Source organism: Zootoca vivipara, chromosome Z1 (genome assembly GCF_965207765.1).
Source record: "Zootoca vivipara chromosome Z1, rZooViv2.hap1.1, whole genome shotgun sequence".
Taxonomy (NCBI): Eukaryota; Metazoa; Chordata; class Lepidosauria; order Squamata; family Lacertidae; genus Zootoca; species Zootoca vivipara.
The window spans coordinates 1,137,886-1,415,015 of record NC_142583.1 but is presented as its reverse complement, the minus strand read 5'-3'; the positions used below and the strand labels follow the sequence as shown (position 1 = coordinate 1,415,015).

Below are 277,130 nucleotides of genomic sequence, written 5' to 3'. Positions count from 1 at the left end.
CACAGGGAGGGACAGCTGATGCTTCTCTTCGCCGCTGCTGCTGCCGCTGCTTCATCCATCTCTAGGGCTGATTGCCCCTCGTGCAGGAAGCGTGGCAGGAATGGTGGCTGGGGGACGGAGATTACGCTCAAGAGCGACAGCCATTTGACTTTGGGACCTGTGGCAGCAGCAATGGTGGCATGAAGTAGAAAGGGGAGGGTTCAGTGGGTTACCATGGGGAAAACAGGGGTGGGCGAGTGCTTCAAGCAGTGGGGCAGTCTCTAATCTACCTACCCATGTTTGTAATGTGATCAGAGGGGTCAGAAGGAAAGGAAATGCAAAGACACATAGTGGCAATTATATTATAGCTAGAAGAATGAGTGCAAAATAAGTACAGTGTCTCTTACAAAAGCAGTAACCGCCCAAAGCTGTGGAGGAAACTCGCTGAATTAAAAATTGACCAGCGCTTACTGATTCTGATACAAAATCTATACTCTTTCAATACCTGTCAAGTCAAACTTAACACCAAAGGTCACCTTTCATCAGATATTCCAAACTCGAAAGGGGTGAAACAAGGATGTATTGCCCCCTTTCTGTTTAACTTATTTTTATCAGACTTGCCAGATCACCTCCAAAAATAGAATCACATGCCCCCAAACTTAATCAGAAACCAGTTCCTCTCTTATTATATGCAGATGATGCTGTCTTACTATCATTAACGAGCTTGGGTCTGAAACATCTTATATCTTCTCTGATCCTGTACTGCGAATCTCAGGCCGGGCTCTAGGGATAGTCTCAGTGGCACGCTGCGCCTGCCCACCAGGGCGGGGGCACCGGAGCAATCTCTGCGCCAGGGCGCCCGACCTGCTTGAGACGGCCCTGGCGAATCTAACAAACTATAAATTATGAGAAGACAAAAATTTTGGTCTTCTCGAATGTTTGGAAATTAGAGAAATGGAAAATAAAGAGGGCAAGAAATCCAACAAGTGAAAATCTATAGCAGGCATCCCCAGACTTTGGCCCTCCAGATGTTTTGGACTACAGTCCCCATCTTCCTCGACCACTGGTCCTGTTAGCTAAGGATCATAGGAGTTGTAGGCCAAAACATCTGGAGGGCCGCAGTTTGGGGAAGCCTGATCTATAGGTATCTGGGAATTTTATTCCAGAGCAATTTAGGGTGGGCAAATCATCGTACAAATGCCATAAAACAGGCAAAGTGCACCTCGTCAGCAGTTGCCCGTTTTTATTATCAGAAAGGTAATCAATTTATTCCTGCGGCCAACCAGATATTTCAAACAAAAGTGCTATCCCAGATATTCTATGGAATCCTGCTATGGGTCCAAGCATATAACAGTGATTTTAAAAAGATTCACTCCAGCTTTCTGAGATGTATTATTGGACTCCCAATTGTTATCAAATATGAAACAATGTGTGCAGAAATAGGCATACACACAATGGAATATATGGGTTTGGTCCACCTCAATAAAATACTGGTTATGCTGCCATTTTCGCTGCTCCCCATCAAGTCTGCTCGCTGATTTGCTCAAAGACTCCTATAAATCAAGATGGTATCAGCACCTCGAAAAAAAGATTGACTCTATAGGCATCGAGTTGGAGCCCCTGTACAATTCTAGCAAGCAATGCATTTTCCATAATATCCTAACTAGACTAAAGGATGTCGAGAGACAAAAGATTGTGGCAGCTGTAAACAAAATTTGCTCCCCTATATTCTATGATTTAAATATCCTAGATAGCAGAGCCAATTACGTCACTAAATTAATAATCCCAGCCCAACGTAGGGCTTTTATGTTGGCCCGTCTGAATGTTTTTCCCTCAGCATTTGTCAGGGGGAAGATATCAAAACATTCCTAGAAACAAGAGATTCTGCAGATGTTCTATGAATGTCCCGGACACTGTAGTAGAGCATGTTCTCTTTCATTGCCCATTGTAAAGTACGCTCCGTCAACATGTGCTGTCCCCTCTTTTGGGTGGTCTGGAACCCAAGCAAGGTGAAAGTGTGGGATTCTGCCTATCTGACATTGACCAAAGGGTAACGGCGGGGGTGGCCGAGTTTTTGGTAGCAGTCCTCCAAGGAGCAGGTTAACAGGGAAAACCCCAGATTCTAAGAACACACACACACATATATATATATATACGCGCGCACACACACATACATACATACAATCAGTCTAATACATACAATCAGTCTATGTAGCCAACTGCTGCCATACATATATATATATATATATATATGTATATATATATATATATGGATCTTTTACTGTATGTGATTTTCTCTTTTATGGTTTTATTTGTAAAATGCCTAATAAAGGTTTGATAAGTAAGTAAGAGAAGGCGATTGGGCCTTAGGTTGCCTACCCCTGATTTAGCATGTCACTGAACATCTGTTCCGTAAAGGCACATACCACTCTGACATGACTAGTTTGCAGACCAGAAATATCTCTTCTAGGTATTAGGAAGTCAATTGCTCCCATGATGTAGAAGAGGCATTGAGATCCAGAACTGCTTTAGCCTTCAAAGTGCAGGCAATGGTTTCCCTAAAAACAGTCTTATCACATACAATTTCTTTCTTCATTCAAAACCATCACCCTCCAACTGATCCATCTAAGGCAGGCATCCCCAAACTGCGGCCCTCCAGATGTTTTGGCCTACAACTCCCATGATTCCTAGCTAACAGGACCAGTGGTGGGGAAGATGGGAATTGTAGTCCAAAACATCTGGAGGGCCGAAGTTTGGGGATGCCTGATTAAGGCTATAGGTAAAGGGACCCCTGACCATTAGGTCCAGTCATGACTGACTCTGCGGTTGCGGCGCTCATCTCGCTCTATTGGCCGAGGGAGCCAGCGTACAGCTTCCAGGTCATGTGGCCAGCATGACTAAGCCGCTTCTGGCGAACCAGAGCAACACATGGAAACGCCGTTTACTTTCCCGCTGGTGCGGTACCTATTTATCTACTTGCATTTTGACGTGCTTTTGAACTGCTAGGTTGGCAGGAGCTGGGACCGAACAACGGAGCTCACCCAGTCACGGGGATTCGAACCGCCGACCTTCTGATCGGCAAGCCCTGGGCTCTGTGGTTTAACCCACAGCGCCACCCACATCCTATACTGAGCTACAAAGGCTGCCCTGATGCTGAAGGGACAGGCTGCCCAAGATGGGACACATTGGAAAACATTAACCACATTGTAATCGACTGGAGAATCAGCTCTCTGCCTTTGTGAGGCTGACTCCTCTATCTGCTGGTTATTAACAGGAAAAGCTTGGAACCCAGTGAAGATGAAATTGCCTCCCCCCACACACACTGCATGCCTGTCAAACTGCTTAAGCAGTTTGGAACTGACGAATTTTGAGGCAAAAAAGGTGAGGCTCTGAACTGCATTGGGTACCAGGCGCGTAGCAAGGGAGGGGTGTAGGGGGCAGGCTGCCCCTAGATCCACACTAGCTCCACTCTGATGGGGGCAGCGCGCGGGGGCAGTGCCCCTGGCCCGCCCCTCGCCTCCTCCACCTGAGCAGAGAGCACTATGGAGCGCCGGCACCAGCAAACCACTCTGTAGCATACTCTGCTTCAGAGTGCGCTGGCCGAGAGCAGCAGCGCCAACCCGGACAGACTGCACATGTGCGGACATGCGCAGATCGTCCTGGCATGTGCATCCGTGATGACGCATGCACGCTGCAGAACGACGCCCTGCCCCCAGGGTGTGCCGCCCCGGGCAGCCAAGCGGCACTGTTTGCCACCGTCAGGTACTGCAGACATTACTGCTGGTTCCTGCCAAAATCACTTGTTCCCTTGTGCCTGGCATTTCTTTCTCCACCCTGAATGCAAACAACAGCAGGCAAAGTAGGTGCAGGGATCTCGATCAAATTTTTATTAAGTTTCTCCATAAATGCCTCCCGTCATGTGAGTGCTGAATTGGGAAAATGCACAGCTTGGTCCTTGATCCCCACCCAGAGTAAAGAGTACCCACATACACAAGTCTGCTCTGTGTCATGACAGGAAGCAGACGGGTCAGGAGACAGTGTGGCACAGTGGTAAGAGCTGAACTAAGACCTGGGAGACCAGCATTTGAATCCCCTCAGCCATGAAGCTCATCACCAACTCTCAGCCTAGCGTATCTCGCAGGATTGTCAAGTGTGGATTAAATGAACCATGTATGAACCATGAACTATGAACCATGTATGCCACCTTGGAGACAATGGTGGACTCTAAATGCAGTAAATAAACACAACAATACAGTATAAATAAAAGAGAGGGTGGTGGAGGAAAATAATGGACAAAGGTGTGTGTTGTGCAAATCTCTCAGTTTTAGTCATTAACTGAACCCTTCCAGTAGCCTGCTTACACAGTGCTGAAGTGCTGCTTGATTTTATTTTAAAGAATCTTTTCCTCCCTCTCTGAGTATTTACTATGTATTTTGAAATGTTTGTTTGTGAAACATTAAGTCGCCTCTTAAGATGTCATCACTAAATTCTGTTTCATGCTTCTTGATATCAAGGAGCAGCAGGTTTGGTGGATACAATTGGACACCATTTTCAATCAAGAGGGCTGACTGAACCTTTCTGAACTGCGCTGCTTTTAACCAATTTTTGCATGAAGGTTCCCGAGATGCAGGAGCAGGTCTTGGTCTATCCCAGTGATGGCGAACCTATGACACGCGTGTCAGACGTGACACGCAAAGCCCTCACTGCTGGCACGCGCCCCATCGGCCCATTCACACTGTTGTTGTTGTTGTTGTTGTTGTTGTTGTTGTTGTTGTTGTTGTTGTTCCCCCCATTTGTTCTCCCGCTCCTCCTCATGCTACAGCTTGTCTCCGCTGTTAATACCTGGATCCTTTTGTTGTTGCTGCTGCTGGTAGCCAGAGTTTTTTAACCCGTTCTGTGCTGGGTTTTTTGGCGCTTTGGCAGACTATGTCTGTGCTGCGTGTTAGTTCCAGTGAAGGTATTATTCGTCATTTATTTCTGTTCTCTCCCCCCCCCAAAAGCGCAGCAGCTTTGCGGCATCCCCCCCAAAAGCAAATCAACTTTTGCACCCCCCAAAAAACCTCCAAAACAGCAGCTCCCTGCAAAAAGCTCAACAACTCTGGGCACTTTGTGATAAATAAGGGTTTTTTGGTTTGGTTTGGTTAAATAATTAGTTTTTGGTATATCAAATACAGTTATATATTATAATTATACATTTTTGTTATTTATATTATAAATATTGCGAAATTATGGTTTTTTTCTCAAAGTGACACACCACCTGAGTTATCCTCGGTTTTTTGGCGAATTTTGACACACCAAGCTCAAAAGGTTGCCCATCACTGGTCTATCCATTGGGATACAGCTGGGTGCCAGATGATGTGGGGAACATTTCAAAATGGATTAAAAAAACCCTAGGATTTTGTAGTTTTGCTTTTTAGCGTTCCCGTGCAATGCAGGCAATTCGTTCCCCTATTCCAATTAGGAATTAGTTCCAAAGGAGGGTCTACCGTATACCGAAAAACCTATGTATGTATCTGAAAGGGAACGTGGGGTATGCGCTGTTTCACCGTTTCTCACGAGACGTTTATTTGCCGCGTTTAAACGGCGCCCTTGCTTTGCGACGGTTTAGGCGCGCCTTCGTTCCCGTGAGCGGCTTCCAGGCCCTTCCCTCCCGGCGGGGAGCGGGGCGAGGGAGGGAGGAGCCCGGAGGCTGGAGCGCGCGGCGCGGAAGGAGGAGCCCCTCGCTCGGCAGCCGGGAGAGAGAGAGAGAGAGAGAGAGAGAGTCATGCGGGCGCCTCGGCTGGCTCCGCTGGCCCGGCTGCTGCTGCTGCTACTGCTGCTGGGCTTGGTCCTGGGCGTCGCGGCCGAGAGGCAGCAGCACTACGGCAGCGGCGGCGAGCACCGCCCGGACTACGACCGCGAGGCGCTGCTGGGAGGCCAGGTGGGTCGCCGCCGAGGGGAGGCCGCAGGGAGGGAGGGAGGGAGGAGGGCAGGCCGGCCAGGCCAGGCTGGGGTCCGGTCTCAGGCAGGCAGGGGCCTCCCTCGCCGCCGCAGAGAGGGCGAGGAGGAGGAGGAGGAGGAGGGAGGGAGGGGAGGCGCGCTGGCTCCGGGACCGGCCATTCCGCCACCTCTGCCATCTAGCAGCCCAGGCAGGGGAAGCTGCTCTCTCTCTCTCGCTCCTGGTTCGCAGCAGCAGAAATCGAAAGGGCCATACAGCACAGTATAAGCATTTCTAGAGAAACCTCGCCTCCTCTCGGGCGCCCGCGGAGAATCAGCCAAGCAAGCGCGCAGCCACAATTCATCAGAGCATCACTTCAGTTGCGATGGGAGCAAGGCCTGCCGAATGCGCTGCCACTTACTAAGAAATAGATTGCCATGCGTGGTCTTACGTTTTGGACTGAGCGAAGTAGGCAAACAAAGGAGTGCATTCTTAGTTTTCGTCAGCATGCGTTTGCATCATCTAGAGGTCCCGTTGTGTTAAATTTTTGTGGCAAGCCACCTCCCCTCTACACCCAAAGAAAACACCCAGGCCTGTGGCATAAAGACTATTGACGGTGGCGGGAAGGGTTTGTGGACCCGAGAGCCTTGCTTTCTCATACTGTCTCGCCAGAGTGGTGCATGCTCTGGTTATCTCCTGCTTGGACTACTGCAATGCGCTCTACGTGGGGCTACCTTTGAAGGTGACCCGGAAACTGCAATTAATCCAGAATGCTGTACTGTTTCTAATATTCGGTTGGAAGCTACCCAGAGTGGCTGGGGAAACCCAGCCAAATGGGCGGGGTATAAATAATAAATTATTATTATTATTATCAGGTGCACTAGCATCCGTGTGCACTACAGAATTGTGCATTCCTGCACAATGTCACAAAAGTCCCTCTGAATTCAGTGGGCTTTCTACGGTAGGTGAGTGGGAATGTGACCCCACATACAAAGATGATGCACCAACCCTCCCACCCCCAAAAATTCAGAACAAGGCACTCACAAAAGGCAAAAATGAGGACAGTGACCCCCCCTCCCTTTGGGATAGGTAACACAAAGAATTGGGACATAGTTGTATATGCTGTGGAAAAAGAAACAACCCAGGTACTGGCTGGGGCTTCAAGTTGCTTTTGGATCTCAGCAACAGGATGCAATGTGTTTTCTGTGTGAAGAAATGGATGTTTAGAACTGCTTAAATGAATGCTAGTTATAAACCAGTCTTTCTAGATTAATTAATAAGAAGTCAATAATGTGAATTATGATAATACTATATAGCACGTCTAAAGTGTTCAAAGTGCTCTTCTTGACTTATGTTTGCATCAACCTTATAAGGAAGGTGAACATTGTGCTCTTGCACAGTTCCTATTCGTGACAATGGAGCTTGTTCCAGAAAACTTTCTCTTGGGTTGTGTACTTTGGGATCAGATTTCCCCACCAGATTTGCCTACCTGAGGTTGCTCCTGCATCTTGCCTTGGGGTGGATCTGCCTCTGCATAAAGATCACTGCACAAATAAATGTAAGTTTCCACCAAATATCCTGTAAGCCACAAGTGAGGCACCTATCACACTCCAGATGTTGCTAGATTACATCTCTGTTACCTCCAAGGATGTGGACAGGCTGCTAGGATGAGTGAAACAAACCACCTGTCTCCTTGATCCTTGCCCATCCTGGCTAATAAAAGCAACCTCAGATATGCAGATGACACAACCTTGATGGCAGAAAGTGAGGAGGAATTAAAGAACATTTTAATGAGGGTGAAAGAGGAGAGCGCAAAATGTGGTCTGAAGCTCAACATCAAAAAAACCAAGATCATGGCCACTGGTCCCATCACCTCCTGGCAAATAGAAGGGGAAGAAATGGAGGCAGTGAGAGATTTTACTTTCCTGGGCTCCTTGATCACTGCAGATGGTGACAGCAGTCATGAAATTAAAAGACGCCTGCTTCTTGAGAGAAAAGCAATGACAAACCTAGACAGCATCTTAAAAAGGTCTGTATAGTTAAAGCTATGGTTTTCCCAGTAGTGATGTATGGAAGTGAGAGCTGGACCATAAAGAAGGCTGATCGCCAAAGAATTGATGCTTTTGAATTATGGTGCTGGAGGAGACTCTTGAGAGTCCCATGGACTGCAATAAGATCAAACCTATCCATTCTTAAGGAAATCAGCCCTGAGTGCTTACTGGAAGGACAGATCCTGAAGCTGAGGCTCCAATACTTTGGCCACCTCATGAGAAGAGAAGACTCCCTGGAAAAGACCCTGATGTTGGGAAAGATTGAGGACACTAGGAGAAGGGGACGACAGAGGACGAGATGGTTGGACATTGTTCTCGAAGCTACGAACATGAGTTTTACCAAACTGCAGGAGGCAGTGGAAGACAGGAGTGCCTGGCGTGCTATGGTCCTTGGGCTCACGAAGAGTCGGACACAACTAAACAACTAAACAACAACAATTTTAATGTATTTTAATGTGTGTTGGAAGCACCTAGAGTGGCGGGGGGGGGGAGACCCGGCCAGATGGGCGGGGTATAAATAATAAATTATCATCATCATCATCATCATCATCTCTGCCCATTACCCATGCTGGCGGGGGCTGATGGGAATGGGAGTCCTGCAATATCTGGAGGTTCACAGATTCTCCACCCTTGTGGAGCAACTCCTCCCCCCGGGACACACAAACTCCTCATTCAAGTTCACAAATGCATATCAGTTACCTCGGTTGCCATTCAAAATCAGGATGGCAGGGCAATCAAAATACTGCTTTCCCCACACTGCACTGTTTCAGTGTATGGTTTTATGCAAAGAAGGATTTCTGGTGTGTGATGTGCAGGATCAAGGCATTGACAATTGCCTATTAATTTGGAATATCCTTGAAATATCCTCTTTCCTTTCCATACTGTACATGCTCTTTTGGTGATGCTCTTGTTCCAAGCCTTAGTGTCTGCTAGATCCTTAAGCCCAAAAGAGATTGGTAGTGCCCAGGTGGCAGTTGCCATTGCTGGAGAGCACTAGGTGCCAAAGACTTTTGGACTGCCCCTTATCTGGCTCCTCAAAATAGGACCTTCAGATGATGATGATAAAAGAGGGCATGTTTGTGTAACTGTAACTGGTAAGATTTCAGATGGTGAAACAGTTATTTAAACTATTTCTAACCAGTTTGTTGCCTACTTGGTAGAATCTCTCATCTCCTCCCTGTGCAATTATTAGGCTGGATTCTGAGTCTTACAGCAGCTAAAATTTTAGATGAACCAGCTGGAATAAAGTGATTTATACCATAGCTTTACTCATGTTTACTGAGAACAGACTCCCACGAGAGGTGGTGGACTCTCCTTCCTTGGAGGTTTGTAAGCAGAGGTTGAATGGCCAGCTGTCATGGATGCTTCAGCTGAGATTCCTGCATTGCAGGGGGTTGGATTAGATGACCCTTGGGCCCCCTCCAACTCCAAAGTCTCACTGAGAGCACGGGAGTAGCCAAGCTCCCCATCAAGTAAAACAATAGAAATACTTAGCTGACCAATCATGGTGGTTCTGCCCCCCCCCCACAAAAGTCCTGTCCTTCCTAACAAACATCATGGCTATGCCCGTGGCTGAGAGTCCTTCTTACTCCCAAGCACAGGGTTGAAGCCTTAGCAGTCAGGCAACAGTAGCTGGTCATTTGATGGTAGGAGTAGAGCAGGCATGTCAAACATGCGGCCCTGCAGATGTTTTGGACTACAATTCCCATCTTCCCTAACCACTGGTCCTGCTAGCTAGGGATCATGGGAGTTGTAGGCCAAAACATCTGGAGGGCCGCATGTTTGACATGCCTGGAGTAGAGGATCCAAAAATCTAAGATGTTTTGTCTGCTGAAAATACCTGTTTGACAGCACGCCAAAAGTGATAAACCCACCCAGATTATGTGCTAATTTTAATGATTTCTTGTTCCCTCCAAAGGAAGAAGTGGAAGAGTTTGCCAGACTGAGTCCAGATGAGCAGCAGAAAAGACTGAAGGGTATTATTAAAAAAATTGATGTGGATGCTGATGGCTTTCTCACAGAAGGTATGATGTTATGAAAAGAGTATTTACCAATAATTCATGAGAAAATATTGACATTGTACTATATATAAAGATCTTTACGTTAGCTTGCAGAAGATATGAATCATTACCAAACCACATAATTTGGGCTTCTTTGTGGGCCTGCAGTCTGAGTGCAACTGGCAGGTAGACCACTTCACTCTGGCCAGTTAGAATATTTCCTGAACTTCCAACAACTGTTCAGCAAATGGCTGAAGGAAGAGAAGGGAGAGGACAAGCTGGCAGGTGACCAGTCCAATACAGGTGCCTCTGTATGAATGCACTACATAAGTTTGAGTTGGTCCAAATAATATATATGGGGTGGAGGTTTCAAGATGGCCCTGACCTCTGAGTCTAACACACTCACACTAACTGCAACTCACCAGATGAGAAAATCCAGTTGAGAAACCATTGAGAAAACTGCTGGGATATGAGAAGTGCTGGAATGAGAGAAACACTGGGTGAGTCAGTGTTTTACCAATAAGGTGAGGAAGAAAAGAAACGAAAGAATTAACTCCCCTCCATTTCATTGGATGTAACTCTTTGTGGGACGCTGCACAAGATTAAGACTTAAGGCTTTGCTCCATTCTCTCCCTGAGTGGTTGACCAATATGGTGTACACAAGGAAGGCATGTAAAGTCCTGGGAATTACACCAAACTTTACAAGTAGCTCTCATGAACCTCAGAGAAGACAAAGTAAAATCACAGTTTTTCCTTCAGGAGTGTAAAAAAGAGTTGAGCAAGCTGATACAAGATGAAGTATCCCTTATACTTCCTACGTTGGACTGGTCAATAAATCTTAAAGGGGACATGCAGGAACCTAGGAACATAAGTCCCTCAATAAATTTGGCCCTAGAATTGGCCTTGGCAGAGGACATAAACAAGGCCAATTTGAGAAATAAATTGGGGCTAACCGACGAACTTATACAGAGGCATTCTTTTGAACTAAGCAAAAGCCCACGCAGACGACAAGCCATTTCTAAATGCACACAAGCAGAGAATCATAGAGTTGGAAGAGACCACAAGGGCCATCCAGTCCAACCCCCTGCCAAGCGAGAAGAGAGACACTGACCTCCAGGATCAGCTTCATATTATTATTATTTATTATCTATACCCCGCCTATCTGGCTGGGTTTCCCCCGCCACTCTGGGCGGCTTCCAACAAATACCAAAATACATTAAAATATCACAGATTTAAAACTTCCCTAAACAGGGCTGCCTTTAGGTGTTTTCTAAATGTCAGGTAGTTGTTTATCTCCTTGACCGATGGGAGAGCGTTTCGCAGGGCGGGTGCCACTACCGAGAAGGCCCTCGGCCTGGTTCCCTGCAGCTTTGCTTCTCGCAGTGAGGGAACCATCAGAAGGCCCTCGGCGCTGGATCTCAGTGTCTGGGCTGAACAATGGGGGTGGAGACGCTCCTTCAGGTATACAGGACCGAGGCTGTTTAGGGCTTTAAAGGTCAGCACCAACACTTTGAATTGTGCTCGGAAACGTACTGGGAGCCAATGTAGATCTCTCAGGACCGGTGTTATGTGGTCCCGGCGGCCGCTCCCAGTCACCAGTCTGGCTGCTGCATTCTGGACTAATTGCAGTTTCTGAGTCACCTTCAAAGGTAGCCCCACGTAGAGCGCATTGCAGTAGTCCAAGCGGGAGATAACCAGAGCATGCACTACTCTGGTGAGACAGTCAGCGGGCAGGTAGTGTCTCAGCCTGCATACCAGATGGAGCTGGTAGACAGCCACCCTGGACACAGAATTAACCTGTGCCTCCATGGACAGCTGCGAGTCCAAAATGACTCCCAGGCTGCGCACCTGGTCCTTCAGGGGCACACTTATCCCATTCAGGACCAGGGAGTCCCCCAAACCCACCCTCCCGCTGTCCCCCAGAAACAGTACTTCAGTCTTGTCAGGATTCAACCTCAATCTGTTAACCGCCATCCATCCTCCAACCGCCTCCAGGCACTCACACAGGACATTCACTGCCCTCACTGGTTCTGATTTAAAAGAGAGGCTGGATCTCAGTGTCTGGGCTGAACAATTGGGGTGTAGATGCTCCTTCAGGTATACAGGACCGAGGCCGTTTAGGGCTTTAAAGGTCAGCACCAACACTTTGAATTGTGCTCGGAAACGTACTGGGAGCCCATGTAGGTCTCTTAGGTGTTATGTGGTCTCGGCGACCGCTCCCACTCACCAGTCTAGCTTCCCAATTCTCCTTCAGCTAACAGCCTTCACCCAAGTGATACATACTGAGGACTGCTACCAACCCTTCCTAATGCCAGCAGGAAGAACTTACTGTCGACCCAAGTGGACCCCTCATCTAAACCAAATGGTAACTGAACTACTGGCCTCAGATTGCCTACAGTGCCTTTGGTCTCCTGATGCACTCTTGGAGAACTGTAACACCCTTATGCAAGAGCTCCACCAGCACCTAGCCTGGAATAATAGCGCACCCTTGAGACAGCAACAGCACCACTCCAAGCCATGCTTTGACAAGGACTGTGGTAATGCCAAAAAAGTTCTTGCTGCCACTTACAAGGCTTATGTATCCAAGACCAAACCAACAGCTGCAATGGTCCTCCTCCAGCAGAAGAGATACTACAAGCATCTGCTGGTACGAAAGAAAAGGGTTGCCATGAAGAACACTTGGACACGACTTATCCAGGCAGCCAAATCCAGTGATTCAGCCACATTTTGGCATATTACATCCAGCCCACAAAGCAGTGGCCCAAACATGGTGGGCTGTCACATCCCCCCAGGGACCTGGGAGGCTCACTTTCAGGAACTCTACTTGGACACCTCTGCTAAAAGTGGAGGCTCTAGTCAAACAATAGAGAATCTGCCTATGTGGGCACCAGTGACGGTGACAAGAGATTAAGAACCTGGTAGCTCAGCTAAGACTGGGGAAGGCCCCAGGGGAAGACCTAATTCATCCAGAGGCCATTAAAAACAATATGGACTTCTGGGCCCCTGTTCTGGCCTCACTCTTCACCTGCATTGACACCCATAGCCGAGCCCCCAAGGACTAGGGGCTTGCAATCATTGCCCCTGTATATAAAAAGGGGGAAAGGATGATCCTGCAAACTACAGACCAATTAGTTGTCTTAACGTAATTAGCAAACTTTATACGCAAGACACCTACAATGGAAATTCCACGACTGATTGGAACAAGAAAATATACTTGCAGAGGAGCAAGCTGGCTTTAGGGAAGGCCAACCCACTTGATTGACCAGTGCCTGGTACTCCATCATCTCATTGAGAAGTACTCCTCCTGCAACACAATCTCCCTCTATGCTGCTTCTATAGATTTCAAAGCAGCATTTGATTCCATACCCAGAGCTAAACTGGAAAAAAATGAGGCCATCTCAATAGATCCATGTCTACTCCATTTAATTTGTATGTTGCATGAAGGTACCTCAAAAAGTAAGATGTAACCCCTGGGGCCGTCTCACCAATGCCGTTGAAACTGAGCAAGGGGTCAAGCAAGGCTGCATACTGGCCCCACTCTTGTTTAATTTCTACATCAACTTTATGGTGGCCAAAGCTCAAATTTTCACTCCCCAAAACTTGCTGCCTGTTCTTCTCTATACAGACAATCCAGCAATGCTTTCAAGAACACCTATTGGCCTCAAAAGAGCACTGAGAGCACTAACACAGTATTGCAAGGAGGACCAGCTAGAACTTAACTATCAGAAAACTAAAATAATGGCATTTGCCAAAAGACCAATGAGCCGCTCTTGGAGCATAGATGGCCACAAGATTGAGCAGGCCTCCTGTTTCAAATACCTGGGGGTAGTTTTTCATTCTGCTGGCAGTAGGAAAGTCCAGGGGGATTGTGTTGCTGAAATCGCTCAGAGGAACTCATCTGCAATTCTTAATTTTTTTTTAAATGAGGTGGCCACTATATACCAGCAGCACTCAAAGTATTTGAAGCCAAGCCAATAGCACAACTTCTCTATGGTGCCCAGCTGGGCCTCTTCTCCAATTTTGCACCACTAGAATTTGTACAATCCAAATTTCTAAGATCAGCCCTTCAAGTCCCAAAATGTGTCTCTAATGCCAATCTCAGACTAGAGACAGGCTTCACAAAAGTGGAGGCTAGAGTGTGGGTGACCATACTCAACTATTGGCTCAGACTATCTTTATTTCCCCTTGGCCTTGCCCTGCTAACTATGAATGATGATTTTTAATCCACATGGAAACACGCAGTGGCAACTAAAATCTCATCCCTGGGCTTCTCTCCAGGTCTTCTACTCAGCATGGGATGTGATCAGGCCAAAGCACTCATTAAACAACATGTAGCAGACACAGAGCGCCAATTGGATCTAGCCAGGACTCCAACTTTTATTGCCAATGAATCCATCAGGTACTCTGCCCCCCCTCTAACTAAAGTCCCTAAGCATCGGAGGACTTTTACCCTGGCATGATGTCACGCCCGCCCCCGCCCCCCAGCTGTCATTGAAGGTCGATATAGGAGGATTGCTTACTTGGAGAGACAGGGCCCCTGTGATTCTGGACAATTAGAAACAATAGAGCATGTGCTTCTCCATTATAGAGACTATTAGCCTCCTCTCCCCACTACTCCATAAGTACTCAGGACGCACAGGGCAATTCTATACCTCCCTGCTGCTTTCAGATACCAACCCTGCTACAACATACAATGTTTCCAGGTTCCAGGTTCTGTATAGCAGTGCTCAAAATTTGTTGTGCCACAAACTAGATTTAATGAACACTCACATCAGAGTGCTCTGTAAATTGATAGCCATAGCCTATTCTATACTAACCATTTATGCTCTTCCGCATCCATTTAATGCTCCCAACCCTTCTTTTAGATTCTTTCAGCCTCTTACGGTATTTTATATATACCTTCTGTTTTAATAATTTTAGTTTTCCAAAACGTTTTACAGATTTTAAATAATTGTTCCCCACCCTACGTATGCTGCTCTATGACTGTAATAAAGATTTGATTGATATATATGGGGTGAAATAGTCTTACAACATTTAATCAGCAAACTCTGTGCGTGCGATATCTTTTTTCAGTCCAAGGGCTCATCTGCACTATATATTTAGAGCACTGTTATCACTTCAAACAAGGTTTGTTAAGGGTATTGAGAGTTGTAAGGGTGCCCCTATTCCCGTCACAGAACCACAGTTCACATCTCGGATGAGGAATTGATTGTAGAGCCACACTGGGAATTGTAGCTTTGTGAGGGGAATAGGGGCACCCTAACAACTGTCAGCACACTTGACAAACCGCAACTCCCCAGGATTTCTTCAGGGAGGCCATAGCAGTTGATTCCCTGCCTATTGAGAGCAAGCAGGTGCCTTTCCCATACTCTCTTCGGCACCTGCTATAACCATTCTTGTTTAGACAAGCCTACCAAAATGCTTGAGGGACGCGGATGGCGCTGTGGTCTAAACCACTGAGCCTAGGGCTTGCTGATCAGAAGGTTGGCAGTTTGAATCCCCGCGACGGGGTGAGCTCCCGTTGCTCGGTCCCTGATCCTGCCCACCTAGCAGTTTGAAAGCATGTCAAGTGCAAGTAGATAAATAGGTACCGCTCCAGCAGGAAGGTAAACGGCATTTCCGTGTGCTGCTCCGGTTCGCCAGAAGTGGCTTAAGTCATGCTGGCCACATGACCTGGAAGCTGTACGCCGGCTCCCAAGACCAGTAAAGTGAGATGAGTGCCGCAACCCCAGAGTCGTCTGCGACTGGACCTAACGGTCAGGGGTACCTTTACCTTTACCAAAATCGTTAGAAAGTTGAGGCAATTTGAATCTGTTTGTACATTTTAAAGTATGGTTGTGGTTTTTTCTTGATTTCTGTTTTACCTTTTTAAAACTGCTTTGAGGGTTTCCCCTACAATCAAGCAGTGTATAAATTTTATTTTGCCCAATAGTTTTTATTAGTTTTCCAAATTTTTGGTGTATAAATCTTATGAAATTAAAATGAAACATGCTATAATAGTATTTTAAATGTTTAGTGCAGGTGGGGCACCATTTGTTATGGAGGTGGCATGAGGGTTGCATGTGTGCTTAAAGCAGTCTAGAAAATGCTGGCTTCCTCTTAATATTTATGGCAGGGAGGGGAGGAATCCGTTTACCTCCTTATGTTATGGGGAATCTCCACAGGTGAGCTAAGTTCATGGATCCAGCAATCTTTTAAGCATTATGTTGTAGAAGAAGCGAAGCAACAGTTTGGTGAATATGACAAAGACGGAGATGGATACGTATCCTGGGAAGAATACAATATTCAGATGTATGATCGTGTAATAGACTTTGATGATGATACGACTTTGGAAGATGCCGAAGAAGAATCTTTCCGGCAGGTGAGATGCCATGTACTCTCCTGTGGCTCCAGCCTGAAACATATTTTCTTTGCTTTCTGTTGCCTGCCTTGGTCAAGGCCAGCCCTGTGGATGAGAATGCCACAAGTTCAGAGTATGAGAGATCCTCTCTAAATTTTCTAACCATTGCACTAATTCCCCCTTCCTTGCCAGTCGGCTTGACACGAGGAAAAAACTTATTATAACTTGCATGGAAACATTCAGGTAGTTTAGTTAATTTTAAAAAGATGGTCATTGGTTAATCAAGAGACCTTTTGATTCAGGCAGCATTTAACACATTTATTTCCATTTATTTGAAATAGAAACATGCAGATGGCAAGTGCCATCTTAGAAGAAATATTTTGTCCTTTGTGTAAAAGTACCTTGTGGGTTAAACCACAGAGCCTAGGGCTTGCTGACCAGAAGGTCGGCGGTTCAAATCCAAAACAGGGTGAGCTCCCATTGTTGGGTCCCTGCTCCTGCCAACCTAGTAGTTCGAAAGCATGTCAAAGTGCAAGTAGATAAATAGGTACCAGTACAGCGGAAAGGTAAATGGTGTTTCCGTGTGCTGCTCTGGTTCACCAGAAGCGGCTTAGTCATGCTGGCCACATGGCCTGGAAGCTGTACGCCGGCTCCCTCAGCCAATAACGCGAGATGAGCGCCGCAACCCCAGGAGTCTGTCACAACTGGACCTGATGGTCAGGGGTCCCTTTACCTTTTTATCTATTCTGAAATGTATGCATCATCGAAAAGCATATTTTCTTTAGGATTGTTGTTGTTCTTTAACAAATGTATGCAGATATAATCAAGTTTACAGTTCTTCAGTCAGTTGCAAACCCAGTTTACAGCTGATATATGGCCAAAGGGTCAGGCATCACAACTTACCTTAAAAATGTGGCTAAGGTGGAATATTTAGATATGTGATCAAATTGACATGGTATCTCCTTACAGTATTTTAAATCAACCAGGGTAGTGGCACCCACCCTGTGGAATGCCCTCCCACTAGAGGTCAAAGAGAACAATTACCAGACCTTTAGAAGGCATCTCAAGGCAGCCCTGTTTAGGGAAGCTTTTAATGTTTGATGGATTTCTGTATTTTAGAATTTCTGTTTTTTTTGGGAAGCCGCCCAGAGTGGCTGGGGGAACCCGTCCAGATGGGCGGGGTATAAATAATAAATTATTATTATTATTATTATTATTAAAACTTCAGTTCACCAAGAGGTGGCGTATGCAGTCTGTTCTTTGAGTCATACAGTCCCATAAACAAGTTGCATTTGTAGCAATTCATAAAGGATAGCAGCAACTTGTGTTTTTAAATACTTTACTTTTTTCAAGAGTAAGTCACCCATTGTTGGGGATTATTTCTTTCTGAAGCTTAGCAACTATGCCCTTAAATTTTTAATGTATTATGCAGGAATACATATAGTTGATATTTGAACTTCTTTTTGAAATAATCTTGGGATCCAGGAAAGTACAGCTGATGTCGGCCAACACAAGAGTTTTCTGACTTGCTTCATTCTCAGCTGCTCACTTCAATTAATTCCTAGCATGCTTTTTCAAATCCTAATTTGACATGAAAACTGGCTACTTTTGCAGCCATCTAGATAAGTCGTTAATATGTACAGTACTGCAAGCGGTGGCAAAAATGTCTTTATTCCTAGCTTTCAAAAAAGTAATCATCATCTGAAATTTGGATTGCTGCTCTCCTGATAGAAGGTTATTTTTCCTTTTCTATCTTCCAAACTGTTGCCTAAATACATTCACAGCATGTCTGGTTTTAACACATCTTATAATGTAGACTACCTGGATCCTACCTTTATCACCTGAGGCTCTCCTCAGTGTGCATCCACAGCCTGACCCACTTATTGTGGGTGGCAGCTGAGAGTGGGCAGGCACCTTTTTATATATATAAAAAAATTATTGAATTTTCCACTTTAGCCATCCAATCATATCACATTAAATATTCCAAATTATACAAATACATATCAATTAATTCAAATATTCTACCAAATTATATATTTTTTTACTTCTCATGCTTCAAGTTCGGAGGGTCTGATCATCTCTTAATTTACTGCATTTCATAATCATATAATTATAATCATTTCCAATAGTTCTGATGTTATCCTTCATTCTTTCACAGCCTCTTGAGTCGTTCCCACAAGCAAGTTAAACCAAAACTGTATATTTCTGTGTGGCTTTTATGCCTATGATTCCTTTTCATAAGTTCACAATATCTTCTCACATTGGTATTTCAGCCGAATCAATCCAAAAATCTTTTCGCTGCTGTCAGCCGCCATCTTCACAAAGTTCCAATAAATCAAATCCAAAGGTCTATTCAGTAATTTCTCAAAACCGGTTACTTCAAACAGTCTTTCCAGGGGAGATTTGCCACAACAAAGCTGGAAGTCCAAATCTAATGAGATATTACTTACTTATCAAACCTTTATTAGGCATTATGCAAATAAAACCAGAAAAGAGAAAACAACATATAAAAGCCTAGAAATATATATAAAAAGGCAGCAGTTGGCTACATACATACATATATATATATACATACAGAATCAGTGGTTTTCCTTGTTAACCTGCTCCTTGGAGGACTGCTACCAAAAACTCGGCCACCCCCGCCGTTACCCTTTGGTCAACGTCAGATAGGCAGAATCCCACACTTTCACCTTGCTGGGGTTCCAGACCACCCAAAAGAGGGGAGAGCACGCGTTGACGGAGCGTATTGTACAATGGGCAATGAAAGAGAATATGCTCTACAGTGTCCGGGACATTCATAGAATATCTGCAGAATCTCTTGTTTCTAGGAATGTTTTGGTATCTTCCCCTGACAAATGCCGAGGGAAAAACATTCAAACGGGCCAGCATAAAAGCCCTACGTTGGGCTGGGCTTATTAACTTAGTGACGTAATTGGCTCTGCTATCTAAGATACTTAAATCATAGAATATGGGGGAGCAAATTTTGTTTACAGCTGCCATAATATTTTGTCTCTCGACATCCTTTAGTCTAGTTAGGATATTATGGAAAATGTATATCCTATAGTTAGGATATTATGGAAAATGTAATGAGATATTTAAGGCCCACCTCCCCCTGTGACTATTTACAGTGGTACCTCTACTTACGAATTTAATGCGTTCCGAACGCACATTCGTTAGTCAAAAAAATGTGTAAGTCGAATCCCATAGGAATGCATTGGGAGAAAAAATTCGTAAGTAGAAGCAACCCTATCTAAAAATTCGTAAGTAGAAAAAATCCTATCTGAACCGCATCCAAGATGGCGGACAGAGCTCCATTCGTAAGTAGAGTTATTCGTAAGTAGAGGTACCACTGTATCTGTAACCCGGACTTTCTTGAACATGGCGGATTTCCCAATTAAAACTGCATCACATCCCACAACCTTTCAAGGAGACCATCCAAGATTTTTGCAAGGTTCCAGCGGTAATAAGATCTGCTTCTATTTGATGTCAACAGATTAAAGTCTTTTATCATTTTGCAAGCAAATCAATTAAAAGCTTTAATTATATATATATATTCATTTCCACACAGTTATACTTTTAAAAACCATATTATATCAATGAATTCCAAACTTTCCAATCTTGTAAACGGTTCTTCGGGGGGGGGGGGGTTTAAGTAAAATGATATAAAAAGTCCCCCCCCTTTTTTTACGTTCCGTTCCCACATACCAACTGTCTCTGATGTAATCCTTCTTCAGTTCAGTTTTTTCATTTCAGTGGCTGGGTTGTATTGCAGAGTAATTCCTCCCTCCTCGCCTGAAGGATGTCCAAAACTTAAATCCAATTTTTCATCTTAAGTAATGGAACTTGCAGGGATAGTGTCCAGGAGAGCCAGACTCTCTCGGGGGCTTTCCATCCAGTGCCCCCAGCCCCTCCTTCCTTCCGAATTTGGGGCTGGGTTGTTGGGCATCTGCGGATGAGGCTGCATATTCCCTTCCCTGGGAAGATTTTTGGAGGCTGCTTACTCCTATCACAGCCTCTAATAATTACCCCGTGAGAGTCAGAGAGATGGAATGTTCGGCCATCTCCTATGGTGCCCCAAGTGGAAGTGAGAGTGGGCATTCCCACTCTTGAGGCCTGGTGTTGTCTGGCATCGGCTGTGAGAGCAGCTTGTGATCCAGCAGATCCTGGGATGGCTCAACCCTGCCTTTGGAAAACCCCATTGGGGGCTTATCTGCCTGGTGTGTGGAACACGGCTGGGCTGCCCATTGAAACATCTGGCAGGCAAGATGGAGAGTTCTAATATGACAAGGGTTCCATAAAAGTTTTTGCCATAATAAATCTGTTAGCCTTTAAAGTGCTTCAGGATCTTTTGGTGCAACAGACTTAACATATTTACTCTGGGGAAACAGTTTTTTTTGAAAAGTTACTCATCTGTGTGAAGCTTTAAAAAAATTAAGCACTATGTATACTAATATGGCACATTGCACTTCATAGGTTTCCATGACAGATGTGGCATTTTCTTACATAATTTTGTAGTTTCTGCATTTGCTCATTTTACATCACTAATCACACTCTGACTAGAGCCTTTATCAATCCTCTTTTAGCTAGATATAAATTATGATGAACTTCTAACTCTTCTCAGTGTATATAAGATTGATCTTGTAATGTGTATTTAAAGGAAAAGGAAAAGCAGGTTAGGTTTATGAAGCTTGAAACTAATGAATACAATATGACTTCCATTCATGTAACTGTTATTCCCCAAACTGTTTTCTAAGCTCCATTTAAAGGACAAGAAGAGGTTTGAAAAGGCTAATAGGGATGGAAGTTCTGGTCTGAATCTGGATGAATTCATTGCATTTGAACACCCTGAGGAAGCAGAATACATGAAGGCAAGTTTTGAGAGAAAGTGGCTACCACGGGGAATGCTGTTTGTTCATTCTTCAGATCCTCAGGGAAGCATTTTTGTACATCTCTATAGGGATGTACAACATACTAATTTTTCTGAGTGTAAAACAAGCTTCTCCATAGCATTGAAAATCCATCACTGGGCTTTTACATACCGGTGGTGGCTATGATGTTTCTTAAGACTGCAACCCAGTGCTCAGCCACTGGAGGCGGGATTTCCACTGAAGCCAGTGAGACTTCTCTCTCTACACAGGCTGGTGCTGTGCAATGCTATGTAACAGCTGAGGGCAAACAATCCTGCGTTTACCACATTGAAGTGAATGGGAGAAATGAAAGAACCCTCATTTCAATATTTATTTCTGATGCTGTCAAATTATAAACCCTTACAGCTGCTTCACGTCAAAAAGTGTGTGTTCTTGAATGGCCCTTCCTTTCCCCTCCCCTCAACAAATTTTAGCATGGGAAATTATTCAGTATCTTCTACACCATTTGTGCACCTTTTAGTTCTATCTCCCGTGCTCCCACACTTCCTTAGGACAAGTTATGCCTACAATGGTTGGACTTCACTAACAAAATTATTTACCTGAGTACACAAGTTCAAACTGTTGTCTTAGTGCAACTTGCTCACTTATTTGGATGATGATGAAACACGTCCTAAGGAAAATGCAAATACCAGAATGAGCATTCACTGTGTTGGTGAGAATTTGACCAGCTACACAGTGCGTTCATTTTACTTGGAACTTAGTGCCCCTCATCTAAATTAAGAATCCTGTGAATTTCTGCAGGCGCTTTTGTCTGTTAAACACTCTTAGTTAACTGACCAAAGTTACCCAACCTTTTCTCTCGCCACTAGGAGTTTGTAATTCAGGAAGCTTTGGATGAACATGACAAGAATGGCGATGGATTTGTGAGCCTTGAAGAGTTCCTTGGTGACTACAGAAGAGATCCAAGTGAGTGGGCAGGGAATGAAATTAGAAGTGTCATAAATTATTTGCATTGCATTTGCAAAGTACATCTGTCAAGGCCCTTAATTTTACACAGGTTTTCTCCATACACTTTCCACTCATCTTCCCTTTGGCAACTGGTTGTTTTCTGAATAGCAGTGACCTTGTGTGCCTTGTAAATGTGGGAAGGAGAAAGGAGATTTAGCTTCTGCAGTTCTATGACTATTGCTGTTCAGTTTGTAAGCATTTAAATAGGAATCTGTCCATCTCCTTTTCTATGGCAGTAATGCTCTTTGGCCCTGAATCTTTGGAGTAATGTGGGGAGTTAATAAAAGCTGTCTGGTTTTTTGATATAGCAATACCAAATGGTAGCCTTTTTGGCAGATCCAACATTTAGAACATATAGTCAAACCTCCGTTTACGACCACAATCCATTCCGGGTAGCCGGTCGCTCCCCAAGTTCGTCGTAAATGGAGGCGTTCTTCTGCGCGTGTGCGAAGCGCCAATAGAGCACTTCTGTGTGCGCGCTGCGCAGATCGCTTCTGCGCATCCGCACTCGCGGAACCCAGATGTAAACATTTCCGGGTCAGCGGCAGTCACGCCCTAAGTTCGTCGTAAACGGAGGCGGTCGCAAACCGAGGTTTGACTGTAGTTTTCATTTTGTTAATAATTGCTGGGACAGCATTTTTAAAGTTTCTTCTGATACTGTTTCAGAAAGCATGGTTGCTTTTCCAGTTCCTTTATTTTAACTGATGGTATACAAAAGAAGGAGACTTAATCCATGTAAAAAATTGTGTTTAGCTGCCAGTGAAGACCCGGAATGGATACTCGTAGAGAAGGATCGATTTGCAAATGATTACGACAAGGATAAGGATGGGAAACTCAACCCTAAAGAGTTATTAAGCTGGGTAGTACCTAATAATGAAGGTATTGCTCAGGAAGAGGTAAGAGTTTTGAAGAACTTTATGAACTTGATAGCCAAACTTCTTCTTTTTTTCAAATAATTTTTATTCATTTTCCAGATACAAAATCACAAAAAAAACCTCAAAAACAAAAAACAAAACAAAAAGAAAACATAGAAAAGAAAAACATCTCAGATCTTATATTGTTTACTTAACATTGTTGACTTCCTCAATTCCCCCCTCCTCACTGGGTCCATTTTAAAATTCCAATTAAGCAGTTTTCATCTTATGTCTTAAATTATTCTAACACATTTAATCATTAACACTCAAATATTCTATTCTAGAATCACCATCTATTCTCCACCAATAATTAATCAGTTTATCCAAATCAAAAATTATTTTCCCTTCCTTCTATCTTCTATTTCTCCCCTTAGCCTAAAAATTTTACCAAGAACTTTCCATAAATTTAAATATTAATTCTTCTAGCATACTAACATTTAAACACATTAAAACAAATTTAGCCCCCCTTCCCCTGAACTCAGGGTCTCCCAGATTCTTCAGCGAGTTCCATATGTCATTCCAGTTTCGGACCATCTAAATCAATCAAGAAAGTTACATCCATTATTACCCCTCACCCCATTCCCACCCTGTCCCAGCCTACCCAGCATTCTTCCTCAATCATCCCCTGATGCCTCCCCAATTCTTTAAATACTGTAGTACAAAACTATCCAGCAATAATTCCATTTTCCAGCCCTTTCTCAGTTTTTATTCCCTTTAGGTCCTGACCCCAGTATGGATCCTGTCCTCTCTCTCTCAATGGGAGGACATTACTCCATGCTGGTTCTTCTTTGGGGACTCCTTGGATCAAACATATGTTCTGTCCCCCCCCCTCACTGGGGAAACAATGTTCCATGTATCTTCCTCCTCTTTTTTAAATTCAGTTACATTGTCCAAGACTGATGATTGTTCCTCTTGCTTGACTTCATTCTCTGTTAGAGTTAATCCTTTTTCTCTGTCCAGACAATTCTGGTTCCTTTCACGCCATTCACACAAGTGTATATTACTTTCACATAACAATATATTATTTTGCCGCAATTCATCCCTCAAGTCCAAAAGCAATTCCAAAAGTTCCTTCTGAAAGTCCAGGCCATCAGGTGATGTTGTGGCTACAGGCATCCTGTTAATCTCTGGTTTCATGGGAACAGAACAGAGCAGGAAGTGGAACAGATTGTATTTCCAAAAACATCAAAGACCGAGTTTATATCCAAACTGGTTATAGTCTTATTTTTTAATTCTTCTTCATATCCTAAAATTCTTGTGTCCATTTATGAAAAGAACAATTGTCAAACTTCTTATGTACACAGCCTTATATTTTACACTCTCTTCACAATTGACAGTTCTCTGTCTCAAAGAGATAAACAAATTCCTTTCTATTGTGATGTCATAATGGCGGCTTGCTGATTCCTCCCGGGACCCGACTTCAGCTTCCAGAGGGATTTTCTCCTGTCCAAATTTAATAAAAAAAATTGCAGGGATTTTAATAAAGTTATTATTAAATAAATTTCTCCCCTTTGCCCTGCCTCTGGAGCAAGGTGTTAAGCCCAATCCTTGGTAATTAATAGATTCAATTTTCCAGCTATAGGCAAATTACCTGCAGCTTCGTGCCTCCAAGATAGCTATGCTCCTCTGCACCGCATTAGCTCAAAACCCCCTGCTCTCTCGCCGCCCGAAAATAGGCTAGCCGAGGGAGGGGGGAGCTCGCTTCTGGCGTCTGCTGGATCCATGTCCCCAAAACGCTTGATTCGGGGTTACTTCTGGGGGCCCGATGCGCTGAAGCAGTCCCCCCCCCTTGTCTCGGGAGCACCATGTTCTCCTCAGCTGAGGAGAACAGCATCCGCCATTGCTGTGCGATCGGCCGGAAGTGATAGCCAAACTTCAATCACAAAGTCACACAAGTTCTGAGTCCTCCCTGGAATCCATTACACTTGAACACACCTAATTGTCACTCAGCATTGTAATAGCCTACTCTAGCAGTAGTGTGGAAGGCCTCCCCCATTTGGCCTGCAAGGCCATTTTGGACAGCCTGTGCCCATCTGGTGTGGAGCAGTATACCTGAAGGTGCGTCTCTACCCCCATCGTTCAGCCTGGACACTGAGGTCCAGTGCCGAGGGCCTTCTGGCGGTTTCCTCACTGTGAGAAGCCAAGTTACAGGGAACCAGGCAGAGGGCCTTCTTGGTAGTGGCACCTGCCCTGTGGAATGCACTCCCATCAGATGTCAAGGAAATGAACAACTATCTGACTTTTAGAAGACACCTGAAGGCAGCCCTGTTTAGGGAAGTTTTTAATGTTTGATGTTTTATCATGTTTTTAATACAGTCAAACCACGGATCCCAAACACCTCCGTTTTGGAACGTTTTGGCTCCTGAACGCCCAAAACATGGAAGTAAATGCTCCAGTTTTTGAATGTTTTTTGGAAGCTGAACATCCAACGTGGCTTCCGCTTGAGTGCAAGAAGCTCCTGTAGCCAATTGGAAGCTGTGCCTCAGTTGTCGAACATTTCGGAAGCTGAATGGGCTTCCAGAACAGATTATGTTCGACAACCAAGGTTTGACTGTATTCTGTTGGGAGCCACCTAGAGTGGCTGGGGGAACCCAGCCAGGTGGGTGGGGTATAAATAATAAAATTATTATTATTATTATTATTATTATTATTAAGCAGGTGAAGATGTAGTTTCGTGCCGAAAGTGGGTTTATCTGATCCTTGGCCCACTGCACAGGCAACCATCAAATTGCAGCCCCCGTGTCTGCAAAACCTTGTGTCATAGCTTGAGTGATGGCAAACCACATAGGCAACAGAAAACGCCTCACCTGACAACAGGTGATTGATGGGTAGGCAGCCGTATCCGCCTGTTAAGATGGCCTGAAGAGATTGGGGGAACCTAAGCATCCGGGTCTCCAGCAAAAAAAAACTTCCCCAGCTCGGCACTATAGATTTCTTTACTCCCCGCTGCAATATCTGAGCAGAATAGAAAGACTTTTGGAGGGTGAGACTTTAATCTGGCAATCCAACCCCTACCCTTGGCAACAAGCCAGTGTTATATGGACAGCCAAAAGAATGCAGAAACTTCTTGGACGCCTCCTTTCCATCACATGCATTTGCAGTTAAATGTTTTTATCATATTTACACAGCAGATGATATATTATTTCTATGAAACCCTTTACTGGTACTGTACAGTTTTTTCAAATATGAAAGACAGACAGAGAAGAGATGAATTTGTGAACTACTTTAATGCTTGCTAATTTTATTCTCTAGGCTGTCCACCTCATTGAAGAAATGGACTTGGATGGTAACGGAAGGCTGGCAGTGGCAGAGATTCTTGAGAATCCAGATCTGTTTCTCAACAGTGAAGCCACAGATTATGGCAGGCAGCTGCATGATGAAAGCTTTTACCATGAAGAACTCTAGTTTCCAAGAGACTATTCTTTGTTCCAGAGTCGGATTTTTAAAAAATGCGTTTAGCTTTGAAGACAGCAACACAAATTGCGTGTGGCAGTAATATACTGGTGTCTGCAGCAGTTTTTGCATCCCTGGGTTTAGATGTTTTAGCCTCCATAATTTCGGTACTACAAACCTATTGTGCTTTTAAAGGGAGCAGAAACCTTCTCCAGCATTTCATGTTTTAGTACTGCTTTTTGAAACATACTTGAAAAAATGCAAAGATGTGACTGTGTGATAGGATAGAGAATACCACTAGTTTGTATTAGATTTTGGGAAAGAGGAAAAACTATTACAGTGTTTGTTTCATCTTTGTAAGAATCTTTCTGTATGAATATCCAGAAGGACTAAAGCCTTACATATTTGTAAGGTTTCTGTGTATATTAACTTCTGTAGATGGTGTTTATAATCTGAGAATCTTATTTTTGCAGCTAGATAGCAATTATTTTTACTGTAATGATAATCACTTTAGAAAGTGTATTGTATTTAAGTAAGAAACAAACTTGAAACACTAAAGATTAAAAACTCAAAATGTCCTCATTATTTCTTGTCATTCTTGCTATGACTCCCTTAACTAGGGCTAAATGAATACATTAGACCCACTATTCTCCCAAAAGCACACAACATGGTTTACATGAAATAAATATAATGCAGGGAAAGATACAGATACAAGCTTTAAAAGCCAACATCAGTTTGAAACAGCAAATCAAAATTCTTTAAAGTCCTATTAACTACATGCCTCTGAAACCCTTGTTTTCTCCAGCTGCCTAAAAGAAAGTGGGGAAGGGACCAGATGAATCCCTTAGGAGCCTGTTCCATGTCCACAGTAGCACACTTCACTGCTGCTATGTACTCCATGTCATTTGTTGGGATCCTAAATGCTTAACTTGAAAGTATATTTGTATCAAGTCAGGATTGCATTTCCCAGTGATTTATGCTAGATGTATGTGCATTTTAGAAAACCCCACCTGCTAAATACCAGGCAGGTGCAATACCTCTCTTTCCAACACCTGTCTAAGATCTTCCCTTTTCCATCAAGCCTTTTAAGTGGCGGTTTTTATCCCAGTTTGTATGTGTACTGGATTTGAAATTGTTTTTATTGTTAAAATTGCTTTGGGTTGCTCTGTGAGAAACAATAAATGAAATAAATAACTTCAAAAAGAAAACATGAATCAACATGGAAGTGCTGTGGAAGTCTGGTGGGCACCATTCACATAGTGGCTGCTGTGGGGGACATGGCATAACACAAGCTGGCTGCTGCGGGGACATGGCTACCACAACAACATCAGGCTTACCCTGGGAAGGAAGCCCTGTCCTGCCGGTCCTGATTGTGGAGGTATTGGTTCTGTTGCTGTACAGGAAAGAGTGTACTCTTATGCACCCAAAGACCACAGACACGCATGTCTTTCTCACCCATACATTTATCTCTGCCCAAGAGCACAGACCAAGCAGGGAGATAGATGTGTTTTCTTTCTCACCCAACCACCTGCACCCTATCACCCACTAGAAGTCTGCACTAATTTCTTACCAAAAAATGAGAGAAGTGGCATCCTCAATTTGCCTTGTATCTCAGGTTATAAAAAACTTTAGAAATTTAACTTTTTCCAGTGGAATCTGGAGATTATGGTTGTTACTGGGGGCATCAGATAAGGTCTCAGTGGTCCCCAACAGTGGAAGGGAAGGGAAAATACATATAGTACAGATCCAAGTACTTAGAGAGCTGTTGATAGAAATATTTAACACATTTGCACAAATTCCTTCAGTAGCACCTTAAAGACCAACTAAGTTTTTATTTTGGTATGAGCTTTCGTGTGCATGCACACGAAAGCTCATACCAAAATAAAAACTTAGTTGGTCTTTAAGGTGCTACTGAAGGAATTTTTTTATTTTACTTCGATCCAGACCAACACGGCTACCTACCTGTAACATTTGCACAAATAACCCTCAAATAACCCCATGTCAAGCACCCTGACATGGAAGTAAGGTCCATTAAATAACTGGAATGGCTGCGGAATAAACCTGCATAGGTTTGTGTTGTAAAAGAGCTTTGCTTCTGCAGTGAGAATTAGAGCTGATCGCTTCTATCTTTGGCCAGCCTGAAGGGGAAGGGAGTGCAAGAGAGGAGGGCTCAAAAGCCAATGCTAGAAATTGGGGCAGGGGGCAGTCTGTTCAGGGTTATGATGGTAATAAGACCCGTAGTAGAGAAGAAGGCATCAGCTTGTTTTTTTCTTGTCTCAACTGTTGGGAACTTCAGAAAACACCAAAGGCAAATTTAGCATTTTAGAGTAAATGTGAAAACACTTGTAGATTTGTGGTATAAAACCTCGCAAACAGCTTATTATACCTTTCACCCTCTTCTACATAGAGGACGCATGCTGATAATTTACCTCCGGTATATGGGTCATATGCAACTATAGTGGTATCTCGCAAGACAAAATTAATTCGTTCCATGAGTCGTTTTGCGTTGCAATAATTTCGTCTTGCGAAGTGTGGTTTCCCATAGGAATGCATTGAAATTTAATCAATGCGTTCCTATGGGGGGGGTGCAAAAAAAGGTGCCGACCCGCCCGCCAGGTTTTTAAGGCTCTGGGGAGGGGGAAGCAGGAGGAGGGCCAGGGAGAGGCTCCTGATGGGATTTCACCATTGGGAGGTCCAGCCGGCAGCTCCCTCTTCGTCTCAGTCCCGGTGATTCCCATGGAACACGAACACGACTCAGGGTCTCAGCAACCTGAGCACGCAATCAGCAGAGATGCCCACGCAGTTTCAGCGGTTGCAGCGGAGATGATAAGGCAGCAGCAGAGAGGCATTTTAAAGTGGTTTATTTACAGCTATATTACAGCATGAAGAGAGAGCGAATGATGCTTTCTCTCTTCCATCAGATCAAACAGTTCAGAACAGAACTCAGAACAGAACTGAAAGTAAGAGTCCATAAAAGGATATACCTAGACATGTGACATATATCAGCAGCAACATGCCTAAGTCTTAAGGTGGAACTGAATCTCCTGACATCACTCCCCCATTCTGTGAAACCTTAAGCTCAGCAGTTCCAAACTGTAGCTTTTGCATATAACTGTGCAACTGTTCTTTATTTACAACCTTGGACAACATATCAGCCGGAATTTCATTACCTGGCATGTATGATATTTGGACCAGTCCTTTCTTTATGCATTCCCTGGCACGATGTAATTTTATCTGCAAATATTTGGTCCTCTGCTTGCAACTCTCAGATGCTAGCAAAGCTAAACAGGACTGATTGTCTTGATATACCTGAATAGGACAAGACACATTAACTCCAATATCCTTGAACAGTTGCAACAACCATTCACAATCCATTAAGGAGAGTGAGAGAGCGTTGAGCTCTGCTTCACAGGAACTCTGACAAACGGTTGTCTGTTTCCTGCACATCCAATCAAAAAGACAATGGTTGTATACATAACAAACACCTGAAGTGCTTTTGCTATCTGTGACATCACTACCAAAACTTGCATCTGCGAAGATTTCCAGACCTCCAGTCTTTTGACTTGTGAAACGCAATCTGTAGTGCATGGTTCCTTTTAAGTACCTACAAATGCGTTTCAAAGCACGCCAATCCTGAACAGTAGGATTGTTGGCACGTCTGCTCAGCAAATTACAGCTAACAGCAATGTCAGGTCTTGAAACTCTTGCAATGAAGTTTAACTTACCTAACACACATCTATACAGTGTAGTGTCGGTAAATGGTTCTGCATCATCATCAACTTTATAACCTTGTACCATAGGTGTGTCAACAGGATTTGCGTCAATTAAATTCAATTTGTTCAGCACATCAGTAATCTTTTGAGTTTGGTGTACCAGAAAAGTACCTTCTTTGTTTCTCTCAACCTGTAGAGAAAGATAATTGGAAACCTCACCTAGGTCTTTCATATTGAAGTGTTCCTTCAACTGAGCAAGTGTACTCTGGTACAACTCTTTGTTCTTCCAGAAGAACAGCAAATCATCAACAAAACAAATACAATATAGTTTTTGCTCCCCCTCTTGTTTGACAAATACACACGGATCAGCGATACCTTGCTTAAATCCTAAGGAAAGCAATGTTTCTGTAAGTTTGGTGTTCCAACACCTGGCACTCTGTTTGAGCCCATACAGTGATTTCTTTAGTTTGCATACCATTCCCTTTGGTACATCCACACCAGCAGGGGGCAGTAAAAATATATCTTCTTGTAAAACCCCGTATAAAAAAGCTGTATCGATATCATGATGGGCGACCTGAAACTTTTGTTCAGACGCAAATTTAAGCATGAGTCTCACCGTCTCGTATTTCACGGTAGGAGCAAAGACTTGGTGAAAGTCCTCCCCCGGTACCTGCGAAAATCCTCTGGCGACCAACCTTGCTTTGTGTCTCATAATCTTTCCATTCTGGTTAGTCTTGGCTTTAAACACCCACTTGCTGTCAACAAGCCTCATTCCCGGGACAACTGGAACTAGCTCCCAGGTTTGATTTCTATCTAAGGAGTCAATTTCAGCCTTCATGGCTTCCAGCCATGGCTGAGCCTGCTTTGGGTTCAATTCCTGAACCTCTTGGAAACTAGCAGGTTCAAAGATTTTTTCAGAGGTACCAAGAACAGCAACAGCTGTCTTTGCATATTCATCAGCATATCTCTTGGGCGGTTTCCCCTTTGTGGCCCTCTCGGACCTTCGAACAGTCCGTTCTTCATCTTTACTTAACTCCTCCTTTTTAGGAGAAAAGCGACCAATGGTGAACAGAGGTTCTTCTGGTTCAGTGTCAGACGCATCTGATGGTCTGATTGAGGCTTTTGCACTTAAATAATCTGCAGTGTCACTATCAGATGCTGATAGTGCACCTGCGCCTCTTACTGAATCAGAATCAGAACCAGAATCCTGCTCATCATCATCCTCAGCTTGTGCTTCTTCTTCTTCATCATCAACAGGATGAATCTGAAAAATCCCCACATTTCCCCCCCATTTGGGATTGCACTGGACACTCTTGGTGATTCTTACAGTTTGAGTGTTTTTCATCAACACTCTGTACGCTCCATTTTCGTATCCCAAGAATATACCAGGTTCACCTCGTGTCCCCAGCTTACCACTTTGTGGGGTGTTTACCCACATGTCAGATCCAAAGATCCTCATGTGTTTGATGTAAGGCTGTTTGCCAAACATCTTTTCATAAGGGGTACACTCAATCGCTGAATGCCACCTGCGATTAAGAGTGTATACAAAATTTGATAGTGCTTCGGCCCAATACTGTTCTGGCAAATTGGCATCATGCAGCAAGGTTTTAAGTCCCTGTTGTAAGGTTTGTCCTGCCCTTTCACACAGACCATTTTCCCAAGGACTTCTGGGGCATGCCAGATCGTGTTGAATTCCCTTCTCAGACAGAAAAGCTTTAAATTCATGAGAAGTGAACTCCCCTCCATTATCACTGAATAGGCACTTTATCTTTTGGCCCCTGGCATTTTCAAGCCATGCACAGAAACCCTTGAACTTTAAAAAGGCATCTGATTTCTGTTTTAGCACAAACACGTGGACATATCTGGTGTAGGAGTCTATTAGGATCATAAAATACCTAGATCCACTCACAGATGGTGAAAGTGGACCTACCAGGTCTGCATGGACCACCTGATAAGGCTGGGTTGCCTTCCTCCCAGACACTTTCCCTTTGGGTGCAACTTTCACCTTATGTTGTGCACAGGAAACACACTTCATATGATACTTGCAGGGTTTAAGCTTCAGGCCCTGCACAACCTTGGGCATCTTGGACACTGCTTGCCAGCCTAAGTGTCCAAAAATGCGATGGTATTCGTGAATACAACCTGCATGAAGAGGCCTATTAGTTGTGTTAGCAACATAAGCAACATTTTCATCAGGTTCACCCTCAGACACTTTTACATCATCAAAAGTCATCAAAAACAGTTCATCAACCTTTTCAGCACGTACGTATTCTTCATTGTTCTTAGTGATAATGGCAATGCCATTCCTGAAAGAGATGTGAAAACCCTTTCTGTCCAGCTGTGGAACTGAAAGTAAATTATCCTTTGCTTTTGGCACATAAAGCACATCAGCAATCTCTAGGTTTAGAGATTCTAACACAATTGTCCCAGATGTCCAAAGATGATCCACCTGCCTGTAAAATCTTCCCCTTAAAGGCTTGAAATGAAACAAAAAGATGTCGGTCTCGGCAGATGTGGTTTGTGGCACCAGAATCGACAACAAAGAAGTTATTAGCCTTTGAAGTTGCTGTTATCTTAGCCAGCATAGCTTTACGCTGTCCACTTGGCTGCTTTCCACCGCTGCCACCCCCCTTTCCTTGTTTGCCTTTGAAATTTGCAGCAGCTGTCGGTCTTTGCTTATCTTGCTTCTTTCTGCAGTTTTGCTTTACGTGACCCAAACCTCCGCAACCATAGCACCTGATCGTGAAGGCTCTAGCGTTATCAGCTTGAGATTGGCACGTAGCAGCTGGCTCCTGTGATTTGCAACTGGCGCCCTCAGCTCTCCTCCGATCCCACTCATTTTGCAATACAGCAATTACTCTAGCTGCTGTTAAATCTCTTGTGGGGAGGGCTGCTAACTGGCTAGCAATGGCATCAAAGCTGTGGTCTAAAGAGTCCAGAATCAACACTGCAAACACAGCTTCTGGCAAAACAAATTCACGATTCACCAGTTCCTCCCTCAGCCGCTGCATTTCAAGAATGTGGGCACGTAAATCACCTCCCGGCTGGAGTTTCATGTTGTGCAGAGTCCGAAAAAACAATAGAACTGACCCTGCCTGTTTGCGTTCATGGGCTTCACGTAGTCCCTCCCACATTAATTTCGCAGACGCTTTTCCAGCAAGGGTAATTAATTCTGTAGCTGAGACACATCCAATATCAAACCGCGAGCTTGTGAATCACATTGAGCCCAAGCATTCGTCATTGGCACGGGGGGGGGGGGTTCTCATCAATCACATGCCAGAGCTTTGCAAGTCTTAACTTGCCTTCTACATATATTTTCCATGTATGATAATTAGTCCCATCCAGAAGAATTATCTGGTTAGAGCTTCCAAGCATATTCTCCATTTTTCCAGCCACCCGTTACAGGCAATCACTTTGGAAAAATGCCTCCGCTCCAGCTCTATCTCACAGTCAATTAATCACTGGGACAGGTTTACGACTGTCTGTTTCAAAGCTTTCTCCGGCAGCAGCCAGCAGCTTGCTGAATAAACATTTTGCTGCCTATCGCTCTCCACACATACCTCTCAATTGCTCCGATGTTTTCAGCACTGATCAAAGCCGCATTCGGAACACACTGCCTGCTCCTGGATCCATAACTGGCTGGTCCAGAGACCACCAACCATCTCCTCTGGGCTTGACGACCCTTGTACTTCTGGGCCCATAACCCTTTTGATGGGATTTCACCATTGGGAGGTCCAGCCGGCAGCTCCCTCTTCGTCTCAGTCCCGGTGATTCCCATGGAACACGAACACGACTCAGGGTCTCAGCAACCTGAGCACGCAATCAGCAGAGATGCCCACGCAGTTTCAGTGGTTGCAGCGGAGATGATAAGGCAGCAGCAGAGAGGCATTTTAAAGTGGTTTATTTACAGCTATATTACAGCATGAAGAGAGAGCGAATGATGCTTTCTCTCTTCCATCAGATCAAACAGTTCAGAACAGAACTCAGAACAGAACTGAAAGTAAGAGTCCATAAAAGGATATACCTAGACATGTGACATATATCAGCAGCAACATGCCTAAGTCTTAAGGTGGAACTGAATCTCCTGACAGCTCCCTCCCTCGTTCCCCAGCAGCCGCTCGCGCCCAACCAGGCAGCCAGTGGGATGGGACGGGGGTGGATGGAGTGCTTTGGCAGCCCGCGCTCTACTCAATGATGGCCACTCTCCTGTTCACGCGCCTCCGTGCAGCCAGTGGGACTGGACAGGACGGGAGCGGATGGAGCGAGCCCAAGGGTGAGAAGTAAGCGCGTGGCAGCGGTGCTGAGGGGGTGATCCCGGGCCAGCCTGAAGGTGAGGAGAAAGCGCATGCCGGCGGCGCTGAGGGGGCCGGTTCTGGGCCAGCAATGGCAGTGGATCCCCGAGGGTGAGCATGGTACGGCAGCGAGGGCAAGGGACTTTACTGTAATGCGTCCCTATTCATCCTGCGAAGCACGGCCATACAGTGGTACCTCGGTTTATGAACACAATTGGTTCCGGAAGTCTGTTCATAAACTGAAGCGTTCATAAACTGAAGCAAACTTTCCCATTGAAAGTAATGGAAAATGAATTAATCCGTTCCAGATAGGTCCGCGGCGTTCATAAACCGAAAATTCATAAACCGATGTGTTCATAAACCGAGGTTCCACTGTATAAAACTTTGTTTTGCGAGACGCCTCGCGCAACGCAAAACGCTGTCTTGCAAGTTTTTCCTTGCACGAGGCATTTGTCTTGCGGGGTACCACTGTACTTTCTACTCAGAGGAAGTCCATGGCAAATAATGGATCTAAGTTAGCTATGCATTCATCTCAGTGTGTCTACTGTGAGCATGGCTACCTTTGGATTTAACCCTCTATGCCAAGTGTGAGGAACATTTGGCCCTCCAGATGTGGTTCAACTACAACTCCCATCATCCCTGGCTATTTGCCATGCTTGCTTGGGTTGATTGGAGTTGTAGTGTTCAGCAACATCTGGAGGAGCAATGATTCCTGGCTGCTACTTTATATGACTCTGAGAGGAGGCTTTATTTTGGCTGGCTCAGTTTAGTGTGGTAAAGGGTCTTCTGCAGAGGAAATCTAACCCTAGAAGAAGTCTGGTTCTCCAGAGTCCAAGCAGGCCCAGCACAATTCTGGTAAGACCTGAATTAGACATGCACCTTCCCTTTATACTGGTATGTACAGCGGTGTTGGGCATCGCTAAACAGCAGGGGACTTTAGCCCCCTCAATAGTTTGAGGCAGAGGGCCCAGCACCCCCCAATATTCAGGGAGCCGACATCCCCAGCCACCACCAGGCTCCCTCCGTATACCCCTGCCCCTGTCTGGGACCTCAGGAGCCGGGAGGGGGCTGGGACAAGTGGAGCTGTGGCTGGGGGTGAGGAAGATGCTTCAGCAGCTCACTTGCACCCCAGAGCCAGGCTCTGATGGGAGCCTGTTGTGGGGCACCTAGTCACACCCCCTCCAGAAGATGCACCCAGTCCCCAGTCTAGCTGGTGCAGGCTCTTCCTACCTTGTTGCCTTCACTTAGCTGCCATCCTGCACCCACTTACCGTAAAAACTCAGGGAACAGGCAAAGCAGGTGTGGTCTCTTTGGGTCATGGTAAGCACCTGTGATGTGGCTGCTTCTAGGCTAGAGAGAGCAGGGGGCAGCAGCAAGAGGATCCTCAGCAGGGAGTTCTGGTGCTCAGCCTGGGCTCTCCGCAGGTGCCCAACCACACCTGCGGTGGAATATTCATGGAAAGGAGAAGGGAGAGGCAGCAGCTGCTGTTTTATGTGGATTAGCAAATTCTGCTTGCTACATTTTCTTACAGCTGTAACATGGGAAGAAACAACCCAGTTCCTTATTTCAGGAGTTGCCAGTAGAGAAGGCTTGCAGGCACTGCTGAATAGACTCATTGATTTCATTGGAGTGACACTGGAGGAAGTGGGTTTGCATGACTGGCTGCTAGAGGAATAAGCTCTCCTCGCTAAACAGCCTCCACCCTTCCATTTGCAGGTGAAGCTACAGACCTTTCAGGCTGGTCTGGAATGGAAAAATATTTGCTACGCCCTAGACCAGCCTTTGCCAGTCCGCTGTTCTGGACTAGGACTCCCATCAGTCCAAGCCAGCGCAGGAACTGCAGGCCAGAACATCTCTGGAGGGTGCAAGGTTGGCAGAGGTTCCCCCAGGCCAAAGCAGCCCAGATCCCCCCTGGCTTTTCCTACTTAGGGAACAGGATGGACAATAGGACAGAGTGAGATTAGAAGAATATATACTCACAGATGAGATTGGCTTCTTGAAGCCAGCATCTCTCCGTCCAAGGCACAACTTTTCCTGCTGCTTCTCCCACTGAATTGGCACAAGCAATTTGGGAAATGGGATGTGCTGTGGAAAAGGAGGGTGGTCAGACTTCAAGTTTGTGGAATCGACTTTGTTTTCAGGGTGCAAAGCAGTGGTGTGGAGGAAATTCCTTATTGTACCCCATGACTGATACTCAGTTCATGCCAGGGTAGTCAATGCAGGGCACTCCAGATACTGTCAGATTAGAACAGGCATAGGCAAACTTGGACCTCCAGATGTTTGGGGACCACAACTCCCATCATCCCTAGCTAACAGGACCAGTGGTCAGGGATGATGGGAGTTGTAGTCCCAAAACATCTGGAGGGCTGAGTTTGCCTATGCCTGGATTAGAATTTCAACCATAGCTGCCAAGTTTTCCCTTTTCTCGCGAGGAAGCCTATTCAGCATAAGGGAAAATCCCTTTTAAAAAGGGATAACTTGGCAGCTATGATTCCACCCCCCCCCCCTTTGCTGACCGAGGCTGATAGAAATTGTGGTCCAGCCACCTCTGGAGGGCACCCCTGAGTCAATCCAGCCTCCACTAGTGAAACTGAGCACTTCGATTTAGAGCAATTTATATGCATATAATGTGCTTACATTATAAGCACATTATATGCATATAATACTTTGGCCACCTCATGAGAAGAGAAGAATCCTTGGAAAAGACCCTGATGTTGGGAAAGATTGAGGGCACTAGGAGAAGGGGACGTCAGAGGACGAGATGGTTGGACAGTGTTCTCGAAGCTACCAACATGAGTTTGACCAAACTGCGGGAGGCAGTGCAAGACAGGAGTGCCTGGCGTGCTATGGTCCATGGGGTCACGAAGAGTCGGACACGACTAAACGACTAAACAACAATGTGCTTACAAATGGGAAGGTGGTCTTGTTAAAGTTAATGAGAGGCAGGGAATATTACAACTGATGAGGCAGGTTTATGTTCTGCTTGGATTCTTGCCCCCAGTCTTGGGGTGCCACGTAGTGCACAGAGATTTCCGGCATCTGTGATAGTGCTGGGGGGCTCAGCAGTCACTGTGGTGGGTGAGCATCATCACCGGATTTCTGTATTTTACTGTTTTGTGGGAAGCCGCCCAGAGTGGCTGGGGGAACCCGGCCAGATGGGCGGGGTATAAATAATAAATTATTATTATTATTATTATTATTATTATTATTATTATTATTATTATTCCTGCTCAGTGAGGGATTCTGGGGTGCAACTTGCAGAGCATGTGATGCACCCACTTCTAGTCACTCTGAAGCACAGGGTTTCCCCCCCAGCATAACCCAAAATGAGTTTTAAGCACGACACCAAGCCATATCATGGAGCAGGGCCAAAACTAGGATGAAGCATGTGGAGCATCCCTTATTGCCTGCTTGCATTTTCGCCAAAATTTGTGCTCCTTTCTGTTCTCCTCAGTTGGATAAGGCTTCCATTTTCTAGGAAGCCTCCTTGCATCTGATAGCATTTTTTACTCTGCTAATTAACCATGCAGGCATCCTCATGGACCGAGCAGTCCCTTTCTTGATCTAAGGTATACATTAAAATAAATATTTAAATAATGTATTCTTGTTGTTTGTCATTTTATTACAACTGCTGTTAATTTTTTACATGGCAAAATGCAGGCTTGGCTTAGGGGCATGTTTCATGTTGTTTGTCCCAAGGGAAAAAAATCTCTAGTTCTGGCCCTGATTCTCTGATGGAGGCCACTATAGCTATTTTGACATATGCAGGCACTACTGGCTTTTCAGAGCGTCTGATTTTGTTCCTTCTCAAGCTGTTCTGGTTTCTAGTGCATTTCTGAGCCCAGTTCAAAGCACTGGTTGTTATATTGAAAGCTCACCATTAACTACTTCAAGAGCTGCTTCCTAATGGGCATGTATTTTGTACATTGAATTAAATTTCCCTTTAAAGATGCTTTGGAAGTTTCTTTGTTCTGCTGAACAGCTAACTATCTTCTGCTCTTTGTTTCCAGCTTAGGAGCAATGAAAATGTTTGCCATTTCACTTGAAGAAAGTGCTCACCAACTAAATAAGCCAGGCAACAAGCAACCTCTGCTACGTTTTATCTGCAAATGGCATAACAGAGGAAATGATGGTTTTCGGGTCCATTTGCAAATGGCAATGGAAATGTCACATTGTGAAACTTCTCGCCCAGTGATATTGATGGGAGAAGGCTCTCTATTAGTATTCCAGGGGCATTCCTTGTGTGCTACCACTTCATTCATATTCACAGTTGCAATGAATGAACACAGCACATCCAAAAGCTACATATTGATCCAAATAGGCTAAGCCGAAGCAAGTGCCATCTACCCATTTCCTTAATTTTTAAGAGAATTAGAAAATACTTGTTATTGCAGCAATTGCTGAGCCTGCAATGTCACAGATCTGCTTCCTGTGGGTATGATTTGAGCCCAGCACAAAAGATTACCAAAAAAAACACGCAAACTGCCTTGCCTCGAGAAATGCAGCCTCCGTGGTCAACAGAATGGGCCTGCTCTCGGTTTTCTTCCCAGAGTTTGTAGCTTTGTCCATTGATCAGACAACACTTTTGCTTTCTGGGGTGTAGGTAATATTGTCAGTAAACACTCCCCCCCCCCAGAAAACCTGCCTCATTTGCACACAGATGATAGGATGGTTGTTGTTTTTTTGCTTCCTCATTTCAATACTCACCATTTGCCAGAACTGAAGTGAGGTTGATAGCAGAGCATAGGGGTGGGGCAAGAGGAGGGAAAGAGGAAGGGGAGACCTGTGAGGTTTGGGGTGTGCTTTCTCCTTCAGAGTAGCAAGTCATTTCACACTCAGCTTCCTTCAACCGCCCAGAGCTGTTTTGCAAGCTGCAAAAGAGAGCATTCCTCTTTTGGCTTCCGTGTGCTTGGCAGCCAGAGCCAACTGGGCTCGTCTCCGTCAAAGTTTTGGTGCTGTGGGGCAAGCCTGCCCAAAGGGGACCTTTCCAGGAGCTCCTCATGACACACCTGCAGTTCAAAGATGCCTTCTGGGTAAGTGCCAACAACTTTATTTTCACCTTCATGGAGATAAAGGAGCAACACTGGCTGGCTGCGTGGTCTGAATTAACCTGGTGCCGCACTGTCACGATTTTGCCTGCAAGTTTGGTTCAGTGCATTAGGAATGTTTTCGGGGCACGTATGCAAACTGGTTACCACAGGAAACTGCGGAAGGGGCTTGTTTAGGACACCTGAATCCACACAATGAAAAGGTAAGGGACTCCTAGGCTAAGCAAGGAAGAGGGTCTACTTATACTACGTACTGTATAGTTAAAAGAGCCACTTATTTCAAATTTTTAATTGCTAAAAAAAGAGAAGGAAATGAACTCTTAATTTTTTAAAAAAATTAAAATTTTGAACGACTAAATTCTTTCTTGGGGATGCTGGCAGAACATGGGTCTAATTTTCATTGCAGTCGACAGCTCATGTTTCTATCTTATGTGGTACTTTTTATGTTAGATATACAACTTTGCTAGTGCAGCTTTTATCCGGGTGGCTAAAAGCTCATGGCACCACACAGAGAGTGTCTTATGCAAAACTCGAATGCTATTATGCAAAGGTTGCCCCACCCTGGTGCTCAGGTGTCACCCTTGAATATCTTGACCATTCCCGGTTGGTGGTTGTTGTTTCTAAAAATAAGGGCATGAAGCACCCTCCTCCATCAGACCAAAGGTCCATCAGATGCAGCCCCCTGTGATGTCCAGTGGTCCAGCCAGATGCCTTAGGAAACCAGCAAATGTGTCATGGAGGAAACAGCCCTCTGCTCCTGTTGCTCGCCAGTACTGGCATTCAGTGATATACTACCTCTGAATCTGAAGGGTAAATCCAGCCCATGGTTCTTCAAGCTTGTGTCCCCAGATGTTGTTGGACTACAACTCCTATTATCCTTCTTCTTCTTCTTTGGCAATCACTTGTAGCTGAGTAAGATTGTCTTCCATAAACACAGTTTTAACAATGCGTCCATAAGTGACTGTGGAGGCCAATTCTGGATCCACATGTCCTTCCACAGTGGGGACATTGGTTTCCAGGCAGGAGTTGATCACAGTGTGGATTTGCCAAGCATGCCTTCCTCTTAGCACGTTTCTCCCTTGCATCCTGAGATCGAGTTTATTCAAAGCCCATAACACCTTTGGTAAAGGCTGTTCTCCAGCTGGAGCACTCACAGGTCAGTGTTTCCCAGTTGTCTGTGTTTATACTACATTTTTAAAGATTTGCCTTGAGACAGTCTTTAAATCTCTTTTGTTGACCACCAGCATTACACTTTCCATTTTTAAGTTTGGAATAGAGTACTGTAGTTGCTTTGGAAGACGATCATCAGGCATCCGCACAACATGACCAGTCCAACGAAGTTGATGTTGAAGAATCATTGCTTCAACACTGGTGATCTTTGCTTCTTCCAGTACACTGATATTAGTTCACCTCTCTTCCCAAGTGATGTGTAAAATTTTTCGGAGACACTGTTGATGGAATCTTTCGAGGAGAAAGCAGATGGTCCTTAAGAGTCGTTTGGAAGCAATCCTGCTTAATGGGATCTTGAAGGGCTTGAGTGTTCATTTTGTGCCTTGGTTTCCTTCCTTGAAGCCTGCGTTGAGGTATAATCTTGATAGCAATCGTGGAGCATATTAGTCGGTGATCTGTCCAGCAGCCACCAGCGTTCGTCATAGCTCTGGTAAGGAGCACATCACGGCGATCTTTAGCACGGACAATAACATAGTCTAAGAGGTGCCAGTGGTTTGACTGAGGATGCCTCCATGAAGTTTAAAATTTATTTTTCAGTCGAAAGAGTGTGTTGGTAATAACAAGGTTGTGTGCTGCACATATCGTCAAAAGTAAGATTCCGTTCTGGTTGCTGTTGCCAACTCCTTTCCCAATAGTGCAGGCCACAGATCAAAATCTCACCCAACTCTTGCATTAAAATCACCCAGGAGGATAATTTTATCTTCCTTAGGTGTCTCTGATAGGACGGTGTCCAGCTGAGAGTAAAACTTTTCTGTCTTCATCGGCATCCAGTGTTGGTGCATAAGCGCTTATAATAGTAGCCCTATTATCCATAACCATTTGGCTAAGCTGGCTGGGGATGATGGGAGCTGTAGTCTGAGAACATCTGGAGACCCAAGTTTGAGAAACACTGATCTAGCCAACATGATGAATGGCCTCTTGTTTCTGGATGTAGGGGGCTTCAGGCTATGTTTCTATTTCATTTTGCCTATGGATTGGCCATCACAGGAGAAGACTTTTGGTTTGCGGGTGTCCCAGAAGCAGGGACATTTTTCAGAATTCTCATTCTGTGCTATCGTGTACAATTAGGAGCTACAGGTCATGCTGTGTGGACGTACCCTGGCAATTTCCCCATCACAGGACTGCCCCAAGACATGTTGTTGTGTCAGAACACCAAGTGGCAAGGCCCTTGCTGCCTTGATAGCACATACAGTAGGGTCCCAAGTGTGGTCATGTCGGGAAATCTCACAATAACTTCTTTCTCTCCCGCACTCTGTTGCAGTAAAAATGCAACATTTGTCACTATTTGCTGCCTTTCCTTTAGATACAACAATGGCTGCCTGAGGCCAACGTGATGTGGTTATTAAAAGTGTCAGACCAGGACCTGGGAGACCAGGGTTCGAATTCTTACCCAGCCATGAAACTCACATGGGTGACCTTGGCTCAGCCACCACCTCTCTGCCTAATTTACACCACAAGGGTTTTTTTCTGGGTTAAAATGTGGTGGTGTGGAGAGATCCATGAACACTGCTATGAGCTCCATGAAAGAAAAGTGGGACATATATGCATTGTTTGTGGGGTCCCACAACTTCCACCAGTACAGAATTCAGCATCCTCTCTAGTCACACCAATGGCTTCTGCCAGGGGGCCTTCTTACCGGGAGCCTCCACCCCTCTTGCTGACCAGCACTTCGCCCAGTGAGAGCAGCAGCAGGGGGTCAGGTGAGGGGAATCAGGAAGTGAGCGGGACGGAGGTGTCAGGGCTCAGCGATGTTGGAGAGCCCCTGCGCTGCCAGGACCAAGAGGTGGAGGGGAGCAGGCAGCCCTTTCCAGCGCCCGAATTAAGGTGTGCCACCAAACGTAAGGTCGGGAGGAGGCGTTTTGGGGTGCCCAAACTCTTGTGCTGGTCTCGTAGCCGGAAACGTCCACTCCCGGATTCTGTGAGTGACTGAGAGGTCATGTTTTCTGCTATCTCTGCATTGTAAATACTATGCACAATAAAACTCTTAAAGACAGAGCGGACTTGGGCGTCTTTACTCAAGAGTAGCCGCAACAACACCCTTACAGCTTCTTACGAAAAAGGCAAATGTGAGATGCTTGGGGAGACTGAGAAAGCAACACCTAGCAGACTGAGAAAAAGCTGGATATTAATGCAGCTAGGTGGTATCCTGGTATACTTTGAATATTTTGCATATTGCATATTGTCATATACATAATCATCAGCAGAGAGAATCAGAAGATCCTCCTTTTCTTTTCTTTTCTTTTCTTTTCTTTCTCTTATTTAGTTTTTTGTTTTTCTTTAATTCTTTTTCTCTCTCAGTTAAGTCTATATCTAAGCTTCATTTTTTGAAGTTTCCTATCTTGGATTGATGAAGATGCTTCTAGGAAGGTGATGGATGATAGAGAGGATCTCCCAGGGTGGGAGGCTGGGGGAAGAGGGGGAAGCTCCCAGGTGAGAGCGGGGAATAAGGGTTAAGATATAATTGTAATAGTGGACCTGGCTTTTATTTTATTTTATTTATTTTAAGTTTTCTTCTTCTCTTCTTTTTATTTTCTTCTTTTGCTTATTCTTGCTTCTGCCCTATGTATCTTCTTTAGATTAGTTTGGCTTTCATTGTATTGTATGTTGAAACCTCTTAATAGAATAATTCTCTTAATAGAATTTTTAAAAAACCAATTAGGTACCGTCCTTTGTATTATAGGATGGTGATCCAGACTGCATTTCTACCCTGCTCAGCTGCCTCACACCTGGGTGAAGACGTCAAACATTCAATCCCCCACATTTACTAACTCTAGAAATTATGGGGGGTGGGATCTGGCACCCAGGAATTATAGGGGAATCTCCCCCCCCCAATTCATAACAGGGACTTTAACCATCATAACTGAAATGAAAATCTGTACTGGCCTGCCTTTCTTGTGCTGCAAATTTGGCTTTGAAAAAAGCTTCTACTAAAAGCAACAGAAACTCCCCCCCCAACAAAACCCAGCTGCTTTACTGTGGTCTTTCTAAAATGCAGGTGCCTGTAATTAAATAAATAAAAACAGGCTTGCCATGTGCAAGAGACACCCTGGACATTCTGTGCACTGCTTCTTATGCTTGGTTGTTTCTGTGCCTGCCCAGCCCCAAGTCAGGTGACTTACGTAGCAAGTGAAAGCATTTGGTAAGAAGGAAATGCCTTTTTTTAAAAAAAAGGCTGCTAAACAGGAAAGCTAAATTTCCACCTTTATGATGATCTATTTTCCGTGCTGTATTCTTTGAACTAGGAAAGTAATCTTTCTGTTTTGGCTGTGGTGGTCTCAGTCTGACTTCTCTGACATCCAGCTGGCAGGGGAAGGGCCTTGGTTCAGAGGTAGAGGATTTATTTTGGAGACAGAAGGTCCCAGATTCATTCCCTGGCATCTCCAGGTAGCTCTGGGAGAGACCCTGAAACCCTAGATGACCACTGCCAGGTCAGTGGAGACCGTGCTATGTTATGTGAACTAGCAGGTCTGTCTTGGTATAGGTGCCTTTCTGTGTTCCTGTATTATGTGGGCCTGTGATGCTACCAAGTCCTTTCAATACCTGCACTGGCTATGGCTCCTGGAGATCACATGATTGATATCCTGTGGAACTCGCTCCCACAGGAGGCAGGATGGCCACCAACATGAATGGACATGTTCATGGAGAAGAGGACTATTAATGGCTACTCAGACAGCAATGCTTCTGAATGCCAGTTGCTGGAAACCACAGGAAGGGAGGGGGCTCCTGGGCTTAAGTCCTGCTTGTGGGTTTCCACGGGGGCATCCGGTTGACCACAGTGAGAACAGGATGCTGAACTAGATGCCCTCCCCCTTCTGGGCCTGATCCAGAAGGCTCTTCTCATGTTCTTATGGGTTAAGGCAGGCATAGGCAAATTCGGCCCTCCAGATGTTTTGAGACTACAATTCCCATCATCCCTGACCACTGGTCCTGTTAGCTAGGGGTGATGGGAGTTGTAGTCCCAAAACATCTGGAGGGCCAAGTTTGTCTAGTCCAGTCAAAGGCAACTATGGGGTGTGGCGCTCATCTCGCTTCAGGCTGAGGAAACCAGGGTTTGTCCACAGACAGCTTTTCCGGGTTATGTGGCCAGCAGGACTAAACCACTTCTGGCACAATGGGACACCTGATGAGCGCCAGAGCGCACAGAAACGTGTTTACCTTCCTGTCCCAGTGCTACCTATTCATCTACTTGCACTTGACATGCTTTCAAACTGCTAGGTTGGCAGGAGCTGGGACAGAGCAATGGGAGCTCGCCACTGTCATGGGAATTCGAACTGCCAACCTTCTGATCGGCAAGCCCAAGTGGCTCAGTGGTTTAGACCACAACACCACCCACTTCCTATATGTTCATATGACCCTGGGCTAATTAGCCCTTTATCTGACTGGTTGCAATGCAGTTTTTCATCTTCCTGTATTCTAAAATCCAGTGTACTGTAATTTCCCTGGGGGGGGGGGAACCTGACAGTGGCTGAGCCCTGTCTTGAATCTGATGATTCAAAGGCAGCCTCAGAAGGGGATGGGCGACGTGGCTGTGACCGTTTGGCACACCAGGGCCAGCAGCACCAGCAGCGGCTCCCTCCAGCAGCCTGTTCCAGAAGCTCAGAGCCCTCGAGGCAGGACACTCCAGGGATGGCGAACACAACTGTAGGTTTGCTTATTCAGTTATTTTTTGGGGGGGGGGGTTGAAAAAAAGATGCTCTGAAAGGCATTTTATGCCATGGTGCAATCCATTTTCTTTTTAAATGTTGGCTGGGAAATATCCACGGTGCTACTCTACCAGTGTGTTGTCATTGTATCTACAGCACAAAACCTGGAAACAGCAGCACAATTCCTACGTATGTTTATTCTGAAGCAGGTCCTATGAATTCCCTGGCGCTTCCTCTCAGGGAAGTGTGCTTAGTACAGGATGGTGGCTGCTGGAGACACAGCCTTGCCTTTGGTGCCCCCTCTGTAGGGATCTTTTCCACAGGGAGACTTGGAGGTGCCCCCCCCCAGATCATTTTTGGAGACAAGTTAGGATGTGTTCCATTTTTTAAAAGAAAGCCTTAAAGGAAGAGTTGCATATGCCTTAGGCAGCTGTTCCCTTCCCCCCCACCCCCCACCAGTTGCTGCTGGACATGTGTGGCATGTCAGACTAGGCTTAGGGAGACCCAGGTTCATATCTCCACTCATCCACACGACATAGGGCCAAACGAGAAGCGACATTAGAAGTGATAGGACATTTAATGGGCATTTTTTTAAAATGTATTTTTATTAAAGATTTTATTGCTTTACAAAAGTATGTGCAATTTTTTTCAAGTAACATTTTTTACAGATTAGTTTCATTTCTTGAGACATTAGTGTTACATTAGGAAGACTAGAGGGGAAGAGGTAGAGGGGGGAATGGTGAGTGGGGGTGGGGTCGGGTGGCAATGTTTCTATTTTACTTAATGTATGTGTGGGGTTTTGTGTCAACGTTGCTTGTGCAGGTTCTCTGCTATTCACTTGAGTTCCTTTGGTGGTGAGAGAGGTTGGCTTTGGCCTAGCGTGTGGTTGTTCATTTGTGATTGGCTGTGGTGAGCTTTGTCTTCATGTGGAGTGGGGTGGGTGGGTGTTTTGGATCAGGTTAGCCATATTGATTCATATGCTGTTGATGGATTCTTGTTGTCTTGTTGGGCTGTGTATGTGATAAAGGGGAGCCATACTGGGGTGAAGGCGTCTTCTTCTATTTGTCCCTGTGTCAGTTTGTTAATTTTTCTAGTAAGGCTGTTTCTCATATGGCTGTTGTCCAGAAGAGTTAGAGTTTGGGGCATTCCCACCACATGTGGAGGTATGTGCCTGTGGAGGTGCACCATCTCCAGCATTTTGGTGAGGTTCCTGGGCATATTAGCGCTAATTTTCTTCTTGTTAGGTACCACCTGTAGATGAGTTTCAGAGTGAGTTCTTTCGTTTTTGTTGATATGGATTTAAAGGGGAGTTTAGACCATATTCTGGTCCACTGAGTGGAGTTAATCTCATAGCCTATGTCATCCTCCCATTGTTTTTTATTGCATCTATGGGGTTCGTGGGATTTTGGAGTAGTATTTTGTATATTTTGTATATTACGGATACCATCCCTTTGCTGTGTCCCTTTGTTGTTAGGAGGAGGTTTTCGAAGGTTGTCAGGGGCGTAGTTGCTGCTGATTTTACTGCTGGATTATTTAAGAGGGTGTGTAATTGGTGGTGTGTTAACCAGGGCATTTGGGTGTCTTCTAGTTTGTCCTGTATTTCTTGCGTTGACAAAGGTTTGTTATTTTTATAGAAGTCTATTAGGCGATAAAAGATTTTTATCTGGAGGTTCTGTGCTGCGTGGTGGTATAATGGGTGGTGCGCCAGGGGAATTAGTGGGGGTGGGGTTGGGGATAGTTTGCCTATTTCTGCTTTCCATGCTTTGAGCATGGTCTGTGTGTACCTGTTAAGCGTTGTGGGAATTTTCCTTAGTTTGTTTGGGAGGAGTGGGCATGCTGTGGTGCAGGTATTTTCATTTGTGTCTCTCTCTAGGTGTGTCCATTGTTTTGTCTCTTTAATTGGCATTTTTTAAAAAAGGAAATAGGCACCATGGGAGGCCCAAGCAAGATTAGGTGGGCAAAGAGGAAGAGTTTCACCTCTTTCCCCACAGTGATCCCAATAAACCCCTTCCTTGCTGCTTTTTGCAAATGGAGGGAATCTCCTGCTGGGGGCAGTGGAAAGGGTTGATCTCCTGCTCCTTTTCAACCATACATCCCATCCCATCCCATCCCATGTTTGTTTGTGTCTTGCAGCAGCTGTTTCTGTATTTTAGACCTGCAAGGTCATGTAAGATTGTCTGGGGAAATTTCCACCCCTGGAAGTGATTATTTGCTTTTGAATCACCCCAGGAACAGGCGTCTTTGCCCCCAACCCCTTCACCTGCAAATGGTGGTTCATGGCGGATGGTGGCTGTGGACGCTCAGGCTTAGTGACCTGGGTCTGCCCTCTCAAGATGGTCTCTGGCCTCTTCAGCAGCCTTAGCTTTTGCAGCTAGAGTCAGCCAGCCACCTCTAAGTCTGGAAAAGGAGACATAATTCCTAAAGACTGACTAATCTAGTTGTTTATGTGGTGAGAATGGTTTTACCTACTGGTAACTGGAATTCAAAATTTCCATTTCCTAGTGTAAAGAATTCACTGTCCATGCTGGGTACGATGCACTTTTACAGCGACTGCTGGATGGGAGGAAGATGTGCAAGGATGTGGAGGACCTCATCAAACAAAGGTAACTGAAAAGGGTAATTAAGGAGGAGCACTGGCTGCCCTGTTGGGGCCCTGGGCGCACCATGGACTAAGATGGAGCAAGCCAATGGACAACCCAACCCAATAGGTTCAAATTGTAAGGAAGGAGATTCCAACTAAACATTAGGAAGAACTTCCCGGTGGTAACCTTCATTCAATGGTGGGATGGACACCCTCAGAAGGGGGTGGACTCTCCTCCACTGCATTGCAGGGGGTGGACTAGATGACCCTTGGATATCTTCCAGCTGTATGGTTGGTAGTAGTGGGCCACTCTGTCCCTCCTGCAGCAGCTCACTTGGTTTCTGGGCTGGCTGCAGAGAGACCTCTTCCTTCCTGGCCAGCTCAGAAGCAGAGCAAATTGCTGGAGGAGGGACAGACTAAGAAGTTCCTCCTCCACTTGCTGTTCCTGGCTGAATAGGGAGTGGGGGGGGGGGGGAGGAAAAATTGCAAACAAGCAAAGACACTGAGCTGGAAAGATCTAGTGTGGGGTAGAGATTAAAAGTGCCAGACTAGGACCTGGGAGGCCAGAGTTCAAATCCCCACTTAGCCAGCAAGAAAACATGCAATATGATCCAGCTCCCCATTAGGTTTTGGGATGAATTCAAGGTGCTAGTCCTGCTGGTGCAAATCTATGGGTGCACCACCTTCTCTGGCAGAGGGCCACAGAGGAACCTCCCTCACAGGGAAGGGAAGAAGGGAAAGAAAATGGGGAAGCGGGGAACCACATATGCTGCCTTGCACTCCTCTGAGTGGGGATGAAATTTGATACCTGTGCTTGCTGAAACAATGCCATCCTTCAAAATGTGCACTTCTTTGAATTTTATAGCACAGTTCTTGGCTGAAGTAGTAAGTCCAGGGGCTACGTGACTGTTATTCAAAAGGAATGTGCAAACATGCATTGTATTAGGTGAGAGGTGCTTGGGGAAAATGTGGCTATTAGGCAAAATTGCAGAGAAATATAAGTATGCATTAGAAAAAATTCACACTAAGATGCTGATTAATTTTCATGAGGACTTGAAAACCCACAACCAGGATTGGAGCACAAGAGCCCTGTCTCCCCTCCTGCGGTTTCCAGCATTGCTGCCTCTACTGTGGAGTCAGAGCAGAGCCATCCTGGCTAGCAGCCGTTGATCGCCTTCTCCTCCATGAACTTGTCCAATCCTCTCTAAAGCCATCCAAGCTGGTGGGCCTCCCTGCCTCCTGGGGAGGGAGTATCAGAGTTTAACTATGTGCTGCATGAAGAAGTCTTTCAGCTGCGCTGAGGTTTCCAACCTTCAGCTTCAGGAAAGCAGTGTGATCTCCCCAGCCAGTGCTCCCTTCCGTCCCACCCACCACCATCTTGTGGCCCCCGTAGGAGCACAGCCCCCGAGAGTAAAATGTACTCTCCCAGTGTCCTGCTACTGAATCATTATACACTCACAAGTGACACAGACCCCTGTCATCTCTCCAGAGCTATTTTAAAACATGTGAGCAAAGTTTTCTTCCTCCTGATGGAAACAGTGGCTTCGCATAGGCGCCAGAGTGGTTAACCTGCTGTGGGTGGAGGCAGAGTGAGAAGCGCAGGTGGGTTTGAATGGCTCTGGGCCCCTGGAACAAATTTGGGGGGTGGCTTACGTGGGTTGTTTAAGGGATGCCTTCCCCATCGTCATTCTAGTTTCTCCCGCCTGGAGCTGTTGGGAGCTGTAATCTAAAATATATGGGAGGCATTAGGTTTGGGGACGTGTTTTTTTTTTGGGGGGGGGTGACCTCCAGGACATGAAGCTGGTCAAATGAGGTGACGCTGTGGGATGGTGAAGGGGTGAGATCAGCCTTCTTAACCTGGTGACCTCCATGTTTTGGACCACAGTTCCCATCAGCCCCAGACAGAATGGCCAATGGCAAGGGATGATGAGAATTGTAGTCCACTGTACAACATCTGGATGGTGCCAGGTTGGAGAAGGTGAGTAGGGATGGGTCATTTTCAGTTTCTCTCAATTTCTCATTTTCGCAGTTAAATTTGATTCAGATTCTACATTATGTCGCCATAGACCTGAAAAAGCATAACAACCACAACCATACAAGTGAAATAAGCAAACCGGTTTAGCTGGCTTGCTCCTCCCCAAGCAGTTACAATTGTGCAGACACTCTCCTCTGACTGCCATGGCATGCAAAACATACACTGATTTTTTGGGTTTCCAAGTTCTAAGTCCAGAGGTAAAAAAAAGAGAGCTGTCACCAGGCAAAGGGGGACATGACAATTACCGTATGTGATGTGGTCTTCAGTGCTGTTTGGGTTTTGCAATTCCTGCTAGCCCTAACAGACACACACACACAACGGACAGTGCAGTTGCTTTTGCTGTTCTGGGCACAAGAAAATAAACAAACAAACAAACAAACAAACAAATGTCAAGTTCTCCCTTTTTTAAAGGGAAATTCCCTTATGCTGAATAGGCTTCCTCGCGAGAAAAGGGAAAACTTGACAGCTATGCTCCCTTGTGGCAGATTTTGTTCCTCCAATAGTTCTAACAAGAAACTGCAATTGTCAGAGAAAAGCAACTCGATCACCATCTAGCACAATCAGTGACTATGGTGTGTCACTTTGCCGTGCAACTGTTGCACAGTGCTCACGTCACAATGCTCATGTCCGCTGCATGTCTTTAACTCTGCAAAGGTGAGCCTTTTGCAGCTGTGCAGCGCAGGTGCCCATGTGGCCTTTTTGGAAAATTCCACCTACTCCTCCCTCCCAGCAGCAGTTCTTAATCACTGCAAGAATCCCATTCTGTTTTGTTTTCATTTATGGGGTGTGCACCTGCCCCTTTCCAATACTGGCTTGCGCCATCTCCCTTTTCTTACTTTGAGGGGCTTGTTTTCAAATGTACCCAAATAGTGACCAGTACAAGGCCTGTCAGGGCAGGAGACCCCAAAATATATGGGAGTTGGTATTCCTTTAGCTTCAAATAATGAAGTTTTTTCTTCTCTTTTTGCAGGGCACAAGCAGAAGAGCGGTACGGGAAGGAGCTGGTTCAAATTGCTCGGAAGGCAGGAGGCCAAACAGAAATCAAGTAAGTCATTTTGAATGTAACATGATAGCAATGACTACAAAGTACCTCTGCTTTAAATTAATAGTGGGTGCCACCTACAATCAGTGGTTACACAAACAAGGTGCAAATTTTGGACAATTATGTGACTTTTTATGCGCCCTCTCAGATTGCATGGAGCCCGGACAGCCCCGTGGTTTTCCCCGGCGCTGAGGGTGATGAAACAGTCATTGAGACGGCTAGAGCGCCGGTGGCGGAAAACTCATTTTGAATCAGACCGGACACGGGCTAGAGCTCAACTTCGAGCCTACCAAGTGGCAATGGTGACGGCGAAGAGGACCTTCTTCACCGTCTCCATCGCATCTGCAGAAAACAGCAGCAGGAGACTCTTCCAGGTGGTTCGCAATTTAGCGGAACCACCTGCTCCATCCGGGCCCAGTATGGGCCACATGATCTCCTGCAATGATTTTGCAAAGTTTTTTGCAGATAAAGTCGCTCAGATTCGGGAAGAGGTAGACTCCACCGTGGGAGCAGGGCCGGGGCGGGGGAGTGCTAGAGTCCTGTCTAGTCAAGCTTTGTGGGATCAATTTCAATCTGTTACCTCCGAGGATGTGGACAGGCTGCTTGGACGAGTGAAACCAACCACCTGTCTCCTTGATCCTTGCCCATCCTGGCTTATAAAAGCTAGCCGGGAAGGGCTGGGCGATGGGCTTCGCGGGTTGGTAAATGCTTCTCTCCATGAGGGAGCCTTCCCAGACCCGCTGAAAGAGGCGGTTATTAAACCGCTTCTTAAAAAACCATCTTTAGATCCGGCCAATATGGCCAACTATCGCCCAGTCTCAAATCTTCCATTCTTGGGCAAGGTGATTGAGCGAGTGGTTGCTGAACAACTCCAGGCACGCCTGGAAGAAGCGGACCATTTGGATCCCTTCCAGTCAGGATTCAGGCCTCATCATGGGACTGAAACTGCCTTGGTCACACTGGTCGATGATCTCCGGCGGGCTAGGGACAAAGGTAAGAGCTGTTTCCTTGTTCTGCTGGATCTCTCAGCGGCTTTTGACACCATCGACCATAACATCCTTCTGGACCGTCTAGAGGGCTTGGGAGCTGGGGGCACTGTTATGCAGTGGTTCCGCTCCTTCCTCCTGGGCCGTGTTCAGAAAGTGGTGGTGGGGGATGAGTGTTCAGACCCCTGGGCTCTCACTTGTGGGGTGCCTCAGGGTTCTGTCCTCTCCCCCATGCTTTTTAACATCTATATGCAGCCGCTGGGAGAGATCATCAGGGGGTTTGGGCTGGGTGTCCATCAGTATGCTGATGATACCCAGCTCTACCTCTCTTTCAAATCAGAACCAGTGAAGGCGGTGAAGGTCCTGTGTGAGTGCTTGGAGGCGGTTGGAGGATGGATGGCGGCTAACAGATTGAGATTGAATCCTGACAAGACAGAAGTATTGTTTGTGGGGGACAGGAGGCGGGCGGGTGTGGAGGACTCCCTGGTCCTGAATGGGGTAACTGTGCCCCTGAAAGACCAGGTGCGCAGCCTGGGAGTCATTTTAGACTCACAGCTGTCCATGGAGGCACAGGTCAACTCTGTGTCCAAGGCAGCTGTTTATCAGCTCCACCTGGTACGCAGGCTGAGTCCCTACCTGCCCACTGACTGTCTCTCCAGAGTGGTGCATGCTCTAGTTATCTCCCGCTTGGACTACTGCAATGCGCTCTACGTGGGGCTACCTTTGAAGGTGACCCGGAAACTACAACTAATCCAGAATGCGGCAGCTAGACTGGTGACTGGGAGCGGCCGCCGAGACCACATAACACCGGTCCTGAAAGACCTACATTGGCTCCCAGTACGTTTCCGAGCACAATTCAAAGTGTTGGTGTTGACCTTTAAAGCCCTAAACGGCCTCGGTCCGGTATACCTGAAGGAGCGTCTCCACCCCCATCGTTCTGCCCGGACACTGAGGTCCAGCTCCGAGGGCCTTCTGGCGGTTCCCTCACTACGAGAAGCCAAGTTACAGGGAACCAGGCAGAGGGCCTTTTCGGTAGTGGCTCCCACCCTGTGGAATGCCCTCCCACTAGAGGTCAAAGAGAACAACAATTACCAGACCTTTAGAAGGCATCTCAAGGCAGCCCTGTTTAGGGAAGCTTTTAATGTTTGATGGATCTCTGTATTTTAATGTTTGATGGATTTCTGTATTTTAGAATTTCTGTTTTGTTGGAAGCCGCCCAGAGTGGCTGGGGGAACCCGGCCAGATGGGCGGGGTATAAATAATAAATTATTATTATTATTATTATTATTATTATTATTTTTCACACCAATGTACAGTCGAACCTCTACTTACGGTTTGCTGCCGTTTGCGCATGCTCAGGAGCAGTGATTGCCGTTTGTACATGCACAGAAGCAGACAATCGCCATTTGCACATGCACAGAAGCAGGCAATTGCCGCCCGTGCCTGTGCACAACGGCGCCTCTCCCAGCAACCCGTTTTGACCTCTGGATGGACCTCCCGAATGGATTATGGTCACAAATAGAGGTTCCACTGTATTGTCATAGATTTGGGAGGGGGATCTCCTCCCTAAACCCTATAAATTAATAAATGGTAGGATTTGGATCATTTGGGATGTAAAGGGAGAAATAACAGCTGCAGAGGAATTCCTGGGCTAGCCTCTGCCAAACGGCCTGGCCAAGCAAGGGCCAATAAGAAACAATAGAGGGCCACGGAGGGCCATTGGTAATGCAAAAGAACTGTCCTCCCTTCTTGCTCTGAGGTGTGAACAGAGACTGGGAGTTTGGAAGGTTGCCAGGGTAACTGGGTGTGAGACGACAGGGAAAGAGTTTTTAGTAGGGTGTTCAGGGAAGAAGAATGGGAGAAGAAAGACTGGGATCCATCTTGGGCAGGCTGGCTGCAGGCTGGCTGGGAGAGATGCCTTGGACTGCAGGGCCGCACTGCTAAGGGGAAAAGCCCCTCTTGAAATGACTGTAAGATCTGCACTTCCTCCATGCAGACTGAAGGTGTAAATAGGTGAATAAGCCCTATTTCTTAAAGCTACAACAATCTCCGCTGTGTCTCAATTCTCCAAAGAAACACAGACTCTGCAGGATTGCCTGGAACCATCTTGCTATTGCTCGGCAGAGTGTGGGCAGCACATGATTTTTGTAACAGTATTTTTTCTCTTTGTTTTCTTGATTCAGAACATTTTATATATGCTACTTCCAGTGCAGTTTAGGTGGGTTTGTTTTAAATGGTGGCCTTCATCCCTTCACAAGGACCCAGGTGGTGCTGTGGGTTAAACCACAGAGTCTAGGGCTTGCTGATCAGAAGGTTGGTGATTCAAATCTCTGCAATGGGGTGAGCTCCCGTTGCTTGGTCCCAGCTCCTACCCACCTAGCATTTCGAAAGCACATCAAAGTGCAAGTAGATAAATAGGGACTGCTCCAGCGGGAAGGTAAGTGCCGTTTCCGTGCGCTGCTCTTGTTCGCCAGAAGCAGCTTTGTCATGCTGGCCACATGACCCGGAAGCTGTCTGCGGACAAACGCCGGCTCCCTCGGCCTAGAGAGCGAGATGAGCGCCGCAACCCCAGAGTCAGACACGACTGGACCTGATGGTCAGGGGCCCCTTTACCTTTACCTTTTCATCCCTTCACATTACAAAAGGGCTGGGGCAGAAATAAATAAGCAAAATCCCAGCAGAAAGTTCCCAGAGGGAAGGAGCCAAAGGGCAGTTAGTTCAAGCTGTTCAAGCAGTTTCCAAAAATCATCCATACTTTCTCAAAATCTCTTAATTCTATATCATATCTTATATCTTACACATTAATTCTTAAACATTTATCATCACAAGAATCCTTCTCACTTAAATTCAATCTATTACTAAATTATACTCCTTTTGCTTCTAAACTCTAATTTTAATAACACCATGGTATCCTGATTCTCTTAACTTTTATTCTACTCCAAAGCCTCTATTCCCTACCCAAAAATATCCATACATCAATTTCTATATCTTCTTTTCCCCCGGATTTCAAAGCAGCTCCTCTCCCTCCCTCCTGGCCAGGGAGGCTCCACTTGGCTTCCCCCCCCCCCCCTGCGAGCAAGCAGCCAGCCACCGCCTGGTAAAATGCCTCGCTTGGCAGCTGGCTGCTCGCTCATTTGCCGAGTGCTGCCAGAAGTCACATCTGCGCATGCCCAGGCATGTGCAGAACCGATTTCTGGTGCGCGCAGAAGCAATTTCCAGTACCCAGACATGCGGACACAGGCAGCCCGGCACTGGAAGTTGCTTCTGCGCATGTCTGAACATGCGCAGGACCGTTTTCCGGTGCCCCGGACATGGGCAGAGCTGGCACCGGAAGTCGCCATTTCCGGTGCCCCGCCATTGGGTGAGGCTGCTGATCCCTTATTTTCCAATCCGTAAGTTGACAGCTACGCTTCTGCCCCATTGAAGCAAAGGTGCCTTGGCTCAAACTCACACTGTCAATACAGTGGTACCTTGGTTTATGAACTTAATCTGTTCCGGAAGTCCATTCTTAAACCAAAGCGTTCTTAAACCAAGGCGAGCTTTCCCATAGCAGTGGGGGACTCAATTTACAAATGGAACACACTCAACAGGAAGCAAAACATGTTCTGCTTCCAAGGCAAAGTTCACAAACCAAAACACCTCCTTACAGGTTTCCAGTATTTTTAATCCAAGTTGTTCATAAACTAAGCTGTTCTTAAACCAAGGTACCACTGTAATTTGTAATTACACTTTGTCACAACACGTGTTCATGAATTCCCATGTACAAAATCAGAAAAGGTAGCCAAGCCTTATATCAGCCTTTTTGGGTGTCACAACTGTGCCAAAGTCCTTAAGAAATGCAATCAGAATGCAAAACCCAGTACAGTACATGTTAGAAGTTCTGACTCATGTTAGCAGGAAAAATAGTATGCTTTGTAGAGACTTCCTGTGTTAGGCTTTATATAGAATCATACTTGCAGATGGAGGAGCAAAAATGTACTCTTGAGCCAGCTAGTGCATTTCCTGTTTGTTGCAAAGAAATCCTGGGGAGAAATAGATTCAGTTTGCACTCAAAGGTGAAGTTACCAAATGTGTACTTTCTGGAATAAGAGAAGTGCTGAAACACAGCCATCCCTCGGAATTAGCACACCTCTGAATTTTGCAGTGCAGTTCTCTAGCCAAGGAGTGTGAATGATAATGATAGTGATTTTACTTGTACCCCACCCATCTGATTGGGTTGTCCCTGCCCTTCTGGATGACTTCCAACAAGTATAAAAGCATTATATGTGTGTATAAAATGCACATATTAGAGAAAATGATATACCAAAATGCATTATGTTAGGCAAAATTGCATACAAAAAAGTGTACATTAGGAAAAAATTGCGCTAAAATGTTGGTGAATTTTCAGGGTGACTCTTTTTTTAAAGTTGCAAACTGGTCTGGAGAACTGAACTTAAATACAGGAAAAAAGAAAGTGAAATTGGCAGATTTGACCATCCCTGGTTGCACAACTGATCCCTGCAATGTCTGGATTAACAATGGTTTATCCACTTATCCACGGGAAGCCACAACTAAGTGTGCCTGTGTTGAGCTTGTTTACTATTCCTGCAGATGAGCATATAAGGTGGGGTGCTCTCACAACACAAGGTGATTTGAATGCAATGCTAAGCCAAAACATAGAAGCAAAGAATTGTAGTGTTGGGAGGGGCATAAAGGGTCATCTGCTCCTACCCCATGCAATGCAGGAATCACAGCTAATTTGGCTTAATGTGAATATGCAGAGTGTACAGGTTTCTGGAGATGAGCTTCTGGCTTTTCCTGCTCCAGATTCTTCCTTTCCAGATATTGGTAGAATCCGGTGCATTTAGAATTTGGCACCTTTTGCCCTTTTGCCCTGCAGCAACAGAAAATAGAGCCAAATTCAAAATGCACTCACTTACAGTTGGAAAGGAAGAATCGAGAGTTGCAGACGCATCTTGAAGTAGAGCCACACCTTCAAAGGAAGAAAGGAAGACTCACCCGACATCATATGACATAAGGCAATTGACAAATGGGCATTCTGAAAGCCCTTGAGAAGTTGAGATAGCTTTATTGCCATTGTTTTCTGGAGACAAGGCAAAACATATATACCAGGACTTAATCTTGTTTTTGTGGCTGATTGTATAGAAATTGTGCAATACAGGAGATATTATACAGTGAGTTTCAGGGCTGGTGGAACAGTGTTGGGGCTTTGGCTATACAGAAAAGGTGACTTAGCATATTAGACTGGATAGAGAAGATCTAGGAAGTCTTTTGCTGTTAGCTGGTACCCTTCCATGTCATATCTAACTCAACAGGAGGGCTCTCACTGTGATCTGCCATAGTTCCTAACCAATTTTGGCCTTCAGCTTGATTCTCCTGTGGTTTCCCTTTTATTCTCCTGGTCACTTAGGAGGGACCTCATGGCCCCCTCTCTCTGGCCTCTCCTGCCTGAATCGGCAGGCAAAGCTAGCCCCAATTTCAGAAAAGCCAGAGTCAATTCCTGTTAAGAGGATGGGTCTTTAGAGAGAAGTTGATGATATTTCCCTAGACAACTGGAAAACAAACAGTCCCCAAAGAGTGAGTGACGTTGTTCAACATCTTCAATGTTCACTTCCTGTCTTTCAAATAGGGAGGTTTCAGTATGTATCTTCCCCGCAATTGCACTCTGCAAAAGTAAGAAGATTCAGTCTTGCAAGGAGAAATGGCACGGAGAATGCAAAAAGGGCAAGGGTCACAGGGCTTGTGCAATCAGCCTGTGGCCTGGGACACCAAGTCTCCTGCAGCTTCTGCTCTGACTCCAAAACAGAAGTCCAGAACGTACAGATCTTTATCTTGTTTTTAAAAAGCACCTTCCCCTCCTCTTCACACTGGTTTTGGTAGCTATAGTTCCTTTAACGTGGTAGGATAATCTCACATCTATTTCGTTTGCACACATCTACTGCACTAGCACACTCCTGTTTGTGCTACATCACATGTAGCAAAAGGAGATTCTTGCAAAACCATTACAGATGAAAGAAATTAGGAATGTCATTCATAAAACAAGCACTAAGAAAGTGCTGGGGACCAGATTTCTTTTCTGCAGAATGGTATGAGACACATCCAGATCTTTTTACCTCTAAGCTTTTCTGTGTTTGGATTAGGCACTTTGTCCCTTTCAATGTCTGGTGCTTATAGTCCTACTAAATCTAAGCCTGGCCAAGACCACACCAACTGTGTAAATTATAACAAAATGAAAAAAAAATCATTCCAGTAGCACCTTAGAGACCAACTAAGTTTGTTATTGGTATGAGCTTTCATGTGCGTGCACATTTCTTCAGATACCAAGTGTGCATGCACACAAAAGCTCATATCAATAACAAACTTAGTTGGTCTCGAAGGTGCTACTGGAAGGAATTTTTAAATATTGTTTCAACTATGGCAGACCAACACGGCTACCTACCTGTAACTAGAACTGTGTAAATTATAGATATTGAAATACAGTGGTACCTCGGGTTGCAAACATTTTGGGTTACAAACTCCACTAACCCAGAAGTTGTACCTCGGGTTACAAACTTTGCCCCAGGATGAGAACAGAAATCACGCACAGGCAGCAGCGGGAGGCCCCATTAGCGAAAGCGCACCTCAGGTTAAGAACGGTTTCGGGTTAAGAATGGACCTCTGGAACGAATTAAGTTTGTAACCCAATGTACTATCCGTGATTTTGGCTAGTAGAGCTCAGGCAGTTACGCACAGGGATCAAGTGGGTTTTATTTAGCATAGTCAGGCGCTGATCACCTAACCCTGGTAACTGATCTGGTGGCCTTAAACCAGGGCTAGGCAACTTAAGGCCCGTGGGACGGATGCGGCCCAATCGCCTTCTCAATCTGGCCCACGGAGGGTCTGGTAATCAGCATGTTTTCACATGAGTAGAATGTGTCCTTTTATTTAAAATGCATCTCTGGGTTATTTGTGGGGCCTGCCTGGTGTTTTCACATAAGTAGAATGTGTCCTTTTATTTAAAATCCATCTCTGGGTAATTTGTGGGGCATAGGGATTCGTTCATACCCCCCCCCCAATATAGTCTGGCCCACCACATGGTCTGAGGGACAGTAGACCGGCCCATGGCTGAAAAAGGTTGCTGACCCTTGCCTTAAACAATAACAGAATGGATCCAGCTGCACCTATTTCCTTAGATGTTGAATTTTTTTTTTTGACAAAGTATATTAGGAGGTTATGTTTATTACTTTGGGGAAAGGTGGATTTCCTCAAGAATTTATGAATTTGCCACGGACTGGATGGATGGAGGGAGGAACGAGCTGGGGAACCCCCGAGGGAGAAAGGCTCAGAGCCTGGGGGGGATGACAATGAGAGGAAGAAGACTGGGGGGGGAGGTGTCAGAAGCTGAAAATGTATCAGGGCTTAATGAGCAGGGGGAGTCTGGGGCAGAGAGAAGTCCAGACAGAGGCAGAAGCTGAAGCAGGAGAGGAGGGAGGCCACAAAGCAGAGATGAGTCTGGCTGGGGAAAGGGCATGTGACAAACTCCCCCCCCCCTCAGTCTCCCAGAACCAGGAAAGGCATGAAGAGGGCAGAGGAGAAGTTAGTTTCACACAGGCACAATTTCAGAATGCTTGGGGAGAAGTCCCTTGGAGAGGAGGGGACTTGGGCATCTGTCTCAGCAACTGTTTCATGGGGACAAGACCTGCTGGAGATCTAGGCCTGACACTCCTGTGTAGATCCTGTTTCTGTTAATAAGGAATTAACTTCAACATGCTTGGTGTGATTTATGGCTGACTCGATCCTGTCAGATTATAATTGTGTACCTCTATCCTAAATAGCAAATTAGGACAAATGGGATTCTTTGGTATCTCTTTGGTCTGGAGAGAAATACAAGATGGGGCTGCTCTCTGTCTCCATTAATGTTTGGAGCCATTGCCATGTGGAGTCAGACAGAATAGGGAGATGAGAAATTAGAATTTAAAATTAGCTTTGTATGTGGATTTATTATTATTATTATTATTATTATTATTATTATTATTATTATTTATTAATAGACTTGGAACATCCATATCGGAATTAATCAAAATATTTAATCATGTTGATAGAATTTCAGGGTATACAATTAATTTGTCAAAATCTAAATTAATGCCAGTGGGCAATTTTAGATCACCTGTGTTGTACACTAACTGGCCATTTGTTGGTGACCAGATGTTGTAACATATCTAGGCATTTTAGTTCCGATAGATATTTCTCAAATGATTAAAATGACTTTGAACCAGATGTTTAAGGAGATTACTAGTGATTTGGAAATATGTGCACTACTTAAATTTACTATTTGGGATAAGGTTAAAACACTGGACTTCAGTTCCCAGCGGCTCCTCCTTGGGGCCTTTCCCCTCAGAAGTGGTGGGAGACTTTCCTTCCTTCCTCTTCCTCTTCCTCTAATCCCCTCTGCCTCCTGGCCACCTTTGCTCAGCAGACAAAGAGTTGCTGGTGCTGCCATTGTTCCAACTCGAAGGCTGTTGGAGAAGCACTGGTTGGAGAAGCACTGATCCAGAGGACTTAGGGAACCTTAAGCCAAAGGTGGAATGATGCCACAAGAGGGCAGCCAAGAAACATCGTCATGGACTCTATTATGGGCTACCTGTTTTCGTTTGAAGGTACTGTAGCCGGAGAAGCGAAGGAAAATTAAGATATAGGAGTTCAATGACCAGTAATTGGCTAGGGTTTCTTTTCAGGCACTAAAAAAGGCAGATCAATTATCACAGTTGCTTTTGTAACATTCCAGCACACTGATACGGATCAGAAAATTGCTATGCGCACACACAAATCCCAGTAAAAATGATAAGAAATGTAGCTGTTTGATGATAACAGTAAGGAAGGTTGGATTGATAAGAAAGGCACATAAAGCTCAATCTTTAGCTAACTGCTCCACTAGGCATATAATTGCTTTCACCAACTCCCTCTTTCTCTCTCTCTATAAATGCTAGTGATTTATACTGAATACAGTTTTACTTTTAGGTTAGGACAGTTAGCAGAGAGGTAGAATATTTGTTCCTGGAGTTATAAGATATTCTGAGGTCGATTTCACACATCTTTTCTACAGTATCTGTCTGACTTGTGGTTGCTGCGTGTATAGAAATTAAGAGGCTTGATTAGGTTGTGGAATCATGGAATTATAGAGTTGGAAGGGATTCCAAGGGTCATCTAGTCCAAGCCCCTGCAATGCTGGAATCTCAGCTAAAGGTCTCACAAAAGATATGCCTATCAATGGCTAAAGGTAAAGGGACCCCTGACAGTTAAGACCAGTCACGGATGACTCTGGGGTTGCACGCTCATCTCGCTTTACAGGCTGAGGGAGCCGACGTTTGTCCGCAGACAATTTTTCCGGGTCATGTGGCCAGCATGAGTAAGCCACTTCTGGCGAACCAGAGCAGTGCACAGAAATGGCCTTTCACCTTCCCGCTGGAGCGATACCTATTTATCTACTTGCACTTTGACGTGCTTTCGAACTGCTAAGTTGGCAGGAGCTGGGACAGAGCAATGGGAACTCACCCCGTCGCGGGGATTCGAACCACCAACCTTCTGATTGGCAAGCCCTAGGCTCAGTGGGTTAGACCACAGCGCCACCTGCGTCATGGCTACTAGCCATGAAAAGGATGTTCTACCTCCACTGCTAGAGACAGCAGGCTTCTGAATACCCCCTGGAGGCTGGCCAAAGTCACTCTGTCTCCAAACAGCCCTCACCTGCCTGGCCTTGCAGAACTTGACAGGAAGGAGGAGAGGGCAAAACTAGAGTTAGTTGGCTCTGCTTGCCATAGGCTCTGGCGCCACCTTCTGTTGGGGTCCCAGCTTGCTGCCCTACCAGTCTCAGAGGACACCAGCCACCATTGTGAGCTCCAGTTGCTGGGAATCGCAAGTGTCTATTGCGCTCAGGTTCTCCATTGTGTTCAAGAGGCTGCTGGGCTGGATGGGCCTCGGGACTGATCCAGCAGCCAGGCTCCTCCTGTGTTCCTCAGCTCTGATTGTGGTGTTGGCAGCAAGTGGCTTTGGACTCTTCTGTTTTGATATTTCTATCTGTAAGAAAAATAACTGCCCTTTTATCTCTTCCTTCTCAGCACTCTGAAAGCTTCATTTGAAATCCTAAAGCAACGTAAGTATAGTAGGAAGCTCCTCTCGCTGCCCTTTCCCACTTGGAGAGTAATTTGTGGAAGGGCAGAACATCTCAGGCTTACTCGGGGGAAGAGGCCAGCCAGTCTGGGGATTAACAGAGCAGGTTTTACACACCAGAAAGAAGTTTACTTTCTCTGCACATGGGTGTTTTTATCCCTTTAAGTGCAGCATTAGAGTGTCTTAACTGTTTTTATTGCAGCTCATATGATAATTGATTGTTATGAGTTTGTGGGGGGGGCAGTCTGGATGGGGCCCTGGGGGCCCTCCCAAACCTGGGATCCTGTATCTGAGAAAGCAGCAGCTTGCCAAACCAGTTCATTTGTTAAGGCGATGACTTGGGCTGGTTAAAGTTCACAATTTAGTATATCCTAATAAGTCACGCTATGTCTTTCCCCCAGGCCCCTACCTTGGCATAATTGGGGGGGGGGACACAGAGAGGCATGTCTTGCTTCATGCTGAGCCTGTGCTGGACTTTGGGGGTCCCCTGGAACCCTATTGAGGAAGGAAGATTTTTCAGGGTGTTAACGCTGCAAGCCCCTCCATCCTACGCCCAGGTGGTATATGTGTTTAAACAAAACCATATAGCCGAAAGACACTGCAGTGTCCCTTGACCGTTGACCCTCTTTCTAAGGAACCTGAACCCTGAAAAAGAGCTTAGAATGCCTAGAGTCTCTCACCACTCGGAGTGTAACAACACACACTACAGTTCTCTGAGTAGTGAGAAGCACTTTCCTAGGCTTGGTTTCTCCTGAAGGAAATGCATGGGGTGTTCCCTGGTGCTTTGTATGTGCTTAGTTACAAATACTTGTGCTTCCAGCTGACCTGTTTACTGAACATCCATCCTGATTCATTTGTGGGGTGATAGGAGGACGATGCCAGCTTTTAAATGAGCATTCGCCCTGATTTGTCTGTGGGGAGGTTAGATAGCGCTGTTGAAGGAAGTATTATTTCACTCTTTCATGTAGTTCCTCATCACTTTCGATACTGCAAAAAACCGAATCTGTTTTGGGGAAGTGGGTTTGTTGCGCAAGACCTCTCAATCCACACTAATTGCCCAACCTGAATTTTCCAAGATGTGATAGTGGCAGGTTGAAAGTGCCCCATCAGGCACCAGTTTTGAAGTGTGTTTGTGCAGCAGCTTGCTTATTTTAAAAAACTTTACTCACTGGGAATAAAGAATGCTGTCAGTTTGTACGCAAAGACCAGCAATGCTGAGTAGACACACCAACAGTGACCATCCTCATGCTTGTTAAGGATACTTGCACTGTGACTGTGAAGGTCACCTGCAAAGGTGAGATTGCTCAGCTCCTGTCTAGAAGATTCATCCGGACAAACTCTGCGTTCTGATTTTCTGCAGAAATTGAAAGTATTGGGAACTCTCACATCCAGCTGGCTATAATGATGAAGGAGGAACTGAAGGGCCTGGAAGAATTCAGAGAAAGGCAGAAGGAGCAGAGGAAAAAGGTGAGGCAGAAAATAAATGGTCACACCAGGAGGAGTGAACAGTTGGGTCCCCAACTAGATAGCAAAGGCTTAAAGCAGCCGCAAAGACATTTATGTATTATACTAGCTGGCCCGGCCACGCGTTGCTGTGGCTTAGTCTATTAAATGGGCCCTCAGAGTCCCCCTTCAGACTCCTCCACCCCACGCCCGGCTCATACTTGTGATTGGCCCCAACCTGTCCCGACCCATGACCTCCCACAGATTGGGTGGGGGGGGAAAGTATGCATTCAGCTTCCTCGCTTGTCTGCTTATCATTTCTGCAAAAAGCCTTCCACGGCATCTTGCGTGGAAGAAGGCACCACAGACACAAAAGCACGGGAAAGTGAGGCAACAGGTCTGGCGCCTCGTAAGGCGCAGCTGCTTGAACAAAGCGTGTGTGTGTGTGCGTCCCCAACGCAGTGCATGGCTCTGGCTTTCCGGCTGGGAAAGGGGGGGCGCCGGCGGGATCTCTGAACCACGGCGCTGGATAGGCTTAAGACAGCCCTGTGGCCTAGTCTGCAAACCTCTACTCGGCCTAGTCTGAAAAGCTGAGCTGAGCTGCTGTGGAGAGGGAAAGTTTCCTACTTGCAGTACCAACTAGAGGCTGCTGTTGTGCAAGGTCTCCTGATTCTGGCTTCTATGTACTTTAGGGTGAGTTGTGAGTTCCTGAACATGGGGTTTTGGGGGTTTAACATGGCCCAGGTGTGACATTTGTCTTAGGAAACTTTATAAGATCCTTCGGACATTCGCATGAAACATTGTGTCCGAATTTGAACGCAATCGGTCAAGTGGTTTTGGAGAAAAGTGGAGACCCATCCACATGCCCTTTTTACATTTATATATATATATATTATTGATTATGAAGATATTTATATCACCATCGTTAATAATAAAAATGAATATTAATTATAAATAATATGAATGGTGATGATAATGACCATAACCCAATTAAAGAAGGGTTAGTTGATTAACTGCATTTCAGTTGATTAAGTCTGCATCATTCTTCAAGTGGGAAAAGCACAATAGTTCTAAAGAGAGAGAATTTTTCTTTGTTTTCAGAGGATGCATCCATGCATCACAGGCAGACATTGCCTTTAAAGAAGCCTTCCCTGTTCCCTTCTCTCCAGAATCATTAGTCTCAGAGAACAGAAACTGGAATCAATTGTGGAGCAAGAGAGTTAGCAGGCCCAGCTGGGTGGGGTGGCCTTATTTTTCTCCAAGCAAAAGAGACAGGAACACTTTTCTTGCCCAGCCAGCATGGCCAGAGGTGCAACGAGGTTTGAAAGGGCAGGTTCCCTATTCCTGCCTGGGATTCATTCTGAGGACCCAGGATGATAGTGGCGGTGCAGAGAGGAAGATGCTGGAGGCCCTTTTGGAGTCAACTTACAGAATCTCAAATCCGCTTGGGAAATAGTAAAGGGTCTCTTTCTCCTCTGACTACTCTGTTTTCCACTGCTATCTCAATTAACTTTAAAATATATGTGAGACGTAAGGGACAGATGCATAATTGAAAGGGACAAATGCACTAGAAATCTCATTTGTTCCTCTTGCTCATCTATTTTATACGCATCTGTGTATTATTTAAAAGGCTAAACCAGCCAAGGCAATGTAGAAATATATATATATTTAAAACAAAACAAGAACGCTGCAGGGCCTGATGCACCTGAAATTGTTGCCGCTTAATCCCAGTGAAAGCAGTTTGTCTCTTGTGCTTTCAGTCAGACTGAGAGCCAAACTTCACATGACAGGCACTGCTGTGGTTCTTGGAAGGGCAGATCCACCCCATACATTTGAATCATAGAATCATAGAGTTGGAAGAGACCACAAGGGCCATCCAGTCGAACCCCCTGCCAAGCAGGAAACACCATCAAAGCATTCCTGACATATGCCTGTCAAGCCTCCACTTAAAGACCTCCAAAGAAGGAGACTCCACCACACTCCTTGGCAGCAAATTCCACTTTCGAATAGCTCTTACTGTCAGGAAGTTCTTCCTAATGTTTGGGTGGAATCTTCTTTCTTGTAGTTTGAATCCATTGCTCAGTGTTCGCTTCTCTGGAGCAGCAGAAAACAACCTTTCTCCCTCCTCTATATGACATCCTTTTATATATTTGAACATGGCTATCATATCACCCCTTAACCTTCTCTTCTCCAGGCTAAACATACCCAGCTCCCTAAGCTGTTCCTCATAAGGCATCATTTCCAGGCCTTTGACCGTTTTGGTTGCCCTCTTCTGGACACGTTCCAGCTTGTCAGTATCCTTCTTGAACTGTGGTGCCCAGAACTGGACACAGTACTCCAGGTGAGGTCTGACCAGAGCAGAATACAGTGGTACTATTACTTCCCTTGATGTAGACGCTATACTCCTATTGATGCAGCCCAGAATTGCATTGGCTTTTTTAGCTGCTGCATCACACTGTTGACTCATGTCAAGTTTGTGGTCTACCAAGACTCCTAGATCCTTTTCACATGTACTGCTCTCAAGCCAGGTGTCTCCCATCCTGTATTTGTGCCTTTCATTTTTTTGCCCAAGTGTAGTACTTTACATTTCTCCCTGTTAAAATTCATCTTGTTTGCTTTGGCCCAGTTGTCTAATCTGTTAAGGTCGTTTTGACGTGTGATCCTGTCCTCTGGGGTATTAGTCACCCCTTCCAATTTGGTGTCATCTGCAAACTTGCTCAGGATGCCCTCAAGCCCATCATCCAAGTCATTGATAAAGATGTTGAATAAGACTGGGCCCAAGACAGAACCCTGTGGCACCCCACTAGTCACTACTCTCCAGGATGAGGAGGAGCCATTGATGAGCACCCTTTGGGTTCGGTCAGTAAGCCAGTTACAAATCCACTGAATGGTAGCATTGTCTAGCCCACATTTTACTAGCTTCTTTACAAGAATATCATGGGGCACCTTGTCAAAGGCTTGGAAACAATGCCTTATGAGGAACGGCTTTGGGAAGACATTCATCATTTACATTTAAAGCATGTGACTTCACCCAAAGAATCCTGGGATCTGTAGTTTAAGGATGCTGGGAATTGTAGCTCTTTCTTCCAAATGAAAAAGCGAAAGGAGGCTGTAATCAGAAGTAGAGAAAACAGGCAGAACAACTTGACCTTCCCCCTTCCTGTTTCCCTTTGGCTGCTTACATTCCTCTCTTTTCTCATTCAGAAGGAATCGATATGGAGTCCTCCCCATCTCATTTATTCCTGCAGGTGGAAAAACAGTGATTTGGGACTGGGTGGGGAAATTTTGGGGGGACTGCAGGAAGGGAAATGGTTTAACAATCCCCTCCCCCAACAGTCTGTGCCTTCCAATTCCAGCTTTCCTTGGCTATTTTTCATTTTAAAAGAAAACTTTAGGGTGAAGAAAGAAAGAAAGAAAGAAAGAAAGAAAGAAAGAAAGAAAGAAAGAAAGAAAGAAAGAAAGAAAGAAAGAAAGAAAGAAAGAAAGAAAGAAACTGTCCATCATGTGCACTTTGACCTTCCATGAAGCCTAACTTGCATCAGATATTGAGGGGCTTCTTTTCAAAGACTTGCTGCTATTTCTCCAGTTTGTGAATTCTGAACCAGATCCCTCCAGGCTGCAGAATAGAGTATGAAAGGACTTAACTTCGACCAATGACTTAGGGACAGCATCCCTATCTGCCAAAAGAAGTAGGGATGTAAATGGTTCTCTGAATTATTGATGTTTGAGAGACATTAATATATTGGATGTGATTGACAGACAGGCTGTATCCTAACTCTCTGCTTTTCCTGAATGGAGGTGATAAGTGCCGCTGGATTTACCGTAACTCCCCTGTGGAGGAGGGCTTTCTTTCTTTCTTTTTTAAACTTTGTTTGTTTGTTTGTTGTTTTCTTGGTTTACAAAGATATGTGCAATGTCTCTCATAACATTTTTACAAATCAGTTTCAATTGTTGAGACATTGGGAAGAAAGGGGAAAAGAGGCAGATGGGGGGGTGGGTGGGTGGGGTGGGGTGACAATGTTTCTATTTTGCTTAATGTATGTGGTGGGGTTTTGTCAGCGTCACTTGTGTAGGTTCTCTGTTGTTCGCTTGTTTTCCTTTGGTGGTGAGAGAGGTTGGGGTTGACCTATGGCATGGTTGTTCCTTTGTGGTTGGCTGTGGTGGTCTTTGTTTTGTGTGTGAGTGTTTTGGATCAGGTTAGCCATATTGGTTTGTATGCTGTTGGTGGATTTTTTGAGGGCTTTCTTTCTGAGGATGTTTCAGTCTTGGCTCTACTGACAAATAGGCAGCCAGAGCATAAGGAGAAGCGCTGTGTCGGGTCAGATCCCCAAAGGGAGACAAGACACCTTCAAGGCTTCCTCCCAAATGTTTACTTTTTAAGCTTTGGTTTTTTACTTGTTTGGTGGTGGTCACAGGTGCTGCGTGCTTTTTTTACCCCTCTTCTGTTTTGAGGTGTGCATAGGTGTTTTGTGCTGTTTTAGGTTTTGTTCCAAGGTTCACCAGTCATCTGGAATTGTGTGAATGCAGCAAGATAGCATCTGATGTGCGTTTAACTTGCACTATTTCAGCTCTGCACGGTTGAAGGCAGGCTTGTTGAAATTACACAAATTTAATCCAAGCAAGACAGAAAGCTTAAAATTGGGTTGCCCAATTTCAAAAAGTGAAAATCCAAAGTTTTTTATTATTATTGGGGGAGCAGACAAAGTTGTTGAGCTATTTTTAAGGAAATTTGCCAAAATATAGACTTCCAACATGGGTTGCCTATGTCTGGATTTTCCCGGACATTTCAGCAATTTCTGCCCCCAATCCCAGTTCTATCCAGGAAATTCCAGACGTAGGGCAGCCCTAGCTTAAAAGCTCTTGTGCTGGAAGGTTAGCAGGGGGAAAAGAGTTGTAAATCTTCTGTGTTTCCTGCAGTATGAAACTATAATGGAGCGAGTGCACAAGAACAAGCTCTCGATGTACAAGAAGACCATGGAGGTAAGAAATAAGTTTAAAGAGCGCATGTATTTCACCGCAGCCTAAATAATTGCTTTTATCAGGCTGAGGATGGGGCCATGTTACCATGGAGCTCACCTAGGCATGCGTGACTGAAGTCCCTTCTTGCCAGTGGGTCTCCTCTGAGTGAGAGAGTTGCCCTCCAAACATGGGATTGTGGGCACTTGGTTGGCCACCATGGGAAAGAGGAGGCTGAATTAAATAGGCCCTTGGCAGTGGCAGACTTTAAAATTCCAGTGGTGCCCTGAGTGAGCCCAAAATTTAGCACCCCCGGCCTCCCTCCTTCCATTCTGAAGGCTTAGTCAATACATGCTCAAACTAAGAAAACTCTGAACATAAGAAATTGAATATGTAAATGTATCAAAGCTGCATGAGAGAACCTTTCGAAATAAGAACTTGAGCATTGTGGCCTAAGCCAAGATAAGTGGTTTCATACCCCTTGAAAGAAGTCTAGCTTCTCGCAAAGAATTCTGGGAGCTGTAGTTTGTTCAGTGTGCTAAGCATTCTTCGGAGATCCCTATTCCCCTTCCAGGGCTTCCCTTCCCAGAGTTCCCTGTGGGATTGACTGCACTATGAATTATAGCTCTGTGAGGGCAATAGGGGTCTCCCTACAACTATTAGCTCTCTTAACAAACTACACTTCTCATAATCCTTTGTGGGGGAAGCCCAGGGGCGGAGGAAGGGGGCGGACCGCCCCGGGTGTCTTTGCTGAGGGGGGTGACATTTGGCAGTCACAGGCGAGCGGTGCGCCGAATGTCCGCCATTGGTGACTTGCTCCGCCCCTGGCCGCAGGGCGCACGTGCCATTCTGTGTACCTGAGCGGCTATCCTGTGCCTGGGAGGGCACCCTCCACGCCCTGCCCCCCTTGGGAGTGCACCCGCCCTGGGAAGCGCAGGCATATGCTCCGCCACTGGGGAAGCCATGACTCTAAAGCGGTATCATAGTGAATCCTAGAATCGTAGAGTTGGAAGGGATGCCAAGGGTCATCTAGTCCAACCCCCCACAAGGCAGGCTTTTAATGTATGGTGTGAATGTCCATAGGAATTAATGAGCCCAATTAAGTTCGTCAGTGAGTTCATTCTGAGTAGGACTAGCCTAGGACACCATCCTAAGAATAGCCTTCAGCTTCTGGGGATTCCCTGCTGTCGTGCCGCCAGCTCCCTCCCTCTCTCGCTCTCCTCCAATCTCATTTACTTATTTTTTATTCATTTTATTTATTAAATTTATACTGGCCTATACCCATTGATCTCGAGGTGGCTCACAGCATATTGATGGTATTTATATCTTTGCCTTCAGTCAAAGAAGTCTTATGAGCAGAAGTGCAAAGACACCGATGAGGCTGAACAGACCTTGGAGAGGATAAGTGCCGTGGGCAACCCTAAGCAAACAGAGAAGGTATCCGAAAATCTCAGTGGTCTTTCAAGGGAGCAGCTGGGAGTTGGGCCTCCGGCAAATGCCTGCTTTTCGCTGTGGTGGTCTCCCTGTTCCCTGGTTCCTGGGTTGTCCCATTTGACTCAGCTGATGAAATATTCCTACCAGTACACAGTGAGGAAACTAGGGTGTCATTTCTCCCTTAGCTGGAGGTGGAGGAGAAATTTGGTTTGGTCTGTATTTTAATGCAAACTGAATCACAGCTATCCTCCAAAATGCACAGTTCCCAAGGAATGCTTTGTTAGAGAAACTTGTGTGCGTGGTCAACAGGGAAATGACCCTTTTGTATTTATCTGGTACCCTTTTACTGAATTCACTAACACAGAAAATAATAATAGGTCTGTTCCTGTTCAGTGCAGATTGGGGAGGCTATTTTAGTCGGTTGGTTTGTATGTTAAAGATGGTATGATATATTTATTCCTTGTATGGGCTGGCTTTTGATAGTGTTGTATATTGTGCTCATGGGAAGAATTCTGGTAACTACTGAGGGTGGCTGGGTGGGGTTTGGAGGTGATTTGAGCTGTAACTCTGATATATGCATTCTGTATGTGTCACGTGTTGTTATAGATTGGGGGGGGGACCCCTCCAAACCCTAGAAATTAATGAATGGCAGGATTTGGATTATTTGGGATGTGAAGGGAGAAATGCCAGCTGCAGAGGAATTCCTGGGCCAGCCTTGGCCAAATGGGCAGGGATGCCCAGCAACCTAGATGGAGGCGCTCAGTGGCCAGGAGCCAGGAGGGCTCTGCTCTGTCTCCACAGCTGGAGGCTGCAATGCGTCTGAATACTAGTTTCTGGAAACTGCAGGAGGGGAGGGGACTGCTCTTGGTTTGAGTCCTGCTTGCGGGTTTTCCATCTACGGTAGGTGTTTGGTTGGACATTGTGAGAACAGGACTAGAGAGGCCATTTTGGCTTGATCCCAGTGGCTCCTCTTGTGTTGGGAAGGGTATCCAGTATTTGCAATAATGAGCATCCCTTCTTTTTCTTTCTTTTTCTTTTTACATTTTAAAAAACAAGTTTATTGATCAATTTAAAACTTTACATAAAACAAAAACACATAAGGTAAAGGTACACCTCAAATACTTCGAATCTTACAAGTCATAACCGTTTCCTATATCTCTGTATATAAAAACCCCCTTCCCCCCTCCCACCCTCCCTGCTCCCACCCCTCTCCACCCTTTCTTTCCTACCCTTTTCCTTGACGTCTTCTCTCCCTCCCCCCTGTGACCCTTGATCCTTTATTCATATTGTACATTACATATGTCAACTCTAGAGCCTGGAAAAAGAATTCAAAAAAAGTCATTAACATTAAAAATATTGGAAAAGAAGACAAAAACAAAGGGTTGGTGTGTGTTTCTTTCCTTTTCCTTTCGTATTCGCCTTCCTGCCAATCCCTGATGTATTTGTTAAACTCATGCGAACGTACTAAACCTAGTATATTTCTCTATTATACACATCTAATACGTCCATTTTTCTTCATGCATCAAAACCTTATGTATACATTTACTTTTTTCCTTCCCCCCCCCTTCTTCTTTTTTTTTTCAATCAATTATTACCAAATCCAGTGCACCTTTAGTATATTTTTGAATATATAGTTTATATTTTGACCAATTTTCCGAGAAGTTTTTTTGTGATTTGCCCTTCAGGTTATTAGTTAGTAAGGCCATTTCTGCCAATTCCTGTAATTTATTTTGCCATTCTATCAAAGTAGGGGCTTCAGCCTCCTTCCATTTTTTCGCAATTAATAGCCTTGCAGCAGCAGTAGCATATAGAAAAAGTTCTTTCATGACGGCTGGAATCTCACTTCCAATCATACTTAATAAAAATGCTTCCGGCTTCTTTGCAAAGGTTGTTCCTAACATTTTCTTAATTTCTTCATAGACTTGGTTCCAGAATATTTTGATTTTTTGGCAACTCCACCACATATGAAAAAGATCGCCCTTATTTACCCCACACCTCCAACAAGCACTTGAAGCATTTTTATATATTTTTGATAATCTGTGAGGGGTTAAGTACCACCGATGCTGGACTTTATACATATTTTCTCTGATGACATAACTCGCCGTGAAGTTCATATTAACCTTCCATAGTTGTTCCCAACTTGCAAACATTATAGTTCGCCCAATATCTTGCGCCCATTTTATCGTATAATTTTTCACGGCCTCGTCCATTACATGATATTCAAGGAGTAATTTATACATTTTTGATAAAGTTTTGTTATTGTTATTTATTAAATTTATTTCTAATTTTGATGGGTCTTTCTCAAATCCTAATTTCTTATCTTTTATAAACATAACATAAATTTGATGATATTCTAACCATGTTGTAAAGTATTTTCTAACCTCTTCGTATTTCTTGATTGTTGTTTGTCCATCTTTTTCTATTAATATGTTATTATATGTTGTCCAGCATCTGTTCATGTTCCTTTTCTTCACGGTTGTTGCTTCTATTGGGGATATCCATTTTGGAGTTTTTGGCTCCAGATATTTTCTATATTTCCCCCATGTTTTTAATAACGGATATCTTATTATGTGATTATTGAATGCTGTGTGGGCCTTAAGTTTCTCGTAATTCAAGTAGGCATGCCACCCGAATCGGGTGTCATGCCCTTCTAGGTCTAAGAGTTCTGGATTGCTTAATGTGAACCATTCTTTTAACCATACAAAGCAAGCCGCCTCAAAATATATTTTTAGATCGGGGAGACCAAACCCCCCTTTTTCTTTAATGTCAATTAAAACTTTATGTTTTACTCTGGGCCTTTTCCCTGACCAGATAAATTTTGATAATTCTTTTTGCCAATTATCTAAAAATTCTAATTTTCATATGATTGGAATTGTTTGAAATAAAAATAGTAATCTTGGTAATACGTTTAGTTTAATTGCTGAAATACGCCCCAGGAAGGATAGGTGGAGTCTGTTCCACAGTTCTAAGTCCTTTTTTATTTCCCCCCAGATTTTTTGATAATTATTCTCAAATAAATTTAGGTTTTTTGGAGTAATCCAGATCCCGAGATATTTTATTTTCGTATGTATTTTTAACTTCGTTGCTTTTTCTATATTCAATTGTTCTTCTTTTGATAAATTTTTAACTAATAGCTTTGTTTTTTCTAAATTTAATTTAAATCCCGAGACTTTCCCATATTCTTTCATTACTTCTAATACCTTGTTCAAGCTTTCTTTTGGCTGTTCCGTAGTGATTATAATGTCGTCTGCGAACGATTTTATTTTATATTTATTCTTTCCTAGTTGTACTCCTTTGACTTCTCCTTCATTTCTTATTTTTTGACATAGTACTTCCAGAACTAGTATAAAGATTAGTGGGGATAATGGGCACCCCTGCCTCACTCCTTTATTAATTTCGCATTTTTGTGTCACCCTTCCATTTAATATAATTTTAGCTGTTTGCTTTGTATATATTGCTTTGATGTTATTGTTATATTGTTCTCCAAAATCCATATAATACATTAATTCTTTTATAAATTTCCAGGAGACCCCGTCAAAAGCTTTTTCAGCGTCGACAGCCATTAAGGCTGCCGGTTTCTCTATTCGCAAATCTAAATATTCCAGTATATTGATTATATGTCTTGTATTATTGTGGATATGCCTCCCTGGTAAAAAACCTGATTGGTCTCTATGTATTATTTCGTTGAGGACCTTTTTGGTCCTCTCTGCTAATATGTTTGTATACAGCTTATAGTCGTTATTTAAGAGAGCTATGGGTCTATAATTTGAAGTTTCTAAAGAATCTTTTCCTTGTTTGGGTAAGATTGTAATATAGCTTTATTTCCAGGAGTCTGGCATTTTCCCATGTTGTTGTGTATTATTCATTACAGTTTTCAGAGGCTCTACCAGTACCTCCTCTAGCTTTTTGTAATAGAGTGCTGACAAGCCGTCTGGGCCTGGAGATTTTCCTACTTTTGTATTCTTTATTGCCATTTGGATTTCTCGTATAGTAATTGGGGCATTTAAAATTTCTCTCTGTTCTTTTCTAAGTTTAGGGAGTCCATTTTTTTCTAGATAGTGTCTTATCTCGTCTAGGGTTTCATTTTCTTCCTTGTACAGTTCATTATAGAGTTCGCCAAAACATTTTTCAATTTCTTTAAGGTCATTTGTAATTTCCCCCTTAATTTTTAGTTTATTTATTACTCTCTCATCTTCTTTTTTTTTAAGTTGCCACGCCAGGATCTTACCAGGCTTATTGGCTCCTTCAAAATATCTTTGTTTCATTAATTTTAGTTTCCATTCGATTTCCTCGCTTAGCAGCATTGAATATTGAGATTGTAATAATTTGATATTCCTCTTTATCTCCGCATTCTCTGGTTTATTATATAACTCCTTTTCATTTTTTCTAATTTGTTCTATCACCTCTTGTTTCTTTTTTTCTTTCTCCTTTCTTTGAATTATGTTTTGCTGTATAAAGTAGCCCCTTAATACAGCCTTGCTGGCGTCCCAAACTGTTTTTATGTCTACTTCTTCTGACATATTAAATTTAAAATATTCTTTTAATATTTCTTTTGCTTTTTCTACAATACTTTCATTTTTTAGGAGAAATTCATTTAGCCTCCATCTTGTTGGAGTTTTCCTATTATCTTTTAACCAGACCATAACTGCATTATGGTCTGAAAGCGTTTTTGGTTGAATTTCCGCTTTAAAGATTTTTAAAGTCATTTCCTTTGTCACCCAGATGGTATCTATTCTTCCTGCCGAATTTTTTGGATATGAAAAGAAGGTGTATTCTCTTTGAAATGGGTTTTCATTTCTCCATGCATCTTCTAGGCCAAAAGTTTCTGTTAGCTTGAAAAAGGTATTTGGTAATTTCATTTGTTTTTTTCCCCCGGTCTTAACTGATCGATCCAATTCCGGTACTGTTACCCCATTTTGATCACCTAATAAAATTATTTTCTCTCCTACGTTCTCTATTAACTTGGTTTCTAAACTTTGATAGAATTCACTTCTCCTTTCATTTGGGGCGTATATTCCAATTACGATTATTTTTTCTCCTTGAACTGTCACTTCTATTGCTACTACCCTACCTTGTGTGTCTTTATAAATCAATTTGGGTTCTAATTTTGACTTGGCATATATTACTACTCCTCTTTTTTTACTCTTGTCTGAGGAGACAAAGTCCCTTCCTTCCTTTTTATTAGACAGAATTCTTACATGGTTTTCTGCAATGTGCGTTTCCTGAAGGCATATTAGATCAAGTTTTTGTTTTAGGAGCACATGCTCCACCTTATTTCTTTTAGTTTTTTCATTTAAACCATTAACGTTCCAGGTGAGTACTTTTAAATCCATTATTACTTTATTAGTCGGGTATTTGCAGAGTCTTTAAAAAACAAAAACAAAAAAGAGCATATACTTTATTACAGATAGAATGCACGGTAGTTGCTTTTAACTTTTAATCTTTCCGTATATCTTACTCTATTCTTCCTCTTTCTCTGAGTGAGTATTCTCCTCCACCACCCTTTCGCCCAGTTGTTTTTTCCCCCCAAGTTGGTCTTTGTATGTTCGCCAAAACTTATCAGCTTCGGCCCATGTGTTAAAGTTTCTTCTTTTCCCTTTATAAAAAAAGGAAATTCCCTCAGGAAATCTCCACCTGTGGACTATTGATTTTTCTCCTAATGCTTCCACCAGTGGCTTTATATTTTTCTCTTTTTTTCAACAACCTGACTGGGATAATTTTGTGGATTATAATGTCTACTCCCTGAATCTTTAATTTTTTCTTGCTACAAGTTTGTAGCACTAAGTCTCTGGTTTCCATGTTTCTGAATGTTACCAGGCAATCCCCTGGCCATTTATTTACTCTGGCAAGGGCTGATTTTGATCTGTAGACTCTTTCTATGTTTTGTGACAATTCTTGCTGATCTATTTCTAACCATTTTGCTAATTCTGAGGTTATTTTCTGATATATCTGCTCGTCCTGTTCTTCTGGAATTGATCTAAACCTTAACTCCTTCTCCCTTCTATGCATTTCTATCATTGCAATAGCATCCAGGATGGCTTCGTGTGTACCTTTCATTTCTGTTAGTTCTTTTCTAACCTTGTCTGATTCCCCCTTTCGCTCTCTACTTTCTTTCTGAATTTTTCTTACTCCTTCTAAGTTTGTCGTCTTACCCTTTAAATCTTGTACCGCTTGTGTTACCTCCATATTTTTCTCCTTTAGGTCATTTACATTTACCGTTAAATCCGCCACCCTCTTAACATTTTCCTCAATTTTTATACCCATATTGTCCAGTTTTTGATCTGTGCTCTCCGCCTTTTGACTCAATTCTTCTATTTTCTTTCCCATCATGTCCAATTTTTGGTCGGTAGACTTAGCATTGTCATTCAGCTCTTTTCTCATTTCTGATAAGTCTTTTTTCAAACCTAAAATGAGTTCTTTCATATCTATATTCATTTCGGACTCCTGTGTTGAATTTCTTCTGGTGTTACTTGAGCTAGTTGTTACCACAGTAGGGTTTGTTGATTTCTTGTTGATATTGGGCATATCAAGCCCTAGTCTTTTGTTTTAAGATAAAGTCCTTAAAAAATGTTGATTTTGACTTCTCCTGTAGGTGGCGGTATTGTCTTGCAGTTCCTTCTTTCACCTTGCCTTTTCTAGAACAATCTCTTTATCTGGGGCTTTATATTCAATGTCTGTAGTTGTTAAAATTTCTTAAAGTCACAGAAGTCTAGTTTCAATGAGTCAGCAAGATTTCCAGTCTTTAAATCCTTTTTTAATTAGGGGATTGTCACCAACTTGTTACTTTTACTCAATTTTTACCACATGGAAATTCAATTTTTCCACATTCAGTAGTTTGGAACATATTTCTTCTTCCCACCATTAGAAAGCATTAGTTGTCGTTGTCTTTCCCCTTCTTTATTTGGTACAGGCCAAATTTATCTTCTTTGGGGCTTAGGGTGGTGGTGAGTTTATTTGCAATTTCACATGGCTTTCGCTCCTTTTTCCTTTTTGACTCTTACCCTCCTTTTACACCCCTCACTTATTTTAATATTCAGTTCAGCAATCAATTAAAATATCCAAATTTCAACTTCAGCTCATTAGTCAATAGTCATTAGTCAATATTGCTCTTAATTATTCTTTTATTCACAGCACTTTTGGTTCTTGTTTTCTTAAAACTGGGAGTTTGATGCAACTATCTGGATACATCAGCGTTGGCCCCTTCTTTGTATATATATCTTGTGTTCCCCCGCTTTTTATACTTTCTTTCTAGGTTGGCCTCTCTTCTGCTCCTCCCCAATCTGTAGAGCACTTTTCTTTCCCTCTTTTTTCCTCTTACATTAGCGTTTCTTAGCCCTATATTTCGCTGTGTTTCTTTAAGCGCCTTTGAGCGCCTTTAAGCGCCTTTCCGCTTTTCACAAAATACAAAGTCTCTCGCAGTTTGTTACAAGGTCTCTTTCAAGAGGATTGCAGAAAAGTTGCACCAACCTTTACTGGACGCAGGGTTTTTTTTTTCTTTCCCTTTGTCGGAGGTTTAGCCGCTTGTACGCCTCAGGAGTCAGGCTTTCTCAATGCGCAGCCTCTCTTGGGGCAGGGAGTCCCCCCTGTTCCGCCACGGGGGTTTTGAAGCCTCAAAAAACCCCGTTTCTCTCCGCAATGAGTAGCGCTTCCCCGGAGCTTTCTCAGGGAGCGTCTGACGCGGTCTGCGGCTACCCTGAAGTATCCCTTCTTTTTCTTCTGCACAGCCGTGACAGTCTCCTCTTTTTATATTTCAGAGTCAGACCAAAGCAAAGCAGTGCAAAGAGGCAGCAAATGAAGCAGGTACTGGTTTAAATATCCAGAAAACATACAGTAGGTCACATGTGCCCCACGCGGCTGGGGCAGGCACAGATCCTATTTTGTCCTAGAGAATTCCTAATCATGGGATGGGGCTACACAAACAGGGACTTGTACCTCATTGGTGAACCCCTTTCCTTTGTTTTTCTGCTGCTGCAGAAAGAGTGTACAAGCAGAATATAGAATTGTTGGATCAGGCTCGGACTGCCTGGGAGCAGGAGCATATCAGCACTTGCGAGGTAAGAGGTTGGCATTTGGAAAGCACTTGATATCCATGGGTCAATGTAACCCGCAGCTTTCATGATCCACTGACGCCTAATCATTCTCAGTGCTGACATGTGGGACTTTTGCATGCCATGTTGGAATGGGGAGCAGGGTTGGGTCCGGGTTTTGCAAAGCCCTTCTGTGAGTCTGCATCACCTTGCTGCAGAAGGTCCAGGGGGCCCTTAGCTGCCCTCCTGAGTGTGGCCCCTTGCCAAATGCCCAAGCTGCCACCCTTTGACGGCAGCCCTGACGCAGAACACCATGGAGCCAATGGAACCCTCCTTTGTCCTTCATGGATCTAGGCCTTCCAGCTCCAGGAATGCGACCGAATCACCATTCTCCGGAATTCCCTGTGGGTCCATTGCAACCAGCTCTCCATGCAGTGCGTGAAGGACGATGAGGTAAGGGACATGCATGCCAGCAGTGGTGTAGTGGTTAGAATGTCGGCCTAGGACCTGGGTTCAAATCCCGCCTTTGCCATGAAGCTCTCACTGGATGGCAGGATTTGGATCCAGCCTGGGGAAGCCATGTCGCCTCTTGGGCCAGCCACTTGGGCCAGCTCTCAGCTTAACTTACCTTACAGGGTTGTCGATGTGAAGATACAATGGTGGGGGAGGAGGGCTATCTACCACCCCCTTGAGCTCCTTGGAGGGAAGAAGGTGGGATAGAAATGAAATAAATAAAACTGAGGCTAAAGTGGAAGGGAATCCCAGAAGCTCAGAAGAGATCCAAGGGATTCCCAGTAACCATTAAACAACAAAATGGCCCAGAGCGCAACACTTTCAACCGCAGCTTAAGTCCTAAAAAAACATGTTTTTGTTCAGTTTATTTATGAAGCATCTGAAGGTGCTCAGCAACCTCACCAGAATTAAGGCTGCAACAGGCTCTGCCCACAGTCTTAGAATCTTAGCCTCCGAAAAATCCATTTTCAAGGAAGCAGCTAAGATGACTGGTGTCAAAAGAAGCAAAAGTTTTTGGTTCATAAAATGTGCTGATCGCGAGACAACCCACTTCTTCCTTTTCTCGGTCTCCCAGCTGTATGAAGAGGTCCGAGTGAGCCTGGAGAACTGCATCATAGACTCGGATATGAATCACTTCATTCAGAATAAGATGACTGGGATGGAGCCACCAGGTAACCCGGCTGAGGGAACTTTTTTATTTAGCGTTTTTGGTGTCTAATTGTCACCTCTGAACTCCAGAAAGGAGGGGTGGAAATAAGGACGACTGCAAGGCCTTTCTGAGGCAGCTAGTCCACCCCCTGGCTGCTGCTACAGGAGACTTGCTGCAGAGCATTGCTTGTGGGTGGTGACCATCCAGCCTCTGCTTATCAGCAGCGTTCAAAATCCACCAGGCGCACGTTTCACCTGGCTATCATCCACTTGCGACCAAATGAAGAAGTCCGGGTGCTAGAATGGCTCCTGTCGCCTCCACCACCTGGAGGTGAATGCCTAGGAATTTTGGATCTAGACTTCTTTCACACACCAATACCACAACCTGTAAAATTATATCCATTATAATTTATCTACACAATCAGAATGAATTTCAAGAACCAAAAAGGTGTATTGAAAAATATGACTTTCTACCCGTCGGGGGAATGGCAACTAGGCGTTCCGTTTTGGTGACTGTAACCTTGGTTTGAGGAGCCATTTGATACCGAGCTTATAATTCTGAATTTCTAACACCGCTTACAGGTGAAACTTGAAAATTTAGAATATCGGTGAAAAGTGCATTTATTTCAGTAATGCAACTTATTCTTTTTTATTTTTCTTTTAATTTTTACAAATGCTTTCTTTTGGAAATTCCACAGTAATAAAACAAATAGTTACAATAATACAAAAATAAACAAAAATAAACATCACTATTACATTCCATTTATAATTGACCCGCCTAACGACAAATAATTACAATTACAACAAATAAAGGCTTGACATATCTTGCTTTGTACTTTTCGACAATATTCTAGTTTTCTGAGTTCCACCTGTATAAGCCTGTAAGAAAGGAGAGCCCCCCATCTTTCCTAAGGAGCCTCTTCCACTCTTGAATGGCCCCCACACTGCCAGGAAGGTCACATACTTAGCTGAGATCCCTTTTTGTGGAATGTGAACGTGTTTTGTTTGGATTCCACATTCTGCTGCAGCAGGAATGGGGAACTTGCTATCTGGCCCTTGGGACTTTTCCAAGCCGCCCCCCCCCCGGACCCACCTTGTGCCCCCTTCGCAGGGGAATGTCCGGAAGATCCTTTGCTTCACATTCCACTCTCAAACCCCCACCTGTAGGATTGCCCTGCCAGACCATGAGAAACCTGCCGTTCTTAACATATTGTGAAAGGTTTTAAATGTGAGCTTCAGAGGAGACCTTGGCAATGACCATGTGGGGGGGGGAGAGAGAGAGAGATGCTGCAACAATGCTGAGCTGGTTTTTCCCATGTCTTCCACCCCTTCCCCAATACAGCTGCCATTGGCTACGAAAACTATTATGACAGAGTCGTGACGGCTAACAGCCCAGTCCCGACATGCGGGATGATGAAGAGGTAAAGCAGGCCCATTGGGGCAACTTGAATATGGGGGACTATCCAAAGAGACTTTGGAAAGCTTTCTCTGCACAGGTGTAGAGAGCCATGTATTTGGGGGGGGGTGTCTTGGGGAATATGCAGTCACCAGGCTCCCCTCTGTGACTTAGGACATCTCTGCTGTCTTTAAAAAATAAAATGAAATAGAATAATAAAATAATGTGAGATCGAAACACGGAGCTTTTGTTAAAGTCAAAATAAAAATAAAAAGTCAGGAGGGAATAAAACAGATACGATTATTATTAAAATTGGGTATGAAAACACAGCAGTTTAAGAGACAGAAGACAGGGAGAAAGGTCTTGTCTGTTTACAGAAGCTGCCAAATAAAATCATATTTATTTTGGTAAATCACCCTGAGGTTCTTCTGCAACCATTAATAAATAAATAATAAAGGGAGGAGTTGGGAAGGAGTTTGCCCCCCATGCGACTGTGGGATCAGCATCAACCCCCCCCCCAGCTGCAGGGAAAGTTGCAGCTCCGTTCCTCTGCAATACCAATGAACATAACTCTTGAACCAGGGATCTCGGGTGTCCCATGAAATGTCTCTCCAGATCTGAGCGATGACACTGTGCCATCTTGATGACTGGCCAAGCACTTTCCTTCCGTCTCTGGGCCCAATCCACCCAGCAGGAAAGGGCAAGGGGACTGGCTTTGGCCACTGCTTGCACACTTGGGGAGGTCAGGTGTCCAGGCAGCAAGGGTGAGGTGGGGGCAAGAGTTAGCCTGTGGGATTCATTGCCCCTTCAAGCACTGCATTCTGGCTTTGAGAAGCGTTGGTGTATTTCATGGAGGATGGGGCTGCCCATTGATACTAACCAGGATGGCAACATGAAGCCACCATGCTCAGGGGCAGTCTACCTCATGCACAGCAGTTGCAGCAGGAGAGGCTTGTTGCCCTTTTGTCCTGCTTCTGGGCTTCCCAGAGGCACCTGGTGAAGCAGGCAGGCCTTGGGTCTGATCTAGGAGGGCTCCTCTCATGTTCCTAAGAGGGGGAGCATGGCCAGGAGGCTATGGAAGTCCGCTGTAGGGGCCCTGATGAGGTCTGGGCGCTGGCAGGTGTCCACTGAGGGTGACCCTCAACGCTGGCCATTGACAGGGGGTTAGCAATCCTCTTGCTCTGCAACTCATCCTGGCTTCTTATGGCTCCACAGATTCTCTGGATTGCTCCATGGAAACAATCGAAACACCTCTGACAGTATTATTCCCACAGCTCCACCAGCTGGTATGTTTGTTCAACTGATGTTCTTTTTAGGAAGTGAGCCCACATTTTTAAAGGGCCATTGGGACCTTCTCAGGATCAAACACAAATCCACCCCCTTCACTCTTTTGGGCATCGCTGTGTTAATCTGTTTAAAGGGATTCTAAGCTTGCATCCGGTGGGTGTTTTTTCCCATTCCGCCAAGAGCACTTGATGGAGAAAGGGGGAGCCCTGCAGGGGAAGGGGGGGGTCTGCTGTTCGCCTCTTGTCATGCTCTGCTTGCCTCTGTGTAAGATTGGGGGGGGGGCAGGGGAGAGGGAGAGGAACAGTGGAGCCAGGAAATCAGGTTTTGCCCGAGCAATCAATGGCATTAGCAAAAGCACCACACAGAGCTCGGCTGGTGGTTGGGGCTTGGGCGCTTTGTGCACGGAGACCAGCTGATTATTGCCCCTGGCAAAACCTGGTGCCCCTTTGCAGCTGTGCCTGCAAAGGACCTAGGGTTCCCCTGCGTGGGGCAGGGGGTGTGGCTTGCGGGCCACATGGTGCACAGAGTGCAGCTATTGCAGCAATGCTGTCAAGACTCTGTCTTGCAAAGGAAGTGAAACCTCAAGTCATACCAGCCCTGGAGGAAGCAGGAGCAGGCAGAAGGATCTCGGAGATGCAAAGATTACCTGAGTTTGGTTTTGCCACAGAAGAGGTGTTGCAGAAAGCTGCCTGCCTGCCTCCTCCTCCTGCTGCTCACTGCAGTGTGATGATTATGATGATAAATAAACTTTGTATTTAGTTAGTTCATAAGATTTATACACCACTTGAATGTTTTAAAAAAACCCTCAAAGATAAAAAATTACAACATATCAAAGTTAACATGCACATTAAAATTACCTCAACTTTATAAGCATCTGTGTGGGCTTGTCTAAGCAAGAATGTTTTTAGCAGGTGCCAAAATGAATGAGTCTAGTGAAGGCGCCGGCTTGATTTCAATAGGCAGGGAGTTCCAAAGTTTAGGTGCTGCCACATTTAGGGCCTCCCCTTCGAAGGCATCCTTACAGCCCTCCATGCTCTGAGACCAGAGGACCGCCCCCAATATCAGCTGTTGAGAATATTGATATTGATGGAGGGGTGTCTTTCTTGCCCATGTATGGAGGAATTTTAAAACACTTCTGTTCACACAGGTTTTTGATGGCTGAAATATAGTTATTGGCGACCGTGAAAAAAGTAGCTGTGAGATCCAATTGTTTTTGTTTTACAATTTTTGTATTGTGTTTGCTGCCCTTTGGGAGGATAGAAATCAAATAAATGATCTCTAATAGTTATCCACCCCAGAGAATTAATCTGATTTGGTGTTGCTAGTTTGTTCTGTATAATTTTATGATGTTTTAATGATTTTATTGTACACTGCCATGATAGTTTTAATGAGCTGGCGGTTAATAAATACTCAAGATAAACAATACCCACCCACCCATCCTCCTTTTTTTAATCCCAATCTTTGAGGTACAGTACTTGAAAACAATTGCTGAGGCCAAAATATTTCCTTTGTGCTATGAATGCATCATGGCATTAATGTGGTTATTAAGGCTAAATCTAGACAGACGGGTCCAATTGCACCTGCTGAGCCGACTGCCTTGGAATTTACTCAGGGTCTCAGGGTCCCGTCTTCAGGGTTGGGGAGGTGATGGCGACCTAGGAATGAGGTTGGCAATAAAAATCCTACTTTCTGAGCACTTGCACAGGATCCTTTGCCTCTCAAAGCAGTTAACCCCTTTGTTCCCACAGCTGAGAAAGCAGATGGCGTTTATGCAGCAATTCACGTGGCCCAAGAAGAAGAGTTTTCTACATCTGAGGACTACAAAGTCCTTTATGATTACACAGCCCAGGTAAGCACCAAATCCCTCTAGGTGCATAGTCTGCTTAAACAAAATCAATATCATCAATCCAAACACAAACTCCAGGAGGTAAATGTGGGATTATTTTTATTGGCTGATTGATTGATTGGATTGCCTTGAAGTGGAGGCCATGCACAGCTGACGTGCTCCCTCGCAGGCCACTTTCGTGATAAAAACAAGGATAAAAACCCTTAAGCACAAAGCCACAAAGCAGTTCCAATTAAACAATCCCAAGAAATGGGAGCTGCACAGAGAGCTCTTCCCCTATCTCTCTGCATGTAGTAGAATCATAGAATCATAGAATCATAGAGTTGGAAGCATAGCTGCCAAGTTATCCCTTTTTTAAAGGGATTTTCCCTTATGCTGAATAGGCTTTCTCGCAAGAAAAGGGAAAACTTGGCAGCTATGGTTGGAAGAGACCACAAGGGCCATCCAGTCCAACCCCCTGCCAAGCAGGAAACACCATCAAAGCATTCTTGACATATGCCTGTCAAGCCTCTGCTTAAAGACCTCCAAAGAAGGAGACTCCACCACACTCCTTGGTAGCAAATTCCACTGCTAGTAGTAGTGGTAATTTTATTATTTATACCCTACCCATATGGCTAGGTTTTCCTAGCCACTCTGGGCGGCTTACAGCACATAAAAATTCGTAAAACATTAGACATTAACAATTTCCTGAGAGGGCTGTTCTCTTTGACATCTGGTGGGAGGGTGTTCCACAGGACAGGGCGGGTGCCACTACTGAGACGGCCCTCTGCCTGGTTCCCTGTAACTTTGCTTCTTGCAGTGAGGGAACCGCCAGGAGGCCCTCAGAGCTGGACCTCGGTGTCCGGGCAGAACGATGGGGGTGGAGACGTTCCTTCTGGGCAGAGGCCGTTGAGGGCTTTCAAGGTCAGCACCAACACTTTGAATTGTGCTCGGAAACATACCGGGAGCCAATGTAGGCCTTGAAGAAAAATCGGCTTTTGGTCCACGTGGGAACCAATGACACTGCAAGCCATAGCCTACAGAAGATCAAAAGTGATTATGAGGCTCTGGGCAGGAAGTTGAAGCAATTAAATGCACAAATTGTCATCTCATCTGTCCTCCCAGTTGAACGACATGGCCCAGGGAGAGAGGGAAAAATAGGGGAAGTGAACAACTGGCTTCGCAAATGGTGCAAACAGGAGCGGTTTGGATTCTTAGATCACGGTCTGCAGTTTCTTGAAGATGGACTTCTGGCAAGTGATGGGCTGCACCTCACAAAAATTGGAATGTTTTTGCCATGAAACTCAAAAACCTCATCAGGAGGGCTTTAAACTGACTTATGTGGGGGAGGGAGACAGTGGTCCTGAAGGTAGGAGTCTATCAAGTTCTGAAGATGATCATCCAAATGTCAAGGACCAAATGGAGCAAACAGCATGCAGACCTAGTGGTGGGAGGAACATATCCTTAAATAAGAGATACGAGGGAATGATCAATGGTCTTCAATGTCTGTATACTAATGCACAGAGCATGGGAAATAAACAATATGAACTTGAGCTCTTGGTACAGCAAACTAAATATGACATAATAGGCATCACTGAAACCTGGTGGGATGAGTCTCACGATTGGAATGTAGTAATAGAGGGATACAATCTATTTCAGAGAAATAGACCAAACAGGAAAGGAGGAGGAGTGGTGTTATACGTCAGGGATGTGTATACCTGTGAAGAGATCCAGGATTTAAAACTTCAAAGCCATATAGAGAGTATCTGGGTCAAGATTAAGGGAGAGAAAAATAACAGTGATCTCATTGTATGAGTTTACTATAGATCCCCAAGCCAAACTGAGGACACAGATGATGCCTTCCTGGAACAGATGGCCAACCATTCAAAAGGAAATGAGATAGTAGTAATGGGGGATTTCAACTATCCTGATATTTGTTGGATGTCAAAACTCAGTCAAGAGCATAAGGTCGAACAGATTCCTCATTGGCCTTGCAGAAGTGGCAGGATCATTAGGTGGGACTCATCATGCTCTTCTGGAGTTTATTATTCAGCGGAAAGGAGCAACCAAGCATACTAAGACTCAAATCCTAGACTTTAAGAAAGCCGAATTCAGAAAACTTAAGGAAACGCTGGGTGAGATACCATGGACAGAAATACTAAAAGGGAAGGGAGTTCATGATGGTTGGGAGTTTGTTAAAAGGGAGATATTAAAAGCACAACTTCAGGCAACACCAATGAGACAGAAACATGGAAGAAAGAAAGAAGCCAGGGGGGCTATCTTAAGAACTGAGTTACGATTTAAAAGGGATATGTACAAAAAATGGAAAAGGGGGGAAATCACCAGAGAGGAATTCAAACATATAGCCAGCACGTGTAGAGACAAAGTCAGAAAAGCTAAAGCACAGAATGAACTCAGGCTCGCCAGAGAGGTTAAAAGCAACAAAAAGGGCTTTTATGGGTATGTCCATAGCAAAAGGAAGAACAAGGAAACAGTGGGGTCACTTAGAGGAGAAGATGGTGAAATGCAAACAGGGGGCAGAGAAAGGGCAGAACTCCTCAATGCCTTCTTTGCTTCAGTCTTCTCCAAAAAAGAAAACAATGCCCAACCAGAAGAATATGGAGCAGATCATTCAGCAGGGGAAACACAGCCCAGAATAAGTTAGGAGGTAGTATGAGAATACTTGGCTAGTTTAGATGTATTCAAGTCTCCAGGGCCAGATGAAGTACATCCAAGAGTATTAAAAGAACTGGCAGAGGTGATTTCAAAACCACTGGCAATAATCTTTGAAAATTCCTGGAGAACAGGCAAAGTTCCACCCTTTGGGTTCGGTCAGTCAGTCAGTTACAAATCCACTGAATGGTAGCATTGTCTAGCCCACATTTTACCAGCTTCTTTACAAGAATATCATGGGGCACCTTGTCAAAGGCCTTGCTGAAATCAAGATAGGCTATATCCATAGCATTCCCTTCATCTACCAGGCTTGTAATTCTGTCAAAAAATGAGATCAGGTTAGTCTGACATGACTTATTTTTCAGAAATCCATGCTGACTTTTAGTGATCACAGCGTTTCTTTCTATATAGCATCTAGATAAGGGAAGTAATAGTACCACTGTATTCTGCTCTGGTCAGACCTCACCTGGAGTACTGTGTCCAGTTCTGAGCACCACAGTTCAAGAAGGATACTGACAAGCTGGAACGTGTCCAGAGGAGGGCAACCAAAATGGTCAAAGGCCTGGAAACGATGCCTTATGAGGAACAGTTTAGGGAGCTGGGTATGTTTAGCCTGGAGAAGAGAAGGTTAAGGGGTGATATGATAGCCATGTTCAAATATATAAAAAGATGTCATATGGAAGAGGGTGAAAGGTTGTTTTCTGCTGCTCCAGAGAAGTGGACATGGAGCAATGGATTCAAGCTACAAGAAAGAAGATTCCACCTAAACATTAGGAAGAACTTCCTGACAGTAAGAGCTGTTCGGGAGTGGGATTTGCTGCCAAGAAGTGTGGTGCATTCTCCTTCTTTGGAGGTCTTTAAGCAGAGGCTTAACAGGCATATGTCAAGAATGCTTTGATGGTGTTTCCTGCTTGGCAGGGGGTTGGACTGGATGGCCCTTGTGGTCTCTTCCAACTCTATGATTCTATGGCTGGGAGCAGGGCTGTTGGGTCCTGCTGCTGCTCCTGTTGTTCCACAATACTGCAGGTGGCCTTCATGTTGGGAAGTTGAATGGCAGCTCCATCAGCTGCTAGAGCTCCAGGGTAAGAAAACTCTTTGTGGGCACCAAAGTCACAAGTCAGCGATGTGCTCTGTCTGGATGCCTGGTATCCATAGCAGCTGAGCATGTTCACAATTTGATTTGGGTCATGATAACCAGATTATTGAGTTTAGCATACATTAACAAAATGAAGGCCATCACCTGATTAAAAAAATGTGTTGATCAATCAACTAAGCTATAATTAATTGGTCAGTCAGTCACTTAATTTTGCTGAAGGTTTTGCTTGTTACTAAAATTAACATTCTGAAAAAGGGGGAAAGAGGCTGAAGGGGCTCCTTGGCCCTTTATTGTATGTGGGCCTGGGGGTGGGGGTGGGCTTCAAGGCTACAGGCTGATTGTGGCCCTCCAGGTCTCTTTACCTGGCCCTCCAAACTCTTCCCAGGCAACACTCCACTTCCTAGCCACTAGCTCTGCTCCAAACCTGGAATGTTTTTGCCTGGCATGAATGTGTCCTTGATATCTGATAATCTCCCTTGCTTGTCTGGAGGGTGTTTGTGTGTGTTTGTGTGTGCAGAAGCCTGCCTAATGTGCAAAGGGAAACTTTAGTCTTGTTACTCCACCCACTTTTGCCTCTGGTTCCCCACCCATCAGAGCACCTGTAGCAGCGCCTGGGTGGGACCGGGCAGCTCCACTCCCAACTATAGGTGTGGGAAAAGCATGTACCAACAGCAGCCAAAGGCTGTCTCCACCTGGATAACTAGGGAGTTGGGCAGAAGGGATTTGGCCTAGCCTTCTACCTGGGATGGTGGAAAAGCCTGGGACCTTCCAGCTTCTGCTGGAGCAAACCTCTCCAGTCCTCCATTTGTTCTCTTTTTCTAGAATGAGGATGAGCTGGATATGCAAGCAGGTGATGTCATCTCCATCATCGAAGTTGGTGATGATGGCTGGTGGACTGCAGAACAGAACGGAAAGCAAGGATTTGTGCCTGGGTCTTACCTGGAAAAACTTTGATGAGAGGAGCAACCTGGAGTGTTTTGATTTTCCCTTCTCTGAATTTCCCCTAGAAATGCCTTTAAAAATCCATCTTTGTGAATGTCATTAAATGAAGAGCTATGGGTCTACACTTAAATTTAACAGAGATTGCTGCCTGGTGTCCCATGTTGCTAAAAACAAAACAGCACAACTACAAGATACATCCTTATCTATTTTAGCACCACCCTCTGAATATACTTAAGGGTCTGGCTCTTCTGTTTCAGTGTATCTTTGTGTGCATGCACACAAAAGCTCATACAAAAATAAAAACTTAGTTGGTCTTTAAGGTGCTACTGAAGGAATTTTTTTTATTTTAGCAGGGTTTGGTAACTTGTAGTCTTCCTGCTGTTGCTCAACCGCAACTCTTTGTCATCCCTGACCATTGGTGGGGTCTGATGGGAGTTGGGAGCGGTGCAGGTTAGCAACCCCAGGTTTATGATTTCTAAGATGATGGCCTCATAAGGCATCCAGAGGAAGAGGACCTCTCTAAAAGACCCAGCTGGGCAGCAACACAGCCGTTTCAAGTGCCACTCTGGAGGTATGTCTTGGTGCTGGTGTCTTTCTTCTCTCCAATTGATGGAACCCAAAGCACATAGATCAAACCAGCCCTTTCCTGGCTCTGCAGCTGCCCCCTGGAAATGAAGGTGGGGGAGCTGTCATTGGAGCTGCACTTAGCAATCATTCAAATTCTCAGCTGCCCGGGATCAAAAGCTCCTTTGGAGGGGGATGAAATGCACTTGCAGTTGTTCCACTGGGGTGCCAACACTGGCTTCCGCCGCAACTAGAGTTTAGGGTTCCAGCAGCTGAGAATTTGAATACAGTGGTACCTTGGTTTTCAAACGTAATCCGTTCTTGGAGACCGTTCGAGTTCTGAAACATTCGAAAACACAACAGCTGACAGCTAGTGCTCAGGATCTTGCACTCAGCGGAAGCCGTGTGGCATGTTTGAATTCCGAGGCGTGTTCAAAAACCATGCATCTACTTCTGAGTTTACAGCATTTGAAAACCAAAATGTTCGTCAACGGAGATGTTCGAAAACCAAGGTACCACTGTACAAGTGGCAAGCAGCAAGTGGAAGGCCTGAGACCTGTGACCTGTTCTGGGGACCCCTCTTGCAATGACATGCCAGACCATTTCTTTCATTAGAAAGAAACCCATCCTGTAAATTCTTTCAACTTGCTGATCCCTGCAGGCCTCCTAAGGCTACTGACGTACCCATCTCCCAATGGAAGCCAAATGAAACTAGAGGCAGCAACTATGTATGAGCACCCTGGAGTCTCATGCCCTTTGCTCACGGGTTGGATAGACTGAGCAAGGGCCTTTTTGAGCCCCTTCTGAGCCATCTACACCCAACTATGCCAGCATTTATTTGCTGCCCACTTGCATCGCATGTAGGAGCTACACGAGGAGAGAGCACAGAAACAAGTCACCTGGGACTCAATCCAGCTTTGCTCTGGAGGTAGAGTCTGCTTGCTTTAGGAGGGAGGCGGGGAGCATCTCCTGCGCTTTTGGGGTTGACGCTAAAGGTATAGAAAAGAAGCAGGTGCCTTTAATAAATGAAAAAGGAAGGAGACAAGAATGGTCTTGTTCCCTGACAGGGTTGTGTGAGACGGCAAATGATGTGAATACTAAAGAGTTATTTAATATATGATTTAAACAAAAAAGTCATTGAATTTTCCTTGTTTCACTGATGAAAGTTATGTTACAAGTAAAACATTAACAATTCATCAGCGATGTTATATTTTTTAAAAATGTACGTAGTCTAAAGTATATAATTGCAGACATATCATTTAACAGCATATCCAGAAGTTTAAAAATAATAAAAAATAGATCGCAATGAGCAGAATAGTTTAATTTTCTGTTAAACTCTCTTAGCTTGTCATTTTACAGACTGAGAGTTTGGACTAGTCTTTTTGCTGTTCCAAGACCACCTAATACTACTATAACTGCCTAATTTCCATTGCTAAATTACCACACCACTACATCCAATTCATGCCAAAATAAAAACTTAGTTGGTCTTTAAGGTGCTGCTGGAAGGAATTTTTTTATTTTGTTTCAACTACATCAGACCAACACGGCTACCTACCTAGCTACATTTATCTCTTGTCCATCCAAAGATAGCTGCACAATGCCAAGTGCTCAAATCAGAGGAACAGAAATGTTAGGAGTAACAGGGGCTTCCTTCTCCCTAACAGAGTCTTCAGATTAATCTGTGGAGCAGCACCTTAACAGTGGCAGGCCCCACAGCTGAAACCATAACCCTCTGGCCAGAGAAAACACACTTTTGTGGGCAACTTTAAGCCTAGACAAGTTTATCACGTCATATTCTGAACTGGGCGGTATATAAATTCAAATAATAATAATAATAATAATAATAATAATAAGATGATGATGATGGAAGTGGCTAATCTTCAAGATGCCACAAGGCTGTTGCTTTTGCTACAACAGACTAACACAGCTCCCTCTCTGAAAACCTTAGTCCCAGGACTAGACAAGCGATCATTTATTGAATGATGTTCTTCCCCCCCATTCCTTGTCCAGATCACTTCATAACTGCTGGCATTATACAATAGTGGAAGAACACCCCCCAAGCACTTTTTTGTAGGGATGTTTTGCAGGAAATTCCAATAGACTACATTTCTTCCTCCTCCTGCAGAACTCCATTAGCAGGCATTATAGAGAACCTTATTAAAATGTTAAGAGTCAGTCTTTCTCCGATTTTCTTCTTCCTCGGGTGAGTCTGCCACTGTCTTCACTTGCAGTTATGGGTAAATCTTTTAAAATACATGCACTTCAACTACTGCTCTTTCAATAGAAAAGGACATGACAATAGGCTTATTTCCTTTGAAATAACATGGGTGTTTATTAGCTGATGAGCTTGGGAAATAAGGCCTGTCACTGGTGCAGCTTAATCCCTACTTCAGTCAAAACAAAAGCCTCTGGTGAAGGTTCCTTTGCAGCTGGACCCAGAGGAAAGCTGGTTCATTTGGCACCCTTGTCAGGATTTGTAATCTGATTTGGCGGATGGTGTGCAGGGGAGGGGCTGTATGACAAAAGGCTTCTGCTCAGGGTGACTTCAACCAGTGGCATTCAGAAAGGGAGGGTTTGGCTGCAGGGAGCAGAGGCCAGTGGAGGAGCTGCTTGGGAAAGTGGTGATCTTTCACCCTTCTCCCAGTCAGAAGTGGGATCAGACAATGGGGCTGGGAGATGTGAGAAAAGTGTTGCCTTTGAATGGAAAATGGCAGGTGCCCCCAATCTCGGCCACTGTGGGCTTATGATATTCAATACTAAGCTGAGCAAGGAGGCAGCGGAGTTTGGCAAAGTGTGGGACCCAAGCGGCACTCAAGAAAGGAGAAAGGACCTCTGATCTATACTTGCTCAGAGCCGGCTTCTCCTTGAAACTCATTGCTGTTAGGAGTTCCACATTCCAGATGCTGGGATGTATTTCTTAATCTATTAATTTGAATGTGTAAACCCACCAATTGCTACAGGCTCAGGGAAGACAGATTAACCCCAAGTGTTTTGGAAAAATAAAATAAAGCAATTAAGTCATTATCAATGTGTGCCAGCAATACCCTGCTGCTGTTTATATATAATCAGTTGCAGGGGAATAAACGGACACAAAATAGACATTAAAAATGTTAACACTCAAAATAGTGGGAGCATTTCGGTCTTGTTGGACATTCAGTAACAGAATTGGAAGTTGCCATGCTTTCACTGAAAAGTATCAAAAGTGGGACTCCAGAAAGAAGCTGCTGAATTAGAATTCTTATGAAGACACCATCATTATCTGTTCTGGCGCTAAATGGAGTCTGGTAGGGACTGGAACAGTTCTTTTTTTTGCCTATTCATTTAAGAGCTGCAGTCTCCTGCCCTTTTCAGTTGACTCTGTTTACTTGCCTGTAGCTCCTGGCCTCACTTTGCTCTACAGCTGTCTAAAAAGAGAGAGGCACCTGCCAATCGGAGGTAACACTTCAGGCTGAAGTAGACTCTGGCCTACAAAAACTTATGCTACCATAATATTTGGACTGAAAAAATGTGGAAAGGTGAAGGATTGCTAGACCACACAGCAAATAAGTTTGCTGCAGCCAGATAGACCGTTGTGTCGAACACCCCAAAAAGCACCACCAGTCCGTTACAAATGCTTAATTATGGTTATACATCAGAGATGGAGAGTTTCTTTCTGTCTATCCACAGCCGCGTTCCCTCGGGAGAACCTGTCCAGGGCCACACACTGGCTGAGGGAAGAAGCACTGGGTGGGTGGACCAGAGCACAAAGCAGAGCAGCCCACCCCTCTTCTCCAGAGGCTGTAGGGGGAGGTTTGAACTGGCAGGATACGGGGGGCTTTTGATATTATCCCAACAGGTACAAGTTGCCCCATCTTTTACATAAACAAAAAGCGTAAATATCTTAAGAGCACTGATCAAAAAAATAGTTTGGTTTGGAGAGAGAGGGATGTACAGACAATTTATTTAATCAGGTTTCCTATTTACATTTCACTTTCACATACTATTTTGCTACTCTATGATAACAATTCACTCAACACATCAACAGCCTTTTCATAGAAAAAAAATGAAATATTCATTATAGAACAGTAGTGCATACATTATACTCCTTAAAAGCCAGCCTATACTTTAACACACTAAAAGTTTGGAAGATTTGTTCATTTCAATTTAAGGTCAAGAGATGCACTCGGGTGATTCTAAAATTTTGGTTAGTAGTCATGTTGTAGTGTTCTGGACTTGACGTAATGCTCAACAAACACTGGTGACAGGCAAGCAGCAAAAGGGGGGGTTGGGTAGGAAAGAAGGGGAAAAGTAGGTGTTGCAAAATTAAGGTACCAGACTTCCCTCATATAAACTTTGGCCAATTGTTCAGTGAAGGTCAGAAGGACTCCACATGCAAGAATCAAATCAGTACAACTTCTAGCAGTAACTTACAAAGTTTACCTTTAGCTTTTGTGCCAAGCTGCTCTCTTCCCCTAGTAAAGGGTCTCAAAATAGTGTTTACATGGTTACTATGATGTCTAGATATGTGGAAAGCTGGCTAAGGTAGTAGGGGGTCACAGTTTGCCCATCACCAGTGAATGTGCCTGCTGTCCCAGTTTATGAAAAATGGACTTTCACCCAGTCAAAAGCCAGCAAAGGAACTGCCACAGCTGACTTAGGCAAGCCACCTTCCGAAGTGGAGAAAATGGAGTTCAAGCTTAGGTTTGCAGCTTCTTCTATGCGTAGGTTCCTCCTGTGATGAGCAACTCGTAAGCAGGGTCCCGACTCCTCCTGCAGAGCACAATGCAGGCACATAGCATACCCAGCAGCTGCAGAGAAGATGAGAAGGAAACTGAGAACACAGGAGCATTATTTTTACCAGGTATTGGCTTTCTGAAAGCTGCCCAGACACCACACAAATGCAATTCAAGCCATTCTGTTTCAGGAGGGTATTGCCAGAGCTCTCCCTTCAAGCTACTCTCCATTGTGCAATCCCTCATTCATTCTGTGTTTCATTCAGAATCAGAAGTGCTTGTTATTTGCAACTCCCTTTAGCACCAGAGGTTTTAGGAATCAACCCACCATGGGGGCTGCCATGAGTTGAAGAGGCAGGGTGGGTGCCACCTGGCACATATAGGAACCTGCACGCATATCTGGTTCTGGTACTCAGCAGGAACAGTTCAAATCTGTGGCTGAGACATATGCAGAACTTGGCACAATGCACACTAGGCATGTTTATCAATCACACAAGTGCCCTGACTTAGAACAGGAGAAATGATATTCAGTGAGGCCTCATGGGGGAAAACGCTGCCATTGGTTGCCATGTATTTTCTGTAGGGAAAGTTCAAGTATAATAATAATAATAATAATAATAATAATAATAATAATAATACCACCACCTTTATTGTCAATGTACAACCTGTGTACAATGAAAGTAACTGAGCCTCCCTCCCTCTACACTCAAACACTCAATCTCATTGCACTCTGTGTGCTTGTCATACAACACACCAACCCCGAAAGTCAGTTGCACCATATAAATTTTCCATCCAGCAGCCTAACAGCCCACGGATAGAAACTGTTTTTTAGCCTGTTGGTACGACTGATTATACTTCTATATCTCCTGCCCGTTGTGCTGGCCAGTGACCGTAATCAGGATTACTACTACTCTCCTTCCCAAGGGTAGAGGGTTAAATAGGTGCTGGCCCCAAGAATTTTTCTCGCTCTCCTAAGGCAAAGATCCCTTGCAATGTCATCTAGCGGGCTCAGGGGACAGCCCATGATATCATGCGCTGTGTTCACCACCCTCTGTAAAGACTTTCTGTCCATGGCTGTCAAGCCAACGTACCACACTGTGATACAATATGAGAGGACACTTTCTATTGTAGAAAGTAGAAGGAGGTTGTTTAACATTGTTCTTTCGCAAGACCCTCAGGAAATGGAGTCTCTGTTGGGCCTTCCTAACCACCTGAGTTAATTGTTTTTCCAAGCGAGGTCTTCACTAAGGTAACCTCCCAGGAATTTATAAAGGAAGAGACTCTCTCCACACAACCCCCTCCCCCCGATGTACAACGTGGCTAGTTCCCCCCTCTTCCTCCGAAAGTCCAACACCATTTCCTTTGTCTTGCTAATATTTAGGTGCAAGTTATTCTCTAAGCACCAGGGAGATACTTTTTGAACCTCCCCCCTGTACGCTGATTCATCTCCACCTGTAATTAAACCCATTATGGTAGTATCATCTGCAAACTTAATAATTGCAGTAGATGGGTCAGATGAAATAGTCATATGTATAAAACGAGTACAGGTATGGACTCAGCACACATCCCTGTGGGGTGCCTGTGCTGAGCTTCAGGGAGGTAGATGAAACAGGCCAAATCCTCACTGTTTGTGTCAGATCCCTCAGAAAGTCTTTAATCCAGTCACAGATGGTAGAATAAATGTCTAGTTCCATCAGCTTTTTGATAAGAATGTCTGGAAGGATGGTATTAAAAGCTGAGCTATAATCAATAAACAACGTTCTAACATAATTCCCCGGTCTCTCCAGGTGACTCACTGCAAGGTGAAAGGCTGTAGCTATGGCATCATCTGTTGACCCATTTCTCCTATAGGCGAACTGATGTTTATCAAAATCTGGTGGAAAACATGTCCTAAGGTGTTGAAGGACCAATCTCTCAAAGCATTTCATCACTACAGGTGTTAATGCAGTAGGTCTGTAGTCATTTAGGCAGTTAGTTGCTGTTTTCTTTGGGACTGGGGCAATGGTGGCTGCTTTCAAACATGATGGAACACAAGCCGTTTGCAGAGAGATGTTACAAATCCTTGTCAGGACCCCTGCTAGTTGATCAGCACAGTTTTTTTACCACTATCCCCAGCACCCCATCTGGACCAGCAGCTTTACTGGGATTCACTGCCCTCAATGCAGCTTTCACTTGATGGTCATATAGAATAAGTGGCTGAGAGTTTGTAGGCCGGCAGGCAGGAGCTATGATACCTGATCTTTTTACCTCATAGCGGGCGAAGAAGATGTTCAGCTCCTCTGCCAACAAATCACCAGCCTTAACCGTGTTCCTCGTATTGCCCTTGAAGTTGGTTAGATGCTGCAGTCCCTGCTACACTTGTTTTGTGTTGTTATAGGCTAGGCAATTCTCCACCTTAAGCTTATATTGTTGTTTTGCCGCCTTAATGCCTTTCCTGAGCTTTGTTCTTGCCCCTCTGTATATATCTATGTTCCCTGCCTTGAAGGCAATATCCCGAGCTTTCAGGAGTGACCTTACTTCAGCAGTCATCCAGGATTTGCAGTTCCCATAGACTCTAATGGACCTCTGTTGTTACATTATCGGTGCACACTTTAATATAAGAAAGTACAGCATCTGTGTATCTGTGCAGATCTACAGCTTTTATAAAATCTGAGAATTTCACTGGAGATCAGTTTCCTTTCAAACATAACATGCTAAAATGGTACATCTAAAACACTTGGGGAGCTAAAATTATCGCAAAGAGGGTAAAGGTTCAAACAACTGCTGATTTGTGTTGATGCCTTTTCAGCATGAACCACCACCAGGTAAATTTGACTCAAGAAAAGTGCTTATCTGGTTGATAAGCCAGATTCAAAATTCTCCCTCTGGGTCATTTGAACATGTGGGCGGAGCTGCTCACTTGTCAATTACCTGTCAGGTAACTCTTCCTTTGCAACCCAGCTTGAATTGAAGCAGAGGCTGCAAAGAAAAATCTTTGAAAGAATCTCTCTTGCAAAGGAAACATGAAGACTCGGCAATGTACTTGGTGTAGTCCTGATTCTCCCTGTTCCTACACCTGGTGTCAGATGGATGTGGTTTGATGAAAACCAGACCACACACAGGCCACATAGGAAGAAGGCCTGGTGGGAGGAGAATCCACTGCAAACACCCTTTCCCTGGCTAGCTTCTTGGAGCAGCTTGTGATGGACAATGACATGGGTGAGAGAATAATCCTTCTTCTGGCATCTTGCTCCCCCCACCCAGCAGGGATGGGAATGTGCCAACAGGCAAAGCCTCTTTGCTTGCTGGCATTCCTCAATCTGTTCTGGACCTGAATGTTTATCCAGCCAGTTTTAGGAAGGGCACATTGCACAGTCCCATGTGTAATATCACTTATGTCAATACTTCAGGACCAGTTGCTCTGTGCAGATGTTTGTGTGCTTAGTTCAACACACCCTTTAACCAGTTTTTGAAGAAACAGTGTGTTGGCAATTCTAGAAATGCCCATATTGAGATGAGGCCATTTAAGAACAGTCATGTAGGGATAATGATATTTGAGGGGTTTTTTTGCCCGGTAAACCTGGTCAAAACAATACAGAGAAAATGGGAAAGCTTTGTAAAACTCTCTGTAGGTGATGGAGAACACACACATTAAAAGTTATATATTTTAAGTCTTACCTGAATGGCAGCAAATGCCAGAGCTGCCCAGATAACATACATCATGATCTCTTGTAGTTTCTTTACAACCAAAGCTTCACATCCCTTAAGAAAAAAGAACAAGCCAGTGGTGCTGTTAACGGTAGTATTTCTCTTCTAAAATGCTTATGCTACGTTCTGGGACTCCCCTCTCTTCAATCCAAACCCTTTGCTGTCTGTTAGATTTATGGAGCTTAGAAAACTGCAGATTCCTGCCCTCCAGTGTCCTCTGTACTCTTGCCAGGCAAAAGGGAACCCTTGGCTGTTCTAAGCATTAACCAGGAAGGCAAGAAACGAACAGCTGTCCTCAAGCACTTGCTTACAGTGGCAGCCTTAGAAGAGGGCTGAGAGATGCACTGCCTGCAACAGCAAGGCTTGGCGCTTGCGCTTCTCCGCGGAACCCTTTCAAGGATGGTGCTGCTGGTGATGGTGATAACCTGGGTTTTATAGCATTTTGTTTTAGCATATGAGGACTTATATACAAAGCACTTGGGTGAAAACACAGTGCAAAACCCTTACAGAAGTGTCATCATATACCTGAATTCTCCAAGAGAAAAGAAAAAGATGCATATGGGGGGTGGTTCATAGGTTCTAATGGAATTATATGTCCCAGTTAAGGTATCTGCTAGCCAATATGTAATAGTCAGCAGGGTATGGCAGACAAAATACCAGACCAGGGAACCATTTAGGTTCAGAGCCACCTGTGCCTTGCTGGCTGGGTGGCCTTGCATCAGGTCCGCCCGTGCCCCCCCCCCCAGTCTGGGCTAACTCACAGAGTGGCTCCCTTTCCTTGCAAATTTTGCAGCTTAAGCAAAAGAGCTAGTCACCTCGGCATAAAGGTCTGTGGGGTGAGCCAAACTTCCTGTGCAATTGCTGCTGGTGGCTTTACAGCAGCTGAGAGGGACACTGTTGTTTTTTGTTTCTTTGAACCAGTTTGTGGTCTCCCAGTCACTGTAGTTGTGGATCCCACAGCAGCGCAGCTAGAGAGAAGGAGAGAAAGGGTGAATCAAATTGTGCTCACTAAAAAGGGATACATATTTAGCAAAGCATAAAGGTCTGTGGGGCAAGGCGGCAGGTCCCAGGATTCCTTTGCCTACTTTAGAAAGAGACTTCTTCCTGTCTTGGGTATCTTCCAACTAACGTACTCCAGCACATAAAGCACATGTGAAGAACACATGTGCACCCTTCTACGTGAGCAACATCATACACAGAATCCCTCCAGCTGCTTCCAGGCCAGAGACTGAGGCCAGTTCTCACTGAGGAGGTAGGCCTGGGCTTCCCCAAATCAGGCTTCAGGCTACAGGCAGGAGCTTGTGATGAAATGCTGCTCCACACTCAAAATTTCCTTCTGCACAGAAAGCAAAATGCCTGCAAGAACGAATAAAGAGAAGACCCCTTCTGACAGTATCCTTCTTAGCATTGTTGGCAAGGGAAAAGAGGAATACTATCTTATAGAACGCAACAAGCCAGGAGCTGTAAATGTGGACTTCTTCCCTTTCCAGTAAGCAGCACAGTGCTTGTCTTGACAGTGTTTACATTGGCTCTCACCTGCCTCTGCACATAATCGATGGCACGGCTCGCAGCATCCGGGTTGGTTCCATTATATGTGTCATACACCTTCTTAATACTGTGATTGACTTCAGCCTCCACCTATTAAAACAAACAAGTGCAAGTTCTTTTCTAAAGTTATCCTGTTTAGAGGCCTGCTGAGCCCCCATTGCCTCTATGAGTCTACTGATCAGCGTGTACAGTTAATAGTTCCCTGATGTATCGCTTAGGGGTGCCTCACCTTCTGAGGAAAGGCAGGTGGTGACTTTGGGCTTTTCTCACTCACAAGACGGCTATTGCCATAGGGAGAGCGCAAGCAAGGCTGCTGTACCTTGAATGCAAGACCCAAGCTGGAAGCAACTGCATTTGCTTGTATTGCTCCGGCTCACCATTTAGATAGAAGTGGTGGCCTCTACCAGCCTAGCCTAACCTGGGTATGATCAGATGCTTTGCACTACAACTCTGACCACCCTGGTCCATTGAGCAGGGTGTGGGTGCAAATGGAATTCAAAACAGCTGGAGGGCAAGGGCTTCAAGCTGATTGGCTGGCTGGTTCTCACTACTTGGTCAAAGCCTGATATAAGTAGGGGCCCCAAATGGGGCAAAGTTGGGTTGAAGACTAATGGATGGGGTGAAGGCAAACAGCAGCCTTCTAGTGCGGAAGCTGTTATGTCTGCAACCCTCATGTATTTTCTGGTCTCCTTCGCTTCTACCCCCCCTCAGTCAAGGGGAAAGCTTTGGGAAATTTATTTAACTGAAATCTATGTATTAACTGAGGTGGTCCCTTTCAACTGAACAATTCCATGATTTAATGATTTACTTAAAAGCATTTATAAACACTTAATATTGAAAAAATATCTAAGTGGTGTAGAATAACAAACAATACCAGCAAACAAAAATGCAACTGAAAACTCAAACCACAGTACACAAACATATTAAAACAGTAAGCATCTGACCATAAAAAACTGGAGAGATCAGTAAGAGTTTGAGGCCCCGCAACAAGCAACAAATGATGTATGATGTTAAAAAACACATTTTAATACTGTACATTTGTTAAAAATCCAGCTCAGGTTAGAGCTTGGGGCTGATAACGCCAGGTTTGCAGGTTCGATCCCCGCATGGGACAGCTGCATCCTCAGGGTCCCTTCCAGCTTTATATTTTTTTGATTCTGTTAGCTACAGTCATCCAACTTCCTATTTTTCTATAGCTCTTTATCTCTTTGAAATTTTAAAATACTTTTCTTAGCATGTGCCCACTTTATTTTTACATCTATAATTCCATTCCAATAGCCTCCAGCAATTTTATTTATCAGATATACAATGCTACAGAATCCTAAACACATTTAACCACAACACTTAGCACTTAAGAAGAGAAAACTACCTTTGCTCTGTAGATATAGCCCAGAACAACCACCACAACTTCAGTGATAAAAACCAACAGAAGGATGATCACAAACTGCAAGAAAAAACATGCTATGTTGGCAACTTACAGTTTTGTGAAGATATAACTATTCTATTTATAGGTTACACCAAGATAATCTATTAGATAATCTATTAAGTCCTTCGGTAATGGTGAATGCATTCAATACCCATTGTGTTAAGAGTTTCAACTCTACCGGTAATTTGAGGAACCAAATGCACCATTTCAAAAAGATCAAAACAGTTGTCAAATTCAGCATACAGCTTCTTTAGACAAGGAACACTAAGCTTAGGAAGTTGACTCAGCATTCTAAATGGTGCATTTCAAGAAGCAATTATTTTATAATAAAGACAGGTAGCATTTACAGCAACTATGAGGCTCTGAAACACACTGGCAGTTCTGAGGAAATGCTTGCCAGTGTGTCAAACAGAAAACCCTTTCCAAACATCAGACTTACTGTAGCGAGTCCACAGCGGCTTTCCCGGATCGTGGCACAACAGCCAATCAAACCAATGATAAAGAGAAGTGTCCCCACTGCTATGATAACCACTGCAGGGATGAGTGTATAAACATCTTCAAAGAAGTGATCGTAGTCATCGTATGTGATGAAGACATAGGCTCCCACATAGCACAAGATGCCAGCTGCAGCCTGCAAAAACAAAGGGAGGGAAATGGTAAGATCAGAATTCCGTTTAGCCTACCTTTTAGCCTAACACACAGGTTTTCAGGCTTCTGCTCAACAAATATACAAATATTTTATGGGGTGATTTCTTTATAGTAAGTTCAGAAATGGTAAGATCAGAATTCCTTTTAGCCCAACACACAGGATTTCAGGCTTCTGCTCAACAAATACAGTGGCACCTCGACAACCAAACGACTCAACTTCCAAAGGTTTCGACTTCTGAAGTCGACAACCCCAGAAGTCTTTATGCCGTGCGTGCAGTCAGCGCATGCACAGAAGCGCGGAATTGCACTTTGCGCATGCACAGAACAGCCGCTTCAAGAACCGAAGACTTCGACTTACGAAGACGGCCGCGGAGTGGATCGTCTTCGTAAGTTGAGGTACCACTGCATATGAATATTTTATGGGGTGATTTCTTTATAGGTTATGCTGTAGTTGAGTAATACCAAACTAAATGCAGCATTATGCAAATCTATGGTTGCAATCATAACCACTTAGTACAAGCTACTGGTTAAGCATGAACCACAGCAAACTTCAGCATGAGATGCTATTAACTGCCTCACACACAAGGCTTCTACTAAGGATTGAGGTGCTAAGCATTTCATCCCTGACAATGAACGACCTACTTTCTAGCAGATGGGAAATGTACCAACTCTTTCCCCTCTCAACTTGAGGAACTGATATTCCTCAATCCCAGGAACCAGAAATGCTACATTATATGTCGTATTTTACAGACCATAACATGCACCAGACAATAACACACACCTAGTTTTTAGAGCAGGAAAACAAGATAAAAATATTCTGAATCAAATGTACTAAACCAGGCATGTCCAACAGGTACTAATAGATTGTGATCTACTGGTAGACCATTGGATGTCTGTGGTAGATCACTGGTAGATCACTGGCTGCCCCCAAAGAACTCAGCAACTTTGGCGGCCCCTAAAAAAAGCTCTACATCTTTGCCCTGATGGGAGTTGTAGTCCCTAAACATCTGGAGGGCGAGTTTGGGGATGCATGTAACTCTGAAAGATTGAGGAGTCCATTTTAGTTACATTAAAGAATGAATATAATGTCAGAAGGGGACACATCTAGATACATCGTGAATTATGAGCTCAAGGAACACAAGGTTTTAAACATAACAAAACATAATACACAAGAAATACAATCCCAAAAGATTTTATATTGAAGATTCCATTTGGTTTTATTTTAGTTCATTTTATTTATGAGTCTTTTATAACGGAGAGGAGCTGGCGTCGAAACTTTGAGAATCTGTGAAAGTGTTGAATTTTTATTAATTTTTAAAGTGATCGTAGGGTGCAACCTCTGGCTGACAAGCTATCGAGGTCTGCCCATTGTGATGTAATCGGTCTGGAATTTACACCCTTTTGTGTTATCTTATATCCCCTAGTTACAGGTAGGTAGCCATAGAAACAAAATAAAAAAAAATTCCTTCAGTAGCACCTTAAAGTCCAACTAAGTTTTTATTTTGGTATGAGCTCATACCAAAATAAAAACTTAGTTGGTCTTTAAGGTGCTACTGAAGGAATTTTTTAAATCTTATATCTCCTGTCAGCGGCTGTTGCAGCTTAGCTCCTGGTTTTTGAAATGCAAAAGGCAAAAGTGTTCACTTTGACAAAATTTACTGTTCACTTTCCCTTTGACAAGTTTTACTGTTTGAAGTGTATTTGACCACACAAGGCTGTTATCCCAAGGTAGTGAGAGAGGAACTGCAGTTTAATAATGGGAGACTCGGGTTTTATTCCAGCAATGAGAACAGGGTAAAATACCATCTTTCTGCAGCCCTCTCTGACCCTGGGGTCACTCTTCCCACCCCTGCCCCTCCAATGCTGGCAGGGGTGGGCGGAGAAGTCCGATTTCGGGCTTCTCCTCCCTCCCCGCCCCTCCGATGCTGGTGGGGGTGGCGGTGGGCAGAGCAGTCCGAAATTGTCACTTCCCCGCAGCTGGGAGCCATGGCTCCGGCAGCAGAGGCATCCCTCCGCTTGAGGGATCCCGCTGCTGTCCAGTGCATTTGCTCCATAACACACACAGACTTTCCCCCTTCGTTTTTAGGAGGGGGAAAGTGCGTGTTATAATCCGAAAAATACGGTATTACTCATTGCGACTGCACCAAAAGTCATTGCCAACTTAAGCCCCATTGCCCAAATCCAGCAAACTTCCAATTCAAGCTGCTGATTGTGCTAATAGTGCAAAATTATTTCCACTTCCAACTGTGGGAATGTTCAGGGTGGCAGGAGAGGATATATTGTTTATTAATATCTTTCCTAACTTGCATTAGCAAGTTCCTTTACACAGCAGAAAACTTGTTGCAAACTTGTGGAGTTTCTTAAGACAACACGCAATTCAATCTGCCTTGTCCAGATTGAAATGTGTTCTAATATTTTCCTGGTAAGACCCCTTGAATCCCTCCTAAAAGAATAAAGACATCACAGTCTTATTCATAATTAACAAAAAGAAAGTTTACTCACAATCAGGTAGAGCACAGTGTGATCCCTGAAGGCAGGCTTAAAGTTTCAAATATATACAAACTGTTTTACCCCACAAGGGAGATTTACCTAGTGACTGCAGTTAGCAGTCCAGCAGTTCACAGGACGAAAGGAAGATGGAAAAGAGAGAGAGGCAGCATACCTTGGCCTTTTACCAGGTCTGGAAAGGTCACGCCCACCCACTAGTCACATGCAAGGAAGGATGCTCCAGGCCAGGAGGAACAGGAAGTTGCGACTGGCAGGACCAAACATTTCCTTGCATGTCCACTCTAGCAAAACAAGGAATGTTGTACTTGACTACTCCCGGTGGATTACATCCCACACCAACACCAGCAGCATTAATGCTGGCTAATGTTTTTCTAGCTTCCATATGCATAAAGAGGTGCTCTCACATAGCCTCAGGTAGAGTGGGTTAAGTTCCACAAACCAATCACAGGATCACACCATAGGTCCCAAGTCTGATCCTACACGGGATATTCATCAAGCAGTTATAATTCTTCAGAACACGTGCTAGAAAAACTCAGTTATATCTGCTGCTTTCAATTTATGTACAGCACTAGAGCCGTCAGGCACAACCTTTTGGCCAGAACCACCTGCAACGTCTGGCTTCAATGTAAGCAACTTTGCCGGATGTCTCCAAATCTATGTTCTTGAGGACAACTAGGATTGACTACCTGAAAGGAGTGTTAGAAACTGGGATAGAACAGCTATTTGCCACATGGCTCCTGGAACCTAGGCTACGGCCACAAAAAACCTAAGTGGCTAGTCGCCTTTTCTTCACAGTTCAGCAACACTTTATATTTGTTTGTTTTTTAAAATCCATGAACTAATTCACAGCTTTTTTAAATCCATGAACTAATTCACAATTCACATCAGTGACACACTTTTAATATCACATGTTTCAAAGCAATTCTTAATTGGACACCACAAACGTAAATGGGGCTCAGCCCCTGTAAGAACGGCCAAAACCATGTCATTTGAATAATTAAATATTACAAATACCAACATATGTGTGTGTGTAGATAAATATTTAGATAATTAATATGTGCCCTTTTACCCTAGCCTTAATAACCTCAATCTCTCTCTCTCACTCATACACACACACGGCTTTAGCCATTGAGGTCCCCATCCACGCACACTTTACTTGGGAGGAAACTCCACTGAACTGTAGGGATTTACTTTCAAGTAGAAGACAGTCTCCAGATTAGGATTGGAAATAACCCTTTTCTTTTTCCAAATGGTACCCAAATTGCTTCTTTTGTTTCTTATAAATTGTATTTTATTGTATTACAGTTTGAATTTCATAAAATTATACTGCTCTTCCCCTCCCTTCTTTTTTGTCTTGGGTTCCTTGGTCCATTAGCATCTGTGCCTGGTTTTGTGAAGATTTTTGGAGTGTTTTTATTTTCACTTGATTGGGACTTTAGACTTCTGGGAGTGTGACTTATTTCCTCTCCCTCAGGAAAAGCAAGGGGAGAAGTAAGAGGCAGACACCCACCCATTTTGGAGCCTCCCTTAAGATGGGAGAGAAATGCAAAACCAAACAGGCAGTGCTGCTATACGCTACTGCTCTTTTTCTCTTCCTTACACACAAAAACACACACACCAAGCAAGCAGACACACAGTTGCTGCTCAGGGTCCAATTTCTCCTCCTCCTCTTCCCCTCCCCCTTTCAGGGGGGTCCCTACAGAATCTGCTGCAGCAGCAGACAAGCCCATTACTCTGGCAGCTTCAAGGAAGGAGTTTCACAAGGAAAGAGTGAGCCTTGCAAGCCTGGAGTCTCTCCACAGGCAAGGTCTACCCATTTTAGTGGATGGAAGTGAGAGGAGACAGAGCCAAAGGGAGAGCCCCGTGTGGAAGCCCCCTCAGGGCCGGAGCTGTGAGTTGCTCTTCCCCACCATCTTGTCTTGCCTGGGCCAAGTTAATAATAAGAATAAATAATAAACACTGCAGCACCTCTCTGCTTCCACCAAGCAGCCACCCCATCCGGCCAGCCACGCGGCTTGGGGAGGGGGAGGCACCTCAGCTTGAAGGTTCACACCCGCCCCCTTCATGACGCCCAAGCAGTCTTTCTGAAGGAAGCAGGGTGGAGTTCAGGTGGCACTGCGGCCAGAAAAGAAAGAAGTTTCTCCGCATCTCACAGACTGGCTGGAGAAGTCAGGCACAAATAAAGCGACCAGAAATCTTGGCTGAGTCTCATCCCAGACACCCTGGTTAATTTCAAACACTGCCTGAAAGCAGGAATTGTGAAGAAGGCAGATTACCAAAAACTTTTTTTTTACTTGGTCCAAACTTTAAATCTGATTGATATTTGGAAAGCAAAACATTTGTTTGATAAACAGTTCACTTTTTATCCCCATGTCCATGACAGCAGTTCGAGGACAGATGCCTTATGGATTTCCAAAGAGTTGGAGCCCAAAGTAAAAAAAAAGAAAGAAAAAATAATCCCAGAACACTCTCAGATCACAATTCCATGATAATGGAAATTCAAAAAGAAAGTCAAACTTAATTTAGATGAAACACTCTGGGCAGCTTTCAACAGAAAAATAAAATAAAATAATCAATTAAACATTAAAAGCCTCCCTAAACAGGGCTGTCTTCAGATGTCTTCTAAAAATCTGGTAGCTGTTTTTCTTTTTGACATCTGCTGTGAGGGCGTTCCACAGGGCGGGTGCCACTACCGAGAAGGCCTTCTGCCTGGTTCCCTGCAACTTGGCTTCTCGCAACGAGGGAACCGCCAGAAGGCCCTCGGTACTGGACCTCAGTGTCCGGGCAGAACGATGGGGGTGGGGACGCTCCTTCAGGTATACTGGACTGAGGCCATTTAGGGCTTTAAAGGTCAGCACCAACACTTTGAACTGTGCTCGGAAACGTACTGGGAGCCAATGTAGATCTTTCAAGACCGGTGTTATGTGGTCTTGGTGGCCACTTCCAGTCACCAGTCTAGCTGCCGCATTCTGGATTAGTTGTAGTTTCTGGGTCACCTTCAAAGATAGCCCCACGTAGAGCACATTGCAGTAGTCCAAGCGAGAATTAACTAGAGTATGCACCACTCTGGCAAGACAGTCTGCAGGCAGGTAGGGTCTCAGCCTGCGTACCAGATGGAGCTGATAAGACAGCTGCCCTGGACACAGAATTGACCTGTGCCTCAATGGATAGCTGTGAGTCCAAAATGACTCCCAGGCTGCGCACCTGGTCCTTCAGGAGCACAGTTACCCCATTCAGGACCAGGGAGTCCTCCACACCTGCCCGCCTCCTGTCCACCACAAACACTACTTCTGTCTTGTCAGGATTCAACCTCAATCTGTTAGCCGCCATCCATCCTCCAACCGCCTCCAGGCACTCACACAGGACCTTCACCGCCTTCACTGGTTCTGATTTAAAAGAGAGGTAGAGCTGGGTATCATCTGCATACTGATGGACACCCAGCCCAACCCCCCCCCCCCGATGATCTCTCCCAGCGGCTGCATGTAGATGTTAAAAAGCATGGGGGAGAGGACAGAACCCTGAGGCACCCCACAAGTGAGAGCCCAAGGGTCCAAACACTCATCCCCCACCACCACTTTGTGAACATGGCCCAGGAGGAAGGAGCGGAACCTCTGTATGACAGTTTCCCCCAGCTCCCAACCCCTCTAGACGGTCCAGAAGGTTGTTATGGTCGATGGTGTCAAAACCCACTGAGAGATCCAGCAGAACTAGGAAACAGCTCTCACCTTTGTCCCTAGCCCACCGGAGATCATCAACCAGTGCGACCAGGGCAGTTTCAGTCCCATGATGAGGCCTGAATCCCAACTGGAAGGGATCCAAACGGTCCGCTTCTTCCAGGCGTGCCTGGAGTTGTTCAGCAACCACTCGCTCAATCACCTTGCCCAAGAATGGAAGATTTGAGACTGGGCGATAGTTGGCCATATTGGCCGCATCTAAAGATGGTCTTTTAAGAAGCGGTTTAATAACCGCCTCTTTCAGCGGGTCTGGGAAGGCTCCCTCACAGAGAGCAGCATTCACCAACCCGCGAAGCCCATCGCCCAGCTGTTACCGGCTAGCTTTTATAAGCCAGGATGGGCAAGGATCAAGGAGACAGGTGGTTGGTTTCACTCGTCCAAGCAGCCTGTCCACATCCTCGGAGGTAACAGATTGAAATTGATCCCACGCAACTGGACTAGACAGGACTCTAGCACTCTCCCACCCCATTAATGAGTGTGTGGGAAAGGCACAAGGATTTAATAGAACAAAAAATACCTTGGTGGCTGACACCAATAGAAGCTTCTTTACTCAAACCGCTTGGCAAAAAGGGAAAGTGGCCTACATATAGAGATTTATTGGAAGATCAAGAAGAAAAATGGAAATTAAAAGACTATGAATAAATTTTCAGAGTTGGTTGCATTACACACAATAAAATGAGATGTTTAAGGAGGTTTAGCTATACAATTTCTAGATTTCAAAAGGAGGTGATAGAAGACGTGAAACTACTGAAGAAAGCATATAGCATTCTGCTAGAATGGTACTTTATAAAAGAAGGTACTTTATATCATATGTGGTGGGAATGTAGAGAAGTCAAGAAATTTTGGAAGATGATATAAAATGAATTGAAAAAGATGTTCAAAATGACATTTGTGAAAAAACCAGAAGCATTTTTGTTAGGGATTCTAGGACAAGAACTGCCAAGGAAAACAAAGAACCTATTTATGTATGCTACAACAGCGGCAAGAGTCTTGTTAGCACAAAGATGGAAGAATGAGGAAATCCCAACGAAAGAACCATGGCAAGAAAAACTGATGAGCTACGCGGAGTTGGCAAAGCTGACATATAAACTACGTGAGAAGGACAACCGTGACTTCAAAGAAGAATGGGAACTTTTTACAAACTATTTAAAAAGACAACAAAAGGATTTGGACTCCTTGGCAGGTTTTGAATAAACATGAACAATTTATTAATAGAACACGTGATAGATAAAGCAATGATATGTACAATTTTATAACATGCAGAGAACAATATATACAAACAAACCAGAGAGGGGAGCTGAGGGAAGTCCTTAGAGCAGGCACCCCCAAACTTCGGCCCTCCAGATGTTTGGGACTACAATTCCCATCATCCCTGACCACTGGTCCTGTTAGCTAGGGATCATGGGAGTTGTAGGCCCAAACGTCTGGAGGGCTGCAGTTTGGGGATGCCTGCATAGCTGCCAAGTTTTCCCTTTTCTCGCGAGGAAGCCTATTCAGCATAATGGAAAATCCCTTAAAAAAGGGATAACTTGGCAGCTATGGATGCTGCCAAGGTGGGAGAGGGAGGGATGGGAGGGGAAAATGGGGGGAAATGTAATTGGTTATGCTATTGGTAATTTGTATTGTTTAAAAGTTTTGTTTCAATAAAAAATATTTTTTTAAAAAAAGAAAAACAACATTGGCATTCCCAAAAAAGAAAAAGGGAAATTGTGGAGACGGGCCTGTCCCGGATTATAAACCACCAGCTCACCATTAACTATCAATACAAAGATCAATTGTGGGCAGTGTTAGAAATTACCCTGGCACCAGGCGTGTTTTTTGTGACTGGCGCAGGGCCAATTGCAACAATGTGGAGATCTAGAGATGCCAGGCTGGAGAAAACAAAATGTCACTTACAGGAGGATCTGAAATATTTCTCTTGAAGTTTGAATTTCTTTTATTCTGGATTGTTTTATTTGATGTTTTAATGTGTTGCAAACCACTTTGAGATTTGTTCTTTAAAATATAAAGCGGAATAATAATAATAATAAGAATAAGAACAACAACAACAACAACAATAATTCCACTGCAAAAAGGGTGCCTAAACATTCTGTGGTGGCAACTGTAATCTAGGGCTAAAGGTCCTAACAATGAGTGTGGGGAATTCTAAGCAAAAGTGCAAGATGAAGACAGGCTGACCCCAAATATGGAGAATGGATATTCCGAACTGGAGCCCATTTGCAAGGGAGATTGTAAGTTCTTGGGACACACATCTGTATCACCATTCCTTTTGATTATTAGCAATCACAGGCTAACTATGGCTTGAGCAAAGGTATCTACTTTCTCCCATTCACAGAAACCTCAATGTCCCTGAACTACCAGGAGAGAACTTGATCTCTGCACTCATCGCCCAGAAACACTCACCCATCCATCAAACCTGATCATAGTTATTAATGGTTCTTCAAGGGTAACAATGTTAAGCGTGTTTGCATGAGGAAATCCCAAGCGAGTGCTTAGCTGCACCTTCATTAAACATGCAGGGATTCAGTTGGCAGTACAAATACTAGTGTCCATGGAGATTCCCTTACGTATCTGAAAGAGAGGCCTGCTTCTAGATTGACTGCGCAGAAGGAAAAGAAGGGAAGCTCACCAGGAGATCACTGAACTATTTGTAAGACAGCTGCAAAACTTGCAGCGCACATGGGGTCCATCCCAGCACAGCATTTCTGCTCTTCAGAAAAAATGCATGCACAGCATCACTGAAACACAGTTGCATTAGAGAGAACACAAGGATACTGTCATGCTTTTTAATTTTAAATTCATGAATCAAGTAGGTAATGAAGGTGGCTGCAGTCTACAAATGTTTGCTTATTTATGCCACTGTAGCACAAGTCTGACATCTTGTTTTTTATTGTGATGAATCTCTAATAATGGGGTCCCATTAGCTGCATTTCAGAAGGAAACACTCTTGAGTGGACATGGCCCCCATGAAGGGGGAGGACGGTGCTAACATTAATCTTTCAATGTTTTAAGAGATCCTCAAATTGTGGATATTAAAAGGAAGGCCTGCAAAATGCATTGACATTTACATAGTTATTTTGCCACGGTAATTGTGGCATCTCAGGTATGCCCAACCTTTCATAGAATCACAGAGTTGGAAGAGACCACAAGGGCCATCCAGTCCAACCCCCTGCCAAGCAGGAAACATCATCAAAGCATTCTTGACATATGGCTGTCAAGCCTCTGCTTAAAGACCTCCAAAGAAGGAGACTCCACCACACTCCTTGGCAGCAAATTCCACTGCCGAACAGCTCTTACTGTCAGGAAGTTCTTCCTAATGTTTAGGTGGAATCTTCTTTCTTGAAGTTTGAATCCACTGCTCCGTGTCCGCTTCTCTGGAGCAGCAGAAAACAATCTTTCTCCCTTCTCCATATGACATCCTTTCATATATTTGAACATGGCTATCATATCACCCCTTAACCTTCTCTTCTCCAGGCTAAACATACCCAAGCTCCCTAAGCCGTTCCTCATAAGGCATCGTTTCCAGGCCTTTGACCATTTTGGTTGCCCTCTTCTGGACACGTTCCAGCTTGTCAGTATCCTTCTTGAACTGTGGTGCCCAGAACTGGACACAGTACTCCAGGTGAGGTCTGACCAGAGCAGAATACAGTGGTACTATTACTTCCCTTGATCTAGATGCTACACGCCTATTGATGCAGCCCAGAATTGCATTGGCTTTTTAAGCTGCTGCATCACACTGTTGACTCATGTCAAGTTTGTGGTCTACCAAGACTCCTAGATCCTTTTCACATGTACTGCTCTCAAGCCAGGTGTCACCCATCCTGTATTTGTGCCTTTCATTTTTTTTTGCCCAAGTGTAGTACTTTACATTTCTCCTTGTTAAAATTCATCTTGTTTGCTTTGGCCCAGTTGTCTAATCTGTTAAGGTCATTTTGAAGTGTGATCCTGTCCTCTGGGGTATTAGCCACCCCTCCCAATTTGGTGTCGTCTGCAAACTGGCTCAGGATGCCCTCAAGCCCATCATCCAAGTCATTTATAAAGATGTTGAATAAGACTGGGCCCAAGACAGAACCCTGTGGCACCCCACTAGTCACTACTCTTCAGGATGAGGAGGAGCCATTGATGAGCACCCTTTGGGTTCGGTCAGTAAGCCAGTTACAAATCCACTGAATGGTAGCATTGTCTAGCCCACATTTTACCAGCTTCTTTACAAGAATATCATGGGGCACCTTGTCAAAGGCCTTGCTGAAATCCACAGCATTCCCTTCATCTACCAGGCTTGTAATTCTGTCAAAAAATGAGATCAGATTAGTCTGACATGACTTATTTTTCAGAAACCCATGCTGACTTTTAGTGATCACAGCGTTCCTTTCTAGGTGCTCACAGACGGTTTGCTTAATGATCTGCTCTAGAATCTTTCCTGGTATTGATGTCAGGCTGACTGGGCAGTAATTGTTTGGGTCCTCTCTTTCCCCCTTTTTGAAAATAGGGACAACATTTGCCCTCCTCCAGTCTGCTGGAACTTCGCCTGTTCTCCAGGAATTATCAAAGACTACATGCCTTTCATGTAGCAGGATTTTGAAGACTCATCTGTACAGGCAGTCCTGCAAATAAATGGTATCTTGCGAAAAGGAGTGTTCATAAGCATGTTGCTGGAGAGGTATTATTCAAAAATAATGAATTAGGTTGCAATCTCAATCCCATATGCCTGAGAGTAAGCCCTTTTGATTTCAGTAGGATTTATTTCTGTGTAGAAATGGTTAGGATTGTGCTGTTAAGCCTGTTCTTCCAAAAACTTTGATATAATAGACATTTAACTGTGGCTGCTGTACTTGCTGAAAACGAAACATAACAAATTTGGCAGAGAGAGAGATTGAGATTGTGTGTGTGTGTTTGTCTACACCCACACACCCCAGTATTTACAAATACTTATGGTTGGCCACTATTGCTGAAGCTGAACCCCATTTATTTTTGTGGCGTCCAATTAACAATTGCTACTAAATTATTATTACTGTACATATGTGGTATTACAAATGTGTCACTGTGTATTAGTTCACATGTTTTTTTTAAAAAGAGATTACTGTAATTGGTTAAATGTGTAAATGAATTGTAAAATATATTAATGTCAGGCGCCTCTTCGCCACCGCCGCAGCGCTCAGGGCGCTTGTCCCCAGTCGCCCACGCAGATCCCGGGCTTCACCTGCAGCCGCTCCCGTGCAGCCGCCACGCAGCCCCACGCAGATCCCGGGCTTCACCTGCAGCCGCTGCAGCTGCTTCCTGCTCCGCCGACGCGTTTGGATCCTTGGATCACGGCGTTTCTTCTGCTCCCCAGCAGCACGCAAATGGGAGGGCCGGAACCCCGCTGAGCTCCGCAGCTCCGCAGTATTACGGTATTATTGTGCTTTGTTACAAGGGCAGCCTTGCCATTTTTTTCTGCTCCCCGGCTCTCAACGGGTCCTGCGCGGTGCGCTGCTGCCGGCTCTCAACGGGTCGGGGCTCGGCGCAGCATGCTGTTGCCAGCTCCCGCTCGAAAAAATAAGACATCCTCCGAAAATAAGCTGTGGTGTGTTTTTTTGGAGGAAAAATAAATATAAGACGTGTCTTATTTTAGGAGAAACACGGTAGCACCGCTGACCACTGATGGTCCATGGAAAGCAGTTTGGAAATGCCTGTTGTAGGCATTGCAACCACTGATGCAGCTTGGGCTTCAAATTATGTCCATGCATGTTCACTGAATAAGTTTCTCATCAAACATATAAAGGTTGTCAATACTGAGAGACAACCCCCATTCCCATCTCTTGACTGAAATGCAGTTCAAAACTATAGCAGTTGTTGTTTTGTAAAAGGCATCACAAAACAGAGAAATAGCCCTGCTGGAACATGGTCCAGCATGCCATTTCCACTAATAAGTCAACCAGATGTCATAGGCAGGATATAAAGGCAAAAGCCCTCTTCTGCTATTATGTCCCAAGAACTGGTATTCAGAGTCATACAGTCTCTGACCCAAGATTGCCAGAACCAGATGGAACAGGTATCATTTGCAAATGCATTTTGCCCTCTAAAGAACTGCTTTCTCCACAGAGAAGCTGCAGAAAAAATGTAGCTGGTCAAAGGAGCCAGGAACTCAAAAAGGCTGAAAACCTCTGGCTTAGTATTGAAAAATCTCCCAATGTGTAGCAACGGGAAATTGGGGGGGGGGGAGAGAATGGGAAAGAAAGGTATGCAGGACAACAATGGCCTCATTCTCTTCTGTTCACTTTGTAACCTGAGCTGGCTCTTCAGCACTACCAGCTTCCTTGATCTGTGTAAGAACAATGAAAGTGGGCAAGCAAGCTTCTTCCAAGATGAAGTTACATGCAATTCAAGGCTGCCGTGAAAGAAAAAGTGCCCAGAGAGATCCCAAGAGAAACAGTATGCTCCAGGTCAACAGAAACTGATGCACATCTAAGCAACTCTGAGCCACTTGTTCTGCCTTAGGAACTCACTGCTCTCAAAAGGTGTTCACATTACACTTGTTCAGTTTTGAAGAGGAGGAGAGAACATTACCTGCAGTTCTAAGTTTCAATCTTAGTAATAATTCATAGGCTCAGGTACTAATCAATCTTATTTGGTGCACCTATGCAGCACTAAGCTGAACCCAGACAGGAGCCAAGCTAAACAAGTACACATGCAACAGCTATTAAGGAATGTGCTGCAATTGTTCTGTACAACACAACACCTTTGAGAGCTGTATGATAGAAAAGCCACCAAGAAAACAATTTTTAAAAAATCTGCAGAGAACCTCCAGCTCTCTGTTCTGTAATGCTCTGGTGTGTTTTTACATTTCTGTTAAACAGCTACACACATTAAACCATTGGTGAGACAGATATAAAACATCTAATGATGCCCTGGCTGACCAAGTGTTAGGGGAGTAAATATATCCCTATTCTGTACTAAATGTGCTCCATGTGAAAATTGAATAAGAACATAAAAAGCAGGGTATCTAGCTTGATCAGACCAGAAGTCCAACGTCCTTTTTGTGAGAGAGGCCAACCACAAACTGGGCATGAAGGAGATTGCCCTTTCTTACTTTTGTCCACCCCTCCTCTGGCAAACTGTATCCTGCACATCTGCCTCTAAACAAGGGGCTCCATTTGCCTCCAGTACAGAGAGTGCTCTCCTCCTCCACTCATTTGCCAAATCGCCTTCTAAAGCCATCCCATCATGCTGTGGTGATAAATTCCATATGAATTGTGGGAAGTGCTTTCTATTGCTTTACTAACCCAACTCTACTGCCTGTTAATTTGACAAGCCCCAATTCTTGTATATCCTCATAAAAGAGGCACCATCTCGTTAAAATAGCAGATGAATTTCCTAATTTCCTGTGATGAAAAAACCTAGCATGTTTCCGCTGTCATTTTAAAGAGTACAGTAGTTTCTCCTAGTTGCAGAGAAAAATGGATTTGAATACCAGAAACCCTCCTCAAATATACAGTGACTTTTTTTGCGCATGTGCAGACGTCATATCCGGTGCACTTCCGGGGCGGTGCAGCACCAGAAATAGCTTGTACGCATTCGTATGGGAGCGCGTTCCCCCGCCCTCTGGCCTGTGCACAAGCTATTTCTGGCGCTGCGCCGACCCAAAGATGGGCAACCGCACTGCAGCACGCTGATAAGAGTGGGCAGCGGGGGCCACACAATTGGCTTGCGCGGGCCACATCTGGTCCCCAGGCCTTAGTTTGGGGACCCTGCCATACATCTTCCACCCTCCTGCTTGGCACTTTAAGTATACAATGGTCTGGTTGAAATCTTTTATAAGGCACTGTTTTTAAAAAGCCTTGCATTTGCTTCAGTGTTCGCCTTTGGTGAACACTCAGCGCCTTTGGTGACTCAGGAAAGCCCCCATGGAACCAAGCGGAGATTTCCTGCTGCAAGGTTTCTGCAGCTGAGTATCTGGCATTCCCTCCCCAAAAGCCTTTTTACATGCTGAAGAGTTCAGGTGTTTCAAAAAATTGAAAGTGCTCCCACCTCTTGGGGGGGGGGGATAGCAACTAGCCATTCTGTTTTTGCTCCTGTAACCCAGGTTCCAGGAGGCAAATAGCTTTTCTGTTCCAATTTCTAACACTGGTTTGCTTACTTTTGTAGTCTTTAAATTATAGCTTGGTTTATTTTGACTTTTTACTTGTATCTCTTTAATTCTACTTTCCCCTTGTATACAAAATCACCTCTATGATCTAAAAACAGCTGTGGCACAAATGTTTCTGTTTGCAGCTATATTTCTGCTGCTGCAAACTACTGTACCCTAATCTTATCTGGGACGTTTGATGAAGAAGGATCATTGCCCAGTGGCAAGGCACCCAATTTTCATGCAGTGTGTCCCAGATTCAATCCCTGGCATCTCCAGGTAAGACCAGGAAGAGTACCTGTATATTACATACTCCAGCATCTCCAACAGACATGACACACACACACACACACACACACACACACAGTGTGTATGTGAATGATTTGTGCTTGTAAAACACTAGCTCATATACAAGCAGACACCTAGGAATTATTTATACCAAAGACATGATGGTCAAAAGTAGCATGATGGTTCAGTAGCTTACTGAAAATGTTCCAAAGCTAATAACTCTATGCAAATTCGTGCAAATAGCACAATTTTTTTTCTTTGAACTGGAAAATTTTCTTATGTCCTGGACTAAAGTGTGATCTAACGTAGCATGTTTATTTTATTGGGTATTTTTATTTGGTAAACAAAACTAAAAACTTTGAAACTGCCTAATGTTGTATTTGTAATTGACATCTATTCATACTACCATACCAAAACAATTTGCGGAAAATCAGAAAAAACTTACTGAGAGCTGCCAAAGAAACATGCCACATAACACTGAAAGGACTAGATGTTAGTAACAACTGAACTGTAGAAGTAAGGTACTATTTATAGCAATGTTATTTTTGCTTATTAATATAGTATTACTGCATTCCAGAGCCTTTTTTCCAAACAGCTGGCATAATGAATCTGGCATTACAGTAATTTGAACTCTAGCCCACTGGCGCTTGAAGGTTATACTGCACATGCCATCATGTTCTTCAATTGTATTCCCTTAAATTAGGTTATGCTGATGTCATGTGTTCCTTCCCATCTCTCCATCTTTTAGAGGTATTTTTTTTCTAAACTGCTGTTCTACTAACCTGCATACATCACCTTAATATTGACAACAGCCCCTTCCCCCTGAGCTCTAAGCTCAGCTAGATATAAATTTTAATATGAGCGGGAATAAAGATTTGGCACAAACCATTTACGTAAACAGAACACAGGGCCAGTCTTGAAAACTGCACACTTTGTGCCCGACCTAATCTTAAATACCACCTCTGCCACCCATGTACATTTTCATAGTTTGGGGCAGACCCAATCCCCACATTTTCCTATGCAGTACAGTTGTTGCTTGCTCAGATCAGCGCCGGGTTTTATGTTCCCTTCTCCAAACTATTGGGAAGGATGAAGTTGTGAAGCAAAAGAGGTAGGACCTCAACTGGGTCCACAAAAGCCTCTTCCTCCAGCCCCACGGCTGGCAAGCCCCCCCCCCCCCCTGCTGAGGCGGCCTTGGATTTTTTCCCTAACCAAGCAACTATTCCAAGGAGCGAAAACCGTGTGAATATAATTTGAGGGACAGCGCATCCCCCCCCCAAGGGCAGGGGGAGGGGAGGGGAGGGAAGGGACTGCGAGGCCGCATTTCCCCATCCCATTTCCATCCCGCAAGGAAGGGTCCATGGAGTAGAGCCCGGCCCTCTCTTCCCACATTCAACATGATTAAGCCACACACAACCCCCGAGGCAGGGCGGCCCCCCGGCTCCGCGAGAGACGCCGAGGGGGTCGCCCTTCACGGGATGAGAGATCCCCTCCCGCGGAGGCGCCTCCGCTTCCCACCCCCGCGACCGGAGCCCGTGCAGGAAAGAGCCGCGAGGCCGAGAGAGAGGCCGCGTCCCCGGGTGATTCCTCGCCCGCCCCTCGCCACTCAGGCCTCGCTTCCTTCTGCTCTTCCTCGTGCGCAGACCTGGGGGCGGGTCCGTCCCGCGTGTGCAGCGTACACACGTACAGTTTATACCCGTGTCTGAGCAGGGAGGGAAGCGGAGGGGGCCCGACAGAGGCGCCTTCCTCCTCTCCCCTCCCCTCTCGCCCCCCCGCTCGCGCGGTGCCTCACCCAGAATATGAGGTTGAGGAAGACGAGGACGGTCTTGGAAGACGTGACCCCGCACTGTCCCATGGCCGGCGCCCCTTCCTCCTCCTCCTCGGCTCTCCGGACTGGGATCCCTCAGCCGCCCTGCGCCACGTGGCTCCACCCCTTTGTGACGCCATCGCGGCGGCGGGAGGACAAGGCTCGCTGAGGCTTAAGATGGCGCCACCCGCGTCACGTGATGCCGGAGGACACGCTCGGGCGGCGGAAGGGCCTCTAAGATGGCCGCCAGCCTGCTTCGTCCGGGGGCGAGAGAGGAGGAGAGAGATTCCCGGGAAGAGGAGGGCGGCGGGCCGGGGGGGGGGGCGAGAGGATCCCTCGCTCGCCCCGCCCCACACGTGACGCACTTGAAGCCGAGGTGGAAGGCCGCAGGGCGTGTGCGCACGCGCGTCGCGGCAGGCGGGGCGAAGTGGCCCCCCCGCCCAAGTGGGGCCTGGCGCGGGGGGGGGCGAGAGACGCCCCTTCGCCTTCCTCTGGGGCTGCCGTGGGTGGGGGGCTTCCTCCTCTGCCTCCTCTCTGAGGGGCTCGTCTATTCCTGCAGGAAGCCGAGGCCGGCGCCGGGGTCGGCAGTGTCCCGGGGGACCCCCAAAGCGCAGCCGCCTTCCTCCGCGGGACGAAGGCCTTCCCTCGTTTCTCTGCCCTCTTTCTCCCCGCTGGGCAGAAGCATCTCTGGTCGCCTTCCGCTTGCTTTTTCCTGCTGCAGCCTTTCTTCCCAGAGGAGTCGTCCTTCACCCCCCTGGATCCTTGGGCCCCGAGGGCCTCCTGGCCCTTCCCTCAGGGCGAGAAGTGAGGTTGCAAGGAACCAGGCAGAGGGCCTTCTCGGTGGTGGCGCCCGCCCTGTGGAACGCCCTCCCGTCAGATGCCAAGGAAATAAACCGCTACTGTATCTGACTTTTAGAGGAAAAATAAAAATATTCTTCCAGTAGCACCTTAAAGACCAACAAAGTTTTTATTTTGGTATGAGCTTTCGTGTGCATGCACACTTCTTCAGATACACTTGAAACAGAAGAGTCAGACCCTTATATATATACAGTACAGAGGGTGGTGGGGGTGGGTGGGAATGGGTGATGGGCTGATGGGAGTGGTAAACCTGTAGATGGCTGTTAAGGACTGCTGACTTTTAGAGGACATCTCAAGGCAGCCCTGTTTAGGGAAGTGTTTAATGACTGACGTTTTATCGTGTTTTTAATATTCTCTTGGAAGCCACCCAGAGTGGCTGGTAGACCCAGCCAGATGGGCAGGGTATAAATAAATAAATAAATATTATTATTATTATTATTGGCAACGTTCTGACACTTGCAGCCCAGCTATTGATTGACAGGTCAAGTTCAATTACATGGGACCTGTGGAAGTTTCCATAGGGAAGTGTTTTGCTTTGGGTTTTTTTTAAGGGCCTGTTTCTTCCAGAGGCCTTTATGGAATGCCAAAGTCATACCAAACTCATTCTCTCATTCTCTAATGTGACAAAAAACAAAACAAAAAAAGGCACAAGAGGGAGATCTGCTTAGGGTTGGGGAAGCCCTTAGGTGTACAGAATAACATAAAAGCTTTAGGCAAGATGCTGAGATGGAAGGATGAGAACTAAGCCTACCGGGTATGCCAAGGCCACAGGAGCTGCAGCTGGAGAGTGGGGGAAGAAAATGGTATTTGTGTGCAATGGAGTATCCTGCAAAAGGGCATGACTGGCTGGCTCCCCTATACAGGAGTGGTCCATACTGCAACATTTTGTTGTAGGTAGGTCCCACTTGTATTTCCTGAAAATACGTCTACCAATTTGTGCCTAAAGCAAGGGTCAAATTGTAATGTCTGCAACTAATGCACGTACAGTACTGTAGTTTGTGATGAGCCTTTTTGCTCATTGTCTAGCATGGGGATCAGCAAAGCTTTTCACCAGGGGGGCCGGTCCACTATCCCTCAGACCTTTGGGGGGGGGGCGTGTAAAAACAAGGTAATTCCCAGACCATCTGCTGGCTGGATTTAGAAGGCGATTGGGCGGGACCCAGCCCCCGGGCCTTAGTTTGCCTACCCATGGTAGCATCTCTCAGCCCCAAGAGTATCCCCACCCCGCTTTTGGATTAACTGACCTGGTGGGGTTTACCATCTTAGAACTTCTAACCCATCATCTCATTAGCCCATTAATCTAAACTAGCCCCAAATGAACAGGGCTAGAAATACCTAACAATTTCCCCATCTCAATCAAGTTTGCTGTTTCTGGTTAGCTTTGTCCCAGATTTCCTTGGGCAGACTAAATACAAGCACAGTCAGGAACTGATTTGGTCTTTCTGCTGCTCTGCCTCATTTTTCTTGTCTTAGAAGGGATCAAACTTACTGTGGTTCACCACAAAAACAAGGTCAATTAAAAGGGGAACAGCAGAATGATAAATAGTGCTTGTGAAGTTCATTTTAAAAAGGAAGTTGTTCAAGTTTCTCCTGTCCATAAAGGAACTAACTCCAGTTTGTCTTTTTACAAAACTAGCTAGTTCAGCTGCAGTTCATCCTTAGGCACCCCCCCCCCCCGGGTTCAGAATGTTATAAGCTGTTGTGCCAAAGTAAGGTGCCAAAGGATCCAAGTGTTATTCAGGGCCACACAAGTAATAAGATGTCTGTCAGAGAGTCTGACAATTTCCCCATAATTGTGTTCTTCTAAAAAAAAGTTTTGCCCTCCTTGATTTGTGCTAGCCCCACAGCTGTTAAAGGTGTAAGGCATCACATCCTTTCTTGTACCTCCTGTTCTCACTGCAAGCTGCTTATGTTGGAAGAGAATCAATCAAGATAAAGGAAATGCCTCAGATTCCTTCCGATTGCTTAGCAATAGTGATTAAGTGACTGAGCAGCTATGGGGAGTAGTCTCAGAAGTAGCTCAAGAGTTTTGAACTGGTTCAGTTAAAGGACATAAAATTTTGTACTAGGCAAACCTCCCTGGGAAGGGTATCGCATGCAGGGTGCCACAATGAAACAGGCTCTCTGATTCTTGGGGATCACATTCTGTTATATGCTGATGACCTACCGGTAGTTTTGCTTTCTGTGAACAAAATTGGACTTAGCAGGTCCCGATAATAGCAGTAGCCTGCTCCTGAGTAACTTGGAGCAGAGTTTTAGGGAGGAGGTCTCTGTTTTGTGGAACAGCAGTATTCCTGTTGAGATATGGTGGTAAGGCACTCTTTGTACTTACTGGAAACTGGACCATGACACCAACCAAGAGCAAGCATCCATTATCACCACCTGTTATTCTATTTCATCCCCTCAAATAAAGGACAACAATTCAGGGCCTCACTACCTTGAGATGCTGGTTTTTCTGCAATTACCTTGAGCCCTTGTTGAACTTAGGTTTCAACAGATGCCCTCAGCATACATGTACTTGGAATAGCACACATGGAATGGAAATGCATTTATGGATGTAATCAGGTTGGTTGAGGGTGCACTATTCTACAATACATATGGTGTCCAGAGAATTTTTTAAATCTATTCTCTATTGGTTCTCAGATTGATGCTCCCAGGAAGTGATAGTTGAATTCTTGGCCAATAAATACACATCTGGTAGCCAAATTAGCTCTGGCAGCTAAGAAGCTTCATTCCAGTTATGTTAATACTTTGTAATTTTCAAATTTAATGCTGTAAATCATAGACTTATGTCGTGTGATTTTATTATAATAATAATAATAATAATAATAATAATAATAATAATAATTTATTATTTATACCTCACCCATCTGGCTGGGTTTCCCCAGCCACTCTGGGCGGCTTCCAACAGAAAACAAACAGAAAACAAACAAACAGAAAAAAGGAATTTTAGAGGAATGTTTTGCTTTTTATCTTCTTTGTTCATTGTGAAGGCCTTTGGTGATCTATATATATATATATATATTGAAATGAATGATATTGTTACCTGTGAAATGTTGGCAGACATGGATATTGCTCTACACAGCTTTCTGTGAAATATTTAATGTGTTTTTGGATGCTTTCAGAAATGCTTCCTTGTTGGGAAATAATCATTTGACTATTTTAGCATGCAATGGTTTGTAAACAGATAAAGAGAGATGCTAGGAAAGTTATATAACAGAGGCTTGTGTGGCTGTTTCTTGCCTGTGGATTTGAAGACTGATTCATTGAATAGATGCCTAGTGACCTACTTTTCTAAGAGAGCCTGCAAATACTGAGCCTAGGAATTGTGACTCTGGTGCCTGCCTGGAACATTATTCACAGGATAAAAATGGAATTTTGGACGGAGTCCAGCGACTGAGGAGGGAGCACAAGGTGAGCAGAGCTTGGGGGACACTGTTAGGTTTTGTGGATTTGTCTTTTTTTCGGGGTGTGTGTAATAAAGTTTGTGTGCTTATCTGTTTCCTTATTTGTTTGTGTGGTTGTGCTTATTTTCTAGGGCTTCTGCCTCTTGGATTTGTGTGACTGTCCAGGCGTGTGTGTGTTTGTTTCTGGCCGGCAACCTTGCAGGTGACCTTGGAAGTGTGCTTTCCCTGAGCACATGGTCTGAGGGGGCGGGGGTTCTGTGGAGTTTAAGCCATCTTTTCGATTCAGGGGAGTTAGTCTCAAACATTTATTGGGGGAACCCTAGGCTTCCTTTTTGTCCTGACCTCAAGCTTTTCAAGATGGAGGGTGAGGGAACAACTGCAGTCACCTGCAATTCCTGCGCAATGTTTGTATTCTTGCCAAAGGATGTAGGCAGCTACACGTGCGGCAAGTGCAAGTTGGTTGCCCTACTAGAAGACAAGGTCCAGCAACTTCAGGCCTGTGTATCTACACTCCAGAGAATTAATGAGCTGGAGCTTTTCTTGGATGCAGCAGAGCACCCTGTCTGCACCAAAGAGGAGACAGGGGACATCCCTGAGGAGGAGGTCAGTTCCCCAGGACTGCGATGGAGGGGAGAGTTTGGCTCTCTCTGCATGCCACAGTCCTGGTTCTGCCTTTCAGCCAGGGTCAAAACCGAGGATCAAAACTAGGGGGGGGCAAGAGAGGGGAAGAAAGAGGGAAGGAAGGAGGGAGGGAGGGAAGAGAGAAGGAAGGAAGGGGTGGGGGGAGCGAGAAGGAAGGAAAGAAGGGGTGGGGGAGAGAGAGAAGGAAGGAAGGAAGGAAAAAAGGAAGGAAAGAAGGGGTGAGAGAGAGAGAAGGGAGGGAGAGAGAAAAAGGAAGGAAGAAAAAGGGGGGAAGGAAGGATGGAGCTCCCGTCCATGCTCCCCCCCCCGGCTCAGGCTGCTCCTCCCCCGTCCCACGTTCCTATCGCTGGCTGCAGCCGTGGAGGGGGAAGAAACAGCCCAATTTCGGACTGCTTCTCCCCCCCCCCAACGTTCCTGTTGCTGGTTGCAGCCGCGGAGGGGGCAGAAACAGCCCGATTTCCATAACCCACAGCGACTTTTTCCCTTCAGTTTTTGGAGGGGAAAATGTGGGTTATGGTCTGTAAAATATGTTGTTGGTTTTTTTGCTTCTGGTGGGGTAGCTGCCCCCCGCCCCTCGCTGGGTACGCCCATGCTCTCAGCTCTGGGCACCATAGTTCAAGAAGGATACTGACAAGCTGGAACGTGTCCAGAGGAGGGCAACCAAAATGGTCAAAGGCCTGGAAATGATGCCTTATGAGGAACGGCTTAGGGAGCTTGGGTATGTTTAGCCTGGAGAAGAGAAGGTTAAGGGGTGATATGAAGCGGACACAGAGCAATGGATTCAAACTACAAGAAAGAAGATTCCACCTGACAGTAAGAGCTGTTCGGCAGTGGAATTTGCCGCCAAGGAATCTCCTTTTTTGGAGGTCTTTAAGCAGAGGCTTGACAGCCATATGTCAAGAATGCTTTGATGGTGTTTCCTGCTTGGCAGGGGGTTGGACTGGATGGTCCTTGTGGTCTCTTCCAACTCTATGATTCTATGATTCAGCTCCTATTGTGAAAAGAAAATGCTCAAGTGAAATGCACAGCTGCCTTCAATGCCCACATCTGTCTTGGTGCAGACAGGAAATAAATAAAAAGCAGAGGGGGTGGGGGGGTGGGGGGGCTCAGCTTCTCTCTGCCCTTGCATAGGATCAGGTTGAAAAAACTGGCCTACAATTTCCCTCTCCCTATTGCCACTCTGATTTGCCCAATAATGGATTTTGCTTTTGCTTTCCCAAAGTCATCAGAGCAGAGGAGGATTTGTGTTCTAGGATGATACAATTTCCCCTTGCCTGCTTTGTTATTGTAGCATCCAATAAATGAATGAAGACTGTTCCCCCTGCTGGGAGAATTCTCCCCTGCTGGAGAGGGGATGAGGCATCAAGTTAGAGCAGCAAAGGAGAAAATTGGGTCACACTGTGGTGCAGTGCCAAGATTTCCCTCTTGCTTTGCTTACTGCTTTTTAAGGGCACTTGACTGAATTTGAAATGTCCCAAAGGGAATAATCCACACTCTGCACTTTGCTGAATTATTCTTCAAGCACAAAGGAATCTTTTAAATGCAATTTTTATGCATGTTGGGAAGCAGCCAGATAGCTATAAGGAAAGAAGGGAGGGTGGGAGGAACCAATCTGCCTTGTTATGTAAATAACATCTATCACAAAGAGGACAGCCAAACAGCCAAACAGGGCAGCCTGCCAAGCACTCAAACAACCTGAACCCCTTAAATTTGGACCTGGAAATTAAGGAGGGTTTTTGCTTTTACAGGAGCAGGTTCTATCCTACATGGCTAAAACAAAATGAATCAAACCAAATCAGAATTTCCAAGTGAAGGAGAAACAGCTATTCTCCAGCCATGCTAGCTAAATAGAACCTCCCTGTCCAAAGGCAGTGTATCTCTGAATGCCAGTTGCTAGAGGGGGGGCAATATTTATTTATTTATTGAATTTCTATACATCCCTATACCCAGAGGTCTCAATAATGGTACTGGAAACAGGGTGGTGGAGCTCAGCTGATCTGGCTAATGGCCAGGAAAAAATGGGAGGTATAATCCAGCCATGTCTAACTCCAAAATTTGGGACCCTCTGCAAATCTGTGTCAAAGTTTTGCAGGGTTTTTGCAGCAGTTTTGCAGCAAAACCCCCATGTTTTGCAGTGCCCCACAAACCAAGTAATTGATACATCAACTCTGGGTTGGTATTTAATATTAACTACAAACCCAAACATTTAGTATTCCCTCTAAACCGATACCAAATTGTTGCAGTCCTTTTGCAGCGTTTGGCACCAAAAACACCACATTTTGAAGCACCCTACCAACTGAGCACAGGTGGCGCTGTGGGTTAAACCACAGAGTCTAGGACAGGCATCCCCAAACTGCGGCCCTCCAGATGTTTTGGCCTACAACTCCCATGATTCCTAGCTAACAGGACCAGTGGTCAGGAATGATGGGGATTGTAGTTCAAAACATCTGGAGGGCCGAAGTTTGGGGATGCCTGGTCTAGGACTTGCTGATCAGAAGTGGACCATCTCCCTGCTTAAAAGGTTTGCTGACCCCTGGTCTACATTATTTAACTACAGCTACCAATGAAATGTGAGGGACACGGGTGGCGCTGTGGGTTAAACCACAGAGCCTAGGGCTTGCCGATCAGAAGGTCAGCGGTTCAAATCCCTGCAACGGGGTGAGCTCCCATTGTTCGGTCCCAGCTCTTGCCAACCTAGCAGTTCGGAAGCACCTCCAAGTGCAAGTAGATAAATAGGTACTGCTACAGTAGGAAGGTAAACGGTGTTTCCTTGTGCTGCTCTGGTTTGCCAGAAGCAGCTTTGTCATGCTGGCCACATGACCCGGAAGCTGTCTGCGGACAAACGCTGGCTCCCTCGGCCTATGGAGCGAGATGAGCGCCACAACCCCAGAGTCAGACACAACTGGACCTGATGGTCAGGGGCCCCTTTACCTTTACCAACTGAGCAATTCTTCTCAAACCTGAGGTGATAGCTATCACCCCCAAAATCCAACGTTGTCTGCTTCACTCCAAACCAGTGCCAAAGTGTGGCAACAGTTTAGCAGCATTTTGCAGGCCCCCCCCCCCAACTGGGCAACTGCTGCCCAAACTGGGATCATAGTTATCACCCCCAAACCCAAAGTTTTGTAGTGAAAATACCAACGTAGGTTTGAATAGCAATTGTTCAGTTGCTGGGACACTGCAATACGTGGGTTTTTTATTTTTAGTTTTGCTGCAAAACACTGCAAAATTGTTGCCACACTTTGGCACTGGTTTGGAGTGAAGCAGGCAGTGTTGGGTTCATAGTTAATTTAACTTCCATGGAGCATAATGTGGGGTGCAGCTGGACTTGGTAGACCCGTAGTCTGATCTCAGAGGGCTTGACTTTCAGCTGCTCTTTGGGTGGGTTTTACAAAGGGGAGCCTGGCATGTTGCAACACGCAGCCTTCTGTGCACCATGTTCTTATCATCATTACAAGTTGTCTTTTATCACAATGGTACATGATTTGGCACTTCTTTTAGCCAACCTTTAGGGACTTTGCATTTCACATGCAGAATAATTGTTTTATTATTTTCAATAAGCTTCTGAACCTTTAAGTTCCCAGTAGCAGTGCCAGCCTATGTTTGGGATATGGGTTGCTTTGTTAAAGATACTGCTTCTGATTTAATTAATTCATGCAACAATTTGATCTCCAATTTATTTCAATCCAAGCCTTAGGAATCAAATGATTCATAGTGAAAGGGAATCATACGGTGGCCAGACTTTATTTTAATCAGTTCTGACTTCTTTGAGCAGGTATTATTTGATAATCTGATTACAGGCAACAGGAAGTTGACGTTTAATTAAGGGGCATAGCCTTATTCAAAGGATGTGGGGAGCGGGAACACTCTGAGCTTAGCAAAGGTGCAAAGCATCCAAGGAAGACCCTGGGGCTTGTGTCCCATCATGACAGAAATTTGGGGCAGAGACCCAGGGCCCCACCCAGCAGAGTGAGCCTGAAGGGGTCCTCAATGCAACCCGGTCTGCTTGTCACATTTCGAAATTTCTAATGATGTCTCCATCCCCTTTGGGGCCTGGAGGCAGATTTGGGAAACTAAGAAACTGCCGTGGGTACTAGAAAAGAAGCATTTCAAAGAAGAAGATGTACACCCTCCAAAGCTACAGGCAAACCAGCTCTTCCCTCATACAAAAAAGCAGGCAATGCCCCCCCACCCCTATTATTATTAGTTTAAATCAACTGGGAGGGGCAGAAGGCCTTGGCTGGTGCCAAAAGTGCTGTTTGAGGGCACTCTGCCTACAGACACTGTATTGGGAATCCCAGATGGAAATATTGACATCAGCTGGTGGTTGGGGCAAGCATTTGCATCCCAGTTTTGTCTCCAAAGAGCTCAATGTGGCACCCATGGTTTTCTCCCTCCTCATTTAACCCCAAGTGGCTGGCCCAAGGTCACCCAAAGAGCTTCAAGGCTGAGGGGGGATTTGAACCCTAGTCTGACATTCTAACCACTACACCCCACTGGCTCTGCCAGGGACATGCTGGTGAAACAGAACCCCGCAGGGAGCAGGACTGGATGCTCACTTGTCTGCTGGAGGTGCAGATGCTCTGCTGACCTCCTGCCTGACTTGAAGGATGCTAGCTGAGAAGAACAGAGGAACTACACTTTGTCATTACAAAAAGTGGAAAGGACTCTGCACCTACCCTGGACTCCGTAATATCCTGCCTCTGATCCATCCAAATGATGACCAGCACTGAAACCTGCCCTGTTGCTGGTCTGCCCCTCCCAGGGCGACTTCAAGTCTGAGATGATTCCAACTCTACAAATCTGTGATTCTCTGGAGGGTGGAAGAAAGAAATAGCAGACCAAATCCCTCTGCTGCTTGAGGAAAAGAACAAGCTGAAAACCTTGGTGCTTAGAGATTCCCTTACCATGAAGCAGTGCATTCATTTTGTTAGAACTAATAATGTCAGGCTCCCTCCTTCCATTGTTATTTATCCTCATGCAAAGATCCTGTCTGAAGGCTCCCTTCTCTCTTGGGCACTTGGGACGCTGCTGCTGCAGACCGAGTCAGGCTCCAGTCCCAGGAGAAGCAGACTTTCCCCCTTGCACCAAGCCTCCCCCCCTCCCCGCCATTACATCCACAAAATGATCCGGCTTCTGGAGGAGCCAAGGGGAATTTATGCCTGTTATTCGGACAGCAGCCAGTACAGAGATTAAAATAGGAAAACATTGCTTTTCTTAAAGTGTCCTCTAGATGGCAAGCTAATGATGCATTTGGAATGGAAGGTGATGATTTATTTACTGTATTTGGAAAAAAACACCAACAATGGGTACAGTGCAAAACAGTTGGAGTATGCAATTGGCTTTAGCCTATGTCTGTGTTGGATTGTGGCCACGTGTGGAGAAAATGGATAGCATGTTCTCCCCCCCTCTCTCTTAATGCTAGAATTTGGGGTCACACTTTCAAGCATCTGGTCATCTGCAAGAGAGGATGCTGGACTCGATGGACCACTTGCCTGATCAAGATGGGCTCTTCTTGAGCTTCTTTCCAGAAAGGTAGGATAGAACTGTCATAACCTAAGCGGGAAATGTATATCTCAATTGTTGTGGAGTACATTTCCAAAACAAAGCCTCTCTGTGTGATGGCAGTATACTACTCCAAGCTGGTTCACGAGTCCAGCAGCATGGAAGGGGGGGGGCTGCCTTTTTGTCTTGCCTGTGGCTGCCTCCCTACCAGAGAGAGGCTGCTGGACTACATGAACCTTTGGTCTCACCCAGCAAGGCTCCTCTTCAGGCCAGATGCACACAGATGCATGGAACGCTGTCAGTTCCTAGAGAAATAGCACACAAGACCATGTCACAGATCAAGTAAGTGTTGGTAGTCCAATTTTTGGTCCCGTCATTAGTCAAAAAATATATGTTGCCTTCATTGAGTACTGACACGCCTCTTGCTCCATGAGTGCGGTTTTCCTCCCCTTGTATGTGTAATTGAGTAAGCATCACTACTAAAGAACCAGACCACCGTGGATCAAAAGTGGGCACAACCTATTTATGTCAGGAGGAAAAGAGATGTTGTTCTATCTTGGGAACAGGAGATCCTGCATCATTTCCTTTGACCTGCTTGGCTAATTTCTCATTCAGCACCTCTCATGACTTTTCAGTGCTGTTTTATAGTTTAGAGGTGCCAAGAACATCATCCGGAAGCAAAGGACTCAAATTTGGTGCACTAGAATTAGGATGAGGAGATGCATCTTCCACAACTTGTGTTCTAAAGCAAAATAGCATTTGGACTTCTGCCAGCTAAGCTATCAGGTGGCTATTGCAACATCTTGTGGTACTAAGTTCCACACGCATGCGTGCATGTAGAATATATTCTGCTCCTTAAGCCTGGGAGACTCTCAGAGCAACTGATAAAAATATTCTCACAAGAAGGGGGGGGGTGCTTCTCTTGCACTTGATCCAAAAGCTGCATTGAGTGTAGAATGCTGTAGCACACTTGCATAGAACACCTGTGCCCAGAGTACCAGCTGCTGAAACCACAGGAGGAGGAGCATGCTCCTGAGCTCAAATCCTGCTTACAGGTTTCCCAATGGTGTTTGTGATGCATGTGCAGGCTTCAGGGAAGGCATTTCTAATGTTGGGAGGGGTGTGTGCCTTTTTTTCAATACAGGAGCAGAAAATAGCTGAACAGAGCTAAACTGGTTTCTCCCTCTATGAAACTGGTGCCTCTCCTGTGAGTAACAAAGCTCGAGAGTTTGCCTGTTATTTCTCCTGCATGGAATGCTCTGAGCATCGCTGCCAGGCTGCATGATCCCGTGCAGCAGCCCCCTGCCTGGTGCCTGAGAGTTTATTTTCTTAGCATCACAGAATGATATAATTGTAGACTTGGAAGGGACTCCAAGGGTCATCTAGTCCATCCCTGCAATGCAGGAATCTCAACTAAAGCATTCATTTCCCCCAGGATGACAAGGAACCATTAATGAGTACTCTTTGACCAGTCAACTGGCTACAAAGCTGCTTAACAGCTTCAACCCCAATTTTATCAAGGGTTACCTCATTTAACCCATATTTTTTAGGTTTTCCTATTTTATCTATGTTAACTGCCTTGAATCCTAGAATGGAAAGATGGTGGGGTATTAATAAATTTATAAGTAAGTAAGTAAGTTGTAAGTAATAATAATAGTAATGCTTTTGTATGGTAGAAGTAACAAAGTGAGACTCACATTATCCTCCTGGACAGCAACCAAGGAATGCTGGACTCCTTCCCTACCCAAAGTGCCTCCACTAGCAAGCCATTTCTCTTGGCTGCAGAGCAGGGAAAGGGGAGGCTGCCTCTTCACCCACCCACACTCTCCTGCAACCAAGGACAAGTTGGCTCCTCTCCTCCCACATTGTCAATGAAAGTCCGTGAAATGTTGCACAAGAATTTTTCCCGTCTGCCCATTACTTTCCCCTTGTTTTGTGTCTTTGAGACTGCATGCTATCACTAAAGTATTTTCAGAGTTAACAAGGGTACATTAAATGTCTCTGCTTTCCATTCATGGAGTCCTTTCTACAGGTCAGTTCCATCTGGTGTGAGACGCTGCTGCTGTCATGGGCATCTTCTGCAGGGGAGGCACCACAGATGTTGGCATCCGGAGTGCAGCTGGAAAGCGTCATTGGCCTTAAAAGCTGCTATCCATTTCTGCCAGGTATCCTTCCTTCCTTCCTTCCTTCCTTCCTTCCTTCCTTCCTTCCTTCCTTCCTTCCTTCCTTCCTTCCTTCCTTCCTTCCTTCCTTCCTTCTCCTAAGCTCCAGCTGTTTGCATCTGTCACAAAAGAGCCATACTAGATTGTATTTTAATATTCTGTTGGAAGCTGCCCAAAGTGGTCGGGAAAACCCAGCCAGATAGGTGGGGTATAAATAATAAATTATTATTATTATACTCAGGCCGCTTTATTGTCAGCGACACTCACAGTAGGGGAAGAAATGAAGGAAACGGCACACCTGGATTCTCAGTGTAATAAAACTAGTTTATTTACACAGTAACATGTATGCCACAGAGTATACAGCAAAGTACCACAGCAAACCAGAGTGTTATTGCCCTCTGATCACAAAGGTAGCCTAGGAGTTATATCTATAAAAATGTGTAAATAGATATGAAACAACGGATACAGCGATTCTGTGAACTCCAAACACAGATTACCCAGGAGAATGTATTCTTTCAACAGAGATTATTTCCCACCTGGAGGCATTTGCAAAGAAATACCACTGCCTTTGTGTAGAACTTTTATTTTTTTAAAATAAAAACATATGGATTGTTCCTTAATATTTTACATGCTCTGCATAATTCAATTTAAAAGAAAATATCCCTCAGGGCAAAAGCTATAAAACTTTCTAAGCCTGAGCAAGTTCAGGTCAACTACTTGTATCCTGAAAATGGTATTTTGAAGAAAAAAAGAATTTTTAAAATTCAAGCACATTGTGTGTGTATAAGGTATGTATATAATATATAGACAGGGCACAGGAAAACAAAAGGGCAAAGTGGGTTGTTCTTGTAGTTAGTAAAATTCATTTATAAAAATATGGATAATTTCTTCCTTGTTAAAAAATATTTCAATCTTTTCTGAATTAAAGGGATAATCAAGGAGTTGGAAGCAAGGTATTGGTGGGAGTAAAGGGAAGCACTTCCATACAAGTGAGCTGGGAATTTTGTGAACTACCATCTGTTCTCCCTTCCTTCTAGGCTCAATTGTCTGCTTTGCAGCCAAGAGCTTTCCTACAAGAAATTGGAAGGTGTAGCAACTTCTGTAGAGGTTTTCTCGGGAGTTGAGTGTTTTCAATTGATCTCCCAAGTATAAAGGCTGCAGTTAAGGGGAGCGAAACCCACTGAAACCAATAGTTAGGTGCTGGCACTGTGCATCTAGGCCCTTTCTATTTAGATGGCTGTCATTTTCAAATTATGCATTCCTCTAATCAGAATTCCCAAAACAGCTGGAAAGGCTACTTTAGCAGTTGCAGCAATTTTACAGTGTGAATATTCTTCAATATGTCCTTGGTAAAATTGATTTGGATTGGATGAATAGCTTTCAAAATGCTTGTCATGATGATGGACCTAGGGCTGCATGTCTAAGCTTATATATGGCATCCTTTTATATATTTGAACATGGCTATCATATCACCTTCTCTTCTCCAGGCTAAACATACCCAGCTCCCTAAACCGTTCCTCATAAGGCATAGTTTCCAGGCCTTTGACCATTTTGGCCTCCTCTGGACACGTTCCAGCTTGTCAGTATCCTTCTTGAACTGTGGTGCCCAGAAATGGACACAGTATTCCAGGTGAGGTCTGACCAGAGCAGAATACAGTGGTACTGTTACTTCCCTTGATCTAGATGCTATACTCCTCTTGATGCAGCCCAGAATTGCATTGGCTTTTTTAGCTGCTGCATCACACTGTTGACTCATATCAAGTTTGTGGTCTACCAAGACTCCTAGATCCTTTTCACATGTACTGCTCTCAAGCCAGGTGTCACCTATCTTGTATTTGTGCCTTTCATTATTATTTTTTGCCCAAGTGTAGTACTTTACATTTCTCCTTGTTAAAATTCATCTTGTTTGCTTTGGCCCAGTTGTCTAATGTGTTAAGGTCATTCTGAAGTGTGATCCTGTCCTCTGGGGTATTAGCCACCCCTCCCAATTTGGTGTCATCTGCAAACTTGCTCAGGATGCCCTCAAGCCCATCATCCAAGTCATTGATAAAGATGTTGAATAAGACTGGGCCCAAGACAGAACCCTGTGGCACCTCACTAGTCACTACTCTCCAGGATGAGGAGGAGCCATTGATGAGCACCCTTTGGGTTCGGTCAGTAAGCCAGTTACAAATCCACTGAATGGTAGCATTGTCTAGCCCACATTTTACCAGCTTCTTTACAAGAATATCATGGGGCACCTTGTCAAAGGCCTTGCTGAAATCAAGATAGGCTACATCCACAGCGTTCCCTTCATCTACCAGGCTTGTAATACTATGCAGTAGCAAGAGTCAGTAAAACTTCAGGAGCTGTATTTATTTGTGAACAAAAGATGAGCAGTTCAACACAGCACCAAAGTCTTGCCACACAGGTAAGACTAAGGTTCCAAGTACTTCCAAGCTATGGAGGGATCCCACACCCAACCAGGGCAGGGAGGGGTTTCTGTTCCAAACCAAGCATGGAGGTCACACACAAGTGCAACTCTTTCCTTCCTGCCCTGATTAAATGACAACCATTCATTTATATGGAAGAAGGTAAAAGGCATACTTGGGGACTGTGGCCTGGTTCACACATCATGGTAAGCCAGTTTGTTGCATGGTTTGTGACCATGCAAACATGTTGCTCCTGGAGAGAAGCTTGCACCCACTTGTTTCTCCCATGGGGTCTTTAGTTCAATGCAAGTTTTGCTTAGAGCATTTTCCAAACTTGGAATCATGCGTTATTATCCTTAGCCACAAACTGTCACCACAGGGCAAACCTTGGCTACAGCATACTGAGCCAAACCTAGTTGGTGATGTAAGAGGGGCCAGACTGGATCAAAGCTACACCTGAAGGCTGCCTGGTGTTCCTTAATCCACCTTATATGTTACCTCAGTTCTCTCTCCATGAAGAATCTCATTTATGGGGTACCTTCAATTCCTACTTTGGTGGTTTGGGATTTAAGTAATCATAAAAGTGACATCAGCCCCCAAATCATTGTGCAATTAATTAAAGTACAAAACAGGAGAATACATATTCACGAAACAGGGACATTGAGCCCTTATCAGTGGAATGTGGGCACCCCCTCCCATTAGAGGTATATTTATATCCCTCTCTGATGGCTTTCTGACACCTGCTAAAAACACCTGTTTTGTCTGGCTTTTGAGGACTAAATAGTTGGCTAGCCAGTTCCTGTTCACTTCACTTCTGCATTGAATATATTTTGTAAAGAAGAAGAGTTTGGATTTGATATCCCGCTTTATCACTACCCGAAGGAGTCTCAAAGCGGCCAACATTCTCCTTTCCCTTCCTCACCCACAACAAACACTCTGTGAGGTGAGTGGGGCTGAGAGACTTCAGAGAAGTGTGACCAGCCCAAGGTCACCCAGCAGCTGCATGTGGAGGAGTGGAGACACGAACCTGGTTCCCCAGATTACGAGTCTGCCGCTCTTAACCACTACACCAGGCTGGCTCTCTTTGTATACTGCCCTGAGAATTTTGTTTGAAGGGTAGTATAAAATATGAGAACATAAAACGATAACAAGAAGTGAAAAGTTTGAGGATGCTTTGATGGGCTCTAGATGTTCCCTAATAAAAACCTGTACCAAAGGCAGAATTCCTCTTAACTTTATTGGATAGTTGACCAGATCCTATTCGAATAGTAAAACAGAGTTCAAAAGGCAACAATGTATCACGGTGCTTCCTGGCTTGAATTTGCAGAAAGGAGGGAATAAGTTGTAAACTTCAGGCACTGTCCCATTTTGCTCCTGTTATACCAGCAACATTTCTGTTTCTTCTCTAGCCAAATTCAACATGCAAGATGGTCCTGTAAGAAGTCTGCCACTTTCCCCTTTCACGTTTTCCATGTGCTCCGAGTTCCACACTAACGGACAGTTTGGTATAGTTTTCTTTGATTTTGTAACAAGAGTTGCAGGTGGTTTCATAGAATCGTAGAGTTGGAAGAGACCACAAGGGCCATCCAGTCCAACCCCCTGCCAAGCAGGAAACACCATCAAAGCATTCTTGACATATGCCTGTCAAGCCTCTGCTTAAAGACCTCCAAAGAAGGAGACTCCACCACACTCCTTGGGAGCAAATTCCACAAATTGTTTATGTGTACAATTTTGTTGCTGGAGTCTGAAAAAGATTGTCAGAGCAACAGGTTTTCCAATCCTACATTGTCTAAGCAGCTATTTCAAAATGTTCTTTTTTAAATACCCTATACAAGTTGCAGATTTGAATAATGTCTGACTTTTAGTTTGGTTTTTCAATAGTATCAAATGGGTCTGGTTGAATTGCCAACTAAGCTTTCTTAGACTACACCCCCTTCAAAATATGGGCAATATTGTTTTTTAAGCTGGTAGGCAATTCCCACTGCAAAATTATCTATTAGCTTCAATTCTGTAACAAGGCACTGTTGCTAGTGCAAATAATCATTGACTCAGGTTGCCATCCCAGAAAAGATTACCAGTAATGACACCAAAAGCTCTGAGAACAGATTCAAATTCTTTTAACCCACAATTAATTTCCCAGAACTTTTTTGTGGTTAGGTTTATTGTGCTAAAATAAGCCTGAGTGTCAGCTTTCTAAAAATATATATATTTACAGTAAGTAAATATATACATTTATGGTCAATATGGCTATAAAATTGTGGTGAGCTCAACTCAATGCAAACCCTACAAATGTGTGCCTGTGTATTTAAGGTTTTATTCTTAATGCTTGCAGAAGCGCATTATCAGGGCAACAAGGGCTTTTGTTTAAATGCTGTGCTGTAACAATATTTTGTTTCAGTGTCTTGGTTGGAAATCTGCTTGGTTTGGGCCCAACTCTTCAATGGCAAACCCTCAACAAATCAATGAGGCTTCAATAGGATGTTTGCAAAGCTACTACCAGGCACTACCAAGAATGGAAATGCTTGCCTGGTTGCACCTCTTTCTCCCTCATGCACCCTCTCTTACACAGAATTCCTATTACCATCCTTCATTACCAAATTTACTCAGTGCTACAAAATAAGGAGATGGCAGTGAGTTTATACCCCATGCTCACCTAGAGTACACAACGCTAATACTGGTTGAGATATGCTATCAAAATGCAAAATGAAATCACAAAGCTACTAAAAGACAAGCTACAAAGTTTTGGGATCTGCTGCATAAAACACACAAGGTCATGTAACATTCAATAGTCTACTTTGCACATCAACATGAAACTGACACAAAGCACATATCTCTATGCACAAAAGTAGAGCAGTGGTCTAAAGGAATGTACCCTGCTGCAATGGTCAGTAGTCCATGTTCCACTAGGATGAGCATGCTGGTTAAGTAAGAACTTGTGTGCACACAGATATCAGCTAGAAACATATATAAAACTTGGGAAGGAGGTGCAGCGCATAGGGCAGGTGATTTGCTGTGAGCAACGTGGACTCATACAGGCAAGCATTGTCCCCCTTACCTGTGTGATGTAGGGCTGCATGGGATATTTGTGCAAGGCTCTCTAAAGAATCTGGCCATAGGTCTGTACCAAATTCAGGGGGCTTCATGGAGCAAAACTACCTGTTACATTCTGGGCTGCATTACATTACATTTGGCTCGTTGGCCTTCCAGGTATCCTTTTGACTGTGCCTCCATGATTTGTGCTCATGATGATATTGTGGTGGTTACGCAGAACCCCACTTTCAATACTGTTTGCAAACGTTTTGTGGTCAGCACTGCTTCATTTCCAATCAGTGCATAGCCCGCAACTTCTCGCTGAAATCCTGTAACCTTTTACACCATGGCTGCTCATGTTTATTTTTTGTCTGGCTTTTGTTGTGCTATAGTACAAGAGTGCCCTTCCAGGTGGCAATCATGCAATAACAGGGAATCATTGCAGAACAGCCAATAAAGTGGAATGAGGGGTGGACAGTGCAGAATAATTCTACCACTAATGCACTATTATTGTGTCAATGACATGCTGCAGAATACACTCGCCATTTCCCTCACACCACCCAGTCTGGAGGGGCCTTTTTGTGCTAGGACAGCTGCCTGCCTATAATTTTTGCACTTTTATTTTAAAGCAATAAAGGACACATTCACACACTTTATCCTTAGCTTTGTCTGGTCTTTCTCCGATAATCAATAAGCACTGAAGCAAGAAGATTCAAAGCATTTAAAGAGGCCACCACATATTTTATGCTGGGGTCAGATTTTCATGAACTACAGGGTTGGCATCAGTGAGAAATCCACACCCTGCTCCAAGACCACAGAGCTGACTTTGCTGACATAATTTCTGCAGGTCTACTTTTCAGTTTCTGGTCCAAACATGCACACACTGTTCAAAGTGGCTATTTGTCTCTAAGGCTGAAGTAAACAGGTTAGTCACAGTTTAACAATAAAGAAAGGAAACATCAATCTGGAGAAAGAGAACACATAAGTTTGTGCATCTATGTGCCATGAAAAGGAAAGGGGGCAGATCTGACATAGGGTTAAGTCTGTTAAGCAACGTAAACACTAACACAGCTTTCTCATATAATACATTCAAAAATTGCACATATATCCATAGGAGGAGGAGGAGGAGGAGCAGCAGCAGCAGCAGCAGCATGGGCTCAACACAAGAGCTGTCCACATTTCAAAAACCATCCCCAATTGTGGGAATTAAATACTGGGCTGCAGTTCCATCAGTTCAGAGCTACTCAAACAAGTCCCACCAATACTTTGCAGAGAGATCAGGTGCAGGACTGTACTGTAATGCATCCACAGGAAAAGGTCAGTGTGTCAGGGAAGGAGCGCAAACATTTCTACAGGCCGCTGGACCTGTTTAACCTTTCCTTAGTAGGCAGCAATTCCTTCTGAGCTAATGATGCTTAAACAGCTAAAATGTTCAAAAACTAGATACTGGCAGTAGTTGGATAGCCAGATTCTACATAAACTAGAACTGCTAAACGTAACTGTTATATGATAGCTGCACAACATCTTTTGCCCCAAAGAGAACCACACCTGTAGAAAACTCATCTCTATTTACATAGCTTATTTGTTACATAAAGATGAGCTCTGAGCAACTTTATACCCTGCTTCCTTGTTGCTTTGCAAAGAAGACATGGAAGCCTAGCATTTTTATCCTTGGTTTTGGGGTAAAACACCAGCCTGATAGCGAAGGGGAATAGCTGCTCCTAATACATATTTGCTTCAAACCGTCCCTTTGCTCTTGGCACTGCTCTGTTAACATTATAATTAACAGACGATCAATAATCTTTTTGTGCTGGCAAAAAGAGAAAAACACATCTGCTGCTGCTATTGGAAATATTCTAGACTGATACATCAGAGTTCAGGGTTAAGAAGACAAAGGCACGAAAAAGCAACACACAAGAAAGGTAAACTTGCACCTGGAACTCTGTGGGGGGGGAGGGGAAGCAGTGCAGGCAGGAAATCTGAATGGGAAAATGACCTGTAAGGAGAAGGGATGAGCCCATCTTCCCTGGCACACTTCCACTCAAAATCACTAGTTTGTGTTTTTATTTTTTGGGGGGGCTTTCCATGTAATGTGTCCTTTGACCCCAGCAAGAATAAAAGAAACAGGGAAACTTGTTCAGTCTGCAGCTGACTGTAAGTCACTCAGTGGCCACCTATTGTAGTCCAGGGTTGTCTCATGGGGAAGGAACAATCAAATAAAAGACTGCATCTGCAGGAAGTATGACTGCTATGGCCAAGTCACCCCTGAGATGGAGCCGGGATGACCATGTCTTTGTGAAGAGTGGTGTACCTTCTGGTGGCTCATTCACAGCTGACTCAATTATGTTTGCAGTTGCTGCCATTTGCAGCACTCACTCCACACTCTTACACCTCTAAACAGCAATGCAATAAATAGTGGTTTCCTTAATAAATTTACACACCTCCTTGTCCAAACAAACCACCCGCTAAACTAGGCTTCAGACCTCTTCCTGGCACCTATGACAGGAAACAGAGCTTCCTGGCAAGATAAGTTTGCTCACTATTGGTGACCTTGAGTTCTAGGTTAGAATTTTAAAACTTGCACATAGATGAGGCTGGGGATGAAGAGAGGATTGTGGTGCATCCAAGTGAAAGCAGCGGCTACAAACTAATGTTGCTGCATGATTTTCACTATGCGGCTGAGGGAGTCCGTAGTGGCAAAAGCCAGATACTGGCAACAAAGCCAGTCTTCAAGGCTGACTTTGCATTCCCTGTCCAAAGACTTCTCAGCAAACTTGATCATCATCAGCGTCCGTTTGATGTCCAGCCAGTTTTGGAGCACAGTATCTCTTTGTGCTGGTCTGGAAGAGGCATTGAGAGTCTGAAACAAATCATCCCGGGGACCCCACAGCAAACACTGAAGGACTCCCTTGGCCTCAGATATAAGGATCCTCTCTGATGGGTTAGGGTTTAGCAGGCAGTTAGCAAGCTGCTGAAGCCCCAGGGAATAAAGGGAACGGCAAGGGATACTGGGCAGGTCAGCACAAGTATACTCTTTCTCCTTCAGCTCTGGATTTTCATCAAAGGGATTGCGCAGGTGTAACATTTCATAGATGAGGATGCCGGTTTGGAACTCATCACATTTCTTATACTGTGTTGCTGTGATGATCTCTGGGGCAAGGCGGGACTGGTCTCTTAGGACTTCGGGGTCCACCAGGTGGCTCTTTTGTTTTGCTTGAGAGAAATTGCTCACTATAAGCCTGGCAGGGCAAGCAGCACTGGGAGAGGGCTCCACACTCTCATCGTTCAGAAGGCTTCCCCCTGCCCTACAGTCTACCAGCAAAAGGTTCTCCAAACGCAGATCACAATGAGTGATGTGATACGGTTTCAGGTGTTCTAGACCAGAACACAACTGTAAGAGGAGGAGGCATACCTGCCTTTCATACAAGTCTGGGCTGCTGGCATGGCGGTCTGAGGACTCCAGCACAAAATCTGCCATGGTTAGGTAGGGAACCTCTCGAGTGATGACTACAACTCTGTTGCGCTGCTTGCTTGTGGCTCCTGGCAAATTTGAGCTGTCTTTCTGTGAAACATCCACAGTGTTCTTCTGCCTGTCATCTTCCTGCTCTTCCTCCTCCTCTTCTGGTGAATGAAGATCTTCCCATGGAAGCAGACGAACAGGCACATCAGCTAGGAAATGGCCACAGTCCTGCTGGATGTTGAAGTGGATGGCCAAGCTCTGGCGGATGGCCAGGCTGTGGTAATACTGTTGCGATTCTTTAGCTTTGCTCTTACAGATCTGAAGGGATGAAAGAAAAATAGATCAATTGTCACCCTTGACTACACCCTCCCATTCCAGATACAGAGCAAGGGGAAGAGCATTCCTGGAATGCCTCGTATTCTGATCTCAGAAAACTCATTTTGTAATCTGGAATGTTACTATTCCCCCTTACAATGCAATTTTATGAGTTTTATATTTGCTTGTTGTCATTCACAGGGACTCTAGGACTGGCTTGACCACTCAAAATGAAGGGTTTTAGAATTGCTGTCTGTTTATCAGATATTTTGATCATTTTAATAGATTGTATCCAGTGTTACTCAAACTCACAGTAGAGCACTGAAATGAACAGGGTGGTATCCAAGTAAATTCCACTCAAGTAAGCTATACATCCATTCATTTCAATGGGTCTGCCCCAAGCATGGCTCAGCTTCGATGCAAATTCATGGTTCAGCTTTGAGTAAGAACTTAGTTGATACTGCAACCAGCTTTTTATTTTAATGGGGCGGACACCCATGAGAGGTGGTGGACTCTCCTTCCTTGGAGGTTTTTAAGCAGAGTTTGGCTGGCCACCTGTCATGGATGCTTTAGTTGAGATGCCTGCATTGTAAGGGCTTGGATTAGATGACACCAGGGTCCCTTCCAACTCCAAGATTCTATGATATGCATTTTGGCTCCTTCTTGAGCCTAGGCAAACTATCCTGGGGTAAAACCTCTCATTCAGAAGTTAACTGTCTATATAATCCTTCAAAGCACAGGTGCAGAAGTGGTAAAATTGGTCGCCTATATTCTCTCTGTATCTGAAAATAGGGCACCATTAATTGAAACAGCTACCGTTTAGTTATTCTTGCATCCATAGGGAATTTCTGTCATCACAATTGATTAACTGATGCGGAGAATGGGTTGTCAGAGGATGGACTGTCTAGGTAATAAAGGAAATATCTTACAGCACCCCTATCGTTTGCATTCCAACACCCCCTCATCATTATAGGATGCAGATTATAAAGTTTATGACAAACTGTCAGGGGACCCTGGGTGGGGAGCGAGTTCGCCCAGGAACAGGAACTAAGGGGACCAGCTGAGCAAGAGGAGGGCTGGCTGGAGCGCGAGCCAAAAGGCGGTGCAAGAGCTCTGAGTGAGGCGGAGGGGTCTAGGGATGCTACTGATGCGCGTGTGGGAGAGGAAGTGTCCAAAGGCACTGCAGCAGGGGAGGTATCAGAAGTTGGGGAATCGAGGAGGCTGTTTAGCAGTTCAGGGGAGGGGTCTGGCCCCGCTCCCTCTCCTGAGGTCCGTAAATGGGGAAAGCGTCAGGAACAAAGAAGGAAACGAGGCGGGCCAAGGTTGTTTTGCTCGCGTAGATCGAGACGTGCACCAGTTCCGGATTCTAACTCAGAATAGGCAGTCATGTCTTTCTGAACTCTGAACTGTACATGGAACCAAATATTATGGAACATTTATATGGTACATTCCTTTCTGTATGACTGGCAACTGCTGAACCTTACATGGTGGTGGTTGGCTTGAACAGAGATTTGGGGCTCAACTACATATCTGCTTGTCCCATGATTTCTAGGCATGGTCCGAGAGGTTCATCTTTGGTCCCGCTGCCTTTCCCAGGAAAACCTGCTGTATACTGCTGAATTAGAACAAGGGTAAATCGGGTTTTCTGTGGATTGATACTTGTTCTGAATCAGCAGTAAACTACAGATTTCCCTGGGGTAAGCAAGTGATACAAAAGAAAAACCTATTGGAACCATGCCTAGAAATCACGGGACAAATGGAAGTGTGGATGAGCCCACAGATAAGAAACTGTATTGGGTCATATGATCTCCCCTGGCGCCAATAGTCATCTTAGGCTGCTGTCCAGTTCAGAACATTTTGGTGCACTAGGCTTTGGTATACAGTGATACCTCGGTTTACGACAACGACCTGTTCCGGGGAGCCGGTTGCTCCCCGAGTTCGTCGCTTGCCGAAGGCATGCTTCTGCGCATGCGCAAAGCGCCGATAGAGCGCTTTTGTGCATGTGCGTGCTGCACAGATTGCTTCTGCGCATCCGCGCGGGCAGATGTAAATACTTCTGGATCGCTCGTCGTAAATGGAGGCGGTTGCAAACCGAAGTTCCACTGTACTTACCCCCACCCCACCCTTACTTGAAAAAGGCACCAGGCAAGGGTGCCCACTCTTCCCCCTACTTTTTATAACAGTCCTGGAGATCTTGCTGAATATGATAAGGAATAATGAGGAAGTGAAAGGTATAGGAGTGGGATCCAAACAGTATAAATTAAAAGCCTTCGCTGTTGATTTAGTATTAACTTTACAAGAACTGGAGACTAGTGCAGTTAAAGCACTGGAAATAATACAGGAGTTCGGACAGCTTGCAGGTTTTAAATTGAATAAAATGAAAACCAATGTATTGGGGAAAAATATGACACCAGAAGAAATAAGAAATTGCAGGAAGCCACAGGTTTGATGTTTGTAAAAAAGGTGAAATATCTGGGAGTAAATATGACTGCCAAGAATCAGAGTTTATTTAAAAATAATTATGATAAATTATGGAATGAAATTAGGAGAGATTTGGATATATGGACAAATTTAAAGTTATCTTTGATGGGCCGAATATCTGTGATAAAGATGAATGTACTGCTAAAAATGTTGTTTTTGTTTCAGGTTTTACCTATTGTTGATCATTTGGGTTGTTTTAAGGAATGGCAAAGGGTGTTATCAAGATTCATCTGGCAAGGGAAAAAAACAAGAATTAAATATAAATTACTAACGGATGCTAAAAATAGAGGAGGTTTCTCATTGCCAGATTTGAAGATATATTTTGAGGCAGCAGCCTTTTGCTGGTTGAAAGAATGGTTTTTATTGGAAAACACTGATGTTTTAGATTTGGAAGGTTTTGACAATGCTTTTGGTTGGCATGCATATTTGTGGTATGATAAGATAAAGGTCCACAAAGGTTTCAAATGTCATATAATTAGAAAATCATTGTATAATATGTGGTGTAGATATAAGGATTTGCTAGAAAGGAGAACATTTCACCTTTAGAGGCTAAGCCCCCCCCAAAAACAATTAAATATGGAAACTAAGTGGGTAAAGTATAAAGATATATTGGTGGAAGAAGGAGATCATTTTAAATTAAAAACATATGAACAGAAGAAGGAGATCATTTTAAATTAAAAACATATGAACAGCTAAAGAATAATGTACCGTAAATGATTGGTTGCAATATTACCAGATAAATGAAATGTTTAAAATGGATAAAAAAAGTTGGTTTTCAGATTTAAAAAATCAATCAATCAATCAAAATACTTTATTTGACCGATAGAAAGAAAAACATTTCTCAATACAAATATAAAAATATAAAACTGAAGGCATCAGAGGGATACATAAATGAAGTATGACCGCACTACTGAACCTCCTACAGGTAACCCACATCAAGGCATTCGATTATACGTTTCTGACACTTAAGCGCCAGGAAGAGGAATTTAGCCACCGAGAAGGTTGTTTTCCCAGTGGGCTTGTTTAGCAAATATGCTGCCTGCCGTTCTCTTAGTTGGGAACTAAAGTGAGATAAATATGGGGTTATAAGATATTGCCTTAAATCATTATAAAAGGGACAACTCAGTAAATTGTGTTCTGTGGATTCTACCTCACCCAAGGCACAATGGCACATTCTCTGACTGTATGAGACTCCTCCAAATCTTCCCCTCAAAACCGCCGAATCAAGAACATTCAGTCTGACCGCAGTAAGTAACCTGCGGTATTCCACGTAGTGGATATCTGCCAGGTAACGGGCTGGTGCAGCCTGATAGACCTGCTCCCCTAAAAACATCCCAGATTTCACGCAGGCTATGTCCTCCTGTCTGGCAATATCCCTCAATCTCTGAGCAATCACCGCTTTAGCGTGGCTATACGTCATGGACTCAATATAATGGGAGGACAGACCGCATTTCTGCACTTCCTCTACCACTTCCCCTTCCCATGGAGATTTAAAATTATCCCTCATAATCAGGGGGGGGGAGGGGCAAACCCACCGGTCTGAAACATAGTTTGAGCCATGGCCATAATTTCGCTTTCAGGGCCACATACCTAAAAGCTTGGCAGCCGGTCTCCATCTCATGATGGAGGGATCCTGAGAATGGCCCTGAGGACAGAAGGGGGGATCCTGAGAATGGCCCTGAGGAATTGTGATTGGATAGATTCCAATCTTACAAAGTCCCTACGCGAACCCAAGGCAATGCCCACCAGAAGTAGTGGGAGAACTTTCATTTTAAAGAGTTGCAGGGCAACTTCCACTGTTTGTGTCTGTTTCTAATCAAGAGAGCTGCTTTAGAAGCATTTGTGGCTATGTATCCTCTGTGTGCCAAGAAGGACCTGTTTGATCGAACTATCCGGCCCAGGTATTTGAAACAACTAACCTGCTCTAAGGGAATACCATTAATTGACCACAAATTAGGTTTTGGTCGGGCAGCAAAGACCATTATTTTGGTCTTGTCATAATTAAGATAATTAATTGGCATAATTAAGATGGAGCTCGTGTTGGGTCTCGTATTCATGAAGAGCTAGAAGCATCCTCCTTAACCAAAAATCCAAATTGGAGACGGAATAGTTAGTCTAAAACAAATAATCTCTCGAAAATGTATAATTTATTGTTGGAATGGCATTCAAAAGATGAACAAGTGAAATCTGTAATGATTGATTGGGCGAAAGATGTGGGGCATAGTATCATAATGGAGGATTGGGAAAGATTGTGGAAGAAGAATATTAAGTTTAGTGTGTGTAATGTATTAAGAGAAAATATGATGAAAATAATGTATAGATGGTATTTAACACCGGTAAAACTAGCTAAGATCTATCATACACAAGATAATAAATGTTGGAAATGTAAGAATGTGGAAGGAACCTTTTATCATATGTGGTGGGCTTGCCCCAAAGTAAAAGACTTCTGGGAAAAGATGTATAATGAAATGAAAAAAGTGTTGAAAAACACCTTTATTAAAAAAAAAACCAGAAGCCTTTCTACTTGGAATAGTTAGAGAAGAAATTCCTAAAAAAGATATTACGTTTTTTTTTGTATGCCACAACAGCAGCAAGAATTTTGATAGCTAAGAATTGGAAGATGCAACAGTGGATGATTGGCAAATGAAGATGATTGAATTCATGGAACTGGCTGAGCTGAACGGGAGACTATGTGATCAGGGAGAAGAGTCGGTGGAAGAAGATTGGAAGAAATTTAAAGTTTATATAAAAAAGAATTGTAATATTGGAAGTGTATGGTTTAGATTTGGAAGTACATAGAGGTTGTATAGGAAAAATATGTTAAGTATTTTAGGAATTAGGTATAAGTGTTAATTAAGAATAAGTGAAATGAATGTTAAGAAGATATAAAATGACTGGAATTATGATATGTAAATTACTAAAGTTGATTTACAAGGAAACACAGTAAGGGGGGACAAGAGGAAATCACAAATGTTAAGATATATGAATCATAAATGTGAGTATCTTTTTTCTTTTTCTTTTTTGTATTTTTATGTTTAATTTTTTTTCTTTTCTTTTCTTTTCTGTGTATTTTCATATTCTGTATTTTTTATTCTTATAAAATGAATACATATTATTTGAAAAAAACACACAAAACTGCTAATGTGAAAGTACTCAGCAGGAGTCATGTTGGGTTCTCCCTCCCACTGTGCACTGTTCAATAATTAGAGCCTTGCACATGTTTTGTACTGAAAACTGCCCCTATCTGGTTGCTTTTCATCCCTGAAAGTGTTGTTTACTGCAAACAGTAGTATCAGGGAAAACAAAAACCAGGTAGGCAGTGATTTTCAGCAGAAAACCTGTGCAGGGTCCCAACTGAGAGCACATTTCAGAATGGGACCCTGCGGCTAACTTTTCTTCAAATTAAAAGTGACCAGGAGAAGCACACTTGTTTAAATACCTGACTAGTATCAAATGCAATTTGGTCCTTAGGCAGTGAAATCATAGTTCTGTAAGTCCTTGCCATAAAAAGTCTGTATTTAATTGCAATCTGTAAATCTATTTTTTAAAATATATTTTTCTGTAAAATTATGTATTGTATTATTTTAATTTCTACATTGTAAACTACTTTATTATTTAATAAAATAATGTACACTTTTGAAAATAAATAGAAACAAAGTAATTTAAGTTGCTCCTCTGTATAAATAATGAAAAAGTGTAGCTACTCATATAACTAATTATAACAGCAGTTTGCTAAATAGGCAAGAATAGTTTTTTTGTTTTTTTTAAAGTCATAAGTGTAAAAAAACAAACAAAGGGGAGGCCAATAAATTCACTTTAAAGAAAGAAGGAATTTGGGGCACTAACATCCTCAGGTTTTGTTTACTCAATGCATTTCTGAAGGGTCATTGGAGGGCATTTTCCCAGGACCATCCTGGAAACATATGGAATGGAATGTATGAGAAAGGGCTTAAAGAATGATCCTAAAAATTGCTGCTCTAGCAAATAAAAGTTTATAACAGGATATACAAGCATGTAAACCCAAACATGGCTTAAGCTAATAATGAAATCCTGTTATTCTGCTGCAATTATTTTTTATTTTTTATTTATTGGATTTATATACAACCCTCCATCAGGAGATCTCAGGGTGGTTCACAGGATAAAATATAATTATTTAGGATCAGGATGAAATTACTGTTTTGAGGTTGTCGGTGTTGTTCTTTATTGTTTTAACTGTACAGTCAAACCTCGGTTTAAGTACGCTTCGGTTTGAGTACTTTCAGTTTAAGTACTCCGCGGACCTGTCTGGAACGGATTAATCCACTTTCCATTACTTTCAATGGGAAAGTTCACTTCAGGGTAAGTACGCTTCAGGTTAAGTACGGACTTCCGGAACCAATTACAGCCATACCTTGGGTTAAGTACGCTTCAGGTTGAGTACTCCGTGGACCCATCTGAAACGGATTAATTCACTTTCCATTACTTTCAATGGGAAAGTTCACTTCAGGTTAAGTACAGACTTCCAGAACCAATTGTGTACTTAAACTGAGGTACCACTGTATTGCATTTTTATATGCTGCCATAAATGTAATATTTCACTATTTAAAAATTCACTAGCTATCACAAAAGAGCATGTTTCTTTGTAACCGCTAAGCACAAAGACAGTCAATAGTAATGAAGTGCAATGGACACTAAGTAAAGTTCTGGAATTTGATTAGTGGAGCGACTATTTTTAATTATCTTCTTACCTTGACTGCATAGTTGTTGAGTGGATCTTTTGCATAAGAAGCTGGGTAGTAGACAGCATCACCAGCCTCACAACATGGCTTGTCACTGGTTAATCTGAAGTCTGACCAGCTGTCTAGCCCAAATCGAAGCTGATCTTTCTGCCCAGACATGAAAAGGTCTTCACATTTGGCAGACAGTTTCTTCAGGGAATCAGTGTGAAGGCTTCTGATTCTGCTCACCACCTCCCCTCGGTTTTCGATTCCTCTATAAAGTGCTTGTCTCTGTGGTTTCTGGACAGTCTTGCCATGTTTGCTGTGGGTAGCAGGTCTACCTGACAGAAACTCCATGCTACTGGAGCACCTGTCTTTCACACCGGTAGCAGTTAGGCTGGAAAAACCATTTGCTGCTGATGAGATTGCCAGTCCATTTTCTGGAGGCCTGTCCAAGGAATCTCCTGACTCATGGTCCATCGCCTTGAATTCGGAGCTGACAGAAGAGCAGGCACTGTTTGCTTCCCAGTTGGTGTCAATGTCATAAGTGGGATTGGCCATCACACACAGGCCACTTTCAAGGGCCTGATTCTGGTGTTCCTTTGGAAGTGGTTCCGTGTGAGCTCTTATAATGGTTTTCTTTGGCAATGGAGGTGGTGTGGGATGTAAGGTAGCCGTCATGTCTGGGTCAGATATTCCCCCAAAAGTAATGGCATCGTCCAAAGCCCCCTTGGGTTGCCGTGGTTGCTTTGGAGGTATCATAGCTGCTCTGGATTGCCCTATGTAACAACAGAAAACAGTTGTCGTATTTTTTTTTAACTTAGAAAGATACATATGCACATGATATTTTCATTGACAGAATGAAGAGGAGCATGAGTATTTCAGTTTAAGGCTGGACAGGAAGTAATTCTTTAGTGGGAAGACTAAAACTTCAGAACCTAAACCAGTATCACTATAACAGAGAATATACAGAGAGACTGCAATTATTTGTTAGATGTTAGTCATTGTTTTGAAGACCTAAATAAAAATCTGTATTTATAAAAACATAGTTGGAATACAGTATAGAAGGAAAATGTTGTTATCTTCAGTTAGAACTATGTTCAGTTGAACATTTGAAGCCCCATAGCATTGTAGCATTGTAGAACAGAGGGATCTTCTAAAAAGTGCAATGACCGAGACTTCCTTAAACCTTTCACATCTCTTTCTACATATATTCATTTAGCACCTATCAAACATGTTCTTAAAGTTGTCTACATTTTTATGGTATAACTATTGCTGAGGTCATTACAAATGGGTTTCAAATAAAATTTAACTCAGAGTACGTAGAACATTTAAAAATTAAATCTTTACTTCAAATGTTTGGGAGGCACAAAAAAGTTAAGCAACAATATTTATTTTTATGAGTTCTGAACACATAAATGTCTGTTCATTCCCATAAGAACATTAAACCATTGCATATTCTCATAACCAGTTTCTCAAGTGAGCATGAAAAACTCAGACAACACATAAAGAAAAAGCAATATATTTCTGTGCTGATGCAAGGTGCTTACCTAAGTTACTATATGTAGCGCTGCAGGCACTCCCATCAGAAGAATCTGACATTTCCTCCCTTTCCTCTTGTCCTTGTGGTATTTTGGGAGGGGACAGTGGAAGAAGGGGCCCATCACTGCCACTGTCCTGCTTTTCAATTGCAGATCTTGGAACCCGAGGGGAACCATCAGGCACTTGACTAAAACAAAAGCAAAAGTTCCAAATGGACACCAGCAATGTAAATTCTTTAGAGGACTGCAGTCTCAGTTTTACTGAACTGACTCATGGTGCCGCAAAAAGCTGCTGTTTTGCTTTTTTCAGAGTTTCTAGCTTAAAAGCTCCTGAATATTCAAAGATGTAGCCATGTTCACTACCACATTAATGGTAGATAGTATTTAATAGTATACAGTATATTGCTACCATTAACCAGTAAAAAAAAGAAAAGAAAGGTTAGGCCCAGTATTTAACACTGGAGAGGTAAGCATTAAAAACTCCATAAAATGCATCCTATCACTCAAGGAGAAAAGATAAAGCAGTTTCAGATTTCAGTCAAGAAAACTGAAAACACTGACTCATTGTCATTTAGCACATCTGTAGTATTCAGCACAATGTATTAAACTAAACTAATCATGCAAAACAATAACATCATTTATTCCAATCAGAGAAAGGCTGCAATCTTATTTAAAAATCTATATATACCAATGGTTCTAAATTATTGTCCAAAACAGTGCAAAACAGGACATGGAAGTATACAGGGTTTATGCTGTATCTATGTGAAGGAAGGATTTCCCATATGAGAACTGGAAGGCAAGATTTTATCGTTAGAGAGGGGTCAATGTCAACATAAAATTGCAGCCTAAAAATGGTTGATCAAAGCACAAAATGCAGCTCACAAGCAATAAACAAATTAGGGCAACCAGTGTTTACATATTACTGAAACCACCTGTACATGCTGGCATAAATAATCCTCAACAGTTAGCAAACCTAGACAGAAAAGTGTTCCCCAAAAATTGTCATGTTACTGAGCCTTTCATTACTGATGTCTGTTTTATTAACATGCAAAAACCAGTGTAAACCACAACATATTAAGTGCAAAACAGTGTACAGCAAAGGGTTAGTCTATGTAATTCCACACATTAGGACACATTCAAAAATCAAATCTGAGAAGTTGTAAATTCACTTTGGGAACTACAGTCATACCTCGACATCCGAACGACTCGACTTCCAAAGGTTTCGACCTTCTTTTCACTGTGCGCCCCCCGTGCACACATTCTGCGCCTGCACAGAAGCGGCACGCAGGGTCGGCGCATGTGCAGAAGTGCAAAATTGCGCTTTGCGCATGCGCACAATGAGCACTTCAACAACCAAAGACTTCGACTTACGAAGACAGCCGCAGAACAGACTGTCTTCGTAAGTCGAGGTACCACTGTAGAGGCATGGAGAAGACAGTGCTTATCAAACCTTATTAACACCCCCCCTTTTTTTACTCACCAATAGATAGAGCTAATCTTTCAAAACAGCCTTTCTCTGATAGCTGTGCTATTTTGAAACAAGGGTTCCTATTACAGGATAGTGTCTCTGATTTTTTTTAATTGATTGGTGAAGTAGAGAACAGGCTCCTTTCTAGCCCCCCAGATATGTGAATTTTTTCTACGTATACTTTTGAGAAACATGCTGCCAAAGTAAATCAACAACTAGTAAGGAAGAAAATTTAAAAAAGAAAGAAGAGGAACTCACCCGCTATATTCACTCACACAGTTCCCCATTAAAGGCAATTCTCTCAGAGCCTTCTTGAGCCTTTTAATCATGTCTCGAAACTCTGGTGAAGCATGTCTCGAAACTCTGGTGGGGTTGGGTGAGCTACAAGTTGTGCAAAGCTGTGAGCAACCAGGACTGAACTCTGCATAGGAATGATTTCACCTAGTGCACCTTGATGTTTACCTCCAGGGGATGGTCTGGGGAATGTGCCAGAACACCTCAGGAAAACCAGCAGAAGCCAAGCCAAAGCCGTGCCCTCTTAACCCTCTCCTGACTACAGCACACAGCTTACATTGTTTCAGAATGGTTTTTTTGGCCAAGTCACTGAACAAGCTGACAAAGTCCCAAGAGTAGTCGCTATCTCCTTGGCAAAAAGAATACATATGAACCTGCTTTTAAAACATGGTCACAAAAACTAAACAGGGGCACACATCAGTTTTAGAACTGCAATCATGAGGCAACAGTCTTGACGGAAGGAGGAATCATCTTCCATTCCCTGGTCAAAGTTGTTTAAAAAGGGGGGGGGGTTCTGGGAGAGCCTCTGTTGGTAATGTACAGAACGTGAGATTTTCAATTCACCACTCAGCTATATATACTATACCCTCCATATCTCAAACTAACATACCTAGTCCAACCCTCTGGCATGCCTGGTGTGTGTGTGTGGGGGGGGGGGGAGAGAGAAATTATGGTTCAAGCCCCACATTGGGCAAAAGATTCCTGCATTGCAGGGGGTTGGACTAAATGATCCTGGTGGTCCCTTCCAACTCCAATTCTATGCATATTACCTTGAGCTCCTAAGACAAAAGTTAGCATAAAGATGCAGCAAACAAACACACAAACAAACAAACAAATCCTACTACAAATCCTGATCGAATCTGGACTGGCCTCCCTGCAAGGGCCAATACAAGCATCCCAACACCCACTGAAGTAAAGGAATATCAATCCCAAGATAGGAACACAGGAAGCTGCTTTAGCTACAGGGGTGGGGGTGGGGGCTAGCCAGGTTTCTTTGCCCCAGGTAAAGCCTCCAGAGGGCTGCCAGTGTGTGTGTACATTTTAAAATCCACCTAGAGATGCCAGAAATTGAACCTAGGCTCTTTGCATGCAAAGCTGGAAAGTGGGAAGCAGCAGGGACTGAAGAAGGAATGAAGAGCCTCCTCTTTCTTTCTTCCAAAGACAAAAAAACAAATAAAACCCACAATTCTTTATTATTTTCCAGCAACTCAGGACCAACTGTCCAGAACAACAAAGTTTAAGGGCCTCTCATTTATATTCTCTTTCAAATTATAAGAAATGTCAATCTCTCACTAGAAGTAGCAAAGACCTGTATCTACTCAACCTAAACTCAACATAAGACAATGGCAATTTCTGATTCAGGCACAAGAATCAAGAATCTAGTGAAGAGGCTAGAGTTCCAAACAGAGGAATGAAGTTTTACTGGTGATATAAATTTTACTCAAAGCTTTAATCTCTTAGCAATTAGAGAAATATGACAACATTTTGAAACATATTTACTTAGAATCCTAGAACTGTAGAGTTGGAAGGGACCAAAAGGGTCATCTAGTCCAATCCCCTGGAATGCAAGAATCTTTTGCCCAACATTGGGCTCGAACCTACAACCCTGAGATTAACAGTCTCATTATCTACTGACTGAGCTATCCCTTCTGGTAGCATAACATTTATCTTTCCCCACCCCCTGCTTCTTCATCTAGTTTCTTACAGGTGACAAGTAGGTCTGTGGATGGACTCCTTCAATGAAGTCTAACCTTAAAAAATCTGATCCTGCCAAGATATACAAGAAACTGGATAAAACCTGAGAAACAGCCCAACCTCAAAGTTCCACTGCCTCCACAAAAATGCAGCATGATGCATATCCCCTTTATATATAAACAAACATGCACACCCCCTTTATATAATCCACCATCACAATGATAGGCAATATCTTCAATTTATTGCTGGCCAAGTCTCTCTCTCTCTCTCTCTCTCTCTCTCTCTCTCTCTCTCTCTCTCTCTCTCTCTCTCTCTCTCTCTCTCTCTCTCTCTCTCATAAATCTTTATTATATTTGTGTGAGTTAATACTTTGTGATAACTTGAAAAGTTATGCTGGCCAAGTCTCTTATGGCCACATGAAAAAATTCAGAAGGCTATGAATCGCTCAAAGTCCATCTTGAGAAAGACATATTCTGTGCCCAATGTTGATGTACATTTTAAAGTTACTATCATAAACCCTAAGCCTTGGATCAAGTGGTAAGTAAGAGCAAGCGTTTTACAGTGAATACAGTATTGGTTGTGGACTCAATACTTGGATTCAAACTTTTGTTCATCATTCATGATGAGCTTATTGAACAGCCTTGAGAAAATACCTCTCTGTTAATGTAACTATCTCACAGGGTTCCTGTTAGGACAAAAAGGAATAACATCACACCCCCCACCATTATCTCTATAGAAATAGGAGAGATACCTTGATGCTTGTTGGCTATTCCTCCTGAAACCATGTATGCAAGAGAAGCACTGATTGACTGAGAGGAGGGGAAGGTAGTTAGTTCAGACCTCAAATGCTCAATCTTCCTAGAAATAGCAGTAAAGAAAAGGTTCTTGGTGCAGAACTTAGATTATTGTGTCATCAACAACCGACAGACTTCTCTCTTCATTTGCATGTTTGAAAGTGACAAGACAAGGCTTCAATGAAGACTTCAGAATGCTGAATGGCAAAACTTCTGCCTGCCAGAGTCCTAAATACATAAGGCAGTTGCAGGGGTGACAAAAGAAAAAAGCAGATGCCAAAGAAGAGGTGGGGATAGGACCTTTGCTTTATTGCATTTGTTGCCAAACTTGCTACCCCAACTGAGGTGCTAGCTGGAGGGAAGGGCACTTGCTGGGTGCATGTTTACTACCCTTGCTCCTTCTTAGGCAGTTTTCCAGTCATCCGTACTCTCTCCCTTCCCACATCCTACAAGATCATGAGATCTACTGAGAGTTTGGGCAGGCATTCCCATTGTCAAGTCCTGCAGGAGAAATCCCCCCCCCCCCAATACCAGGGCCACATCATATCAAGATTGTATGCGATGGGCCCAATCACTGACCCAGTTACCATTTTCCTTCCTACATTCCACCTCAAACTAGCTGACGGTGACTTGATAAACCACAACCAATGTTCTATCCTGATCTAGAGTGCTTTCCCCCAAATCTGCTACAATGTACAAAAGTTGTGTGACAATTGTTGCAGGTTTCTAAACAGACTAAGCAAAAGGATTTCCAGAAGGTAGAAAGCTTTAAAAGGTCTTTTACCGTCTCAGTACTGCATCACTCCAGCCACCCCTGGTCCCAAGTCAAGGACTCTTTTACTATCTGCCTGCTAAATTCTAAATTTTCTAGTTCTTGTGCAAAGAGCCAGAATACCTCTGACAAAAGGAAAAATGCATTGAGTCAAGGTCACGAGGTATCTATCACAGGGAGCAACTGTGTGCTGTCCCTCAAAATGAGTTGCTAATTGGTTCAGTTTAGAGGGCATCAATGTTATCTTTTCTCAAACACCTGACAGAGCTGCATAAAATGAGTAAAATAAAAAAATTCCTTCAGTAGCACCTTAAAGACCAACTAAGTTTATATTTTGGTATGAGCTTTCGTGTGCATGCACACTTATAGTGTGCATGCACACGAAAGCTCATACCAAAATATAAACTTAGTTGGTCTTTAAGGTGCTACTGAAGGAATTTTTTTATTTTGCTTCGACTCAGACCAACACGGCTACCTACCTGTAAATAAAATGAGTAATCAGTGAATTCTGGCTTGGTGGCTCCAAACTGTTAGGAAGTTTTTGATGGGGGGGGGGCAAGCTGGCTGGTGGTGGCTCTCACATCATCTTTTGTTAGAATTCTAGCAGCTTGATGGAAACTTTGTAATATAACTAATGCTAAGCACAGCATGCATTTTGATATTTAATTATTCTAGATTAGGAGTAGCCAATGTAGCAGTTTACATTTGTTGTTGGATTACAGTTCCTTTCATTCTTGACCACTGGCCATGCAGGGTGAGACTGATGGGTTTGTAGTCCAAAACCAGCAGAAGGCACCAGTTACCTACCCTTATTCCAGATCTTAAGTGGGATGGCATTTTCTTTAAAGTTAACCCATTTAACCTCCATTTGTTTCTCCAACCCTCCAACCTTCACGACTCTCTGTTTTATCAAATTCTAAAAGCAACAGATATAATTAAGAATATGCACCAATTTATTATGTTTCTCCCCGCCCCCATATGGGTTTGAGGGATACCCAAACAATAATAAAGTAAGTAATAACTTTAAAATAACTATGTAGGGCTGGATTTCCCCTAAATTTTACTTATGTAACTCTTAGTCAAAATGGTTTCCAAATATGCCTTGACCATGTGGTATAAAAACTTTCTATATTGTTTACCTGCAGAAACTAACACATGAATGTAAAGTGACCAAGGGCTCTGCTACACCACAATATTTTGCAGCCATATGGGAGCCTTGGTTGTTTTTTTTTTTACTTATATTAACATTCACATCTTGTTCCAGGTAAGTACAATATCATTTGGAATAATTATTGAACTTCTTTGGCCCGTTGTTTTCTTCTCATGACCTCTGAATGTTTTCTTTCTTTGCTGTCCCACTAGTGTTAGTTGTATGTGTAGTTTTGCTTCTTAATGAATTTGTGTTCTATGTTTTTGAGCTAATCAGTAAGATTGAATAGAAGAGAGCCACGTAAAACACTTCATTTAGGATTGCTCTTTATTGCTATATTTTTTGTTGATTTTTTTTAAAAAAATGGCTATCAAACCTCGAAAGTCACCTTTTCCCATGTCCTCCCCTCCTGTATGTTTGCAACAAGAACTTGAAAGCTTTGAATCTCCTTAAAGTAACAGGTCTAATTAAGCCATATGGATTACATAGGCACAGATTTTGCTTAAAACAGGATGGCAAATCCTAAATCACAGTCTAAAACAGAACATGAACATCTAAATCTGCATTTTGTCTCCCCAAAATATAAACATGATTAAAAGGGCACTTTGGGGTATGTGTGTCGATTCTGAGTTCATGCAAAGGAAGGATTCAAGAGAGATGCAGGGAATTTCTCTTGCAATTGCTCAGAGGAGGGTAGTTGCAAAAACCCTTGAGAAGAAAATAATACCGTATTTTTCGCACCATAAGGCACACCTGACCATAAGGTGCACCTAGTTTTTAGAGGAGGAAAACAAGGAAAAAAATACCCTGAATGAAACAGTGGATGTATGATTTTTTGTGGTTCATACTGTGGCCTGAGGATCCATGTGCTTTTACCTCCCACCCCCCCACCCCCAGGCAGCCTCTTTTATCTCTAGCGTCTCTTATCTCACTCCCAATCCTTGCCGATCAGCTGCTCAGCTTTTGGCTAGACTCCAAGGGCTGGCATTGAAGGGGCGGGGTTGAGAGAAAAGTGACAGGAATGTTTGAACGTTTCAGCTGATATTGCAGCTACAGAACAGAAGCAAAAAAAGGGGGGTGAATGAAAGAACAATGCTCAAGAATGTGAAGGGTAGGTTTATGTTGTAGCAGAGCAGAAAGAAGACCTGATTCAAGCTCCAGTTCCGACATGTGAGGAGAAGGGGGAGGGGGACAAGCAAAGTCTCTCTCTCTCTCTCTCTTTCTCTCTCTCTCTCTGTGCGTGTGTGTGTAGCAAAGGGGGACAGAGAGATAAAGGATGCAATGAGGATGGGGGGGGAGAGAAGAAAAGGAGGACCAGTTTGATGAGGGAAACACCGTGGGGGGGGGGAGTGTGGAAATCCTAAAAGGAATTTGGGGGGAGCAGGGTGGGGTGGAGAGAATCGCAGTGCATGGAGAGGGGAAGAAAAGAACAATAGTCCGTGGCCGAAGAAGACACAGAAAGAAAGAGAGAGAGAAGCATGGGGAAAGTGGAGGGGGACAGGGAAGAGAGAGGAAAATAAAAGAGAAAAGCCACAATCAGGTTTGGATGGCAGCAAGGGAGCAATGAAGGAGCCGAATGAAACGGAGGGTGTGTGTGGACGAGAAAGCCTTCAATGACTGGGAGTTGTGTGTCTGTGTGTGAGTGAAAAGAGGATAGAAAAGCAAGTCAGCCTTTCCAGCAGGGAAACTGTGGAAGGGGAAAGAAAGAGGGAGGGGAACACTCGACCACCCTCCTACCACTCTTTCCTGGGGGGGGGGGGGAGATGAACCCCACCCCCATCCCTTACACACCCCGCTGAGGGGGCGCCCCTCTCCCTGCGAGGGCGGGAAGTGCCCTGAGGCGAAAGTATGCGGGATTGAGGTGACGTCCGTCTGCTGGCTTGCCCTCCTGCGTGCCTAACCTGTGGGGAGCAGTGAGGCAGCGGCAGCAGCGGCCAGCAGGAGGAGGGCGAGGGCGGCATGAGGGCCCCGCAGCGCGGCGAGGGCAAAGGCGAGCCGAGGGGCGGCGAGGAGGAGGAGGGCCTCTCCCGCTCACACACCCCCTGGCACTGCTGGTCCCAAGCAGGAGAGGGGGCAGTTTCCCTTGCTTGCTCGCTCTTTGCTGGACAAGAGGTGCTGTGCCTCGCCGGTGGGGCGGCTGAGGGAGAAGCGGACGGCGGCAACTGAGACTCTGCGGAAGGGGGCGGGGAGCCTCGTTGTGCACCGGGTGGGGGCAGCGAGCAGGGAGGAGTGAGGAGGGACGGGCGGAAGTCATGGCTTTGGCGGCGGAGGCATCCCTCAGCTCCCGACTGCAGTGGCAGCCAAGGGATCCTGCTGTGCTGGAGCCATGCCATTCGCTCCATAAGATGCTCTGACTTTTTCTCTTCCTTTTTAGGAGGGAAAAATTGTGTCTTATTTGAATCCCTGCTTGAGCTCCCGTTGCTCGGTCCCAGCTCCTGCCAACCTAGCAGTTCGAAAGCATGTCAAAGTGCAAGTATATAAATAGGTACCACTACAGGGGGAAGGTAAACGGTGTTTCCATGTGCTGCTCTGGTACGCCAGAAGCGGCTTTGTCATGCTGGCCACATGACCTGGAAGCTTTACGCTGGCTCCCTCAGCTAATAACGCAAGATGAGCGCCGCAACCCCAGGAGTCGGTCACGATTGGACCTAATGGTCAGGGGTCCCGTTACCTTTACCTTAAAGGTAAAGGTAAAGGGGACCCTGACCATCAGGTCCAGTCGTGTCCGACTGGGGTTGCGGCGCTCATCTCGCTCTACAGGCCGAGGGAGCCAGCGTTTGTCCGCAGACAGCTTCCGGGTCATGTGGCCAGCATGACAAAGCTGCTTCTGGCGAACCAGAGCAGCACACGGAAACGCCGTTTACCTTCCCACCGGAGCGGTCCCTATTTATCTACTTGCACTTTGATGTGCTTTCGAACTGCTATGTTGGCAGGAGCTGGGACCGAGCAACGGGAGCTCACCCCGTTGCAGGGATTCAAACCGCCGACCTTCTGATCAGGAAGCCCTAGACTCTGTGGTTTAACCCACAGCGCCACCTGGGTCCCACCTTTACCTTACTGTCCTTCAATGAAACAGAAAGAGCGCATGGGGGAGACAGAAGCAGAACTATGGTAATTCGCCTTGAATACTATAGGCTCAAATACTCAATTTGCAGAGCACTACAGAATGTTAAAAACCTAAAATATGGAAATATTTTAGGATATCACTGAAATATTCCAGGATATCAGCCTGGCCACAGCTCTCCACCCTTACACATCAGCAATAAAAGAAGTGGGCACAGTATATCGATGGGGCTTCCTTTTTAAGTTGATAGTCCAGCACAAAGGCAGAACATGGGTTGTGGGTGATAACCAACAGCCTGACAACATGCTAAAAGAGCTCCATCTCCAAGCAGCAGATGACACCCCCCCCCAAGCTCCCATCCTCAGCTCATGCCTGCAAGAGCACCGTCTCAAGCTGGACAATTAAGAAATGCAGGAAGAAGGAAGGCAACTAAGCAGAAAGTAAGAAATTTGTTTTGTTTTATTTCCTTATGCGTGAAAAGGATCTGGATTCTACTCTAACAAGTACAACAGTAAATGGTAAGAGCCCTTGTCCCAGGCTGGGAAGAGAAGATGTGAAGATTAGCAAGAAGCCCCTGCCTGTCCTGGTAATTGGGATCTCCATCACTCCTATGTTCCTGATGGCATGCTGGAAATCTACCCGAAGATTTGTGTACATAGCTTTCAGTTTATGTCATTTGATTTTCAAGGTAGAAGTGATGTATATGATATTTACATATTGTTTTGATGTATTCCTTTTTTATGTGGTAGACCAGTATTGTTTGTTATTGATTCTGTTTTGTTTACTCATGAATGTAATGCTATGAAAACTCAATAAAAACTGACATGATTTGCCTCACAGCTAATCAAAGTACAGTTGTGCCTTGGTTATGCAACAGCTTAGTTCCTGAACATTTTGGCTCCCGAAGACCACGAACCCGGAAGTGACTGTTCTGGTTTGTGAACTCTTTTTGGAAGCCGAATGTCTGATGGGGCTTCTGATTGGTTGCAGCTGCTTCCTGTAGCCAATCAAAAGCCGTGCTTTGGTTTCCGAACATTTTGGAAATTGAACAGACTTCTGGAACGGATTCCGTTTGACTTCCAGGGTACGACAGTATGACATAATTGTTTACATTTCACATAATCTTTTTTCCTTCCTCTAAAGTAGCAATGAATGAAAAAAAAATTGACAACTCAAAGTATAACAAATATAGCATACACAGGTAACAAAACTATATGGCAAGAATATACACCCCATCAATATAAGTGCAGTATCATGAGGTTTTTCAGTTCTGATTTTATTTTCACAGATAATAATTTCTAGAAATATGTTACTTCAAACACTAGGGGTGCAATACTATATAGATTTTCTGGGTTCATCCAACTTAGGATGGAAAATGGTCAAGCATATCTCAGTGTTTGTAATAGATCACAGGTACTGATATTTTAAGGTTAAAAATCAGTGGTCCAGTTTCTCTGATGTCTTATTTCAGTAAAACATGGACAGTAAAACAGAACAAAGAGTATTGTGGTATTATAATGATTAACAAATTTACTATGCCACAAGCTTTTGGGGACCAGAGCCTGTTGGGAGTGTTGTGGGTATCAAGGAGTTAACACTGTGTTAAGTGGAAATGCTGACTCATGCGGCATGAGTCAGCATCATGAGTGGTGGGGCATTGACGAACTGATCTATAGCCAGTTAGGATAAAGACAGTGGTATCTTGGTTCCCAAAATTAATCCGTTCCGGAAGTCTGTTCTAAAACCAAAGCATTCTAAAACCAAGGCACGCTTTCCTATAGAAAGTAATGCAAAATGGATTAATCTGTTCCAGACTTTTAAAAACAACCCCTAAAACAGCAATTTAACATGAATTGTACTATCTAACACAGGCATCGGCAACCTCCAGCCCATGGAGTATGAGCTGGATTGGGGCAGCTCAGCTGGGGAGTACGAAGCCTCTGCTTCCCAGCTGAGAGATCTTCGCCCCTACTCCTGCTTGCACAGGAGTAGGAGTTGGATCGGGGCAGCTCAGCTGGAGAGGTGCAGGCTCCGTCACTTTTCCATTGAGGAGTGTGTGGCTGTGTTCACCTCAATAGAGAAGTTTAAAGGAGCATTGTGTGGCAATGTGGAGACAGCCTGACAACTGCCTCAGCAACAGTTTAGGGGCTCTCAGATACAGCTGCTGGGCTGCCTCCAGCTTCCCCACCCCAGCAACCAGGGCTGGTGCGTCCATAAAGGCGAGCTAGGCAGCCACCTAGAGCGCCGTCATGCAGGGGGCGCTGCCAGCCTGCCCCCCGCTTTCCCTCCTCCTGCTGCTGGCTGCTGAGGCGCTTCCCTGCAATGCCCTGCAGGGGGCGCAGGGCCGCGCCGCACGACGGGGAGGCGGGGTAGAGCCCATGTACCTGAGTGTGGAGCTTACAGAGAAAGCTATGTATGACATTTGATGTGCTTAGAAAGTACCTGCCACCAAATGCATTCATCCATCCATAACGCTTAGGTAACACAGATAATCCTTACATAGTTCAGACTTCAATTGGGGCACAAGGAAAGGGGCATATGACAACTAGCTGACTACAGATGTAGTGTGCAAGTTGAATCACATGTACAAATACAAATATATACTACATATTATTATGGAATCAAGCATGGAAACATGTACCCATTTTGCAGATGGGGGCTCTGAGGCCAATAATTTATATTTCCAAGGAAACAAGCCACCACCTTAGTCCTATGGAGAATTAGGTTTGGCTAACTCTGCAAGAATTAAATTGCAACCCTCATATACTACAGGCCACCTGAATTTTTGTGGTCAAATAAAAAAGTTTGGGGAGGACTGTAGCTCAATGAGGGGAAAAGAGAGGACCCAAACAATTACCGCCCAGTCAGCCTGACATCAATACCAGGAAAGATTCTAGAGCAGATCATTAAGCAAACCTACCTAGAAAGAAACTCTGTGATCACTAAAAGTCAGCATGGGTTTCTGAAAAATAAGTCATGTCAGACTAATCTGATCTCATTTTTTGACAGAATTACAAGCCTGGTAGATGAAGGGAACGCTGTGGATGTAGCCTATCTTGATTTCAGCAAGGCCTTTGACAAGGTGCCCCATGATATTCTTGTAAAGAAGCTGGTAAAATGCGGGCTAGACAATGCTACCATTCAGTGGATTTGTAACTGGCTTACTGACTGAACCCAAAGGGTGCTCATCAATGGCTCCTCCTCATCCTGGAGAGTAGTGACTAGTGGGGTGCCACAGGTTTCTGTCTTGGGCCCAGTCTTATTCAACATCTTTATCAATGACTTAGATGATGGGCTTGAGGGCATCCTGAGCAAGTTTGCAGACGACACCAAATTGGGAGGGGTGGCTAATACCCCAGAGGACAGGATTACACTTCAAAATGACTTTAACAGATTAGACAACTGGGCCAAAGCAAACAAGATGAATTTCATAGAATCATAGAATCATAGAGTTGGAAGAGACCACAAGGGCCATCCAGTCCAACCCCCTGCCAAGCAGGAAACACCATCAAAGCATTCCTGACAGATGGCTGTCAAGCCTCTGCTTAAAGACCTCCAAAGAAGGAGACTCCACCACACTCCTTGGCAGCAAATTCCACTGCCGAACAGCTCTTACTGTCAGGAAGTTCTTCCTAATGTTTAGGTGGAATTTTCTTTCTTGTAGTTTGAATCCGTTGCTCCGTGTCCGCTTCTCTGGAGCAGCAGAAAACAACCTTTCTCCCTCCTCTATATGACATCCTTTTATATATTTGAACATGGTTATCATATCACCCCTTAACCTTCTCTTCTCCAGGCTAAACATACCCAGCTCCCTAAGCCGTTCCTCATAAGGCATCGTTTCCAGGCCTTTGACCATTTTGGTTGCCCTCTTCTGGACACGTTCCAGCTTATCAGTATCCTTCTTGAACTGTGGTGCCCAGAACTGGACACAGTACTCCAGGTGAGGTCTGACCAGAGCAGAATACAGTGGTACTATTACTTCCCTTGATCTAGATGCTATACTCCTATTGATGCAGCCCAGAATTGCATTGGCTTTTTTAGCTGCTGCATCACACTGCTGACTCATGTCAAGTTTGTGGTCTACCAAGACTCCTAGATCCTTTTCACATGTACTGCTCTCAAGCCAGGTGTCTCCCATCCTGTATTTGTGCCTTTCATTTTTTTTGCCCAAGTGTAGTACTTTACATTTCTCCTTGTTAAAATTCATCTTGTTTGCTTTGGCCCAGTTGTCTAATCTGTTAAGGTCATTCTGAAGTGTGATCCTGTCCTCTGGGGTGTTAGCCACCCCTCCCAATTTGGTGTCATCTTAATGTAAAGTACTACACTTGGGCAAAATATATACAGTATATGAAAGGCACAAATACAGGATGGGTGACACCTGGCTTGAGAGCAGTACATGTGAAAAGGATCTAGGAGTCTTGGTAGACCACAAACTTAACATGAGTCAGCAGTGTGATGCAGCAGCTAAAAAAGCCAATGCAATTCTGGGCTGCATCAATAGGAGTATAGCATCTAGATCAAGGGAAGTAATAGTACCACTGTATTCTGCTCTGGTCAGACCTCACCTGGAGTACTGTGTCCAGTTCAAATATATGAAAGGATGTCATATGGAGGAGGGAGAAAGATTGTTTTCTGCTGCTCCAGAGAAGTGGACATGGAGCAATGGATTCAAACTTCAAGAAAGAAGATTCCACCTAAACATTAGGAAGAACTTCCTGACAGTAAGAGCTGTTCGGCAGTGGAATTTGCTACCATGGAGTGTGGTGGAGTCTCCTTCTTTGGAGGTCTTTAAGCAGAGGCTTGACAGGCATATGTCAAGAATGCTTTGATGGTGTTTCCTGCTTGGCAAGGGGTTGGACTGGATGGCCCTTGTGGTCTCTTCCAACTCTATGATTCTATGATTCAATGACAGAGCATCTGTTTTACATGCAGATAGGCCTGAGAGATACTCTTGCCTGAAACCCTGGAGAGTCAGTGTTATCAATACTGAGCTAAATGGACCATTGGTCTCACTCCATATAAGGCAGTTTCCTATATTCCTATCGAAAGTAGGAGGAAATGGAAACCTGTGGTTCTTGCTCGGATCATAGCAAGTCTGATTCTATGCATAAATCCCATCAGCCCCAACCCTTATGGACAACTGTATGGGGAGGTGATAGGAGTTGTAGTCCAACAACACCTGCAGGGCAACAGGTTCCACAGTCCAACTTTATACAGAAGGGGGTTCTGCATCAGGCCCACTTTTATCAGTGGGTACCCGCAATACACAGGTGGCCTGTGCTGGTCCAATGCAGATCACTGCTTATCCAAATGGATAAATATGTATGTGCAACCAGCTATCCTCCTCTTAGGGCTGCTGAGAGAACGGTTGGTTGGCTGGGGGGGGGGGGCACCAGAAGGTGATCTCGCCTAGGGTGCAAAAAACCCTAGCACCGGCCCTGCCAGCAACTATTCCGCCTGACTGCCTTCAGGTGGTGCAGGGGCTCTGATGCTGAGGTGGGGGACATTAAAAACTAACAAGGACAGGACTGCCTTCAGATGTCTTCGCAACAGAGCCCAGTTCATCAGATGCAAAGCCTCTTTATACATTTGATAAAGTGATCATGGAAGCTTATACCATAATAAATTAGTCGGCAAGGTGCCAAAGCTCATGTTTCCCGCCCCTCCCCAGCAAGTTAGGCCACGGTTCTGCTCCCTGTGTACAAAGAGGCTCTATATCAGGCATCTCCAGATGTTTTGGACTACAATTCCCATCTTCCCCAACCACTGGTCCTGTTAGCTAGGGATCATGGGAGTTGTAGACGTAAACATCTGGAGGGCCACAGTTTGGGGATGCCTGCTCTATATACTGATGCATAACCCTCCCCCTGCCATTTAATCCTTCACCATCACCATCACATTGCTGAGAAACATTAACTGACACACTCCTCTCCATCCTCCTACCCATGTTGGGCCACTACTCCTAGCTCTCTTATGAGCACCGTGTGTGCTGGGGTGCTTCTCATAAATAGCTCCACATGCTGCACTGCACCTGATGTGAGGCTGGCATGAAAAGGGAGGGTTAGGGTTCAGTTCCATGTGGAGTCCCTCTGCACTTTATTCTCCATACACAAATGGAGTTTTAGGCAGTTCCACGAAATCTACTGAACACTGGTTTGAAGGAACACAGTGTTGTTAATAAATATATTCCCAAAAACTTTGTGGTGTTACCATTAATGGAAATGACTGTCTAATGAATTGTAAACATTATGTGTACATTTATTTAGCAGCTTTTAAATTTCTCACTTTTGGAAATATATAGCAAGGTGCATTAATTGTCACGTGAAACCTTTATCTATTTTTACCTGAGAATTTCCTTTGGAATATTAGGTGGTGAAGAATGGGTCTTCAGATTTTCTTCCAATACCTTTGAAGACTTCTCCCTCTCATCTCTTTCAGATATCAAAACTTCAACTGCTGGCTCTACTTCAGTCTTGTTTTGATCAGATTTTGCCTCCATCTTTGCTTGTTCACATTTAAACATAAACACAATTGAGGGTTTCTCACTTGAATCTGATTTTGACTCACTGAACCAATTATGGCGTTGAACAGGAGGAGGTGGAAGCATATGAATGACAGTTCCATCAAGACCCAGCAGTTTCCCCTTCTCTCTTTCTCTCTCTTCCTCATCATCAGTCTTTCTGCGACGAAAGAAGCTCTTAAATGATATCCAACGCTTGGGCTTTGCATCAACAGCTCGTCTACCTTCAGAACGCAATACTGATTCAGCCTCTGTTGATCTTATGGGGCTCGTGGGTTTGGTCCAATTGCTGAAATGTCTTTGCAACACTTTGCTGGCATGATATGGTGAAGAGGTGGAACGAGGAGGAGGAAATGGGGGAGTCTGTTCAGTTTTGGGACTTGTGGTATTCTGGGAGGCAGCCACTGGCTTTGAGGAATAGGCAACTAGTGACTTGGGCAGGGTTTCCTTAGGCTCCATTTCTGTGGAATTCCCTGCCTCACTCTCAGGACTCGACTGTGTGGTAAAGAGAGATTTGGGCCGCACTGGGACACTTTCACCTGTGTCTGCATCAGGAGGCAGAGAGTACAATTCTTCTGCACTGCAAGACTTGGGTCCAGTCTGAGGTACTTCTGGGGGAGACTGTGGAGGTTGGATAGAAGCCACAATTTGTGATAGTACTGTACAGGCATTTTCCCTACTTCCACTACATATCTCCCGCGTCTCTTCTGTTTTGGCCACAGGATCATGAAGAGTTCTTGGTATTTTTGTTGGGGAGCTGTGATCAGAGCTTTTGGATGAAGTCAGACCTTTGCCAAGACAGCTGTTGAACTCCTGAACCTTCTGAGCCACAGAGCCCAGTCTTCTCTCAGAGCTATTGGTTAACCCTTTAGCCTGGGAGAGTTCAGTAGATTTGCTAGTTATGTTTTTCAGAGCGGCACTTTCTGTTTCTATTTCTTCATATGTGTGGCTGATGACACTTGTGGTTTTATCTTTTACAGAGAGCTCTCCACTAGTCCCTAGAAAACTTTTATAGATTGCTAAATTGTCATATGCATTGGGATTGATTACAATAGGAACTTTGATTGCATTCTTACAACTTCTAGCATACGTTGGCTCATCATGAATAATGATTGGGAAGGGTGGCATGCCAGCATTATTGTAACTATTGAATTTTATTTCAGACAGGTTAGGAGATTTAACAGGGATTGTTTTTGTAGAAATATTGGTCGATGTAGGTGAAGTAGGAGCAGATTTGTGAATGTTCTTCCTTAAAGGTACAGAAGGTCCTGGGGGGTTGGGAATTAGTTCCACTTTAGGAATCTTTTGCCGTGGGCTTGTACTGGAAGTCCAAACTTCCTGGTACCTGACTGCACTAGCTTTTTTAAGATTGGTGTTCACTTGCCCAGATGATACAGAATGAGGTGCAGCCTTTGTACTTAGAGTATCGGGTGAATTTGGGTTAGATAAGGTACTCTTTGAATCACAGCTTCTCGTTTGATTCTCTATACATTCATGGGTCATGGCTGCTGATACATCCACAATAGTGTATGGCTTGCATATGGGTTGTTCCATGTTTACTACCCTGTAAGGTTTTGCTTGTTCTTCAATAGTGAGTAAACTTGCAGCTGCTGCTTGACTTTGCATACCTGAAGGACTACAGCATTCTTGCTTATCACTTTGAACAGCAATCTTGCCATCCTTTTCTTCCAACCTAAGAGCAAGCACAGCCTTATGAGTCTCCAAAGATTTGGTAGCAGTTTGAAGGTTTTTAGTTACAACTGTCAATTGCTGATCATCACAAAAGTTTTTATATTCTTCCTCAATTAATTTGATATCTTTAGGAGTGCTAGGAGATAATCCACCATTGTAGAGCTTTTGAGAAGAACTGCTTGCTGTCCCAGAGTGAGACTCTTCAGTCAAAGAAGAGTCAGGAGACATGGAATCAGACGACACCATGCTTTGCATGCTTGCTTGCCCATAAAGAATCACAGCGTCATCTCCATAACCATTCAAAATTTCATCATAGCTATCATCATAGTCCACAGCACAAATCCTCTGGAGAGATTTGTTCCTTAAAGGCACTGTGTTCCATTTTTTGTCAACACAAAATCGGACAGGTGATAGTGTATTAGCCCTAAAGTTAGCAAAGCGTGGCTGTCCCCTCATGCGAATTTCCATTGCCAGCAGCTCTTCATCACTTTCATCCCAGCTCTCATGGTCTTCATGCATATTGCCAAAAAGCAGATCATCCTCACTCTCATCCTCACTGGAGAATTCTGGGTAACAGAAACGACCACCTTCATTACTTATTACATCAGTGCTTCCACTCAGAACAACATGCTTATTTTGCAAATCCTTAATGGCACCCAACATGCAACTTGGAGGGACCTTTCTTTCTAATGATTTTTTATAACAATTGTTTATTCTTCCCAAGAATGCTTCCCTTGAATTAATTTCATTTCCTGTTAGAGAAGACGAGGTGTCCAAGCCTGCAATTTCCTTCAACATTTCTGTCAGTCCATTATTGTTGCTTGGAGCTTTACCTAAACCATCACTATTCCCATAAGGCCTAAGAACATGACTATAACCTTCAATTATTTCTTCATTATTATTATTGTTATGTGGTTTTTTGTTCAAGACAGTCCTATTTTGGTTCCAGCCTGCAACTGGCTTGTTCTCGCAAAGATCTTGTGGGCCAACCTCGCCACATATGCCCTGTCCATCTACTGTCATCATGGTGGGTTTCACAGCTATAGTGGGTTTTTTTGCCACAGGAGGTCGAAAATTTCCTGTATTTTTAGTACGTTGGTTGTTGCTGTGACTTGCATTGATTTTCAAATTTGTAGGGACTGGAGGTTTTTCAGAAGCTGGAGGCAGTTGGTGCAAGTTTTTTGGCTTGAAACAGTTTTTACATTCACCAGGTTTCCAGACATGTTCAGTGAATGCATTGCAAGCAGACATTTTCCCAGGGCTGAGCACCTGACTCAGAAGTTGTTCAATGCATGGTAAGATCATTCATTTGTTATCGTCTTGCTTGTTCATCGTCTGTGTAATCAAATCCTGGTCATCCTAAAAAAGAAGAAAAAATGGTCATAAATGATCAGTGAGAAGTTAGTTCCTACTCAAGAGGTTATGCCTCCCAATCTGTACTAGAAGGAACTTCAGAAGTTCTATTTACCCTTCCATCTTTCAACCAAACTTACTTCAGAGGGTTATTGTGAGATGAAACAGCTTTACAGAGAACCCAGAGAAAGGGCAGGATTAAAAAATGTAGGAAAAAACCCTCAAAGTGTTTTAATATAGGAACAAACCAACACTTTATCAGCCTTCCCTAACCTGACATGACCATGGAATACATAATCCCAGCAAGAAGTACAACTTGATAAACTAACACTAGGTTGTATCCAACTAAGCCTAAGCATATAGTGCAGATGGTACTTTAAAGTTACTGTACCACTTTAAACAATTATGGCTTTCCACAAAGAATCCTGGGAGCTGTAGTTAAGGGTTCTGAGAGTTGTTAGGAAACCTCTATTTCCCCCTTGGAGCTACAATTTTCAGAGTGGCTTAACAGTCAGTCCCTCCTTCTAGAACTCTGGAATTTGTAGCTAGGTGACATTGTGTGTGTTGTGTTGTGTGCTTGCTTCAAATGCAACCACATGGAGGCTGTTCCATGTGTCAACTATCTGTATGAGGGACACCTATGTTGTACTAATGATTTTCAACCAATCATTGTCTCCTCTCATTTTGCTTCTGATCACATGATTAAAGAAGCTGTTTATACAAATATATATTGGATGGAGCAGCCTACTGTGTTCCCCCTTTTTTAAGACACCGTCTTATAACTTTTTTCCCCCTCAAAAAAACACAGGGTGGCTTACTTTCGGTGGGATGTCTTAATTTTTTTTATTACCGGTACGGTTTTTACGGCTCAGGGTGCTGCTGGGCTCTCTTGAGTGCTCGGCGCTGCAGCAGCCACCGGTTGGGGGTTGGTTTCCTCGGCGCGGGGGTATGTCTTATTTTCGTGGTATGTCTTATATTTCTCGAATGCTTAAAAACCCTGCCATGGCTTACTTTATGACTATGTATTAAAAAAGGGGAAACCGGGTACAAGCAAGTTGTCTATTAAGCAGCTGCTCGCAAAGCTTGGGTGGCCCTGCACGGCATAGCTCAGGGGTCTGCAACCTGCGGCTCCAGAGCTGCATGTGGCTCTTTTACACCTTTGCTGCGGCTCCGGAGTGGATACGAGGGGAGGAGGCGTCCGAGCCATGCGCCGCCTGAGCCAGTCGGCGGCGCCCGCCACGCCCGCCAGACACTCGCGCGGTGCTTGCCGCCGCCGCACACTGCTGCTGCGGCGCGCTGTGCTCCTGCGCCCCGCATGGCGCCTGCCGGAGTCCACAACTCCGCTGTGCGCGTGCGCTGTGCAAAAAGGACACAAGGTGACGTTAGCAGCCCGGGGAGCGTGGTCGGCCCCCTCCCTGCATCAGCCCCTCCCCACCGCATTTCTGCAGCCAACAGGCTCACGGGGGTGGAGTTATATTTTTTTTTAAACGGGCGCGCTTCTTCCCGCCCAGCAGCAGAAAAGGCTTGCGGGCTCGGAGCGCGTGTTTGCTGCTGCTGCTCCTGCCTGCGGCCTGCGTGTGGCCTCCTGCCGGCCTGGTCAGGAGATTGAGGTAGATGTATTAATCAATGGGTTGATTCAATATAAGGAAATTTTATAAGTTCACTTGATGGGAGCAACACACATGAAACCATACAGGTGTCCTAATAAGGGAGGACATCAGGCACTGATTATGATTTATGGTACACTGGGGCCCTGATTAATTTTCTATGGCATTTTGGGGCATTGATTATTGGGCATAGCAAATTTTGCTATGGGGCCCTCTGATTTCTAATTACGTTCCTGATTTGTGGCTCCCCGTTTATTTTTTTTCTTCGGAAACGGGTCCAAGTGGCTCTTTTTGTCTTAAAGGTTGCAGACCCCTGGCATAGCTCATAGCTTCTCTGAGTTATTTAAGCCCCTTCGCCACGACAAGGCATTGATCCATGAAGGGGGCCTTAGAGAATAGTCAACCTGAAAATTAACTGCAATTTTTTTTTGTAATGACTAACCTCAAAGGAAAAAAACAAACATCAACTTATTCACATCCAGAATTGTGCAGAAAAATAGAAATCTGTTTCTGATTGATTTGAATGAATATAACTTGAGCAGAGAAACTTTATTTATTTAGTGAAAAGACTATTCTGATGTTGATTTAGTGGTTGTCTCCTTGTGTGTTGATGTTATGGAATGCACACAAATTTACTGTAAATTGACAACTACATTACTAAACTGGATTTCACAAAATACAATACTGTTCAGAATATAATGGCAGTTGGCCTTTATCACACTGTGGCATGCAGCAAGTACAGGTAATGAAATCAGGTACTTATCTGTCACTCTGCATAAATACTAGATTGCTTTATAGTGATACTGTTAATTTTTATACTTAATAGGTAACCACTCCTACCAAACACCAGATGGAGCTGCAGTATAACACAAGATGAACGTGGTGGTTCCCTCACTGCGAGAGGTGAAGCTACAGAGAACCAGGCAGAGGGCCTTCCTGGCAGTGGCACCCTCCCTGTGGAACGCCCTCGCATCAGATGTCAGGGAGATAAAGAACTACACAACTTTTGAAGACATCTGAAGGCAGACCTGTATCAGGAAGCCCTTTAATGTGTAATGTTTTATTATGTTTTCACATGTGTTGGAAGCCACCCAGAGTGGCTGGGGCAACGCAGCCAGATGGGCATAATAATAATAATATCACATGCAAGCCTTGGTTCGCTATCTCATAAACAATATTATAAGATAGTAGAACATGCATACTACTTTTAGCTGTTACATAAAAGATAATATTGCACACAATTACTGTATAAAACAGGGGTCCCCAAACTACGCCCCCCGGGCCGGATGCGGCCCAATTGGCCTCCCAATCCGGCCCGCGATGACCCCCGCCGCCCGCTGTCGCCGCCCGCTCTTACGGCGCGCGGCGCGGCGGCTATCTTCAAAATCGGCAAAAAATCGCCGAAAATCCTTTGTGCGCATGCGTATGGGCCTCTCCCGACCCAGAAGAGGTAATTTCCGATGCACTTCCGGGTCGGGGGAGGCCCATACGCATGCGCACAAGCAATTTTCGGCGATTTTTTCCTGGCCGTGTGCATGTGCGCACGGGCGCGCACTCCCCCGCCCTCTGGCCCGCTGCGCGCACACTCCCCTGCCCTCCGGCCCGCCGCGCGGTCGGCGCGGCGGGCACCGGCCCGAAGCCCGGTAAGTCTGGGGACCCCTGGTATAAAACAATATGAATATAAGGTAGGCAAGTATGTTCCATATATCCTTGCTTCAAAAGTTTAAGTTTAAGAAATTGCTTCCCAAAATATTAAAGATAATTGTGAAGATAGTTGAGATAAATATTACTTTGGCTATCACCTGCTTTCAAGTAGCCATTGAAAAGCTTTTATCTGTTTAAAGCAGTGTCAGGAGACTAAAATGTCTTAGAAAATACAAAATAAAAAAATTCCTTCCAGCAGCACCTTAAAGACCAACTAAGTTTTTTATTTTGGTATGAGCTTTTGTGTGCATGCACACTTCTTCAGGCATCTTTTAGTTGGTCTTTAAGGTGCTGTTGGAAGGATTTTTTTTAATTTTGTTTCGACTACGTCAGACCAACACGGCTACCTACCTGTAATTAGAAAATACACTAGCATAACCACTAAAGAATTTGAGTTCAAAAGGCTTTTAAAGGACTCGTTGGCTAAGACAGGTGCAAAAACCTAAGTCTTTTATGATCACCACGTTAAAGTAAATAAAATATGTGTATTATGAGCAATGGTATGTGGAGAGAGTATAGGATTATTTTATTATTAGGCTTTCTGTCAGTATGCCTTTTACCATGTTTTTACTATGTTTTTGTCATTGATGTTCTGTAATGTGTTTTTAATATTGTACACTGCCCTGGGATCTTTTGATAAAGGGTGATATATAAATTGAATAAATCATAATAAATATTAATTAGTTTATTTTGGGGTTGCTGTTTTGTTAATGTTACAATTGTTTTATAGATTATAGCTGCTGCATTGATTTGTTAATCATATGACTTTTGCTTTAATTGTACTGTTTAGCTTATTTTTCAGTTCCTGCTTTGTTAACAGTGTTTTATACATTGTAATTGTTTGTTAAAATTTGTTAATTACCCTATATATGATTTATGCTCTATTTGTGATGTTCTATTATGTTCTGTCATGTTACTGTTATTATTTGTAAATTGCTTTTATTATTTGTAAATTTCATTTGAATGAAAAACGCCTTAGAAATATAATAAATCTGCTTTCTCATGTCTAGGTGCCAAACAGTACTAAATGAATTGAGTCAGACACGAGAAAGGACTTAAAATCAGAGTCAGTTTGGGGGATGAATACTTTTTATGAATGCCCTTTGTTATTCAATAGGTGCCCTAATTCCAGTGGTGCTGATAGAATACAGTATTTCAAAGTGCTTTAGTTTTATAGCATTAAAAAAGCCTATCGGTATTATAGACAACGGAAGACACTAATGAATTAAATAACCTGAAGGCTGGCAGAGACAGCAAAAGAAATCTCTTGACAGTCCCCTTTGATGATAGACTTCCCTGTTGCTCAAAAGGGTAAAACCAGTTACAAGCAAGCACACAGCAAAATCAGAAATAACCTATTTGCAAACAGATGCACTCTCTTAACTAGAAAACAATATCAACATGAATGTGGTCAAATTGTAATAATGCACTGTACAAAGTATAAGGATAGGTGTGGAGAGAACAAAAAATTTAAATTCTTTCATTGGATTATTGGACCTTTCATTGAACCTTGCAATGCATTAATTAGCGAAGGTTTTTTTAACTCTAATGTAGGAAATGAGGAAAAAGTGAATACTGTATCGATATTTTAACTTATTATTGTGATAATAAAGACATCAAGGCAAAGGCTAGGAGGAAAATAGCTACATTATATCCAGTATGCACACAGACACACAGGAAGCCTGAATTCTCCACTTGCTTAAAAACAATTTCTTATGTTCACTTCTCTTGCTATTAACAGTTTGTCTAATGAAAGACGGAATTAAGATTGCCGGAAGAAATATCAACAACCTCAGATATGCAGATGACACAACCTTGATGGCAGAAAGTGAGGAGGAATTAAAGAACCTTTTAATGAGGGTGAAAGAGGAGAGCGCAAAATGTGGTCTGAAGCTCAACATCAAAAAAACCAAGATCATGGCCACTGGTCCCATCACCTCCTGGCAAATAGAAGGGGAGGAAATGGAGGCAGTGAGAGATTTTACTTTCTTGGGCTCCTTGATCACTGCAGATGGTGACAGCAGTCATGAAATTAAAAGACGCCTACTTCTTGGGAGAAAAGCAATGACAAACCTAGACAGCATCTTAAAAAGCAGAGACATTACCTTGCCTACAAAGGTCCGTATAGTTAAAGCTATGGTTTTCCCAGTAGTGATGTATGGAAGTGAGAGCTGGACCATAAAGAAGGCTGATCGCCGAAGAATTGATGCTTTTGAATTATGGTGCTGGAGGAGACTCTTGAGAGTCCCATGGACTGCAAGAAGATCAAACCTATCCATTCTTAAGGAAATCAGCCCTGAGTGCTCACTGGAAGGACAGATCCTGAAGCTGAGGCTCCAATACTTTGGCCACCTCATGAGAAGAGAAGACTCCCTGGAAAAGACCCTGATGTTGGGAAAGATTCGGAGCACTAGGAAAAGAGGACGGCAGAGGACAAGATGGTTGGACAGTGTTCTCGAAGCTACCAGCATGAGTTTGACCAAACTGCGGGAGGCAGTGGAAGACAGGAGTGCCTGGCGTGCTCTGGTCCATGGGGTCACGAAGAGTCGGACACGACTAAACGACTAAACAACAACAAAATGAAAGAGATACATGCAGCCTCTTTTTTCTTCTATATATTTCATGCACTATTTCGTTGTTCTAAATTTCAGGCTGGCAGGTCCCCCATCAGATGTGTGCTGTCTGAATCACAATGAAGACCTCCTACACTAATACTTTATACCAACATAATCCAGTTAAAAGGAACTTAATTGGTGTGCACTGTTCCTTGCAATTTCAGCATTCTAAAAATGAATAGTCTCCATAAGTACCAGATGGTGACATGCACTAATTAATCAGGCCAGCTCAATGAATGTACCTATTAGGTATGTCTTTTCAATGCTCTCTGCTGCAAAAACCTCCCTTTGAATAAATGCCAGATTCATTTAGTGAGCAATGTAGAAAAGTGTGTGCTACAGTCATCTGAGTGTGCAATGGCGTCAGCCTATCAACTGCCTTTATATCAATAGATGCTTCGTGTCAAAGCATGGTTTATGTTGTTTTTGTTTTACTGGGAATGCTGAATGCTTATTGTTTCACCTGTGTGGGAGGAGTCTGTGCACTATCAGCATACTCCAGAATGTGCTGCAGGCACCACAGCTCATCACTGACAGCTCTTCATAGGGCTAAGCTAATCATTATTCACAGCAATAGGAGGCAATTGTGAGAGTTTTGCCTTTCATCAGCACTTCTAACAAAAAGAGAAACCAAACAATGTTTCACCATACTGCATTCAGGCCATTAGAAAATTATCAATTAAGATTTGCCCATAGAAAAGCAAATATTGTAAGAATGTATAAATCACAAAAGGGTGTATAAATGTAAATGTCCTTGACAAATCTTCTCAATGCCTAATTTATACTGCATGTATTTCATTCTATGATCCACTTGCATGCCATCAACAAACACTTTGGGTGTTACCTACAGAAGCTTTGTGAATTTTTTCCCCCATGCTTGCAGAAGTTGTTGAAACCAAAGGGTACTCCAAGATAATAAAGGATCAGTAACTCCAAATATTCTCTGGGATGCAGCAGTGTTTTGAGGGGGCACTGTATAATGAAAGAAAAATTAATTAAAAATGGTACTCTAAAAGACAATTAAAATTTCAGGAACTAGAAATATTACAGAACAAACAAATTATTAGATACTGTTCCAAAACCCAAAATCAAATTAAGGAGATTAAAAAAACAATTAGAGGAATTAGATCTGACTTTGCTATGGAAGAAAGAAGTAATGGCCCCTGAATTACAACAACTTTTTAATAGCATACTAGAAGGGAAAAAGGCCCCAGAAACACGGAGAAAGGCAGAAATAACGGTAATCCTGAAACCAAACAGAGACCCTAAAGAAGTAGGTTCATATAGACCCATTAGTCTATTAAACCAAGATTATAAAATCTTCGCCAAGATCATGGCAAACAGATTAAAAAATGCCATCCCCAAAATTATAAAAGAAGACCAATATGGATTTGTTAAGGGTAGAAATATTGCCCACCCGATTAGAAATATTATTAATGTATTGCATCACGGACAATCAAAAAATCTTGGTTATTGAAATTAGACGTCTTTAAAGCATTCGATACACTCTCACAGGAATTCTTATGGGAAATAATGACTAAATATGGAATAGGAGAGGCTTATCGGTTTGTGATACAAGAACTATATAAAGAAGGAACAGCAGTGGTAAGAGTCAATGGAGAACACTCCCAATCCTTCCCAGTACACAGAGGCGTTCGGCAGGGGTGCCCTCTCTCGCTGTTCCTATTTATAATGGCTACAGAACAACTAGCGGAAAGTATAAGAAACTGTGGAAGGATAGATAGTTATAAGATCGGGAAAGAGGAGATGAAAATTAACTTGTTTGCAGATCATATTATTGTAATCATAACAAATCCCAAGGAAGGGATAAAAGAAATAAAGATAATATTAGAAGATTTCGAGGAATATTCCGGATTAGGGGCAACATAACTAAATCAGAAATAATGTACTTTAATGTGAATCTAGCTGGAAAAAAGGAAATAAATAGCATAACAGGTATGGGCCTGGGTTTTAAAAGAATAAAATACCTGGGTATTGAACTCTATAGGAATATTAACAAGACCGCAGAATTCAACTATAAAAAGATATGGAATAAAATACTAAAGGATATGAAAAGATGGAGAAACAAAACTTTAAGCATTACAGCTAGAGTCAAGGCTACTAAAATGTTCTGGGTCTCTAAGCTAAGTTATCTTTTCCAAGCTATCCCACTAGAGATGAAAAAAACAGCAATTGGAACAATGGAATGGTGAGATAAGACAATGGATATTCGGAAGTAAAAAATCAAGGACACAAAAGAGGTTTGTGTATAACCACAAATCAGAATTAGGGTGGGGCCTCCCCAACATTTATACTTACTATGAAGCGGTCCAATTAAAAACTTTACTAGAAATTGGAGCAAAAAATAAACAAAAGTGGATCAGATTTGAGGATGAGGCCAACAATGGTGCAGGAAGATATGGAATCTTCACAAATAATGTAAAGGAAGATCTGAAATATGCAATAGGACCCAGGAAATTGGCATTAGGCATATGGAGGAGATGGCAACCTATATTGTTAAAAAGGATCTCTCTGTGGGCACCCTTAGAAAGCATATATGAGGCAATAGACGACCCCAAATGGTGGAAAATTCTTAATGCAAAGGGATATCACATAGTCCAAGATATGTATAGAAGAGAGTCCTTAAAGTCATTGCAGGAAGTAACAGAGAACATAGGTAACCAATACTGGTTAAAAATTGGAGGGTTATATAATAACATTCTTTAAAAGCCCAAAAGATAGGAAATATGAGATTAGAAGAGCCAATAGAGGAACTATATAAACAAATGGAAAAAACTAAACAAGGAATGATAGGTAAAATCTATAAGAGGATGATTACAAATAAAGAACTGACAACCCAACTTATTCAAAAGATCACAGAATCATAGAGTTGGAAGAGACTACAAGGGCCATCCAGTCGAACCCCCTGCCAAGCAGGAAACACCATCAAAGCATTCCTGACATATGCCTGTCAAGCCTCTGCTTAAAGACCTCCAAAGAAGGAGACTCCACCACACTCCTTGGTAGCAAATTCCATGTGGAGTTAGGAAGAACAAATTAGCGAATCAAAGGTTGAAAGGATAATGAAAGGAATAGACGAGATTAAAGTAAGCAAATTTAGGGAGCTCAAACTAAAATTCTTTCTAAAATGGTATAGAACTCTGGCCCAGCTAGCTAATATGATACCAGGATTGAACCCTAACTGCTGGCACTGTGAACAAGCCAAGGGATGGCTCTCCCATTTGTATTGGGAATGCCCAGAGGTAAGGGGATTTTGGAATAAAATCCTTAAGGTTATTAATGAAGTTTTAAAAATGAAGTTACCTATAGACTTCAATCTTATGACAATGGGTATATTAGGAAACACAGCCATAGAGAAAGGTGACCAGCACATCTTCAAAGCAATGATACTAGCAGGAAAGGCAACAATAGCTTTAGGTTGGAAAGATAGAGAAAAATGGACAGTAGAGGTCTGGACTAATTATTTGTTTGAATTTATTCAGACAGACATTGTGGCAGTAACGTCACAGGAAATAACATGGAGGGCCAAGTCTACTACTATAAGGACCAGATGGAACCCCTATCTTCAATGGATAACAACTACTGGATCAGAAGACATTCAGTGGAAATTAAGGACATTGTGCCCGTGGCTGAGGACAACTGTTTGAACCCTTTCAATGGATTATGGGTGGGGGAGGGGATGGGAAGGGAAAGGAAAAATGGTATGGGAAATTTAAAATTGGAAGGAGAGAATATAATGTATGTAAAAATTCTTGTACTTTAATAAAAATCTTTAAAAAAACAGAAAGAAACCAAAGGGTACTCGTGTTTCCAAAATGACCACATTCAGGAGCTCTCCAGATTGACTGAAAACAATGCGCCTTGATATGTTCAGGTGATTTAATAAAGAATAAATGCTTGCATGCGCCACAAATCACTCCAGAAAATCACTGACATGAATATAAATATAGCATATGCGATGGTGAAGGGAATAGAACTCACATTGATCCCTCTGAAGTAAGCTACTACATTTATTCCTATGCAGTGTTCCAAGTGGGAAAAATGCCTAAATGCATCTCATAGGAGCCTTCTATTTATAAAATTCATTGAAGATTTTCTATATTCCTATGGCTAGAGCAGGCAGTACTTTGGGTGATATCCAACTTAACTGGTCTACTCTGAGTATGACTAATGTTAGGTATCACCCTTTGAATTTAAATGCCATTTGCACACAGCAGTGTCAAACAAAGTTGTTATATATTGTTAACTAAACTAACATACAGTACATAAACTATTACAATTTATTCCATTGCTTCTGTTATAAAACTGAGCTATAAATAGTTATAACTATTGCAGAGAGCAAGAAGAACCAGTGAATTACTTCTTTTTAGATTAATAAAGGCTAACATCAAGTGAAATGGTAGGAATAGGAAAATGAAAATGGTAGAAATAAATCTCTCTTTAAAGACAACAATGGAATCTAGCCAATTCAGATAATAGAATGGAGATGAGGGACACAGTCCAGTGGCAGAGAAATGCTTTGCATAAGGTTCAGGATTCAATCCCTGGTATCTCCAGGTGCCAAGAAAACAGCTCTGCCTGAGACCAGAGCCAGTTGGGATAGACAAGACTGGGGGAGATGGGCCAATGGTCTTACAGCATAAGGCAGCTTCATGTTTCAAGAGGACCTCTTCTTACAGAGGGGTGGGGAGAGCCATTACAGAATGAAAGCAGAGAGAGCTGAAAGGAGTATTGTTGCTTATCATTAGAGATGTAAAGACCTGGGGGGGGGGGATTAAAATATTCAGAGGGAAATTTATTCTTTTTCCCTTCAAAACCTTTGTCTTTTCCCAGAAAAAAAATATTATGAAATGTGAAAGAGTAGAGAAGCTTGTTTCAATCTACACAAACTTTCAATTTTTAGAAGTTCATGATAAACATTATGACAAATATGAAAAAGTTGAAACTGATTGTGTTAGTTCAGAAAATGAGAACGATTAAATTTCATGTAACATTCATTAAGTCTCTACCCCACCACTGTTTCTCTGAATATTTCATGTCTGCTTGATACTGAAGGACTGAATAATAATTTTCAAAAATCATAATACTTTTATTTTTTTACTATACAGTGGTACCTCTGGCTACTAACTTTTTTTGAAATTTTTAATTTAGACCAAATTTCTATTTTTTTGTTTAATTTCTTTCCATATTTTTCCATAATTTTCTTGGTACAAATCAATGTTTTATATTGTCATCTGAATTCCTAGATATTTTATTCTTTTCCTTATTTCGATACCTGATACTTCCTGTAATTTAATTTTTTCATTTTTAAATTTTTTTTACTAATATACCACTCTTTTTGTAATTTATTTTGAAACCCGCCAACTTTCCAAATTGATTTATTTTTTAAATTGCCTTTGGGACACATTCCAATGGATTTTCAGTTGTGATGATTACATCATAATGTAATATGTAATGCGTAATTTAAGACTGAATATTAATGCAGGAATACTTTCACTACAGTGAAAAGAGCAGTTCAGTCATTTTGTATTTTTCTCACTATCATGAAAATTACTTTAGAAATGAAAATTACTTTTAGCAACATATGGACTAAACTCATGGTTTTATAATAATATTATTATTTATAGATCAAAGCTAACCCCGCTGCTCCTGCTTCACAGTCACACACGACAGAAGAAGGGGGCGGGAGCGGGGAAAGAAGAAAACAGCAGAGAATTTTTTAATACTATTTTTTATCTTTATATAGAAAACAGGCCAGAAAAAAGTGGGAACAACACAAAATGCAATTGGAACCAGAGGGAGAGAGAAAGAGGGAGGGAGGGAGAGAAAGCAAGCAAGCAAGCAAGCAAGCAAGCAAGCAAGCAAGCAAGCAAGCAAGCAACAGAACAGCCAATGAACAACAACTGACACTCAAGAGTGATCGGAATGAGAAAAAGGCAAAACTATAACAAATTGTGAAAAAGAGATGAATGAATGAATTGTCTGAGAGAAAGCTGCAAGAATGGGTGTGTACAGTGAAACAGTGGGGGTCCCTGCTTCCAATGACACACTGCTTGACAGGGCCCTAAAACCCAAACCAGATTTTTATCGAAGTTGTTCATAATACACTAAGATAACAGCTGCAAAAAATAAACTGTAAATAAGTAGCATACAGAGTTCCCTCTTAAGTACCGTATTTTTCATTCCATAAGATGCACTTTTTTCCTCCTAAAAAGTAAGAGGAAATGTCCGTGCGTCTTATGGAGCGAATGCGTGGTCCCTGGAGCCAAATTGCCCAGGGGCTAAAGGCAGATCGTGCTTTTTTTTTTTTAAAAAAAGAAATTGCTAAAGGCTAACAAGAGGGAAAGGGAAAGGAACCCGCTCTGCAGCTGATTGCAAGAGATAGGGGAGGGAGATAAGAGAGCTAGCTCCCTTCCCGGCCCCTTGCCTAGGCCTCAATTGTTGTCTGCAGAGGGAAACATGTGATTGGCTGATTAGATTATCTGTCTGGAAACTGTAGAAATGCAGAGAAGCTAGAGAAGCTGCAGAACTGTGAGTTGAACCCCATAAAAACAGGATTTTTTCCCTTTGCAAGGAAACTCAGCAACTTTGAGCTGATCCTTAAAAATGGAGCTTTCCCCCTTTGCAAAAAAGATGCACAACTCTGAGCTGACCCCCCAAAAAACAGGGCTTTCCCCATTTGCAAAAAAGCTACACAACTTTGAGCTGATCCTTAAAAAATGGAACTTTCCCTCTTTGCAAAAGAAGCTTCCTCAAATATTTAATTGGGCGGGGGGCACCTAGGCCTCTAAGAGTTGGCTGCTATGCCTAGGACAATTCAAGAAAGCAAAATATTTTTTTCCTTTGTTTTCCTCTAAAAACTAAGTGCGTCCTATGGTCAGGTGCGTCCTATGGAGTGAAAAATATGGTACCGGTAGCTCCTCCCAGTATTCACCTGGGATCCACAGCTGTCAAGTCTCCCATTTTTGGTGGGAAACCCCTGGATTTAAATCCATTTTCCGCCACAACTCTGGATTGTTTAAAACCCCGTAAATTTACCAGATTGCCGCGTTCCCACCCCGGTGCCCGCCTGCTAAGTGCCAGGCACCGACAAGACTCCCCCTCCGGGGGGGAAGGAGTATAGGCTGCGCTGCGAGGGAAGTGAGGTCTGGGGTGTGTGTGTGTGGGAAGTGGTGCAGCTGCCAAAGCAAGCCGGCCTGGCAGGTTTCAGAAGCGGGTGGCTGCAAGAGCAGCAGCAACAGCAGCGCGTAGCGACTCCTGCCTCAAACAGCGCCTTCCTTGAAACTCAGCCATCTAGCAAAGAGCGGCAGGCAGCGGCCGCTTAACCGTTTGAGGGTGGGACGTTGAAAGATGAGCCGAGCCTGAGAGAGGGAAAGGGAGGGGGGAGAGGGAGAGAGGGGGGTCGCTCTGTTGTGGCTGGCCCAGCACAGAGTGTCTGTTATATATATCCTTCAGGAGATCAGCTGTGTGCCTCTTTTGCAAATGTGCCACCTTGTCTCTTCTCAAGGGGTGGGTTTGGAAAAGAAAGAAAAAGCTGCTACTGGACTCAAGAGGAAAGGGTGGGGAGTATTTCTACTTTGGATCTTCATTTTCTGCACTTACAGACCTTAAAAAAATACTTCCCGTGAACAATACATGGTTTTAGGAGCCACTTCGAAGGGATTTCGCCTCGGATCCTTGGATTTCGTGCGTGTTGTATGACTTAGTTTAACCTGTAGTTATTTAGTTCTTCCCCAACCTCTGGTACACCTCAAACCGGCACCAGCCTTTCCAACCTCCTCGCCTTCGGGGCTCCGCAAGCGGAAGCAGAAGGTGCGTTAACAGCATGGACATGGGCAGAGCCGGCACCGGAAGTCGCTGGGTGAGTCTTCTGATCCCATATTTTTCAATGGGGAAGTTGGCAGCTATGCTGGGATCTTTCCTTTCTCCTCTCAGCCTCTTACCCTGGGATACCAACACTTCCCTGTTCTCCCATCTAGGGTCCTCCATCAACCACCTACCACCTCACGAGCATGCATTCCCTGGACCCTAATAAAGACCCCAGACATAGGACTCCAAAAAAGAAGAAGAAGAAAACAAAGGAGAGAGACAAAAAAGAGGGGGGAAATGAAAAGAAACAATAAGAAGAAAATAAAGAGAAAAGGAGAGAGAAAAAAGACAAGGCAAAACAAACCAAAACAATACAAGGGGAAATATTTCTTCTTCTAGAAGCCTAGAAATTGCATGGTTTTATGATCATTATTATTCTTATTGCATTTATATCCCACCTTGTTTTCCATGCTTCTCCTCCTCCCCATTTCATCCTCACAAGAACCCTGTGTGGTAGGTTAGGCCGAGAGAGAGAATGACTGACCCAAGGTTACCCAGTGAGCTCCATGGCTGAGAGATGACTTGAACGTGTGTTCCAGGTCCTAGTTTGACACTCTTAACTGCTACACCACAGGGTCTTGCAGAACAGAATATCCCAGTATGCAACAACAACAACAAAACAACCAAAACACTAGACTAAAACAGGACAATGTAAATATTCATAGCATTCATTACATTTGCCCACACCTGACCATTACTAAGTAGAAGCAAAATTTTACACTGTTAGAAAATGCACACAACTAAATTGTTTTATTATTTAGTTACAGGTAGGTAGCTGTGTTGGTCTGCTGTAGTTGAAACAAACAAACAAAAAATGCTTCCAGTAGCACCTTTGAGACCAACTAAGTTTGTCATTGGTATGAGCTTTATTGTGCATGCACACTTCTTCAGATACTGAACAAAAAACCAGATTTTTAAATTTTAAATCAGAATTTTTTTCCAATAAAATGCTTTTTGAGGATAATATATTAGCATCTAAAGGTTATTCCATCATGAAATAAAGATTAGTTTTTTAATTATGTAGAATAAGGTTGTATATGTTTAATATTTTTGGTAAATAAATTCCATTAATCCATTCACAATGTCATGCTCTTCCAGAGGTTTTTGTAAGATTATTGGGCAATTTCTCTGCCTACAAGATATTATCACAGATGCTTAAAAGTTCTCAAAACTGAATTTGACTCAGCAGAGATCACATGCCTCTTCTTCACAGCAAAAATGTTATAACGTGAACAGAGTTGAGAAAAAGACCTTAATCCTATTGTTCTACAAACCTATGAATACAGAATAAACCCCTTCAATGCTAAGTTTCAAGAAGTTCAGTGAATAGAATAGAAACAATATTTTTCTGATTGTTTGGAGTGGAATAGATCTGCACAAAAATAAAGTGAAACTAAGTGTGAGGAGGAAGGGGCAAGCAGACAAGCAGTACAAAATGAAACTTTCTGATCACAATACTGCACAGCCACAGACAGTCAAGTCTAGCATCATCATCACCAAACACCCACAGCCACATATCACTATCACCTAAAAGAAAGAAAAAACCCTTCCCTCCTGGAACCACCATAGATAGGTTTGTGGTAAAAACTAGCAGATTAGAAAAAGAGTTAATTGATGAAAAAATTGCCCAGTTTGTTTATGCAACAAACTTTTCCTTCCGTCTGACTGAGAACCCACATTTCATTAATATGGTTCAGTCACTGAGACCAGGATACAGTCCACCCAGCAGAGCAGATGTTGCAGGGAAACTGCTGGATAAAGTGTATGACAGAGAATTGGAGCAATATGCAACAGCTCTGGAGGGTAGAATTGTTAACCTAAGTATTGATGGGTGGAGTAATGTCCACAATGATCCTGTTGTATGTGCTTCTATAACAACAGAAGGGAAAGTCTTCCTTGCACAAACAATTGATACGTCAGGAAATGCACACACAGCAGAATACTTACAAGAAGTGGCAGTACAGTGGTACCTCGGTTTATGAACACAATTGGTTCTGGAAGTCTGTTCATAAACTGAAGCGTTCATAAACTGAAGCGAACTTTCCCATTGAAAGTAATGGAAAGTGGATTAATCTGTTCCAGACGGTCCGCGGGGTACTTAAACTGAAGCGTTCATAAACTGAAGCGAACTTTCCCATTGAAAGTAATGGAAAGTGGATTAATCCGTTCCAGATGGGTCCGTGGAGTACTTAAACTGAAGCGTTCATAAACTGAAGCATGGGTGTAATTGCTTCTGGAAGTCTGTTCATAAACTGAAGCGTTCATAAACTGAAGCGAACTTTCCCATTGAAAGTAATGGAAAATGAATTAATCCATTCCAGATGGGTCCGCGGTGTTCATAAACCGAAAATTCATAAACCGAGGTGTTCATAAACCGAGGTTCCACTGTAAAAGCTATAATAACATGTGAACAAAAATTCAAATGTCTAGTACACAGTTTGGTCACAGACAATGCTGCAAATGTATCCAAGATGAGAAGAAATTTAGAAGAGCGGGAAGGGAATAAGCTAATAACATATGGTTGCAGTGCTCATTTGCTGCACCTCTTAGCCAAAGACTTATGTCCAGAAATAAAGACTAACGTTGTTGAAATTGCTAAATACTTCCGTAACAATCAATTTTGCTGTAGCAGCTCTGGAAAGGATGGGTGGAACCAAGCTAACGCTCCCACAAGATGTTAGATGGAACTCTGTGGCGGACTGTTTTGAGCAGCATATCAAGAACTGGCCTATTCTGATGACAGTTTGTGAACAAAATTGAGATAAGATAGATGGCACTGTCACGGCCAAAATCCTCAACATTGGGCTTAAGAGAAATGTTGAACATATGCTGAGCATCCTGAAACCCATCTCTGAAGCTTTAAACAAAATACAGAAAAATAGCTGTTTTATTGCTGATGCTGTTGAAATTTGGAAGGAACTGAGTGAACGCTTAAAAACAGAACTACACATGGACAGAATCAAATTAGAAGCAATTAAAAAACGAATGGGACAAGTACTGTACAGCTCATTTTTTGGCAAATATTGTCAATATCCAGTACCAGGGTCAAAACGTAAGTGCTGAGGAAGAGGAGTTAGCTATGACATGGGTATCCAGCAATCATCCATCTGTAATGCCAACTATAATAAACTTCAAAGCTAAGGGGGAACCATTCAAGAAATATATGTTTGCTGAAGATATTTTTTAAAAAGTCACACCAGTGAACTGGTGGAAGTCACTTAAGAGACTGGATTTAGAGACTGTTCAAGTAATGATTTTACTTTTAATAGCAGTTAATCTGCAGGCGTTGAAAGAATATTATCTTCCTTTGGGCTCATTCATTCTAAATTGAGAAATCGCTTGGGACCCGATAAAGCAGGAAAGCTTGTTTTTATTTTCCAGATTATGAACAGAGAAGAAGATGAAGATGACGAGTGAGCTACAGAGGACAGTATTTAAGTTTTTCATGTGTAGGCTGGGCTGACAGTCTAAGTTTCTTAAAATATATATATTTTGCTTAGCCAAATTAGTTAACAAACATGGATGTTTGTTTAAGCAAATAACATATGCTGTAATGTTATTGTTTCAGTTGAATAAATCTATTTAAATTGTTATTATTAAGGTAATGATTATTTTTCTCAGGTTGAGTACTCTGCGGACCCGTCTGGAACGGATTAATCCACTTTCCATTACTTTCAATGGGAAAGTTCACTTCAGGTTAAGTACGCTTCAGGTTAAGTACGGACTTCCAGAACCAATTACACTCATACTTCGGGTTAAGTACGCTTCAGGTTGAGTACTCCGCAGACCCATTTGGAACGGATTAATCCACTTTCCATTACTTTCAATGGGAAAGTTCGCTTCAGGTTAAGTACGCTTCAGGTTAAGTACAGATGTCCGGAACCAAATGTTTACTTAAACCGAGGTACCACTGTACAGTTATTGTGGCATGAATCCACATTAGCAATTGTGATAGCAGAGGCCTTTTCTAAGCCAAGGTAGGAATATTTTATGCTAAGCATTGATAAAACTGAAATGTTGAAGTATTCAGTATTTATTTGGAAAGGAGAAGGATAGAAAGAACAGACAGGTGCCATACAACATTTATCCTAGCAGAGAAGCAACAGTGACAGCACTAAACCCATTTGAATCAGAGTAAGACACTTTTCAGCATAGCTTGGTGCTGTTAGTAAAACTACAGTGCTTATGAGACATTTGACTCTCCAATCCTATTAGTTTTGGTCTCCTTTTAGCTATTAGCTATGGTCTCCTGTCTTACACAACTCTGGTCACTTTTCCTCATGACTCAAATTCCCCCTCCCTTTTCATTTCCATTTTTACCTACCATATTGTTTCACTCCTGGAACCCAATTGTCACCAATGTGTCATAAGAAATATGTTGTATATAATAATCAATTTAACATTTCATAATTGGGGAAAAAGGAGTCAATATAACTTCTGATTTACGGTATTGTCAGTAAACAGCATGCATTGCAGGCTAGAATTTTTGCTTTGAATGTGTGTCTGGCTAGTTTCTATAGCAACTGCACACATAATTTCCCCCCTTAAAACAATTTCTACTGCTTCCATTTATACTGAAGTGTTATTGATCGTTATAGGGCTGAGAATGAGGGTTGTGCCTTTGTCAGTCCTGATTACAATATCAGTGGTTTTCTTCATTAGCCTCACTGGAAATAGTGCTGCTGCTGTTTTCAGAAGAACTAGAATTACATTGAAATGCCCAGTAAGCTTTTTGTCCTTTGTTTTATATTTTAAGCTATAATATGATGAAATTGCCAATCAACAGGGATTTCACAACAACTTTAACTGGCCAAGCTACACAAAAAATTATGTGGTGCCACTCTAGTTAGATTGTACATTTAGAACAGGAACTGCATACAGTATCTGAATGCTGACCTATAGAAAAAATAAACCTACAAAGAGGACAATTTCATGTGATTTCTCTGATTGTGGGAAACAAATTTGCAGTGGGGGAGGTGATTTTCAGCAGAAAAGCAGCATGGAAACACCCACAATTTTCTTTAAAGGAAGATCTCTCTCTCTTCCCACGCCCCCCCCCCCCCCAATTCAGCTTTCCACTTTAAATTCTAACCCCAGCAGCTGCATTCCTGGCACTTTTGAAAATAAAAGTGCCCCTAAAAGAATAACGGGCTGCAATGTAACACTAAACCATATTAAAAGAATGAGTCCGTTCCTCCTCCCAGTTCACATTCTCTAGCCTTTCTACTATGATACCCAAATGCAATCATATTATAGAACCACCTCAGATACTTATCTGTGAGTCCTCTCACTACATCACTACTAATAATTTGGGGGATTTCAGGAACTACTGCTTTTCATTTCCATTTTGCAAGAGTGGACAATAGTAAGGAATTTGCAGCTATTTACGGTAGTACATACCGTACAAATGAAAGCCAAGAATGGCAAGAAAACTCCTTTAGGTTCTCAGCTTTTATTGCTGCTGATGAAACCAGAAAAGCATTTGCGTCAAAAGGGCTCAGAAACTGTAAAGAGAAGTGACCTTCTTGGTCTTGGTCTACAATATGTTTCTATGTCTAATATTTATTCTGAACAAGATGCTTTCTGAACAAGTAACACCCCCCCAAAGTTGTTTTTTAACAGAGAGTATGCTCAGAAAGCAGAGATATCACCTTGCCTACAAAGGTCCGTATAGTTAAAGCTATGGTTTTCCCAGTAGTGATGTATGGAAGTGAGAGCTGGACCATCAAGAAGGCTGATCGCCGAAGAATTGATGCTTTTGAGTTGTGGTGCTGGAGGAGACTCTTGAGAGTCCCATGGACTGCAAGAAGATCAAACCTATCCATTCTTAAGGAAATCAGCCCTGGGTGCTCACTGGAAGGACAGATCGTGAAGCTGAGGCTCCAATACTTTGGCCACCTCATGAGAAGAGAAGAATCCTTGGAAAAGACCTTGATGTTGGGAAAGATGGAGGGCACTAGGAGAAGAGGACGACAGAGGACGAGATGGTTGGACAGTGTTCTCGAAGCTACGAACATGAGTTTGACCAAACTGCGGGAGGCATGGGCGTAGGCAGGGGGGGCAGGAGGGGGCAGCTGCCCCCCCTAGAAGCAAAAAAATTAATGTATTTTACAGACCATAACCAGCACTTTTCCCCTCCAAAAACTGAAGTGGAAAAAACTGAAGTGGAGCAGCTAAGTCTCCGCTTGCTGGGGGGGGGGGGGACACAGCAGTAACAAAAACACATCAAATAAATAAAGCAAAGTGGCTACCAGTAGTTAAGCAGTTAAGACAATGGAGCATATATCCCCAGGCAAGATTTGATAGCTGACCATTTCACCCTATTGTTCTTAAGTGGGACTTGTTAATGAGCATTCAGGAGCATTAAGAGTTCTATTGGCGATTTAATGAGGGTGCAGACTCAGAGGATTCAATTTGACTAAGGTGGCTCTGCAAGGCTAAAAGGAAGTGAATAAGAAAGGGGGGGGGCTGTAGCTTTGACAGACACAGTGATGTTTATAAAAAGCATTGGTGTTCCAGTCTGCCCCTCCTCCTGCATCTGTATACTGTAAATCAGGGGTGGCCACCTCCCAAGAGACTCTGATCTACTCAGAGTTTAAAACTGGGGGTGATCTACCCCCTTTTGGGGGGTTCAGGTCAAAGCTGTTGAGTTTTTTTTTAAAGGAAGGGAAGCCCTGTTTTTGGGGGTTTAGGTCAAACTTGTTGAGCTTCTTTTAGGAGGGAGGGAGGCCCATTTTTGTCTAGGGCTTCAGGTCATAGTTCAATTTTTTTGAGGGAGGAGGAAAATTTTGGGTGAGCTTTTTTTAGGGGTGCCAGTGACCTACCAGTGATCTACCACAGACATCCAGTGATCTACTGGTAGATCACAATCTACCTGTTGGACGTGCCTGCTGTAAATCAAGCAGAGAGAAAGCTGCTTACAAGGCTCCTGTACATGCAGAGTTCCAGCATCACAGCGTCACCCAGAGGCACCCACAAATATGAGTTATCCCTCTCTCTATTTCTTCCTTCCTTCCCTCCCTCTTCCATCCCTAATAAAATAAGGGGGGCAGATAAGCCCCACATAGAAAGCCCATCAACATGGGGGGATGACTCTTTCAAATACGGTATTTACCAGTAATTGGGGGGGGGGGAGAGGCACCTAGGCCTCTAGGAGTTGGCTGCTATGCCTAGGAGTAGGACAATTCAAGAAAGTAGAATGATGCATATGCTATGGTAATATATCAATAGAATCATAGAATTGTAGTCGGAAGGGACCACAAGGGTCATCTAGTCCAACCCCCTGCAATGCAGGATTTTTTTCCTAAGGTGGGGCTTGAACCATGGTTGAAATATTATGCTGATATGCAGCAACGCCTCGGAGCCGTCGTGGCTGCGGCCGTGTCTTGCCTCGCCCTCGCCCGCCCTGCCACCCCCTCTCACCTGCCCGACCCTCCCGTCCTCTCCAGCCAAGCAGGGTAGCCGCCAACGCTACCAGCCCCAGAAGCACAAGGTGGCCGCTGCTGCCACCGCCACGATGTCATCAGGCCCGTTGGCCCTTTAGCCCCGCCCACTTTGTGCCCCCCTTCTGTGCCTTGGCCCCGCCCCTGAACGACCATGGCTTGCCCCCCCCCAGTTTTGATCCTGGCTACGCCCCTGGCGGGAGGCAGTGGAAGACAGGAGTGCCTGGCGTGCTATGGTCCATGGGGTCACGAAGAGTCGGACACGACTAAACGACTAAACAACAACAACAACAATGCTCAGAAAGTTGCACTTACTTCCTGAGTAAGCCTTTACAGCTAGATACCAACAACTCAACAAAATATTTACTCTCATAACAATGTAGCATGCAAACTTGATTTTGTAAAAATCTTTTAATAATTATCTGTTGACATTTAGATTATCCCCAATAGGTTTTAAAAGTACCAAGGAAAATGTATCAGGGGAGAAGCATTTCCACATTATTCACTCAAAAGATACACAACTTCCATCTCAGCACATTACAGTACCTTCTGTCTTTTATAAAGGACATTGGCAGTGCACTGGAGAAGTAGATTAGATAAAGAAATAAGCAGTCTTCTTGACACCTCAGAAAAAATCCTAGGAAAACATCCATGCTACATGTCCTCTGAAAACAGTAACGAATAAAGGGGCCTCATTAGCACACTTTTCTCACAGTCAAAATTGATACAGATTATTATTGTTATGATTTAAATCTGGAAACGAAATTATCTAATTTAACACAATGGTGTAGTTCTCATATAGCAGGTTCGTCCAACTCCTATAGACTGTGATCCACTCACAGTATTAAAAAACTGGCAGTGATCTACTCATTGTCATAAAAAGACTGGCAGGGATTTATCCGAAGTTGTTGAGCTTTTTTTAGGAAGCCAAAGTTGTGGAGATTTTTTAGGGGCTGAAGGGCCAGAGATCAACCAGGAACACCCCGTGATCTACCAGTACATCACAATCTACCTGTTGGACATGCCTGTCATATAGCACTAAGGCTAATCTTAACACAATGAGCAGATGTGCAGGTTCCTGGGGGAGAAAATCAGGACTACAATGCTTTTTGCATTGTATCAAGCCATGGTTTTGCTTAGCATTATGCCCAAGCTGGGTTTATGGGCTGCCTCATTCCAGGCAAACCACAAACCTGTGTTTGGATGCAGTGCTAAGCTAAACAATGAGAACTGCAACTGCAATCCCATATATTGGCTAATTCACGCTAAGCGATGGTTGTAGTGGGTCAGTGTTCCCTATTCCTCACACTTCTTTTAATTCTGATTTGACAGGAGGTGCAAACCATGGTTTGCCATTCAGATGTAATAAATAATGATCTGCACTAAAGAATAAGCAACTAAATAAATTGAGTGCAAGGAGCTGAGGAAAGAACTACTATCCTATGTATTGGGAGACTAGGAATGTTGCATCTGTATCTTCCCAATGGAGGCTGTCTGAGCTTCAACATATTTCTGAAATACAAACTAAACCTTGCTAAAATCCATCAATATAGGAGTAAAATAATGTAATCAAACTTTGTTAAGAAGGTTGGGGCATACTTTGCTTAAAAGGGATTATGGTATAAACACATGTTGTAATGTTCATTTAGATTTCACCCAATGAGTCAAGTGGAAAAATTGTGTTCACCAGCAAAAAACCAACTGAAAAACATGCATCCAAAGCACACACAGTCTTTCCCATTCCACAGCCTTCAGTTGTCCAGGAGGGAAAATATAATCCAAATAGTTGCCTTTTTTATTTCCTGTCCAAATTATACAATGCATCAATAGCACTACTTAACCCTTCCCAAACCCTAGAGGAATTCCTCCCACACAGAAACATCTAGCACTTCATAACCCAGAACCATCAACTACTTTTAGTTACCTTAAATCCTAATCCAGGGCTACTGATAGATGGATAGAAAGGGTGGGGTTTTAGGGAGCCCAAAGCCAGCTTTTCTTTTTTTTAAAGTAAGTTCCAATGTGCTCTAGAAGCAAAGTTTTCTAAGCCAATTTGTAAGCCTTCCATTTTGGTGAAATGAGCTAGCCTGGCTTCAAGCCCCTGCCTTGCAGGGTTTTACACAATGAATGAAGCCAATGCATTATTGGCAACTGATAGTTTGGTCACCACCCAATACCCAGAGTTTGCACATCACACAAGTGAACTCATAGCTTTCAGCAGCAGCATCGTATCTGCTTGCCACCCACTGTCTCTACGCACATCTAGCACTGGGTCAAGAAGATCAAAAAAGCACACACACCAAAGTTACAGCAGGATCTTGATAAACCATTATCATCATCATTATTAATTGAATTTGTTAGTCACTTTGCCCATGGTTAGTTCATATGACTGCTAAATTCAGAATTGTCTTCAGAGGCAGCCCCCCATCTAATGAATTACAGTGATCTAACCTAGAGGTTACCAGAGGATAGAAAACATTAGGCTATCCCTGTCCAGCTAAGGCAGAGGTCCCCAGACTAAGGCCCGCACCCATAGCCTAGGTTTAAGGTGCCGTTTAGCTCCTAGCTTTCACATCTCAATTTCTAACACTGTTTGTGATCAACTTCTTTCCTAGCAGAAGATAGCTACAATTATATAATTTTTAATAGGAGCAGTATCATTTATATAATCTAATAATAAGATTGTCAGGATTATGGAATCATTATTTGTCTTATTATAAACAATTATTTCCAAATAATCATTTGGAGAATGACATCTCCAGCTGCTGGTCATCTTCCTATTATCCTTCCATAACAGTTGAGGCATTGGATAGCAATTATATAAAACCATGGCATGATTTTCACGCAAATTAGTGAATACAGGGTTTTGAAACTCATTTTCAAACACATTTCCACATTTGCTTTATATTATTATGACTCAATTTGTCTTTCATTTTTTTGAATTTTGCCCCCAGCCCCCGTTCAATTGTGTTTATAGTAGTAAGCAACCAGTAGGGGATTAAATCTGCCACAGAAATTACGGTACTATATAAGTGCTCAGTCTTTAGAAACAGAATCCAAAATATAACATGCTTAAATTAGTAAGAAACAACTCACCAATTTACATTTAGTTTCAAATCTATAGCCCAATGAGTGAATGGAACGATAGACAGACAGATATCCATATATTAAGTCATCTATACAGACACATGCAACTTTTTGAACATTTTCTGATCCCTTGCAAAGTAGAATGTTAAGACGGGAGATGACTGTGAACATATAAGGGGATTAAGTTAAGTTATTTATACTATTCTGCAATAACAGCATTGAACACGGCTTAAGCAGCCTCTGGGCCAACTGCCAAGTATGTGGAGTAAAAGTTGCCTCAAATGCCAGGGCTCCTGGATGAATTAAAGAAGTAAACTAGGTTTACCATAACATATTTACTATAACAGAAGGTGTGTTGCTTGTATATTAAATTTGATATATTGCTCTAAGAAATGCATTTAGAATGCTTTTAAAGAATGCATTTTCTATTATATCTGTGGAATTATAAAGCACTTCTAAATTAACCCTTCAATTCATATTGATGAAGTGAAATAAAGCATTAACAAATGAAAGCATTGGTTGTCAGCTAGGAGCACAATAGATAATTTTAAAAGCCAATTATGAAAAAGAAAATATCCACAAGAATAAAGTCTGAACTGTCTTGTGCTTCCTGACTTGGAATATTTGAATAAAACCATGCTTAAATGTTTTTTTAACACAACAAAGTATAATGGCAAAGCACAATAGTGAGCACAAAGCATTATTTTTATGAGTCAAGGAAACTGGAATGAACTCCATGTTTTGTAGAAGCTTTAGTATCCAAGTAGAGTTCTAACTCATATTTTACTGATAGACTAAACCTGATATGGCACAGTTGTCGTTCATGTATTCTCTCCATAAACATATAGTTTCTGGTGGTGCTTACTTTAATAAAATAAACGAGAGAGACACTGAACTTTCCCTCCTCCCACACGTCATCTCTTTGCTCCCACCACTTAGGGCAGGGGTAGGCAACCTAAGGCCCATGGGCCGGATGCGGCCCAAATGCCTTCTCAATCCAGCCCACAGACGGCCCAGGAATCAGCATGTTTTTACATGAGTAGAATGTGTCCTTTTAAAAAAAAATGCATTTCTGGGTTATTTGTGGGACCTGCCTGGTGTTTTTACATGAGTAGAATGTGTGATTTTATTTAAAATGCATCTCTGGGTTATTTGTGGGGCATAGGAATTCGTTCATTTATTCCCCCCAAAATATAGTTCGGACCACCACATGGTCTGAGGGACAGTGGACTGGCCCATGGCTGAAAAAGGTTGCTGACCCCTGACTTAGGGAATGAAGAATTCATGTTTGAGCAAATGACCGACGGGAAAAATCCTCCTTCTTGCTCATGGTTTTTCCCCTCTTCGAAGTAAGATCTGCCAATTTATTTGTGAATGAAACAGAAATGCAAAAAGAAATGTGTGCCAACCATTGTCACATCTACTTTGACCACAAGTGTCTCCATAGGCTGGACCTGCAAAGCAGCCATGAAATATTCTAGTAGGCCAAACTCTATATTTCTATTAGTCCCATAATTATAATAAAAACATACTTTGTGTTATGTCGTGAATGCAATTTCAGCTCTTCATAAAGTCAGCTATGAGTAGTGAGTTAGCATACTAGCAAGGAAGTGCTAGGAGTCAAGTATAACAAGAACAATCTCCTTTATTGCAGTAGGAATCTTGACTAACTGGAGGGAAAGGGTGAGCTCCTTTTATATTCTCAGGAGCAGGGGTTGGGGAAAAGATACATTTAGATTTTGGCGGGACCCTATCAGAGTGAGGATCCATATTGTGCTAACAAGTTAACCAATAGCAACTGTCACCGCACCCATTTCATAGAATCATAGAATCATAGAGTTGGAAGAGACGGCAAGGGCCATCCAGTCCAACCCCCTGCCAAGCAGGAAACACCACCAAAGCACATATGGCTGTCAAGCCTCTGCTTTGAATCACCCTGGAGCGGGAAAGATAGTTACAGGACTAGCAGAGAAACTCATGTACACAAATTAAACCAATACATAACACTTTGTTTGCCCTGTACACCTTCCAGCATCTATGAAGCATCTTACATTGGTGATGTACCTGGGCCTAAAGCAGAACACAGAAAGGACTTATGAAAAATAGCCTATTGCTCTGCCTCAGAGGAATGAGCGTCCACTCACAGACCAGAGATTTCCTTCACTTTATGTTCCTGTTTACACACAAAGTAAGGCTAGCTATAACACCTTTGAGCACACAAACAATTTTTCACAAAAGTTGTGTAAGGAAGCCTGAGTAATTCAGGGACTTGGAAAGTTTGTTACTGGAATCACATTACCAAGTACCGTACAGTGGTGCCTCGCTAGACGAATGCCCTGCTAGACAAAAATTTTGCTTAACGAAAGGATTTTCTGATCGGAGGTTGCCTTGCTATACGACAAGGTTTTCTATGGCCACCGCGTCGTCTTGCTGGGCGCCTTCTCGGCGAAGCCGACACCTAGCCCGCCCGCTTGCCTTCACCGAGAAAGCCGGGCGCCTTCTCGGCGAAGCCAAGTGGGCAGGCTGTCTTCGGCTTGGGCACTGGCTTGGCGGCGGTGGGGGAAAGGCGCAGGATCGTTCCTTTGCCTTTCCCCCACCCCGCCCGACAGAGCTCTGTCGTTGGTGGCAGCGGCGCTTGCTCTCTTGGCTCGGGGAAGGCAGGCAGGCAAGAGAGCAAGAACCTGCCTGTCTTCCCCGAGCCAAGAGAGCAAGCACTGTCGCCAGTACCCCGGAGCCCATAGGAACGCATTAATTGACTTTTAATACATTCCTATGGGAAATGGTGCCTCGCTAGAGGAATTTTTCGTAGGACGAATTGAGTCCTGGAACGTCTAGCGAGGCACCACTGTAAATGTGCTTAACTATTTTTGCATTCCCAACTATGCTGGATAAATTTTTAAGTAGTGGGAGGGGGGCTCTCAAGTGTAGTGGTAAAATGCTTTGGCGAGGTGCTTGTAAAGCTCTGAAAGTAAAATGCAGCAGAGGGGAGTGGCTCTCTTGCATTTGTCTTGTGTAGAAAGAATATTGGTTGAAAAACAGCAACACACGCTGTTCACTCATACACACTTCGGGAATCCTGAAGGCTGCTGCATAAGATGTCAATAATTCAAATAACTGAGGAAGGAAGCGCTTATTGTACACTGAACACAAATTATTTTCTCAACACATATCCACACTGGATATGCCTGATCATGAGATGGTCAATAGTGGAGAAACAACAGCATGACTGCGGAATGGTGCAGCGGAGATAGATGACCAGAATATTATAATAAAAGGAATTTTGCATGTATTAGATTCCACAAAAAATAATGTTTTGGTATGCATTCTCCCATATGTGTCCTTGGGAAGCCAAGTACGAAATTTACAGTGAATTGTTTGCCATCAAGACTAAGATGCAAAAAAATAATATTGAAGTGCATCTATTAAAAACCATGAAACATTTAAATAATTTAAATTGTGTGGGATTAGCTCTCTAATCTATATGCCACATCTATCCTTACTATCTGCAATGACACAGAAATCATGTTCTGCTCAAGCTTTTATAACCATTTAATCTCACGTCAGAGTGCAGAACTCAAATCACCAAATCCTACAAACCATGAACAAATTAATAGTTTTTCCTTTCAGTAGATCAGATTCTTATATAAGTGTCATTTCCTCAGCTGAAATCTTCAAGACAAATCCTTAATCTTAAATGATACTATGAAGCTTTGCAGATCACATTCTATTTGGGTGATTTATATTTGCATCCTTTAATGGGGGCTCACCACTGCCTTTGCTATACAATTCAATGGTGAGAGGTAGTGAGAGCCAGACGGATGCCAACAACAAACAAATGTTTAGTACACAAAAGAAACAATTTTTGCAAAATGAGGGATTTGGTTGGCTGGCATCCATCTGTTTTGAAAGGTGTGGAGTGAGTGTCCAGAAGAGAAATCAAACTGCTGCATTAGCAGCACCAAGGTAACCTCTCCAGGGTGCAAACCTGGGCAGCGTGTCTGGAGGTCCTGGGCTGCCCAGACAACGAGACCCCCCCTCTCAGCCTCACTGATGGGGTCCAAAAGGAAGCAGAGCAAGATGTGGGGCACCAGCTTGGCTGCAGGAGTTGCAGAAAGGAAGCATACAAGGTGCTATCCAACTGCCTTAGGAACTCCACTCTGGATCTGTTCAAGGTTTACTCTTTAGTAGTTTTTTCTCCCAAAGGTATTCCATAAGGCAGTGGAGGTTTAAATAAGATAGAAATTACAGAGGGGTAACCATATTAATCTGTTGCATCAAAAACAGAGTCTAGTGGCACCTGAAATACTAACAAATTTATTATGGCATAAGCTTTTGTGTATCACAGTTCACTTCATTAGAAATGAATGATGGAAGAAAGCGAATGGAATGATGGAAGAAAGCACAAGTATTCTAAAACAATATACAGAGGAACATCTACTCATGACCACAATCCGTTCTGGAGGCCCGTCCTTATGCGAAACGGGTTGCTGGTAGAAGCGCTGTTGTGTGCAGGCGCATTTGACAGTATGTGTGTATGTGCAGGTGGTGGCAGCCGCTTCTGCGCGTATCACAGCAAACCCGGTGTCTACTTCCAGGTTTCCCGCAGTCACGACTTTTGGAACGGGCCTAAGTAGAACAGGACGTAAGTAGAGGTTCTACTGTATTGCCACTCCTTCAATGGTAGTTTTATTAATCTTAATATTTGAAATTTGACTGAAGTTTTATTTACTTAATAATTCAATGCTCTCAACAAAACAGCTCCCAGGCAGTGTCAATAAGATTTAATAATTGATTTCACAGTTCATTGGTCCTGAAAGTGTGTGCAATCACTGACCTGAACATATAAATAGATACTTAAGGCCTCTTTTATAGGCTGGAGAGACAGAACCCTATGCAATATCGATTGATTCTAAAAAAAGAAAAAGAAAAGGAAAAAAGGATGACCAAATGTTTTTAGATAAAGCCTTTAGGTGACAACATCACCAATGACCCAATGACAGCTAATTAGGTCAACAATGGGTAAAAAAGTATCAAGTTAGTCAGTCTATTTATTTCTTTAAAATATTATGCAACTTTTTATCACATCTCATAAACTGTCCAATACTTTCTCATTCCCCACAAATTTAAATTACTGCCATATCTCGGCATGCTAAACCGCCCCCCCCCCCAGGTACCAAATTTGGGTATCTCAGTACAAGAGTTTACATATTTGTAGACAAGCAGAAGCCAATATTTCAGGTATTGCAAATGTAGGTTCTTTACTTCCAAGAACACAGCATGCGTACATTTGATCAGTGATATCCCAGGCCAGTCAAAGACCAAATTATTCTCTAAAGGCAATAAAGGACAGAGTGTAGGACTAGCAACATAAAGGGATATGTTCACATGTAATGCTAAGCCACGACAACAGTTTTATACTGTTAACATGAAAATAGGAAAACAGCCTTGTATTTACAATGGTACCTCTGATTATGAACTTAATTCGTTACGGAGGTCCGTTCTTAACCTGAGGTACCACTTTAACTAATGGGGCCTCCCACTGCTGCCGCCGCGTGATTTCTGTTCTCATCCTGGGCCAAAGTTCTTAACCCGAGGTACTACAGTACCTTCTGGTTTAGTGGAGTCTGTAACCCAAGGTGTTTGTAACCCGAGGTACCACTGTATATTGCCAGGTAAAAAATTATGAAACTGATATCACAAAATGGACTTCAAACTAGTTTTGGACTATATACCACCCAGCCCTAATGTAAAGTTCTGAAGAACTTGAAAGCTTGCCACTATTTGGGGACAGTTTGATCAGTCATAGAATAATAGAATTGCAGAGTTGGAAGGCTCTACCAAATTTTATCTAGTCCAACTCCCTTCAATGCAAGTCTAACCAAGGTATTCCCCAACTGCAGTTTTGGACATTGTTTTAAGATACTGACATTGAAAAATATCAAATTTGATATTAGCTTTCATTAAAAATAATGTCATTCCCCTACCACCATGAAAAAGTTGCATTTAATGACATCACATAGAACTTTATCATGTACACTATTTCTAACTTGAATGCCTAAAAATACAACTGTTATGTAACTTTGAGAAGTGCAGGCTGCTGCTTATCTGTCAATACTTATTTCTAATCATTACAATAGCACAATAAATCATTCATCCATGACTCAGCCATAACACCGGTCCTGAGAGATCTACACTGGCTCCCAGTATGTTTCCGAGCACAATTCAAAGTGTTGGTACTGACCTTTAAAGCCCTAAACGGCCTCGGTCCTGTATACCTGAAGGAGCATCTCCACTCCCACCATTCAGCCCGGACACTGAGATCCAGCACCGAGGGCCTTCTGGCGGTTCCCTCATTGCAAGAAGTGAGGTTACAGGGAACCAGAGAGGGCCTTCTCGGTAGTGGCACCCGCCCTGTGGAACGCCCTCCCAGCAGATGTCAAGGCAAAAAGTAACCATTTTACTTTTAGAAGACAACTGAAGGTGGCCCTGTTTAGGGAAGTTTTTAATGCTTGATGCTGTACTGTTTTTAATATTCGGTTGGAAGTCGCCCAGAGTGACTGGGGAAACCCAGCCAGATGGGTGGGGTATAAATTTATAATAATAATAATAATAATAATAATTATTACTATATTTTGTGCTGCCTCTGCTCCCCTTCCATCAGCTCCACTGTCTTATTTTTAATAGAGTTTTTTATTTCCTTTGTGCTAGCAATTTAATCTAATCAAAAAGGCAAACTGCAACATACCAGTGACATATTGGTGAAATTATAATACCCTAATTCAACTATCCCATAGTCGGAAGAATGTAACTTCATAACATGAATCATATTCACTTCTTGCAGTACTAAACATATTTTTGTTGAATGCCTTAGTATGTATCTATGTATCATATAACTTTACATGTAGACATGATATCTGTTAAGATGCCCACTGCAAAATTTAATGCAGAGAAATATAGCATTGAAATTAGTTTCCTGATTTTCAATGTAGCACATTATTCCCTTATTATAAAATGAAGCTACATTGCATTTTTCTGATTTTCATTGTTGTAATATTAACATCTCAATGCTTTATCATGGCTGTACATGTCTATACTGGCTAAAGAGATGTGATGGTAGTTATTCAGCAACAGACCTACACTGTTTCAATGTACAATCAGCATATAAAATACAGGATATTCTGACCATAGATCTTTTTCTGTTTATCTGCAGAAACACACTTCAATACAGTGTTTCCCTAGTTAATCTAATTAGCATCAACCCTCGTCATACCTGTTATTCTGCAGACATTTGTATCATTTTCATCAACAAAAGCCAGCAATTCTAACAGCAAAATCCATCTTATAAAACCCAAAGAAAAATGCAGCATTACCATATTGCAAAATTAAGAGGGAATAAATACATAAATCTTGCTGTTTCACAATTACACCAACTGCATTTTGCAATACATTATTTGATTCACTGCCATGCAAATACCAACACTAATAAGAAAGACAACTAAGCATCCATGTCTTTGATGAAAACAGCACCAGAGAAATGATCAAATTATGTCTGGTGTTATATAAAACAGAACAAACCCAACCACACTTACGTGGATGCAGTACAAACTTACCTTAACTAAAGATCCTTTTAGGGTGGAGAGTCTGCATCTAATAGTTTGGCATTTTCACCTTAAACCACCTAAGCTGTTGCAGAACATTTTGCATGGCAACTGTAACCAACAGTATCTAAGGGTAAGAACAGGTACAGTACTTTAAATGCTAGAGAACAACATTCCATATGGTGGTGCACCTTAAGTCCTCATAGTAGGAAAAAACACTCAAAGCTTAAAAGATACACAGACACAGTATTTATAAAATCCTGGCTATCACACCATAAAAACGGGCACAAATGATATTTATTATTTGTAAAGCTACACATGTAGATGAAGTACAGAAAATGTAAAGCTTTATGTCTCCTGCAATCTGTTCTGATGGTTTTGAAGATAGGATTTTACTTGCATTTTACATTAAAGGTTTGCTGATAGGAAAGCTCACTTCAAGGAGGGAGTCAATCTAGCTACCGTACTTTAGGAAGGGAGTTCCAGTGTTTGGGAGCAGCCACCAAGAATGCACTCCCCACATCTAAACCAAGCGTGCCTGTGAAAATAGCAGGACTGAGAGGTGGTTCACCAAAGATCTCAGAGCCTGGGCGAATTCATAGTGAAGCACAGAGTCCTTCAGATACCCTGGGCCCAAGCTGTATAGGTCATAATCAGCAGTTTGAATTGTGCCTGGAAACAGACCAGTGAAGCTGCTGTAGCAAGAGACTTACGCTTCATTGAATCAGCCCTGGTCAACAGTGGCTGCAGCTCTGTAAACCAGCTGAAGTCTTTATGAACTTTTCACATAGAGTACACTAAGCCATCCAAATACCACCTAACTAAGGTATGGGTCACTGTGGCAAGATCAGATGATGTTTCCCATCTCTGTATATAAAGATTCTATTTGCCTACTGTATCTAAGAGTGGCGGATAATACCTCACAAAACACATACAATCGTATCCTTTACAAATATTTTCTTAGCATGTAAGATATTGCTAAATTAAGCAAAAGGAAAATGACTATTTCTTCCCATTAGTGCCTTAATATTGCATAGACACTACTGTGTCACTCACTGATATGATGTATGACTTTTTAATGTACACTGTGATTTACAATCTATAAGAATATGTATTAACCTTTTAAATAGCAACAACTAACTTCATCCCGAATGCCAAACCATTCTTTGTTTTGAAAGGTTTTCCACCCACATTTTTGTTAGAATCTGTTTTTTTCCTTGCTAATTTCACTGGATTAAGTTAGTGTTGACCTGCATAATCAGCACTAAGGTAACAGTGTTTTGTACAAATTGACATTGGCGAGCATTTCCCTCCATGTTTGTTCTAATTGATACAAAGCCCAACAAAGAAACCACAGCTGTTCCTCTATCATATTCTACACAACTATGTTTGTCATTTCATTGGTAAAGGTAAAGGTAAAGGGACCCCTGACCATTAGGTCCAGTCATGACCGACTCTGGGGTTGCGGCGCTCATCTTACATTATTGGCCGAGGGAGCCAGCGTACAGCTTCCAGGTCATGTGGCCAGCATGACAAAGCCGTTTTTGGCGAACCAGACCAGCACACGGAAACGCTGTTTACCTTCCTGCTGTAGCAGTACCTATTTATCTACTTGCACTTTGAGGTGCTTTCGAACTGCTAGGTTGGCAGGAGCTGGGACCGAGCAACGGTAGCTCACCCCATCGTGGGGATTCGAACCGCTGACCTTCTGATCGGCAAGCCCTAGGCTCTGTGGTTTAACCCACAGCACCACCCGTGTCCCTCGCATTTCATTGGTAGCTGTAGTTAAATAATGTAGACCAGGGGTCAGCAAATTTAAGCAGGGAGCCGGTCCACTGTCCCTCAGACCTTGTGGGGGGCCGGACTATATTTTTTTTGGGGGGGGGGAATGAACGCATTCCTATGCCCCACAAATAACCCAGAGATGCATTTCAAATAAAAGGACACATTCTACACATATAAAAGCACTGATTCCCGGACCACCTGCAGGCTGGATTTAGAAGGCGATTGGGCTAGATCTGGCCCCTCGGCCTTAGTTTGCCTACCCATTATGTAGACAATTCCTTTTCATTTAGCAATGGTGAAAGCTTTAAAGTTATCATTATTAGCTCCTCCTATTGCTCTTAGTTTCAGACAACAACACATCAGCCAGCTACAAAGAAAATAAAAAAGAGAGAAGCTACATGAGTCGTTCGCAACAGAGTAAAAACAAAGGATATATGTGAGGTTTGACTTTTACATCATTATTCCAAATTACTTGTATGATACTAAGAGTGGACACTGCAACTATAAAAGAAATATGTTACAACAGATGGAGGGGACTGCAACAAATCCTCTAGATTGGGGTGGATTCAGTATATTGGGTGACTTTTGACTAGGGCTGGCTGCTATCTGCTTTCCGACATTGTTAATATATAGCCAGCTAAACCTTGTGATATCCTGATAAAGGAGGAAAGAAGGTGGGGAGAAAGAAGGCAGTTGTTGGCCATGCAGACGATCAGCATAACTGTGCGTAGCTTGTGCTGCTTTCAGGCGAGGCTGGGTAGGCAGTCCTGCCCAGGGCAGAACGCATCAATCGGGGCACCGCATGGCATGGCACCATGCACAGAAATGTAGAGCCCTGGGGCTCAAATGGACTCCCTGGAGCCGCTAGCTGCAGCTTGCCCCAAAGATAGCCTTTCACCAACGCAAGCACAGCGCAGAGCATGGGAAATAAACAAGATGAACTTGAGCTCTTGGTACAGCAAACTAAATACAACATAATAGGCATCACTGAAACCTGGTGGGATGAGTCTCATGATTGGAATGTAGTAATAGAGGGATACAATCTATTTCTGAGAAATAGACCAAACAGGAAAGGAGGAGTGGCATTAATATATCAGAGATGTGTAAGCAATGGCTACCGGAAGCCACTCTCCAGAGCATTATGCGAGGTCATATTTACAAATGAACAGAACAATGAAAGTGAGTCTCATCTACGCAGCAGGAATCTTTTCAAGGAGTGACATGCAGGGGAAAGTTATCATCTCAGCTTCATTCTGCTCAACAATCGCACAAGGAGGGAGGGAAGGTGGCAGCCTGCTGTCACTTGTGTGGCCAGGCCAGAAAAAGAAATTAAGGTTCTGGCTGACAGGCAAAGTTAGCCCCACTCTTGTCTCAGGCTCCCCAGGCTAGCATCTGGGCTGTGGAGGAAGGGAGTGGGCAAACATCAGGCAGCTTGGCTGGGCTCTCTGGATTGAGCTGAGTTACTTTATGGGTGAGCTGAAGTACTTGATTTTAAAGTTACAGGTAGGTAGCCGTGTTGGTCTGCTGTAGTCGAAACAAAATAAAAAAATTCCTTCCAGTAGCACCTTAGAGACCACTAAGTTTGTCATTGGTATGAGCTTTTGTATGCATGCACACTTCTTCAGAAGCTCATACCAATGACAAACTTAGTCGGTCTCTAAAATGCTACTGGAATGATTTTTTTTAATTTTGATTTTAAAGAGTACAAATATAGCAGGCATAATGGTAATCTGGTGGAAGGATATTGACAAGCTGGACCGTGTATAGAGGAGGGTGACCAAGAATATCAGGGTGTAACTGTCCCAATCCAACAAGACACATTTCAGTACTAGATATACAACTGAAGCTGTGAGCTCAAGCCAGTGCAAGTTCACTATCGAGCTACGAACTCCCTACTTTGAAATCAACCAAACCAACAAAACTTACTTTCAATTTGCAGATGTACTTAAGACTTAAAGGACACTTCAAATATGAGCAAGCTTCAAGGACAAATTCTATTATCTGATTAATATTATGCACCTAATATTTCAGAAATGTGTTTTATCTGTCATTGAAAGTCAGGTACAACTCATATGATTAAGGATAAAAAGTTCAGTTGGGAAGTCAGTAAATGACATTATCTTTATCTTTGGATTTTCTTATAATAGGGTAAACCCATCATGAAGTGAGTAGCAGATTACTCATGGAAAAAACAACTGGGTGGAGAAATAATTTCTAGTGTATTTCTGTGTTTCAGAGAGCAAATGAGGTTTTCCTGAAACAGAACGGAGACCATACTTTTGCTAGGAAGGATCCTGATCTGTACAAGTTATCAGCTGCTATTTTACCATTTAAAAAATCTAGCATTGTTGGGAAAGTAAATCTACCAGTGCAAAAAATTCAGCCTCTCACATGCTTCGATCCACATTTCATTTGTAAAGTAGACACAAGAAAAGATTCTAGATTAAAAATAATAAAGGTAGCTCCTGGTTTATATAACCAGAATTTTCTTTTAATCTGTGGTTTAAACACACTTTCCCATACATAAGTAAAATCCTGTAAGTCCACTCAAAAATCAAATTGCTACAACTATGAGGAGATAAAAGTATGCTGCAAAAAGGGGGGGATCTAAATGAAAGCTTGTATCTACTGGAGCGTCTGTCATCTCTAGTTCTTGCTTTCCCCCATTTATTTATTTCCTGCATTTCATCTCTCCGCTAGGTCTGACCGATGTATTGATCATCCAACACCAGATTGTAGACCACATCATATGACCCACTTCAAAAAAACTGAACTGGCATTGTATTGCAAAGTACAGCCTTCAAAACTCCAAGGGCGCTATAATTATGAGCTCTTTGGCAGGTGGCTGGCTGGCTTTCAGCTCACTTTCCCCTCAATGGCAGAAGAGCCCCACTCCCAGCCTCAACGCCTCCCCATAACCACAGTGTCTCTACCCAATGTAGGAATCAAGGCTGGGCTGCTTCCTCTTTCTACTTCTAGGGAGGAGTGGAAGGAGTTCGCCCTCCAAATGTGAGGCTTTGCGGGTTCCAAGAGAAGGAATCTGCAGTGCACACAGCGCATACCTATTAATTTCCTTGATTGCTTCTTCATCCAATCTCCATACACCCCCCCATTGCAATCTTCAATGACAGCCCCGATCTCCACCCTCCCCACTCGTTCCATGTTTCAGACATCACAATATATCACTAAATCACAATGTTTAGCTGGTGGTATAGCTGGTGACATATCGCGATAGTGAAAACCCAGTATCACCCAGCCTGACTTTCCACCAAGGTACCAAAGACTGTGTACACAGCTTAAAATATTAACAGTATTCCCAGCCTGATTTAAGGAGCTGATGGCACTTGCTACTTGGCCTTCCTGGCTTCTGCATGCAAGTCTACATAATACATCTTGCTCCCGCTTTCCTTTATTGCAATACCTTTTTGTTCTCTTAGCTAGGGAATCTTAAACAGTGGGGACTAGTGCCCATTGGACTGGTAGGGAGGAAGGCCAACAGCAGGTGAAGTCAAAGCTAATGACTGTCAGAACCTTCCCTCATTTCAATGAAGGTAAGGCTGAGACTAAGGAGAAGGAAGCTTACAGCCAATGCCACTCTCTAAAGTGGTTGTAAGAAAGAAGGGAGGGAGGTGAGAAGTGGCTGACTGCAGACTGAGGTTGGTTGGGTAGTGTCCCATTTGACCAGCCTCCACTGACTTTAAAAGAATCTAACAAAAGCTGCATGGATTCTCAATACTGGAAAACTCTTTTCAAGCAAAGAGCTAAACTCTCTAGATTACTTTGTATAAGTAGTTAACATAGCCTTGAAAAGCCAAGAATAATGATTATGTACATGACCTTGTGGATTTCATACTTTGGAATGTAGTCTTCCATCCTGGAAAGCACAACAGAAGACTGCTTGGGCGGCGGGGGGGGGGGGGGGAGGAAGAGAAGGGGTAAGGAAACCTGAGGATAAGCCAGAGGATATGGCTCTCTTTCAATATATCTTGTACATCAAGCATATTCACAGTTCTAAGAATTCATAAGATTGAGGAATAAAAAATTATTTATTTAATTCCCCCCATGCTCAAAGTTATTTGCATTTCCCTCATTAATCATTACAATGGGCTACTAATACTACTATGCCTATATTAAAAATGGGGAGCCTGAGGCAGATAGTGACTTGCTGCACAGTGGATTCATGGCTGAGGAAAGATTTGAAGAAACCGCACAGCAGCAGCTTTAGTAAGTGTGACAGAAGGCACTTAATCAACTTGGGATAGAAGAAGAAACTTCACATTTCTGTAAAACTGTCCATATGCTGTCAGGCTGAAGTAAACTTCCTAATTTTTAGAAGCAAGCACATAATTTTTTAAGCACCAGTCATGCAGATAAGAGAATGAAAGACCTTTTAAACATCTGTACAATCAATTGCCCCATATTTTTCCATTTCTAATTCTGATAGATGACCTCCATATAACAGCAGCCTGTGTGTTAAGGTGCTCAAAAAGCCATTCAGAAACAAATTATGTTGAATGCTAACTATTTACATAATCAAGTTCTTAGCGCTGTCCTCCACAAGACGTCCAAGTGCAAAAGAAATGGGGGTGGGGAAGGAAGAAAAACATATGAAAGCCTAAAATAATCAATATATTTTGGAACATATTTTGTGAGCCATGGGCCAGAAATACAATGACTAGCAGGGGATGTGGTTATGAAACAATGTGTCAGTTTCCTATGTGGAATTTCTTTTATGGGAATGAAGGGATACAACTTCAAGGGCTAAAAACCAAGGACCTCTTGACTTGAAGAGCAGAACAGAACAAAACACAAGGCAAATCCAGTCAAGATCAAAGATTCAAGGGGAGGTTTCCAGGGAGCCCTTTGCTGATTTTGTCCAGGGCCCTGGGTCCTCTTACAGATCTGCAGATCTTCCGGCACCTTAAATTTCATGGCATCAGCCCACTAAAGCAGCGGCAGCAGGACCGAAGCAGCCAGGCCACGAATCGCAGAGCTATGGCACAGGGTGGGCATGAAGGAGTCGCCCCGTGCCTGTTGGGTGAGGAGCCCTTTCGCCCTCCTTCCCAAGCCGCCCGGGACAAGTCAGGATGAGACTTTCCCATAGCTGCCAAGTTTTCCCTTTTCTCACGAGGAAGCCTATTCAGCATAATGGAATTTCCCTTAAAAAAGGGAGAACTTGGCAGCTATGCTTTCCCTGAGCGAGAGAAAGGCAAGAGGGTCACGGAAACCCCTGGGCCGAGTCCCCTTGGCCCCCAGAGAGTCTCTCTGCTCTCCGAAGCGCTTCCTTGGCGCCTCTCCACTCGACGGCCCGCAGGCGCTGAGGCGACCCGCCGTCCGGATGCTTCCCAGCAAGGACCCCCCCGAACCCCCGCTGCAGGAGGGCACCCCTCACGGACTGCGCTTTCCAGGACGGGCATGGCAGGCGGACAAGGCGCCCGAGGGGGCCGGAGCCCCACGGAGCTGCTCGCGAGGAAGACACGCAGGACAGGCAGGCACGGCGCAGACCGCCCATCGCCGGGGGTGGGGGGGGGGAGAGAGAGCAACACCACCACTGCTCAGGAAAAGTTTCCCTTCTCGAAGAACTGGGAGGCGCGACAGGCCGGCCCGAAAACTTCTCGGCGGAGAAACTTAGCAGCTGCTTCGGGGGCTTCAAAGGGGGCCGAGATGTCTCTCCCCCCCCCGCTAGGAAACGGAGGCGCCCCCGCCCCACGGGGAGGCGGCGGCTCGGGCGCGAAACGGCCTCCGGCGCCCCCTCCCGCCCCCCCTCCAGGCCTGAGGCGAAGAACTCTCGGGCACCCGCCGCCGGGATAGAAACAACTAACGAAAGTTACCTCCGCGGGTGGAAGGGAGCGGTCGGGGCGGGCTCCCTCCTTTCTTCCCTCAGGGCCCGTCGGCTCTCCCGGGCGCCCCGGTCCCTGGCGGGCGGCTGCTTCACTCGCCTCACGCGCCGCGACTCCCGAGCCTTGCAACTCAAACTGCCGGCCTCCCTCCCTCGCGCCTCCCTCACAGGCCCCGCCCCCTCGCTCGCGCGTCCCCGCAGCAGCAACAAGGGGAGCGCGCTCGCCAGCCACCAACCGCCGCTCACGCCCACAGGCGAAGGGGAAAGGGGGCGTGGCTTCTCCATTTTTTCCGTCCCGTTAGCAACGCCGACGCTCCGCTTTCCCTGGAAGGTGAAAAAAAGAGGATCCCGCTCGCCCAACTGCGAGACTACGATCCCCAGCATGCATTGCTGCTAACCCGCCCTGTGGGTAGTTTTTTTAATCGTCGTGTGTGGACAAGCATATGTGTAATTCTTCCGCTTTCAAAAAATAGTTCCGCCACTGCTTTTATTATTGTTGTTGGTACAAGAAAGCAGAAAAATGTTTTTCGGAGGCTTTGTTTCTCGAAGGATGTTATAAGGGTGGTGGGTGGGTTCTCCTCCATTGTCACGGGGCAACTGGATTGTGGTGGGGGGGGGGGAGAGAGAGAGAGAGAGAGAGCGATCGCGGAAGGATACGAGGGAGCTGAAGGGGGCGGAGCTACGCCAGGCTGCGTGAGAGGAGAGGGCGGAGAGAAGGATGGCGGTGGCCGAGTGGGGGTGACGGGGCAGCAGTCTCTCAAGGGGAAGCCCCCCCGTCCGCCATTCAGCGGCAGGTCAGTGGGGGGGAGGGGCGAGAGCTGTCGTGTTGCAGCAGGCGCCTTCGCGGGAGGGGGTGTGGCCGCGAAGGTGGCCCCTGTCATGGGAGGGCGCGAGCAGGCCTCTCGGGGCCCCGGGGACCCTCTCCATCCTTTTCTGGCGGGAGCGCGGGGTCCCCCTGAAGCTCCGTCGAGAAAGCCGCGTTCGCGTCGTTGGGCCGCGGCGCTAGCTCGCTCGCTCCCGCGGGCTGCGATGTCCACCCACTGGGGCGCCTTGGCCAAGGGACCTCTGGCGGAGAAGGCTTTCGCCACGGCCGCTGCTCCTCCCGGGTGTCTTGCGCAGGCCCCGGAGTCCTTGTGGCTGGGCTCAGGTTCTGCTGGTGGGCCTCTGGGGGAGCAGGATGCCGAGCAAGGGGCGCCTTGGGTCTGGTCACCGCCTCATGGTCCGCGGCTTGTTCAGATGAGAACCCATCAGTATTGTCTTAATGGCTGTGAAATGCAGCTCGGTGTTCTTGTGCAGCTTCCCCCTCGCTTCAGCTCTGTCCCGCCTTCCCCCCGCTTATCCGCCCCGCCATGTTATCTGCTCAACAACCCTGTGAGGTTGGTTAGGCAGAGAGGGGGGGCGGGGGGAGGACGGGATTATGCTGCCTCCAGAGGCAATTTGGACTCCTGAGCGTATCCAGTTGCTGCTAAAAGCAGCATGACATGGTAAGGTGCCAAATGGGAAATGGGAAATTGGAAGTGTGTTCTTGGTTCTTGTTTGAATCCACAGCTTGAATTTTGCACTATTTCAGGCTACAGTTTTACCTGTGCATATGACATTGGGTGATGAACAGGTGGGTGTGACTTCAACCAAACAAACAGAATCGGGAGGCATAGTGGAAGAGGTTTCAGTGGCATTAGCTATGTAAGGTTTGTGGTTTAAAAGCTATAAATATCAAAAGGCCCTTTCCTTTTTAATAATTTTACTTTGTTGTTGGTGGTGTTGCATACTAAGACTTCAGCCCTCCCAAATTTAGTTTTTCTCTAGTTGTGTTCGCCTAGGCCAAGGGTGGGAAGTGTACACAAAAGCCTGGGAGCTCCTGGATATTTCTGTCCTCCCAGATTTCTGTCTTTGGGAACGCAGATCCCTGGATCCAGTAATAAACCAGGCGGGTCTGCGACTCACCAAGTTGACTACCACCAGGGCCCTGACATGGCTTAATGGGCTAACAGAATGGGAAGGCTCCGGGAACTTCACCCATATCTCCCCGCAGGGGAACAGCGTGGTGGACTATATTATAATACCTGCTGGAATGACGCCATTCGTGGATGAGTTTTACATAGGCGATCCTATGCTCAGTGACCATCTCCCTCTTCACTGCAAGCTTGTCTTTCCATTGAGCAAGACTGTACAGTTAAACAGCCCACTCCCCCAGGAACCAAGACTCCAGCTTCCAAGGATACAAACCAACGAACACACTCTGTCTCTCTTCCAAGGCCTGGTAAAAACCGACCGTGTGACCCAATTGTTTTCAGCAGAGAAAGGTGCTCTTACTCCAGCTGAGGGAATTACTCAGTTCGAGGAATTTATTAACATCTTAATAACAGAACTGTCCCACACGCACTCACATAGGCCTCCTAAGAAAAGGAGCCCGGGTGATTGGACTGACAAAGAGACTTTAGCTATGAAAGCCGAAATCAGGAAACTGTACAGAGAATTCAGAGAATCGGGCAGTTCCCGCCTACCTGACATCTATTTTTCTAGAACTCAACAACTAAGGGAGTCCATCCAGCTCGGCCGGTTAAGACATATCCAGAAAAGCTGGGAAATTTTACTCTCAGCCATACAATCTAGAGATCACAAAAAATTTTGGAAGGCCGTAGCAGATCCCCCACTGCCACAGAATGAGCAGCTAACCTCAATTCCATCGGGCACATGGATAGATCATTTCAAGTCAGTATTTTTCGACAACTGCATCCCACCGGACAGGGAAGATCAGAACACTCTCTCTTTCCTAGTTGAGTGGCCTCCAGTATCCATGTCAGAAATCATAAATTTAATTGATCAGATGAAAGTAGGGAAGGCCCCTGGCCCGGACGCCATTCCATCTAAACTGATTAAAACTAAACCGGAGTGGTGGGCTCCGATATTGGCTGATTTGTTCACGTTGGTCGATAGCTCAGGAATTATGCCCAGCTCCTGGCAACAATCCATAATTATCCCTATTTTCAAAAAAGGTGACAAAAAGCTGCCAGCAAATTATCGGCCAATAAGTCTTCTCTCTAACATTGGGAAATTATATGCTAAGCATCTGTTAAACAGATTAACTACCTGGCTCGATGACAATAACATCTTAGGCCCTGAACAGGCTGGGTTCAGACCAGGAAAATCGACCCTACGAAACTGCACGGTGCTGTCTCACCTAGTCGCCAAATCCACACGATTCTATAAAGAACATCTACATGTGGCCTTCCTGGACATTCAAGCGGCATTTGATACCATTGACAGGAGGTTGCTTTGGGCCAAATTGGAGGCTATGGGCTTAGAACCCAGACTTCTTTACCTGATCAAAAAGCTTTATACCAATAACACCTGCTGCATAAAAATCCATTCTGGGAATGAAATCACAACACCAGTCAGTATCAACAGAGGAGTTAAACAGGGCTGCGTACTTGCTCCTACGCTTTTCAATCTTTTTCTCAACGATCTAGCCCCATTACTAAAGCAGGTGGATGCCCACACTCCAAAACTCCAGGCCATAAACATTCCCATCCTCCTGTACGCGGACGATATGGTTTTGCTCTCGCGGACCAGAATAGGTCTAAAGCGTCTGGTAATTGCCTGCATTGAGTACATGGCCAAAATGAACTTATGCTTGAACTTTGAAAAAAGCAAAATCCTGGTGTTTGGTAACTCACGCACGAGTTATAGCTGGGTTTTTGGAGGTAAACCCATCCAGCAGGTCTTTAAATTCAATTATCTAGGAATCACCTATCACCATAGGCTCCTCTGGTCTCCACATCGAGGCGTGGTGGTGAACGCCAGTAAGATATCCACGCAGGCAATTACGCGATTTTTTACAACAAGGGGCAACTCACATATCCCTTCTGCGCTCAAGATCTTCAATGCCAAGACCATTTCACAACTGCTCTACGGCATTCCAATCTGGATCCCGGGGTTCACCCAGACAGTAGAGCAAGTGCAATCAACCTTTCTCTACAAGATTTTCTCTGTTCCAAGATGCGTCCCATATGCAGTTTTATGTCTAGAGGGAGCTCAACACAAGGTGGAATCTGTCGCCTGGGCAAGATTCCTTATATTCTGGCTAAAAATCTGCCTCGACTCTGACAGAGATCCCTTCCTCCAGGTAATGCTTTCGGACACCTTCCTCCCCCCAGGGCTGCAACACTTCAATAGGAAGGTACTGCAACTGGGGCTTTCAATAGAACTCCTCCGCTCAATGTCCTTACAATCTGCCAAAGCCACAGTCATTACTAGGTTGTGGGACATTGAGAGACAGGATCTTATAGCGGCAGCAGGCACAACATGTTCCCCCCTTCTTTTCCACCTCCCGTGGGCTCATGAAACAAAACCTAACTATCTTGACTTCCTACTGAACCCACAAGAAAGAAGGGCATTTTCGTTGGCCAGGTTCAATGCAAATCCATCGAATCTCCTGTGGGGAAGATTCTCGGGCAGGGCGAAGGATGAGAGGATCTGTCCGTGTCATGACCCTCAGGTGGAAAGCCTTCCACATATGGTTTTTCATTGTAACCTTTACGTCGACCTTCGTCAACGGTTCCTGGACCGGCTCTGCATTCCCAGAGGGAGACCAGAGCGGGAAATCTTGCGGTTCCTCTTGCTGGGGAAGGACCCGGTCCTCACCGAGATGGTGGCTCAATATCTTAATTTACTATTTTCTCGGCGTTGTACTCTGCAGTCGTCTGAGTCGCCGGAAGCCCCATTGTCGTGAAAGCGGATGGCGGATTATTCCCTTCCCTCTCTTGGCACAGCGTTTGCCACAGTGACAGTTTTAATCTTTATTATTTTGTATGCGAGTTTGTTTGATGCCAATAAAGGTTTTACTTACTTACTTACTCTAGTTGTGTGCAAATAATAGCTTTTCAGAGACTGAAATGTATTGTGGAAAGCCCTTACACATAATGCACATCATGGATGGTTTGGTCTGCCTGCAGAATAGATGCCACAAGTGCCACAGAAAGCAGGAGTTTGTGGAATGGCTGAACCAGTGTGGGAAGGCCTCATGGTCCCGGCTTTGCTGTAGCCAAGCCTCCAATCCTTCTAACTTTGTCCTGTGCTTTGCTGCTGCCTGCTTTGTGGCTCATAAGATTAGAAACAAAGGCACAGTATTAAACTACAGTATATACAGTTGTACCTTGGTTCTCTAACGTAATCCGTTCCGGAAGTCCGTTCAACTTCTGAAACGTTCGAAAACCAAGGCACGGTTTCCGATTGGCTGCAGGAGCTTCCTGCACTCAAGCAGCAGCCATGTTGGACATTTGGCTTCCAAAAAAAGGTTCGAAAACTTACTTCCGGGTTTTCAGCGTTTGGGAGCCAAAACGTTTGTATACAGTTGAACACCATTTTGAATTAAGATGGTGGTCTGAGCCAGTCAAAAGAATCCCCGAGCAATGCTGGGTGCGAGACTGCTAGTTTAAAGCAAACTATGGTTTAGGAATACATGAATAGCACTAGCTGGCCCGGCCACGCGTTGCTGTGACTCAGTCTCTTAAATGGACCCTCAGAGTCCATTTAAGGTTGAGGACCACTGCCTTAGACCATGTGGTGGGCCTTTTCAGCAGGGGGCCGGTCCCCCTGCTCAGACCTTGTGGGGGGGCGGACTATATTTTGAAAAAAAATATGAACGAATTCCTATGCCCCACAAATAACCCAGAGATGCATTTTAAATAAAAGGACACATTCTACTCATGTAAAAACATGCTGATTCCTGGGCCGGATTTAGAAGGTGATTGGGCCACATCCGCCCCTGGGCCTTAGTTTGGGGACCCTTTTCTTCAGGGCTATCAAAGCAGCTTCTGTACCAGAAGCAGGCCTAAACCTGTATTGAAATGGATCTAGAGAAACAGTTTCCTCCAAGCTCACCTGGATCTGGTCTGCAAATTTGTCTAAACTTTTTAAAAACTCTGAATTAGGGACTGTTTTGTGATTGTTTTGGTTTGGTGTGAAAAAAGGAACCATAGGATAGGCTCTTTGAATGGACCCTTGTAAAATTTACATTTCTTTTCGCTCAATCTGCCATGGTATATTTTGAGCCAGTACATAATGTGTCACATTGTACATTAAGAAATCCTGTTATACTGAAATGGATAATAGCTGGCCTATCAAGCTCATCATATTTGACACAGATTGGCAGCACTTTTCCAGGGTTTTAGGTGAGTCAGTAGTACGTGGAGTTGATGGGGACTGAAATTCAGGACTGAACTTATGACCTTCTGCAATCCTTCTCCTATTTATGTTGTGTTACACTCCTAAACCTGGAACAGTAGATCTGTACAGGGCTGCTCAAAATCTGAGAGTACAGAGCTGAGTCAGAAAAAGGAGGAGAAAAACTGTGTGTTTTAGTATGATTTGCTTTCATCTTGATTTCAGCAAGGCCTTTGACAAGGTGCCCCATGATATTCTTGTAAAAAAGCTGGTAAAATGCGGGCTAGACAATGGTACCATTCAGTGGATTTGTAACTGGTTGACTGACCGAACCCAAAGGGTGCTCATCAATGGCTCCTCTTCATCTTGGAGAGAAGTGACTAGTGGGGTGCCACAGGTTCTGTCTTGGGTCCAGTCTTATTCAACATCTTTATCAATGACTTGGATGATGAGCTTGAGGGCATCCTAAGCAGGTTTGCAGATGACACCAAATTGGGAGGGGTGGCTAATACCCCAGAGGACAGGATCACACTTCAAAATGACCTTAACAGATTAGACAACTGGGCCAAAGCAAACAAGATGAATTTTAACAGGGAGAAATGTGAAGTACTACACTTGGGCCCCCCAAAAAATGAAAGGCACAAATACAGGATGGGTGACACCTGGCTTGAGAGCAGTACTTGTGAAAAGGATCTAGGAGTCTTGGTAGACCACAAACTTGACATGAGTCAACAGTGTGGTGCAGCAGCTAAAAAAGCCAATGCAATTCTGGGCTGCATCAATAGGAGTATAGCATCTAGATCAGGCGTCCCCAAAACTGCGGCCCTCCAGATGTTTTGGCCTACAACTCCCATGATCCCTAGCTAAGAGGACCAGTGGTCAGGGATGATGGGAATTGTAGTCCAAAACATCTGAAGAGTTGAAGTTTGGGGATGCCCGATCTAGATCAAGGGAAGTAATAGTACCACTGTATTCTGCTCTGGTCAGACCTCACCTGGAGTACTGTGTCCAGTTCTGGGCACCATAGTTCAAGAAGGATACTGACAAGCTGGAACGTGTCCAGAGAGCAGCAACCAAAATGGTCAAAGGCCTGGAAACAATGCCTTTTGAGGAACGGCTTAGGGAGCTGGGTATGTTTAACCTGGAGAAGAGAAGGTTAAGGGGTGATATGATAGCCATGTTCAAATATATAAAAGGATGTCATATAGATGAGGGAGAAAGGTTGTTTTCTGCTGCTCCAGAGAAGCGGACATGAAGCAATGGATTCAAACTACAAGAAAGAAGATTCCACCTAAACATTAGGAAGAACTTCCTGACAGTAAGAGCTGTTCGACAGTGGAATTTGCTGCCAAGGAGTGTGGTGGAGTCTCCTTCTTTGGAGGTCTTTAAGCAGAGGTTTGACAGGCATATGTCAAGAATGCTTTGATGGTGCTTCCTGCTTGGCAGGGGGTTGGACTGGATGGCCTTTGTGGTCTCTTCCAACTCTATGATTCTAAGTGTAGCTAAATGCTTCCAGAGCAAAGTTGGATGCTGATGACTATTTTTGTACAAGAACTGGAATTTTATTTTTGCAGATTTCTTCAGTTTAGACAGCTTAATTCCCTTGTTTTACTTTCAGATCCTTAGGTCCCCAATGGTATGTCAGTTTTTTGTCTCATAGAGCTGTTTATCCGTGATTTGCTTTTTTTTTTTGCTGGATATCAGTAAATGCAGCTAGAGAATTTTTTTTCTACATTACTAGGTTGGCAGACTTGAGTTTCCTAGTTGAACAATATTGCAATGAAAAGTATGGATGGCAACAGCATCAACAAGAAGCAACCGCTTCCCATTCCTTCTCACTGCAATAAAAAGAGGTTTAACAGTTAAGACTAATTCATTTAAAGGCTGGAGTGGTGTTCTTAAAATGCATGAGTGTTTGTGAGAAAACTTCAGGTCAATCTAACATAAATTGAGGATTAATGTAGGCTTATGAGAATCCTCCTATGAACATGTTTTAACAGACTGAAAAGAATTCACCTTTGAATTATGCCTTAGTGCCATCAAAATAAAAAAATTCCTTCCAGTGGAAAGATTTTTTTTTATTGTTTGCCTACCTACCTGCCTTAGTACCATGTTCTGAGAACGAAAGGATGATGATATGTTAAGTGATCTTGGGAATTTTTCAAGGGTCAAATGGATATTCTAATCTGAACTAGAACAGTGAGCACAGAAGCAAAAGGTGTATTAAATATGTGATCTTGTAAATGACCCTTTGAAAAGTTCTTGGCTGAGCTAGCCTCTTGGGCAGGCATCCCCAAACTTCGGCCCTCCAGATGTTTTGGACTACAATTCCCATCTCCCCTGACCACTGGTCCTGTTAGCTAGGGATCATGGAAGTTGTAGGCCAAAACATCTGGAGGGCCGCAGTTTGGGGATGCCTGCTCTTGGGTCTCCTAACTGGGCCTTGTAGAATAAAGAATGTAATTTAAAGTGTCATCCACTCTGTGATTCTAATATTTTCTTCTGAGCAACTGCCACTGTTCCATCTTCCTCACCCTTTTGCTCCATAATTTGCTTCCGCTCACTTCCAAGTATTGCCACATGTCTTGCAGTCACCTGGAGGATGTTTGGGAGGGTGCTACTATCCCTAGGTCTTCCCAGAGAGCCATAATTGGTAAAGGCTAACTTAGAGTTCTGCTTCCTGCCCACTTCACTCCCCTGAGTGTGCATCAAATGCTCCATGTAGTAGAATCTTAGAAGTTTGAATGCTTAGCAGTGTAAATGTGTGTAAATGTATGATGTTCAAAGTTTATATATTCAAGTAAACATAACACAGAACATATTATAAACACTGATCCCAATCCAATGTTCTCTCAGCTATACTACTGTGGAATATTTCCTCCTCCCCCTCCCCCTGGCACCCTGTTCTATTGCTGAAGTGGGGAAAAAACTTAAAAAATAACCTTAGAAGGAACCATCTCCTCAGCTATCTCTTTGAAATACATTAACAACTTGGGGGGTAGTTTGATCTGTGCAGCCATTTCCCCCAGGCACAGATTGAAAGTACTTGCATTGAATGTGATGTGTGATTGAAATTCCATGAGTATACATTGCTGGCCTGTGCATAATGCATGGTGCATTCTCCATACTCCCCTCCCCAGCTGAAGCTCAAGGCATGCATAAGTACAATTTGTGCTCATTGTGCACATGATTTGCTACAAACATCCCACATAACATAACAACAACCACTTTTATTTTCCTTCTCCCCTCTCCCAAATGATTTGTACCACCTCAAACTGTCATCCCTTATCTTTTATGGATATGGTTATGGAACTTAAACGAATGATGGTGACTGAAGAAGACAGTACAATTAGAATTGAGAATCTGCTATGATTAACAACCTGCTAACACAGAACACTTAAAGAGCTTCATTGTTGCTATGTGATATCTGAATAGAGAGGTAATTCCTAGGCTGCTTGGGTATTTGTTTTTATCAGTTTTCAGAAGACTGATGCCCTGACCTACAATAAAGGGGCATTGCAGGTAAAGATTTGCGGACATCACTCTCCCTTTGATGTTGATGCCTGGTAGTGCCGACTAGAGGAGCGTGCTGTTGGCAGACGGGCTCTTCTGCAGGAGAGCCGTGATCTCTTCCTGAATGGGTACAAAGCCAATGCTGGCAGAGGGCCCTGTGATGGGGCATTATGTGGTGGAGAGGAACTGCTGGGTCCTAAATTGACCCAGTTTATGGAGAAAAGTCCAGTCTGGGCCTGGAGCTGGTGTGGCATGATCCCTACAAAGCTGCCGCTCACCTTCTATCCTGACAGATAGGAGCTGGCAGGGCTTCTTATGTGCTGGTGGCTTTGCCACTTCCATTGTCCCCAGCCACTCATTAGGATTGATCTGCCCACCTACAATGCTATGTACTGTACTCTTAACAGGGAGTATGTCCCATTGAACTCAAGTGGACATAGAGTAGGAATGGTCTGTAAAACTGACAACTGGTAACGTTCTACAGTCACTTTGTGCATTAGTTTGTATGAATTTATTAAAATGTTCAGATTTTAGGAGGAATTGGTAGCTACAATTTGGGCAAAGAAAATGGAAGTTGAACCATTGCACCATACTGACTCTCACTGCTGAGAAACTTTTTCTTTCAGTTTGCCCACGAAAGCTCATACCAAAATAAAAACTTAGTTGGTCTTTAAGGTGCTACTGGAGGATTTTTTTTCTATTTTGCTTCTACTCAGACCAACACGGCTACCTACCTGTAAACAGCTTCTGTGACAGGTGAACCTGACAGTTGAAGATGTAGCCGAAAGAGCAGCTGTAAGGGAGTAGGCACCCTATAGTGGCAGAAGTGTTTTCAGTGATGAAACAATGCAAACACGGTAGTCTGAATCAAACCTAACAGTTCCTCTTTCTTATTTTGTGTAGTTTAGCAGGTCATCTGCAAGTACTAGTACTGTTTTGTCTTTTTTTAAAAAAGGCTATTGCTTTTGAAGATAAATACATTAAGTTGTTGATATGTGTTTGATCCTCTGGGAGGAAAAAATACCTTGCTTTCCAGACAAAGCCTTGATACATGTTGTTATATATGCAAATATCTTACAAGTTGAAAACAATGTGTGCTGTGCTGTTCTTGAAGGCTAATGCCATTGATATAGAAGAATAGCATTATAATTGCTGGCTAGTTTTGTTGGTTTTAACCAGGCATCCCCAAACTGCGGCCCTCCAGATGTTTTGGCCTACAACTCCCATGATCCCTAGCTAATAGGACCAGTGGTCAGGGATGATGGGAATTGTAGTCCAAAACATCTGGAGGGCCGAAGTTTGGGGAAGCCTGGTTTTAACCATTCAACAATAGCAACAAACTGAAGGGATGAGAAATATCCCCACTTTCGTTCCTTCCAAATGGAGGCTAGGAACGCTGTCTTGGAGCAGATGATTCTGAATTGTGTGCTTGTTCTTCTGCATGGTTTTTCATGTTTTCAGCTAATGAGGTTTATAATAATACAGTAATAATAATAATAATAATAATAATAATAATATTTATTTATTTATTTATACCTCTCTCATCTGGCTGGGTCTCCTCAGCCACTTTGGGAGCTTCCAACAAAATATTAAAAATACAATAAAACATCAGACATTAAAAACAACTCTAAACAGGGCTGCCTTCAGATGTCTTTTAAAAGTCAGATAGTTGTTTATTTCCTTGACATCTGATGGGAGGGTGTTCCGCAGGGCGGGCGCCACTACCAAGAAGGCCCTTTGCCTGGTTCCCTGTAACGTCGCAGTGAAGGAACTGCCAGAAGGCCCTCAGAGCTGGACCTCAGTGTCCGGGCTGAATGATGGGGGTGGAGACCCTCCTTCAGGTATACAATTTATAGAATTGTAGAGTTGGAAAGGCCCATGAGGGCCATCTAGTCCAACTCCCTGTAATGCAGGAATTTTTTGCCCAGTTTGGGGCTCTAACCCATGGCCCTGAAGTTCAGCATCTCTACCAACTGAGATATCTTGGTGCAAGTTTTAATGCTGTGTTTTCATTTAGTGGAGTGTCAGTGATAGAATCATAGAATTGTAGAGTTGGAAGGCACCACACGGGTTGGAAGGCACCTCTGCAATTTAGGACTCTTTTGCCCAACATGGGGCTCAAACCCATGACACTGACATTGAGTCAATTCAGCTATTCCAATGAGAGCCTTATAATTTTCAAGTAAAGCAACATTTGCTTGCAAGAAGGAAGGTGGTGTTACTGTACTCTGTTCTTGTATTCTGTACTGTACTATTTATTACAAAACAGATAATTGAACTTATATTTATTTCATCTGCCACTTAAGAGTTTTTAAGGGCTGTGAATTTTCTTTTCTTTTTTTGGCAAGTGGGTGGGGAGAATTCTCAACGCTTATGTAATTCTTGTAGCCACTTGTAGAGTTTCTGAAATTCTGTTCTGAGGGCTTATTCCAGCAAAGCAATTATCAAGGGAGCTATTATAAGGATATGTTTATTAGAAAGGTTTCAAATCATACAGAAAATAACACGAGTATGTGAAAACCTTTCAACTTGTTCCCTGAGCTTAGATGCACTGCTGTGAGCTGGAAGAGCATTGTGGGTATTGATATGCAAATAAAGAATGGATTTGAAGCCTAATACTGGAAGAGAGAGTGGGTGGATGATGGAAACCTCAAATGCCAAAAAAATGATTTAGTACATATTCTATACTGTAGCACATTATTTGTTAAAGTTCAGTGTTATTGATCGAGTAGACACTTTCTAGAGGTTAACCTCTTTTTACCGTAGATCCCCAAGTAACTGTAGTAATGTGAAGATCACAGTATATAATGTAACTCCTTTTGTTTACATAGAGTGGCCGTAGGTTTTTTGAAGGTGACATATACCACAAATTGCAAAAAGAACCAAATAACTTCTCTACACAAAGTTGTTCACAAATTTATAAAGATACATGTTTTGGTGAACTGCCCCCTCGTAATTGAGTAAAAGAGGTTTGGTTTTTACATTTGGTAGAATGATACTACAGTCGCAACTCTTCTAGACTGCTTTTCCACTTCTGTGTTTTAAAGAATTTTTCTTTTGTGCACAGCATTTACCGTATTTCATCTTCAGCTAGATCCTCTACCTTTTCTTCATTTGCTTTGTTATCTTGTTGGGTTCAAAAATAGTGCCCAAATATGGAGGCCTGTTACCATTAGCTCTTTCTGTCTGCTCCTAAAACTCATTTTGGCTTACTTCTCATAAACAGCAAATGAGTGGGTCAGCCTCTTTCTGGATGCTATCCGCCCATATGGTATGTGGCGGCTCATATGATGAAAATATTTCACCATTCACAAATTTAGCAGCACTTGGAAATTAGCATGTCAGGGACAAGTTCCATTAGAACTATTTCTGACAGCAGTCTTCTTCTTTGGCGATCATTCATGGCTGAGTAAGATTGTCTTCCACAAACACAGTTTTAACGAAGAGTCTGTAAGTGACTGTGGAGGCCAATTCTGGATCCACACGTCCTTCCACAGTGGGGACATTGGTTTCTGGGTGGGAGTTGATCACGGTGTGGATTTCCCAAACATGCCTTCTTCTTAACATGTTTCTCCCTTGTGTCCTGAGTTTGAGTGTCTTCAAAATCCATGACACCTTTGGTAAAGGCTGTTCTCCAACTGGAGTGCTCGCAGGCAAGTGTTTCCCAATTGTTGGTGTTTATACTACATTTTTAAAATTTTACCTTGAGACAGTCTTTAAACCTCTTTTGTTGAGCATTATGCTTTCCATTTTTAAGTTCGGAATAGAGTACCGTAGTTGCTTTGGAAGACGTCCACACAACATGACCAGTCCAACGAAGTTGATGTTGAAGAATCATTGCTTCAACACTGGTGATCTTTGCTTCTTCCAGTATTCTGGTATTAGTTCACATGTCTTCCCAAGTGATGTGTAAATTTTTTCGGAGATATTGTTGATGGAATCTTTTGAGGAGTTGGAGATGGCGTTTATAAGTAGCCCGTGTTTCACAAGCGTACAGTAAGGTTGATAGCACAGTAGCTTTGTAAACAAGCATTTTGGTTTCCCTGTGAATATCCCGGTCCTCAAACACTCTGCACTTCAATCAGGAGAAAGCCGCACTCGCAGAGCTCAGGCAGTGTTGAATTTCGGCATCAATGTTGGCCCTTGTAGAAAGATAACTGCCTAGGTAGGAGAAGTGATCGACATTTTCCAACATTACACCATTGAATTGGATTTGTGGTGCTGCAGAGGAGTTATTTTGTACTTGCTGGTGCATCACTTTAGTTTTTGGGATGTTGAGCGACAGGCAAGCTTTTAGTAAGCTTCTGTGAAGATATTTAATATGATGTATAGAGAGAGGAGTGTCCAGTCTTGTGAGACACAACTACAGTCTGAAGCCAGATGATCACCACATTTGTTGTTTGTGAGATGTGTTCCTTTGTTACAGAAAGTTGAGAGATGTTTTCTCTTTTAAACTCATTGTAAATTTCTGGTTTTTTTTTTAAGATGAAGCATTACATTTCAGGATACACTTTCAGCCCTATTTTAGAGTGGTTGCTAACTCAGTGCCTGATGCAATGTTCTGAGACCATTACTGTGATTCTTCAATGGGTTGATCATACAGAAAAGTGGTAAAATATTGTTGCTTCACTAGGACAGTAGGTTTTTAAAAATACAGTGTTTTACAAACATGAGAGGGAAAATGCCAGCAATGTGTCGGTCTGACCCAGCCTTCCCCAACCTGGAGCTCTCCAGATATTTTGAATTACAAGTCCCAGCAGCCACAGCCAGCTTGGCTGTTCTGGCTGAGGCTGATGGGAATTGTAGTCTAAAATATCTGAAGAGTTCTCGGTTGGGGGAGGCTGGTATAATCCAATTAGTCTGTGAATAACTATTCAAGGCTAACATGTTGCAGACTAGGCTTCTGCCATCACCTTTACCAGCAATACCATTTTTTTTTGCTCTCTCTCCTCTTCCCCTTTAACATCAATTCTGATAAGAGTTCTGTTGGTTGATTTTCGACTTTTAGCTGCTCCATGAAAACAGCATTAAAATTTCTCTGAAATCTGAACAGATTTATGTGCTGAAATATTTCCTTAGTTTCCGGTGAGTCAGATGTCTTGATGAATGACCACGCAGCTGGAGAGAGAACATTTCTTTGCCTCCAAGGGGGACATTTGTGTGATGATCAAGGGATGGTGGGTGGCAGAACAACCTTAGCTACTATTGAGTGGCATTTTGGTGAGTCATGGACTTGAAACAATAACTCTGGCTTTCCTGTTTCACCCAAATTCCAACTTATCAGTGGTGCTTATGCTCCCAGCAAAAATGTTGACTCCATATGAGCTGAGGAAAGGTCATGGGTTTGGAAGAATGCCCTTTCTCATGGCTCTCATTCACACAAAATGATACATGGATTCGGATACTGAGGGCATGGGACAGTGTGGGTTGTAGCCTGATAGGCAATTCATGGGAAACCTTTATTTCTCAAAATAAAAAACGTTTGCTGATCCCTGGTTTAATCCCCCAAACCTTGATTGATTTTAACTTTTGTTGGACCCAGGAATTTAGGGTGTCTCACCCTAAATAACCCCCAATTAAATAATATTGGGGAGAAAATCATGCTCCATGGCACTGCACAGATCAGCTGTCAGTGGCTGAGGGACAATCATCCAGTGCTACTCTTTGGAACTGGTAGAAGCAAAACCATCATAAAAGGTGCTCCCAACCCCTACCTTCTAAAGGCTGTACTTCAGAAATCACTGGGGGGGAAATCCAGAAGATATTCACTCCCCCCTTTCCTCATCCAAACAAGTCCTCCATCAGGGAGACCAATGCCAGTTCTGTTCCAAAACTGGGCCTGAGCCCAAACTGGAATGGGTCCAGATGATCATTTTCACCGAGGAACACCTGCAGCTGAATCACTACCATCCTCTTGAGCACCTTGTCTCAGTGCACAAAGGTGGTAGTTAGTATAAATCTTTGTATAGGGCAGTGTTTTTTTTAGTGCTTACACCACTTCCTCCATCAAGGAAACAAGGAACAAGTGCACCAAGTAATGGCACATTCACCACACTGGATCCACTCGATCAGCACTCTCTGACTGGCATTAATATGCCAGGATGGGCACAGGTTGGGAGAGTCTTGTACACTTTCTCAAGCCTCAGTAACTGAAACTGACCCCACAGAGTTGGACAGGATAGTATAGCAAACTTATAAATGGTGTCACTCAAGTCCACATGATTTTGTTTTCAAATTTTCAAGAATGCTTTGATGGTGTTTCCTGCTTGGCAGGGGGTTGGACTGGATGGCCCTTGTGGTCTCTTCCAACTCTATGATTCTATGATGACTTCCAGACTGGGTTAACTGGGGTAGATGAATGAGGAGAATAAAAATAAAGCCTCCAAATACCTGTACAATTTATTGAGAACAGGGTGAAGCAGTGGATTCCTGGATAATTGCTGTGTTCATATGTATCATTAACTATTATATAGCCTTGGGCTCGCACACTCCTCACTCCCCTTAATGCATGAATGCAGTGGATGTGTCTAGGAACCAGGTAAACAGTTTCCCTGCCATTAACAAAAAGAGAGAGTGCTGGGTAGGGTAATAAAGATGGGAGTAGCAATATGTGGTGGTTGGCTGAAATAGGTTTCTACAGATGTTTGGCAACAGTTTCCGGAGCCTGGATATTAATAGTATTGTCAGGGCTTGATATAAACTCTGGATATCTCTGAGCTTTACATTCTTTTCCCTAGAGATTAAGCAAATCTGAAGCATGCTGTCATTCAACTCCTCTGAAATTGCCAGAGAGTTATTGGGCAACTCTTACTTGCCATGACAGCTATTGTTACTACATGCTTCTTGCTGCTTTTCTAATGAGGATTTTGTTGGACTGTGTTTGGAGGTACACCAAAAAGTTGTTAAACATCACACCCTAAGTTTATGATTCTAGATTCAGGTAGGTAGCCGTGTTGGTCTGACACTGTTGTTGTTGTTTAGTCGTTTAGTCGTGTCCAACTCTTCGTGATCCCATGGACCATAGCACGCCAGGCACTCCTGTCTTGCACTGCCTACCACAGTTTGGTCAAACTCATGTTCGTAGCTTCGAGAACACTGTCCAACCATCTCGTCCTCTGTCGTCCCCTTCTCCTAGTGCCCTCCATCTTTCCCAACATCAAGGTCTTTTCCAAGGAGTCTTCTCTTCTCATGAGGTGGCCAAAGTATTGGAGCCTCAGCTTCACGATCTGTCCTTCCAGTGAGCACTCAGGGCTGATTTCCTTCAGAATGGATAGGTTTGATCTTCTTGGGACTCTCAAGAGTCTCCTCCAGCACCATAATTCAAAAGCATCAATTCTTCGGCGATCAGCCTTCTTTATGGTCCAGCTGGTCTGACACAGTCAAAATAAATAAATAAAATTGTCCAGTAGCACTTAGTTGGTATCTAAGGTGCTACTGGACAATTTTTTAAGTTTGTGATGTTCTTCAGAAGTTACAGTTGCTTGAAAGCAAGGTTTTCTTGTCTTTTTGCACAAACCCAAATATTTCTAATAATGTTTGAGCAACACACTTATTCTAGAAGAGTCGTATTATTTGTAGCCATTGTGGGTTGAACACCTATTTTTCTGTTGTTTCGTTCTGAGTTGGTACCACTGCACCCATGTGGCCACCCAAGTCTGATAACTAAACTGGTACCTAAATATTGGAAAGCCAATAAATACTAAATTCAGCAAAAGCTCCTGAGGCCAAAGTGCACATTCACAGAGGAGGCTGCCTTTTGCTTCTCTGCAGGATTTATCTTCCTGGTCTTGCTGCCTTCTAGTCGCCCTTTCCTGGCGGACTGGTAATTATGCTACCTTTGTGCACTGGTTGTAACTGGATGATTCAGTCCTTCCTGTTGTGCTTTTGCTCCAAAATTACCCTTCCTCAGTGGAGATTTCCTGTTGTTCACCTGCATGAGTGCCTACTTTCAATCAAGGGGCATTCCATTGACATGCAGAGGATGCACATTTCTGAGGCTATGGTAAGTAATTATGATTCTCTTTCACAGTAAGTGTTTTCAGGAAGTAAAAAAGGTACCTCTAAGTCAGAAGAAAAATGTGCCTCAGTTGATCAGAGAAAGCTGAATTGCAACCTTAGGGCATTTTTTATGTGACCCAGAAGCTTAACATTCTGAGAGACCCTACTGTCATTGTGTAAAAATTTAGCTGTTATAGTTATTGGGGTTAAAAAAATGCTAGAGGCTTGTAAATTGTGCTAAGCAAACAGAAATGCAGGTCATTATGTTTTTCAGTTCCCATGATCTATTGAAGTTCATAGGTCAGGATTTGTCAGTTAGTGACAAATTATCTGCATTTTTAGCAGGGGGGGGAGCCAAATGCAGTCCTTCAGGCCTTTCAAACCAGCTTTTGGGGCTTCCCCAGCTCTTGCCTGGCAGGAATGTGTCTTGAACTGTATTCATGGCCTTCGACACTTGGAAGGCATATTTTTAGGACCCACACTATTTTTGTGATTGTAATTTGTTTTAAAGTGTTATGACTTCCTCTGGAACTTTGGAGTGAAGGGCAGGCAGAAGATCAAGATGATGATGGTGGTGGTGGTGGTGGTGGTGGTGTGTGTGTAGATACACACACACACACACACACACACACACACACACACACACACACACTGCACTGCTTTTGAGAGCGGTGTGCTGAGCTCTTGGGCGGCTAGGCTCTGATTTGCCAGCCCCAAAGGTAAGTGCCCCCAGGGGTGCCCCTCCCCTCCTAGGTATGCTACAATTCATACGTAATGCAAAAAGTCAAAATGTTGCTGCCTTGAAGTACATGGGGGTTTGTTTGTTAAACATCACAGGTGTATTGGAGGTAGGAAGACAGCATTCTCTCTGGAATCTACTGTAGTCATAATGAATAGTGTGCTATGAGCTAAAACAGGTCTGGGAGTGAGACTGAGATGGATTCTGAACAAATATATAAGAGAGAGAGAGAGGCTAATGTGTTTTCATTCATATATATCTGCAATCTACCTTATTCAGTAGCACTAGCCTAGAAAACTCAAATGGCTAGGCAAGATTTGCATCATTAGCTATGGAGTTGTGCACTGTGTGAAGGGGTTGAATTAACTTCGCTGTGATTAAACTTTAATGTTTTGTTGCTGCTCTTTCCTTCACTGTGGTTGTTAACTAGGGAGTCATTTCCAGTTTTATATTGTCTGAGGCTATTGGCCACTTTAGTGAAGAAAACCCAGTAATACCATAAGTGGGATTAATTAGTGCAAGATAGTGATTTTCATCTGCTCAATTGTATCCTGGGCTGTTGCTGCCCAGGAGGACTCCCCTGCCTGAGTGCCTGCAGGTCCTGCCCCTTGCCTCTCACCATCTGGCCCTGGGCGGAGCCTGACAGGCCTCAAAAGGACTGCTGCAGCAGAGTTCTTTTAAAAATGTTTAAAAATGTGTTTTTTTAAAATTTCTTTTTTACCTTTTTAAATTCTTTGTGGTGTGGGGGGTGGGAGGGATGTTTAGTCGGGTTTGGGAATTTGTTTAATTTTGGCACATTTGTAATTTTTATTGTTTTTGGTTTTTATTGTTTTACTGTGTTTTTTGTGGGTGTGCTTATACAGGTTTTATTTTGTTCTTAAGGGGGGGGGGGTCAGGGCTGCCTGGGAGTGGGTCCCAGCCAACAAAATGGCTGGGGTAGGTTCCACGGGGGGGGGGGATCCACTGGGACAACCGATCTCAGTGATCACAGGTAGGAGGAGGAGTTATGCTAAGACCAGACCATGCCATTACTGAGGAGGCAGGCTGAATCATTGTCTGAGGACTATCCCTGCCTCTGGGTCTGGTCTTGACCGGATGGATACTGGAATCAGCAAGGGATACCCACATGACCTGAAGGTGCTGCTGTGCAATGCCAGGTCAATGATTCATAAGACCACTGCCATCCATGACTTGATCGTGGATAGAGGACTTGACCTGGCATGTGTAACGGAGGCTTGGTTGGATGAAGCAGATGGGCCTGTCCTTGCTGCTGCTTGTCCACCAGGTTTCTCTTACGCACAGCAACCCAGGCCTTGTGGGCGGGGAGGGGGGGTTGCAGTGATTTTTCCAAGGAGCGGTAGCGATGGTGAAGAAGACTTTCTTCACCGCCTCTATTGCATCTGCAGAAAACAGCAGTAGGAGACTCTTTCAGGTGGTTCGCAATTTAGCGGAACCACTTACTCCATCGGGGCCCAGAATGGGCCACATGATCTCCTGCAATGACTTTGCAAAGTTTTTTGCAGATAAAGTCGCTCAGATTCGGGAAGAGGTAGACTCCACGGTGGGAGCAGGGCCGGGGTGAGGGAGTGCTAGAGTCCTGTCTAGTCAAGTTGCGTGGAATCAATTTCAATCTGTTACCTCCGAGGATGTGGACAGGCTGCTTGGACGAGTGAAATCAACTACCTGTCTCCTTGATCCTTGCCCATCCTGGCTTATAAAAGCTAGCCGGGAAGGGCTGGGCGATGAGCTTTGTGGAATGATGAATGCTTCTCTCTGTGAGGGAGCCTTCTCAGACCAGCCGAAAGAGGCAGTTATTCGCTTCTTTAAAAAACCATCTTTAGATGCGGCCAATATAGCCAACTATTGCCCAGTTTCAAATCTTCCATTCTTGGGCAAGGTGATTGAGCGAGTGGTTGCTGAACAACTCCAAGCACGCCTGGAAGAAGCGGACCATTTGGATCCCTTCCAGTCGGGATTCAGGCCTCATCATGGGACTGAAACTGCCTTGGTCACACTGGTCGATGATCTCCGGCGGGCTAGGGACAAAGGTGAGAGCTGTTTCCTAGTTCTACTGGATCTCTCAGCGGCTTTTGACACCATCGAGCATAACATCCTTCTGGACCGTTTAGAGGGGTTGGGAGCTGGGGGCACTGTCATACAGTGGTTCTGCTCCTTCCTCCTGGGCCGTGTTGAGAAAGTGGGGGGGGGTGAGTGCTCAGACCCCTGGGTTCTCACTTGTGGGGTGCCTCAGGGTTCTGTCCTCTCCCCCATGCTTTTTAACATCTATATGCAGCCGCTGGGAGAGATCATCAGGGGTTTGGGCCGGGTGTTCATCAGTATGCAGATGATACCCAGCTCTAACTCTCTTTCAAATCAGAACCAGTGAAGGTGGTGAAGGTCCTGTGTGAGTGCCTGGAGGCGGTTGGAGGATGGATGGCGGCTAACAGATTGAGGTTGAATCCTGACAAGACAGAAGTACTGTTTGTGGGGGACAGGAGGCGGGCAGGTGTGGAGGACTCCCTGGTTCTGAATGGGGTAACTGTGCCCCTGAAGGACCAGGTGCGCAGCCTGGGAATCATTCTGGACTCACAGCTCTCCATGGAGGCGCAGGTCAATTCTGTGTCCAGGGCAGCTGTCTGTCAGCTCCATCTGGTAGGCAGGCTGAGACCCTACCTGTCTGCAGACTGTCTTGCCAGAGTACTACATGCTCTAGTTATCTCTCGCTTGGACTACTGCAATGCGCTCTACGTGGGTCTACCTTTGAAGGTGACCCGGAAACTACAACTAATCCAGAATGTGGCAGCTAGACTGGTGACTGGGAGCAGCCGCCGAGACCACATAACACCGGTCTTGAAAGACCTACATTGGCTCCCAGTACGTTTCTGAGCACAATTCAAAGTGTTGGTGCTGACCTTTAGAGCCCTAAACGGCCTTGGTCAGGTATTCCAGTATACCTGAAAGAGCGTCTCCACCCCCATCGTGGAGGTCCAGTGCGGAGGGCCTTCTGGCGGTTCCCTCGCTGCGAGAAGCCAAGTTACAGGGAACCAGGCAGAGGGCCTTCTCGGTAGTGGCCCTTCCACCAGATGTCAAAGAGAAAAACAACTACCAGACTTTTAGAGGACATCTGAAGGCAGCCCTGTTTAGGGAAGCTTTTAATGTTTAATAAATCATTGTATTTTAATATTTCTGTTGGAAGCTGCCCAGAGTGGCTGGGGAAACCCAGCCAGATGGGCAGGGTATAAATAAATTATTATTATTTTTATTATTATTATTTAGCTTGATTGGATTCTTTCCCCCCATTTTCCTTGTAATTTGTATATTTATCTAAGGGGTTGTGAACCTGTGTATGGTGAGCGTGCTCCTTTAGCATACAATTCTGTTCAAATTGTGTCCCCCTTCCCTTCCCTTTTCCCTTCCCTCTCCTCTCCCAAGCTGTGAACCACCTTCTGTGTTAGTTCTCAGAAAGCCTACACTTTCAAGCCATTCATAAAAATAAGCAGAATGCCTTTCTATACAGTGGTACCTCTGGTTAAGAACTTAATTCGTTCTAGAGGTCCGTTCTTAACGTGAAACTGTTCTTAACCTGAAGCACCACTTTAGCTAATGGGGCCTCCCACTGCTGCCGCGCGATTTCTGTTCTCATCCTGAAGCAAAGTTCTTAACCTGAGGTACTATTTCTACGGTAGGTTAGTGGAGTCTGTAACCTGAAGTGTCTGTAACCCGAGGTACCACTGTACAGGAAGCATAATTTTGTACCTGTTCCCAGTTCAGAGCTCTTTGGTATGCTGGAAAGAAAAAAGGAAAGAGCCGAGGTTTCAGGAAGAGAACATGCATATAGGAAAGAAATTCTTCCTGCCTACCCAAAGGGTTTTTGAGCTCAGCCAAATATTCTGTACTTCCATGTATGTCTTTTTAGTCTGTCAGCTAGCACTGAGTGTTCCATTTTCCAAGTGACTCACTGTATATACTCACTTTTGGGGGAGGTAGTGGAGGGAGGAAGCAGAAGAGGGGCTTATTACACGGATTATTCCGCAGATATATTTGGCCTGATTTTAAACATATGGGCTGCAATCATGTCTGTTGCTGTATCTCTTCTTTTTCTAACACTCGCCCCCACCCCCCAAGCAGCCTTAGGCAAAAAAAAATTTTTTTAAAAAAATTGGCTAATGCTGCTGTGACATTCAGTTTCGGCACTAGTGCAAAGCTTGCATCCTCCCACCCTTTTAATGAACATGCTCTGCCTAGAAATTCTGTTGCTTGGAAACAGGATTCTGAAGCCAGGGTCTGGTGCTTCGCAAGGTACTTTATTTTTTATTAAGGAGAAAAAAAGTGCATGGCAACCCTTCAAGTTGGCACAGGTTGCAATCAGAAGTGTAGACTGTTCTGTTTTCCAGCCATGACTGATGCTCTTTTTTCCTGGGTCAGCCATGTGATAGTTTGGGCCAGTCTGGGTCAGCTTGACCTGGAAGGCTCGCCATTTCCCCCCCAAAGTATCAATGCACAAAAAGATATTTGTGTTTCTAAAGTTCTTGTAATACATTTTTGCATGTAAATTTTATTTCAATAGTGAGCCATAGAAACAAATTAGAACACAAACTGCTCAGTTGCCCCCAAGAGGATGCAGGTTTTAAAGTCACATCCTTGCTCAGCCCCCTGGCTGGACCAGTTGAAGAAAGATCTCTCACCTTAATTGCCATATTTGGGCAGAGATTGGGGCACAGCAGTGATTGACCATCGGAAAAGGCAGTTGAAAAGACTCTGCAGGGAAGAGCTGGTTCTCTGTGTTGGCATCTTTGCCTTGAGTCCATATGTAGCTCCTCCTGCTCCCTCCTCCTAAAGAGAACATGAAACTGTCAAACAAACTCCCATGTCATACAAGGTAGGATATTAAGGGTATCTTTATGATAGAATGAATTGTTGTAAGATGCTCTGGAAGCTGAAAAGTAAGGTTTAAACCACCCTTTCCCAACCTAGTTCCCTTCAGATGTTGGTTGGCATCAACTCTCAACAGTTTCTGCCAGCATGGCCAATAGTCAGGGAAGATGAAAGCAGTAGTCCAAAACATATGGAGGGTGCCAGGTTGGAGAAGCCTGCTATAAATAAATGACAGGTCTTTTAAAAAGAAGAAGCAGGAGCCACAGTATATCTCAGACTTAAAATATAGTAAACTCTATTTACAGTTAGTACAATACAGTGTTACCTCGGGTTACAGACGCTTCGGGTTACGCGCTTTCAGGTTGTGTACCGCGGGAAACCCAGAAGTACCCGGAAAAGGTTACTTCTGGGTTTCACCGCTTGCACATGCTCAGAAGTGCCAAATCGCATCACGCGTGTGTGCAGACGTGGCACTGCAAGTTGCGGACGTGCCTCCGTCACGGATTACGTCCGCAACCCGAGGTTCCACTGTAGATACCTTTGGGAGTTTTTTTAAGCTTGAAATACGAGGATTATAAATAAACGTCACCCAAGCTAAAATCAAATAACCAACTGCAACTATCTCATGATGAATCTTTGATTAGCTCTCTGTTTCTCTAATGATAGAAAGGGTTTGCTGTAGAAACTTTCTGAATCCAAATGAGAGATATTTAAGTTCCTTGGAGTACCATAAAAATAACTTGGGACATATTTTGTGTATCTCCTAAATAATTGTTTTGGAAAGTTTTTCAATTGTAAAATTCATGTTTATAATTAGCGGAGTCTGTAACCTGAAGCGTCTGTAACCCGAGGTACCACTGTATCACCGTATTGTCGTTGCATAATACGCCCTTTTTTCCTCCTAAAAAGTAAGAGGTCTCCTAAAAAGTAGGTCTATGCGTCTTATGGAGCGAATGCCTGGTCCCTGGAGCCGAATTGCCCAGGAGCTAAAAGCAGATCATGCTTTTTTTAAAAGAAAGAAAGAAAGAAAGAAAGAAAGAAAGAAAGAAAGAAAGAAAGAAAGAGCTAAAGGCTAACAAGAGGCTTGGAAAGGAACCAGCTCAACAGCTGATTGCAAGAGATTGGGGAGGGAGATAAGAGAGCTAGCTCCCTTCCCGGCCCCTTGCCTAGGCCTCAGTTGTTGTCTGCAGAGGGAGACATGTGACTGGCTGCTTAGGTTATCTGTCTGGAAACTGTAGAAATGGTTCTCTTTCCTTTCCTAGAGAAGCTGCAGAACTGTGAGTTGAACTAAAAACAGGATTTTTTCCTCTTTGCAAGGAAACTCAGCAACTTTGAGCTGATCCTAAAAAATGGAGCTTTCCCCCTTTGCAAAAGAAGCTTCCTCAAATATTTAATGGGAGAGGGGCAAAGGCACCCAGGCCTCTAGGAGTTGGCTGCTATGCCTAGGACAATTCAAGAAAGCAAAATATTTTTTTCTTGTTTTCCTCCTCTAAAAACTAGGTGCGTCCTATGGTCAGGTGCGTCCTATGGAGCGAAAAATACGGTAGGCTAGGAAGGAAGGTGGGGTGAGTTAGTTAAGCTGAAAATATAATCAAATCACAATTGAAAATGTAGATGCCCATTGATGACAATATATTAATAATACCAAATACCAAATCCTACCACTTTGTTTTTGAGTGAGGATTATGAAGGGGGGCAGGGGACAAAAACCTCCCTGTTTGGTGAGAATAGTGCTGAGAGTTTGTGAAAATGGGCCACCGGAAATGCTTTGGAGACCTTGTTTTAAATTGTGAAAAACAAGTGTTTTTCACAATTCAAAACAAGGTCTCCAAAGGCATAGAGCCCAGCCAAATCATTTGGGCATATATTGCATTGGTAGGCAAATTCAGGCTCTTTGAAGAAATATCAAAATGGGCTGTAGTGGTTTTGATCAGTAAAATGAAGAAAGGAAGAACACTTGCTTTAGATATTTTTCTGGCCTTAATTAAAATTGCACAGTGCTTCTATAACATCTTTGAAGGTGATGTATGTCAGATGGTAAGTGGCTGCTGAAATCCTTCTAAAGATTTAAAGCCAAAAGCCCCAAGGAAGAGCAGAATTAAATATGGGAACTCAGAAGGATATCACATCTCTGCCTGCAAACAGAAATCTCTCCAGTAGTGTGAGGTAGAGCTGCTGAGGACCTTATGTATCTTTGCAAAGCAGAAAAGATTTTCCTGCTAAAACCTGTTTTTGTGTTAATCCCAGTACATAAAGTCAGTCCTAACTGTATGGCTTGTCAGCATTATCAGGATCTGAGCGTTTGGAGCCTGGTCCATCCTGTACGTATGGCTGATTTTTGCTGCAAGTATGAGGTGACTGTACTATGGCTGTCTTGTTTGCCCAGTTTGGGAACCAGAGGGGCCATTGTGCTGCCTTCCTTCCCCTGTAGGTGGAGTGTCCGTAGATTGGGTATTTAAAATGCTGCCTGCGTAGGATGTTAAGATGCCTTGTAATCTTCCATGTACAGAGAGACTTGGAAAGAAGATTTGCTAAACCGTGTGCTCATGGGCAGAGAAAGGGATGCTCCATTTGCACTGGCTTTGGGAAGGCAGGCATGTTGGCATATGTTGCTGGCAGCTATAGAAGCTGGGAGCTAGACTGGACTGTGTGGCATACAGCCAAACTGGTTGATAACAATGCCTCCAGATTTTTTTATGAAGTACAGGTATGTATATCTGAGCTCTGTACCTAGGTACTTTTTGCCATTGAAAGTAGAGGCACAACTATCATTTCAATCTCTAGCTGCTGAACTGTTTCCATAAATGGCCACCTGGTTGCTAGCTAGATGTGCTCCCCAAGAGAGATGCTTTTTGCATGTTTAACCTTAGTACTGTTGTGAATACCAGGAGAAGTAATGAACCCCACCCCCATTTTATTTCTCTTTTAAGCAGAACCAACTTCCATTTCCCACCAGGCACAGAGCCAGAAAGCTTGTTGTCTTTGAGTTTAATGGTAGGAGGAGCGTGCCATTATGACAATGCAAAATAGCCCAAATCTAAAAATAAATATTTGGGCATTTTAAAGTAGTGATTTAATACAGCCTTGTATTGAAACTCATCCAATAGGTGACCAGGTATTCCATGTAGAGAAGTGAGTGAGCTGGCAAAGGAGGAAGAATTGCTCAATTCCTTCTCTGTCTACCGTATTTTTTGGACCATAACACACACTTACCCCTCCTAAAACAGTCGCTGTGTGTTATGGAGCGAGTGCCAGAGCCAGAGCCCCCCGCAAGAGCCCGAGCCACGCTCAGCGGGAAACCGGCTTTGGGGCTGCTTCAGTGACAGAGAGCGAGGTGAGAGGAGAGATGATGGAAGGGAGCCCCTTCCGCCCCTCCTCCCAGCTTCCATCCTTCCTTCCATCTTTCCTTCCCCCCTCTCTCCCCTCCCTCCCTCTCACCCCTTCCTTCCCTCATTCCTCCCCTCTCTCTTCCTCTCTCTTTCTCTTTTCAGCCCTTCCTTCCTTGTCTCTCTCTCTCTCACCCCTTCCCCCTCCCTCCCTCCCCCCTCTTCCAACTTGAATAAAATATGGGGGGGCAGGTAAGCCCCACCTCACATACCATATCAGCCTCCCCCTGCCTCTGCTGCGTTCAGTGAAAAGCTGGGGGCAGCGGAGGGATGCTGCTCGTTCTTCCCTGCCAACCCCCGCTGCCTCCTTCGCTCCCCCTCCAGCGCCCCCCTCCCAGCCTTTAAGAGGAGGAAAACCAGGAAAATTTTGTTTTCTTGTTTTCCTCCTCCAAAAACTAGGTGCGTGTTATGGTCTGAAAAATACTTCATTGCTGGCCCATCCCTCAGCTGCCCTTCCCCTACTAGCCTTCTAATCTTTCATTTCTATGATGGTCACAGATGTGTGTTAGGGAGTCCCTCTTCTGCAGCCAGAAGGTAAACACTTCTGGGCTTACTTAAAATTTGATTTAATGCATAAATTTCATACAATAAAATTGCAAAGTGCCCATTAATTTGTTCTCATGCCAGGGGTTTGTGGGCCAAGTGCTCACACATCCTCTTTAAACAATAAATTATCTAGATCTTTTTCTTACTTTCAAAGGGTGTGCTGAGCTATACCCCATTTCAAGCTTTTTTCCTTTTTTGGTAAATCAAGCATGAGTTTAATTGGTTCTGACTAGACTTGCCACATTTTGGAAATGAGCAGACAAATCTCTAGTTCTGTACTTTCTAGGCACTTATATATATTTGCATGTGCTTCTGCATGGAGGTACTGTATATTTCCCATCTGTATACCAGGGCTGCTGCCACTCCATAGTTGGCCAGATCTTGTTCCAGGGGAAAGGAAGGAGAGAACTGGAGAATGTATTGAGTGGCTGCTAAGCAACAATAATAGGATGCAAAGTGTGAAGTATCATTACAAAATCGCATCCCATGTTGAACTGTAACCTCTGGTGATTTTGTGTGGGTTGGTTTGCCATCTTTTTACGGCCGTAGCTGGGAACACCATTGTAGCTACAATAGAATATTTCTTGTATTTAAAGATTTTTTTATTTTTATTTTTTGGAAGGGGGTGTAAGATGTAAGTTACACAGAGCAGTTTGAGGGTGGCCACTACTAATGATTTACAGATTATTATTATTTTAATTTTTTAATTTTTATTTAGTGGCAGCTTTTTGCATTTCTCTCTTCCTTTCGTCATCCTGATATATGGCTGATACATGGCTCTACTGATCTCCACTCAGCTTAATCCACTGGTAATATAGAAGCTGTCACAGACGCGGTAGCGGCTACTCTAGAGTAATGACTCCTCAAAGCGTTGTCTTTTCATGCTTATATTCAGTGCTGATTATTTACAGTGCAGAACAGTGCTATGTACATGTTGTCAGTTAGGGGTCAGAACCTCCGAATGGAGGTTCACGCGTTTTCTTCCAGCAAAGTAGTCTAGGGATACTGAATCTCCGCCCCCGTCGTTTCCTGCGCAATTCCGGGGTCGGCGGGATTGGCCTTCTTCCCTTGCCTCCCACTTCCCTTCCCACACTGGGCATGGGCTCCGCTACCTTGCCTGAGCCTCGGACACCACTTCCTGAATCTCCACTGGAGATATCTCCCTCCCCACTAGCACTAGCGCTGGGCGACGAGCTGGTACTTAAGATGGGAGGGACCTGCCTGTAACTTCTGTCCCTCACAGAAGCCTTCCTTTAAAAATCTTCCAATATTAATATTTCAACAATTGATCACTGTCTTCTTCTCTTGATCATTAACTTGCATACAAATACCACTCTGAGAATCAGGCTAGATAATAATGGTCTGTTTCTAACCCGGTCGCCACCGCTAGGGGGGGGGGTAAGACAGGGCTGTTTGTTAGCCCCTGCACTGTTCAATTTTTACATTAACTCACTAGTGGCCCATATGGCCAATAATGCTTTCCATCCACCTAAATTAGCAGGTCGAGCCCTGAATGTCCTTTTGTAGGCGGATGATGCCACTTTCTTAGCTAGATCCCCCATTGGGCTGAGGAGAATGCTTCGTGCACTCTATGAATACGGGAATCAACACGAGCTTCAACTTAATTATTCCAAGACCAAAATTATGGCCCTTTCTGCCTGACCGAAACCCCATTTGTGGTCGATCAATGGTATTTCTCTGGAGCAGGTTAGCTGTTTCAAATATTTGGGCCAGGTAATCCAATCAAACAGGACTTTTTGGCACATAGAGATTATATAGCCACAAACACATCTAAAGCAGCTATGCTGATTAGATCCTTATATGCCAAGAAACAGGCACAAACAGTGAAAGTGGCTTTGAGACTTTTCCAAATGAAAGTCCTCCCACTACTTTTGGTGAGCATTGCTTTGGTTTCACACAGGGATTTTTTAAGACTGGAATCTATCCAATCGCAATTTCTTAGAGCCATCCTCAGGATCCCCCCTTCCGTAGCAGGTGCGGTCATGAGATTAAAGGCTGGTTGCCAAGCTTTTCGGTATGTGGCCCTGAAAGCGAAGCTTTGGCTATGGCTTAAGCTATGCTTTGAACCAGTGGGTTTGGCCCCCTTGATATTGAGGGATGATTTTCAATCATCGTGGGAAAGGGAGGTCTTAGATGAAGTACAGACTTGCGGACTGTCACACCTTTACTTGGAGTCTATGACATACAGTCAAGCTAGAGCTGTGATTGCTCAGAGATTGGGCGATATTGCTAGACAAGAGGACATAGTCCTCGTGAAACCAGGGATGATCCATCAGGTTACACCAGTTCCCTATCTCGCGGAAATCCACTATGTGGAATACCGTAGACTCCTCACTGTGGCCAAATTGAACGTCCTCAAATCTGCGGTATTATGGGGAAGGTACAGGGGAGTTCCATACAACCAGAGAACTTGCCATTGTGCCTTGGGAGAGGTAGAGTCCACCGAAAAGATCCTCCTGAGTTGCCCTTTCTATGTAGATTTAAGACAATGTCTCACAGTCCCATGCCTATCTCAGCTCAGCTCTCTATCCAGAGAAAGTCAGGTTGTATATTTCTGGACTAATCCCACCTGGAAAACAGCTTTTTTGGTGGCCAAATTTCTCTTCCTAGCTCTCAAGCGTCGTAAGATTAAAATCGACTGCATTGATGTGGGTTTATCTGCATAGCCTTTATTAGTGCTGCCCATGTTTTATTTTAGTGTTTTTTAGATGTCTTAGATGTTTTAATCTTGTACTGAGAAATGTATCTTTTCTGACTGACGGTCGAATAAAGAATGATGATGATGATGATGATGATATTTCCAGGCTCATGAATTTATATGGCATCTTCAGGTTTTTAAAAATAGGTATGGTGCACATATTTTTTCTGCAAAACATTTTCTTTCTAGCTGTGGAATTGTAGACATTTATTGCATGGTTTGGGACTTTGTCAGGGCTTGAACAGAGGCCTAAGGCTAGGATTGGTGGCTGCCATCTGTCTCAGTCTGCAAAAAGGATCAGAACCAGGTAATCAAATGTTACTGAAACTCTTATGAACAAAAATAGCTCAGTAGCCAAGGACAGTTGTGTGTTACTAGGAATGTAAAGATCACATCCAGGTATACAAGCATCATTTTGTGGCACTTTGGAAATGGCAGGATTTAATAATAATAATATAAATATACTGCCCTATACTCGTAGGACAAAGTACAATGTAAAAAGTACTAAAAACATAATAAAAATAATTAAAACACTTAACAATACTAATGTATACAAACCAATAACATTTCCCAACAAAAGCCCGTAAACGATACCCTGACCCACAAATAAAGATACAAAATCCAAATTAACTTATAACATTTAAAAACACTTTAAACCACGGGTGTCAAACACAAGGCCCGGGGGCCAAATCCGGCCCGCCAGACCTCATCATGTGGCCCGCCGAGCACCCCAGCCAGCGGGACCCAGCAGCGGGACCTTGCTGCTGAAGCGCAGCGCCAACAAACAGCTGGGGCCGGGGGGGGGTTAGAAAGGCGGCTGGAGCAGCGCTGCGTGGAGCGCCCCGAGCCACAGCAGGAGAAGGAGGAGGCAGCTTGCCGGGTCAGCGCCTGGCAGCGCTGCACGGAGAGTCCCGAGCCTCTGCGACGTAGCAGTGCTCTGTAGCACTTTGAATCCTCCTCCTCCTGCCACGGCTCGGCGCCTGGAAACGGCTGCTGCTACTGAAGCACAGACAAAGCACCCAGCAGCGCCGCGTGGAGGAGGATTCAAAGTGCTACAGAGCACTGCTGCGTCCCAGAGGCTCAGGACTCTCCGCACGGCGCTGCTGGGCACCGACCCGGCAAGCCGCCTCCTCCTCTTGCCTCACCTCCTCCTCCTGCCGCGGCTCAGCCTCATGAACGTGAGCTCAGCAGCGGCTCAGCCTCACGAACGTGCAACTCTGAGGCTTTACGCACTTCTCCTAAAACGTACACTCGCTGCCTCATGCTGCACGGGAAATGCTTTTTGCCCCTGGGTCCCTTCGCGCTCTTTTCTGGCGCTGAATCAAGGCGGCGACCCCCCCTTCCCTTTCTTCCTTCCTCTCTCTCGTTCTTATTCTTTCTTTCCCTCTCCTTCCTTCCTTCTTTATCTCTGTCTTCTCTCCCTCTTTCTTTTTCTTTCCTTCTTTATTCCTTCTTTCCTAATCTTCTTTCTCTCACCTCTTTCCTTCCTCTCTCCCTCCAGCTCCCTCTTTTCTTCCTTCCTTCCTTCCTTCCTTCCTTCCTTCCTTCCTTCCTTCCTTCCTTCCTTCCTTCCGTCCTTCCCATCTTTCTTCCTCTCCCTCATTCTTATTCTTTCTTTCCCTCTACTTCCTTCTTTCTCCCCTTCCGTCTTCTCTCCCTCTTTCTTTTTCTTTCCTTCTTTATTCCCTTCCTTATTTCCTACTCTTCTTTCTCTCCCCTCTTTCTTTCCTTCCTTCCTTCCTCTCTCCCTCCCACTCCCTCTTTTCTTCCTTCCTCCCTTCCTCCCTCCCCTCCCTCTCCCTCTCCTCAGAAACATAGGATGCTGCTTTATACTTCTGGCCCTTAAACCCTGGAACCAGGAGAGCAGCTCCAGTAAGTCAACCTCAGCCAGTCCCTTTGGTGAAGGGTGGTGGCTCACTGACAGAACATCTGTCCTGCATGCAGAAGGACCCCAGCATCTCCAGGTACTAGTAGCTCTGCAAAGGTCCTGCATGAAACCCTAGCGAGCCTCCACCACCCTGTGCAGTTACCAAAAATCATTTTTCAATAAATTGTACAATAATTGTACATTTGAATATCTACTTGCCATTATTCTGACTATGTTTCTGCTTTCAGAGCTAGTTATTACTTACATTATTACAAAAAATAATAATAATTGAATGCAGTGACAATAATTTATGATAATAAAGAGTGGACACATAGTCCTACAGATACAACCGGCCCTTTGAGGGTGACCAAACTGCTGATGCGGCCCCCGATGAATTTGAGTTTGACACCCCTGCTTTAAACCAACCCCCCCAAATAAAACATCCATCCAAGTTAAAAATTCATTCCTGTTAAAACCAGTTTGTAGCACAAGGGGGTTGGCCCATGCCTTGTTTTACCACTTCAGTGGTGGCACCGCTGGGGCACCCTGCGTCCAGGGCAGGCAGGCTTTATAGAGCTGCCTCAACACACCTAGCTGGCATGCTCCCAGTGCTGCCTGCTTGCCCAGGGTCCTGGTCCCTGCCCTACTTGTTCAGCTGCGGGCAGGTCCTGGTCTGGAAGTCCCACAAGTGACCACAGGTCCAGCAGGTGGGGGAGATAGAGTTCCCAAAATGGGCAACCTTGCTTGTACTCTACCCCAAAGTAAAGAAGATATTTGTTGTTTAGTCGTTTAGTCGTGTCCGACTCTTCGTGACCCCATGGACCATAGCACGCCAGGCACTCCTGTCTTCCACTGCCTCCCGCAGTTTGGTCAAACTCAAAAAACAATAACAGACAAACAACACCCCTGAACCTATTTTCCTGTAATTTGGCAAATCCCAAACCATGAAATCATGGCCTGATTCAAATCTTGTTGTATACACTTTTGACTGGGTAGAATCCTAGAGTTGGAAGAGACCACAAGGGCCATCCAGTCCAACCCCCTGCCAAGCAGGAAACACCATCAAGGCTTTCTTGACATATGGCTGTCAAGCCTCTGCTTAAAGACCTCCAAAGAAGGAGACTCCACCACACTTCTTGGCAGCAAATTCCCCTGCCGAACAGCTCTTACTGTCAGGAAGTTCTTCCTAATGTTGAGGTGGAAGCTTCTTTCTTGTAGTTTGAATCCATTGCTCCGTGTCCGCTTCTCTGGAGCAGCAGAAAACAACCTTTCTCCCTCCTCTATATGACATCCTTTTATATATTTGAACATGGCTATCATATCACCCCTTAACCTTCTATTCTCCAGGCTAAACATACCCAGCTCCCTAAGCCGTTCCTCAAAAGGCATTGTTTCCAGGCCTTTGACCATTTTGGTTACCCTCCTCTGGATACATTCCAGCTTGTCAGTATCCTTCTTGAACTGTGGTGCCCAGAACTGGACACAGTACTCCAGGTGAGGTCTGACCAATATCTGAAGGAATACCTGAATCATAGAATTGTAGAGTTGGAAGGAAGCACAAGGGCAATCCAGTCCAACCCCCTGCAATGCAGGAATGCTTTGCCAAACATGGGGCTTGAACCCATGACCCTGAGATTAAGAGTCTCATGCTTTTCTGACTGAGTTTGATGTCTGTATTGATGTCAGCAGATTTATAGCTCCCTTTTAGGCACCCCTGGGATTTGATGGTGCTCCATTTATGGAACTTACCCCAGAGAGGCCTACTTTTTATCCTTTCCCTGCCAATCAGCTCTATTTTTGTTCTTTGAGCCCTTTTAAAGTTCTGAGCTTTAATTTGTATTTACTGCTTCTTTGTTGTGAACTGTCATCTGTCTCCTGAGAAATCTCTATATGGGACAAGAAGCTACAGTTAGAACTGGATATGGAACAACTGATTGGTTCAAAATTGGGAAAGGAGTACGACAAGGTTGTATATTGTCCCCCTGCTTATTTAACTTATATGCAGAATTCATCATGCGAAAGGCTGGACTAGATGAATCCCAAGCAGGAATTAAGATTGCCGGAAGAAATATCAACAACCTCAGATATGCAGATGACACAACCTTGATGGCAGAAAGCGAGGAGGAATTAAAGAACCTTTTAATGAGGGTGAAAGAGGAGAGCGCAAAATATGGTCTGAAGCTCAACATCAAAAAAACCAAGATCATGGCCACTGGTCCCATCACCTCCTGGCAAATAGAAGGGGAAGAAATGGAGGCAGTGAGAGATTTTACTTTCTTGGGCTCCTTGATCACTGCAGATGGTGACAGCAGTCATGAAATTAAAAGACGCCTTCTTCTTGGGAGAAAAGCAATGACAAACCTAGACAGCATCTTAAAAAGCAGAGACATCACCTTGCCTACAAAGGTCCGTATAGTTAAAGCTATGGTTTTCCCAGTAGTGATGTATGGAAGTGAGAGCTGGACCATAAAGAAGGCTGATCGCCGAAGAATTGATGCTTTTGAATTCTGGTGCTGGAGGAGACTCTTGAGAGTCCCATGGACTGCAAGAAGATCTAACCTATCCATTCTGAAGGAAATCAGCCCTGAGTGCTCACTGGAAGGACAGATCGTGAAGCTGAGGCTCCAAAACTTTGGCCACCTCATGAGAAGAGAAGAATCCTTGGAAAAGACCTTGATGTTGGGAAAGATGGAGGGCACTAGGAGAAGGGGACGACAGAGGACGAGATGGTTGGACAGTGTTCTCGAAGCTACGAACATGAGTTTGACCAAACTGCGGGAGGCAGTGGAAGACAGGAGTGCCTGGCGTGCTCTGGTCCATGGGGTCACGAAGAGTCGGACACGACTAAACGACTAAACAACAACAAGTCTTGGGAACAGTGGGCACACATACACTGATGCTGATTTGCTAAATTGTGGGCCCAGAGCTTTGGCTCATATGCTGCTTTCCATAAGTTGCTTGTTTTTTCGCTTCATATCACAGCAATATCTTTTGAAAAGCCAAGAGTCAAATGCTGCATTTTATCAGCTAGTGCTGACCCTGCAGCAGACTCCCTATGAATTCTTTAAATGTTTTGAATTATGATATTGTCAATTTGGGGTGACACATGCTAATATTGATTTAAAAGTTGGGGATCATCAAGTAACCTTTTATTTTAAATCCCCATTTATTAACACCATGGTTTCTATAAATGTTCAAGTTTCTATTTGCACCTGCGGCTTCCTGCTGTACCAGAGGTTGGAAGGGCAAATGTGCTACTTCCTTTTGGAATCCAGCTCAATATTTTTCTCATCCTGACAAAAGTATACAGGAAGGAAGGAAGGATCTGGCTGGGACTAACCCATTAACAAGACTTTCCAACTAGAAGAATATGCATAAATGTCCTACCAAAGCATAAATGCATAAATAAGAATATGCATGAATATGTCCTACCTACTTTTGAGTTTCTGTGAGCCATCTTAACAGTTTTGGAACTCTGAAGTCTACCTGGCAGTGATGAAAGAAAGGATTATTGTCAGCACAGCTATGTGATTTGGAGGTCCCGAGGCTAGCAGATCAGCCCCTGACACGGCATCCTGTGCACGTTTTTATCAATTTCCAGTTCCAGTGGGAACTTGCTTCCTCCTCTCCCTTCTTGTTTGTTGGGATAGTTTAATAATCTCTGCATGCTCACAGATATTTGACCTCTACTTCTGAGACTTGAGTTTCAGTACCCAGCCATATAGATTGAATAAAACAAAGCTTTAAAGCAAGAAAGAAGTTTGTGTTCTTCTAGCTTCCTGTGTTTATATGTTTTGTTTTGGGTGGTGTTAAAGCTGATGTCCAGCTGCTTCCTCTACAAGACTGAATGCCAGGTTGGAACTTTGTCACTAACTGAGCCCCAGATGTAAAACAAAAGAGGTGTGCCATTGTGGAACACAAGGTGCAGAATGCCAAGCCATTGTGCCATGTTCAGCAAAATTGTATTTGTGTGAGATAAATATCTTCCTATTGTGAAGGATGGCATTTTAAAGATGCTTTTTGACTTCATTGGAGCCTCTTCTACAAAAGTCTGCTCTATGGTTCCTTTGCATATATGCAAAGCTTTGCATATAAAGCTTTGCTCCTCAGAACAATGAAGATGTTCCCCCATAGATGGGCAAATTGGATTGTACGAAAACAAGCACAAACTCTCCATGTTACACAAATCCAAGTTTCATTTTTTAGTGTAACGATCCATGTTTCAACCAAAATATTAATAAATTGTGTAAGTTGAGGAATTGTATTTAAAAGCTTAGGTTCTTCTCCTGTATTTGACAATGTCTGCAATGAATACAGGCTTTGCTCCTATGTCTAATGGCAGTGTGGTACACAGTTGGGATGGGAAGTCTGTGGCCCTCCAACTCCTATCAGCCCCAGCCAGCATGACCAGTGGTCAGGGATTATGGGAGTTGTAGTCCAATAGATTCCCCATCCTTGACATGCAAGGATAAAGCAGTTAAAGGATCGGCTAAAAAAACATGACAACACCCTTATTAGTGTCCATCTCTCAAACTATGAATCACACCTACAGATAGCTTTATAAGTGTTTGTGTTGCCTCCCTTAGGACATAGGTTGGTTCCTTCCATCCACTGCAAATTATGTCCTTGGTTAGTAGAACTGACACCCCTTACATCACTCTTCTCTAAAATGCAAATGGCTAGTATAGCATCTCTCCCTGGAGGCAGCAAGATTGATGTGGATCATCTGTTCCACCTAGACCTTCCATTGATCTGCTGGTCTGGGCATTAATGGAAGGCTTATTTCAAAGAATACCTTGGTTGTGCATCCGAAGAGATGCATGCATCATAAACTATAACCTAAGCTGCCTGTCTCTTACATGTGTAATGATATAGCAAAATTTGAACAGTTTGAAAGCAACAAAGTGCATCTTCTTGCAGCATAGAAATAAATCTTCAAAGCCAGCACGGAGGGCAGATACATCAGAATGTGCATGCAAGACACCCCCTTCATCTCTCTCAGGCTTGGGTAGGTGTCATTGCGGTTAGATTGTGCCTGAAATGAACAGAGCAGAAGGCTATCTGTAAATGTCATTGTGGCACTCATATTCTGGCTAACACTTCTTCACAGACTGCAATTGCTGTAGACACATTTTTCTTTAAAAGAATTGCTGTAAAATAGGTGTGAATTGTTTTATTAGCCATTTCCTCTTTTCTTTTTTTGCTGTCATTTTATATCAGAATGTTTCTAAGTAGCCAGAAGGTTGAACTCTGAGTGTGGCTTGAGTACCAGCAGAAATGGCAGTGGCTCTAAGATGACGAGGAATTTAAGGGGGGGGGAGTGTGTTTATCTGACTGTAGAAGCAGGATCCAGATTTGTATTTACGAGCTTGCTGCTCTATTGAGTTTAAATGACTTTTGATTTGGAAATGTATTTCATTTCTAGCAGGGCTGGGGCACAAAGGACGCCTGGACAGTTAAGCGACTGTGGGGTGCGGCGCACATCTCACTTTCAGGCCAAGGAAGCCAGTGTTTGTCCACAGATAGTTTTCCAGGTCATGTGGCCAGCATGACTAAACCGCTACTGGTGCAATGGAATACCACGATGGAAACCAGAGCGCATGTGCTTTCGAACTCACCCCGTTGCAGGGATTCAAACCACCGATCTTCCGATCGGCAAGCCCAAGAGGCTCAGTGGTTTAGACCACAGCGCTACCCACGTCCCTAGCATGGCAATTATGCTGTACAGTCACACACTGTTCAATCTTGTTTCCTTTTTTTAAAAAAATAAATTTTTATTCACTTTTCTTTTTCTATCATTACATACACCTCATATCCATAACATTTATATTACCGTACATTCCCTCTCCCCTCCCCTCCTGGGCTTCCCCCAACTTCCGCTTCTGGTTTGTTTCTCCCTTATTACACACTGCTGTTTCTTAGAAATCCACTGTGTTATTTGTTTGTTTTATACATATTCTTTGTTAATAAAGTTGTGAGTGTTTGTTTAAATCCTGCCATCAAGTCAATAGGTTCCCATTCTCTTTCAAAGTCACTGTTGTCCTTTTCTCAAAGTCTGTCCGTCAATTTTGTCAATTCTGCGTAGTTCATCAGTTTTTCTTGCCATTGTTCTTTACTTGGCATTTCTCCGGTCTTCCAGTTTTGTGCTATCAGAATTCTCACTGCTGTAGTAGCATACACGAATAGCTTCCTATTCTTTTTCTCTAGATCTTGGCCTAAAATACCTAACAAGAAGGCTTCTGGTTGTTTAACAAATGTTATTTTCAACATTTTCTTCAATTCATTATATATCCTTTAGCTGTCTATGGTGTAGCCAACTTTGAAGATGTTCCATTATTTCCTCATATTCTTTCAGTTTTAGTTTTCCCTCTTGTTTAACCAATAGTTCTCTATATGTTGGCCATTCTCCCCCCCCCATGCTTTAAGTGACAATGCTTCAACCAGGGTGTCTTAGGTTCTAATAAGTCTTTATATTTTCCCCACACTTTGAACAATGACCTCCTTATATGATTGTGAAACCCTTTGTGTATTTTTGCTTTTCCATATTATAAGTAAGCATGCCATCCAAACCTGTTGTCATGTCCTTCCAGTTCTGTTATTTCCTCCCTTTCTAGCTTGATCCAATCACAGATCCATATTAGGAATGCAGCTTCATAGTACAATTTTAAGTCCGCCTCTTTCTTTCACATCTGTTTGAATCTTACTTTTTTATCCTTGGCTTTTCCCCATTCCAGACTAATCTTGAAATCTCTCTTTCCATTATTTGAAGCATGCGTTCCCTGTTATTACTGGAATAGTTTGAAAGAAGAATAACATCCTTGGAAGTCTTTATAGTTGCAATTCTTCCCATTAGAGAGAGATTCATCCTATTCCATATTTCCATATTTCTTTTAATTTCGTGCCATATTTTTTCATAATTATCTTTTAAAAGGTTTATATTTTTTGCTGTTATCCATATTCCTTGATACTTTACTTTTTATGTGCTTCTATCCCTACCATCTCAATTATTTCTTTCCTTTCAGCTTCTTTAAGGTTTTCTAATAACACTTTAGTTTTACTTTTGTTTAATTTGAATCCTGCCACTTGACCAAACTCTTGTATTATATTTATTTCCCGTGCTTTCTAACATCTGTACAAAGCTCTTAGGAGCTCTCAACTGGAGGCTCAGGGTGAGGTGTCATCACTACGAAGATGACACTGCAGCTCTGTTCTTCCTTGCCACCTGCATCAGGGGATGCTGTGCACTGCCAAGGAGTGTGGTGGAGTCTCCTTTGGAGGTCTTTAAGCAGAGGCTTGACAGCCATCTGTCAGGAATGCTTTGATGGTGTTTCCTGCTTGGCAGGGGGTTGGATTGGATGGCCCTTGTGGTCTCTTCCAACTCTAAGATTCAAGGATCTTGAGGTAGTGAGAGTCAAGCGACTGCCAATAAACTGAAACTGAATCTCGAGAAGATTAAAATCTTGAGGCTTGGTGGTTCCCAAATCTGGGAAATAGGAAGGTGACTTGCTGAAGATAGGGTCACACTCTCCTTAAAAGACCATGTGCATAGAATTCTCCCATGCTCTGTCACTTGAGGTCCAAGTGGCCTCAGTGAAACAGAGGGCCTCTTTCCAGTTATGGATGTACCATCAGCTACTGCCATTCCTGGATGGGGATAACTTGGCCTCAGTTATCCATGATCTAGTAATATCCTACTTGGGAGATTGGATTGAATTGGGGTTCTGCAGCTTAACAATTGTCCTTAGAAACAAATGTTGCTCGAGTTGCTGGACAGTACTTGGGAAGAAACATTTAAGATTACACTGCAAGTCTGCTTGCCAGATGACAAACTGGTATATTAAAGTAATACTAATGTGAAATATGCTTCTACTGTTTTCTGTTGCAACAGTAATGGAGAACCCAAGGACCACTTCATCTCCCTTGTCACATTTTCCAGAAGATGATGGCTCAAAGGAGAGCAATGATGTTGTTCCATCAGGGTAAGCAACTGCTCCTCTAGTTTTGGCTCATGCATACATAGTCCACTATAGAACCTACAATGGCGATTTGCTGAATATTTTTCTTTTGCTTTGGTTTAAAACACCCACTTCTAAACTCTTATCTTCAGTGACCTATTGATACTTGTTTGGAAAAACACTTAGAATTTCCCTTTGTATGTTGGAGAGGTGGTTTTCATGTGGTGCATATTCTTAAATATCATACCTGAAATAAACTGCTCCCAAAGGGGTGGAGTTGATCAGCTGAGGTAGATTTCCTTAGTATTGGTGATGAGATAAACCTGCATAGTTTTTAAGACGATAGAGCAGGGGTCAGCAACCTTTTTCAGCCGTGGGCTGGTCCACCATCCCTCAGACCATGTGGTGGGCCGGACTATATTTTGAGGGGGGAAATGAACGAATTCCTATGCCCCACAAAAAACCCAGAGATGCATTTTAAATGAAAGGACACATTCTGTTCATGTAAAAACACGCTGATTCCCAGACCATCCGTGGGCCGGATTGAGAAGGTGATTGGGCCGCATCTGGCCCACGGGCCTTAGGTTGCCTACCCTTACGATAGAGTATATGAGCCATGGCCAATGGCCGCTTCCTAAGGGGATGCTTCGCCTTTGAGAATGCCCTTTTTTTGGTAGTCACCTGAAGGTAGAAGCCCTCTTATAAATGCTCCAAGAAATGGGGTAGAGCTAGTGGTTAAAGCTCACTTTCATCCCAAGCTCCAGCATGATGACTGCTTAGTCTTCCTTGGGCTTTAGAACATCATTCTGTTGGAGTACGTGATAACTGGTATAGGCCGTAAGAGAAATTGTTCTAGCAGGTGCAACATGCTGTGTTTTGATTGTCATTCTTTGGCACACGTGTTTCTTTCTAACTACTTTTGATATTTGCAATATCACATAATATCCCAGGGAGTAAAACAGGAAATGCCTTTTCCTAACAATTGTGGGACTATATTGCATGATTACCTATTTCGCCCCCCCCCCCAGGCTAAATCATTCAGAAGAATTGTGCACTGGCAGTACCTCCCAGTCTGCCAACAATCCAGATTTTGCAGAGGACCTGCTGCACAGTCAACTGTTGCGAAATGAGTCATCTAATAAAGCTGAAAATAGCGAGCCAAGGCCTGAGGAGGAGGTAAGCAGAAATTAGAAGAAGTCTTCCTCCACCTAAATTCTCTATCCATTCATATCTTTAAAAAATAAAACAAGAGAGTTGATTATTTGGAATTTGATTAGCATTCCTCTCCTCTGTAAACAGATAACACCTGCAGTGAAACAGGTTATGCTGTCATTCCTCATCCTTCCTTGAATGAGTGATTGACAGTATAGAACTACAGCAATCCTAGGAAGCTATTATAAGGATAATTACTGTAAGATTTATTTCTAATGTTCAATTTTTCAACATTCCAGCTGATGAAGAATTGGCGAAACAGGGTCTTTTCCTGGGATTCCTGGGATTTTTTTCACTGGGACTAATTTTTATTTGCCTCACTATCATACTGGAATTGATTCCTTTTGAATTCATCCTATCATCTTCCTCCTGGCGCGAGTTCTTGCAATTTACTGTTTATTTCTGGACTTCACCAAGAACTCCAATTTCTACAGGAATTCTTTGCTACAGCATTTACTTTGTGGCAAGGAGTTCCCATTGCCCAACTTTCCTCAAACTAATGCAGTCATTGACTCTGGGGATATTGTGGCATCCTCCCCATTTTAGGCATAATTTGTGGATCCAGAGGCTTTAGGTGCAGAAGGCTTTTTTCTTTTAGTCCCTCCTCCCCTACTTCCCACAAAGTATTTTTACTCATCTCCTGTAATTTCTTGCCCCATTCTCTTTTTACAGCCAACATGTACTTTACCCCAACCCCCTGTCAACCCCCACTCCAGTTTCTTTCATCCCTCCTTCCTGGTCCTTTTACATTCTCTTCTTATAAGAGATTTATTTTTATTCTCCCTTTGTAATAAATACTAAACTTTTATCTCAGTTTCTAATTACCTTCAACACCTCCTGTGTCCTTTCCCCTCACCCCCACTTCTGTATCCCCTGGCCTCCTTTACTCAGCATGCAAGGAGTTCTTGCCCATCCAAAAGGCTTTGGCATGGCTAGTGGGTGGGGCAGGCAAGTGAGGGGGCACAGGGGCCCACCTGAAAGTGGCTCAGGACCCATGGGCACATCCTAGCCTACTGTTTGAGAAATATTGCTGTGGATTCCCAAACATTTTTAAATTAATTAATTTATTTATAAACTGCAGATGATTCTTTAAAACCGCAGTACATTTTGTACGTACTTTGAGTGTGGCTTATCCCCAAACCTTCTGTTTTATCTCTTCCTAACTTTCATCAGGCCTTTCAACCATATCAGTCTTGGTTTATTTATTTTGAAATTTTTTACTCTTTAAGGTGCCACAATTTTTTTTTTTTTGCTGCAGGAGACCAACATGGCTACCCTGCAGGAAATTTCCGAAAACTTTTTTTGGGTTGTGTGTTTAAATCCACAATAAAATTTTCTACAATTCTTAAGAATTTCTGATTTTGGCTTTACCAGTGAAAGCCGATTCTGCCGAAATTTAACCCTTACACTCTTACCTGATCCTCACCATGCTCCCTTCTCCATTACTTAACAACTTTGCTTGCTCAACACAGCTTACTTTCTGATGTATCTGATCATGCCTGCTAGGCTGACTGTTGAAAAAGAGTACCAGGGATGTTTACTGAAGCTGTGTGTGAATTATAAAAGCATTTGAGGTGCTAATGTAGGTTTCAACCTGGAGCAGGGATCCATGATCCTCCAGATGCTGCTGGACTCCCAAATTCTAACACCCCTGGCCATTGGCTGTGCTGCCTGGGGCTTAAGGGTGATGGGAGTCTGACAACATCTCAGAGGCTACCTGTTGTTGTTCTTCCCTCCAGCTTTAAAGGAACTGATGTCTCACACTGAACTTTCCTCTCTCTGTCTTTGTAGCAAAGAACTAAGAGAGGAGGCTGGTCCAAAGGGCGAAAGAGGAAGAAACCCTTAAGGGATAGCAATGCTCCTAAATCTCCCCTAACAGGTTACGTGCGGTTCATGAATGAGCGGAGGGAGCAACTTCGAGCGAAGAGGCCAGAGGTTCCATTCCCAGAAATCACCAGGATGCTGGGCAATGAGTGGAGTAAACTCCCTCCTGAAGAGAAACGGGTACTATTATATTACTTTCCTTTATTCTGGAATTTGGTGTTTTTTCCAGGTGATAACAGAAAGTCTATTCAGGTAGCTAAAGAGAGATTCTAAAAAAATTACGTGCTCATTTTAGATAGGTAGGGCCTAAATTTTCTCTGCAATGTAACATAGCCCTGTGAGTCTTCAGGAGAGAGGTGGGGCACCCCAGGCCTGGTTAGCTGCCGCTTCGGCTTCCTGGGGAAAGGCAAGCAGGCGGGCTGTGTCCCATGCCGGCGGTGCGCGGCAAGGCTGCGGGGGGGGAGCGCTTCTCTCCCCCACCGCCTAGCCGCACACCTCCAGCATGAGACTGGGCTTCAGAGCGGCGGTTGGCGGAGCGACGGTTGGCGGTTGTCTCTGTGTCCAATCCCTGTGTCCGTGGGGCACATGCGCAGTAACCCAGGGACACACGGAATACTGGACGCAGAGACACTTGCACTTTATTATATAGGATGGGCCCGGAGTGGCTTACAGCAGTTTTTCTAACAGTGCAATCCTACACATGCTGCCTACTCAGAAGCAAATACCTCTGAAGAGCAGTGGGGTTCTTTCCTGGGTAAGTGGGTGTAGGATTGAAGCATTAGTGCTAATAGTTTTGTGCCCGAGGGACTCGCAATCTGAGGAAATGGAATGGTTTGGGGAATAGGAGGCCAAATAAAGAATGCTATTGTAAGCATATACCACATTATTAATAACCTGTCCAAAAAACCACCCCCAAAATGGTGCTTCTTGCATTTGTTCCAAGAGGTGCTGCAGTGTGAACTGAGTGTGGAGCCAGCTCCGTCCCAGGTGAAGCAGTGATAGGGTGTCTGGATCCCTACCCAGGAGGTAGCTGGGTCTTCATTCCCACCATGCCTCGTCCTGTTCGCCCCCTTGGTGTTTGCCCGTCTTGGCCACAGCCTGTAAATGCTTAGAATTGACATCAGCTGTGGCCACACAGTCTCTCTGCATCAAGCAAGAGAACCTAGGGAACCAACAGCGAGAGGTGGGGCACCCCAGGCCTGGTTAGGGAGAAGCTGGGATATAGTCTGTCATCAGAGACCTTGCAATGGAATTGCTGGATGGGGGCGAGGAAGCCAGGATGCCACCACCTCAGCTCTGCCTGTGATGCAGGGTGACCTGGACCCTTGAGAATTGCTCCTGTGCCCAGTTGTGGAGGACTCTCAGCAAGGTGGGAAGGGGAATTTTGGCTGCAGTTACGGGCACACTTATGTTAGGAGTAAGCCCCATTGAAAAGAGTGGAATTTGTGTTCAAGCAAATATGTCTAGGATTTCCCTTTTGGAAGAGGGTAAGTATGAAGGAGTAAACAGGAAGAATAGCAAAGAGCTGACTGAGATAAACCCCTTCTCCCTACATCTATATATATACAGTGGAACCTCGGTTTATGAACACCTCGGTTTACAAATTTTCTGTTTACGAACGCCGCGGACCCATCTGAAACGGATTAATTCACTTTCCATTACTTTCAATGGAAAAGTTCGCTTCAGTTTATGAACAGACTTCCGGAACCAATTACACCCGTGCTTCAGGTTAAGTACGCTTCAGGTTGAGTACTCCATGGACCCGTCTGGAACGGATTAATCCACTTTCCATTACTTTCAATGGGAAAGTTCGCTTCAGTTTATGAACGCTTCAGTTTAAGTACTCCGCGGACCGTCTGGAACAGATTAATCCACTTTCCATTACCTTCAGTGGGAAAGTTCGCTTCAGGTTAAGTACGCTTCAGGTTAAGTACAGACTTCCGGAACCAGTTGTGTTCATTAACCGAGGTACCACTGTATAAATGTTCACACTGTGTGCCCTTCCTCCGTAACTGCTGAACCGAATTGCATCAAATTAGGACACAACATTCCATGCCCATCATGGTGGGATCTGGCATAAATCCCCCCCCAAAAAAACCCCCACACCTTTCATACCTAATGATTAAACGCAAAAAAGTGGCGCCCAAATTAGACATCACCAGCAAAAGCTCTGAAGACTCCAGCAGCACTCAATAGAAAAGCAGCTCTCCGAGGGCGGGGCCAAATTGTTATATCATCAACCACCGTCCAACAACTGCCAAAACAGCCATTCCACACCCAAAGCCCAAGGACGGGCCTTGACCCCGCCACACCCACCCCACAACCCAGGCCCTACCCCAACGTCCCCACCACCCCCGCCAAAGCCACAACGGCCATTCCACCCCCAAAGCCCAAGGACTGAAACCACCAAGACGGCCATTACCAGACAAAGGCAAATAGCCAAACCCAGAGCCACAAGACACCACAGCCACAGGCTGCAACCCCAAAACACACACACACCCCCGCAAACGCTGATACAACAAGCAATGCAACTAGCCCAAACCCTCATCTGCAAAAACCCACAGAGTCAGGCCAGGGCCAAGGAATGGAGGTACAGGGCGGAGGCCTCGGCTCACATTTACAAACTAGCCCAAGCCAAGGCCAACAGACTAGGCCTCGGCTCTACTTTACAGAATATCCCGAGTGGAGCCCTGGGTGGGGGGTGGGGGGAGGAGGGGCCCGAATAGGTCATGGGTTGAGACGGGGTGAAGGGAGTCACAGGGATGACCCAGGGTGGGGGGAGGGGGGACGAAATACCTCATGGGTTGCTACAGGGTGGGAGTAATCACAGGGATGAGACACAACAAGGGGGGGGGGGAGAAAAACATAGTCCGGGGGGAACATACCCATTCTCCCCCTTTCCTGGGAAACAAGGAACCTGAGTCAGGCACAGCAACGCATCATGGATCGTCACAGGGATAACCCACAGCAATGCGTGGCAGGGCCAGCTAGTAGTGGCTTTGGAGCAGACCAAAGCCACAATTCTGCTTCAGTGACTACCCACATGCCCATGGAAAGCTCACAAGCATGGCATTTATTTCATAGGATCGCACAATTGAAGAGTTAAAAGGGACCCTAAATGTCATTTAGTCCAACCCCCAGCTATGCAGAAATTTATCTTGTTTCATAAAATTTATACACCGCCCGATTATTAAAAACAACCTCAAAGTGGTTTACATGACTGGAACAGCCACCTGTCATCGTTCCCCAGCAACCAGTATTCTTAGGCATCCTGCCTCTGATTCTGAAAATAGTGTATAGCCATGGTAATTAGCCACTGATTGCTTATTCAAAATGGGGGTGTAGGCTTACATAAAAGCATTATGATATTGGCGTATGTGTATGAGGGGTTACTTCAGGGGCTCCAGCACCAGAATCTCTTGCATTGCATCTTGTATACAGATATGTGCAGTCCCATAAGTAAAACTGCCCATACTCTTCTCATTTACCACCAGTTTCTAGATAAGGCTATGAAGTAGAATAAGAGGAGAGCCTAGAGCAAATTTTAAAATGAATGGAAAAGGAGGGAAGAGAAGCCTTTATGGAAAAGGGCACAATCGTCTCCATGCTGTTTAAGTTCTTCACACATTGACAGCTCCCTTTGAAGTCTTCTGCAACCAAGCTCTGTTCATTTAGCAAATGTGACAGAATGCTCCAGGCAACATTTGATATGATTTCTTTAGAACTATATTCAAGCTCATCACTGTTATGCTAAAACTCTGGATTTGATTCATCCCATACAGATACAAGGGTGATGTGATTTGTGCATATGAAGTTAAACTTGAAATGCAATCTCTTTCTCTTTTCCATTTATAGCCCACCCCATAGCAAGGGTTCAAGGCAGAATTAGAATATCGTCGAAAAGTGCATTTATTTCAGTAACGCAACTTAAAAGGTGAAACTAATCTATGAGATAGATGCATGACATGCAAAGCAAGATATGTCAAGCCTTTATTTGTTGTAATTGTAATTATTTGTTGTTAGGTGGCTCAATTATAAATGGAATGTAATTAATGAAATGAAATAGCAATGTTTTTATTTATTTTTGTATTATTGTAACTATTTGTTTTATTACTGTGGAATTTCCAAAAGAAAGCATTTGTAAAAATTTAAAGAAAAAGAAAAAAGAAAAAGTTGCATTACTGAAATAAATTCACTTTTTGACGATATTCTAATTTTCCGAGTTTTACCTGTAGTTTCCCCCCCCCCTTTCATTTCCTTTTCTTGTATTAAGGATTTTCTTGATTTACAGAAATATGTGCAAAGTCTCTCGTAACATTTTTACAGATCAGGAGAACCTGCACAAGCGACGCTGACAACCCCTTCCCACACATATATTAAGTAAAATAGTTTCACCTGTAGTTGTACTCACATTGGTTTCTCCTGGCTTAACTCTGGCAAGTAAGTGCCACTTCAGATTGAATGGTTTTATGTAATTCAGAAAAGCATACATAAAGTGGACATATCCAGAGGATAGATGCCTTTCTGTGTATCCTTGACTTTGGCATACAGAAGGAGGAAGCCTCAGCTGACCTTAAACTTTGGCTCTCAGTCTCTCCATTCTCACTTGTCCGTTCTGCTTATTCAAAGACTCCAGCAGAGTTGACCTGCCTGGTTGACTTGCTTGGTGCACTGAGGCAGGGGACGAATTATCATAGAATCATAGAGTTGGAAGAGACCACAAGGGCCTTCCAGTCCAACCCCCTGCCAAGCAGGAAACACCATCAAAGCATTCTTGACATATGCCTGTCAAGCTTAAAGACCTCCAAAGAAGGAGACTCCACCACACTCCTTGGTAGCAAATTCCACTGCCGAACAGCTCTTACTGTCAGTAAGTTCTTCTAATGTTTAGGTGGAATCTTGTTTCTTGTAGTTTGAATCCATTGCTCCGTGTCCGCTTCTCTGGAGCAGCAGAAAACAACATTTCTCCCTCCTCTATATGACATCCGTTTATATATTTGAACATGGCTATCATATCACCTCTTAACCTTCTCTTCTCTTCTCTAGGCTAAACATACCCAGCTCCCTAAGCTGTTCCTCATAAGGCATTGTTTCCAGGCCTTTGACCATTTTGGTTGCCCTCTTCTGGACACGTTCCAGCTTGTCAGTATCCTTCTTGAACTGTGGTGCCCAGAACTGGACACAGCACTCCAGGTGAGGTCTGACCAGAGCAGAATACAGTGGTACTATTACTTCCCTTGATCTAGATGCTACACGCCTATTGATGCAGCCCAGAATTGCATTGGCTTTTTAAGCTGCTGCATCACACTGTTGACTCATGTCAAGTTTGTGGTCTACCAAGACTCCTAGATCCTTTTCACATGTACTGCTCTCAAGCCAGGTGTCACCCATCCTGTATTTGTGCCTTTCATTTTTTTTTGCCCAAGTGTAGTACTTTACATTTCTCCTTGTTAAAATTCATCTTGTTTGCTTTGGCCCAGTTGTCTAATCTGTTAAGGTCATTCTGAAGTGTGATCCTGTCCTCTGGGGTATTAGCCACCCCTCCCAATTTGGTGTCATCTGCAGACTTGCTCAGGATGCCCTCAAGCCCATCATCCAAGTCATTAATAAAGATGTTGAATAAGACGGCCCAAGACAGAACCCTGTGGCACCCCACTAGTCACTTCTCTCCAGGATGAAGAGGAGCCATTGATGAGCACCCTTTGGGTTCGGTCAGTCAGCCAGTTACAAATCCACTGAATGGTACAATTGTCTAGCCCACATTTTACCAGCTTCTTTACAAGAATATCATGATGCACCTTGTCAAAGGCCTTGCTGAAATCAAAATAGGCTACATCCACAGCGTTCCCTTCATCTACCAGGCTTGTAATTCTGTCAAAAAATGAGATCAGCTTTTCTGACTTTGTCTCTACACGTGCTGGCTATTTGTTTGAATTCCTCTCTGGTGATTTCCCCCTTTTTCCATTTTTGGAACATATCCCTTTTAAATTTTAACTCAGTTAAAAGTTCTTTAGATAGCCACCCTGGCTTCTTTAGGCACCTTCCATGTTTCCGTCTCATTGGTATTGCCTGAAGTTGTGCTTTTAATATCTCCCTTTTAACAAACTCCCAACCATCATGAATTCCCTTCCCTTTTAGTATTACTGTCCATGGGATCTCACCCAGCGTTTCCCTAAGTTTTCTGTTGGCTTTCTTAAAGTCTAGGATTTGAGTCTTAGTATGCTTGGTTGCTCCTTTCCGCTGAATAATAAACTCCAGAAGAGCATGGTCACTCCCACCTAATGATCCTGCCACTTCTACCCCACTAACCAGGTCATCACTATTGGTTAAGACCAGATCTAAAATGGCTGATCCTCTTGTTGCTTCTCCCACTTTCTGGACAATGAAATTGTCTGCAAGGCTAGTGAGGAATCTGTTCGACCTTATGCTCTTGGCTGAGTTTGACATCTAACAAATATCAGGATAGTTGAAATCCCCCATTACTACTATCTCACTTCCTTTTGAATGCTTGGCCATCAGTTCCAGGAAGGCATCATCTGTGTCCTCAGTTTGGCTTGGGGATCTATAGTAAACTCCCTCAATGAGATCACTGTTATTTTTCTCTCCCTTAATTTTGACCCAGATACTCTCAATATGGCTTTGAAGTTTTAAATCCTGGATCTCTTCACAAGTATACACATCCCTGACATATAGCGCTACTCCTCCTCCTTTCCTGTTTGGTCTATTTCTCTGAAATAGATTGCATCCCTCTATTACTACATTCCAATCATGAGACTCATCCCACCAGGTTTCAGTGATGCCTATTATGTCGTATTTAGTTTGCTGTACCAAGAGCTCAAGTTCATCTCGTTTATTTCCCATGCTCTGTGCATTAGTATGCAGACATTGAAGACCATTGATCATTCCCCCATGTCTCTTATTTAAGGATACTTTCCTCCCACCAGTAGGTCTGCATGCTGTTTGCTCCATTTGGTCCTTGACATTTGGATGATCATCTTCATAACTTGATAGACTCCTACCTTCAGGACCACTGTTTCCCTCCCCCACATAAGCCAGTTTAAAGCCCTCCTGATTAGGTGTTTGAGTTTCATGGCAAAAACATTCCTCCCAACCCTTGTGAGGTGCAGCCCATCACTTGTCCATCTTCAAGAAACTGCAGACCGTGATCTAAGAATCCAAACCGTTCCTGTTTGCACCATTTGCAAAGCCAGTTGTTCACTTCCCCTATTTATCCCTCTCTCCCTGGGCCACATTGTTCAACTGGGAGGGCAGATGAGATGACAATTTGTGCATTTAATTGCTTCAACGTCCTGCCCAGAGCCTCATATGATCTGTTCTCTTATTGCAGCTGTTCTCTTATATGATCTGTTCTCTTATTGCAGCGCTACCTTGATGAAGCAGATAGGGATAAGGAACGTTACATGAGGGAGCTGGAGCAGTACCAGAAGACTGAGGCATACAAAGTTTTCAGCAGGAAAGCACAGGACAGGCAGAAAGGCAAATCGCATCGACAAGGTATTGAATTATGGCATAGGAGTCCTTAAAAGTAACTCCTAGAACTGTTGACTAGTCCGTCTATTTTGTTCTCATTTAATGGGCATTGAAAAATGGTTTGCAGCAGATGACGGCCACTCCATTTAACTTGTTCTTGCTTCCTTGCTTTGAGCACAGGATGTACCTGCAATGTGGATGAATGTATTACCGTATTGGCCCAAATACAAGCTGCACTTTCTCCCCAAATTCCAACCATGAAAAATTAAAGTGTGGCTTATGTTTGCGCCCTTACGATATCGCTGCTGAAACAGCTGCCCACGAGGGCCATCGGGTGTGCGGGACAATGGCACTTGTCCTGACCGTGGCTGCCAAGCCTCCCCTGAACTGCCGGAACGAAGGGGGGGGGGCAGCTGGCAAAGCGGACATGGCTCCCTCTCCCCAGAGAGCAGCCTGGGAGTGTGGGGCAATGGCGCGCCGCCCGCCCGCCACTCCCAAGCTTGCCCCCAAGCACAGGTCAGTTGCAGACCGTGGGACTTGCCCTGAAGCCAACACAAGTATTTTAAGCACAACATTTTTTCATGTTTTGAAGGCACAGATATCTCTGTTGTTCAATGTGAATGTAGCCCTAAGGTTATGGCCTGACCATAGGTTGTGAAGCAGTGATGGGTGACCACCACCTCCTCAAGCAGGGTTGGATCAGAAATAAGCCATGCTAGTCCCCATCCCGTCTGGCTTGTTTTTCAGCCAATCTGAATTTGGATTGGAGGCCAGCAGCTGCAGCAGCTTCCCTCCCTTATCTCCCCATAAGCCTCCTTGCCTGCAGGGCCCCTGTTCCTTCAAATACCCCCCTTCCTTCCCAGTTGTTAGACTGGACCCACAGAGCAAATATGCGATTGTTCCCCAACATGAAGAACAACACACACAGGAACATTTAGTAGTGGTTAACTACTTTAATATAGAGAGCTGCAGAGTCCGGCATATTGGGAGCCGGAAGAAAGAGAGTACAATACAGTGTATACATCACGTGAGGAGAAAGAGATAAGAGACTTCCTTTCTCCTGGGAACAGACACAAACACCATACTAGCCTCACTCTTGAGTAGCTCGGCAGTGAGCAACAATATCTCTCTTTTTAAAAATATATTTATTAATTTTATAAAAAGAACAAAAACAATCAGTTTACATTAATAATGTACCCACCAACTCATAAAAACCAACTCATAAAAAAGTACAAAAACAAACAACAGCAAAAATACAAAAAGAACAAAAGAAGAAGGAAAAAAGAAAGAAAGAAAAAAGAATATTACTCTTAACTTTTTCATCACATTGTGGACTTCCTCAGATCTCCCCTCATTGGGTCCCTATTAAAATTAACCTTTAAGCAGTTTCCACATTATTTTAAACCTCTTATTACAATTCTCTCTATACCTTTCAATTCAATATCAATCTATAAACCCACAATTTATATTATTAACATTCAAACAATTAATTTATATCTCTAAAAAATTTTTTTGCAATATCTAATCTTGCTATTATTTCTCCCCTTGGCTTATAATTTTTACCAACAATGATTCACAATTAATAATATTACAACTTCTCTCATAATACCTTTAAACAAACTAAAAACAATTTCATCCCCCCCTCTCCTGGATCTAGATTTCCCAGGTGGCTCAGCGAATTCCGTAATTCATTCCAGTATCGGACCTTTCCAATCAATCTATCCTAAAATCAAGTATTTAAATATTTTAACCCACTCCCACCCTTTCCCGAAATCAGACTTTTTAAAGACAGCTTTGCTGTTTCTTCCCTTTTCCACCTGTTTCCCAACATCCTCCATCTACCTTCCCACTTTCCCAGAGTGTACATTGCCCTCCCTCTCTCACTAGGAGAGCAACAATATCCTCTGGTTCTCCATCGAGGAGCCCTTGGTTCACTTCTAAATCCTGTTCCACATCTCCTACTTGTGGAGCATTCCAATCTTCTTCTTCCTCTTCTTTGCAACACTTAGGTTCTTTATTATTTGTAGCATTGTCTGAAGTTGGTAGTTGCTCTTCTTGTTCCTCTGCATAATCCAATACTGTCTCTTCTCCAAATTCAATATCCAAGCAGTTCCTTTCACTTTCTTCACTTAGTTGTTTATTAGTTTCACGCAGCTGCTTGTTATTCCTGGACTGTTCCTGTTTAATGTCCAAAAGTTCCAAAAGAATCTTTTGCCACAAATCTTGTGATGATGTTGAGTCTAGAGTCATTTTTGCTTTTTCAAATTCCATGGGAGAACATGGAACATTGGGGGGGGGGCTTCCGGTTCATCGCCAGAGCCGTCCGGTGAGGTTTCCCTCGATCTCCGAGGCAGCCTGGCTTTGCGAGGGGGGGAGCCGGGAGAGCGATGCGGCCCCCAAAAGAGCCCCAGATTGAGCGTTCTGGGGACAAAGTGCTCGGTGGAGCTCCAAAAAGCGACTCCCCGGCAAGCTCCATTAGGAGCCCCGGAGAGAGTGGGGTAGTAGTCACGGGAGCCATTTCCGAGCGTCACTGTCACCCTCGCAAAGTGAAGCTTTGTGATGGCGGCAGAGAGTGGTGGATTTTTCCAATTAGAAGATCGGGTTACATTGGGCACCGTGAGTAAAGAGATTCAAAAAGCTTCATTTTACAAGTAAAAGATTCGGTCATGGCAGGAGGCTTTAAAAGGAAATCGGGTTCCTCCATTGTGTGAAACGAGATGCAGCAATTTGACCCCTGGCTGACAGGGTGAAAGGAAACAATCAATTTACCAAGAATTTGACTCTTTAAACTCTCTCCTGGAGCAGGTCAGGGGGAGAGGTGTGAATTGCTTTAAAGTGCCTCTAAATCTTCAAGAAAAAAATCCAAGGAAAGTTCCCCAGGAAGCTGGATCTGGGTGCCTGGAGGGATCAGTGAATGGACTTACAATACTGATTCAATAAAGAGTGGATTATTTTATTGAACTTGGATCTGTTAAATTTAAAGTGAATTTGAAGATGTGTATATGATTATGGACTAAGATTTTGAGTTATAAACACAAGATTTAAAAAGGGAAAAGACTGGACATTAAAATGGCGCTTGAGGTTTGGTAATATGACTCCTGTCATTTCCAGCAGTGAGCAACAATCTCAACACCATCCACCCTTTTTCCTGCCCCACATGCCTAGCTACTACCACTGACACTCTTAATTTGGGGGGAAACAGGAGCAGGGAAGCAGCACCTCCCTCTGGTGCCACATCCAAGAAGCCCACAGGGAAACTATTGAAACGCCCCTTGGGAGAAACTACATTTCCCAGGATTGACTTAGGGACACATTTATTCGGGTATTGTCTTTTTTTCTCCCCCCCCCCTTGAATTTTAAAGGTGCGGCTTTTATTCGGGTGCGGCTTATATTCGGGCCAATATGGTACTTATAGTACTTATCTATAACAAAGTGTCTTATGCAACAGATTAACATGGGCACCACTTTGGAAATCATTTTATATGTCCCTTGTACCCCTCCTTCTCCCTGCCATCTCCCAAACCAACTTCTCATGCCCTGTGTGTCTTGCTAGCAGCAGGTATACAGGGGGAGACTGGAATTCCTTAAACTATGCACAAGTACTCCAACTCCCTTTTAAAAGCAAGGGAGGAGAGAGTTTCCCTGACCTGTAGCAGGTAGAATAAATATAAACGGATGAACTCCTATAGACTAATTTTACACTGAAGGTGACAGACAGTTCCAAATCCACAAAAACTCAGGTGCAGCCCCTCTGCTCCTCTTAAAGACAGTCACTTAAAGACTGGCTGCTTCTGGAATCTTTTGTTGGCCCTGACATTGGGTGTCCCAGTTCCCATGATATAGAGGCACAAATGTATGTTTGAATGCATTGCCTCCTCAGGGCAAAACCTGCTGTTTTATTATTAGTATTGTTGTTGTTTAGTCGTTTAGTCGTGTCCGACTCTTCGTGACCCCATGGACCATAGCACGCCAGGTTATTAGTTACTAATATTAGTATTAGTATTAGTTACTAATATTAGTATTAGTATTAGTGTTAGTATTACTACTACTACTACTACTACTACTATTTATTACCTGCTCTCTTCTCCCCAAGGTCCCAGGATGGGCTTCACAATATTTAACCATAATTTATAAAACAAAACTTCGTCATTGCCTATCACAGTGGTGGTCTTTTTTTTTTTTTTTAGTTACAAATTACATGGAATGACCATTCTCATAGGGATATATAGTGTAACTAGGAAAGGAATTATGGGATGTGTCTCAAAGTTACTCAAGAAATGGTTTCCCTCTTTCAAAATTCATTTTGTTTCTCTATTTGTTTTGTTTTTTCCAGAAGGAGTACGACAGGCTGCCCATGACCACGAGGTAAATTTGCTCATACAGCCAAGCCTGACTTTTTAATAATACAGTAGTTTAAGTTTGGCCAGGGATGGGGTGTGGGAGAAGTGGGTAACAGGTTTCCTCACACGGGATAACATGATCCAAATGTGAATTGTGTGATGCTTATCAAGGAACAATAAGTGACGCAGGTGGTGCTGTGGTCTAAACCACAGAGCCTAGGGGTTGCCAATCAGAAGGTCGGCGGTTCGAATCCCCGCCACGGGGTGAGCTCCTGTTGTTTGGTCCCAGCTCCTGCCCACCTAGCAGTTCGAAAGCACCTCAAAGTGCAAGTAGATAAATAGATACCGCTACAGCGGGAAGGTAAATGGCGTTTCCGTGCGCTGCTCTGGTTCGCCAGAAGCAGCTTAGTCATGCTGGCCACATGACCTGGAAGCTGTACACCGGCTCCCTCGGCCAGTAAAACGAGATGAGCGTCGCAACCCCAGAGTCGGTCACAACTGGACTTAACAATTAGGGGTCCCTTTACCTTTACCTTTTATCAGGGAACAAAGGGAAATAAAACCATTATCTCGGCATACATGATTTCTTTGTTTCCTTGGCTTTAGTGCTTTTTCTGGAATGCTGTTCTTATCACAGTACTCTTATCAACAAGCTAGGTAGGCTGTTTTCTATCCCAAGCTGCTCTTGTATGCAGCCTCCCAAAGCCAAATTGCTCCATTTCATTGGCCTATGTAAGTAAACCTCTCAACCAATTTCAGCAGCCTGAGTTCACTTCTAGAGGAGATGTTAATAAGGTGTAGCTTTTTTATGCATACATAAAATTAAATTAAAAATCCAGTTCCTATTGCTCTTAAAGGTGTTGTCCCAGGCAAGCACTTGGATGGTTTAGGGCAGGCTGACAATTTTCAGTCACCTGTTTTGTAATGGGTAGGTAGGTGGCTTGAAAGAGCACTGGTGTTTATTTTAAAAAAATTATCTGACTGGGAGTAATATAAAATCGGAAATGATAATGAAAATTTTAAGATAGACTTTGCTGATATTTTCTGTGTTTGTTACTCCTCCCTGCCCACTCCACCCCACCTCCCACTTATTTCTCTGCTAGTGTCATCAGGTTTGGGATAATTTGTGGAACCTGAACACTGAAATAGTTCAGTGAATTATTTTCCAGACTGACACTTGGTACAAACGTCCCTTTGTCTCATTTTAGGGATAATGAAAGAAGCAATTGGTTTTGTGTTTCTCTTCTAATTTATGATAAATGGCACTAAGCCTGAACAAATTAGTCCTTTGCAATGAAGTGGTAATCAAATCCGTATGATTTTAATCCCAGGAGTGCGCCTTAGAGTGGTTTAAGTACACAGGAGCCCCCGAGAGGATCCTTTACATGCTGGGGTAATGCACTCGGTAGGGGAAGAGTGCTGATGGTTTTCATTACCACTCTTCCGTTAAGTAGAATTTTTCTGCCTTTTAGAGACTAAGCAATTTTGCTTAATTGCTTAAATGCTTGGGGGTTGGGAGATTGTACTTGGAGAATCTCTACCCTGGGGACAGCAATTATTATGGCCAGAGTGTCTTCTTCCATCAGCCTCCAGTCTGAAGGAGGAGTCATTTGTGATTCATTCCCAAGGTTTAGTGCCAGATTTCCTTGGGAGTTCCTCAGGGCTGACTTTCATCATATTGCTCCTTTAGGCTAATACTCATTTTGCATCCTCCTTCTTAGTGTCATTTCTGCAGCGTGTTGAGAGGCTGATGCTATTTTATTATGGTGTTTTGTTTTTTGCTATCAGTCTGTTTGAATTATTTAAATGGATATAATCATGCACAGTGATGTGTTGTTGACATGTTGATATATTAGGTTGCTTTTGTCATGCTATACCATGAATTGCTTTGAGCGTAATATATCCAGAAAAGCAGTATACAAAGGCTGCAATCAGATGTCCCAATACACAATGGGAATGAGGATAGGTGAGTCTAGGGCTCACAACCATCACCCACTTCCCTCTTCTATTGCAGCATGACTTTTGATGACAGTTTCAGATAACCATAGCTTAGTATTACATTGAAACCATAAACTATGGTCTATAGTAGCTTATTAACTCAGTAGTTTGAAATGGAGTTGATTCAAACCATAGATAAGGTTAGTCACGGTTTGTTGGATTTGGCAGAAACAGCAAGTTGTGGTTAAGCAGGGAGGCAGTGAGACCTGTGGTTCCCAATATATTGTTGGACTTGCAGCTGCCATCAGTCCCAGCCATCATGGCCAGTGGTCAGCGTTGGTGGGAGTTATAGTCCTGCCACACCTGAAGGGCTACAGTTTGCCGTGTTGAATCTAGTGGTCCATATGACTGTGACCTAGTGGCCCCTCCCAAAGGGTTGTCCTTTCCCCTGCTCCAGTATTGAATCCAAGTGGGGAAAAGAGGCTGTAAAATTGTGGTTGGGACCTTCCCGATTTGCGGGGAAACGCTGTCCCCTGTGCACTCAATGAGGGTTTCCCCAAGTATCCTCTTGAATGCTGATGAGCATATGAAACTGCCTTGTGCAGTTGCTATGTACAGTTAACACACAAAGATTTTTTGATTATTATTTTTAAGAGCTTCTTGCTGCTCAAAATGTCTGGATTTGGCAGATGGCGGGAGTGATACCGGAAACATTTTTGACATCCTGTTGCTTCCTCCTGATTTCCTTTTCTCCTTCTCCCCCTCATATGTCTGCCTGTGTCTGCATTCCCAACTGCCTTTATACTACATAAGGAGTGCCAGCTTTCTTTATTAGAAGATACGGCAGCTGTCTTGGAGTTTGCTCAGGCAAACACACAAAGAGTTTTCTGAAGTTCCATCGAGCCGTTGTCTATCATGGCTGTCTGCCAAATGGCTCTCCGTTAACTCTGCCAAGCCCCCTTTTATGAGGCATGCACTGATGTGAAGTAGTGAGCTTTAACTGCCAGAATTCCCTTGTAGGCTCTTAACCACTTAGCTTTCTTGCTTGGCCCCAAATCATGTTTGACACGTCATTTAAAGCCTATGGTTTTCACCATGGTGTTGGTGAAAACAGGAGAGAGGCATTTTCTACTTGGTATATGTGGGCAAGGTAATGATCTACCCTGTTTCTCCAAAAATAAGATGTAGCCATAAAATAAGCCGTAGCAGAATTTTGTAAGCATTCAAGGAATATAAGCCATACCCCGAAAATAAGACATAGTAATAGGCACAGCAGCAATGCAGGCTGCTGAAGAATGCGGCAGGAGAAGAAGGAAAAAAATAAGACATCCCCTGAAAATAAGCCACATGTGTGTGTTTTTTTAAAGGAAAAATAAATATAAGACGGTGTCTTATTTTTGGAGAAACACGGTAGTTAACCATATCCCCAGTCTCTGCAAAAAGCAGAGCTAATAGCGGCTTCAATGGACAGTTTGGTTTGGGAAGAAATGTGGCAGGTGTAAAATGTACACTCTGCTCCAATTAAATGGGAAGCCTTGATGCTGTAGATTTAGCTGAGAGAAAAGCACATTAAGATATTTGATCACCATTCTGCTACATTATGGTTGCTTTGGCTTCTAGGCTCCCATTTTTTTGTTGCCTGCCAATGATGAACTGACACAGAGGATGTTACCATGAGTAAATACAAGAGCTTTCATTGGAAGAAGGGCCTCTGATGCAGAGAATTGCCTCACTCAGGAGCCAGATGTATGGAGGAACGTGACTCATAGAAGTAGAAGGCCCAGGGATCGCTCTGAGGGTTTAGAACTACACAATCGATTTGAAGTGCTCTCCCTTAACATGGAAGATGAAGAACAGACTCCATTTGAAGATCTCTCCCTCATCACAGTTGATCAGAAATATGAAGACGAGCAGCAAAGTCAGTCCTCCGGGAATATGCAGGTGACCTTGGAAGGGGACAGCACATGGAAGAATCCCGACCAAGCCCATGAAGAGGCGTGTAGTGGTGATAGGGGATTCCCTACTGAGGGGTACAGAAGCAGTGATCTGTGGGCCTGATAAGACGTCTTGAGAGGTGTGCTGTCTGCCCGGGGCCAAGATCCAAGATGTAACAGAACAGCTGCAAGGAATCATAAAACCCACTGCCAAATACCCCTTCCTTTTGGTCCATGTGGGAACCAATGACACTGCAAGCCATAGCCTTCAGAAGATCAAAAGTGATTATGAGGCTCTCGGCAGGAAGTTGAAGCAATTGAATGCACAAATTGTCATCTCATCTGTCCTCCCAATTGAACGATGTGGCCCAGGGAGAGAAGGAAAAATAGGGGAAATTAACAACTGGCTTCGCAAATGGTGCAAGCAGGAACTGTTTGGATTCTTAGATCAGGGTCTGCAGTTTTTTGAAGATGGACAAGTGATGGGCTGCACCTCACAAGGGTTGGGAGGAATGTTTTTGCCATGAAACTCAAACACCTAAAAAGGAGGGCTTTAAACTGACTTATGTGGGGGAGGGAGACAGTGGTCCTGAAGGTAGGAGTCTACCAAGTTATGAAGATGATCATCCAAATGTCAAGGACCAAATGGAGCAAACAGCACGCAGACCTAGTGGTGGGAGGAAAATATCCTTAAATAAGAGACACGGGGGAATGATCAATGGTCTTCAATGTCTGTATACTAATGCACAGAGCAGGGGAAATTAAGATGAACTTGAGCTCTTGGTACAGCAAACTAAATACGACATAATAGGCATCACTGAAACCTGGTGGGATGAGTCTCATGATTGGAATGTAGAAATAGAGGGATACAATCTATTTTAGAGAAATAGACCAAACAGGAAAGGAGGAGGAGTAGCGCTATATGTCAGGGATATGTATACTTGTGAAGAGATCCAGGATTTAAAACTTCAAAGCCATATTGAGAGTATCTGGGTCAAAATTAAGGGAGAGAAAAATAACAGTGATCTCATTGAGGGAGTTTACTATAGATCCCCAAGCCAAACTTAGGACACAGATGATGCCTTCCTGGAACAGATGACCAAGCATTCAAAAGGAAGTGAGATGGTAGTAATGGGGGATTTCAACTATCTTGATATTTGATGGATGTCAAACTCAGCCAAGAGCATAAGGTCGAACAGATTCCTGACATCAATACTAGGAAAGGTTCTAGAGCAGATCATTAAGCAAACGGTCTGTGAGCACCTAGAAAGGAACGCTGTGATCTCTGAAAGTCAGCATGGGTTTCTGAAAAATAGGTCATGTCAGACTAATCTGATCTCATTTTTTGACAGAATTATGAGCCTGGTAGATGAAGGGAATGCTGTAGATATAGCCTATCTTGATTTCAACAAGGCCTTTGACAAGGTGCCCCATGATATTCTTGTAAAGAAGCTGGTAAAATGCAGGCTAGACAATGCTACCATTCAGTGGATTTGTAACTGGCTGACTGACCGAACCCAAAGGGTGCTCATCAATGGCTCCTCTTCATCCTGGAGAGAAGTGACTAGTGGGGTGCCACAGAGTTCTGTCTTGGGCCCAGTCTCATTCAACATCTTTATCAATGACTTGGATGATGGGCTTGAGGGCATCCTGATCAAGTTTGCAGATGACACCAAATTGGGAGAGGTAGCTAATACCCCAGAGGACAGGATGACACTTCAAAATGACCTTAACAGATTAGACAACTGGGCCAAAGCAAACAAGATGAATTTTAACAGGGAGAAATGTAAAGTACTACACTTGGGCAAAAAAAAATGAAAGGCACAAATACAGGATGGGTGACACCTGGCTTGAGAGCAGTACATGTGAAAAGGATCTAGGAGTCTTGGTAGACCACAAACTTGGCATGAGTCAGCAGTGTGATGCAGCAGCTAAAAAAGCCAATGCAATTCTGGGCTGCATCAATAGGAGTATAGCATCTAGATCAAGGAAAGTAATAGTACCTGGTCAGACCTCACCTGGAGTACTGTGTGCAGTTCTGGGCACCACAGTTCAAGAAGGATACTGACAAGCTGGAACGTGTCCAGAGGAGGGCAACCAAAATGGTCAAAGGCCTGGAAACGATGCCTTATGAGGAACGGCTTAGGGAGCTGGGTATGTTTAACCTGGAGAAGAGAAGGTTAAGGGGTGATATGATAGCCATGTTCAAATATATAAAAGGATGTCATATAGAGGAGGGTGAAAGGTTGTTTTCTGCTGCTCCAGAGAAGCGGACACGGAGCAATGGATTCAAGCTACAAGAAACAAGATTCCACCTAAACATTAGGAAGAACTTCCTGACAGTAAGAGCTGTTCAACAGTGGAATTTGCTACCAAGGAGTGTAGTGGAGTCTCCTTCTTTGGAGGTCTTTAAGTGGAGGCTTGACAGCCATCTGTCAGGAATGCTTTGATGGTGTTTCCTGCTTGGCAGGGGGTTGGACTGGATGGCCCTTCTGGTCTCTTCCAACTCTGATTCTATGACTCCTCTTACTGGCTTGCATTCTTCTCACGCATGCACTTAACCAGATTGCATCTAGACTCAGCTGGGACAATAAAGCCTTCTTAGTAGCTCTTGCCAGCATTTAATTCTAAGCAGCACTTTGGAGCCAATCTTTTGGTTTGCTCTTCACCTGCCAGAGATGTGATTTAGCAGCAAATGCCCTCCCCTCGTGGCGCCGTTCGACTGAGCCTATGGGTTACAGTGGCATAAGGAAATCTGGCTGATTCTTATCCTTAAGTAACTTTCATCAAGTGAACATGGGAAATGTGGAGTAGGAAATGCGTCAAGAGTGAGTGCTGTGCGATCCTAAGTTCTGTATCATTTGCATGCCCCTATTAATATCCACAACTGAAAATGGTCCCTTTAGTGCTTCGCTTGGTGGAGATGAGCAGCGCAATCCTAAGCATGTTCACTTTGAAGCACCCCCATTTTGTGAAATGGGACTTATTCCTGGGTACAGCTTCAACTTTTCAGCTGAGTGTTAGCCTCTGAGGCCCTTAGTAGACAAAACGAAGAAACCACTGCAAAAATGCCCATTGCCTTCACTTAATGTCAGCTGCAAAAAAGCCATTCCTTGTTCCTCTAGGGAAGCTTTAAGGTTTTTGAAGCTCCATACAATAGCTGATTTCACTAGGAAATTCACTTGAATCCATGGTTTTTTCCTGTTCCTTAAGACTGCAAACTGAGGCATTGTCTCTTATTAGAGATCTTAGTATCTCATCCCATCCAGAGAATGTCCTAAAACCTGTTAAGGGAGAGGTGCTTTTTGAAATCCCCACGTGCTATTATCTTCAGCATATCTGTCTGTTGTTATGCTGAGAAATCATCAAGATGAATGTAATATTCTTGTCTGTATGCAGAAGGAAGCTGATACAAAGGAGAGGTCTGTTTTTGATATTCCAATATTCACGGAGGAGTTCCTGAACCACAGTAAAGGTGAGCAGAATGCAAGACATGTGTCCCCATTCCACCCACCCAATACCTGGCAGAGTTGAGCAAACGGTATTTTACACATTGCTGTGTTTTATTTTGTGACAACATTATGTGCATCTACTCAAGTAAGTCCCCTTGAGTTTATTGGGGCTTTCTCCCATGTTAAGTGCATATAGAATTTCAGCCTTAGTCACTTTGAGGCGGGGCTGTTGTGTGTGGGGGGGGGGAGGAATACAAGTATTTTAATTAAAGAAGCAAATTTTCATGAATTCTAAAATTGGTTAGCTACCATTCAGTTTCAAGACTGGAAAAAAGACTTCTTTTCTATTAACCCTCCCTTGGGCTCAAGGTGTAGAGTTTGTTCTGATTTTTTGTATGTCCCAGTCCTGTTCAAAAAGAGATCACCCCTTTGTTCCCATACTAGACTTACTGCTTCTTATACTGGATAAGCCAGTCTTCGGGGCCCTTTTCACCCCCATCTTCTCCTCCAGGAAAGCAGCTGTGAACTCCTGGTGCTAACCAAAATCTGCAGCGAGAGAGTTTCCCCTTGGATTGTGCAGCCAAGGCTTAGAATGTCATTCCATTTGATGCAGTGCCAGCAGACACTTGTACTAGCAAGATCTGGAGATATTCCCTGGGCAGCCTATCCTTTTAGTTATATCAAGGTGAAATTGATTTTCAGAGAATGGGAAGCATTTTATTAATCAAGCAGATGATAGGGGCTTTTCTTCTGAAGTTCAGCGGCAAAGAGGATTTGAGTTATCTGTGCTCTTTGTCAAAAGAGATCTCTAAAGTCCCTTGGCATATGCCTGTTGGAACAGTGGCTGTGGCTGACTTCCTTCACGATCAAATACATTCCAGGTCTTGATTTTCTCCCCCCTTTCCCTCGCCCCCTTCAGTTTAATCCTTATATACCTGCTTGTTGTTTATTTCGCTTCCTTTATTGGATATTACCAAATATTCTCCATATCCAACTGTTGGACAAAAGGGCTTGCTTATGATCTCCCCTCCCCTTGTCATCTGTTTTTCCGGTGGGGGGTTGACAGCACGGGAAGCCGAGCTGCGCCAGCTGCGCAAGTCCAACATGGAGTTTGAGGAGAGGAATGCTGCCCTGCAGAAGCACGTGGAGAGCATGCGCACAGCGGTGGAGAAGCTGGAAGTGGATGTGGTGCAGGAGCGCAGCCGCAACACAGTCCTGCAGCAGCACCTGGAGACCTTGCGGCAGGCCCTCAGCAGCAGCTTTGCTGGAGTCCCACTGCCAGGTGAAAACCCTTTCCAGAGGGGAGGGAGTTGGTAGCCCTTGCTTTGTTTGCTTCAGGGATTGCATGCTAGGGAGCTTTAGGGTGTTCTAAATGTGGAGCGCTGCCCCTGCTCTCGTGTGTTATAGTGTCAGCATGTGTGTGAGAGAGAAAGTTTGAATTTTGAATTAGTTGTGCCATTCTGTTGCCTATGAGTACTTCAGAAGAGAATAATAATAATAATTTATTATTTATACCCCGCCCATCTGGCTGGGTTTCCCCATCCACTCTGGGCAGCTTCCAACAGAAAAACAAAACACAGTAATCTATTAAACATTAAAAGCCTCCCTAAACAGGGCTGCCTTCAGATGTCTTCTAAAAGTTTGTAGTTGTTTTTCTCTTTGACATCTGATGGGAGGGCGTTCCACAGGGCGTGCACCACTACCGAGAAGGCCCTCTGCCTAGTTCCCTGCAACTTGGCTTCTTGCAACGAGGGAACCGCCACAGGGCCCTCGGCGCTGGACCTCAGTGTCCGGGTAGAACAATGGGGGTGGAGACGCTCCTTCAGGTATACTGCATCGAGGCCATTTAGGGCTTTAAAGGTCAGCACCAACACTTTGAATTGTGCCCGGAAACGTACTGGGAGCCAATGTAGGTCTTTCAGGACTGGTGTTATATGGTCTTGGTGGCTGCTCCCAGTCACCAGTCTAGCTGCTGCATTCTGGATTAGTTGTAGTTTCTGAGTCACCTTCAAAGGTAGCCCCACATAGAGCGCATTGCAGTAGTCCAAGCGAGAGATAACTAGAGCATGCACCACTCTGGCAATACAGTCCACAGGCAGGTACGGTTTTCGCCTGCATACCAGATGGAGCTGGTAAACAGCTGCCCTGGACACAGAATTGACCTGCGCCTCCATGGAGAGCTGTGAGTCCAGAATGACTCCCAGGCTGTGCACCTGGTCCTTCAGGGGCACAGTTACCCCATTCAGGACCAGGGGGTCCTCCACACCTGCCCGCCTCCTGTCCCCCACAAACAGTACTTCTGTCTTGTCAGGATTCAACCTCAGAGAGGCCTTCACTCTATGCCAGCTGAATGGAGGTGCCTGTTGGTCCTTGAAGTGATAGGAATGCAGCATAGCTGGGGCAGTTGCCTTCATTCAGGCTGGGGGCTGCATATAAAAGGGGGATTTGACAAAGCACAAAAAGTGAGATGTGACCTTTTTCCTTTTTTATTTTTAAGGACAAATTTGGGGAGGCCTCAGAGACCCACAAAAACCTTTTGGCATCCCTAATACCACATCAAGGGAGCCATGGGAGCAGTCAGTAATCATTTTAAAACTTTTTTTTTTAATGAAAACGTCTGAGAAGTGACAGGTGGGAGGCACAGAAATCTCTTGTGGTGTTCTGATTTGGCTTGTTGGCCATGGCTTAGTCCCTCCTATGATACAGTGTATTGAAGCAGTCCCTTTTGTCCTACTGTTGGCCAAACGCTGTATCCATGCAAGCGAACTGTCTTCATCCCATGTGCTTTGCGCTGACAGAGCATTTGAGAATTCAAGTCCCGCCTGCAATTTGGCATAAGAGTGGAGCTTCCGTGCCTGCTGTAGCTACTGCAGTTAACACACTGTTTCCTTTTTCCTTTTTCTCATCTACACCTTGCAGGAAGTGGAGAGATCCCCACAATGGACACCATTGATTCATACATGAATCGGCTGCACAACATCATCCTGGCAAACCCGCAGGATAATGAGAATCTTATAGCCATCGTCCGAGAAGTTGTAAACCGCCTCGAACGCTAGTGCCTGGGTGAGCTGCTGCCTTGCCAGGACTCTTAAGACTGAAGTGAAATGCCGCTGGCTTCTGAAATGGCTGGCTTCCAAGTTAAATTTCAGATCCCATAGACTTTGATGTCAGCATTCTGTATTTGGTGAAATCAAAGTCCAATAGTAGTTTAGTTATCCAGCACAAATGCCTCATTCACCACACTCACTGTTTCTGATATTCTGATATCTTACATTTTTCACAGTTACACTTCCACATACAGTGGTGCCTCGCTAGACTAATTAAATTTGTTCCACGGGTCAATTCGTGTAACGAATTTTTCGTCTAGCGAGTCGCGGTTTCTCATAGGAATGCATTGAAACTTAATGTGTTCCTATGGGCTCCGAGGGACTGGCGGCGGAGGCACTTGCTCTCTTGGCTTGGGGAAGGCAGGCAGGCAGGCGCTTGCTCTCTTGCCTGCCTACCTTCCCTGAGCCAAGAGAGCAAGTGCTGCTGCCACCGCCAGTCCCCTTGGCTTGGGGAAGGCAGCCAGCGAAAAGCCCTGCTTTTTCCCGCTCACCTCAGCGGCGGCGCTAAGATAGCCGATCCCAGGTCGGGGCGAGCGGGAGAAAGCGGCGCTTTTTGCCGGCTGCCTTCCCCAAGCCAAGGGGAAGGCAGCCAGCGAAAAGTCGTTCCCCGGAGCCTCTCAGCTGATCTTCCTTTGCCTTCTTCCCTTGCTACAGCTGGTTCCCCTTTCACTAGACAAGGGGGTTTTGCAAATAGGTTTTGTGATCGGAGGTTTTTATGGCCACGCTTCGCAAGACAAAGTGGTGGCCATAGAAAACCTCGTCGTCTTGCGAGGCAACCTCCGATCGCAAAACCTATTCGTATAGCGAAAAAATTGTCTAACAGGGCATTCGTCTAGCGAGGCACCACTGTACAAGGGCATATTTAATAGGGTTGCTAAAGAGACAAATCAAGTATCCCCGCCATAGTATATTTCCTGTTAGCAGTGTTTATCAGCTCTTGTATGCAGCTGTACTTTAAGAAAAGAAGAAGCACTAGCTTGACCTTTTTGTTTTAAACCTGCAAGGCTAAGTTCCTGAGCCGTTATTCTGAATTGCCAGCATGAAACCAAATGGCATTTTAATTCAGTGGATTCTGAGCGGAGGTCCATCTGTGCCCTGGGAAGCCAGAGGTCCTCAACCTTTCTGGTCCTTGACCTTTTGTGATAATTGCGTAGCACAGTTAATTGCGTGATTCCCATTTCAGCTTAGCTTAAGTAAAAAGACCATTGCCCTTCCCTCAAGCAGCCAGATGGAACAGACGAGCATTCCAAATCATGTCTGCTCCCTGCAGGATTTAGAAGCAGCACTTTTGCCACTGTTTTATGAAAAGGAACAGCTTGCGGACACAAGTCTGGGATTTTTCTGCTGCTCATCAGCCTTCTTGTTTTAAGAGGGCATTTTCTGTTAGGATGCCTGTAAGCTGGAAAGGAGAGGCTTGGGGAATTGACAGGTGGGAGGCTGTTTGTCTGCGACAGAATGTGGCAGTCAGTGAAGAGGTCTCTCTTTAGGCCGATATGGAAGGGCACCTCAGGCCCAGAGCCAGATGCTTCCCATTCAACACACCTTGCAGCAGAGTCTGACTTGAAACTTCAAATGTTAAGACAGCTAGCTGTATGCAGTTGTATCTGCTGTTGTGAGTGACCCCAGGAGAGTTATCAACATTATTTGTGGCATCAAAATGGAAATGTGTTCTGCTTCTGGAGGAAAATGCATTCAAATTTGAATCACTTGAAGCAACAGCCACACACACACACACACACACACACACACACACACACAAGCCACCATGCTTCTCCTCCTTCCTCACTGTTCCAGTTAAAAAGGTATGTTCTCACTCCCTAAAAACAACATAGATAAGGCAATTAAAATGTTAATTTCAGACTGAGTTAGTTATACAAATATGAATACTTAACTGCTGTTGATGTTCCAAGCACGGTTTGTAATTGGCAAAATATTCATCGAACGTGAGAACGTCCCTTTTAATCTCAGGTGTTTGGGATTATCACTGAAAATACAACCCAGGACTGAGCCCACCGTTTCCAGAGACAAGTCTTAGTGTGAGCCTGACATATACAAACTTTTTCTAAATCTTGTCATCATTGTCCCCTTTGTTTTATTTGCAGTTTCTTAGGCCCTGGATGTTTTTCTTAAAGGGATGAAACAAATGTGAGGAAGGAGGGACATGCTGAGAATAAGCCGAAGACACTCTAGTTCTTGCTTACTGGATGAGCATCTTCTGTGAGGACCCAGGAGCAGCCCAAGAGAAGAGGACATCCCCTCTAGCTTGCACTGCTGTGTGCCATTTCCTGTTATTTATCACCTGGCTCTGGGCACACTCTGGACTAGAAGAGGCCATGATGATGCTTCCTTCTCTGTCAGGTCAAAGTTGTCTGTCTTTGGTAATACAAAGCTCTGGAATTTCTGGTGCCCATGCTCTGACAGAGTCTCTCCTGCCCCACCGGCGCAGTCCCACCCTGTTTCCCTGCACCTTAGTTGCATGAACTGACTCTGTGCTCTGCTTGCCATCAAAGCCTCTCTTCCATCTGGTGAAAATGTCTGCAGACGTGTGTTAATTGTTTAAAAAAACACCTCTGTGATAATCCAGTAAAAAAAGAAAAGAAAAAGGACCATCAGCTTTCTTTTTTCTCCTGGCATTGTAAGTTCAAAACCTTCTTGTTGGATTAAAACCTTCTTTGTAGTTTGTTACCTAGTTTGATGTTACATGGTAGTCTTGTGATTCAAATATCTCTTCTGAGCAACAGGAAATGAGCATGAAGGAGAAATTACATGCCCCTCTCCTTCTGGTAATGTGTGGCCATCCCAAAGAAATAAACTATGTAAACAGGTCTCTTGCTATGGATTTTTACAGAGCTCTAGGAAAAACGAAATTAAATAAAATTGGGATCTGGAGGCTACCATAAAGCAGGCATGGATAACCTCCGACCCACAGACTAAATTAGTCTTAGCAGGGCTCATAATTTGCCCTGCAGAGGCATTTTCTCTGCCATATGCCAGACATCCTACACTGATCAGCGCTGACTGAAAGCCCTACTTTGCGGCAGGATCTTCCTTTGTAGCAAACCCCTAGTTGCCCCTCTGAAGAGCCGCAGTACATACTTCAGCCAGTGGTAGAGGAGAGTGAATTATGCGGGTCGCCCTAACCTAGAACCTCACTGTGTTCCATTGAGTCAGCACACATTTATCTCTCTACAAATGTGAAATGCTGCAGAGTCAAGCAAGAACACGAGTACCGTATTTTTCGTTCCATAAGACGCACTTTTTTCCTCCTAAAAAGTAAGAGGAAATGTCTGTGTGTCTTATGGAGCGAGTGCGTGGTCCCTGGAGCCAAATTGCCCAGGGGCTAAAGGCAGATCGTGCTTTTTAAAAGAAAAAGAAAGAAAGAGCTAAAGGCTAACAGGAAGGGAAGGGAAAGGCACCCACTCAGCAGCTGATTGCAAGATAGGTGAGGGAGTTAAGGGAGCTAGCACCCTTCCCGGCCCCTTGCCTAGGCCTCAGTTGTTGTCTGCAGAGGGAGACATGTGACTGGCTGATTTGATTATCTGTCTGGAAACTGTAGAAATGCAGAGAAGCTAGAGAAGCTGCAGAACTGTGAGTTGAACCCCATAAAAACAGTATTTTTTCCCCTTTGCAAGGGAACTCAGCAACTTTGAGCTGATCCTAAAAAATGGAGCTTTCCCCCTTTGCAAAAAAGATGCACAACTCTGAGCTGACCCCCACCCCAAAACGGGGCTTTTCCCATTTGCAAAAAAATGCTGCACAGCTTTGAGCTGATCCTAAAACAATATATGGAGCTTTCCCCCTTTGCAAGCAATAGGAGTATAGCATCTACATCAGGCATCCCCAAACTTTGGCCCTCCAGATGTTTTGGACTACAATTCCCATCTTCCCCGACCACTGGTCCTGTTAGCTAGGGAGTTGTAGGCCAAGACATCTGGAGGGCTGCAGTTTGGGGATGCCTGATCTAGATCAGGGGTCAGTGAACTTTTTCAGCAGGGGGCCGGTCCACTGTCCCTCAGACCTTGTGGGGGCCAGACTATATTTTGAAAAAAAATATGAACGAATTCCTATACCCCACAAATAACCCAGAGATGCATTTTAAATGAAAGGACACATTCCACTCATGTAAAACACCAGGCAGGCCCCACAAGTAACCCAGAGGTGCATTTTAAATAAAAGGACACATTCTACTCATGTAAAAACATGCTGATTCCTGGACCGTCCGCGGGCTGGATTTAGAAGGCAGTTGGGTGCATCCGGCCCCTGGGCCTTAGTTTGGGGATGCCGGATCTAGATCAAGGGAAGTAATAGTACCACTGTATTCCGCTCTGGTCAGACCTCACCTGGAATACTGTGTCCAGTTCTGGGCACCACAGTTCAAGAAGGATACTGACAAGCTGGAACGTGTCCAGAAGAGGGCAACCAAAATGGTCAAAGGCCTGGAAACGATGCCTTATGAGGAACGGTTTAGGGAGCTGGGCATGTTTAGCCTGGAGAAGAGAAGGTTAAGGGGTGATATGATAGCCATGTTCAAATATATTAAAGGATGCCATATAGAGGAGGGTGAAAGGTTGTTTTCTGCTGCTCCAGAGAAGCGGACATGGAGCAATGGATTCTAGTGGTTTCCCCAAACAGTGGTGTAACATCACAAAAGTGTACTGTTGGCATATGTTTAACTCTGATAAAAATATTGCCTTTTGAATGTTTATCTGAGTTTCGTGTAAACCTGGTACCTCCTGACATCCGTCTGACCTTGTGGCTTCAGCAGAAGGGCTGCTATGATGCTACTGATCGCAACTGTACAGTCTGAGTTGATACCCCTTGTTCACACAGCAGCTGTATCGTCATGCACCGACTGTGTGCAAAGGACAAAGAGTGCAGGAACAGTGGCAGCCCCTCCCAGAGTCCCTAGCAACTGTGCAGCTACACACAGATTGCAACACAACGCAGGACAATTCTCCTGGCAGCAATGTGTGGAAAACTCCCATTGACAGGAAGCAACCAATGGCAGCAGTGTTAGAAACGCTTGACCCATTCCTTCCTCGCTTCCTCTAGAGAAGGAAGGAAGGCCTTGCTCTTATATGAGGGAGCTGGCAGGCAGAATAAAAGTCCTGTTTCTAAGAGGCGTGTCCAAGTTTTCCATTGGGTTGTAACACCTTTCAAATTGTATTTTGAGCACAATTTGCATCTCTGAGCATTTGAATAGAGATAACTTTTGTGATGGAAATGTCCTGACAGAAGTGAACCCGTAAAACAGGATCATACTAAAAGAGGAAAGGTCAAAACAAGTAATTGCTCCCCAGATGCAACAGTACAGCGGGAAGGTGGAAAATTGCAGAGGAACATTTGAGGGGTGCTGCTGCTGACACTTTCAGCCCTATGGTTTAGTAAGGTAAAGGGTAAAGGGACCCCTGACCATTAGATCCAGTTGTGACCGACTCTGGGGTTGCAGTGCTCATCTCGCATTATTGGTCAGGGGAGCTGGTGTACAGCTTCCAGGTCATGCGGCCAGCATGACAAAGCCACTTCTGGCGAACCACAGCAGCGCACGGAAACGCCATTTACCTTCCCACCAGAGCGGCACCTATTTATCTACTTGCACTTTGAGGTGCTTTCGAACTGCTAGGTTGGCAGAAGCTGGGACCGAGCAACGGGAACTCAGCCCGTCATGGGGATTCGAACCGCTGACGTTCTCATCGGCAAGCCCTAGGCTCTGTGGTTTAACACACAGCACCACCCGCT

General features: G+C 44.0%; 5 protein-coding genes across 16 annotated transcripts; 3 read left to right on the top strand and 2 right to left on the bottom strand.

Moving 5' to 3' along the window:
• Positions 1-5,714: 5,714 nt before the first annotated feature.
• Positions 5,715-27,052, top strand: RCN2 (reticulocalbin 2). The gene is made up of 7 exons (XM_035113268.3): positions 5,715-5,899; positions 9,866-9,971; positions 16,112-16,308; positions 21,042-21,155; positions 22,025-22,121; positions 22,917-23,059; positions 26,330-27,052. The coding sequence occupies exons 1-7, from the start codon at positions 5,744-5,746 to the stop codon at positions 26,480-26,482; spliced, it is 966 nt and encodes a 321-aa protein (XP_034969159.1). The 5' UTR covers positions 5,715-5,743; the 3' UTR covers positions 26,483-27,052.
• Positions 27,053-38,780: 11,728 nt separating this feature from the next.
• Positions 38,781-88,745, top strand: PSTPIP1 (proline-serine-threonine phosphatase interacting protein 1). 4 transcript variants are annotated; one of them, XM_088660806.1, is made up of 16 exons: positions 39,305-39,508; positions 47,899-47,999; positions 49,863-49,955; positions 50,983-51,057; positions 62,135-62,169; positions 63,547-63,653; positions 68,547-68,609; positions 69,924-70,022; positions 77,774-77,819; positions 77,994-78,073; positions 78,401-78,499; positions 79,134-79,230; positions 80,550-80,628; positions 81,819-81,889; positions 83,639-83,739; positions 88,307-88,745. In XM_088660806.1, the coding sequence occupies exons 1-16, from the start codon at positions 39,476-39,478 to the stop codon at positions 88,436-88,438; spliced, it is 1,311 nt and encodes a 436-aa protein (XP_088516932.1). In that variant the 5' UTR covers positions 39,305-39,475; the 3' UTR covers positions 88,439-88,745. The 4 variants fall into 4 exon arrangements, with proteins under 4 accessions (XP_034968068.2, XP_088516932.1, XP_088516933.1 ...); XM_088660807.1 differs by lacking the exon at positions 39,305-39,508 and adding an exon at positions 45,237-45,394; XM_035112177.3 differs by lacking the exon at positions 49,863-49,955 and having other exon boundaries at positions 38,781-39,508.
• A 4,168-nt stretch (positions 88,746-92,913) lies between these two features.
• TSPAN3 (tetraspanin 3) lies at positions 92,914-117,527 on the bottom strand. Of its 2 annotated transcripts, XM_035112179.3 has the most exons (7): positions 117,438-117,527; positions 100,803-100,994; positions 100,307-100,381; positions 98,926-99,027; positions 98,205-98,357; positions 97,360-97,443; positions 92,914-93,777 (listed from the first exon to the last, which is right to left on the bottom strand). In XM_035112179.3, the coding sequence occupies exons 1-7, from the start codon at positions 117,498-117,500 to the stop codon at positions 93,685-93,687; spliced, it is 762 nt and encodes a 253-aa protein (XP_034968070.1). In that variant the 5' UTR covers positions 117,501-117,527; the 3' UTR covers positions 92,914-93,684. The 2 variants fall into 2 exon arrangements, with proteins under 2 accessions (XP_034968070.1, XP_034968071.1); XM_035112180.3 differs by lacking the exon at positions 100,307-100,381.
• Positions 117,528-130,329: 12,802 nt separating this feature from the next.
• On the bottom strand, positions 130,330-206,447 carry PEAK1 (pseudopodium enriched atypical kinase 1). 3 transcript variants are annotated; one of them, XM_035112191.3, is made up of 6 exons: positions 206,323-206,447; positions 173,538-173,661; positions 163,543-166,769; positions 147,971-148,149; positions 146,451-147,199; positions 130,330-139,245 (listed from the first exon to the last, which is right to left on the bottom strand). In XM_035112191.3, exons 3-6 carry the CDS (start codon positions 166,713-166,715, stop codon positions 138,115-138,117), a joined length of 5,232 nt encoding a protein of 1,743 aa, XP_034968082.2. In that variant the 5' UTR covers positions 166,716-166,769; positions 173,538-173,661; positions 206,323-206,447; the 3' UTR covers positions 130,330-138,114. The 3 variants fall into 3 exon arrangements, with proteins under 3 accessions (XP_034968082.2, XP_034968084.2, XP_034968080.2); XM_035112193.3 differs by lacking the exon at positions 173,538-173,661 and adding an exon at positions 149,688-149,810; XM_035112189.3 differs by lacking the exon at positions 173,538-173,661.
• A 578-nt stretch (positions 206,448-207,025) lies between these two features.
• On the top strand, positions 207,026-274,216 carry HMG20A (high mobility group 20A). Of its 6 annotated transcripts, none has more exons than XM_088660804.1 (11): positions 207,026-207,124; positions 207,901-207,942; positions 246,027-246,117; positions 247,122-247,269; positions 249,185-249,309; positions 256,512-256,644; positions 260,954-260,985; positions 268,232-268,307; positions 269,351-269,566; positions 271,204-271,347; positions 273,494-274,216. In XM_088660804.1, exons 5-10 carry the CDS (start codon positions 249,199-249,201, stop codon positions 271,338-271,340), a joined length of 705 nt encoding a protein of 234 aa, XP_088516930.1. In that variant the 5' UTR covers positions 207,026-207,124; positions 207,901-207,942; positions 246,027-246,117; positions 247,122-247,269; positions 249,185-249,198; the 3' UTR covers positions 271,341-271,347; positions 273,494-274,216. The 6 variants fall into 6 exon arrangements, with proteins under 6 accessions (XP_088516930.1, XP_088516927.1, XP_088516931.1 ...); XM_088660801.1 differs by having other exon boundaries at positions 249,097-249,309; XM_088660805.1 differs by having other exon boundaries at positions 207,901-208,013.
• The last annotated feature ends 2,914 nt before the right edge of the window (positions 274,217-277,130 follow it).

What these genes read in the sequence shown, in the direction of transcription:
- RCN2 (XM_035113268.3), top strand. Translation starts at nt 5,744, where the DNA reads ATGCGGGCGCCTCGGCTGGCTCCGCTGGCCCGGCTGCTGCTGCTGCTA. An exon ending in AGGAAGCAGAATACATGAAG is followed by an intron (nt 21,156 to 22,024) that starts GCAAGTTTTGAG and finishes TCTCGCCACTAG; the next exon opens with GAGTTTGTAATTCAGGAAGC. An exon ending in TGACTACAGAAGAGATCCAA is followed by an intron (nt 22,122 to 22,916) that starts GTGAGTGGGCAG and finishes AATTGTGTTTAG; the next exon opens with CTGCCAGTGAAGACCCGGAA.
- PSTPIP1 (XM_088660806.1), top strand. Translation starts at nt 39,476, where the DNA reads ATGACACACCTGCAGTTCAAAGATGCCTTCTGG. An exon ending in TGTACAAGAAGACCATGGAG is followed by an intron (nt 68,610 to 69,923) that starts GTAAGAAATAAG and finishes CTTTGCCTTCAG; the next exon opens with TCAAAGAAGTCTTATGAGCA. An exon ending in GACTGGGATGGAGCCACCAG is followed by an intron (nt 79,231 to 80,549) that starts GTAACCCGGCTG and finishes TCCCCAATACAG; the next exon opens with CTGCCATTGGCTACGAAAAC.
- TSPAN3 (XM_035112179.3), bottom strand. Translation starts at nt 117,500, where the DNA reads ATGGGACAGTGCGGGGTCACGTCTTCCAAGACCGTCCTCGTCTTCCTC. An exon ending in TCCTCAACCTCATATTCTGG is followed by an intron (nt 100,995 to 117,437) that starts GTGAGGCACCGC and finishes TTGTTTTTGCAG; the next exon opens with GCTGCAGCTGGCATCTTGTG. An exon ending in TCGATTATGTGCAGAGGCAG is followed by an intron (nt 98,358 to 98,925) that starts GTGAGAGCCAAT and finishes CCTTCTCTCTAG; the next exon opens with CTGCGCTGCTGTGGGATCCA.
- PEAK1 (XM_035112193.3), bottom strand. Translation starts at nt 166,715, where the DNA reads ATGATCTTACCATGCATTGAACAACTTCTGAGTCAGGTGCTCAGCCCT. An exon ending in TGTGTGAGTGAATATAGCGG is followed by an intron (nt 148,150 to 149,687) that starts GTGAGTTCCTCT and finishes CTTTTGTTTTAG; the next exon opens with TCAAGTGCCTGATGGTTCCC. An exon ending in CGCTACATATAGTAACTTAG is followed by an intron (nt 147,200 to 147,970) that starts GTAAGCACCTTG and finishes GTTGTTACATAG; the next exon opens with GGCAATCCAGAGCAGCTATG.
- HMG20A (XM_035112194.3), top strand. Translation starts at nt 246,029, where the DNA reads ATGGAGAACCCAAGGACCACTTCATCTCCCTTGTCACATTTTCCAGAA. An exon ending in AATGATGTTGTTCCATCAGG is followed by an intron (nt 246,118 to 247,121) that starts GTAAGCAACTGC and finishes CCCCCCCCCCAG; the next exon opens with GCTAAATCATTCAGAAGAAT. An exon ending in AGGCTGCCCATGACCACGAG is followed by an intron (nt 260,986 to 268,231) that starts GTAAATTTGCTC and finishes GTCTGTATGCAG; the next exon opens with AAGGAAGCTGATACAAAGGA.